Source organism: Tamandua tetradactyla, chromosome X (assembly GCF_023851605.1).
Source record: "Tamandua tetradactyla isolate mTamTet1 chromosome X, mTamTet1.pri, whole genome shotgun sequence".
NCBI classification, from domain to species: Eukaryota; Metazoa; Chordata; class Mammalia; order Pilosa; family Myrmecophagidae; genus Tamandua; species Tamandua tetradactyla.
The window spans coordinates 165,409,826-165,649,489 of NC_135353.1; the positions used below are offsets into that span (position 1 = coordinate 165,409,826).

At 44.8% G+C, this 239,664-nt stretch overlaps 1 protein-coding gene across 4 annotated transcripts; it reads right to left on the minus strand.

Annotated features, from left to right (window-relative positions):
• Nucleotides 1-25,625: 25,625 nt before the first annotated feature.
• WWC3 (WWC family member 3) lies at nt 25,626-160,407 on the minus strand. Of its 4 annotated transcripts, none has more exons than XM_077145275.1 (23): nt 160,324-160,407; nt 105,001-105,110; nt 100,580-100,783; nt 86,073-86,149; nt 84,884-84,963; nt 74,272-74,401; nt 72,092-72,241; nt 68,541-68,614; nt 57,099-57,341; nt 49,588-49,677; nt 48,226-48,791; nt 42,684-42,804; nt 41,832-41,906; nt 41,139-41,225; nt 40,020-40,212; nt 39,033-39,161; nt 38,640-38,791; nt 37,303-37,465; nt 34,553-34,714; nt 32,282-32,374; nt 30,310-30,537; nt 29,716-29,843; nt 25,626-28,389 (listed from the first exon to the last, which is right to left on the minus strand). In XM_077145275.1, exons 1-23 carry the CDS (start codon nt 160,398-160,400, stop codon nt 28,323-28,325), a joined length of 3,399 nt encoding a protein of 1,132 aa, XP_077001390.1. In that variant the 5' UTR covers nt 160,401-160,407; the 3' UTR covers nt 25,626-28,322. The 4 variants fall into 4 exon arrangements, with proteins under 4 accessions (XP_077001390.1, XP_077001389.1, XP_077001391.1 ...); XM_077145274.1 differs by lacking the exon at nt 160,324-160,407 and adding an exon at nt 159,819-160,093; XM_077145276.1 differs by lacking the exon at nt 160,324-160,407 and adding an exon at nt 155,737-159,261.
• Nucleotides 160,408-239,664: the final 79,257 nt, after the last annotated feature.

The window sequence follows — 239,664 nt, forward strand, 5'->3', positions numbered from 1 at the left end:
GCAGCACCAATAAGGGGATTAGTCATTCAAGGAAACATGAGTGCTTTAGTTTTAAAGCAGTAGTCCTCAACTGCAATGTAGAAATAAGTGTACATGGTGCAAGTCAAAATGACACTTAAAATCTAGAATGCATGGTCATACTTTACGTAAATGTTAAGTGTTTCAAATCGCCTGCCAAAGAGTATATGAAATACTTTCACTTGAAGCATATTCATTCTAGAACGTAGTACTCATGGCACTGATGGCGAATGCTTCTAATTGCTCTCAATAGGAACATTTCATTATTAATCTGTATTTCCCAAAAGACGAAAATGGTGACACCATCTTTTTAGACTGGGTACTTAAAAGAAAGCACTATTTCATGAGCGTGGTTGTCTTTGTGTCTGTTTATTTTCTTAAATCTTCTGGCAAGGAATTTAATCTCTTCAATATCTAAAAGGTAATTCGCAGTAAATCATTATTTCACATTTCTCATTTTATCACATTCTGAAGAAGTAGGTCATCTTACAAATACGGAAACTATATCCGTCACCATTTCTCATTCACAACTGAGAGCGCCTTGCCTGGAAAGCTTTAGAAAATTCCAACTGGGATCATCTCTGAAATTTAAAATCGCATTTTTCAATTCTGTTGAATTGAAAAGGTTTCAGCAGTAAACAGAGAACCTTTGCTTTTGCCAAACCACATACAAGTTTTCGAACTGTTAAAGGACAAAAGCAGAAACCGTTTTTATTGTATTCCAGGTTCATGCAGATGAGTCTGCTTTCTGCTTAAATCACAATTTTAACATTCCCTTCGCTCACACCCTAGAAAGAGAAGTGAAATGGGTTGTTTTCCAAGCAAGCAGGGGTTACGTCTACTTCCTATTTATTCCACCAGCTTTGGTGTCCCTCGGTATTTAACTCTGGCCCTTTCACACCATCTCCTCCAGATTCACCAAATTCCTGTTGAGAAAGCCCGGCTCTGGTATGGGGATCAACCTGGCCCTTGCCTCTGACAGCGAAGCGACCTAGTCTTTTCAACACCAGATTTTAAAGACCAACAAAGTGGCCGTGTGGTTTTCTAGGTCACGCCTGGCAGGTTTGTTCTGGCTGATAAATCACTTACCTTTTGCTTCCCGAGTCCTGAGATAGAAAGTTAAAACGCTAGGGACATGCCCTGCTCGTCTGGGTGGCAGGTCTGATGGGCACGCCGGCCCCCAACTCCTTCTCCCGCCCGAGGCCAGAGCTCAGCTGCAGGCGCCGCGAGGCCGGGAGCCGCGCCGCGCTGGGGGCGTCACGTGCCGGGCCCAGCCACTCCGCCGCCTCCCGGCCGCCTCGGTCACCTCTGGGCTCCCGAGCCCCGCAGGGTGGATTCGGTCCCGAGGGAGCCCGCGTCGCTGCCGCAGGACGTCCCGCCCTCAGAGGCCGCGCTGCGGGCAGGCGACCGGGGACAGGCGTTCCCAGAGTCAGTGGCGGCGGGGGGAATAGCAGATGCCGGCCGGCGGCCGGAAGGGGACAGTAGGACAGCGCTCACAGCGCGGGCTGTGGGGGGCCGGGCTGAAATGATTTAACATGCAGGCGCCTGCCTCATCCTGGCGCGGGTTTTTTGCAGTAGGTTGGTTTCACCTCCTTTCCAGGTGATTGCTGAGTTGTGAAAAGCGTTGCAGCAAACAGGCGATTTGGAAAAGACCTAAACCCGGCTACCCGTTTCCACCTTCCAACACCCTCCAGCCCCGCCTATCAAATTGTCAATTTGGCAAAGATAAAAATAAAAGGAAAATGTCAAAATAAACGCGTGGCACCCCTGAGGATATAAGCTGTAACACTCTTTCCCGTGGGCCTTTAAGCAGTTCCACTCAAATGTCTTAGGTATTCGTAGCTAATAGTTTGACTAGTTAATCGTTTGACCAGTTCCTGTTGGCCCACTGGCTTGTTGTATCATTTGCTCCCATGACTTCTTCATGTCTAGGAATTTGCTCAGGGGTGGGGGTGGGGGGGAAAGGTGTGCTAGGAATCAACTAAGAAAGGTTTGCTGCAATACTGTTTATGATATAAAAGCACTGAAAGCAAATTAAATCGCCCAAAACAGAGGATGTGTTAAATTACGTCAGCTATACAAGGGCAGAATTAAAACTGACGTGGTAGCAGATACTCATTGGCTTGGAAAGACATTCCCAGTGTAATAAGTGAAAAAAGCAAGTTCCAAAGCATTCTGCATAAGTGAGCCCTATCTTTTGAATGTAGGTATAATATATTTCTAGCTACATACATACCTCTCTAAATGAGCACAGAAAATAATCTTGAAATGAAAACACTGAAGTTCCAATTGTAGCATTTTACTGCTGGTGGGATTAAGGGTGATTTAAGTATTCTTTTTAGTTTAGCTATATTTTCTAATTCTACGCTGTTTTTTATCAAGAAACTATGACCGTGCTGTAAAGTCTTTGGCTTTTATTTTATTTTATTTTTTTAGTGCAGATGTCACTATTTGAATATTTCAAATCTTAGACTTAGTAAGCACCCTAACCCCGAAGCCCCCAAAGAATAAGTCCTACAGCCATTTTAGATTATTCTGCTGATAATAATCTTGCTTGAGGCAAGATGTTGAATAACTGAGTAATAGCCAGTGTTCAAGTTTCATTCATCTGGCTGTCCGATCTCAGTATCTCTTTCATTTAAACCCACTTCTTATTCTGCCCTGGGTGGAGATAGAAAATTAGTCATTACCATCCTTCATGAAAAGATCATTCAAATAATTATGTCACAGTCTCTGTGTTTCCTTGCCGTCTCCACCTTCTAGAGACTGCCTGCATTCCTTGGTTCGTGGTCCCCCCTTCCTCCATATTCAAAGCCAACATTGGCCAGCAGAGTCTTTCTCACATCGCATCACTATGACCCATCTGCTCTCTCCTCCTCCCTCTTCCACTCATAAGGACCCAGACAATCCAGGAGGCTCTCCCCAAGGCAAACGCAACCGACTAGCAACTTTAATTCCATTTGCAACCCTAATCCCCCTTTGTCATGTAACAGAACATATTCGAAGGGCAGTGGATTCCGATGTGAATTGTAGGATGAGTTGTTCCGCCTGCCACAGCAGGGAGTTCCCAAGCCGCTTAGATTCAGGACTCCAGGACCCGTGGTCAAAGGCAGGGTCCGGCAGGGGAGGTGAAGCTGCTCCAATGCCCCATCCAAACCTGGTCCTCCCTGCCCTGGCAGGTCATCTTCTTCGGCCAAGTTCATAGGTCATGTAGATGAAGCCATAAAGAAGAAATAAGCAGCTAAATTGGCACCTGGAGGTGACCAGCAGGGACAAAACCCCTCCAAGAAAAATCAACAACTTAGAAAATATTATAATGAAATTATACATGGATTAGTAACTAGTGCAAAACTACCCAAAGAGTATGCAAAAGAGATTTCAAGGTGGGGAGGTGGAACCTGAAATAATTTGTTGACATGTCAATTTTACTAACCTGTGAGTTCTTTGGGGCAAGGTCCGTATTTTAATTTATGTCCCCTAATTTCTAGTCTTAGTACCATGCCCTGTACATAATAACACCCAATAACTACTTGATTTCACTTTTCCTCATGTATATGTTCAACAGCAACAAGAATTATAGTGATTTGAGGCTTAAAGAACTCGATATTTAAAAAATAAGAGTATAACATCCACATGCATAATTACTCAACTAACACCAGCCCTCCTTCCCAAGGTCTCCCTGACTGAGTGCTTTCCTCATTCCCATTTCTCAAAACAAAAACTGCACATCTGGGCTACACCAGCGTCTACCAACCAGTGGGTCACAGCTCCCCGGGGACCTGCTGTTATTACTAAGAGCAGCAAATATTGCCAGAGGGATGAATATAAATAATGCCCCCCTATAAATATCCTAATATTTGCCAAATATATGTAGATGCTGTTTGGATAAACAAAACACAAATCCATTTTTTTTAGTTTCTTCAGTCTTTTTTAAAATTTTGTTCTTTTCTCTGTGAATATATTATTTTTAAAAAAAATCAGCGAAAAAGTCACCAGGAACACAATATCCAAATTTTAACTAAAGACAAGCTGTTATTGCTTGTTTATTATTGTGCAAGGGGACCAGTCATTACCAATCAGCCTGGGGGCCCCGTCCCATAGGCTGGTTAATGTGGGTTGATAATGGTGTGTGAATAAATTGGACGATTTGGGGCTTTGTACATAGTTATGTCTTTGATTGCAGATCTTTCATTAACTTCTTCCACTTCAAAATGCAGGAGGGTATTTTGCTAAGCATATTTAGGGGTGCACATTTTCCTTTGCATCTCAGGTTCCCATAAGACTCTGCCAGGTACCGCCTCCTCTTTCCAGATCTTCACTTAAGCCTCACAGCAACCCCAAGTGGTGGATCCTAACCCTCCTCCTCCTCCCCATTTTACAGAAGGGAAAATTGAGGCATGCAGAGGCTTGGCAAAACAGAACAGACAGAAACAGTCATGCAATACTTCAAGACGGTGTATGATTAAAGGTGCTAAGTTTTGGTGGAGAACATTTGGGGACTTCCACAGGAGAGTCATACTACTTTTTAGGAGACTGAGGAAAAAAAAAAAAAAGGACATTTCAGACTGGATTTTTCAGGCGGTACCTGGCAGAGTTTTATTGGAACCTGAGATGCAAAGGAAACTGCGCACCCCTAAATATGCTTAGCAAAATACCCTCCTGCATTTTTGAAGTGGAAGAAGTTAATGAAAGGTCTGCAATCAAAGACATAACTATGTACAAAGCCCCAAATCATCGAATTTATTCACACACCATTATCAACCCACATTAACCAGCCTATGGGACGGGGCCCCCAGGCTGATTGGTAATGACTGGTCCCCTTGCACAATAATAAACAAACAATAACAGCTTGTCTTTAGTTAAAATTTGGATATTGTGTTCCTGGTGACTTTTTGGCTGATTTTTTTTTTTTAATAATATATTCACAGAGAAAAGAACAAAATTTTAAAAAAGACTAAAGAAACTAAAAAAATAATAGTATATTCATTATCTTGTGCATTAGTCAGGATTCTGCAGGGAAATAGAACTGACAGGATATTTATACACACACATACACACACACACACACACACACACATATATATATATGCAAGCATTGTGAGATTTAAATATATATGTAAATATTATAAGATTTACTGTAAGAGTTGGCTCATGTGACTGTGGGGATTGGCAAGTCCAAATTCAGTAGAGCAGGTGGCAAGTTGAAAATTTTGATGAATTCCCCAGGAGAAGCTAGCTGGCTGAAGGAGAGATTGAAATTCTTCTTTCTGACTGCCGAAATCATCAGTTCTCCCTTTCAGGTCTTCAAGTGATTGGATGAGACATCTCTCATTGCTGAAGACAATCTCCTTTGTTGATTGTACATATAATCAGCCATAGACACGATCAACTGAGTAATGATTTAAATCCATGAAATATCCTCACAGTTACAATCAAGCCAGTGCTTGCTTGACCCAACAACTGGACACCATAACCCAGCCAAGCTGACACATGAACTTAACCATCGCGTCTTGATTTCTGAGTTTTTTGGTGCCTTCTTAAATTTTCTAAGTGCCTCAGTCACCTCCTCTGAATTCCAACTCTGAGACTGGGAAAGTATTCTATGAATACAAGGTCTTATAAAACCTGGAGGCGAGGACCCTATTTCATTGGCCTTTATAACTTGAGCTCCTTCACACTTGAATATATTTTCTTGAATGAATGAATGAGTTCCCCACACACATGGGCTATGTATATGGCAATATCATAAAAGATTTGGGGAATAAGTACATGACATGAAAGATACAATCTAGCCCTTCCCAGGCATTCTGAACTATGTGTGTAAATCACAATGGACATGTGAAAATTTCAAGCTTAGACCATATATTACCCTGACATCTATCCAAAGGTACAACCCTGATTGAAAGACATGACAAGCAACAACTTTGGAGAGCCCCCTGCATTGTTTGTTGCAGTGGAGTTGTTGCAAGGATGTTCTCCATCTGTTGGGGATTGAGTCATGTCTCCTACAAAAGAGACATGTTCCTGTGGTGGGAACCCACTTGCTAACAGGACCTTTGAAGATGCTATAATTAGTTAAGGTGTGGACCCATTTGTGAATCGGAACCTGAGAAATCCTATTTAGATGAAGCAAATTTGAATCAGGGTGGGACTTAATCCATATGGCTAAAGTCCTTTTAAACAAAGGAAACTGGACACAGAAGTAGAAGCCAGAAATCAGAAGAAGCCAGAGAATGAGGCAGATTGCCACGTGACAAAAGGCGAGATGCAACCCAATGAACCCTAAGGATTGCCAGCAAGATACCACCAAAATGCTACAGATTCCGGGTGAAAGCATGGCCTATCGAGATATTGATTTTGGATTTCTTCCAAAACCATGAGACAATAAATTCCCATTGTTTAAGCCAAACAGTTTTGTGGTATTTGTCATCGCAGCCCTGGAAAACTAAGACACCAGCCTAGGAAAACCAAGAGGAGATCCTTTGCATAGCACAAAGGACCAGGAGAAGACTCGCTTTCTCTGACAAATCGTTATGTTTTCTCCCTCTCTGACAGTTTTCCTTTTTACTCTGGGGGCCAGAAAACTCAGGTCATGCTGAGGCAATTCATTAGGCCTGCCTTCCCAAACTGGTGTATGCCCAGCAGTGTTCCCATGGATGTGAAATAACCCAGTTTGCCAGTGGCTGGGAGACACCCTGATTGTAGCATTTGCCTATTCCCGTGGTGTAAATTCTCCCACCATGGCTGATTCCAAGCCACTGAATGTGGAGTTAGAAAATGACACACACACATGCCATCATTGCAGAGTGACTCCACCACACACAGACAATAGAAGTAAATTGTTTTGTTTTGTTTTTTTACACCAAGGAACAGCTTCTCTCACCCACGACCTGGCCTTTGAGAAAAGCCATTCCTTGTCCTGGTGCTTTAGAATAGAAACATAATTTTTCTAAAGTTGCCCTGTTACAATTCGGCAGGCACCAACTACAAGTGGTTAGTAACCTTTAAATTAATTTAAATTACATAAAATTTCAAATTCAGTTCCTCAGTCACACTAGCCACATGGCAAGTGCTCAGTAGCTACATGGGGCTAGAGCAACAGCATTCTATGCAGCTAGAGAACACTTCCATCATTGCAGAAAGTTCTACTGGACAACACTGTAAAGCATTTCTTTTAAATTAATTCCCATGCAATAAAACAATTTGTGTTTATTACCCATGGGATTCTGCCTATAATTGCAGGGCAGGAAAAGCAATCTAGAGTGAGCGTCTGGTGGTGGGAATGATGGAAAGGCATGGCTTCTGGAAGTCTGGGCTACTCTAGCCACAAGTCTCTGTGAGGCTGTTCCAAATGCCACGAGATATGCAGCTTCTGCGTTTAGACATCACCTACGTCTGGAAACTCTTGTTCCTAAAAGAGAAGGGAACGTCCGATCGTTTGTCCCAAAGCAAAAATTGAGAAGCATGACAAGAGCACATAACGACTGGAAGGAAGGAATGGGCCCTTTGGAGCTGCCTTAGTGGGAGGCTAAACAATGGCCCCCCAGGGAGGTCCACGTCCTCATTCCTGCCTCCGTGAATTTGTCTCATATGGCAAAAGGGGCTTTGCAGAAATGATGACCTGAAGGACCTTACATTGGGAGGGGAGGGGTGGTATCCTGGATTATCCGGGTGGGCCCAGGTTTCTTTCTAAGAGGGAGTCGGGAGGGCAGAGGCAGAGGGGCTGTGACATGGCCGCAGAGCTGGGGCAGGGGTGGATGTGAGGCTGCTGAGCTGCTGGCCTGGAAGATGGAGCAAGGAGCCACATGCCCACAAATACAAGCAGCCTCCAGAAGTTGGGGAAAGCAAGGAAACCAATTCTCTCCAAGAGCCCCCAGAAGGAGCGCGGCCCTGCCCACACCTTGACTTTAGCCCAGGGAGGCCTGGTGGGACTTCTGACCTCCATAACCATAGGAGATCACATTTGCGTTGTTTTAAGCCACTTAGTGTGTGGTAATTAGTTGCAGCAGTGACAGGAAACTCATACAGACCTTGATGCATTCACCTGCCCTGTTCATGGGTATGGCAGCCCCAGAGCGCCCCAGCGGCAGTGCTAGGCTCGAGACCCACGGAGAACAGCCCCTGTGCTCTCAGAGCTGCCGGGCCTCGGGGAAGGCAGGCCTGGAACAAGGCTTAGCATTCCGGCGTGGGAAATGCGCTCATAAGAGGCGTGTCAGGTGGTGGGGAAGCCTCCAGGAAGCAGAGGGGCTGAGTTTATTCGGGACTAGAGGTCATTTCCGGCCTTCCTGAGAAAGTGGCATTTCTCAGGAAGGGTGAGTGGAGTTGGTGCAAGTTCGGGGGCCGGAGGGGAAGAGCGGGCCAGAGGGAGGAGAGGGGAAATCTGGCCCCCAAAGCCGTCAGGGGAGGAGCTCTTCGTGCTGCAGCAGGCGACTAATGTTTGAAAGATTTGGTAACATCAGGGATTTTCAAAAAACAGTTGATATCAGAAAGGAGAATAAGAAACCTAATAACATGCCTACAGGTAGTGACCTGTAGAAAGACATGTCCAGCAAATGGATAAAAAGTGTAAGCCAGAGATTTCAGAGTTAAAACCAGTTTAAGAAAATAATGATATGAGAGAACAGCATGAAGTAGAATTAGAAAAACTCTGAAATGACGTGGAAGAACTCAGAAAAGAATTAGAAATACCAGAAAGAAAATATTTTGAAAATGAGGACTAAACTAGAAGGAGCACAAGAGTGAATAAATAACAGGAGATAGTGCCTTAAGACAGTCAAAGGTCAAATGGAAGAAAATATTAAGAATCAGAAAGAGACGAAATCCTGAACAGATATTTGCACACCACAGTCATCACAGCTTTACTCACAGTTGCCAAAAGGTCGAAGCAACCCAAGTGTCCACTAACAGATGGACAGATAAACAAAATGTGATCTATCCATACAATGGAATATTATTCAGCCATAAAAAGGAATGGAGTTTTGACACATGCAACAACATGAATAAACCTTGAAGAGACAGCACGTTGAGTGAAATAAGCCAGACACAAAAAGACAAATGTTGTATGATCTCACTGATATGAAATACCTAGAATAAGCAAATTCATAGGGCCAGACAGTAGATTACAGGTTCCCAGGGGCTGAGGGGAGGGCCCTGGGGAGTTACTGTTTGACAGGTACAAAGTCTCCGTTTGAGGTGATTTGGGCAATGGCTTTGGCAATGGTAACATGATACTGTGAATGCAATTAATGCAGCTGAATTGTACACTTGAAAGTGGCTCGAATGGGAAATTCTGAGTTGTATATATGTTCCTAGGAGAAAAAGTTTAAAAAAAGAAAAAAGAAATGAAGCACTGAGAAGGGTTTATGAGAAAGTGACAAAAAGCAAAGCAAACACACACAGATACACATGTAATAGGAGAGCCCAAAAACAAAAACGAAAGCAATAGAACTGGACAGACACTAAAAACTGTAGTTAAAGAAAATTTTTGTTAAATAAAGGCATGCAACTGTACACTGAGAGAACACACTGCAAAGAAACTGATAAAGAATGGCCAAAAATAAGGCATAGTCTGATAAAGATGTTTGGCTTCAAAGAAAGAGAAAAATCCTCTGAACATCCAAGAAAGAAAAAATAAAAGAGCAAGTCACTTATAAGAAAATGACAATCAGTTTGTCATAAACAGTCGGGAACATTTCTTTATGCCAGAAGACAACAGCGCATCATGTTGAAGAGACTAGAGGCAGGAAAATGTGAGGCACACCCTACAAAAACGGCTCTCCAGGATCAAGGCAGCAGATGTACTGCTACCAACGTGCAGCTCTGAGCACATAGTTCCCATGAGCCCTTGCAGAGGTGTCTACTGACGAGCAAGCTTCAGACAACCAGAATGACAAGAGAGAGAATGGCCCAAGGATTGAGGGTAGCATGAAATACACACATCTGCTTGTAGAACTAAGACAAAATGACAGCTCTCCAGGGAGAATGTAGCGTGGAGTGGCCATAGTTCTCTCAATGGGCAGAGACTGGGGAAGGCTGAGGACAAGAGACTGAGCTTGTTGACGGACCTCTAGTTATTAACTGGCACTAAAAGGACATTACTTCAAAGTGGACACAGGGGAGGGCAAAAAGGGGGTTACCTGCCAATTTCAATGTTGCTTGTGTAGGGAACGGTGTTAGTTTGAAACTGTTGTGTACCGCAGAAAAGCCACGTTCTTAAATCCTCATTCAGTTTTGTTGGGTGGGAACATTTTGATTGTTCCCATGGGGATGTGACCCACCTAATTGTGGGTAGTAACTTTTGATTAGATGATTTCCATGGAGATGTGTGTCCACCCATTCTAGGTGGGGTTGCTTACTGGGGCCCTTTAAGAGGGAACCATTTTGGTAAAAGCTATAGAGTCACCAGAGCCCACACAGCCAGAGACCTTTGGAGATGCATAAAGAAAATGCCCCCGGGGATGCCAGTAAAGAAGCCGGGAGGGAAAGCCAGCAGACGTCCCCATGCGCCTTTCCAGCTGAGACAGAAACCCCAAACGTCCTCCACCTTCTTGAGCCAAGGTGTCTTTCCCTGAATGCCTTAGTTGGACAGTTTTACAGTCTTGCCTTAATTTGGATATTTTCATGGCCTTAGAACTGTAAACCTGCAACTTAGTAATTCCCCTTTTTCAAAGCTGTTTGTTTCTGGTATATTGCATTCTGGCAGCTTTTAGAAACTAAAACAGGAACCAACAGATATTAACTAGAAAAAATAGAAAGAGGGAACTAAAAGGAGTATATAAAGATACAAAAGGCAACCAGTAGAACAAAATGCAAATGGGGCTAAATGGCACATATGTATGACTGGATGTGTGCGCGTGCACACAAACATGTACACAAGGAGAAGGGCCGCACAGTACAAATCATATATCTATCATTATAAATACATATAAAAATGACATAAATGAGGCTATATATGTGTATATATGTATGCATATACTGATATATATGTATTTGTATCAATAGTGTTGATAACTGTAAAGAGGCCAACTTACCTGTCAAAAGAAAACATTTTTAGACCATCCAAGAAAAATATATAATATGCAACTTGTGTTCCAAGAGATGTAGCTAGAACAACAAAACTGAAAATAAAGGATGTGCACAGATATGCCAGAAAAAGGCAAAGAAAATGAAAGCAGTGACCACATTCCTGATAGCTGGCAAGGTGGGGTGCAGACCCACGAGGGGCAAAGGCCACTTTCCAACACGCACAGCTGCAGCACAGGGAGGCAGGAAGGGCTGCTAATCCTTATGTGCCTAGAAACACGAAGTTCTCACAGGTTGAAACTACCGGTGATGGAAGGAAAAGGAGAAGCACTCCAACACACACCTGTCCACCTACCCAGGACAGAGGGAGTGGGCAAGACCTGAGCAAAGATGTACAAAACTCAGCCAACTTGATCACTAATCAAGATACAAAAGAGCTTAGGTATGAATGGATGGGTGGATGAGTGAACGAATGAATGGGTGCAAACATAATTAAACAAATAAATATCCTGAACCCTAATGAGAGAGAATGTGTCTTCTCATGGAATATTTACCAAAACTAACTATATCTGAAGCCACAAAGAAAACCTCAGGACAATCCAAAGAATAAAGTTAATACAAAGAGCATTTTGTGACCACATTGAAACAAAACTAGAAACTAACAACAAAAATGTGTAAAGGCCTTTCTTTACATCTGGAAAATTCGTAAAAAGACATGTTAATAAACACTTCTTAGGTCAAAGGGAAAATATTAATGTGAAATCACAGAATATCTGAGAAATACTGGAAATGAAAACCGAACACATCAGTTGGCAGAGGAAAATGCACAGCTATAAATTGGTTTAGTGATATAAATTTTAAAGTAAATATAAACACAAATAAACACACCCAATTCCAACAACTATGACAAGGACAATCAAGTAAGCCACAAGAAAGAAGAAAGGATTAACAAAAATAAAAGCCGGTTTTCATGAGTTATAAAAGCGGAAAACAGTAGAACTGATAAATACAACCAGAAGCTGGTTCTCTTTAAAAAAAAGGAAGAAAATGAACTAAACAGATCATCCAACAGTTAACCTAATCAAGGTGAGAAATGACAAGGGAAAAAGAAACCTAACAATGAAGGCAGTTAAAAAGGGATGACTCTGTACTGCTCCATGCTTAATACACTTGAAAATGTAGATGAAATAGGTAATTTTTAAGAAAAATACTACTTAGCAAAATTGACCTCAAGAGACAAGTCTAAAAAGACCAACTTATAGGAGAAATCAAGGAAGTGGCTCCCGGAGAAAAGAGCAAGGGGGTAGCCTCAGACAGTGTCACAGTCAAATTCTCCCAAACTTATCCCCCCAAGCTGAGAAAAAGAAGAAAAACTTCCACATTTGTTTTATGAGTGTGACATTGGTCTCCACCCTGGCAAAGACTGCGTTAAAGAAAAATTACAGTGTATCGATGCAAAAACTATAAATAAAACACTAGCAAACTGAATTAAAAGCACATTAAAAATATATATTGTGACCAAATGGAGTTTATTTTGCAAAAGCAAGGGTGGTTCCCTGTTAGGAAATCCATAAATATAATCCATCATGTTTTCAGAACCAAGGAGAAACATGATCATCTCAATAAATGCAGAAAAGGAATTTGAAGAAGCCCAAAACCTAAGATACCAGACCCAAAATCTGCTTTCACAGTAATAATTTTCAGTGTTAATAGACTAAACTCACTAATTAAAAGACACAGATTGACAGACTGGATTAAATACTATTATCCTTCTTTACGCCGCTCACAGGAGACTTCACTCACACCCAAGGGTACAAGCAGACTGAAAGTGAAAGGATGGGAAATAGATGTTCTATGAAAGCTGTAACCAAAAGAAAGCAGAAGTAGCTATAGCAATATTAGATTAAATAGACTTTAAATGTTATATCATAAGAGATATGATTTTCACGTTATTTGTAAAAACATTTGTATCTCTGCTTTCCTGAAACCAAAAACTTGAACGCATTCAGAAACATAGGTCATTACTATAACGAAGTTGATGTTTCTAATAACTTTCTACTTGATATTTTGAGAATGTACATAGTTTTGATAGCTAACAAATGGTATTTACATTAGTGTTTAATATTTAGAATTCAAGAAACTCTGATTTCTGTATCTGTAGATTTTTTCCTTGTTCATCTTAATTTAAAATGGGTTTATGAAACTTATTGTACAAATATAGGCTTTACAATAATCATATTTTATTTTAAATGCAAAAAAAGATGAAGTGTACCATTTGGTTGTAAAAAAAAAAATGAGAGAGAAAAATTCCCAAACCCACTCATATCAAAAACACTCATAATAGGAATTGATGGATGTGTCCTTAATATCTTGTGTGTGTGTGTGTTTTTCACCCCCCAAAGTCAACATCTTATTTAATGGGGAAATAGAGGCTTTTTCACTAAAGTCAGAAAAAAGATAAATAGCCTTGTGTGTATGTGTATGTATCTTAGCTTTATTTTCTTTACTCACATAAAGACAGAGAACAAAATAGGTAAAAACCAATCAAGAAATAGCCAAAACTGGCTCTCCCCTCTTTCTTTGTCCGCCGGCCCGCCGCGCGGCGCCCACGCCCCACAGCAGCCGACCCGCCCGCCCTCCTCTCCCCTCTTTCTTTGTCCGCCGACCCGCCGCGCGGCGCCCACGCCCCGCAGCAGCCGACCCGCCCGCCCTCCTCTCCCCTCTTTCTTTGTCCGCTGGCCCGCTGCGCGGCGCCCACGCCCTGCAGCAGTGGACCCGCCCGCCCTCCTCTCCCTTCTTCCGCCTTCACCAGCTCCTCCGCCACTGGCCTCGACAGCCTTGCCACCCTCACCTTTCCTCCTCCAGAACAGCTACTGGGGGAGTGGAGACAATACAGAGCAGCTCCCGGAGCCACAAGGGAGATCAAAGGGACGGCGTACCCCATCCTGGAACGGCTGACTGTCTGGGAGAACCAGCTCCGGTGAGAACACCGAGGGACGCAGGCTTTCCTGGGTGGGATGGCAAGCGACCGGAGTCCCTCCCTTCCTCCTTCCAAGGCCAGCTGGCAGAATTGGACAGGCGGTCCCCTTGGGCCACGGCGGCTGGCGCCCCCACCATGCGAGGCCCCCCGGACCAACTGAGAGAGTTCGGTCGGAAATCCCCAGACTGCGGACACAGTGACCGGGGGGTCCCTTCCAAACACTTGACTCCCCGGTCCGGCTGGGAACAGTGCACTCTCCCGGGCTGCGACAGCTGGCGCCCTCCCGCCACGCTTGGCGCCCCGGGCCGACTAGGTAATTCGGCCAGATGCTCTCCCGTGCTGCGGCGGCCGGCGACCCTCCCCGCGTTCAGAACACTGGGCCGGCTGGGACTCTTCCAAGACGCTTCGGCTGCCGAACCTCCCCTACGGCGAGAATTTTCCAGAGTTAAAGGACCCACAGCAACTTTCACTGGTGGAACCCGTAGACAAACGTGTGCCACGAGCGCCACCTACTGGGCAGGATAAGAAAAACAGAACACAGAGATTTCACAGAAAAATCTTTCAACCTGTTGGGTCCAACACCCAGGGAAATCTGACTAAATGCCCAGACGCCAGCAGAAGATAACGGATCACGCTCAGAAAACTGAAAATATGGCCCAGTCAAAGGAACAAACCAATAGTTCAAATGAGATACAGGAGCTGAAACAACTAATGCTGAATATACGAACAGAAATGGAAAACCTCTTCAAAAATGAAATCGATAAATTGAGGGAGGACATGAAGAAGACATGGGCTGATCAAAAAGAAGAAATAGAGAAACTGAAAAAACAAATCACAGAGCTTATGGAAGTGAAGGATAAAGTAGAAAAGATGGAAAAAACAATGGATACCTACAATGACAGATTTAAAGAGATAGAAGATAGAATTAGTGATTTGGAGGATGGAACATCTGAATTCCAAAAAGAAACAGAAACTATCCGGAAAAGAATGGAAAAATTTGAGCAGGGAATCAGGGAACTGAATGACAATATGAACCGCACAAATATACGTGTTGTGGGTGTCCCAGAAGGAGAAGAGAAGGGAAAAGGAGGAGAAAAACTAATGGAAGAAATTATCACTGAAAATTTCCCAACTCTTATGAAAGACCTAAAATTACAGATCCAAGAAGTGCAGCGCACCCCAAAGAGATTAGACCCAAATAGGCCTTCTCCAAGACATTTACTAGTTAGAATGTCAGAGGTCAAAGAGAAAGAGAGGATCTTGAAAGCAGCAAGAGAAAAACAATCCATCACATACAAGGGAAACCCAATAAGACTATGTGTAGATTTCTCAGCAGAAACCATGGAGGCTAGAAGACAGTGGGATGATATATTTAAGTTACTAAAAGAGAAAAACTGCCAACCAAGACTCCTATATCCAGCAAAATTGTCCTTCAAAAATGAGGGAGAAATTAAAACATTCTCAGACAAAAAGTCACTGAGAGAATTTGTGACCAAGAGACCAGCTCTGCAAGAAATGCTAAAGGGAGCACTAGAGTCAGATACAAAAAGACAGAAGAGAGAGGCATGGAAAAGGGTGTAGAAAGAAGGAAATTCAGATATGATATATATAATACAAAATGCAAAATGGTAGAGGAAAATATTATCCAAACAGTAATAACTCTAAATGTTAATGGACTGAATTCCCCAATCAAAAGACATAGACTGGCAGAATGGATTAAAAAACAGGATCCTTCTATATGCTGTCTATAGGAAACACATCTTAGACCCAAAGATAAATATAGGTTGAAAGTGAAAGGTTGGGAAAAGATATTTCATGCAAATAACAACCAGAAAAGAGCAGGAGTGGCTATACTAATATCCAACAAATAAGACTTCAAATGTAAAACAGTTAAAAGAGACAAAGAAGGACACTATCTACTAATAAAAGGAACAATTAAACAAGAAGACATAACAATCATAAATATTTACGCACCGAACCAGAATGCCCCAAAATACATGAGGAATACACTGCAAACACTGAAAAGGGAAATAGACACATACACCATAATAGTTGGAGACTTCAGTTCACCACTCTCATCAATGGACAGAACATCTAGACAGAAGATCAATAAAGAAATAGAGAATCTGAATATTACTATAAATGAGCTAGACTTAACAGACATTTATAGGACATTACATCCCACAACAGCAGGATACACCTTTTTTTCAAGTGCTCATGGATCATTCTCAAAGATAGACCATATGCTGGGTCACAAAGCAAGTCTTAACAAATTTAAAAAATTGAAATCATACACAACACTTTCTCGGATCATAAAGGAATGAAGTTGTAAATCAATAATAGGCGGAGTGCCAGAAAATTCACAAATACATGGTGGCTCAACAACACACTCTTAAACATCAACTGGGTCAAAGAAGAAATTGCAAGTGAAATTAGTAAATACCTAGAGGCGAATGAAAATGAAGACACAACATATCAAAACTTATGGGACGCAGCAAAGGCAGTGCTAAGAGGGAAATTTATTGCCCTAAATGCCTATATCAGAAAAGAAGAAAAGGCAAAAATGCAGGAATTAACTGTTCACTTGGAAGAACTGGAGAAAGAACAGCAAACTAATCCCAAAGCAAGCAAAAGGAAAGAAATAACAAAGATCAGAGCAGAAATAAATGAAATTGAAAACATGAAAACAATAGAGAAAATCAATAAGACCAGAAGTTGGTTCTATGAGAAAATCAATAAGATTGATGGGCCCTTATCAAGATTGACAAAAAGAAGAAGAGAGAGGATGCAAATAAATAAGATCAGAAATGGAAGAGGAGACATAACTACTGACCTCACAGAAATAAAGGAGGTAATAACAGGATACTATGAACAACTTTACGCTAATAAATACAACAATTTAGATGAAATGGACGGGTTCCTGGAAAGACATGAACAACCAACTTTGACTCAAGAAGAAATAGATGACCTCAACAAACCAATCACAAGTAAAGAGATTGAATTAGTCATTCAGAAGCTCCCTAAAAAGAAAAGTCCAGGACCAGACGGCTTCACATGTGAATTCTATCAAACATTCCAGAAAGAATTAGTACCAACTCTCCTCAAACTCTTCAACATAATTGAAGTGGAGGGAAAACTACCTAATTCATTCTATGAAGCCAACATCACCCTCATACCAAAACCAGGCAAAGATATTACAAAAAAAGAAAACTACAGACCAATCTCTCTAATGAATACAGATGCAAAAATCCTCAATAACATTCTAGCAAATCGTATCCAACAACACATTAAAAAAATTATACATCATGGCCAAGTAGGATTCATCCCAGGTATGCAAGGATGTTTCAACATAAGAAAATCAATTAATGTAATACACCACATCAACAAATCAAAGCAGAAAAATCACATGATCATCTCAATTGATGCAGAGAAGGCATTTGACAAGATTCAACATCCTTTCCTGTTGAAAACACTTCAAAAGATAGGAATACAAGGGAACTTCCTTAAAATGATAGAGGGAATATATGAAAAACCCACAGCTAATATCATCCTCAATGGGGAAAAATTGAAAACTTTCCCCCTAAGATCAGGAACAAGACAAGGATGTCTACTATCACCACTATTATCCAACATTGTGTTGGAAGTTCTAGCCAGAGCAATTAGACAAGAAAAAGAAATACAAGGCATCAAAATTGGAAAGGAAGAAGTAAAACTATCACTGTTTGCAGACGATATGATACTATACGTAGAAAACCCAGAAAAATCCACAACAAAATTACTAGAGCTAATAAATGAGTACAGCAAAGTAGCAGTCTACAAGATCAACATTCAAAAATCTGTAGCTTTTCTATACACTAGTAATGAACAAGCTGAGGGGGAAATCAAGAAACGAATCCCATTTACAATCGCAACTAAAAGAATAAAATACCTAGGAATAAATTTAACCAAAGAGACAAAAAACCTATATAAAGAAAACTACAAAAAACTGCTAAAAGAAATCACAGAAGACCTAAATAGATGGAAGGGCATACCGTGTTCATGGATTGGAAGACTAAATATAATTAAGATGTCAATCCTACCTAAACTGATCTACAGATTCAATGCAATACCAATCAAAATCCCAACAACTTATTTTTCAGAATTAGAAAAACCAATAAACAAATTTATCTGGAAGGGCAGGTTGCCCCGAATTGCTAAAAACATCTTGAGGAAAAAAAACGAAGCTGGAGGTCTCGCGCTGCCTGACTTTAAGGCATATTATGAAGCCACAGTGGTCAAAACAGCATGGTATTGGCATAAAGATAGATATATCGACCAATGGAATCGAATAGAGTGCTCAGATATAGACCCTCTCATCTATGGACATTTGATCTTTGATAAGGCAGTCAAGCCAACTCACCTGGGACAGAACAGTCTCTTCAATAAATGGTGCCTAGAGAACTGGATATCCATATGCAAAAGAATAAAAGAGGACCCATATCTCACACCCTATACAAAAGTTAACTCAAAATGGATCAAAGATCTAAACATTAGATCTAAGACCATAAAACAGTTAGAGGAAAATGTAGGGAGATATCTTATGGATCTTACAACTGGAGGCGGTTTTATGGACCTTAAACCTAAAGCAAGAGCACTGAAGAAAGAAATAAATAAATGGGAGCTCCTCAAAATTAAACACTTTTGTGCATCGAAGAACTTCATCAAGAAAGTAGAAAGACAGCCTACACAATAGGAGACAATATTTGGAAATGACATATCAGATAAAGGTCTAGTATCCAGAATTTATAAAGAGATTGTTCAACTCAACAACAAAAAGACAGCCAACCCAATTACAAAATGGGAAAAAGACTTGAACAGACACCTACCAGAAGAGGAAATACGGATGGCCAAGAGGCACATGAAGAGATGCTCAATGTCCCTGGCCATTAGAGAAATGCAAATCAAAACCACAATGAGATATCATCTCACACCCACCAGAATGGCCATTATCAACAAAACAGAAAATGACAAGTGCTGGAGAGGATGCGGAGAAAGAGGCACACTTATCCACTGTTGGTGAGAATGTCAAATGGTGCAACCACTGTGGAAGGCAGTTTGGCGGTTCCTCAAAAAGCTGAATCGCCATATGACCCAGCAATACCATTGCTGGGAATCTACTCAAAGGACTTAAGGGCAAAGACACAAACGGACATTTGCACACCAATGTTTATAGCAGCATTATTTACAATTGCAAAGAGATGGAAACAGCCAAAATGTCCATCAACAGAAGAATGGCTAAACAAACTGTGGTATATACGTACGATGGAATATTATGCAGCTTTAAGACAAGATAAACTTATGAAACATGTAATAACATGGATGGACCTAGAGAACATTATGCTGAGTGAGACTAGCCAAAAACTAAAGGACAAATACTGTATGGTCCCACTGATGTGAACGGACATTCGAAAATAAACTTAAAATATGTCATTGGTAACAGAGTCCAGCAGGAGTTAGAAACAGGGTAAGACAATGGGTAATTGAAGCTGAAGGGATACAGACTGTGCAACAGGACTAGATACAAAAACTCAAAAATGGACAGCACAATAATACCTAATTGTAAATTAATCATGTTAAAACACTGAATGAAGCTGCATCTGAGCTATAGGGTTTTTTTTGTTTTTTTGTTTGTTTGTTTGTTTTACTATTATTACTACTTTTATTTCTTTTCTCTGTATTAACATTTTATATCTTTTTCTGTTGTGTTGCTAGTTCCTCTAAACCGATGCAAATGTACTAAGAAACGATGATCATGCATCTATGTGATGATGTTAAGAATTACTGAGTGCATATGTAGAATGGTATGATTTCTAAATGTTGTGTTAATTTCTTTTTTTTTCTTTCCGTTAATAAAAAAAAAAAAAAAGAAATAGCCAAAACTGAAAACATTTTCAGAGGACACAAAATGAGATTTGAACAAATAGACAATATGTTCTTGGATAAGATGTCAGTTCTCCCTAATTTGTCAACTGAATGTAATTCCAACAAAGATACCATCACAGCGTTTTCTTTATTTGTTCGTTGTCTGGAGCTAGACAAGTTTATTATAAAATTCATTTGGAAAAATAAATAAGCAAGAATACCCAGGAAAACACTAAAAGAGTGGAGGAGCTAGTCCTGGCAGATATTAAAGCCTACCAACAAGCTTCTATAATTAAAGCAGCCTCGCTCCTAAGAAAAGCAAATGAAGACTAGGCTGAGATACCATTTCTCACCTCCACAAGTCACGAAGACTCACAAATTTGACAACAGTCTATTGGTGAGGTTGTGGGGAAACAGTCTCATACATTGCTGGTGAGAATACAAAGTGGTACCACCTGTAGGAGGGGAAGGTGGCAATACCTAGCAAAATTCCATATGCATTTATCCTTTGAGCCAGAGAATCCACTTTTAGGAAGCATTCCTACAGATTCCTTGGCAAAAATATGAAAAGATGTTTGTGGAAGGCTTTTCACTGCTGAATTAGTTTTTTTTTTTTTAAGAGAAGTTGTAGGTTTACAGAAAGATCATGCAGTAAATAGGGCTCCCGTATACTATTTTATTATTAACACCTTGCAATTGGTGTGGTACATTTGCTGCAATTGATAAAAGAACATTTTTATAATTGTACTAGCACCTACAGTCCAAGGCTTATGCTAGGGTTGTGTTGTTCAATCCTATGGATATTTTGTTCTGAATTCTTATTCCAGTAACATATATACAACCTAAAATTTCCCCCTTTTAATCACATTCAAATATTATTTCCGTGCTGTTCATTACATCCACAATTTTGTGTACCATTGCTACCCCCCATTACCAAAACGTTACAATCAACCCAAACAGAAACTCTGCACAGTTTAAGCATTAACTCCCTGTGTTAGGGTTCTGTAGAGAAACAGAACCAACAGGAGAGATCTGTAAATAAGAGTTATAAAGGAGTCTCACACAACTGTGGGAATAGAAAAGTCCAAACTCCACAGGGCAGGCTGTGAAGCTGGCAGCTTGGATGAAGGGTCTGGACAAACTCCACAGGAGAAACTCGCTGGCTGAAGAAGCAGTGAAAAAATTGCTCTTCTTCCTTAAAAGCCTTCAACTGATTGGATTATCTTGTTGGTGGAAGAATGCCTTAGTTGATCGTAGATCTAATCAGTCACAGATGCAATCAACTACAGATGATTTAATACACCAGCCTTCTGGTTTATCAACCAGCCATGAAACATCCTTGCAACAGTCAGGCCATTGCTTGCCTGACCAGACAACTGGGCATTATCAGTTGGCCAAGTTGACACCAGAATCTCATCATCACACTTCCCATTCCCTACACCCACACCATTCCATGGTAACTGTGCTGATCTGAAAGGATTTATGTACCCTAGAAAAGCCATGTTTTAATCCTAATCAATCTTGTGGGAGCAATGGTTTCTTCTAATCCCTATTCAGTACTATAGGTTGGAAACTTGATTAGGTTATCTCCACGGAGATGCAACTCAATCAATTGTGGGTATTAAACTTGATTAGATGGAGACGTGACTCCATCCATTCAGGTGGGTCTTGATGAGTTTACTGGGATCCTATAAAAGAGAACAATAAGAGAGAAAGCCACGAGATTCTGAGAGAGCAGAAAATGCCACAGAACCATGAAGCAGAGAGTCCACCAGTCAGCAACTTTTGGAGATGAAGAAGGAAAACACCTCCCAGGGAGCTTCATGAAACAAGAGGCCCTGAGAGAAAGCCAGCAGATGCCGCCATGTTCACCATGTGCCCTTCCAGCTGAGAAAAACAGTGAATGTCATCGGCCTTCTTAAACCAAGGTAACCTTCCCTGGATGTTCTCCCTTTGTGGATAAAATGAGTCCACTGGCTCCCAGGTTCCCACACAGGAATGCTAGGCTGCAGGACAGAGAGGATTACCTCCCCACCTCTCCAAAGCAGCGGTGTGCCGCTTTTCGGCTGCTTGATCTGGCTGTTGTGCAGTGGCGGACCTTAGGGATGGTCATGATTGAGTATACTCACCCAAATTTCTCAGTTGTTGCTTCTCCACTTTTCCTTCCAGGTCTTCCTTATATAATGCAGAGGTCCTTCTCTGGTCACCCAGATTCCAGAACTGCTGTTTTGGTCATTTTCTTTCTGTTCTCTTAATTGTTTTATGGTGGAGGAGTAAGTTCTGCCTATTCTATTCCACCATCTTCTCAGAAGTCCACCCCATGCCGCCCACCCCCACCATGTTTTGTTCTGGTGTACACAGAGCTTCAAACCACCACAGGAGTACTGGCATTTATAATTACCCAAACTGTCACCATTAACAGACATCTTTATTTCTTTACGCCGCTTTGATCCCCAGTCTAGCATCCTTTCCTTTCTGACGAGCTCCTTTTAGCATTGCTTGAGAGCAGGTCTAGCATTAATCTCAGCTTTTGTTTTCCTGGGAATGTCTTAATCTCTCCCTCATTTTTAAAAGAAAGTCTCACTGGATATAAAATTATTGGTCAACATTTGTTTTTTTCTAAGCAATTTAAGTATTTCAACCCCCTGACTCCTTGCCTCCATGGTTTCTGATGAGAAACTAGCACTTGGTCTAATTGGGACTCCCTTGTACAAAACAAGTCATTTTGCTCCTGCAGTTCTCAGAACTCTCTCCTTGTCCTTTGCATTGAACAGTTTGACCACCATGTATCTGGGTGGATTTCTATTCAAGTTTATCCTGTTGAGTGTTCAGTGGGTTTCTTGGATGTGTATATTCAACTCTTTTGCCAAATTTGGGAAGTTTTCTGTCATTATCTCATTGAATATTTCTTCTGCTGGTTTTTCTCCTTCTCCCTCTGGCACTCCCATAATGTGTATATTGCTACACTTGATGGTGTCCCACAGGTCTCTTAGGTTAGTTTAGCATTTTCTAATTCTATTTTCTTTCTGGCCCTCAACCTGACTAATATCAATTGTCTTGTCTTTGAGTTTGCTACTTCTTTCTTCTGCCTGCTCCAATCTGTTGTTGATACCCTCCTTGGAATTTTTAATTTCAGTTATTGTGGTCTTCAACTCCATTAGCTCTGTCTAGTACCATTTCAAATTTTCTCTTTATTGAGATTCTTATATTGTTTATTCATTGTTTTCCTGATATCCTTTAGTACTTTTTCTGCATTTTCCTTCATCTCCTTGAGCATATTGAATATCATATTTTTAAAGTCTTTGTCTGGTATGTCCACAGTATGGTCTTCTTTAATGCTGTTTTCAGGAACTTGTGTTCTCCTTCTTTGGATGGGCCATTCCTGTTTGTCTTGTAATCTTTTGCTGCATACTGTACATTTTAATATTTTAAAATGTTCATTCTGAACTGTTGCTTGAGTTTGTATCTAGCTAATAATATGATAAAGATTTTCTTGAGTGCCAGGAGCTAACAAAACCAATAAAATCAATTGGTTTCGCCATCTTTGCAAATTGGCCTTGTGCTGGCTGCTGTTCTCCTTCAGTTCTAAGCATACCTGACAAGAAAAGTCAGCCCAAGATGAAGTCAAAGTGCAGTGTCCTCCCTGTCTTATTTGGGCTTGTGTCTTGTCCTGTGGACTTGTGCTTGCTGGTGGCCTTAGTAGTGCCCATGTTTACAGGAATTTGAATGTCCCCTCTACTCAGGAAACAGACCCCCTCCCTTGCCCAGGTGCTCGGCTGCAGGTTAAAGTAGGTAAGCCTTTGCCCCGGGCCATGCAACTCAACTGCTTCTTACATGGATGCTTCTGCCTGGAGGGCAAATTCAGGGAGGGGGGACAGGTAAGCTGGAGAGGAGTTTCCCAGGTCAGTCTACCAGCTGATGGGAGGTTAAGGACCCACCAAATAAGTGTTGGCTGGTTTTACACTCCCTGGGGAGGGATGAGAGAGGGGCCAGCAAGAGTGCTGGGAGCATCCCCTAAGGCTGTTTGAAGTTGTTTTTTCTTGATGTGGCAGTCTCTCGGAGATATATATATGTACATATATATATATATTTATTTTTTTTTTGGCATGGGCAGACACTGGGAATCAAACCCAGGTCTCCGGCTTGGCAGGCAAGAACTCTGCCACTGCGTCACCATTACTCACCCTCTTGGATTTATTTTTGAGTGAAAAAGGCAAGGTGACAAAAAGTGTGTGGGTGTGATACATTTATCCAAGAAAGGGGAGAAAATACAAATAAAGATGTGTATGTATTTTTGTACATATATCCCCATGTGTATTATGTACTTGTATACACACTTACACAAACTTCTGTTTCTTCTTATATTAAAAAATGAACAATACAAGGGAGAAAAAAATTTTTTAAAGTAAGGAGAGGGAAGGAATAAAGTGGAGGGGCAAGAATAAAAACTAGACTCCTTCAAATCAACCTTGCTTTGTATAACTGTCTTTGGAATCATGTCAGTATTTTACATCATTCTAAAACAAAATTAAAGACCAACCCATCAAATCCAAAATAACTTGCAGTTCCTCAAATGGGAAAGTGTAGAGTTGCCACATAACCCAGCAATTCCACTCTTAGGTATATACCCAAGACAACTGAAAACATATGTTTATGCAAAAACTTTAATACAAATGTTCATGGCAGCATTATTTGTTAACAGCTAGAAAGCAGAAACAACCCAAGTGTCCATCAATTGATGGAGAGATAAATAAGATACAGTCTATCCATACAGTGGATTATTATTCAGATAATGATACAGGCTACAACGTGGATGAGCCCTGAGACCATTATGTTAGGTGAAAAAAAACCCAGTCATAAAAGACCACGTGTAGGATTTCATTCATATGAAATGTTCAAAATACGCAAAGCATAGAGACAGAAAGCAGATTAGTGGCTGCCATGGGATGGGGGAATGAGGGGAGGTGTTTGTGGGATAACAGCTAAAGGGCATGGAAGTTCTTTTGGGGGTGATGAAAGTAACCTAAAATTTATTACAGCAATGGCTGCACAACTTTGTGAACATACTAAAAAAAAACATTAAATTGTACATTTTATATGGGTGAAATGTATGGTACATGAATTAGGTCTCAAGAAAGCCGTTACCTAAACCAAGAAAAAAAAATCCACTTAGTGGAAATATGAGAGGGAGAAGTGGATGGAGGTGCAGACATAACCAAATTGGCCAGGAGTGACCTAAGCTGAAGCTGGGTGAGGGCCCCACGGGCTTGATTTTACGACAGGCCTACCTCGTTTCATTATGCTTCACAGACCCACGCTTTCTGGGAATTCAAAGTCTGTGGCAACCCCGCTTCCAGCATGCCTGCTGGCGCCATCTTTTCAACAGCCTGTGCTCATTTCATGTCTCTGTGCCACATTTTCATTAAGGTCTGGACATTGGGTTTTTTAGACATAATGCTACTGGCCACTTACTAGACTCCAATGTAGTGTGAACATATGTTATGTGTAACTGGGAAACCAAAACACTCACGTGCCTCGCTTTATTGTGATATTCACTTTACCGTGGCGGTCTGGAATTGAGTAGGTATTATCTCTCAGGTATGCTGTTTCCTATTCTTATACCAAATAACATAAATACTGGTGTATATTTGAAAGTCTCTTTTGTGATTAACAATAATTTTAAAAACCACACATTCCCACTCTGTTCTTAAGGCAGGTTAGTTTAATTTTATAGAAGAAATACTTTCAAACAATACAAACAATGCAAATGACACAATTAGAACAGTGACAAAACAAAGAGATGAATACTGATTATAACTTTACTCCCACAATAGAAGAAGACTTATTTCTGCAGTTATTGACCAAAGCTTGACAATTTTCAGTGATTGGAGGAAGTGAAAACCCAATTCCCTTTTATTCACAGTCCCGTTTTTAAAGAACCTTGACGGCAGAATTTAGATCATTTTCAGACTAGAATTGCTGATAAAACAAGGCAGAGTTAGCTTCATCAGAAAGCGTGGTACACGAACAAATTTAAACATAAGATCAAAAATACCCTTAGACATTAAGACTTCACTTTTCTGATGCGTAAGACATACGGGGGCTGGGCAGGGGTAGTTTTAACTGGTCGGAAGCTGTAAAATCCAGCTACAAGGGAGAAGCAAATTCTGGTGCTTTGTGCCACAGCCTCTCAAGCTGACCGCCTGCCTTAGGCGTGTGGACGGAGAGCAGCCGAGGGGGCCATCCACAGGCAGCACAGAACCCATCAGCTCTGCCTCCTTCACTCGTCTTGACTTCCTTTTCTTATCATGGTCCCATTCAGCTGCAAAAGCAAAACAGGCAGGGCAGAGCAGGGCGAGAGCAAACAGAAAGGGGGCTGACACAAGAGCTCACTGGACTGACATCGAAGTGGGGGCTGCATTTGTTTCTCGAGGGACAAGGGTGAGAATTAAAAACAACAACAACATGAAACAAGTCTCCAGGTGGGGGCAGAGGGGGATGGCCACTCCAATGGATAGCTGCATAAACCAGGGCAGGGGAATTAATCTAAAAGCACTTGCCTGGGGGCTCTCTGTATTGGCACAGTAGATTTCCCCCCTATTGTCACTTAACGTGGATTGGCAGAAAAGTAGAAAGAGCTATGTGCAGCATCTGCTATAAAGAAACACATGGCTGTGTGTCCCAGGAACTCTCCACTCATCAAGTGAGCCATGCACGTGAGCTGGAACGATTAGCCCTCCACAGAACGTGGAGTCCAGTGACAGGCATTTCTTTGTTGGCATTTGAAGCTTCTGCAATTGGATGTGGGGAGAGGCTGCAAGGCTGCCTGCTGCCTGGAAGCTCTGGTGAGGATGGCTGCTGTGTGAATTGGTTTCTACCTCTGTTGTGGGTATGTAGACAAAGAAACTGGCCCAAAAAAATAGATGCCAAAATAAAAAGCAAGACTGGAGTGAAAGATGCTTGGAGCAAGAGGCCAGCTGTGAGACGCATGGAGTGCTCAGTCTTACCACCACTGACAAATGCCATTGTCCGTGACAGGTCGTATGTCAATGAAATGCTTCTACAAAATTCATAAAAAAGGAAGGTGAGTTACACGATGGGGAGGTTAAAGACTGATGAGAAGTGTCAGATCTTGATTCAAAGGGACATTTCCAAAGGAGGGCAAGAGATACAAAGGGATAGAGAGTTAGGTTTCCTTTTACATTTCATGTGATCAGCCTTGTTTTCTCATGCAAGGCCTCTAAAGAAAGGAGAGTGCAGTTCAGAGATAATAAATAGATATTAGGCAAAATATTCATATCATTTGGTATTTTAAAAGAATAATGGTATATTTTTGTTATGTTAAAAATTCTTTTTTTTCTCATGAGTTAGGTGTAAGATTTCTGGAGAAATACTGAGCAGATGCCAGTGTAGGGGGACGTTCTGATCTACATCGAACAGAATACTGGAAATGACTCATCGGCAATTCTCCACAAAACAGCATTTTCAAAGGTTGTCATGTCGATGTTTTAACTGCCACGTGAGCAGTGGCTTCATTGAAAATGCGTGTTCCAAGTTCCCTTTCACTTTCCTTCAGGAAATAACAGTAGAGCGGGGCTGCCCCCCACCTCCCAGGTCTGGGGCCGGGGCTGGGCCGGGGTTGGGGAAGGTGGCCGGGTGGATGCCCCGAACCCAGGAGGTTGAGGCTCCGTCGCGGCTGCTGGCTCCAGGGAGACAACGCAGAAACGAGAAGCTCTTAGCACACAGGACAACAGAGGAGGCTGGGCTCTGCCATGCCTCCCTGGCTTCTGCATTGCAATGACAGCGCTGCAACTATTTTAACATGACGCGCAAAGCGTGAAGGCAGACAATAAACAGGATAAATGCATATCGGAGAAACGGATATGAGTGACAATTGAGCACATGGTGTTTCCATTTCAGGTGTCAGAAACGAAACCGCCCCAACGTCCCCTTCTACTGCATGACACACACTGAAGAACAACATTTTCAGCCTTAAAATACATCTTAAAGTCAGTATTTTCCTTCAAGGAAAATAAAAGTACTATAAATAAATTACAATACAGTGAATTTGCCTGAACTCACTTCGTTTCTGTTTTCCAGCCTTTAAGTCAAATAAAACAGCATAAAAACTGTACACTCTTAACATGATAGTTGATCTTTTATAAAATAACCTATCTCCAGAGATGCCAATTTCACAACAAGGAAAAACCAAGCCCTGTTGCCGTCACTATTATAAAATATATAGGTATAGATATAGGGGGGTGTGTGTGGTTTTTTTTTTTTTACAAAATGTGTATATTATTAGCTTTGCACAAATGTTTTAAGGATAAATTTAGCTAGTCTAAGAATTCCATGAAAATAAAACAGGCAGATAAATACTTCTTGTGTACAACGCAGTACATCAAACATTGTCAGCTGGCAGAGCGGGTATGTTAATCCTTGGTCTTGTGAAAAAGGCCATCTTCTCCCTGGGAGGGGAAAGAACCACAGGTGAGAAGATGATCTAAAGACGCTGCCACACCGGGTGGGGGTCTCACGTCCATGAGACTTTTCCCACTCATAGAACAAATGGGACGGAAAGCCCCACGATACACCTGTCGGCATACAGGGTCTCCAAACCGGGCCTTAAACTGCAAGGCCCCATGAGCAAAGGGATTTGTTTATCTCTGGTGCCCAGTTGGGCACTAAGTCAACGTTTGTTTGGTTAATAAATGAGTAAATAAATGAAAAACTACAAACAAATGACTTCAAAGTCATAAGTGAAGGAAGACAGCCATGGCATTTTAAGCTTACGGGGCCATGAAAATGAAGGGCATACCAAAGTAGGACTAAAGGGCAGGCATGCACTAGGCAGCCATAAAAAGGGATGAAGTACTGATCCATGCCAGGATGTAGATGAGTCTCGAGAAAATTATGCTGAGTGAAAGAAGCCCGATGCAAAAGATCACATCCCATATGATTCCATTTAAATGAAATACCTAGAATAGGTAAATTCACAGAAAAGAAAGCAGATTAGGGTTGCCAGGGGCCTGGGCCTGTGGGGAATGGGGAGTGGCTGCTGAGTGGGCACGAGGCCTCCCCGGGAGGTGAGGAGAATGCTGTGGGACTAGCCAGAAGCAGTGGCCGCACAACATTGCAAGCGCACCAGATGCCAGTGAATCGTTCACTTTAAAATGCTCAGTCTTGTGTTACGTGAATTTCACCTCAATTTAAAAAAAAACAGTCAAGCATAAGAGTAACTGTGCAAATCCCCTTATATAAAAAACAAAAACACAGAAGCCTGATACTGCTGCTAGAGTTCAAGATGGAAGTTATTTTTGTGTGGGAAATGTGGGGCTGCCGCTAACAATTTGATTCTTGTGATGTTCCGTTTGTGACAATCCATCAAACTAGACACATACGATATGCAACCTTTTGTGTCTGTATATTATGGGTCAATCAAAAGTTAATAAAAAAAAAGCAGAGGTGACGGATATAAATGTATGTAAATCACTGCTGTTCACAATAAAGAACACTTGGAAAGAAGCAGCATGTTATAAAATAGAATGGCTGAGTAAATTATAGCTACTAGATGAGATACTATGGTAGAAAAATTGTACCTGGAAAAAAGATCAGAAGAAAACATCAAAATGCTACCAGTAGTGGGGCTACAGGTTACACTTAATAGTGAGTCCTGAATTTTGTGTGATTTGATAAAAAAAAGTCATTTCCTTGCCCCTTGATACTCATGGGGCACAGCAATAAAAGCGCTCAGGGATGGCGAGGCCGGGCGCGGGCCTGCATGCTCCCCCTACCTGAAGGTCTGCACTTGGACGGGCTCCTTGTGGCTCTGCCCGCGCAGCTGGTAGATTTCTCTGGACGCTTTCTTCAGCATCTTCTCAGCTGCCTGTTCTTGATGGTGGTCAAGTTTGGTCTGTCTTGTCTGGAACAGCAACATGTGATTAACGCAAGTGATTTTTTTTTTAGGGAAGAGTGAATGAATGCACTCCCATCTTTGGAGACCAGAAAAGAACTACCCACAGTCAGTGGGGGCACCGAGGGGAGAAAGGCCTCCCCGAGGGCGAAGGAGACCCTAGGGGTCACAGGGGTCTCACCAGCTCTGGCTCCCTCGCCCTTTGGACCCTTCCCCCTCCAACCCCCACCACGGCAGCTCCACCGGCTTAGGTTGTGCGTTGTGCCATCACACACTCCAGCGCCTTCCCCCAGGCCTCCGGGCCCCGGAGGGAGAGAACCAAGCTTCTCGAGAGCAACTCGGATGGAATAAGGGACAAGGTGGTTATCTGAGATGCTCAGTTCAGAACCTGGGCACACCTGGAGAAGGGGGTTTTGACCTTGGGCCCTGAGGCCAGGATGGCACTGGAAACTTGGGACAGCCCACCCCCACTTGCCTGCCTCTCTGCTTCCTTCAGCAGATTTCGGAATCGCTCGTCCCGAAGCACCCAGTGGGGGAGGTCGGTCTGGCCTCGGAGCTGGGCGTCTTCCAACCGCTGCCTCAGTTCCCGGAGGGTGCAGAGCTCCTCATTCAGCTGCCTCTGCCGCGTTCTAGATGCCTGGAGATCCAGCTCCAGGTCGAGGGAGGTGCGGGCCATGAGCTTGGCCAGGGAAGACCTACAGGACTGCAGGAGACGTAGCCGTGAGCACACACGCCTGCCCCAGCCAGGCAGGTGGGTGCGACTGCCACATTACAGCTTCTGACTTTTTAGAAGGTTCTTTCATAACTGACAGAGACAGGAGAAACACAGTTTCTCTCTAAGATATCTCTCTAAGAGATATCTCTCTAAGAACGGTCCAACATTAAAAACTAAAAATTTTGGCAAGGGCAATTTAAATCTGCAGTTCAGTATCAAGGTTAGTAACAGCAAACAGTTTCTTTCAGGGTGACCTACGTGTATGCAAAGCTTGGATGGGCTGGCAGCATCTGAAGTACTATTTGAAAAGGTGTATTAAAGGCCCCAAAATGCCTACTTTCTTTGGTTCTGGAATTTTAGTTTTGACTTGCATGTGAAAGACTCAAATATAGATGTACAAAAATTGTCCAATTAGGGTTTAATATGGGGAAAAAATTAAATGTATAGCAACAGGGAATGGAGGCAATAAATGACAAGGCCAGCACCAAAGGCGGCCACTCAAACACTGCCCCGACATGGGAAGGTCTTAGTGAGCCACTCTATAGGGAGCAGGGGGGCACGCTGCCATCCCCCAAGTGCCTTTTTTTATTTAAAAAATCATACACACACACACACACACACACACACACACATACATACACACACAATACACGTCAGAAACTTTCCTCCTGATATAAGGTGAGCCAATCTGCCAAGTTGCAAAAGTCCTAAGCTGAGAAAGGATTTCTTTATTTAGAGCAGTAGTTCTCATCCTGGGTGGGGATGGCAGTTACTGCCCCAAATCACAAATCCATGAACATCTCAGCATTTTTCATAGACTGAATAATTGTATGTCTTACACATTACACTCCTTAAATGTAATTTAGCAAGTACAAATTCATTTAAAAGCACTGCTGAATGCATGGCAGGTCAACAGTTCTCACCCACAGCCATCCGGCAACGTCTGGAGACATTTTTGGTTGTTACAACTGGGTGGCAGATGCCACTGCCATGAAACAGGCAGGGGCCAGGGACGCTGCTGAATGCCCTACAATGCACAAGATAGTCCCCAACACAAAGAAGCGTGCAGCCCAAGGCGGCAACCTGCGTTGCAGTGGAGAAACCCTTCTGTAGGTGAATTATATCTTTCTAATTCTCAGGGAGCAGCTGCTCCAAGTACAACTACCATGTGGAAATCTGGGATTTTTTTGTGTGTGTGTGTTGAAAAGGATCCTTCCCTGGGAAAGACAGGGAGCCACCAGCTTCTGACAATAAGCAGCACGATTTTATGCATTTGAGTGAGCTGGAAACAAAACCTGGTTTAAAGGAACAAAAACTACAGAACCTATGTGGAAGATATTATATGTTGAAATACTCCAAATTTCATACTATATATAGTCTCTTGTCAAAAACGAAGTTTCTATTATATAGAAATGGCTGGCTGTTTAATAATTCATTATATTAAAAAATGTAAAGGTTATGGGTGGGTCACGGTGGCTCAGCAGGCAGAGTTCTTGCCTGCCATGCTGGAGACCCAGGTTTGATTCCCGGTGCCTGCCCATGGAAAAGAAAAAAAAGTAAAGGTCCCGTTATCTTAAGAAATATCAATACTGGGTAATATTATGATATCACATATGCTCTCACAAATTACACACTAAGTTAACAAGGAAATAAAAATATTACCTTGAATCTCACCTAAAATATTACCCTTAAGGTCCATAAAAACAACTCCCAGGGAAAACCCTGCAGATACCTGCTTATAGCGAAGAGTTTGTCTTTCCAAAGTATTCCGGACAAAGGGGGATTTCCGGGGCAGCGTTGAGCTGTCACTGTCACTACGATAAAGCTGCACCAAAAAGAATGAAATCAGAAAGGCAGTGTCCCAGAAATTCAGTGTTCATTCTCTCTGTGCCCTCTGAATTGAATGATTTCACTTCCCCTCACAGGTACTCAAACACATTTGTAACTTTTGGTGCTTTTACCACATCTTTGGGTTTCAGTTAAAACAAATCCCATACAAGAATTTCAATGAAAACAAAAAACCAAGCAAACCAACCAAAAGCCCAGTTTGGCCTTCCCTCCCGCCCATCCACCCAAGCACAGCACACGGCCAGGCTACCGGTCAGCCAGGCTCCCGCCCCAAGTGCCAGCCACGCTCTGCTGTCCCGCAGGCCTCCCGTGACCGCCAGCCCTGCCCTTGGCGCTTTCCGCTTTTTAGTGGTAATTCTCATTTGCTATATTTCTGGCTTTGGCAAGAGCTGGGGGGAAAAAATGGCTTTTTCCCAAACAGACTAATTCCTCCAAGTTGACCAGGCCAACATCACTCACGGCCGCCCTGCCGGGCAAAGGGAAAGGTCTCCTTTAGAGAGAAAATCACCAACGCCTTCCTTACAGGAGTGAAGACACGATTTCTTTCATTCGGTGGCTTCTCCCACTTTAGGATGGAGGCAGAGCAGTGTTAAAGCCAAAGCCCTCACCTTCCTGTGCCTATTTTCCATGTCAATTGACCCCATGGAAATGCAGCGGTGGAACACCTTAGAGACCCTGTGATTGCAGCAAGCACAAAGGAAAACAAATGCATGCTCGGGGCCCAGGACACCCACAGGGATTGGGACTCTTTCTGTGGGGGAAGGAAAAGATTTTTCTCCCTTACCACCCTATCCTTCTCCATGAGCAGAAGTGAGTCTGCTCCTCGGTACCTCTGCTCAGTACAGGGCGCTGCGCTGGGCTCGGCCTCCACGGGCTGCACCCAAGCTGGCCCTGGCCCCGGCTCCCCAGCCGAGCTAGTCAGGGCAGCCCCCATCTGGGACAAGCAAGTTCCATGCGGGGGACACGGCCGGGGTACCCAGTGCAGGAGGGGTGCAGGCTGGGCCCCCTGCCCCACCTCACTGAGGCTCACTCCCAATGTCCCCTGCAAGGAGCCAAGGCTCAACTGGAGCCGGGGCTGCTCCGGGCCACCAGACAAGCGCATTCACTGCTATAAAACAATCCGGCCGGGTGGCAAAGGGCCGTGCACTCACCCCACAGATACTCACCCCGCAGGTGCTCACCACACAGATGCTCACCCCGCAGGTGTTCACCCCGCAGGCGCTCACCATGAAGACACACCCTGCAGGCACTCACCCCACAGATACTCACCCTGCAGATACTCACTCTGCAGATGCTCACTCCACAGGCGCTCACCCTGCATGCGCTCACCCTGAAGACACACACCCTGCAGGCGCTCACCCTGAAGATACTCACCCTACAGACGCTCACCCTGCAGGCGCTCACCCTGAAGACACTCACCCTGCAGGCGCTCACCCCACAGACGCTCACCCCACAGGCGCTCACCCCACAGGCGCTCACCCCACAGGCGCTCACCCCAGATGCTCACCCTGCACTCACCCCACAGATACTCACCCTGCAGATATTCACTCTGCAGATGCTCACTCCACAGGCGCTCACCCTGCATGCGCTCACCCTGAAGACACTCACCCTGCAGGCGCTCACCCTGAAGATACTCACCCTACAGACGCTCACCCTGCAGGCGCTCACCCTGAAGACACTCACCCTGCAGCCGCTCACCCCACAGACGCTCACCCCACAGACGCTCACCCCACAGGCGCTCACCCCACAGACGCTCACCCCACAGGCGCTCACCCCACAGGCGCTCACCCCACAGGCGCTCACCCCACAGGCGCTCACCCCACAGGCGCTCACCCCAGACGCTCACCCTGCACTCACCCCACAGATACTCACCCTGCAGATATTCACTCTGCAGATGCTCACTCCACAGGCGCTCACCCTGCATGCGCTCACCCTGAAGACACTCACCCTGCAGGCGCTCACCCTGAAGATACTCACCCTACAGACGCTCACCCTGCAGGCGCTCACCCTGAAGACACTCACCCTGCAGCCGCTCACCCCACAGACGCTCACCCCACAGACGCTCACCCCACAGGCGCTCACCCCACAGACGCTCACCCCACAGGCGCTCACCCCACAGGCGCTCACCCCAGACGCTCACCCTGCAGACACTCACCCTGCAGACGTACTGGCTCCGAGCCCCCGGCGAGAAGGTCTGCGAGCGCACAATGCTGCTCCCCACGCAGGGCGCCCCGCGGGGCCGGCGGCCGCGCCTCTCCTTCGCGAGACTTGCAATCTCTTCCGGGAAGAGGTCTTCTGTGTTGGTCTCTTTATCCACCTGGATTTGGGGTCACTGATTACCATTACTTTTTCTATAACATAAGCCATCGATTGGCCAGCACCCGTCGGACAGCTCACAGGGCTCTTACACTCGACGTGTCCAAAACAGAATTTCTGCTATTTCACCCACATCTCCTCCTCTCACGGGGATCTCCAGCTCCTATTTGTCCACGCCAAATATCTCAGAGGCACCCTGGAGCTCGCACATTCCCTCCCACCCTGGGTGTGGTCCAAGAACAGATCCTGGGGACTCTACATTAATAATTCAGTAGGCAGCGACCACTTGTCACCAACCCGTCATCCGAGGCACCATCACCTCCTGCCCAGGTTGGCGCAACAGCCTCCTCGCTGCTCACTCTGGGCCCACCTTACTTCCTCTTCAATCTGCTCTTGCCACAGCACCCGGGCAGCTCTTGATAACAGTGAAGTCACATCCTGTCATCGCTGGGCTGAAAACCGTCCACCAGCTTCCCATCTCTCTCCAAGGAAAAGCCAGAGCCCCGTGCCCCCAACGCGCCATGGCCCATGCACTCCCTCCGTCCCCAGCTCCCATTCATCCCCTCGAGCCACACTGACCTCCTGTGCCCCTCTGCCTGGCACACGGCCCCTCTCTGTTCCCTCTCCCTGCAGGCTCTTCCCAGGCTCCCTGCCTCCTCCCTAAAGGTCCTCACACAAAACGTGCCTCCTCAGGGAAGGCTCCCAAGACTATCCTTCCTAGAAATGCAAAGGCTGACCGCTGACCTCCTTCTCCACCGGCCCTATGACTATCTAAGACGCTCGCCTATCTTACTGACAGCCTGTCTACTGTCAGCCTCACCCCTACAGGCAGGGTTCACTGGTTTTGCTGGTCACTGCATGTATCGTGCCTAGCACATACACACATTTACACAGCCAGAGTGTGCAGAGTGGGGAGGATTACCAACCAGTGATCAGGCTAGGTGACGCAGTGCACAGGGGTTGTGCTAGTCTGAAAGTGTTGTGTACCCCAGAAAAACTATGTCCTTCAATCCTGATTCAGTACTGTAGGGTGCCTTTTGATTAGACGACTTCCATGGAGATGTGACATGCCCAATTGTGGGTGTGGCCTTTTGAATAGATGGAGTTGTGACTCCACTCATTCAAGGTGAGTCTTTATTAGTTTACTGGAGTCCTTTAAAAGGGGAAACATTTTGGAGTTGCTTCAGAGCTGGCAAAGACAGATCATTTGGAGATGGCGAAAGAAAACTTCCTCAGGAAACTGTTTGAAACCAGAAGCCAAAGGACCAGCAGATGCCAGCCACCTGCCTTCCCAGCTGACAGAGGTGTCTGGATGCTATCAGCCTTTCTTGAGTCAAGGTACCTTTCTCTGGATGCCTTAGTTTGGATATTTCTATAGCCTTAGAACTGTAAACTTCTAACTTAATAAATTCTCTTTATAAGAATCAACCAATTTCTGGTATCTTGCATTCCAGCAGCACTTAACAAACCAAAAGACAGGTGTTCCTTGGATTCTTGCAATTTTTCCACAGGCTTGTAATTTTTACAAATTCAAAGTTGGGGACCAATTTAAAATATAAAGTTGAGGGCAGGAGAAACACTAAACTAGCTTCCCATGGCCACTCAGCTCTAATTGGGCTGAGGTTCTGCAAGGTCTTAGAAAGCAGAGCAAGGGTGGTTCCTGGAAGCCTAGCCCCAAATAGTCTCTCCTGACGTGATGTCCTCCAACCCAGTCTGGGAAGCTGCTGAGGACACAAACGTGACTGACCTCAGCAGTCGTGGTTCAGGGTGAGGGGTGGGCAGGGGGCATGACAAGATGTTCTCCTGAGATGAACAGTTTGAGAAACAAAGTTGCAATAGAGCACTGAGACTGTGTCCACCCACCTCACTGGATCCATAGATGTTTGTCACCACAAATGTGGGAGCCCACCTCACCAAAGATAAAGTAACAAACACAACTAAAACTATGGTGAGGTGAACAGAAGGGCAAAAGAACACTTTGCTGTTATAAACATCACAAAGTGAAAAAATTAACTGTGCACATCCAAAACCCTTGGGACCCATGAAACACCGTGACCTTTATTTGTCCCCAAGATTGGAATGACTCATCGTAAGCTGGTATACGAAGGGAGGAAAAAGCTACCTTTTCCAGTCTCTTTCCTTTTAATTTAATTTTAGGTTGGCAACTATTTATATGGTACCTGCCAGGCCTTTTTTGTTTTGGGGTGCATGGTCTGGGAACAGACCCCGGGTCTCCCGCATGAAGGGTGAGCATTCTACCACTGAACCACCCGTGCACCCAACGCCAGGCCATTTTTAAGCACTTGAAAATATTAGGCCATTCATATCTTTTCCTCAGATGTTACTATTGCAACTGTCCCTGAGTTCAAGGGCACTGCCACCAGGGGCATATGTGGGCAAACACAGTGCTCAGCTCCTTTCTGTGTGCCCAGCAGCCTCAGCTTCCTGGAGCTCCCTCTTCGTCCCATTCCCTAACACTTCACAGTGAAGGATATGAGGACACACGCCCTCCCCTTCCAGGGCGGTGCCAAGTGCTGGATGGCAAAGTATCAGGAGTCTATGTAAAACCACTAGATGTTTGCTCCTTACCTTAAGAGGGGGTTGGTGCTGCTCGGGGTGGGGTGGGTCTGTCTGTCTAGCAAGCCTTTGTCCATGGAAGGACTCGATACCCATGTAGCAGGGCTCTGGGTACAGGGGGCTGGTCTGGGTGCAGTTGCTACAGCCACTGTCCACCGAGTCAGCTTGCCAACTCCTAAAAGGGGGTGTCACAAAAAGCCACAAAACATTCACCGAAAGGCCTTAGCTCCTCGCTGCATTCACAGCCCGGGAACAGATGTGCAGCCAGGAGCCCAATGCGCCTCTGATGATGGCACATGGCTGCTTTTCTCATAAAGCAAAAGGGCCTTTCAGTTTTCTAGGGGCAACAACTCCAGGAGTTGTTCACTAAGAGGGTCTGTCTTTCTCTATCAGCCAGTTGCAGCCGCTGATGCCACCAAAATCCTGAAAACTGCCCCCAAGCCCTGCCAACTTCCTGCCAGCCTCACCCACACGGCTCCCCCCTCAGCCCCACCCGTCCTGCCCCTCTCTATAAGAAATGCGGAAGAAGATACTGGGAAGAAGCAGGACGCTTTGGAAGTATGCTTCTCTGCCCGGAAAAGCATGCCAGGAAAACCACAGGAGAATGCCCATGGAGAGCATGAGATGAGGCCACTTCTCTAGAGGGGCTTCTCCAGCCATTTCCCACAGGCCCACCCCAAGTCAATGATCCTTCCATGGGCTACATAAGGCGAAATGTAAAGGGACATTGTATGAGGCAATTTACATAAAATGTCCAGAAAAGGCAAATCTGGAGAAAGTAAGTAGATCGGTGAGTGGCAGGGACTGGGGAGGTTGGGGATGATGGCTAAGGGGTCTGCAGAAGACAATATTTTAATATGGAAGCAGTGACAGACACAGAACTGTGAATATATGAAAAACCAATGAACTGCACACTTTAATCAGGGAACCGGATGGTATATGAGTTCCAGTTCAATAAAGCTGTTCCCAAAAGAGGCTGAAAAGACTGGATTAGTCCCATAAGTTATGAGACATTCCAGAGTAAAACAAAAAGGTGACAACACACGACAAGAGAGTTGGGGCACAGAGTTCAAGGTGCTGCCCTCACCCAGATATGCATTACATCCCCCCAGAGAACCCCGACGTCTGGGAAACGGCGCTGAAGAGTGTCCTGGCACATCCTGCAGAGGCTTGGGCGAGAATCGCCACTGGCCCCAAAGCTCCCGGGGCAGAGCCGTGTCTAACCCCCCAGCTGCCATGACCCCAAGAAACATCCTGCAGCTGCCCGAGCAGGGCCTCCGCAGCCCCTTTTCTAAAGGGCTTTCTGGCACAGCGGTGCCCCTGACAGAAGGAGCGCAACCCACGCCCACCTCTCGGAGGCTGCTTCCGCCCGGTCCTCCTTCCGCTCCATCTCCAGGATTTCTTCCTCCGTGTACTCCAACTTGACCCTCTCCTCGGCCAGCTCCCGCTCCACCGCCTGCAGCTGGGCCGTGGTCCTGGCCAGGAGCACCGTCACCGCGTCCTGAGTGACGAGAGAGGGACATTGCCCTGAGCAATCTGCACCCTGCGGCTGCCGCCTACTCATCCATCCCTTGGATGGCATTTCCCTGGAAACTTGGTGTTTTCTCCTCCCACTTAATCCACATGTACTGTTTCACTGCTGCGCTCTAAGATGGTACGCGGAACTGAATGCGTCTTAGAGAGGCTTCCCCAGGAGGGGCCGGGTACCCATCCAGAGGCCGTGGTACCCGCTGGCACCGTACCGTCTGCCCTGCACGCTCGCCCTCCCGGTTCTGCGGCGGTGCCGAGCCACTGAAGATCTGCACCGAGTACCAGCGCAGCTGCATCTCGCTGGAGCGCTCGCAGTCGGCCAAGTTGATCTGCGCAATGCCCTGCACGGGGGGCAACAAGAAGGAAAAGCATGTTGGCTTTGTAAACTATCAAGTTAGAGGTTAGAAAGGTGATTTCTAACTTCATCAGGAGAGATCTGGAAGTTTTATGTCCTCTCAAAGGGTTGCAGGGACGTGACAGCAGCTGCAGAGGATGCCCACGGGGTGGCCCAAAGGTGGCCTGCTCCTGCTCAGCCTGAGGAGAGTGGCTTAGGGCTGGGGCGGGACAGGCTGGAGGGGGACGTTGGGGCACTGAGGCAGGGCCCCGCCCTGCCACCCGCCACTTCCTAACATAGTGGCGTGCAAAGAAGCCTGGCTGTGGAAAGACACTGCCCTGGTGTCCAGGTCCTGGCTTGGGTGTCTAACAGCCACGGGGTACTGAGGACAGAGTCCTGGATCCACGGTGCCCTAGCTCCAGGTGGCTGGGTAAAATAATAGATCCCCAGTTAAATCTGAGTCTCAGAGGACCAACCACGCTCTTTCTTTAACATGAAGCATCTCCTAAAGATTGCATGGGACATAATGCACTAAAAATGATCCATGTTTACCTGAAGTCCATACTGAACTGGGCAGCTTATGTTTTTATTTGCTAAATCTGTCAACCCTACTTAGTCTCCTCAACTGAAAATGGAGCAATATGTAAGCTATGTCATGGGGGGGTTTGCAAGTACTAAGTGAGATAATAGACAATGTACAAAACACTTGAGTAGACAACTGCTATCATCAGCCCTTTCTGTACTCCCAGTTACAGAGACCACTTAAAACTATTACAATTACTAAGCAACCCACCATAAGAACAAAGGAAGGAAGGGAGAGAGCAAAAGAGGGAGGGGGGAAAAGAAGGGCGGGAGGGAGCCGTACCAACAGCTCTTCCTGCAGCTGGTGATTCACCGAGCACACATACAACTGTAGCGACTTCAACGTCATCATGCCTGAATGCACAGGGATTCTGAAAACTTCATTAAACACCAATGGGGCTTGGAATTCCAGGGCCTTAGAACAGTAAGTGCTCGGTGTGCTGGAGTCCAGCGGTGGCAGATAGACGCGGATGTGTCTGCAAACAGAGGGAGGGAAGAAAGAGCAGTGACCGCGCACGTTGGCAGAACTGTATGATAAAATACACAAACCCCGCATACGCATCCATACATGCAGGTATTTCCCCTCAGAAACGCCCAAGGCAGAATTTCCAAGTCCTTCGGAAAAAGCTCTCTTCTCAAGTGAGAAAAATAGTCCCCTCCCGGCGGTGGCCCAAGCAGGGTGGGGGCGGGACACAGATTTTAAATGGATTCAGATTTTTTCTACCCTCCTCAGCTTTTACAGGGCGGATTCCAGATGATAAACACTGTGGATGAAGTAACCTTTCAGATCTCATAAAGCGGGGGAAAGGGGAAAATTGTTAAATATTGCATCAAAGATTGAAAGACCGTGGGTCAGTGAGAGGGAGGGGTAAGAGGTATGGGGTGTATGAGTTCTTTTTTTAGCTTTTTATTTCTTTTTCTGGAGTGATGCAAATGTTTCAAAAATGATCATGGTGAAGAATGCACAACTATGTGATGATATTGTGAGCCACTGATTTACAATATGGTTGGACTGCATGTGCGTGGATATTGATCAATAAAAAAAAGAAAATATTGCACTGATTTAAAAAAAAAGGCTCATCAGGTCAGAAGTGGCCCCCTGGGTTTGGGGGACCCTTGTCTGGCACCCATTGAGGTTTGCCGAGCTCAGGGTGGGCGCCCCCACTAAGCAGACCAAAGCCACGGCAGCGCCCCTTCCCCCCTCTCCCCAGCGGCCTTTGGGTGCACCCCTTCCTGCCGGAAGGAAGACGCTGGCGCCTCGGCCATCCACACAAGTCCAGCTCCCACAGTGTCTGTCCACTCCCCAGACGGCCGAGCAGACTGGCTGGGGGCGCCTGGCTGCCGCCATGGGGCCCACAGGGGTCCCCACAAGCCACCACATCCCCCTTCCCGTGGGGCTCACATGCGGCTGCCTCCGCGCACCGCCATCCCGGCCACGTTCCTCAGCTGTAGCACGTTCACCAGGAGACACTCGCCGCTGCTGTCGTGCCTAGAAAAGAGAGAGCTGCTCCAGGAAGCCCGCGTTCCTGGCAGAGGGGTGTCCCTGTGGCAGGACCAGCCCAGTGGCGCTCAACCGGGGCGGCTGTGTCCTCCAGAGGACACCTGCGGATGGCTGGAGGTGGCTTGGGTTGTCCCGCCCCACGGGGAGGCCGCCACGGCAGGCAGGGGGCAGCGGGGCAGAAGCTGTCGCCTTGCTGGTGAGGCCGCTCCTGGCTCCAGCCTTCAGGGAGACTGTACTAGGAACCAAAGGGCGCTGTGGCTGCTGCACACCACCCACGCAGGCCACCCACTCGGGTGCTGGCCGAGGCATGGGCTGACTGCACCCCCAGTAGGATTTCGCCGGGGGGTTCGGGGTCTGGTGGACTGAGTCCCCAGCTCCACGAAGTGACAGCGTCCTAGCTTCTCCTAGGGCACCTGTGCCCTTCCCATGTGAGACCAGCCGAGGCAATTTCGGAGGTATCAGGGATCGGGGGAGAGACCCCTGAGATCACGCAGGCCCCCTTCTGCCCTCTTCCTGCATGTGGAAGACTGGCTGGCTGGATCCAATCACCAGATCATCTCTAAAACCAGCAGGGGAGGGGTCATCTGTACTCACAGAAACCCCACGTGGATTTGGGGCTCCTCGTTACTGCTGGCGTCGCCATACACAGACTCTTCAGCATCTTCGTTCCTAAACCCCAAGTGGAAATTCATCAGGTTTACCCCCGAGGGGTCGGCCCTCTGAGGCTGCGCAGAAGCCCTCTCCATGTCGAGTGCTCCTGACCCAGAAGATCCTTATCACCCCACTGTCAGAGGTAAGTGTCTGAAAGGGCTCGACAGGTCCCCGGGACCCACCTACAAAGTGTTGTTTCTCTTAGAAAATAACTTGGCTTTCTTTCTCAAAACCATGCGAGACTCAGGGCCGAGGTCGCAAATTAACTGGGCAAAAACATGCAATTAAGCAAAATGTCTAATCAGTACCTCAGATTTACAAATGATTAAAGAAACCGCTGACACCAAACCTGGGAAATCAAAATGAAGTACCAAATTCCAAAAGGTGTTTGTCACTGCAAAGTGATTCCTAGAGCTAAGAGAGGGAGGAAGTTCATGGCTAATTAATGGTCTCCTTTCTAGAAAAGTAGGTCACTCTCATACACTGAGTCTCCTTTTCCAGTTCTATTGGGCATAAAACCCACCAGGGCCAGAGAGAAAGAGAAATGCTTGTAAAACTACAGCCAGTCCCTGGACACCACAGAGAATTCAAAGGCGGTTTCTTTGCAGGTGTCAGAGACCCAATCTGGAAGCTGAAACAAGCTAGAAAAGCAGTCTGCAAACTCGTCGGCCCCGGGCATATGCACAAGTTCCAATGCATGGATGCCAGTGTGTACTTTTTGTGCGTGCTACTTAAAAGTAACGGGGTGAAAGTCTGCTTGGGGAGAAGGAAACAGCGATTCCATGGGTTTCTGACCTTTTGGGTAGAGGCTCAAACACGCCGCTGTCACTGGCCAGCGAATAGTCCGACAGGGACACGGAGACGCGGCGCGCCCTCCTCTCCACCCTCCTGGCACTGTCTTCGCGGAGAGTCACTGCTACAAGTAAGAGAGACACCAGGGGTCACGAGATGAGCACGCAGGAGGCCGGGGAGAGGCACACTCCAAGTGAGAGCACGAAAGAGGTCACTAGGCCTTCCCCAGGGAAGTTCTTACATGTACGGACATATTTTTAAAGATCCATTTTTTTTTCAAGGTGAATAATGTAAGAAATGGGCCTCTGACTACTTCTTTAAAAGCTCTTTGAACCTTCTGGAAAGACATCTAGAATCATAAATGTCTTTTCACCTCTTTAATGAACACACAGCATATCAGATGGTAGGGAGGAGCCTCTTTTCCTCGCCCTCTGAGTCCCAACCAAATTAAGTGGCCCGAAGGTCAGAGGAAACGGATGCACACAGATCATCCAGGACTACTGGACTGCCTCTAAAAGTATCTCCTCAGATACTGGGGGCAGAGGGGTCGGTGTCAGGAGTTGTGGGGACAGGGCTCAGACCCACCAATCTCCCGACATCCTCCCTGGCGGCTGTGCAGGCCAGATTTGCTTCCAGAGTTGCTTTCCTGGGCTTCCAACACTAGGCAGCATATCCGCTTTAATCCAGAGCCAAAGGTAAGCACCGACATTTTCCTTCTTAACAACCCATCAACTGTTTCTATCCCTTCCTTCAAAGAACAAATTCCTTTTAACAAAAGCAATGAAAATGCACATGTAATCTTCCGATGCCAAACGTGGATATGTCCATGGAGTGTCAGCCCTTCACAGAGAGGCATGCCCGGTGAGAAAACAGAATTAAAATAGCAAGATCAAATGAGCAGGAGTCTCTATGAGCCACTGGTTGTATACTTTGGATGAGTTGTATGGTGTGTGAATACATCTCAATAAAATTGCATTAAAAAAAACAAAGAGCAGCACTCTGTCACAGTGATGCCTTGTGTTAATAATACAAGTGCCTCTGAGAGCTTTCTACTTTTCTTTAGCTACCTAAGCCTATAAACTGAAACTCTTGACCTCTGTGCACCCCTAAATGGAGGGAAATGGCCACACCCACCAATGACTGCCAAGTAAGTAGCAGTGCCACGTTAATCAGTGCACAAGACAAACAACAGGACAGGGCTGTGGTTTCACTACCTCAAAGAGAGAGAAAGAATTTACTTCCAAAGGTCAGCAAGCCCAATGGACCCTGGTTGGTGAGAAATGAGAAGCTGGCTTGGTCCTGAGCTCAAACTGCAGGTTAGGTCTCCTCTGCCCAGCTCTTCTCCTCAACCCAGCCATGTGCAAAGAAGCCCAGGCCACTGGCCCTGAGCTGCCAGTGGGACCAGCAAGTGAAGCCAATTACTGTTTTTATTCCTTATCCTGAAACTCATCAGAGTCCCTAGGCAGATCTTTACATTCTCTTAAGGAAAGAGCAACAGGCAACAATCCCGAGCAACTCCAGGTCACCCCAGGGCACAGCTGTAATATAACTTCTCTTTTGTTTTTACAGTGGAAGAGAGAGGAAACTAAGGAGTTAGTTGTCAGTGAGCCTTGACGTGGTCGCTGAGTTCCCCCAGCAAACTAGCAGCAAGAGGGGACGCTCCATGGGTGAGAAAAGCACAGACAGAAAAAAGTGGTCTGCCCTCCCCAGGCATCGCTCCTGGCTTTCAATCCACTGACACCGGCCAGGGAGGCAACGCAAACGAAGCAAGGCACAGAAAATCTTCAAAACAGTCAGTGTTTATCAATCCCTGACCTTTTCATCCCTAAAGAAAGAGATAGACAGACAGACATTGCAACCTAGGAGCATCCATACTGCTTGATAAAAAGCACATGGTGGCCAAAGTCTCCACCTGTCATGTTAAAATAAGGAAAGCCACTAAAGTCTGGAAAAAAAGCTAATTTTAATATAAATACATATCTACATGGGAAATAAAAAAGCTCAATAATTGATCAGCGCCATTCAAGCATAGCTGTAAGACATGCTCCCGTGGGCCACATCTCATGGCCACATGAAATAAATTCATTCGCTACACAGATCTGTACCCGCAGCCTGGTCAGAGGGGAAGGGTGATTCCAAGGTCACTTACAGTGAAGGTTTCTGTCATGCCGCATGAAAAACAAGATAAAACAAAAAAAAAGTACAAAGTGAAAAACAGGAGAATTTAAGCCAATCATTTTAGACAGAGTGCAAATATAATAAAAACACCAGTACATAATGAGAAAAGTCAAGGTTTTTTACCATGACAGACTTGAAACAAGTACTAATGGGTAGAAAAAACTAGAAGATTATTTTGAAATCACCAACACATTTGAGACTTTTAAAATCCAAGGAAGACAAAAGTGTACTAAAAATGTGACAATATCATGGATGACAGCCTATGGTCTCACTGCCTGGGTGCCCTCCCCCAAGGAAGAGCCCACTCATAGAGCTTGCCTTGCAAGTGTGGGCAAGTACTCAATGCCATCTTTTCTAAAATGTCACTGAAACTCGGCTGGGGCCCAATGTGGGCTGTAGTGTTTCTGGCAAGACTGATGAGCTGGGGGGAGCCACGTGACTTGGGCACCTCACAAACGGGTGGGCTGGGGGGACACGAGGAGCTCCAAGGCCCTCACCAACCTGACAAACCTAGGAGAACTCTGGACCCAGGTGTTCCTGCCAATAGCAAAAGAGGTAAAAAGTCATCTTCTGCCCAGCATGGTTATCCAAGGCGGCCCTCTGGGGAGGCCCAGCAGGACCCATAACAGACAATTATTTTAAATGTGTACAACGGACACGTCAATTGACGTCATGCAGAGGTCCGCCACCAGGGGGCAGCACCAACGCAGCAGAAGCAAATGCCTTATGGATCATTATGATGTCCGTCTGCCAGAGAACAGGAAGGGGAAAATAAAGAAATCAAGGATGAGAAATTAAGCCAGCTCTTCTCCCTCCCACCCTGTCTTTCCTCTGGACAAAAAGGGCCCTTGGGCCTGGGCTGATTTTCTGAAGAACTGCACGGACACTCCTAAATTTCAACCTTTAAGGATCAGTGGGCATAGAGAAAAAAGACTAAGAGAAAGGCAAGCTTTGGCCACAATTTGGTCCTGACTGTGTATATTTTTTAAATGAAAGGAGTAAAAATGGACAGGTGAATCTGTGGCCATAAAGAACAAAGTGAGTGTAGGTTACATGTGCATGTGCATCTCAGAAACAAAAGATCTGGAGATACAAAAAGTGTGTTTGCAGAGACAGAGAGGAAGATACCAAAATAACAGAGGCCAGAAAGCCAGGGGCTGCCTTAGAACATGACGGGTCTCTGGCCAGACATCCAGGTATGAGCGACATGCTCTTCTCTGCAAAAGTTACAGGGTAGCAGGTGCCTGGAAGGGACCAAAGAGCTCACCTTGATAAGGAAGGGGAAGCTGAGACTCAGACGGGCCAGGGGCCAGTCCCCAGGGCAGAGAGTAGATGCCGAGTCTGCAAACTGCTGCCCCCCAGCTGCTTCCCCTGGTTTTCTATTTAGTTTTTTTACTTTTTTTTTTTATTAATTAAAAAAATAAAGAAACAAAATGAAATAACATACATAATCAGTAATTCACAATATCAGCACTTAGTTGCATATTCATCATTTCTTAGAACATTTGCATTAATTCAGAAAAAGAAAAAGACAATAGAAAAAGAAATAAAACGAACACAGGAAAGAAAAAAAAAAGATTATACCTACCATACCCCTTACCCCTTGCTTTCATTGATCACTAGCATTTAAACTAAATTTATTTTAGCATTTGTTCCCCCTATTATTTATTTTTATTCCATATGTTCTACTCCTTTGTTGACAAGGTAGATAAAAGGAGCATCAGACACAAGGTTTTCACAATCACACAGTCACACTGTGACAGCTGTATCATTATTCAATCATCCTCAAGAAACCTGGCTACTGGAACACAGCTGTACATTTTCAGGCAGTTCCCTCCAGCCTCTCCATTACATCTTGAGTAACAAGATGATATCTACTTGATGCATAATAACCTCCAGGATAACCTCTCGACTCTGTTTGGAATGTCTCAGCCGTTGACACTTTGTCTCATTTCCCTCTTCCCCCTTTTGGTCGAGAAGGTTTTCTCAATCCCTTGATGCTAAGTCTCAGCTCATTCTAGGGTTTTTCTCAATCCCTTGATGCTGAGTCTCTGTTCATTCCAAGATCTCTGTCCCACGTTGCCAGGAAGGTCCACACCCCTGGGAGTCATGTCCCACGTAGAGAGGGGTAGGGTGGTGAGACTGCTCGTTATGTTGGCTAGAGAGAGGGTCTATTTGGTTTGATGTCTACCCTTTGCTGCTCATATAACTCACCAGGCATCACCAGGGCTTCCCCGCCTCGGAACTGCTGCATTTGGGCTGGATAATGTTCTGATGTGGGGACTGTCCCGTGCACTGAAGCATGCATATCTTGGCAGCATCCCTGGCCCCAGGTGTGATAACCAGCAATGTCTCCAGACACTGTCACGTGTCCTCTGGAGGGTACTATCACCCCAGGATGGGCACTACAAAGTTATACAAATTATCTAGTGTTTGTGTAAATGAAAAGTCGGAAACATTATTTCCATGCAAGTAAAAGTAAGTTACATGGACTGAACTTCGCCGGTGTTCTTGACCTCTCTAGTGCCCCAGAAAGTGAGAGGTGCTGGGGGGTTGGCTCACAAAACACATGGGGGCAAGTGGAGGAAGGGGTGAAGCCCAGACGCTGCTTTGTGCAACAGCCATACCAGCCGTCAGTCGGAACGTTCTCTAGAATAGTGGTTTGGTTTTCCAAGTAGGCTACAAGTTGACAGACCCTGGCACAAAGTAGAAGCTGAATACATGTCTACTAGAGGGATGGGTTTCTACCCCGCGACGTGTTTCCCGATTTGCAAACGACCAGAGAAACTGATCCTGCAGAACTGACTATTGCTTACTGGCACGTTTGGAAATTCTGCCAATTATTTTCATTTCCACGTTTGACAGAATTCTGTCCTTGATAACTAGGAGGACAAAGATGAAGGTGAAGTGAAAGCGACAAAGGATGTAGACACTTTCACTCTGCTACAACCAGAAGCCAGCCCACGGGCTGGTCTTCAGTGGGCACACAGAGAATATTCCGTCTCGGCACAGCCCTGCAGAGGTGACGCCTCTGAATGTGGACCACTTTGTGACTCTTAATTTTCAATAAAGATTTATTTTCAATAAAATTAAGCACTTTCTGAAAAGAGGCCAAATTTTTGGGGAAGACCGCCTTGCCAATTTAAATGTTCTCGCAACGACATCCACTCGGCAAACTTGCTACAGATGCTGAGACCCCAAGTGACAACCACACAGCTTTTCCATGTCCCGTCGAGATCCCTCAACTCAGCGCTCACTAGGAACCTCAAAAGCGGGCCAGCCTCCCTACAATTGCATACGTTTTCATCCCCGAATTTTAAACCTTTCTCCCCAGGGCTGAAAACCCACCAGAGGGGCCAATACTTACTTGTGCCCGGGGTAGCAGCGGGCGGCTGGGGCGCTCGTTCGTGCAGTCCTTCCCCATCGGCGGGGAGTGCGTGTGGCTGCAGGGCCGCTGTGCCCGGCAGATCTTCATCGCCCAGCGTGGAGGCCTGGGCTCGCAGTCTGTCTAGGGCGCCCAGGCTTGGCACCTCAAGACCATCCGCCATCTGGGCCAGAGGGGAGTCCCGCGAGGCCGGCAGGAAGGGTGTGTCCAAAGGCGAGCTCGGGGGAGACAGAGAGGACAGGGAGGAGCGCGAGGACAGGGAAGCCAGGGACTGGGGGGTGTCCAGGGACCGCCGCGGCTTGCTGAGGCCCGGGTGGCCGGGGGCATCTGAGAAGGCCGCATCCCGGCCCAGGGAGTCGAAGGGAAGGAGATCAAAGCGCAAAAGCTGGCCGCACTCCGCCTCGGGCTTCTCGTACTGGGGCAGGCCGTAGATGTCGGTGAAGCTGACGGAACTCAGGGAGCCCCTGCTGGAGGCCAGCGAGCCTCGGCTGGAGGCCAGCGAGCCCCGGCTGCTCCCCGAGGACACGGTCAGGGTGCTGGCCGACAGGCTGCAACAAGAGAGCGCAGCGAGCTCAGAAAACCAGCCTGCAGGCCGCTCAGGGCTGCCAGCCACCGCAAAGGGGGAGGAAATCCAGCCTGCTTCTCCCAGTCCCTGTGGACGACTGGCCCCGCCAGGGAGCATTGTAATCTCCCCTCATTGCTACTTCCCGTGCTTCTTTTTCATGTCCATAGAGAGCAGTGGTCACAACCAAGGACCCCGGAGCCTGGGTGCCTAAGCTCAAGTCCCAGCTCAAACACATCCTAGCAGACCAGGCTTGGTCAAGCTCTCCAATCTCTCTGAGCCTCTGACTTCCTCCCTGGAGACTGGAAAGAGAGCGCCCACCTCATGGGGCTGCGGGGAGGAATAACTGAACCAACAGGTCACAAGCAAGCCCTTCACATATGCTTCCCGATACGGGAAGTACCCAGAAACATCCCACCCTTACTTATTTTTAAGATATTCATCTCCTTTTAAAGGAGCCCAAAATAAAAATGTGCATGTGCATATTCATGGATGGAAATACACACTTCTAAAGCTGTGAATGAGACTCTAGAATTCCTTGAATACATCTGACTTTGGACTTGTTATCTGGAGCCAGATTCAGTCCTCCTCACATTCCTTGAATCCTGTACCAGCAGGTCTCCTTAAAAAATAACTTGTCCACTTTCCCATTCTGTATTCATGCCCCTTGCAGCTCCAAAACCCAGCAAGAGAAAATCCAAGCTCAAGAGAATTGAGAAGTTCATGGAAATGTCATTATAATATGGTAATTAGGTATAGTTTTCTCCTCTAAAGTAATCTACCTTTGTAGTTGGGAGTGGAGATAGGACGCCAAGCGGGTAGCTTCTTCCAGCTGCATAAGCAGACAGTTTCTCTTTTCCTGAAGTAGAATCCTACAGGTAAGAAAACAGACAACTGGTGAGTTTCAAAGGTAACAAGTACATTTTCCTAACAAGAAATTCAGCTATAAATGCCTCAAAACTGATCTAGATTTGAATGACTAATAATTCTAAGAGTGCATCTAGGTCATAAATCCCAAGATTGTTTTTATTTTGTTTGAGATTTTATCCCCAGCACCCTGAACAGTGCCTGATACATGGTAGAAGCTCAATGGATGGATGGGTGGCTGGGCAGATGGGAGGACAAACGGATAAGTGAATGAGTGGGTGTGTGGATGGATGGGTGGGTGGATGGATGGGTGGGAAGATGGATGAGTGGGTGGGTAGTTAGGAAGATGAACAGATGGGCAAATGGGTGGGTGGATGGATAGATGAACAGGTGGATGGATGGATGGATGGAAGGATGGGGGACAGGTGACCAGGTAATGGATGGACAGATGGAAGGAGATATGGGTGGACGGGCTGATTAGAGGCAGAAGGAGGGGTGGATGAATGGGGGATGGACAGATGGATAGACTGACAGGAGAGTGGGCCAACAGACAGATGGGTGGATGGGAGCTTAGAAGATTGGTTCAAAAGCAGAGGGTGCACTACTCAACCAGAATCCCTTAGAGCAAATCAGATTCCCTCATCCTATGCCCTCCCTCCAGGCAAAAATAAACCAGTCCTAAAAACTATAAAAGATTCAAAGCAAAAATAAAAAGCAACCACAGCTGTCTCTAGGTCACAGGATTGGAAGTAATTATTTTCTTCTTTCTATTTTATAATTTTCTACAATGAACTTTTTTTTTTTTCGTTGCAGTAAGCCCACTGCCTAGATAGAGCTCTGCATGTCTAGGCAACTCAATAAATAGTTGTTAAATGAGTGCATGAATGCAGATGTTTGCCACGAGAATGAAACAGGCCTCATTTAAAATTCAAAACATGTGGCCACTGCAGAAACTCCTACCACAGTTGCTCTTGCCACCAACAGGGAGGGGGGCATGCCCAAGGGCTTTACAGAGCTGCTTAGGGTAGGAGTAGGAGGCACCAGCAGTAGCTGGGATTTGGCAGCAGTAGCCTTGGGTTCAAGTCTTGGCTCTGCCATTCATGAGCTGTGTGCCTTTGGACAAACACCTCCCCCTCTCTGAGACCAGTCTGAATTAGTTTAAAAGTTTGAACCATAAATTGTAAAATCTACAAATTTCTTTAAGATATAAACAGAACTTAAAAGTTTTCTCATGTAGAGCTCTGCTGGGTTTATAGTAAAAAAAACAAAACAAAATAAACGTACTGCTCCCTTTATGCTCTGGCACGGAAGGGCCATAGCATTTACTGGTCAATCAAATGTCTTTGTAACCAGAGCCACTACACAACCAATCTTAAAGAAGGTGAATGTCAACTAAAAACCAGTATGTGGTTCAAGGACCCCGGGCATCCCCAAGGCCCTTTCAGGAGTCCTATGAAGCCCCCCTTCCCTGACCACACATCCATATGCAGCCAGATTTTCCTCAGATACTTCAACCACAGCGACATGTCACAGCAGGCTGCATGCCAAGCCACTGTCTTCTAGGAAGGCAGACAGTGAAAAGATTTACAAAATCAAACAATACCACTCTTCTCGTGAAGTTTAAAAAAGAACTTTAAAATGTTATTGAGGTTAACATCTAATGGGGTTATGATTATTTTAAATGAAGAAAAACATAAATATTCTTTAAATTTCTTTTGTCTAATTTCTAAATCTACCCACCCATCTCCCTGTTCACCCACCCACTCACCTAGGTACCCCTCCGGCCACCCACATTAACAAAAGCTCCTTGGGGGTCTTCAGTCATTTTAATAGTGAAGAGAGGTCCTGGGACCAGTACATTTGAGAACTGCGATAATCAACTCTGGGTATGATTTTTTTAAAAAAAAAGAATCCATTTACCTATGATATTTTAATTTTTAAGGAAAATATTTTAATTTGTTACGTGTATAAATCACAAGTAACTCTAAGAAAGCAATTCTGAATTTCTGCTGAATGATTTTAATTTTTAAATGTCATACACAGGAGATGTATGACATCATAAAAAGTTCAAGGCCACCGGGGGCTTACAATATTGCCAGTTGCTTTCCATGCAGGAGCTTGTCATCCTTTAGGGCTCACGGGTTCTCATGTTCAGTTTAAAGGTAGGAAACTGATACCCGAGGAGGGCTGAAGGAACTTGGGAAGTGATGCAAGTTTGCAGCTTCATCAAGACACTGGGCTAAGATGCGTCAGCAGTCCCACCCGCTGCCTCCTGCCCTGCAATTCTGTTATTTGTTGTGGTGAGGGGGAGTGGGGAGTCTTTTCTTAAGTAAACATTTTCTTGATTTTATGTTACACTTAAATTCCTACCTAGGAATGGTTCGGAAATGGATAGCACAATACTGTGTGATGGGAGCACAATGCTATAAGTGCAAGTAACAAAGCTGAGTGTGAGTGTGGCTGAAAGAAGAAGGCTAGAGTGGCACATGTCACCAGGAGGAAAGCTAGAAGGCAAGAACTAGGACTACATAAGTCAGTGAAACCTAGAGTAGAAGGTGAGAGTGGCTAATCGTATGAATATAAGACAGTTCTTACATGAGCTAGAACAAGCATATCTTACTATTACAAGGTGTGAGTAATAGGGTGGTATATGGAGGGAAATACAATTAATGTAAACTAAGGTCTACAGTTAATGGTAGCTTTCTAATATTCCTACATTAATGGTAACACAGGCACTATACCAAAGGTAAGCGTCAATATTAGGGGGATAGGCGAGGCATGTGATGTTTGTTTTCCAAAAAAAATAAGAATGTTCTCATATGACTGTGGCGAATGCATGACCATGTGATTCTACCAGGAGCCACTGACGTACACCTGGAATGGACTGTATGGTATGGGAATAAAACTGTTTAAATAAAAAAAAAAAATTCCTACCTAGGGCTTAACCTCAAACATCCCAACTTCAAACTCTTTTCCGGAAGGTGTAGAGAGGTCAAAGGAGTTCAACCCAGGCCCTGGTTTGGGCTTTGGCTGTAACACTGAAACCACTGTGTCACCTCTCACAGCGGGCAATGTGGGGAGGGCCCTTGGGGACGGGGACACATTGTCTGACAGACAGCCACCAGCCACTGACAGCCACTCACTGCATGCAGTGGACCAGGCCTGGGGTGAGGGGGTTCACTGGGTGCTTTCTGAAGAAATAAATTCCAACTCAGTCTAGATTTGATTATCACAAATTCCAATTAATAAGGTCTACACTGAGTTCTCCCTGAAAATTGGCTTCACCCTGAGTGACCAGGGTAGGAGTTCCCCAAATTATCAGATCCATTTGGTCCTCTCATCAATCTTCATGTACATTTCTCTAATTTCATATAGACAGACACACTTAGATGTGTAGCACAGCAATTTTAGATCATTGCTTAATCTTGACTTATTTTCAGTTTCTTTTATCCTTAGTGAAAAAAAAAAAGTCAGAACCAAGAGCATGGGGGGATGGAGTGTGAAAGACAGCACTAAGTCTAATTTTATACTGGTTATTCTGAAAGGTGTAGAAGCTTGAAAGTGTGATTTCCTCAGCAAAGAGGTGGAGACTTTCACATTAGGCTATGCCACTCATTACTGAGACACCTAAAAGCTGTGTGGGGTGTTAAGCTATGATTTCGGGTCTGTTGTTCTATAGAAATAAGAACCTTAAATATCTGCTTAACTTCTGTACACATTTTCCAACTTAGTAAAAGGACAATGAGCACAGAGTTCCTGTTTGGGGTGATGGAAAGGTAGCCCAGCATGGTGAATGCAATTAACACCACTGAAGGCTTGCATACTTGAGAGTGGTTAAGATGGGAACTTTTATGCTGGATATATATTCACAATAAAAGTTCAAAAAACAACACCCGCAGACCTGTACAACACCAAGTGTGAGCCTGAGTGGAAACGACGGAGTTTATTTAAAAACATCATTACCTGAGCTGAGACTCAGCATCAAGGGACTGAGAAAAACCCTAGAATGAACTGAGAATTAACATCAAGGGATTGAGAGAAACTTCTCTACCAAAAGGGGGAAGAGTAAAATGAGACAAAGTGTCAATGGCTGAGAGATTCCAAACAGAGTCAAGAGACTATTCTGGAGATTATTCTTACGCATTAAGTAGATATCACCTTGTTGTTCAAGATGTAGTGGAGAGGCTGGAGGGAACTGCCTGAAAATGTAGTGCTGTGCTCCAGTAGCCATGTTTCTTGATGATGATTGAACAATGATATAGCTTTCACAATGAGACTGTGTGAATGTGAAAACCTTGTGTCTGATGCTCCCTTTAGCTACTGTATCAACAGAAGAGTAGAACTTATGGAACAAAAATAAATAATAGGGGGGAACAAATGTTAAAATAAATTCAGTTTGAAATAATGGGAAATGAAAGCGAGGGGTAAGGGGTATGGTATGTATAGTCTTTTTTTTCTCTATTATCATTTTATTTCTTTTTCTGTTGTCTTTTTATTTCTTTTTCTAAATCGATGCAAATGTACTAAGAAATGATGACTATGCAACTATGTGATGATATTAAGAATTACTGATTGTATATGTAGAATGGAATGATATCTAAATGTTTTGTTTGTTAATTTTTTTATTAATAAAAAAAGTTAAAAAAAAACATCATTACTATAATGTTGGATCATCAGTTGTAACAAAGGGCCCACATCAATGCAAAATATTAGTAAAAGGGAAAACGATGTGGGGGGGTGCGTGGGAACTACCCACTTTCTAGATGATTTCTCTGTGAACTTACAACTGCTTAAATAAATAGTTAGATAAATGAGCAAACAATACAAGGAAGAAATGATACAGTTTACTGGCCGAAAACTGGCCAGGGTCCAAGCCCCGAAGGAGACACCCCTGTGCACCCATTTCAAAGGAGATGAACGTCAAAGAAAACGACGACTCACCGCTCTGAAGAGGAGGAGAAAAACAAGCTAACAGATAAAGAAAACACCAAGGCTAATTTACTGATATGGATGTCTTTAAATTGTGATAGAAAGCAAAATGGAACTCAAAGTCAACCCCCAAATATGCAAAAACTGTTCTGCTTTCTGATAGCTCTTTCATTTTCACAATCAGATAGATAACAAAAAGTATTTCCCTCTGGAGAATTTCTTGGGATGGCCCTGAGGCTCCCTCGGGACGTCTGCACCTTGCGTCAGCGCCGCCCGCGTCAGCAGGGGGCCTGCCGGCTGCTGTGGGGGTAGAAGTGAACAAAGTCCTGCCAGTGACACTGGCTCCTCGCGGCTCAGATGCATACAGATGTCATCAACTGGTGGCAGGGGGATGTGACAAGGATTTTTACCCCTCCAACTCCTAATGACACTAAGTTGGCTCACCCTTTCCATGTGACAGATGACAACAGTGAAGCTGAGACAGGCGAGGACAGGGTCCTGGGGCGGAGCTGGAACCTCTCGGCCCTGAGACCTCCTCCTTGGCCCTGACACCTCCTCCTTGGCCCACGTCATTTCGTGGCAGACTTGCAAAGCACACCCGAATCAACTCAGCCCCACTTTAGGGCTCTTTGGCCTAAATTTTAAGAGTTTCTCTTTTTATTGCTGGAGAAAAATTGGCAAGAGGCCATGTGAGGCCCAGGCCAGCTCTCACTCATCTTCCCCTACCAACCCCACACCTGGCACCACTACAAAGAAAAGCCCATTTTGAGACCCCAAATTTAATATCTCCCTAGTAAAGGCAAGGAACCCAGAGTGCTCATGCCCTGCTTCTGGCAGGGTGTCCTGAGCCCAGGCTGAAATGAGGAGCCCTGGATGGAAGGGGACAGTCTCCCTTAGGGAGCTGGGCAGCCTGCATGGGGGTATCGACAGAGGCCACAGAGACACAGGGAGAAGACTCCAGGAGAAAGGACAGGCTCCAGAGGAGATGGGAAAGCTCCAGAGGCTCCCGTTTCCATTTCCTTTCTACCCAGGCCAGACACAGTCCTCAGAAGCTGAGAGCATGCTTCCTTTGTCATGTCAGAGTCCTGGCATCCAGGACTCGGGACAGCAGGACATGCTTTGGTGACCCAGGCCCCAAACCCCAGATCAAGGGTGACGCCAGCTCTGTGGGGTTTCCCGGAGTGGTGATCCGGGAGCACGGCAATCACAGCATCTTGGAATTTCCACGTGGGAGAGCAGACACACTCAGAGGCCGCGGGGCACATGGAACCAAGCCAGGTGCCCTGAGCACAGACCCCACCAGAATTCCCAGGCCCTGCAACCCAGAACACTCACAGTACAGTACCGTGGCTTGGGCCGAAGGTAATCTTTAACTAAAAATCAAAAGCATAAAACCCGAGGCACACGAGAAGACAAGGACGCGCGTCCCCCCAGGCCAGCTCTGAGGCGGCATTAGCCGCTGAGCCAGAGGAGAGGACGGGGCCTGCCATCCTCTTGGGTACAGTAAGCTTCCCTTGGCCTGTCACTGAACCAGCCTCGCTAAGCCCCAGCATCCCTTCTGTGCCAGGCCAGCCCCACCTGCTGCGGCCATCAACAACGAAGAGCACAGCAGGAAGGAGGAAGACCACGGGATTTGATGAAATGAGAGCTCTCAGAGCATCTGTACAGAGCCAACGATGCAGGCGATACTGAGCTCTCTGCAAACAACGTTCCGGGAGGTGCAGCCCGGGAGCTTTAAGGGGTGAGTTGGGTAGAGGTGGGGTGAGCAGGGCAGCCTTCCACCAGATCCGTGCCCCCACCCCGGCCGGCAGGAACCAGCAGCCGCAGTGAGGAAATGCTGAGGAGCTCGGCGCAGAGGGGCTCAGGGGGCACCGGGCTGGCCCCATGCTGCCCACCCTGCAGCAGGGCCTGGAGCCCATCCGAGGGCAAGCCCGAAGTGGGCTGCCAGCTTCCTACCACCCAGGAAAGAGCAGGTTTTGCTGGTGAGCAGAGGATCGGGGTCTGCTGCACGTGGTTGGCAATGGCAGGAATGGGGCATGCAGGAGTGGACAGACACGCCGCTGTCCCCCGCCAGACCAACGCATGACCTGCCTGCCCATCCTCCGGCGGGAGGGGCAGGCCATGGCACCGTGCCTGTGCAGGCCACTGGCCTGCAGATCTGTGGAAAGCACCAAGTGCCGACACGAGAGAGTGACAGGGTTGAGTGTGCGAATGCATGGGGGGGGGGGTATAGGGGGGTTCCTCACTCCATCCCCTTCTCCATCAGCCCCCAGTTTAGAATGGGAGCCAGGAGCCCCCTCCAGAAGGGAAAGCCCACTCCCCACCCACCTTGCCTTCCCTCAGTTTGGCAAGGAAAGCACACAAGGCAGTAGCTGTTCTGAGGAATACTCAAGAATGCTCTAGAACCACAGAAAAGTTCTCCATTTTCGCTTCTAGAATTGGTCCTTGGCAGGGAGCTGGGTCGCTGCCCACTCTGGAAATGGCCAAGCCCACCCACCTCTCAGTGGCGCCCTGCGCGGATGTGGCTCGCGCTCGCTGGATCTCCTCCTCCAGGCGCCGCCTTTCCTCCTCCAGGCGCGCCACGTCCTCTGCCGACCTTCTCTGCTGAATGATGAGCTGCAGCTCTTGGAGCAGGGCTTCCTTCTCCTTGATGAGCTGCAGCCGGTCCCTGTCAGCCTCGGCCATTCCCGGCCAGGACTCCGTGTCCAGCTGGGCCAGCTGCTGCTGGATACTCGAGACTCTGGAGCGAGAGACATGGAGAAAGCAACATACTCGATGAATCATCTGAACACATTCTCGCACCACCCCTTGAATTCTGTAAACCCACTTTGCTAAGTAAATGCTGAAATAATTCTATCAAGTAGGCCCTATGTGCTGAACATAGAGGATTTGGAAGCAATGCGTAATAAACATGATGCATATGTCTGCGTGACCTTCCCTGGTCTAGGAGCATTTGGATGGCACCACTACATCATGCTTGTTTCAAAGAACTGGCAGCCCAATGCCACGCTAGTGCAGCACCATGGCTCCCAATGGGACACGGCCGGACAGCAGGGTACAGCCAGACAGCAGGATGACACCGGCTCCCTCCTACCACCTCCACCCTCCCAGGAGCAGAATATGGTGCCGAACGCCGAGAGAAGCTTCTGGCTTTCTGACTTCCCTGCCGTGCCTACCTGATAACACCTGCCTTGAGAAAATCCAGCAGAAACGCCCCCATCACCTATGCCTGCCGCTGCACCCTGGTCCTTAGCCACACAGGAAATCCAAGGCCCCTGGCGCACAGCAGCTGCTCACCAGCAGCTGGATGAATTAGAGTGTGCAGACACGGCCTCAAAGAGAGGAGAGGCTGAGCAGTGGCCCTGGTGGGCACTGATGCTGGCGGGAGCTGATGCTGATGGGAGAGGCTGGCTGCATGTACAGAGGTAAGGCCCGCTCACTCACCTGCACGGCCCCAAAGGCGGGGAGCGCAGGCTGTGCGGCCACTCTCCACATCTCCCCATTTCTTTGTGCCTGCTTGGCTGACAGACTGTGCCCCTGTGTTTGTCCTGAGCTGGTGCTGTAGCAAGTATCTTTAGAGTGATCATTCAAAACAGAGGGAACTGCTTGAAGCCCTTTAAGTGGATGGCTAAAAGGGAGGGTTACCTGTTGCCAGGCAGAAACAAGGAAGGTCCAACTCGACTTGAACCAAGGTCGCGGTGAGCCCGGCAGCCCCATGCTAACTCTTCGACAGCTATTTTAGGGGGAAGGAAGGCAAACCAGCATCTTGAAAACCTGAGTTTAAGGCTCCCTAATCCATAAAGGAAGAATACATCACACCAGCCAGGACCAACCCCAACATCCTGATGTCAGGGAACGCAGCCAGACACAAAGGCCGTGTACGACAGGAGTCACCTCACAGCACTGTTCAGAAGAGGGAAATCTGCAGGTACGGAAGGTAGACCAGTGGGTCCCAGGGCCTGGGAGAAGGGGATGTGGGGGATAGAGGGGTGCTAGCTAAAGGAGAAGGGGTTTCTTTCTGAGCTGATGAAAAACGTTTCCAAATCGTCTGTGACGATGGTTGCACATCCTGCGAATACACTCAAAACCACTGATGGATACACTTCAAATGGGTGAACAGGAAGATATGTGAACTGGCTCTCAAGAAAGCTGTTTAAAAGAACAGAAACACCAACTCAGGGAGAACTCAGTTACATCAGCAGAAGTCCAGAAAACCCACAGTTACAAAATGAAGAGGGCATACACGTTCAGGCTTAAAGTACTTATTTTACTCACATACGATTCCCCAAGAAGGTAAAGAAACTGCTTTCACATCATGAGCTTTTATCAGATAATTTCTTTTCGAACTCAAAAACTAATTTCCTCAAAATATGTTGAAAACTGGTGCCAATTAGTATCACTGAGAAAACTAATGGCAAGGGCGGCTGAACAGGGCTGAAGCGTCTGGCTGTATCTAATTAGGGGAGTTAGAATTTATGGCTGTCATAGAGCTCAAGCCCAAGGAAAACACACTCCAAGCAGACCCATAAATAAGGCAGTGCCGAGTGAAATGTTAAACCCAATGAAATTTCTAGAACATTCTACGCTCAGTCAAGACAAGTCAAAGGAAAGGAATAAATATAAGAGACATGAATGGCAAATTCATCATGTCCTCATGCTTTTCTCATTTCCCTTTATCTGAGCTGCAGGAAAGTCTACCTGAGCCCACCTAAAGGTAGCATATGATCTTGGAACACACACTCATCGGTTATCATATATAGACTACAGACAGACACATTTTTAGAAGCCCCCTTTGGAAGTTTCTGAGGTCTGCTCAAATGGGTGAGGCCAGAAGGGAGGTCGATGAGTGGGGAGACCAGGGGTTCCCCCAAGGCAGCCAGCCTAAGGGAGCTGTCACTCCACAAGGACCCAGGCCACTGAGGGTGACACCAACGCCATCCTACCCAATCCCACCCTTCCCAGGAGTAGTTCCAGTAAGGTCCACTATCAGAAAAAGGGATGAGGTGGGAAAACATGAGTTAGAGGAGGGAGGAGAGGCCAAGGGCAAATATCAAAAGGCTTGCAGCCCATGGCTAGCCTCAAAGAGAACGACAGTCCCAACTCAACAGCATACTGTGGCTGTTACAGCTGGCAGGACAACTAGGAAAGGACATATGGCAGAGGACGACCTCTGCAGCAGAATAAACTCTGGATGACGATGACTTCATGCAGCCCATCTGGAAAAGTCATGGCTGTGCTGAACACCAGGCAAGCACTTCTATGCTCAAGAACAGTGGTATTTTTATATATATATATATATAATAACATTTCATAACAAAGCAAAGGATTGCATGTTCACTGTAGAGCTCTATATGAGTCGAGAAAAGTGGCATGCACCAGAAAGTACACTCTCTTTCCCTGCGTCCAGACCCTGAGAGGGCAGGTGGAAGGATCTCCTTCCGCAGACACCTGGGGCCTGCCCTCAGCCAGGACAAGCAAGGCATGTGGGTCTGTCTGTCCTGGAAGCTGAAAACTAGAACAAGTCCTTCAGTGATTTCTCAGACATTTCCCATGGGACAGACAAGACACTCTACCATGGAAACAGTGCGCCTTGTCCAATTTATCGCCTGCCTGGAAATGTTCCACCTCCAGGGAGGACCTTCGGTGTTGGTGGCTGACGTGAAGAAGGCAGGGGCTACCAGACAGGCATGGTCAAGCCCTCACCCCAGGGCCCGTGAACATGACCTGATTTAGAAACAGGGTCTTTAAAGATGGGATTAGTTAAGATAAGGCCAGACTGGCTTAGGGTGGTTCCTATTCCAATATGACCAACGTCCTCAGAAGAAGGAGAGAGCTGGATACAGATAGAAACCGGGAAGACACCACATGACAACTGAGGCAGAGATGGAAGCCCAAGGATCGCCGTCACTGCCAGAAGCCAGCAGAGAGGCGAGGAACGGAGTCTGCCCCTACAGGCTTCAAAGCGGGCAGCAGGGCAGAGTAAGGACACATCTGCGCCAGACAGCTGCTCTGCAGGAAGGAGACCGCGCCCCACCCCCCACCCCCAGCCCTGCCGACATGCCAATTCCAGGTAGTAAAGGGAAAACCTGGAAAAACAATTTCCAGAAAGGTGGTTCTTTGAAATTTCATTTCTGTGAAATGAAATACATGGAAGCAAAGCAGGATCATTCTTAACATTTACAACAAGAACTTTTCTAAGCTCATTTTGAAAGGGAACCGAAAGCAATTTAAAATCGGCAAGTATATTTTTCCTACTAGTCAACAATATTCTTTATTAATGCTTATTTTTGATAACGAATAAATTTTATGGTCTCTATAGAATCTTTCAAAAATGCCTTCTTCAAAAGCTTCAAAACATGTGCCCCCATGCCCTTGACAGTGAAAAAATGAAAGCAAATCCTCAGTCAAGCATTTGGGTTTCATATTTGTTATGTGGTTTCCAAATTCTAATCCTAAACAGGCCTAATATAACAGAAGTCAAACGTGAATGATTTTTCCCTGCCCCTGCTGCCTGGACACCTTTTCTGTTACCGCCCAGGTACCTTGATACCATGTCTGGGAACCATAAACGCACTTATGCTGCAGAACCCACGTGAACATTCACAATTCACCTGGAAATTTTGAATGTGATTTGCATTTTTCTAAGAAAAGAATGCACTTGTAATCTCACCAAGTGTGCTAGCTTGCAAGCTGCTGGTATTGTAATATACCAGAAATGGAATGGCCTCTATAATGAGAATTTAATAAATTACAAGTTTATAGTTCTAAGCCTATAAATATGTCCAAACTAAGGCATCCAGGGAAAGATACCTTCATTCAAGGAAGGCTGATGGCTCAGGAACACCTCTGTCAGCTGGGTAGTCACATGGCTGGCATCTGCTGGTCCCTTGTTCCTGGGCTCCATTGCTTTCAGTCTCTGTTCCTGTGGGGGTTCCTCACTTTGCTTCTCCAGGGCTGGCTTTCATCTCTCTGCTTCCCTTGGCTCTCTCCAGGTTCTTGCTTGCTTAACATCTCATGGTGACATCTGCTGGGCTCCAAGTATCTCCACACCCGTGTCTCTGTTCTCCATGTGTTGGCATCTGTGGGTTCTACCCTGAAGTTTCTGTCGGCTCTGTCATTTCTATAGTTTCTAACTCTCTCCAAAATGTTTCCTCTTTTAAAGGATCCCAGTAAACTAATCAAGATCTACCTGGAATGGGTGGAATCACATCTCCTTCTAATCAAAAGGACACACGTACAATTGGGTATGCCACAACTCCATGGAGATAATCTAGGGTTCCAACCAACAGTATCGAATCAGGATTAAAAGAAACAGCTGCTCCCACAAGACTGAATCAGGATTGAAACATGGCATTTCTGGGGTACATAATATTTTGAAACCAGCATACTGAAGTTTTCAGGTGTATTTTACATATCAAGGGCCATCACCAGTTATTTGAATCTGTACCTAAAATATGAAGTCCATTATACAATTTCTCCCACTCCTAACACTCTGCTGCTTTCTGAAGCAGCTGACAGAACTCCACGCAGCCCAGCGTTCCATCTGGTGGTGACAAGGTGGGCTGATTCCAAAGGCCACAGTTAGGGACATGGGGTCAACCCAGGGCCTTGTACCTTCAGATTGCAGTGACAGCTACAGAGCTGATACTTCTTACGTTTTTTCTCCATGGTTTTCTTTTTTCAAAGTTTCACTCACATGAAAAACCAAGATTCAAGGAAACCCCAGCTGAGGTCTAAGCCAGCTGGCCAAGTGGTGGCCCCTCAGCTGTTGGGCGGAAATGCTGACAAACCAGGACCCATCTCCCTAACTCAGCTCTACGGGAGAACCAGAGAAGCGTGGATTTGGAGTGTGCAGGACAAGGAGGGTTCAGCAGTATGCCGAGGCCCCCCGCCCCGTCCTCGGGGGTGCTGGCCTGAACGGAGCTTTAGAGAGGCCTCTTCAGGTAAGCAGCAGGAGGACGACAGGCCGCTTTGCGTTGACCGGAGTAGGGAAGTGGCACCTGTGATGGCAAGAATGCTCGGCTTTGTTTCTCACGGCTGGGCCCCACCCCCAAAATGTTAGCTACAAGGCCGCCTGAGAAATGAAGAAGATGGCCAAGTGACTGAGCAAATGTGCCCAGAAACACCACACCACACTGGCGCCTGCCCATGCAAGGGAAAGGACCGGCCCCAGCAACAAACAAAGACACGGGGGAGCCGGTGGAACGATGGTTTCTTCCAACCCGGCCCCAGAGGGTTTCTATGGAAACCACGGCAGCTGGGCGCACGGTTCCAGGAGATCACTCTTTGGTAAAAACGGAGCCATCTGGCCTTCTGGATCGGCACGAGACTTTTTCCTCCAACATGGCTTTTAAAAAAATCTAGTTTTTAAACAAGCAATTTGAAAATATCCCTATCATAGGGTCTGTCTGCCTTTGGATTCCAAAGGCTTTCCTGAAGGGCAAAGAAGAGGGAGCCATGTATGACAACTTCACACCACTGGTGGGCAACGTGCTGGGAGCCCGGTCACTGCACTCACAGAAGTCACACCCCCACGTGGAACTGAGTTCCACCTCCACACACTTCCTTACACCCAATTACACAGGCGTCCCCTCGCTGTCCAGAACTCTGCCTTTTCACAATGTCCCACCTCTTAAAACCAATCTCAACTCAAGATACCTAGGAAAGACTTGTAAACCAAACACACAAGACCTTCTCCCTAGCTGAGAGGCAGCAAGGCCCGGAGACTCTGCAGAGGGGAGGGAAGCACAACCCAGAAATGAGAGCTCAGAGACTAATGTACAGAGATAAGGCAGCAGGACGAAAAGACTGAACACTGAATTACGGCCCTGAAGTAATAAAAGGCCACCAGCTAAAGAAAAGGGCACAGGATGTCCTTGGAGGAAAAGCCGGAGAAGGACGTGTTGTTCTCTGCCAATGCTGCCGTCACATGGAATTCTCCCCAAGGCCATGGCGGGGGGTGGGTACGTGGTGCTTTCCTGCCCATGTGGCCCCCTTCCCCAGCCACGTGCAGGGGGCTGGAGTGGGGGCCTCTCCGTGCAGTCGGGGAGCCGGGTGGAGGGTCACGGGCAGAGCCTTGGCGGCCCCGTGCGGACAGTGACCCCCGGCCGGCGTCCTGGCATGCTCATGCCTGCTCTCCATTTCACTCTGGCCACGGGATCCCCCGGCGACACCATTCTCCCCCAGGGCTGCCCTTCCCGACCACACCACCGGTGCGGACCACCTGGCACCCGGCGGGCACGGCCAGCCCACAAGGCGGGCGCTGCCTTCCCAGGCCAGGCCTCCTATGGAGAGGTGCCCGGAGTGGGTGCAGGGGGACAAGGGTGCCCTGAGGCCACCTGGTTGAAGACCCTGCCCACAGGGACACTGTGAGGACACTCTGAAGCAGTGTGAAGTCCACTGAAAGCCTCAAATGAATGGTCAAAAACCAGTGCGCACTCTCCCTCTAAAACGAGACTCTAGAAACTCCCTCTTAGGGGTCATTCTCCTCCTTTAATTCCAGGGAGGTGGGTGCCATCTACCTCTCAGTCCCCAGGGACCAGTAACATTTCCAGCTGCCAACTTTTTATCTGGCCAAGTAAAGACAATTAATGTCAACTATCATTGGTATTTTCTAAGACTAAGCTGTTTTCATGGGCAATACATTCATATCAGAATGAGAGAGTTCTTTAGATGGAAAAAAAAAAAAAAGGAAGTGCTATGAAACTCTGGGTTGCCCTCTTTTCTCTGGGCACTGGGGAAACCTTTGTTGAGGGCCAGGTGAGCTCCTCGGGAGGCAGCTGGGTGCGGAGGGCTCTGCTGCGTGCCCACGGGCTTTCCTTCGCCAGTGCCTGTCCTTTGCTGGCTCCCCTTCTCCGTGGAGCTCCACAGGAAGTGTTTGGTGAGGTTTCCTCCTTCTCTTTACCTGCAGGCCCACCTCATCCCCCCAGGCCCTGAAACACTGGGATTGCTCACTTTTCTTCCTGCGCTGGTCTGAAACTGCTGTGGACCCCAGAAAAGCCAAGTTCTTTAGTCCTCATTCAATATTGCTGGGTGGTGGAAGCTTTTTGATTGTTTCCATGGAGATGTGACCCACCCAATTGCGGGTGGTAACTTTTGATTAGGTGGTTTCCATGGAGATGTGTCTCCACCCATTCAAGGTGGGGTTGCTTCCTGGGGCCCTTTAAGAGGGATCCATTTTGGAAAAAGCTTTAGAGCCACCAGAGCCCCGGGGAACCTGATGGAGAGAAAACTAGCAGATCTTACCATGTGCCTTTCCAGCTGAGAGAGAAACCCTGAAAGTCATCGGCTTTCTTGAACCAAAGTTATCTTTCCCTGGATGCCTTAGATTGGACATTTTCACAGCCTTGCATTAATTTGGACATTGTCACAGCCTTAGAATATGTAAACCAGTAAGTTAATAAATTCCCTTTTTTAAAAGCTATTCTGTTTCTGATGTATCGCATTCTGGCAGCTTGCAAACTAGAATACTTTCCTTCTCAGTTTCCTCTTTCCCCAGGTGAACTCAGCCACCATGAGATTTCAGAACCATGCACCCCAAATCCTCACATCTGTGCCTCCAATGGCCCTCTTGGATATACCACCTCCTGGGAATGGCCAACTCAAAACCCCCAGGACGCCCCCCACTTCTAACTCTCAGGAGGTGTCCGCAGGGCATGGTGCCCCTCAGTCCCAAGGGCTCCTTCCCCCACCTCCCTGCACTCACGCTCCCAGGCCGGTCTTCCCGGCACCGCTGGGCCTGGAGCGCCTTCCCCTCGGCCCAGCAACAAGGCTGTGTCCTCCCGCCTGTGGCGGGAGGCCTAAGCACCCAGACCAGAGGCGGCAAGAATGCCCAGGAAGGCAGTGAATGGGCCGGTGGGCTTAGCGGTGCCCTAAAGCCACCAGGCCCCGACGCCCTCTCCCCTCCCTCTCAGGGTGCAGCCAGGGCAGGGGCCTTGGAAGGGAGTGGGGAGCAGGCCTGGAGTTGGCCCCAGGACGCCAGAAGGCCAAGGAGCAACTGAGGCCGAACAGAACACTTGTTCTTCATTCAAGCAATAGTCACTGAGCACTGAGCTGCTGGGATGCAGCACTGAGCAATACACAAAGCTCCAGCCTCTGCGAGGTTCACGTTTGCAAAGGGAAAGACGAATGATACAAGGCAAAAGCACATGTCTGTGCCAGGTTAAGTCCTGGCCTTTGGTGGGGAGTCGGGGGGAAGAGGGTGGCCCTTTTCAGGGTAGGAGGGGTGTGCCCTGACAGGCCGAGCAGAGGCCCCGCATCCACGCACTGCAAAGCCGGCCACTCCAGGCAGAGGCCCGGGCAGGGGCCGGGGGCACTGCATCAGTTTCCTCTCGCTGCTGCAACCAACTGACCACAAACTTGGCAGCTTAAAGCCCCACGTGACTTCTCCCCCAGTTCCACAGGTCGGAGGTCGGAAATGGGTCCAGGGAGCTGCACCCCTTCCAGAGGCCAGAGAGGAGAATCCATTTCATTTCCGGATCTTTTCCAGTTTCTAGAGGCCGCCCGCCTTCCTTGGCTCATGGCCCTGCCTCACTCTGCCCTCGGTTCCTGTCGTCACATCTCCTTCTTTGCCTCTGCCCCTCCCACCTGCCCCCTGAGATGACAGTGGTCCCAGCTAGACAATCCAGGGTGACCTCCCCAGCTCGTGAGCCTCAACTAAATCACACGGGCTAAGTCCCCTTCACCACGTCAGGTCACAGGTTCTGGGATCTGGCTGTGGACGTCTCGGTGGGGGGGGGGGCGTTAGTCCGCAGACCCCAGGGCCCACGTCAAGAGTTTATTGGAAGGTGTGCGGCCCGGTCAGGAGGTCATGGGATGAGCATGCCAGGGGTCTGTGCACGGCTGAGGCCTGCTGAGGCGCCAGCGTGGCTGAGGTGCCAGCGTGGCTGAGGCAGGGCAAGCGAGGCCGGGGAGGGGAGGCTGAGGCCCGGGAGTCAGCAGAAAGCCCGCCCGTGGAGCCCATCCCATTGTCCCTGAACGTGGGGAGTCGGAACAAGATGAGAAGCTGAGACTCCCAGGCTGTTTCCCACCCACCCTCAGCCAGGGTTTCTCAACCACAGAACTGTCACCATTTGGGGCCTACCAAGCGTTGGCAGCTGGGAGCTGGGCTGTGCCCTGTACGGTGTTTAGCAGCACCCCGCCTCTACCCACCAGACGTCAGCAGCACCCCCAGGCATGACAAGGCATAGGGTTGCCAGACATTCCTGAGGGTCCCCTGTGGGAAAAGGCGCCTGGCCCCACTGGAACCTGCACAGGCGGGAAAAGGGCAGGCACTCGTGCACACTCACTGAGGGTGTCTCTAACACGTGCCTCTGATTTGTACATGTTGCCGCTGCAGCCAGAAAGACATTTCTGAGAAGTCCCTGCTGTCCCAAAGGCTGAAACGCTAGGGATTGGACCCTCCTCTCTGCCACCTGCAAGATTCCAACAAGGAGCCTCACAAGACAGGGGCAACCTTGAAATGACAGTTTGAAAAAGATACTGATGGACTGCAGGGCTCTCCCTTTGGGGAGATATCTCAAATCCTCAGCTTTGCATAAACACTGGAAAGGATACTCCCTGGGCACCAACACCAGCTCTCAGAAACAAAGAACTCGCTTGCCATGTTTCACAGACGTCACAGCAAACACACGGCAGGCTCCCGAGGGCAGGGACGGCCTCGCCTCTGAGTTTAACACAGCACAGCGAATCCCAGCAGCTACACGAGCAGGAGCAGAGGGGCAGGGAGCAGAGACATCAGCAAGTGCAAGAGAAGGGATGCATGCCGCACGGGGACAGGGCCCCCGGGGACTGCGTTCCACTCGGACCCTTGCAGGCTGGCCCACAGCCACCGTAGCGAGCCTGGAGGGACTGGGCACAAAACCTGCTGGCACCTCAGCGGCCACCGCTTGCCCTGGAGCAGGGCATCATGTCATCTGCTGGGGCGGCTGCTTTTACATTTTCTGAGATGCCACCAATGTGGACTTCCAGCCCTCCGGGAGCCATGTGCCGTCCTGGGTGGGCCCAGCTGGCCGCAACCCGGAAGCCCCTCCCCGCAGGCCTTCGCTAGCACGCCTGCAAGGTGACGTGTGCCTCCGTCTGACTACTGAAAGCTGTTTTTTTTTTTAAGACAGGCTTCATAGGTTTCGGAAGAACATGGTTTACAACAATTTGGTTTTGAGACTCGTTCCACGAGGTACAAAGAAAAGTCTAAAAATGAGAGCATAAAAGCCAGGGGAAGATCAGAATCCTGAAAACGGGGGGGCCCCACGGCTCGGGGAGACTGTGACAGGCTAGAAAGACTGTGGCGTGTAAGGCCCCGCATTGCCTCCTGTCTGCCCACATCTCAGGGCTGGGGGGGCGGGACGGAGCGGGGAGGGAGGGAGGGGGGAGGGAGGGAGGGAGGCTAGAGAAAGAAACACACACAGGCACAGGCAGGTTATTTAGAAAACAGGTCAGCATAAATGACTACATTTATATTCTTACTAATAAAGTGAAAGGAAACAGGTACTGCTATTACCTGTTGACTCAATATTTATTAAAATGCCTTCAAACCTAGATCTGTGGCTTGTTCCATTAATCTATGGAGTGAGAAGCCACAGATACAAAAGAAAACTCAAGCTGGTCTGAGGGACAGATGTTCAGTTTCTTGGCAGGAAAGCAGGAAAGCAGGGAGGGGGAGCGAGGGAGAAGAGAAGGAAGGAGTGGGGGGGGGATAAGGAAAATTGAAAGAGTATTCTTATTCAAGTCAAGTCTTTATAACTTCGCAATTTTGAAGATTTCACATTTTAAATGCACTTGAAATTTCATCATATATATTGAGAAGCTTAGTATAAGTGAAAAGCCATTATCCTGTATCATATCAGACACTGCTTTCCAATAAAACTATGGGCAATCACATATTTTTCCATGGGAAAAAGTAAATAAGTGGAAGGTAAGATTTAAAAACCGAGCTTCTTACCTCTTTCTGGCTTCCTCATACTGCCAATTAAGTCTGACTCGGTCCACAAGTCTTGTTTTATCATCAAAGACAAACTTTTAGGAACAGAAGAACAAAAAAGAAAACAACATTAAAAACATTTTCTTTAGGTGGTTCCAAGTGTATTTGTTTTCTTAAAAAAAAATTTAAAAGAAAAAACATTTTCGCAATAGAAAATTCACTTAAACGATCAGCAATAATGCAGAATATTCTTTCAATTTCTCTTTCAATTTTGACTTTTCATAAAGTCGTTTGGAAAGAAACACATGCGATCCCATCGCCGCGACCGCTGGCCTGCGAGGGCTGAGAGGAGGGCTGGGAAGGCCTTGGCTTTCCCAAAACTGTTCGAATTTTTTTTTTCCCACCATGGAAGTGTGATTGTCTACTGTGACATAACAAATAACAGCAATAGATCTAAATTTCAGAAGAAACTGGGAATTACTTAGTAAAAGTTGAAATACAGGCAAAACAACTGCTCCCATTTGGAGGAGTAAGATATTCTGAAATTCTTCCATGAGTACAAGATAACACTGTTCTTACATGCTGCCAGGACACAGGCCAGCGATGGGGGCTGGGCAATGGGGGCTGGGCGACGGGATGCCCTCCAAAAGCACATGGCATGGTGACAAACCAAAGGCAAAAGGAAAGAAAGCCACGGATTAAAATGCTGGGGGTACTGGGGAGTATCACCCGAGGGGTTAGAATTTAAAACGTGGTGCTCTGATAGGATCAGGAGTTGTCTTAAATATTTTTTATACCAATTACACTGAAGTCAACAAAATCCTGAGCAAACCGAGAGGACCTGTATGAGAGGGCAGCCGAAGCTCACCTCTTTCTTGGCTCCTGGAAATATCAGATGACTACATTTTCGATAATCTGCCCCAACTGTAGGGCTGACTTTACTAGACCAAATATTATGATCAGTAAATCCTTCTTGTTTGTACATTACCTCACGTCAACAGACATTTGAAAATGTTCTACTTGAATGATTAGTGATGAATTTATCGATTTGAGTTTTGATATATGTCAATGGGGAATTTCTTTACATCTTTATTGCTTTGAATGGCAAGATCAGGAAGTTGCCTTCCGAGGGACAACGTTCTCTGGGGAGATGAGAAACAACCCAATGCATTTAAGCAGCCTCATCCAATGCCCCTTCCACAGTCGCCTCAGCAGAAGCCCACTGAGGCCACAGCACCCCATCGCCTGAAACAGTCCATGGTGGAGGGGAGCTATTCATCAACTCATTGCCCTCTTTATTAGAGGCCCCCTGGTTGACTCTTCTTCAAGACCAACAAACTTCATTTCTTTAAACCTCTTCTCAAAGGACGAGCAGGCTGTGTTTTTGCACTCCTTTTTGAAAATAAAATGGATGTTTTCATCAAAAAAGAACTAATCTACAGGCAAATGTATTCAACAGGTGCCAGAGTGACCTGCAACCCCATACCATGGATGTCCACTGCTAAATCCCAACGTTATGCCTGCACTGCTTACAGCTCTGTGCTGCCAAAGCCCCAGGCATGAAAAAAATGTTTGATGTACACAAACAGCCCACCAAACTCATTGAAAGCATTAACCAAGTCTGGCAGGTGGGCTTCTAAGATGACCCTCCACAATAGGGTCCAGATCTAGTGACTGGATTCTGACTACTAGAATCCAGCAAAGGAGCTGGAACGTCATCCTGTGATGTATTCACAAAACACCAGGCCTTGTTCCTTGCTAGCAGACTCTGCCTACTGCCTTCTCGCTTGCATGCTGATGAAGCCAGCTGCCATGCTGGAGAGGCCCACATGGCTAGGTACCACAACCCTTGCTCCCACAGCCTGTGAGGAAAGGAAGCCTGCCAACGATGGTGTGAGCTCAGAAGCAGATCCTTCCCCGGCCGAGGCTTCAGATGAGACGGCAGCCCTGGCTGGCATGTGGACCGCAGTTTTGTCAGAAGACCCAACCTAGACCCCTGTCCCACAGCAACTGTGAGATGACAGGTGTGCTGGTCTCAGTCGCCAGGTTCTAGGGACAGCCATAGGTAACTAATACACCACACACCTGTCGGCTCAAACCTAGATCTTCCTCCCCCCACAGGCTGTGTGACCTGAAGAAGCCTGGGACATTGGTCTCTGCATCTGGACAGCAGGGATGGGAACAACTCCTTAAATTAAGATAACAGCCAGGACACAGCCTGCCCCAGGATGCACCACCCCCACTCCCACCCCCAGGGGCTCACACACAACAGTAATTTACTGCTAGACGTCTTACAACAGCACAGCCAACCAGCCACCTCTCACCTGGCATGTGCAAGATGACCTACCTATCTAAACTATCCCAGAGCCTCCAATGCTACCTGTTTCTCTCAAACTAGTTAAGAGGCTCTAAATTCTAAATTCTGACCTGGTAGGAGGAAGGAATTACATGCATCTCTACTTCTTTCCTTCCCACACTCCAAAATCTTTACGCAAAAATACCAGGCACATGGTTGAAAGTTTTCTAGTGTACTTTGCTGAGAACAATGATGGGAAAATCAAAACAAGAGCTGTTCCAGAAAATCAAAGACATAAGGAGTCATTATTTAATATGTCACATACTGTCCTCAAAGAGGCATTATTCATCAATTTTTAAAAATATTAGCTAATTGTTTAACCCCCTGAATTTTCTCTCAATCTTTTTGTTTTCTCTTTCTTTTTATTTTTTTGTCTTCTGCATTCCATTGACACATCGTATTTACTCAATAAGCCCTAAGAAAAAGAAGCAGTCCAAATGGCTTTTCCATTTGGTAACAAATTAATGTCATATTGCACTCAATGACACTACAAAAGTAGTGTCTTTAAATATTTACCGCCCTAGGCTTCAAATGGTGATTCCTAACTTCCTTTTGTGTGGCTAACTCAAGACTTCATTAATTATCAAAAGGGGCCTTATGAAATTCTGCCAAGTTGCAAAGAAAATTAACTTTAACTCAATTTGATTTCCTGACACTCATTTAGAAGTGTTTAGAAAACAGCATCAAAGCATAACCCAAGGGCGGCACGGCTACAGAGCCTTTAGAAATCACTGGTTTAAGCCAGAGGTCAGCAAACTCTGGCCCCCAAGCCAAATCCGGCCCGTCACCTGTTTCTGTGAATAAAGTTTTATGGAACACAGTGGTGCACATCTCTGCTCGCGTGTCATCCGTGGTAGCTTTCGCATTAAGGTGGCAGACTTGAGCAGTCATGCCAGAGACTAAAATATTTACTATCTGGCCCTTTACAGAAAAAGTCTGCCGACCCATACATGAAAAAGTCAGCTGCCTGTCAAGAAAATATTTAAGCTCAGATCTCAAAAGGATTCTGCCATTTTTAAGAGGCAAAAGCACAAGGCTTGAGATAATAAGCTGCTCACTTGCTTCCCACAGCAGTGAAGCTTCACAGCTGGATGTGAGAAAGTGTTTTTTCCTCAAACCGAACTGCTCCAAATGCCAAAATATTAGCAAAGTAAAAATGAAAAATGAAACAAAACAAGTGATGGGCGCACACTCGCTGCCCCCTGCATGTGCCTACCTCACCAGTGACATCTGTCTGGGAGCCAGCATCACACAGCTGTGGAGGTAAAGAAGAGTCGCCAAGCACGGCCAGACCGGGAGGGAAATCTTGGAGGCCGTCGGTCAGAGAGCAGCTATTCTTGAAGCCATCGGTGAGCTTCGCCAGGCTCTGGAACAGAATGAGACAAGCTATTGGAGTCGAGATGGGAACCTTTCTCTTCCCTCTGAGAGCTGCCATCTTCCTCGGGCCTTGTGGTCTGCACCTTTACTGGTGGAGAATTGTCCCACCCAACCCCTCACCCTCATTAGATTTAAGAGAAATGTGTTTCACCACAGGCAGCTTGAATCAAATTCTTAGTAATTGATAATCAGATAGTTATTTAGTCATTCTGGCAGAACGTGAATGAACTGGAGAAAAGCTGTGGTACCATTCTAGTATTTTGTAAACCAAGCTGCCTAAAGAAAAAAAAGAAGCACTCCCAGCCAGAAGCTTCTATCAGTCAGAGAGGCTGGCAGAGAGGCACGCCACCAGGTCTTCACTGATAAGGCACACAGACGGTGAAAGTGGCTCCCACACTAGACTATGCATTTTTATAATCAGGTTTTTTCCTTCAAAACTCTACATGGTTAGAGGGCGGGCCACAGTGGCTCAGCAGGCAGGAATGCTTGTCTGTGATGCCAGAGGACCTGGGTTCGATTCCCGGTGCCTGCCCATGTTAAAAAAAAAAAAAAAAAACTCTACACGGTCAGAATCAATCTCGGATGAATGTCAGTTCACCAAAACCTAGAGGAAGTATGCACTCTGATACGTGGAATCTCTTTGCACGAAAGGCAAACAGAAATCAGATTTCTACCCATTTAATTTAGACTTCTGAACATGTTCACCTTCAATGGCCAGCGCTACAGACACAAGACAGAGGACGCCCGGGGGCTGTCACAGGGGAAAGTGGCTCTAGACAAAGTCTTCTTATGATGGGTCAGGATTGTCAAACTGGTGGGAAAGACAGACTACCCTGCACGGGTGCAGCGGAAGAGGGCTCTGCTCAGGCTGGAGACGGCAGCTTTTCGTAGTTAGTGTTGGCCTCGGAGTTAATGCCAGGGCCTGAGGCTTCCTCCAGAAATTCCATCTCCTACCTCCACGCTGGGGAGCCCAACCAGGTAACTGGGGAGCTGACCCCCGACCGCCCCCTGTGGCCGCAGAGGGGCCAGGCCAGGGAGGGTACTCGACCTCCTGGGGGGTTGGGAAGAAGAACTCCAGCCTGGCCCACCCCGGGGGCTTCAGCAGGACTACAGGGATAAGGTACGTGGAACATCCTGTGCGAGGCAGGCAATGGCAGCTGTTCTCCTTGCTACCAACACTCCCAGAAACTCAAACTATTCATCATTTACCTCTTGTGACCTGGAGAAGCTGCTTCAAAATGCAGATTCCTGGGTGTATTAGTTAGGGTTCTCTAGAGAAACAGAATCAACAGGGAACACTAGCAAATATAAAATTTATGAAAGTGTCTCACGTGACCATAGGAATGCAGAGTCCAAAATCCACAGGGCAGGCTGCGAAGCCGACGACTCCAATGGATGGCCTGGATGAACTCCACAGGAGAGGCTCACCAGCCAAAGCAGGAATGCAACCTGTCTCCTCTGAGTCCTCCTTAAAAGGCTTCCCATGATTGGATTTAGCATCACTAATTGCAGAAGACACTCCCCTTTGGCTGATTACAAATGGAATCAGCTGTGGATGTAGCTGACGTGATCATGACCTAATCCTATGAAATGTCCTCATTGCAACAGACAGGTCAGCGCTTGCCCAATCAGATGAACAGGTACCACAACTTGGCCAAGTTGACACCTGTCCCTAACCATGACACTGGGCACCACCTCCAGAACTTCTAATTCAATAGTTCTGGGGCCGGGCCCAGGGGGCCTGCATTTTCATGAGCATCCAGGGGACCCGCCTTAGGAAGTGAGGCCATATTCATACTTTTGTGTGTCTGCTTCAACCTGGAAGGCTAGCTCCCTGTGCACAGGGAGCTAGTTAGGGGAGGGAGAGAATGATGTGCTTCTTATCATAAACCTCTTGAATTATTTTAATGGGTGAATCAGGCACATGTATTACCTATTTAAAAGTACGTTATATATATGATGATGATATATAAAAGATTTATCTTTAAATAAAAGACAGCCAAGTGACCACGCCCTCACCTGCATCAGGCCCCGCCTCTCCTTCTCGCCTGTACAAATGGCCTTCTTGATGGTCCGGAGCTCATTCATTATAGCCTGTGCCTCATCCAGTTTATAGCTGGTGTGAGCACTAGACATCTTACGATCAATCCTGGTTAAAAATGAAAAAAAGGGAGTCGTTGCACATGAGATCATAACATTTCATCACGCGGCAAGCAGGACAGCTTCAGAAAAAGGTGGAAGAGAGAAAAGGACAAAGTTGTGGCAACAAAAAATAAAAGCCCCATGAAACCTTCTCCCTTGTGGTGAATGCCAAGAAATGAGACTCGGCTGGGGGCCTGGATTGCTTCCTTTGCTCCGTGAGCAGCCTCTGCAGGGGACAAGGTCCCATTTGGGGTTCCCCCGGCCTCTATGAAGGACTAGGCTAGGTGGTACCTGGCTTGAGTAATTCCCTGAGATTGTCAACTCCCTCAGAGTAGGGCTGTGTCTTTTTTTGCTTATTCCAGCCTCTAGGTTAGCACTCCAAAACGTATAGTAGATAAGCATACAAATGAGATCTGTGTCCCAAGAGAATATACGGAAAACAGCAAAAAGTAGTGAACTTCCAATTACGGGTATCCCCTATGCATCTCTTGGTTTTCATTCTGGTCTGAATTTTTCACTCTTCTTTCTCACCCACCTCCTCGATTCTTTTCTTCCCTTCAAATATCCTTCCTTCCAGCCACACATCCACCCATCCATCCATCCGTCTACCCATCCATCCGGATGCTGGGCACAGCAGCCTGGCTCTGGGTGTGGGGCCATGAGGCAGCCATGGCCCTGGCCTTGAGGGGGAGGCAGTCTCCCGGGCCACCCTCTTCCCAGCCTCGGTAACCATCAGGGCTAAAGGCAGCGGAAGACTGTAGTTTAGAATTAAACACCGGAGGAGACGGTAGCATGTTCCTGTGAGAATAATGAACGGTGTGGGAGTGGCAAGTCACTTAACCTCTTTAAATCTCAGCTTACCTATGTGTAAAATGGGGATACTGAAAATACTTCTCTCATAGGGTGGGTGTGAGGTTTAAGGAGAAATTGCAAAGCAAGGGAGCCCTGGGCCAGATGCCTGGCATGTAATGCTCATGGTGATATTACCGTTAGCAGGCTAACCCTGAATCTCCTTACTCAGGGAAGAAAAAGTCCCCAACTTGCCAACTCCACTACTTAAACATCTTTCACATGCACCTGTTATCACCACCCACAGCAAAGCTCAGCAGCAGGGTGCTTGGGGCCGTGGGCGCCCTTGGAAGTGGAGGCAAGCACAGCCAGCAGGGGAGACCCTCCACTGCCTTGGGAAAACCCGGGGAGACTGGCCCTGAGTGGTCTTGTGTGGACGGCGAGCACAGGGGCCCCGACCCCGCCAGATGCGGCACCCCCATATGCCAGCACTGCCTCATCTCCCAGAGGCCCGGGTCGGGGCAAGAGCACAGCGTCGCCGAGTTTCTGAAATGCACATTTCCAGGACCACTGCTACGAAGCAGAATTCTTTATTCCTACGTTTCTATGAAAAGTATGAGTGTGCCTAACCCTGGAGTGCTTTCTGGAGAAAGTTACAAGAAGAGAGCATGATCAGAGGCTCGGGCTGTGGGCACGGTTTTCCTTTTTCTCTGCTCTCATTCACTCCCCGTGGCGTGCTGGAGTTCTCTGTATGGGTTCTGCATTATTTTGACAACCGTCCTGTCAGTTTGAAACTATTTCCAAATTAAAAGTTTAGGGGGAAAAAAAAGAATCCTTATTTTGGCTTCTTCACAAAATAGCTCCTCTACGGGACCAGGTGCTAAGCTTTGCCACTTGACCCCACGTGCGGGTCCTCATGCGACTCAGTGGCACCTGGCACGGTCCTGGGGCAGGAGGGGGCCGCAGTGGTGGAACAGCCTTAGCCCTCTACACGGTTTCAAAACTTTTTTGTATGCCCCCCTCAGCAGACCCACTTGCAGCACAGCAACGGGATTTATCACCCCCTGTGGGTGCCTCAGGTGACTTCTAAGTCAAGGGCAATACCTAGGAGAGGGCACGCTCTTCCTTTCCACCTGTTACCACTTCAGCAAAAGTGCAGGTAAGTCCCTGAAGTTGCAGGGTGTGCTGTGCAGCTGGCCAGGTGGCAGGGAGGGAAAGGGAGACAGGCTCTTGGTCTTAGCTCTGATGTAACTTAACCAGGTGCCCCGGAGAAGTGTCCTCTCTCCCAGGAGCCATGGTGACATCGTGAAGGTGACACACCAAGGGTGGGGCTCCCAAAGCAGCCAATCATGAGAACTCCCTGTGAAGTTGTAAAATAAAAGCAGACTCCTGGTCCCTGCTGAATGCAAACCTACGGGCGGAACTGGGAGACCTGTGAACCCACCAACCAGGTCCCAGAACCACTGGGTTGGAGCCTATTCTTACACTAACTATTACTAGCAGATGGCTGTTATATCATGGTTATAATTAATCGGAACTCACATGTTCTCACCCATGCTTCTAAATAGCCAGTGCACTGACACCAGAAAGAAATCTATAATCGAGAACCATTTCTACTCCTAATCTGCTCAAAGACAAAGCCCCTGAGAAACAGGTGGAATTCCTCGGCTCCAACTCGTTAGGGCACTCGGGCCGGGGGTGAGGGCCCTGGGAGATGGCTTCATCATACAGGGGTTCCAGGAACAACAAGATCCATGGCGTAGGAGAACAGAGAACAGAAGGAAAGCCTGGGTGTTTCTCCAGTTTAGATGCTCGATGGAGAGCCGAGAGTCCCTAACGCGAGGCAGAAGAAAAGGCCGTAGCCTTATGCCGCAAAGCACTGCATCTGCCAAGGCGTGACCAAGCTGTTCTTGCACAGAAAAAGAAATCGAGACAAATTTACATAACAATGTCCCCTTATATTCATCCCGTGATCAAAGGCTTTCCAGTATACATATTTTTTCATTTTGTTAAGCACAATACACCTAGTCTGATGAAGTCTGTAGAAAACGGTTATACCATTTTCAGGCAGAATATCTGAAGCCAGAAAAACATGCTGGACCCTAAGGGTCAATGACCAGCACCTCTGCTCATCATACAGACCCAGCTTCTCCTGAATTTAGAAGCTCAGCAAAGCGTGCAGCATGGCATCATGCATTCAGTGCACCCACGGTGCTGTGCAGTCAGTACCACTATCCAGTGCTGAAGTCCTCCCATCACCCCAAAAGGGAACCGTGCACCCATCAGCAGCCCCTCCCCATTCCTCTCCTCTTCCCCAGCCCCTGGCAACCACTAAACTTGCTGTCTCTGAACTGGCCTATTCTGGGTATTTCATAAATATGGGATCACAGAGTACGTGGCCTTCTGTCCTGGCTTCTACCTGCTTCCTGGGGTTTTATAAGTGTAAAGTATGCGTCGTAACACTCAAAACACCTCCACTTTTCAATTTCGAGAAATTTTCATTAAAAAATAAACACCTTCCACAGAAAGGAAACTTCATCTTTCACATGTGTAAAATTCATTTACTTGAGAGTTCTCACTTTCTTTTAAAATTCCTTATATAACTAGTCTAATTCAGATGATGCACTCAGTTCTTTGGTATCTCCTAAAATATCAGTGTATTCAATTTCATAGGGAAAATCACATCAGTGACTGCCAAAGGACAGTCTTATCCTTTTTACAATTTTAAATGAGAGCCCAAGATGGTGCTTATGCCACACATCTCAAAAAAATGATAGAAACTTGAGAACCACTCGACCAGAATAAAAGCCAGTACTTATAAAGACTTAAGTTATGATGCAGAATTTAAAAAAAAAATGGTATACACAGTTTTTACTTTTCAACCCTCCAAACTGGCCCCTCGGCTTCAGGGAGGCTAGGTGACACCTTCACGGCCATACTCCCGGCACGTGCAGCCACGACTCCTGCCCCCTTCACTCGGCTTCGTCCCCACGGGGTGAGCAGCAGATTTTAAGCCAAGGCCTCCCGACACACACCATGTCACAACTGACAGCCACCAGCCGGCCGAACAAATCAGTCCCAAAGTAAACCGGGGCTCTTTATGGTTTACTTTGGGAAGAAATGGGCTCAATAGAAAAGGGGAAGAAACCGCGTCAGAAAGGCATTTTAGAGATATTTATCATCAACCTCCACCTCCCCCTGCCCTAAAGTTTCCATATTTGTTGTTCAACTTAAGATATCGAGAGAATGGCACTGGAAAAATATCAGTAAAACAGAATGACCTCTTAACCCCACATCATGAAGAAATGGGTTGCCAGGCCTCCGAATATATTCCTTACTGATACTGTAGAGCGCAAGCCAAAAGAAGGAGAGGTTTTATTATAACTTCTACCTTTTCCATCCCCGGCCCTGGCAGGGGACCTGGAGAGGACCCCAGAACATTCCAGCAGCCTTCTAGCAACAGCAGGTTCTGGTGTGAGGGCCAGGCCTGAGCACGGCCAGGACAACGGTCCTTCTGTCACACCCCTACCGCTGGCTGTTCACTGTTCCCCACTACTGACGTCGCCTCACGTGAAGGGACATGGTTCACCCAAGCCTAGGTGAGCTGCGAACCATCTTCTGCAACTACTAAATTCCTTCAGAGAAAAAAATGCCACTTCCAATATCTAATAATGCCTCATTCTAGCATTAAATGCTCCAAAGTGTGCTCTTTTGATATTTACGGAGCCAAATGGATTTAACTTCATTCCGATCGTGCCAGCAGGGAAGTTAATCAAGTCAAAGGTTTGAAGCACAGAGGCTGACCTAGTGTCTCAAAATGCACCTCATGGAACCCACCTAGTGGAACATTTGGGGACCACCCCTTTCTATGATACAACTGGCAGTGAGAAGCAACAGGATTTCCTAAAAAACAGGCCCAAAATACAAGATCACATACAGTTTAGAAGAGAAGCAAATGCTAAAAGGCAGTCAAGAAAGCTACTGGAGGGAGGGGTAAGGGGAGTGGACCATATGAATTATTTCTTTATTCTAGAATGATGCAAATGTTCTAAAAATGCTCATGGTGATGAATAAACTATGTGATGATACTGTGAGCTACTGATTGTATATCGTGTATGGACTGTGTGTGTGTGTGACAATTTCTCAATAAAAACAGTAAAAAAAAGTTCCTGGGCTAATTTCCAGACAGCCCTGAGATCCTTACAGCCCGGGCAGAGCTTCTGACTGACAAAAGCCCCGTCCTGGTGCAAGGGGCCACGGAGCCCAGAAGCATGCGACACAGCCAGTGGGCCGTGCAGCTGGGCCCGGGGCCACCGACCCGCTCGGCCTGCCCAGCCCCGCCCTGTGCCAGGAAGCACTCTGGGCCTCGGGGCCGAGCAGGGGACAGGGCAAAGTTATTCAGTGTAGCAGGCTGCGTTATTCTAGTCAGCGGAAAGGAAGGCCAGCTGGCAACAGGTGCAGGGAGGTAAATAAGGAGAACGAAGCAGGGTGGGGGACAGAGGAAGATGAAGAGGGCTTTTTTTGGGGGGGAGGTGACACATGCTCAGCGAGAAGGCCTGTGAGCAGAGCACTCCAGAAGCGGAGGGGAGAGGTGTGCAAGGACCGAGGCATGGCAGCACGCCCAGCACAGAGAAGGTGGCATGGATCTGGCATGCTGGGAGCCTGCAGGGAGGCTCGCGTGGTGGGTGTCAAATAAGGGTGAGGCTGAGGAAGAGGAGGGGTGGACAGGGGTCAGGGGTACACACATCAAACCCAGAGCGACACCTGTGGCCAAAAGGCGGCAGGGGCACTGCTTTGCCCAGAGCGGCTTCAGCCACGGCATGGCGGCTCGGGGGCAGTGTGGGCACCGGGGCGGGCAGAGGGGTCAGCGTGTGGGAAGCGTGGGAAACTCGGGGCGAAGTAGCGCTAAGGAAGCTTCCTGACTGCTGGCCAACTCCGGCTCGAGCCCCACCTCCTGGCACGCTCCCACTTCGGCGTGAATCACCCATCCGGGAAACACTGCGCAACCATGGTTCTGATCCTTTTCTCTTTGCCTGTAAATACTAATAAGGAGTTACATTAAAAGACTTTTTCACAACAATATTCAGAAACTTTAGGGCAACAGAGTCCAGCAGCTCTCTCACTGGAAAAGGACAACGTGATTTATCTGAAGACTTTCATTACTCATTGTCAACGTTGCTCCTATTTTCAAGAACAATTTCGCTGAGTATTTCGTAAAGTTTACATACATTCTGGAGACTTTCATAAAGGGCCTCGAGAGAAATGCAAATGGAAACACCACCAAGATCCTATCTCTCGCCTATCAGACCTGCACAAATTCAAAAGCCTGACAACACATTCTGTTGGCAAAATTGCGGGAAACAGGAACACTCATCTATTAGTAGTATGGAATGCGAAATGGCGCAACTCCTAGAAAGGGGGATTTGGCAATATCTAATAATACCTTGCATGCGCTGACCCTTCGGCCCAGTAATGGTACTTTCAGGCACTTATCCTGAAAGACACATGCGGACAACATAAGGTGAACAGCTGATGGAAAATGTTATAAATGGACGGATCGGGCTGACAATGCCAAAACCTACTGATAACTGTCACCTCTCCAAAGAGACAGACACCCAGTCTGTACCTCCTGATGGAAGGCACGCCACCCACAGCCAAATACTCTTGCCTAAAACAAACAAACAAACAAAGTGATGGTGAATCACCTCGAGCCTCGCAAAGGAATTGCTCCAGTTTGCACAAATAATGGAGGGACACGTTATTGACACCAGTAAGATTCGAGCTGCAAAATGCAGTGTGAGGGACAGTCCAGAGGACGAGCAAATTAGTCTCTTCAGTAAGTAAGTGGTCAGTTAAAAAAAGGGGTGGGAGGAGGAAGTATAGATTAAGAGACATATCAACCAAATGCCATGTAGGAACCTTGTCTGAAATCCTGATTCAAACAAACCAGGCAAAGTTGAAAACTCCCTGGAGAGATGACCCCATTAAGGCTTTAGGGTCATGTTTTCTAGAAGAGCCCATAGCTTTAGGAGATATATTTATGGATTAAATACGATTCTGGGATGCACCTCAATATAAGCCAACGGAGCATGGGGGATGGGACGGGGTAACAAAACCAGGGCAGCCTTGTATAGTTAATTGTTCAAGCCAGGGGAGGGGTATGTGAAGGTTTCCTCATACCCAGTATCTGTACTTTTGCGTGTTGGACATTTTTTCTTTTCATTAAAAGTTTAAGCATATATAGCATGCGTGCACACACGCACACGCACACACATTTTATCATTAACCAAGAAACTGTTCATGGCCAGTTGCCCTCTATAAAGAATTCACAACATGTATACATTTAAAAAAACAATAATACAAAAGGTACTTTTCTCCTCGCTTGGGCCCAAGCAGAATGATGGATCCTCTGCGGGCCAAGAAAGTTCACCAAGATAACCAAGTCGACTTCAAACATTATGGGTGGGCCATGGTGGCTCAGCAGGCAGAGTTCTCGCCTGCCATGCCAGAGACCGGGTTTGATTCTCGGTGCCTGCCCATGCAAAAAATAAACAAAACAACAACAACAACCCACATTATAGGGGTAAAACTCCTGAAAAAGAAGACACCAGATATCTGGGGAAACAAGGAGGGCCTCAGGTCAGCATATACGCTCAAAATCAGAGACGCTGTCCGAGCTCCCAGCACACGTGCCAGCTGTGCAGTGGGGTCCCATGGGAGCAGGGTGGTAATTGCATTGTCAGTGCTTAACCAAGTCTTCAAAATCCTCAATAAACAATGTAAGTCTGCACTATCGGATCCAAATGTAAACACCAGCCTTTATACCAGAAAAATCACCAGGTTGTTGAGTCCCATCGCCGGCGTCGCTCAGGGGAAGGCTAACAGATGAGTTTTCCCTTGCAAAGGATGTGAAGAGTGGCCGACACGCTGGTGTCTTCTCTTCTCGCTGTGAGGTGGTGGGACAGAATAAACTCCAGAAATATGGCGAAAGTACAAAAACGGTAGGTGACAGGCTGCCCTGGCTGTGGCAGGGTCTGGAGAGCTGGCCTGCCCCTGGCGGTGCGCACTGCAGGGGTGGGTGCTGCAGGTCCAAGGCCGGGCGCAGAACTTTGTCCAGGCCGCTCCCTGGCCTCCCCGGGGTAGGCAGCCCAGGTCAGTGAGGGCACGTTTATAATCGCTGCACTCAAATGTGGGAACTTGCTCACGAAAGCAGAGAAAGAAATACAAACAGCACCCACTTCTTTTGCCAGGAGCTCAGCTTATACACACATTCCTGGCTGCAGGGGCCAAGTTAAAACTCTCCCTGGACTGGTTCCCACATCCCCCTCCAATCAATTTAGACGGAAGGTGGTTTTACCTGTTCCTGAAATTACTTCAGCTAAAGAGATGCCTTTTCTTCCTAACCATTCCTAGAAGGGGGTGTCTGAGTCATCTGAGCACCCAAGATGGTATGTTTTCTAGATCACACAGTTTCAAGCTGACTTTGCAATTTCACCTTGTCTTTAAATAAGGACAAGGGATGCTAAAGCAAAGTGGTAGGTGCTGACCTCACAATCCCACTGCAGGGACCCCACCCAGAGGGATGAGGGTGGGGCATGGCTCCCCTCCGGGGCTCAGGGGTCCGAGGCTGTCTCAGGCTGTTCCGGAACCACCCTGACCTCCAGGCACCTCCATCAGAGCTTCGGGGAGTGAGAAGTAAATGAACTGCAACTTCCAGGCCCCACAATACCTGGCATTAAAATAACATGACAACTACAGACGCTGTGGAGTCGTGACTTCCTGGGAACAGTGTGGCCAGATGAAATTAGTAACTCACCCTCACAATCGACTAGTCAGTACGACCCACCTATCAAATGAAACTTTTTGTGTTTGCTTAGTTCTCATCCACCCACATGGCAGAAGGTACTCAGGTGGGACCCAGCCACGGCACGCACAGAAGCAGTCCCGCAAGAACTGCTGCGCGCTGGGCATCTGGAGGGATCTTAGCAGATGGACAAGGTGGGTACCGGAACCAACCCCTAGAGGGCTGGATTTGCTTAAGATGAAACTGTAAAACAACAAAAAAAAGCTGTGCTACCTAAAGGCACCCCCTAGTGTAGATCCTAACCACAGTCGAATCCACACAAACACACTGCTGGGTAACTGGTTAGAAAGCAAAAGGCCGGCAGGTTAAAAGACTTCCAGTCACACTACACCTGACGACAGGCTTATTGCAACCCCACCACGCGGTGGGACCTACAGTGCACATGGCAGTTTCGGAAATAAACCATCATGAGAAATCACATCTTTCAATAGCTCTGGGGTCAGGTCCAGAGCAAGCCAAGTCCCTAGAGGGCAGGACACGCTCACCTTTCTTTTGTGTCTCCCCTGGTGCCTATGATACAACCCTAATTAAAAAACGGACAAATGGGTTAAGGAAAGTACATTCCAGCTTAGTTTTAAACAAGGTGGTTTGAGACATCCAGTAATTTCCTTTTATAGGAAACCAAGGAGATCACATTTGTCACACTTGTATTCATTTCCTCCCTCCCTAGAAAGAGCAAAACTGTGGTCACATCTGATATATGATCCCAACATGCAAAAGAGCAGGTTCCTGCCCTCCGTGATCACTAACACTCACACCCGCACTGCCTCCTCCCCTCCCGGAGGCGGGCCCTGCAGCTGCCACCTTGTGCCACTCTGGACAATTTACTATAATGATCGACGGCTCCGGATGAGAAAAGGAGGCCCAAAAAGTGAGACGCAGGTAGCCTGGTTCGGGAAGTGAAACCAGGTCTGACTCGAGAGAGGACTCTCAGCCAACAATCAGACCACCCCCTTTCTTAAGGAAATTCTTTCAGACCAACATTATCACCATTGGTTACATGATGACTTTTGTTTATTTAAAGGTGCTGAATCGTTAGAGTTCACTCACTGTAGGAATTTCACCCCCAAACTCCCAATACGGATACAGTCCATTTGGTGAATATGGAAACCAGAGGACGAGACCCCAGCACTGTCCACTAGAACTGCCTGGAAGGATGGGAATGCTGTATTATCTGCACTGAACAATGCAGCAAGCACTAGTCCAGTTGTTCTTGACCAGGAGCAGCTGTGCCCCCCATCGGGGGAACTCTGGCAATGTCTACAGAGGTTTGGGGTTGTCCCCACCAAGCAGGGGTGCTCCTGGCATCTGGGAGGCAGAGGCCAGGGCTGCTGCTCAGCTCCTACACACATGGCACAGCCCCCACCACGGACAGCCATCTGGCCCCAAATGTCCAAGTGCCAATAGTGCCAAGGTGGGAATATCCTGCTCTAATCACATGAGGCTTCTGCAAACTTGAGGCGTGGCTACAAGACTAAAGAACTAAATTTCCAATTTTTTCAATTAATCTAAATTTTAATTTAAAAACTGAAGACTAAAACTAACAACCCCCCCGCAATAATTTTATTTTAAACAGCCATGTATGTGTTGGACAGTGAAGCAACAGAGAACCTACCACATATAAAAATAAGGGTCTTGTTTCCCAAGTATTTCCATTTAAAAGACCTGAGAATCTTCAAGGAAAAGACAGATTGTGATGTTTGGGATTGGGAAATGATGAGCATAAATAAAAGTGAAAGCGTGTGAAGCTGTAAGACACATATCCAGGCACTAAAACAGGTCAGCACAGAATGAAATCACAGGAAAATTCTCCCTCCGGAGATGCAGGGAACTCACTCTTGCAAGGTCTCCACCCCCTTTTCTTTGTATTGCAGTTCTTGCTTCATCTGGGTCAGCTCTCTTTTTAATCTGGAAAGCTAAAGACAAATTACATTTTTTTTTCCCCAAAAACAAGCTGTGAAATTATTTCTACAGTTATTACCATTATCATTTAAGTCTCTGATTAGTTTGTAATCCAGTGGATCATCTATGCTCGCCATGAAATTCCACTTGGCATGCATATAAAAAAGCCATTCTAGAACTGCGTTGCTCAGGTACGAAAACACAGCCTCACTTTCAGGTTCCAAGCCAAGTGGGGAAGCGGCAACTATATCCTTTTTTCAAGGTATCAATTTACATAGTATCTTCAGCAAACTTTGTAGCATTTTTTTCCTCTTTACTTCTTCTTACTACTCCTAGACATCACATATTAAACACTGAGCACCTGCACCTCCATTGCCAGGGTGCCTATTTAGCAGATTCTGGGTCTCCCTCTGGCCTACTGGAGGGTGGGCCTGGGAACCTGCACTTTTAACACACTCACAGATGTTTTGCGTAGGTACACTAAAATTTGAGAAGTGCTGCATTAAAAGATATACCATGGTCTAGGGAACTCTCGAGACACCAGGAAAGAAAAAGGTTCATTTCCAAGACATCTCAGTTCTTTCTTGCAAATGCAACAAAACTGTCCTCCTTCCCAGAGAAGACAGAGGTTTGAAGGGACGACACAAGATGATACACAAAGAACTCAGGTGTCACCAAGGAAGGAGCATCAGAACCCTTCTGGCCAAACGCCTGTGTGGGACCGATCTCTGCGGGAGAATGTCATTGGGAGGGGGGCACAACAGACTGCTAAGGCTGGCAAGGCTCCAGGCTGGCACCTGGAGACGGTGGGATGCAGCCCTCTGAGCTCAGGCCCTGACGTCACCAGATCTTCCCAAAAGGGGGTGAGCCGAGCCCCAGGAAACATTGAGAGGAAGATGGGCTATTTCTTGTTAGATAAATTAAGGTTTTAAAATAAAACTTCTTTCCTCCTATTGGAAAGAAAAAGGGGAGAATGAAATGAAATGTAATGAGAACCCACAAAATCTAGTCTTATCAAAATATGGCTGTGACACACTGAGCACCACAAAACCAACCATGATAAGGGACGGTACCTAAAAAATGCCCATGCACTTCTAGTTGTAAAAATACTTGTTTTACTCACCCTATCCCGGCGACCTGCTATTTCTGCTTTTATTTGGTGTGGATCGTACTTTGTATTTGTTGAATATCCAGAGAAGGCTACAGAAAAGGAAAATATTTTATTTTATAATTAAGCCTTTAAAATAAACAAACACATATAGACAGGAACTTCAGGTTCACCATATTAAATAATTCTAAGCCCCAGACTTACAAGTTAGCAATGGCTCCTAAAGAATTAACATTTCACTACCTCAAATTTTCTTGATCATGGATTCTTGTATGAGACCTTTCTACATGATTCTACTTCAAATATATGGCTGTAGGTCAACTGAAACTGTTTACATGCAGCGAAGACGATTAGGGTTAAAAAACAGATGTACACAAGGAAAAAAAGATATGATTATGATATGGAAAACCGTTCTCAATATGTAAGCGGCATGTGCAGTATGAGCCCAGTTTTACTTTCTTCTAAAACATACACATGCATAGAAGTTACTGGAAGCACAGACATCAAAATGTTAACTGTGGTTCTTTTCAGCAATTGCATTATAACCAATTTTATTTTTATTTCTTCATATCTATATTTGCCATATAAACAATTAATGAAGTAAGGGAAAAAACAGTAAAATTTTGTAGCGTGTCAGTATCTGGCAGCCTCGAGAAAAAGTGATTCCCCCAAGTTGTTTCCCCACGCACACACATTGCACTGAAGCACCCAAACTCTTCTATTCTAACAGCTTGTTTCCGATGGCTATCTAGTTAAATCACGTCACCTAGCCCAAGCTTCATAGTCAGAGTAGTGGATGTGACTGAAACTCTTTTTTTTTTTTTTTTTTTTAACAGGCGTGGCACCGTTACGACGGACAGCCGAGGCCCGGGGCCGGATGAGACACACAGCACGTCCACCCACTAAGTAGCTGCAGCCTGGTTCTGTCTGCACAGAAGCACTGCAAGCCTTTGCGGCACCTAGTGGCTGTTAGTAATTTCTATCACCCCTTTGTTCTCTCTGCATTGCTTTTTTCTGGCCATTTCTGTCTCCTTCTCCTCCTCCTGCCTCTGCAGCCCTCAGTCTCTGCACTGTGGCACTTTGGCACTTAGCTGTCCCTTCCGGCAGGTGGGGAGCACTCCTCCTCCACCTGAGAAGTCCCTTGCCTTCTGGCTATTCCCATTCAGCCACCGGCTCTGAAGACCCACCCGCAGCATCCGCCTCTCCTTTACTCTTTTACCTGCATACCTAGGGCGACTCTCACTCTGGTAACTTGCATACTAACAACCACAAACAAATTCAGAACTGTTTCCTCGCTTTCCATCGGAAAGGATTCTAATGCTCAAAGCCACCACCTAGCTTAAATAGCTATGATTTTTTAAGAGCCTCCATTAGAACCAAATCCAAAGTACATTTAAGCAGTTCAAATACCTCCTATTTTAAAAACGAGTCTATGGAAATTTTTATTATTTACGCCCCATCAATCAGAATTACAAACAACTGAATGTCCTGGAAATAAGTATCTGGAGGAGCTAAATGTGGCATTGCCAACCTTATCTCAAGTTTTCTTAAATTTAGAATCATCATGATTTTGCAAAGATATAGAATAAAACTGTTTGAAAATATCACTCTTTCTTAGATCAGAACATCTATTTCCAAATCCTACAGCTTCTGTCTTCTGTCTTGCCTGCCTCTTTTGCTCCATTTATTAAGATTAGCAATGGCAGCAACCCCTCAGACAGTGCTCTTAAAAGACAGAAATCATTCATGCAATATGTCCACACTAAACTCCTGGGAGTGGCCCGGGTCGCAGACCTGAGCGGGAATGAGGGCTGCACGGCTGCAGCGAGGCCTGGCCCGGCCCAGCACAGTGCCCGCCTGGCAGCTGGCATCAGGCAGCGTGACTGCGGCGCTGTGGCCTGACACAGCCAGGAAGACGGGCTGGGCTCAGATGTGCTCAAAGGCACTCGCCGATCCCAAAATGTTCCCATTAAAGGGACGAAGTAACCCCAACACGAAAGTTCAGCAGCACTGGGCTGCAGCGTGAGACTTCTGTAACAGCTCTGTGAAGTGTGTGCAACAGAAGTCTTCCCCTTCTGGGCCATTTCATGGGAAATCTTAGCAGAGGCAGGGGGCATCCTGTCGGTCACCTATTCAGCAAACTGCCCCTCACTTCCGCTCCCTAACAGAATCCTGATGGTCTCATGGAGCTACCTGTCCCCCAGGAGACTGTACATATCTCCCAGGCCTGGGGGGCAGTCTGATCATTGAGCCACTGAATCCACCGATAGGGAAAGCCACCCACCTCTGAGGGCTCTGCCATGTGATGACAGCTTCCTTGCCACCCTGCCCGGTGGAGTTAGTGTTTTCTGGCACTCGCAGCTGGAACTGGCTCAAATGATCGAACAGGTTGTACTTACAGTGCTACCTTTAGGTTATCTTTGCTATGGTCCAGAAAACTATAAAATTCCAGGCAACCTAAGCACGTACCATGCCAAACTCATTTCATCTTTAAATGCTAAGGATAGGTGTGACCACTGGCCCAAGTCTGAATAACATAAAATGTATAAACACAAATTCTCCATTCCTTACATCTGGCCAGTAAGTCCAAGAGGACAATGAATGGAATCCAAGGAATAGCTCAGGATCCCAGGCCCCATTTTGAACAGCATGCCTGCCACAGCATTTAGAAAGAGAAACTGCTTCCTCTGTTAAGACTTGGCTCCAACCTCAAGGTTTGCAATAAAGACCAGCCTTCTGCCTCAGAAGGATTCTTCTCTTTGAGAGTTGATTGGGCAGAGCTATTAAATAGCCAAGAAGCCCATTCAGGCATAGAATACTGTTTTGGGTGTCATAATAAGGTTACAGCTTTGCTGGACCATGATGATGTAAATTATTATACCCTGCTATTATAGGGTGCCTGTCTACTTATTTCATCTCAACTCATAACATCTTTGTGAAAGGGGGGCAACGAATACTTTCTTCCACTTCACAGAGTAAGACTAAATTTGTAGTGACTTGCTCTATGTTAGGCCATTGGTCAGGGAACTCTGGTCTAACTTGGGCTCCTGTGGGTCAGCCCCCCAAGACCCTTTCATCAGAAAGCTTTCCTGACATAAGAAGGACAGTCCCTCCAGCTCCCCAACGCCTGTATCCAAAAGGAGGATGTGGCCCATGCATTTAGCACTCAAAATTCGTCAAACTGCAGTACTTACCTTGTACTTGTATTTCACAGGTCACTGAAGGGGGGAATGCATACCCCCTCGTACTCACAGGCCTCCTGTGCTATGGGAACTTGGAGTAACCCCACAGAGCTGACATGCCTTTAAAAGACCAGTGACCCTTCTCCAAAGATAACCTTGCTGGCAGACTGCCCCTTAGGACCAGGTGTGTGCCTCCAGGGATAAGCACTAGACGGTGTTGTTCAAGGGAGCAGAGAGGACTCTGGGAGAAAGGACAACATGCCCTGACGGTTCCACACTCCCAGGTACTGATGATCAAAGCAGGTGACAAAGGCACCCATGTAAATAAACGAGGCCAACAAAGGAGGGGACGGCTTCTTTTTTAAAAGCACCCGAAGCAAAGGACCAAAACCAAATGAACAAAATTGGCCCACTCAGGGGTGAGCTACTGAAGTAAATGCAAGATGCCACCATATCTAAACCAAGAAGCCACCTGTGCTAGTTTGAAAGGATGTATGTACCTAGATAAACCATGTTTTAATCCTAATCCTATTTTGTAAATGCATCCATTTCTTTGAAACTGTAATTAGATCATCTCGCTGGAGATGTGATTTAATCAAGAATGGCTGTTAAACTGAATTAGGTGATGACATGTCTCCACCCATTCGGGTGGGTCTTGATTAGTTTCTGAAGTCCTATAAAAGAGGAAACATTTTGGAGAATGAGAGAGATTCAGAGAGAGCAGAGCAGAATGACATAGCCAGGAGAAGCAGAGTCCACCATCCAGCAACCTTTGAAGATGAAGAAGGAAAATGCCTCCCGGGTACCTTCATGAAATAGGAAGCCAGGAGAGAAAGCTAGCAGATGACACCGTATTCACCATGTGCCCTTCCAGATGAGAGAGAAACCCTGACTGTGTTCACCATGTGCCTTCTCATTGGAAAGAAACCCTGGACTTCACTGGCCTTCTTGAACTAAGGTATCTTTCCCTGGATGCCTTTGATCAGACATCTCTATAGACTTGTTTTAATTGGGACACTTTCTCAGCCTTAGAACTGTAAACTAGCAATTCATTGAATTCCCCTTTTAAAAAGGTATATTGTATTCTAGCAGCTAGCAAACTAGAACACCTGCCAAGGCAGACTAAGGCAGTAGCTCTTAGAAAACAGGTGGGCTATGCTACAGGCCTCAACATTGAAGATTGCCTCAACTAATGTACCTGAAAAATGCAGCATGACCCATTTTTCCCTTGCCTGCTCCAACATGCTTGTGTCAAGGAAAACAAAAGCTCAACTCCATTGACAGTGGACCTTATAATAAACCCAGAGAACAGAGGAGTAACCCTTGTACAGAGAAGATCGCATTGGTGGGATGGGCTTCTAGCCTCAGAAAGAATGTTGGCAGGACTGATGACTGATAAGGAAGAACTTTGTGCAATCTAACACAAGAATTCAGGGTAGGGCAGCACTTTCTCACCTTAGAGAAGGCTGACTCTTCCCCAGCCACCCAAGGAGACCTTTGATGTAGCCTTCTGGTAACTCCTAGGAGCCAGGGTAACAAACAAAGTCACATTCTTGCTGTCAGAAGGGAGTTGAACAGTCAATCTGGACCAGATTTCAAGCCTGGGAATCTGCTGGGGAAGTTAAAAAAAAATACCCCCTGGCCCCACCCAAGGCCAGTATTTTCTAAAAGCCCTCAGGAGATTCTGCTGCACAGCCAATGTTGAGAACCAATAGTGCACAAAAGGAGCTGTACAATTTTGACAGTAAAAGACTAGAGAGTAAATATTTTAGACTTTGTGGCTAATAAAGTCTTGATCCCAATTATTCAACTCTGCTATTGAGGTGAAGGGAGCCATAGACAACACATAATTGACTGGGTGTGGCAGGGCTCCAATAAAATAGTTATAAACACTTGCAGCATGCAGGATTTGGTCCACAGGCTGTACATGGTTTGCTCATCTGTGGCTCAGACCATAATTCTACGCACAAAATTCCTTTCAAAAGGTCCTGCAAAGGGTCGTATACGTCATCTGAAAGTACCCAGACACTGGAATTTCTCAGGCAGAATGACAGACTAATTCCAGAAGAAAAAAAAAGGGTTTCTGAGATAATACATGAATTCAGTATTAAAAGAAGGCAGAGCTAGAAGTAAAAACCTAAAATTGTGGAATTTTGTAATCCATGTCAAACTCTGAAATGTGTTCTACAGCTAATTGTGGTGCTATGCTTGGAAATTTATAGCTTTTTTGTATATATGCTATTATTCACAAAAAAAGAAGGAAAAAAGTCTATTGGGAGGATAAAAAAGCATTTAAGCCTTCTAGCCTCCTATATTCTGGAGCAACTAGAAGGAAAAATCTGAGAGGATTGTATGGTAGCCCGTGACAAACTCTGGGCTCTGTCATGTAACTACTTGTTGAAGAGTGCTTTGAAAACTATTGTTTTTTTCTTTCTTTGCTTTGTATATACGTTATATTATATAATTAAAAAGTTCAAAAAAAAAAAAGAAAAGGAAGGCAGAGTTCAAAAGTTATGGACACAACCCAAGTGTCCATCAGCCAATGAATGGATAAGGAAAATGTGGTCTATCCACACAATGGAATATCACCCAACCCTAAAAAGGAATGAAGTACTGACACACATGACAGTGTGGATTAATCCTGAAGACATTAGGCTAAGTAAAAAGAGTCAGACACCGAAGGATAAATATTGTATGATTCCATTTCCAGGAAGTATCTGGAATAAACAACTTCACAGAGACAGAAAGCAGATTACAGGTTACTAGAGGCTGAGGGCAGGGGGAATGGGGACAATTACTGCTTAATGGGTGCAGAGTTTCTGTATGGGCAGGGGATGAAAATGTTTCGGTACTGGATGCTGGTGGTGGTGACATAACATTGTAAAAGTAATTAATGTCACTGAATTGGTACACTTACTTAAAATAGCAAATTTTATGTTATACATATGTGTGTGTGCGTGTGTGACCACAATAAATTTTTTTTTAAAATAGGAAGGCAAATAGAAAAATGTGTTGCAATAAAGAGACGAGAAAGCTCGACAGAATGGAGTGAGAAGGTAGCAGGTGTGTCTGAGAGAATGATCCCAAACCTGTGGGACGGATGTGTCCTGATGCTGGACAAAGCAGAAAATCAGACTGGGGACCAGGCAGATGGCTCACAAGCGCAGGGAAAGAAAGAGGAGCTGGGTTCTTAGGCTCGTGAGGCCACGTGTGCTCAAACCCAGCAGAGCATCTGACTTCGTTTTGGTCGGGGACAAAAGAGGTCAAGGCTCGGATATTCTTAGATCCCAGATGACCCAACATTGACACCAAATCTTTCCTCTACAGTGAATGGAGTTTTAGTTTTAGTCTGGAGATTTCCATAGCTCAGGGGGAACTCTGCGAAGGGCGTGGTGAGATGCATTTCCTCTCTTCCCTTCCACCCCCACACCCACCCTTCTGCTCCAACATTAGAAATGGCTCTTTTAGTTAATTCCTCTGTTTACCATTATTACCTCATTTTTCCCTACAGTTAGCCAATAACGATAAATCACATCCCCAACATTTAGTACCAATTTAATACCAACATTTAGTACCAGGTGCTAAATAAACACCTGGTGAAAAATAAGTGACTAGTTGAGCAATCCTACCCTGGGCCCTGAGAAAGCTTACAAAGAAAGTTCTCTGCCTTCCACTCGCCCCTGTTATTGTTGCAAAATGTGGCAGAAGTCTTGTCAATTTATAACAGATCTTTATTTCCAGATAACTTGAAAATCAGGGGGCAAAGGGTGTCAAAACCAGGATCAGCTCTACTGAGCTGCCTCCCCCATGTCTAGGAAGCGGTGCAGGTAGCAAATCCGAGTTCTACAACTTCCCGGGCATGGAACTTTAAAGAAGATATTTAGCCTCTGCAATACTCCATTTCTCGGTGTGCAATGGAGGTCACAGCTTGTACTTTGTAGCACTGCGACCATAATGCGTACACCACCACCTTGTTCCCTGAACACTGGTTCTCTTTCCATCAAGCCACTACTAGTGAAGTCACTGCATGAGTCCCAGTTGCGTTCTGTTCTCAGCACCAGGGCCGGGAGACACTTTCTGCCGCGGCAGCCTGCAAGGAGAGCACCGTGGGAGGCGGCAGCAGCGTGGCCGGGGGAGCAGGGCTGCACCCTGGAGACTGTCACCGCAGCAAGGCCATTCCATCCTGCCAGGTCAAGCCAACGGGATCGCTGTCTTGAGCTTTATGCTGTGGCAGGGGACAACTCACCGGGGTCACATGGAGCAGGACGTTCCTGGCCGTAAAGGGCAGTTCAGGTTAAATGGCAAATTAAAGGAGCGCGGTCAAAGCCCGGGGAGAGCAGCAACCTGACAGACCACTTGGATGAGCTCCCGGATGCCAGCCAGAGCCTGTTCCCTGACAAGCTGAGAGGCTGTAGCGAGGCTCCCAATCCTCCAGCCCTTCCGTGGGAACAGGCAGGCCCGGCCCAGCCAACCCAGCCTCGGGCCGCAGGGATTGCGTCCACCGCAGCAAGACCTCCAGCAAGACTTGAGCAAGACTTCCAGCGGCTGGGCAAGCGGATGCTGATGAGCACATGACAGGCAGGGAAACAGACGCCACTCCGGAGAGAGTGTGTCTTGGATATTTCTTTTTTTACCTGGGTGTTAACAAAATCCCACGGGGCACAGGAAGGAATGTAAGTTTCCTCTCTGCCCAAAGGTCAAGCGAGGGAAAAGCCTGTGAAAATACAACAACTGATGCTGTGGAATGCCCAGCCCCAGCTCGCTTCAAGCACGGAGGCCCCTTCCCTGCCCTCAGCAGCCGGGACTTAACACCTGCTTTCTCTCCATGAGGTTCGTCTTTTCAACCACTTGGAAGAAACTTCCTGCCAAGATTTTCTGGCATGTACTTCTTCAATCGCACTTTTAGAAAGACTGACTTCAAAGATTCTTCAAAGACCCAACCAAACTTGACCATGCAACAACAGGTAAGATGCCTAAAGGCTACTGGAAAACAAAACCCCATCAGGTTGAACTATATGCAACTGTTAAAATTCAGACCTTTTCTGGATGTACAAAAATGGCAATTTCATATGGTTCGACTTAGCTTTCACCAAGGAGCTTTCTGAACAGCTTAAAACCATAACTATAGGTTGTCAGAACAAGTTACAAGCAAAACCACCTACTACATGTGGCCTCAAGGCACCAATTCCATGAGTTCCCAATCCTACGATATCTCCAGGTAAGATCACATGCTGGGCCACAAAAGAAGCTTGAAACCTTACAGAAGATATTCTCGAACCCCAGTGGAACAAGATTAGAAATCAACATGAACAAGGCATCGGAAAGAGTCCCAACACCTCACTTCTATAGAACCCACGGGTCAAAGGATAAATCACAAAGGAAATTAGAAAAGATTAAGAATGGACTGAAAATGAAAATACAGCATACCAAAACGTATGAGATGCAGCTAAGGCAGTGCTTAGAGAAAAATGCAGGTTGGAGCAGATAACTGTATGTGATTTTTGAATTTTCTAATTTTCTGAGACTTGTGACTTGCCATGTTGTCTCTCCTGGAGCGCGCCATTGCACAGCAGAGAAGACTGTGTTCTGCTGTTGCCGGGGACGTGCCCGTCTCCCCGCTCTCCCAGCTGGTGGCCCCGGCCTGGGCATTGCCCTGGAGCATTCTTGAGGATGCTCCTTTCTCTGTGTCCTGTGCTCCTCCATCTGAAGTTGAAGTCCGTGAGCACCCGACAGACTGAGTGGGCTGCTTGGTCACAGCCCTGGACCGACAGCCAGAACCCTGCACACGGCTTGGCCTGCTGAGGGCCTATGGGATGAGGGCATAGTCTGGTTCCACTGAGAGAATAGTACCCGTCACTCAGATTAGAAATGCGTCCACTTCAATCAGCGCGGTGCCGAGTTTAGGTCCTCACGGCACTGTGGCTTTCTTTTGATTTATGAACATGATATACTTCACCATTTATTTATGGCTTCATTAGTATATTTCAAGAAGATTTTAAATTTTTCTTCTTCTAGTTTTTTTTATTACTATGTACTTTTATTTTCTAAAGACAGACCTAAAAATTGTTTCTTTGTAGAATTCATTTTCTAACTATTCCTGGCAAATATACAGTTGGTTCTTTCTTATAATGATTCTTTATCTGGCTACATTGATAAAATTTTAGTAATAACAATTTTTATGGGCATCCTTTTGGTATTTATGTTAACATAATCATTCGACTTAGATTGAATTTTATTTATTGCAAACTTACGTGCTTCTAGGCAGCAAGTTAGTATAAAACAAAAACTAACAAATATACCCATATGCATGCATGTGTGAAGTATGAGACTGCATAACACCAGTTAGCAAGTCTGGAAATGGATAATGTAATCATTTGAGATGAACTGGATAGATTTGATAACCACTAGGTCAGACAGAATTGACAAGAGAATTGGTGAATTAGTAGCAAGTTTTGGAGGATACATTCTGAGTACAGCAGAAAGAATAAGAATAAAAACATCAAAAAACAGTTAATAGACGTTCTAGGAATAGAGACTTGAGGGAGTGTTTGAGGGAAAGTATCTAAAGAAATAGTGACTGACAGTTCACCAGAATTGGAGAATTATTATATGTGAAGTTGTTAGAAGTACATATTAGCATGGTAGACATACCCTTGCCTGGCTTGACAACCTAAGGGCAAATTAATCTGACAGCAGGTTGCCATTAGCACAGTAGATGCTGGAAGACTCTTGAGCTCCAATATGATGTTTCGAAGAATTCTGTTTACAGCTCATTATCATTTAATATTGAGCATATAGTAAAGGACATATTCAGATATACAAAGAATACAAATTTACCGTCTACAGTTGCTTGCTCAGAGAACTACTAAAGGTATGCTCATGCACGAGAAAAAGTGAATTCAGATGTGATAGGTATAATGCATGCAATGTTGGCCCAACAATCTGGTTGACTGCTGACTGCAAAAAATGGCAAACAATATATTTGTGATTTAAAGATAAGATGGTTGGAGGGTACATGGGTAGTTCAGTGGTAGAATGCATGCTCCCCTTCCCTGCGGGAGACCCAGGTTTGATTCCTGGACCATGCACCTAAAAAAAAATGTGGGGAGGGTGCAGGCTCAGTGATAGAATTCTTGCCTGCCATACTGGAGACCCAGGTTCAATTCCCAGAGCCTGCTTATGCCAAAAAAAAAAAAGAAGATAAGATGGTTGGACATTTCTTTGAGAATAACTAAAATAATCTTATAAATAGAGAGCAGTATTGAATAATTTGTTAGAAAGTTTTAACAAGTATGTATCTTAGGAGTGTGAGGGAAACCACTAAAAGAGTAGAAAACCTTTAACATTAGAACCACTAGAGGAGGAAAAAGGAAGAAATTGAATCTTTAGAGGTTGGGAAAGAGACAAAATGATGGGAAGGAAAGGAATGATGGATCACTTCATCAGAAGGAATAGTAAAGTACTAAAATCTATCAGTTTCCCACAAATTCATGTGTAAATTCAGTGCTATTCTAATGAAAATTGTTACAGGGTTGTTCATGAGACTTAATAAGCTGATCCTACAATTCGTATGGAAAAAAAAAGTTCCAGAAAGTCCAAGACAATTTTGGAGAAGGAAAATAAAATGATTTCTGTAGCTATAAAGCTGTAGAAATACTGTATTGTGATTTAGTAATTACAAGCAGAAGAAAGATGGACTTAAAAAACAGTATAAGGTGTCCAGAAACAACATGCATGTAGAGAGTTAGAGCCTGGTATGATAGAGGAGAGAGGTGGCCTTGAAATCAGTAAAGCACACACTAACTAAGACTCTCACCTAAATGGGGAAAACAGTCCCTACCTCGTTATGAAAACAAATTGCAAAGGAGTGAAAGACCTAAATGTGAAACAACCACAGAAAACAGACCAACTTGGGAGAATATGATGTGGGCGGTTTCTGTAAGACAAGGTACAGGAGGGCTTAAACAGCACACACAAAGGACTAGTAAGAGAATGGCTGAGGCTCCTAAAACTAAGAGTGCTGTGAAGGTGAAGGACACACCCCGTCCATCAGATACCGCTGGTGAGAATAAAAGGCTGAGAACGACCTGTATACTGTCCCTTTAAAGAAGCAAGGACTCCTTCCCGAAATATTCTTCATGCCTTACTTATATGAACATGAAGAAAAATAATTGAGGATAAGTTCTAAGTTGTTAATATGACTTGTGAAGAGAACAAATTTTGAGGCAGGGGGAGATAAGCATAGAATAAAAAGAAGACCAATAAAGCAATTTAAAATTAGAAGTTTACATCAGTGCATAAGGAAGATCATGTTTGTGTATATGTACTTATAGGCAAAAGACTTTGAATAAAAATGATATAAGCCATATACTAGAAAGTATTTATATTGTATAAAGTGTAATAAAAGATAAAAATCTTATGTAAAAATGGAGAAAGATAATGAGATGTCTTACAGAAAATGAGTAGAGTTCCTCATGAGGACCAGATTACTTTTATCATGCACGTGTTGCTTAAAAACACCTGACATTGGGCAGTGCGACGATGGCTTGGTGGCAGAATTCTGACCTGCTGTGCTGGAGACCTGGGTTTGATTCCCAGGTCACATGCAAAAATAAGCAACACCTGACATCTTCATCCCCAAAGCAAGCCAATTAAATACAGAACTGTAAGAAATCCTCTACATGAGATTTTTTCCATGTGCTACTCATTATTTCTGCATTTGATGTATTTGATGGTCACTCTTTCACTTCCTGCTGTACAGTTTCTCCATAGTTACCATGCTGCATATTGAGGTGTCATTTCACAAGAAAGGTGACCATTGAGGTCCATTTGGACATATTTCTAAAACCTTTTAAATGTTTTATAAAAATTGAGATGTAATTAATAAGGAAATAGTAAATTAATGTAGTGCAAAACAACTTTCAAAGATCTCTAAAGCTAATTTTGTGAAACATTTATATTGTACTGTTTGACGGTAAATAGTGATATCGATGAAGATTTTTCTAAAATAGCTGCAACTGTTTATCAGAAAAGATATACGGGATGATAAATAAAAAGAACATCCTTAGAACAGACTTAAAAAAAAAAAAAAGAAAAATGCATTCCTTGAAATGCTACGTAAGGAAAGAATAAAGATCTAAAGTCAATGATTTAAGTTTATACTTAAGGAAGCTAGCAAATGAAGAACAAATTAAAGCCCAAGTATGCCAAAGGAAGAAAAGAATAAAGAACAGAAACCAATACTAAACAAAACAGAGCAGAAACAGAAAACAACAAACCAGAAAATCAAAAGCTGGTTCACTGGAAAGATCAAGAAACTAACAAAACTTTAGCTACACAGCTAAAGAAACAAAAAGAGAGATGAGAAATTATTAATATCAGGCATGAAGGAGAGGCGTCTACAGATATACAGATAAGGGAGTTATATTAGCCAATTTAAATTTGAATTCTATTAACAACTTTATAAATCTGACAGCTTCCTTCAAGGGTCAGCAAGTTGCCCGTAGGCTAAATGCAGCTTGCCACCTATTTTTAGAGATTGGGAACTATACTGTTACTGGAGATACAGCCACGCCACACAAACTCATTTGTGTGTTGTCTCTAGCTGCTTTTGCAAAGTAACAGCAGGGCTGAGTAGCTGCAATTGAGAGGCCCACAAAGTCTAAAAGACTTACTATCTTGGCCCTTTATAGAACAACATTTGTCCACTCTTGGGTTAGTTGAAATAGGCCAATTCCCTGAAAGACACAAATACTGAATCAAGAAGAAAGAGAAAATCTGAATAGCCCTGTATCACTATTAAAAGTACTCAATTTGTGGCTAAAAACAGTCCCAGGCACAAATGGCTTTTCTGGTAAGTTCTACCAGATATTTAAGAAAACATTAATACCAACACTATATAGACTCAAAATAGCAAGGAGGAGGGAATACTTTCCAACTCATTTTATGAGGCCAGTATTAATTTGATACCAAAATCAGACAGACATTACCAGAAAAAAAAAAACAAAAAAACTATAGAGATAAGAAACCAGTCTCTAAAAATTAGCATTGAGCTGACCTCTTGAATTCTGATGGACAATTAAAAAAAAAACAAACATGAAGCAATATCTGAAGAACAAAAAGAAGAGACAACCTAGGAACAATGAACCATTATATGTGAGTCCTCTCCATTCTCTCAAAGCACCTGGGTATAGAAATATCTTAAATCCCTGTTAAAGTGGGAAACCCCCTCCATTCTCTCCACTTTTTGTGGCCAGTATACCGTCCACAGTAGCTGCACGGAAAAAAGACCACAAGAGCATTGGCCCCTTAGATCTGGGTCGACTTGCAACCCAGAATAAAACTGCAACCCCATCTTTAACAGTCAAAGCTTTGTCACTGGAACCAGATGCCTGGTGACCTGGCAGTAATGTCACAGGTGAGTCCTTTCGTGCCTCAAATGGACTTAGGTTTGTATTAAATGCCACCTCATGGTACCACTTCATACATTCTCCCCAAGCTCCCTGGTCCCAGGACAGGTGTGGCCATGCACACCTTTGGTGGGCTAAGGGTGACAACTCTGTTGGGAAGGGACTGGCTCAAAGAGGGACAGACCGTGTTAGTAAAAACAATGCCTTGGCTCCTGAAACCATACCTGGTCCCTTGATCCCCAAGAATCTTCTGAGTACTAATGAAGTGGGACCCTGCCTTTGGCAGTGTCCTAAACAAAAGAGGGATTCCTTTTGAGGACATCAGTGTATGTTCATCTTATTTCAGGGACAGAAAAGATTCCCCAGATTCTCTGGGTTTTACTGAGTCCCTCTTCCTACAATGCACTACCCATCTAAAGGCCAAGAAAGGGCTTGCTGAAGAGGCAGGGGGCTTGACCTGTCTGAAGGCTCCTGAATCTTTTCTCCAGAATTAAAGAAACTGTCATGTGGACTTCCCAAGGAATTATCCCACACATGCAGTATTAACCACAGAGGGAAGTCATCATTCACAGTGACAAACATGAGGCATGACGTGGTTTCATGTCACTACCTGAATGGGCATTTGTTTGCTTGCTTATTGTCTGTCTTCCCCACTTTGGATGTATGCTCCACGAGGACAGGGACTTTCCTTTCTTAGTCCCCACCACATTCAAGTACTTGGGCCTGGAGGAAAAACTTGATGAATATCTGTTAAATGGAAGGCTACCAAAGGAGCGCCTGGAGGCCAGTGCAGGATATTAATTACCTAAAAGAAGGCAACTAGAATCTTGTTGAAAAGGTCTTGCCCAAGTGCACGTGACTATTTCCAGATAACCTAGCAGGGAGATGGCTCTTAAAGTCATGAGGGCCTTTAGGGGACAAGTCAACTCACAGCTGGCGTAGGAGCGACTGTCATCCTCACACATTTTGTGCAGCTGCTGGTATTCCTCCTGGGCCAGCTCAAACCGCTGCTGCTTAATCTGGTATATCTCTTTCTTGGCATTGAGAGCCTCCTGGGCTACAATTAAATATTCCTTCAACATCCGTTCCTGTTCTCGCCTCCATTGTTCTCTTGGATCCTCAATCTGCGTAAGCTCTGAAATTAAAAGGGTAAGAACACAAGTGACTCAAGAGTAAAATCTTTAAACTGTCCAATATCATGCAGTTATGCTAACAGTCAATGGGAAAAGTAATTAATGACCAGGGTGCACATTCTAGAAGATTCAATACATAACAACCTTTCTAGAGTGTGGCACACCCTCTATATATTTACAGTTGAGGAGAGAAGAAAACTTAATGCAGATATGAAATAGTCCACTGGAGGTGGGCGACACTTCAAGACACTTCCTCACAGAGAATGGCCATGGTGTAAATAAATGTTGGAGCAGATAAACCTACATGAGCCCATACCTGTCAACTAATAGATATTTACAACCTTCTTCTCATGGGTTTCTTCCACACGGGATGTCCAAAACTCCACTGCCACTTGGCCTTGGCTTGTTCTCCTGCTCTACTTCCACCTCCCAGCCCAGGCAGCCTTTTCTCGCTCTACTTTGCCTTTCTTGTCTCCTCCTTCCCATGAACCCCCTGCCTTCCATGCCTGCTTCCTCGCTCTAGAGGCTCTCCCAAGGGCTCCTGCATTCCTCTGGCTCCAACCTCGCTCGTGAGCTCGTCTTTTCTTTCCAACTGCCTCCTAGCCGCATCTCCATCTGGATGGATCCAAAGTAATTCTGAGCCATTCGTCCAAAGCAAACTCATCCACACCCACTGCCCTCTCACTACCAAAAATAAAACCAAACAACGACAAAAACAGCCAGCACCTGCTTCACTTCCTAGTATGGCTATTCTTCACACTTAGCATGGAGCACATAATTTGTTTTCATATATCTTTGGTTTCCACCTAAACTACAAGATCCCAGAAGGCAGGGGCACAGCCTCAGGTGTCTTTACATTCTCAGGATCTTTCACTTAGTCTGAGACCCAGAAGGAAATAGTAATTGTTGACTGAAAGGCATCTCTTTACATGAAGAAGGGAAGGTGTGCTCTACTCTGTAGACAGAGGAGTGCAGTCCACAAACCAGACCCTGAAATCTGGGGGAAGAGTAGTAAAGAGGCAAGACACCCAGACTAGGGAAGGACCACCCTCTTTAATGGAAACCAATCTCCTAGTGAAGCGTTTCCCTAAATGATGGTAACAAAATAGAAAACGATGTCGTTGTTACAAACTGAGAGACATCAGGCTACGGTGGTTCCATGACAATGATGAAGTGTTGGTAAGTATTTCCAGGCTGTTGGCAGCCTAAACAAAATAAGGGGGAGGTTATAAAGGAGAGATGCTGACAGATGTTTCCCCACCCAAATCCTCAATAAACATGCAAAATTATTTCTTTTTAAAGCGTGCTTGCTAGGATGTTTCAAGTTCCATACCTAGAAGCCCCCTCCCCATCTATCCTCCTGCCAATATCCCCTACCCATCTGTACTGGTTAGTTTTAGGTGTCAACCGGGCCAGATCACAGTATGCAGTTGTTTGGTCCAATACTGGCCCAGCTGTTATCTGGGGGGATTTGTTAGACGGGATTAGCATCTGCCACAGCTGACTTTAAGGAGATGACCTTCCATACCGTACATGGGCCTCATCCAATCTGCTGGAGGGCTTATGAGCAAAGAACTGAGGGTTCCAGAAAGAAGAAGAAATTCTGCCTCAAGACTAAAGTGTCCACTCCTCTCTCAGTTTCCACCCTGCCTGCCTGCTCTACAAATTTCAAACTTACCAGCCCCAACTGCGCAAGCCAACTCACACACACACACACACACACACACACACACACACACACACACACACACTACACACACACACTCACATCTTGCTGGTTCTGTTTTGTTGGAGAACACTACTTGATATATCACCCAGCCCTTCACATCACCACCCCGGGACCTCTCCTAAAAGCCTCTCCAGGCCTCAGAGCTCATGGTGTGGGGGTGGGGGGGTGGGGCAGGGCAGAAAAGAAAACCAAAACCAGACTCCTGGTCTGAGCCCCGGAGCTCAGATCCAGTGGGATGGGGTTAGGACAGAGTCCCGGTTCCTGCAGCCAACCAGCACTGTTTACACTTCACTCCAGGAGCCAGAGGATGTGGGAAACCTCCAAGGCTATCACCCCAGATGCCCTCTGCTCCCTCACCCCACCAGCGACCTGCACAGCTCCAATGAGACATTTTGATTTCTCAGGTTCTAGGCCTTTAAATAATTTTAAAGCTCCGCTCTCAAGAGTTGAGTGACTGAAGGTTTGTTTTTTTTTTTTTTTGGGGGGGGGGGGCAGCAGGGAATAACCTGAGCCAACGTCTTCCCTCTCCTCTCCTCTTCCTTCTCCTCTCCTCTTCTCTGGTACTGGGCACCCCAATTAGGCTCATGGGGGCCAGAAGAAGTGCTTGGTGATTACTCAGAATCAGGGTTTGCATCTACTTCCAGGGTGTCATCTCCTTGAGGGCAGAGATCAGGTCTCCTTTTCCTGTGTCTTCAGAGCCTAAACAGATGGGGCCCCAGCTTCGGGCCTTCACACCCAGGGCTCTCCCACACCAGCCCCGGTCCCAGCCGTGCCACGCGGCAAGACCCACTCGGAAACGCCAGGGATGGGACAGGGTGGGGTAGGAGCAGCAGGCGAGCACAGAGCGGTGCACTAGAAACACCTGCTGTGACTGAAGGGACGAGTGAGGGACGCCAGGGGCAGAGAGGGGCTACAGAAGGAGCAGGCTGGGTTTAGGGCAGGGACGAGCCAGAAAGGGTGCTGGGCCCAGCAGCAGGCAGGCAGGCTGTTGCAGGCAAACGTTTCTGCCCTAAGGTAAACGCACCCCCTGCCCCGGGAAGGATGAAGCCTGATGGTCACAAGTCATCCTGCACACTGTGCCACAGGTGACTCATGCAGCAGCCCCGCGGCCCTCCCTGTCCACAAGGCTGGCCTGCTGTGGGCCAGGAAGGTGGGCCCCGGCGGTCACAGCCCCAACACACCCAGGTGGCCAGCTGGGGACCACAAAGAGGGCTGTCCCTTGGCCTTTGTCTGCCAAGTCCTTGGTCTGTTCAGTGAGTGGTGGAGCCTCCTGGAAGCACTTCTGCTGCTTAGATAAGCACCGGGGAGGGCAAAGGGGCCAGACACGACCTCCCCGCCACCTCCAATCACCACTGCCATCCAGCCAAGGCTGTCCCTCCACTGCCCAAGAACTGGGCCACGAAGGCGACTCCCAAGTAGGGTTTCAGCAACTGATGCTGACAAGGCAGGACTCTGCCCAAAGCCACCAACCTGAGTCCACTAAGAGGAAATGAGAAGCCCTGGAGATGGAGAGCACTGCTCCCCTTCACGTCCCCCCAGGCTCCCGTGCTTTCAGTAAACTGCAGGACAGAAAGCGGGCCGAGGGCAGGCCAGGCTTTGGGTGTCCGTCTCACGGAAAGTTGTCCCCAGCAGTAAAACTGACAAGGCCAGAAACCCCAATGGGAGCCAGAATAAAAATGGGAGAGTGTGAGAAAGCCTGAATCTGAGAGAGAAATGGATGTCCCCAGCTGGTACCCCATCAAGGAAGGCTGATGAGGGAGCAGGAAACAAGAGCAGAGAAGAGAACTGATTCTGAGCGAAACAGAGCCTGTGGCTCAGGGATTCCCGCCTCGGCATTTGTGGCATTTGAGGTAGGATGGTCCTCGCTGTGGTGCCACCCTGCGCAGTGCAGACACTTGGCAGCAGCCCCCCTTGCCAGCCGCGTCCCTCCCGCCACACTGTGATGACCTCTCCGGACAGTGCCACATGGCCCTGGGAGGGAGTGGGACGGGAGAGAATCACCCCCAGATAAGAGTCGCCACTCCAGACAGTTCTACCCAGGAGACCTCATGGTTGAAGATGCATTATTTTAGCTGTAATCTGTACACCCCCTTTAAAAAGGTTTGGTGCATTAAAGTTCAAATGAAGGGGTAACCACTTGGACATTTCCTGCTCCCAGAACTTTTTAGTTCCACTTGGCAATAAACAACCTTCTCATTATGAAATGTATTTCTGTTCCCAGGTTGCCTGGGAAATTGAGTCCTTGTATTAGATATTAAAACCCTCTATAAAACATACTACCTGAAGTCCTCAGCAAAACACAAGCAAGGTACATCTATCTACATTACTACTTTATGTTTGGAAGAAGTCAGCTAATGAAGACTTCAGATTACATTTATAAAACCCAGCTTAATACTGCATGGGATAGTATGAAGCAAGTTTTTAGCAGCTTTGATATTCAACATGACAACTCATTTGCACGTAAGAATGCAGATACAGCATTCTACTTACTATTTATGTGGTCCATGTAATAAATTCCAATTTGTTTATCATATACAGTTTCCCATCCTAAAGGAAGTTCATCCCCAACACAATCAGCAAAGGTCAATGGCTTTGTCATCCTGCAGAAAAAAACAATGGAAACAAATTCGAAACTCAGGTCAATTTTGTATAAGTTTGCTGAATTGATTCAACAATTAGGTTTTACTAGAAAATTATATATAATCCTACACGATCAACTGCTAGGCTGGAAAATTAATCGAAATAATAACCAAAAACAGTATCAGTACATTCATTATTAAAAGCATTAATATTTCAAAATGCAACTTTAAATACAAGTGAAAATATATATTGACAGTTACTGCAAAAACAGGTAAAACAAGCCTCTTCTTCCAGGCAGTATGTTTGGTGATGTGATGACAATGGAATGTAGCAACGAATATAGAGTTCTTCCAGAACAACAGGAGAGCACCTGGGCTCTTTTCTCGTTGCCTGAAAAATGTCACCCTCTTACAGCATTCAGTTTTCACACATTACTTGTGAATGCCAGCTTAAATCTATACAAAATATATTTGTAATATTTACATCTGCCAGTGGTCATAATTTAATGAATTAAATATTAACCACTGACCAACTACAAAAAGCATAGCAAAGTAAAAATACTAGGATGCCCACTTAATACTTTCCACATCCCCTATGCACCACATAGGAGAAATGTCAAAGAGCACTTTTTGGTGTGTGTTCTGGGGAGAAGTAAAAGCACCACATGTACAGACCCCTTTCTCTGAAGCAAATCTGAAAGCTAGAGGAAAGGATTTTCAAATGGATTATCTTTAGGGAGCCCCTCCCCCACCCCCGCCCCAGGCCCCTGTTGATTGACATGCCAGTTTTAGGAACGCAGCTGTTGGAGCAAACGGACACGCCCCTAATTGTCTGCGCCTGGGCGGCCCCGTCTTCCGTCGTCGCTAGGAAAACACACTGGCTGCTACGCGTGGGAATCCTACAGCCCGAAGTTCCCGGCCGCGATCCTCCCTCGTCCAATCAGGATTCTGCTTCCGTACAAGTCCCCGGTCGCAGGAAAGCAGACAGCCCAACCACAGCCCGAACCCACGAGACAAGTATTAAATCTGAACCCGTGATTCCCCCAAACTGGTTCGACGACACGGCTTGCTCTCTCTCTCTCTCTCCCTCCAAGGAGGATTTAGGAACATCAACAGAACGACTCTGATTTTAATTCGTTTTCATGTTTAATGTATGATTTTTAAACGCTTGAGCCAATATAGAAACCGAAATATATAGCAAGTGAATTCAAATACAATATGGACCTTCTCCCAAAGATGCCCTACTCAAAAAACCACAACACAAACCCCTGCGCGTGGCGGGGGCGCGGGGGGGGGGGGGGGGCGGCAGGGTCCCAGGTCCAGCAGATGACGGCACGAACACCAAACCACAGCAAAAACACAAACACTTTAAAGCAAATTAAATTTGAGTCCTGAGTACTCAAATTTCTTGAACTAGATAACCATATTTAATGTGGTCACATAAGTGAATATCCTTGTTCTTTAGAAAATATCCATGGAAAAATTAAGCGGTAAAGGAGCATATATATTTTCACCTATTCTCAAAGGTTTAGAAATAGAGTGAGAGATGTAGAAAGACCAAGAGACCAAGAGGAAGAAAGGAAGAGAGAGAGGGAGGGAGGGAGGAAGAGAGAAGGAAAGAAAGAAAGGCAAAATGTTCTAATTTGGTGAATCTGGGCATCTGGGAAGGGGGCTATATGGGAATTCTCTGTGCCATTTTTTATGTTATGTTTGTACCTTTCCTGTGGTTTGAAAATATTTCAAAATAAAACTTTAGCCAAAAAAAAAAAAAAAATTAACCAGGGAGCTGAAGCAGGTAGCTAAAGGGCTCCTGAAGCCCTGGGCTGGAGAAACCACATGAGAGGGTGTTTCTTATCTAAAGTCCGGAAGCCTCAGGGCCACGTGTGACAGCACAGAGAACTAAGGCAGCGGGCAGCCCGCAGAGCTGGCACAGAGAACCAAGGCAGCGGGCAGCGGGGCAGCGGCACACACCGCCTCGGGCTGCTGTGCTGTGGGAGGAGTTGGCCTCTATTAAGAGGCAGTGAAATGTGTAGAACATTTTTTCATCTTAGCCCAGAACATGACAATAAACACTTGAGCTGTTCTTCCGAGTCACCCATCCACCTCTCGGGCTGGCACAGCCCTGGGACTTCCAGGTAGCTGCAGCTTCTTTGTATACAGACAAATTTTGGAACGATTTTCAATAAAAGCATTGAGGACGTCTAAATTATTTTCCTAGTTACTATTCCAAAATACTCATGGGACAAGGCCTCCGTGGCTTCCTCTGATGCAGCATATAATACTATGAATATTCTAAGCTGTGCTGAGAGCAGGAGGAGGTTTTTCTCTCAGATAGGTGCCGGTGGGTGGCACTGCTTCAGTAGTGGGTCAATTACTTCTGGTGAGTTGCTCAGTTTCAGAATCTATTTGACTGCAGCTCTATAATGAAGTGAGCTTAATAAATCTTGGCTCCCTTTTTAATGTCAGAAGAGTAATGTCTGGGAGTTTGGAATACTGGACTTCTTTGGCTGTCAGCTTTTTCAGCAAGGAGTGTTTTCTGGCTGCTGTTGGCTCCAAGTGTGTTTCCTGCATGTCAGCGAGAGGCCGGGAGCCCCCCGAGAGGTCTGCTTTGGCCAGGGGACAACCAGCAACCTCAGCCAGCTGGTGGGCTTTGTCCTGGACAATCTCACATGACCCCTCGGCCTGCTAACGGTGGCCTCCCCAGCCAGGTGGAGACACTGAAGCCCCGAGACTCTTTCCCCAGGGGAACAGTGCTCGGTGCAAAAGCAGACCCCTGCCTGCCAGATGCCAGGGCCCTCTGGGTTGGTGTTGAAAGTCCTCCCCACGTCCAATCCACGCCACGCTTCCAGCTCTTTCGGCTTCAGCTTCAACCCCCTCCCCTATCCCCACCCCAGCCCACCCCACCACAATCTCTGCACCAGCTGGTCCATTCCCATGCCCCCCAAAACATCACACCCACATCAGTCTCGGCACTCGTGCTCTGTCTTCCCCGCACCCTGGGAGGGGTTTCCACTGCCCTCCACATAAGCAAATGCTCAAATCCCATCTGCCCGGCAGAGGTCAGCTCAACCCAACCCTGCACATGGCATCGGGAAGGCCCCGCCTGCCTGGCCCCCCATGCCCCTCCATCTCCACCACCCAGAGATGCTCCGGCCTCACGGTCATTGCACCCAGGACAGTACGTACGCACCACTCCTGGCCATGGCTCTGGCCTTGGTGCACAGTCTTCCTGCTGACCCCGTTCCACCCCACCCCACCAAGGAATCACGAAGCCCTCTGGGCAGGGTTCTTCAGCCTTGGTACTGCTCACACTTGGGGTCAGATGACTCTGTCTTGGGGCTGACTTGTGCATTGCAGGGTGGTCACCAGCATCCCTGGACTCTACCCATGGGGTGCCAGGAGCACCCCACCTCCCCCATCTCAGTGCAATAACCCCACCTCCCTCTTCCCAGTGCAACAACCAGAAATGGTTCCAGTCACTGCCAACTGCCCCCTGGGGGCACAGCTGTCCAGGATGAGCCACTGCTCTAAGGCCAGGAGCTAGTAGCACTGGCAAAGCTGACCACCCTCACCTAGCCTTCAATCCCCTGAGATTTCTAGAGGTTAAGGGATGATTTTTCAATGAATTATTATTCTTAAGTCAAAAAACTTACTAAAAACAGCCTCCAGTGCTTCATAAGCCCTCCTCTGACTCCCCTGTTCACCACAAATGTACCTCCCAACAAAGGTCTAAACTCCCAAAGAGGTTCACACAACTTTTTGGAAAAAATAAATTGGGATCATTTGCTACAGATGGACAAATATGCCTTTAGAAGGGCATCAAATGACACCCCAGCTCTTTGCCATCCAATGCTTCAGTAGGTAGGGTGGCTGCTGGCCCCTGGCAACTACCTGCAGGGGACAAGAGCAGGCACTCACGGTCCCACCCGCCAGGTGAGCAAGCTCAGGTGCAGAAGGTGCAAGATATTGGCCAAGGGTCTCAGAGGAGGAAAATAAGATGTGAGAGAATAGACTGACATGGCTGCCACTCTCAGGCTTACAAGAAACCAGCTCCTCTCATAAGTACATGGAATCTTGAGTAGGGTGTAAGATCTTATTGGTTTGTCCAGGTTAGTGTGATGCTCCAATATATTCCAGAGTAATGTGGGCAGTGAATAAAGAAGTATGTGCCAGGTCCCCTTGGGAGGAAATAATCACCCTTCCCATTTGGGGACTTCCTAATATTCTTGCAAGCAGTGGGGACAACCAAATCAATAGGCCAAGCCCTCAGTCTTGGGGTTTGCCCCATATGAAACTTATTCCTGCAAAGGACAGGCTAAGCCTACTTAAAATTAGGCATAAGAATCACCCCAGAAAACCTCTTTTGTTGCTCAAATGTGGCCTCTTTCTCTAAGCCAACTCGGCAGGTGAACTCACTACCCTCCCCTCCTGCATGGGACATGACTCCCAGGGGTATAAATCTCCCTGACAACGTGGGATAGAAATCCTGGGATGAGCTGGGACCAAGGGATTGAGAAAGCCTTCTTGACCAAAAAGGGGAAGCGAGAAGTGAGACAAAATAAAGTGTCAGTGGCTGAGAGATTTCAAACAGACTCAAGAGGTTATCCTGGAGGTTATTCTTATGCATTATATAGGTATCCCTTTTTTAGTTTATGGTGTATTGGGGTGGTTGGAGGGAAGTACCTGAAACTGTTGAGCTGTGTTCCAGTAGCCTTGATTCTTGAAAATGATTGTATAAAGATATAACTTTTATAGTATGACTGTGTGATTGTGAAAACCTTGTGTCTGTTGGTCCTTTTATCCAGGGTATGGACAGATGAGTACAAAAATATAAAGAATAAATAAATAATAGGAGGATAAAGGGTAAAATAAATGGGGTAGATTGAAATACTAGTGGTCAATGAGAAGGAGGGTAAGGGGTATGGTATGTATGAGTTTTTTCTTTTTATTTCTTTTGCTGGAGTGATGGAAATGTTCTAAAAATATATCATGGTGATAAATATCAAACTATGTGATATTATTGTGAGCCATTAATTGTACACCATGTATGGCAAGTACGTGTGTGAAGATTTATCGATAAAAAAATTCAAAAAAAAAAAAAAAGAAAGAAAGAAACCAGCTCCTTGGGAGGGGCAGAGTAAGTTAACACTCCTGCCCCTGCATCCACTGTCCCTCACCTGGTCACCCTGTAAAGGAGGTGTTTTGTTCTGTTTGTCTGTAGGGAATAGTATATAATTTCAAGGAACTTTCCTTTATGGGTGAAGGTGGAACACTGTGAATCCATGTATGCCCAATCTCATTTCTGGAAGCTATTCCTGCACTGATGAAAAGATAGAGGCCTTCGTCTAAACTGAGGATTAAATTAACTAGGAAGGACATCCTCCATTTTTGTAAATTTCACTAATTTCTATGATTCTTGTTTTTCTAGTGCAAATGCTGAATACCAATTAAAGTAGTGTCGATGAAGGTCAAGCTGGGAAAAAGCAGTGTGGTTTGTTCTTAGAGTCCTGTTGCTTTAACCAGGGTGCCCCCCGCCCTCGTTGGTCCCACCTTTTGACCCCCATATTGACACTTCCTCCCGCCCTTTGCACAAGGACAAAATCCTGCAAGTTCTGGGCTGTTGGCCCCTCCCACCCACCTCCCTGTAAAGGAAGGTTTGAGCGCCACTTATTGAATACCCAGATAAGTAGACTTGTGAGCTGAGGGTCAGAGCGGGTGGCAAAGTAAAGCATGCTGGGGTGGGTTGGCCCACTACAGCTCATGCTGGCAGTTTCTCATTTCTGATCCTGGAAACCTTTTTAATATATTAAAAGGGGTTAGAGAATACACTTTAAAAGATATAAAGTAGCATTCAATTTTGTCTTACAAAAGCATCTGTTGAGGTTTTTAACTTTAAAGACAGTTTTTTTTTTCTGAGACCCTGAGAAAGCTTCCATTATTAACTCCCCACAGGGCAGATCAGAAAGGAGAGCGTGCCCGAGGAAGGAAGAATGAAGGAATCCATGCCAGCAGCTTGTACCTGGTGTTTCCCCAAATTTCCTTCTCCTCCCAACCCACGGCTGCCAGCCCAGATCCTTGGGTTCTCATCAACCCAGACACTTGATGTAGGCTCCTTCCCGCCCGCCCACCCCACTCAGCACTCACAGACTCAGGGGGAATTTTTGTTTTAGTACAGAAAATTCAGCAAATACACCTAAGCAAGAGGGCAACGTGCACTCATCCCACCACCCAAAGACAACCACAGTTTCTGTTTTGTTGTGGTAGCCTTCCTCGTTTCTTCTATTCATTCTTTTTTCTTTGTTTCTTTCTACCACAGTCAGGATCACGCAGTATATATATATATGACTTTATAGCCTGCTGTTTTCACTTAACTTTGTAACATATTTATTTATCAATTCATACCTTGAGTCTCTCCAAAAATGACTGGAACTCGCCTAACATTACAGCACAAGTATTTTGCCCCACTTGTTAGAAGTTATTTCCAAACACCCACTGGGACAGTTCGGCAACGCCAGGCTCCCTGAGAGCAGCTGCCCCGTCTCACCTGCCCACCCCTAAGCACCTGGCCCGGGTCAGGGCATGAAGTGGGAATGCAGAAATGAAATGTGGTCTCTCCAGACGATGGAACACTATGCAGCCCTACAAGGAAATGAAGTACTGATACAGGCTACAACAGGGACAAACCCTGCAAACCTTATGCTCGATGAAAGAAGGCAGTCAAGTCGACACACTGTACAATTCCATTTAGAAGAAGTATCCAGAGAGGCAAATCCATAGACAGAAGTAGATGAGTGGTTGCCAGGGACTGGGGGGAAGGGAGAATGGGAGGGACTGCTAATGGGTACAGGGTTTCCTTCTGGGGTGAGGGGAATGTTCTGGAATTAGATAGTTGTAATGGCTTCACAACTTTGTGAATATACAGACAACCATGGAGTGGTACCCTTCAAAATGCTGCATTCTGTATTATGTGAATTAGCTCTCAATTAAAATATTGATGAGAGGCCCACCTCTGTGTATAAAGCTCTCGGGCTGTATTTCTGATTATTTTCTTTGAAAAGAGTCCCAAGAGTAAAGCTGCAAGGTCAAAGGAGATGAAGCTTTTGCCCCCTCTTAAATTTAAGCCCCCTCTGAAATTCTATGGAAAAAAATTCAGACAGTAAATTATAAAGAACAGGAAATGAAATCACCCAACATCTAGAAGACTTGAACTCACATTTTAACTTATTTTCCTTCCTTCTTTTTCCTAAATTTCACATAGCTGATCCAATTTGACATTCTAGATACACTTTCATACACCCAGGCTTTTCATTTACGTTTTTCCCCATTAATTAAGCTCCTATTTGGAATCACTTTCTATGATGCTTGAATATTCCATCATGTGCAGGAGACCGTAATTTCTTTACCAGACACCTGAAGTCATACAATCTGGGAGCATTCCAATTTCCTGTTCTTTGTTATAAATAATGGTTATCAACTTACAGAAAACACTTGCTAGATATTGCCAAAGTGCTTTACCAAAAGGTTGGGCCAGTTTACACGCTGTGTTACCACCCTCTGGGGACAGCTCTAAATGCATTCGAAACAGGCTCAGAAGGGATGCTTATAGCCTAGGAGTGCTTCGCCCACGTGGGCCGCGCCGGCCGAGGGCACAGCGCACTGCGTGTGTAGCAGCATTCTCAGACATGGGGGCAGGTGGGGGAAAACCTGTACCGAAAGAAACTGGCAGCACTGCATACCCACTGTTCCCCCCATCAAAGCATGCTCTAACACTCCATGTCCAAGGCGTCCAAGGTCCCACCACCTTGTCACTGCCTCCCTAATACGGGCCAGGTCAACCAGCAGGACGGCCACCTTCTCTGCCCTCCATCACCACACAGGGTTCTTCTGCTGCAAACTCTCACCGTGCTTTTGCTGGCCACTTACAGGGGAGTTGGTCTATAAGAAAGGAGAGAAAGCAGGCTTCCTGGTGTTCCCTTTCTCTCGTGCCACCCTGCAGGGCTCTTGGAGGGCTACCACTGGGCCACCTCAAGGCCCAAGAGAGCCCTTTACTGTCATGAAGCCTCACAGGAGGCATTCTGCTCTCTCTTTGGGCCTCAATTTCCTAACTTTAACTTAAAATGGGGATGAGAAGACAAGTCTCAGAGGGTCATGTCAGCTGGGTGGGGCCTTGCTAGTTACTGCATAGAGGGGGCACCCTCCACTGCCCTCCCTGCCTCCCTCTCATTTCCCCAACAGACTTCCTGCAGACTGCATGGGCTCGCTGATGCGGCTGCCATAAATCACCCCTAGCTGGGTGATCAAAGCACCCAGCTTTGTTATGACCTCACAGTTCTAGAGGCCAAAAATCTGCAATGGGTCTCCCTGGGCTAAAACCAATGTTTTGGCAGGACTGCGTTCCTTCGGGAAGCTTCCGTTTCCTTGCCTTTTCCAGCTTATCAGGGTGACCTACCTTCCGTGGCTGGTGGCCCCTCCCTCCATCTTCACAGTCAGCCATGGGTGGACCGAGTCCTTCCCACGGGACCATCTCTGCTCTCCCCTCAGCTTCCTTTCTCCACCAAGGCCCGTTGCGATTCTGCTGGGCCCACCCAGACAACCCAGGCCACCCTCCCCATCTCAAGACCTTCCCCTCCATCACATCAGCAAAGTCTCTTCCATCACGTCAAGTAGCATATTGTCAGGTTCTAGGATTAGGACGTGGCCCACACCGAAACAGCAGCTGGGCCAGAGAGGGTGGCAGAGAGGGCGGTCATAGGCCAGTACCTCGAACAGGACACACCTGTTTGCCAGCCAGGCTCGGGGGGCCAGAATATCAGACACCAACCATAACAAATTGCAGAAAAGGACAGAGGTGCATTAGAGAAAGCAGGAGAGAAGAAAGGGGAAACCTGGACTTTTATCATATTTCCTTTAGCAAAAGGAGGCCGTAGTAATCTCCAGAGGCTGATACTGCACTTTCCGGGTTCGTAGAACAAGCCAGCCTTTATATTTCCAAACTGTACTTATTTTTAATATGCTATTAAAAGAGAAGATACTATTCGTCTCAATTTCAGTTCCAAACCAATCGTCAAGAAATTATAATGACTTCCTTCACCTTTTCTAACATAACTTGGCTCCCGGGGAATTTCAAAGCCTGCAGGAACTTGGAAACCCGGCCTGTCTGTGGAGAGGAGATAGTGGATGACACCCTGTTTGCTGCGCTAGCTTTCCCCAAGCGTAAGGCGGCCAGAGCAGGGGGTCCTCCCCAAGCCCGGAGCAAGTACCCAGATTTCCTGAAATTGGACACAAAAGTTGAGGCACAAAGTCCACAGCTTTCGGCAGATTCCCAGAAAGGTCGGTCGCTTGAAGAAATGGAGTTGAGGAGCTCTTTTAGAAAGGTTCCTCATTTCTCTGTCAAAGGTTAAAATAGTGGCAGATGTGCCCCAAACCCACCACTTGGGTCAGAAAAGTCACTCTGAATAATCATTTAAAATTGGTGCATCACCCTTAGATATTTATCTATAATATGCATGTAAACTGAGCTGGCATTTGCCATTTCTGGAATTCTGAATAGAGAATAATATGCCTAGAACTGTGAAACACTGCAACTGACATTTCAAGGTCTCAAGTGTGAGTGCCTCAACTGGTAGTGACAGAGCCTTAATATCTATCATTTGTGAATCTATCATTGTGATTTCCATGTGAAAATGTCTTCTTGAAAATAAATAAATACACACACACAATGTCAATCTTTTAAAGTGTCTCTAACACAAAACTAAAAACCCATCAAAGTTCATGGACAAGTTTTCAGTTTCTAGTATATCAGAATAGCTAGAAGGAAATATCTGAAACTGCTGAACTGTAACCCAGTAGCCTTGATTCCTGAAGACGATTATATAACAATATCGCTTATACAATGTGACCATGTGGTTGTGAAAACCTGGTGATTGACACTCACTTTATCCAGTGTATGGGAAGATGCTTAAGAAAACAAAGACAAAAAATAAATAAATAATAGGGGGGATAAAGGGTATGGATATTTTGGGTGTCCTCTTTAATTTTAATTTTTTTGGAGTAATGAAAATTTTCTAAAATTGATTGTTGTGATGAATGCACAACTATATAATGATACTGTGAGCCACTGACTGCATACTTTGGGTGACTATATGTTATATGGATATATCTCAATAAAATTGCATTAAAAAAAAGTTCATGGGCAAATTCCCAGACTCTTTGGATGAGGAAACAGCTCCTCAAACACATCTCAAAAAAAGAAATGGCTTAGAGGTTTCATCAACGGCAGTAAGTCCACAAGACAAATGATCAGACGGAATTGAACACAGGTGAGCCCTCTTCCCCACGCAGCACTACACTGCATTTGCAGGAACCTTGGGCAATAGTGCTGCATTCACTCCAGTCTCAAAGTCTTCAGCCTAAAGGTACACGTCACCAGGCCTCACTACTTCAGTACCAACAAGTATTAGCACTATCCTTTACTCCTCAACCAGGTAGGTTGTACTGAGGCTTCTCTAAATGACCAGGTCCCTCCTAGAAACAAAACATCTAGGGATGCATATGTCTTCCTGAACTTCCAAATGCAAAGTCAGGTGCCAGCATGTTCCACAGGGCACTGCTTTTTGCAGTGGAGAAAACAGGGTGACGGGCTAGAAGGGAAGGGAAGGGAGATGATGGAACATGTCCAGACTCATCTCACCTGAGTCTGAAGGCCAATAATTACTGAGAGCTAATGAAGACATTGAGCAGGTCACAAAACCCCATTTAGAATCATTGCCAAGTTGTACCTTTCAATAATCACTACAAAAGGACTATTCAAACAGTTGTGCCAATGTGTCAAGGCCAGCTTCCGTTAAGTCAGGCATTAAACAGCAACAATGCCATGGGTTCGCCAAATCCCTGCCTCATTTTCCTCTTGGGCACATAGGAAACTCACATATCCCATTCTCCCTTGCAGCCAGCTAGGGTGAAGGGACAAGGTTCTAGCCAATGGAATGTGGGCCAAAGTAACATACGCCACATCCAGGCTTGCCCCTCGACTTCTTGTAGGATCCTCCGTGCCTTCTCGCTTCCCCCTTATCTGTGCAATGGAGGACTGCAAAACCCTAAGAGATGGGAGAGCCACACCATGGATGAAGCCTGAGTCCCTGAATGACCGGTCTTTGAAGTCCCTGCCCGACTCCACAACCCAGATTGAACTGACATGAGCAAAAGAAAAGCATCTACTCTGTTAAGCTACTGAGATTCTGGAGCTGTTTGTTATAGCAGTTAGCTGGCTAACACACTTGGAGATCTGGAAAGGGAGGAGAGAACAGTCAGAGCCTTTGAAAACTCTGAATGTTTCCGTCTTATTTAATGAGTTGAGCATCTTCAGTGATTCACACCAAATGAGCCAATGGCAGACGACATAAAGTCTGGCTGGCTCTGTGATGAACAAGAGGAAGGACTGGATACCACCTAAGTCATATTTCATATAACAAATATGAAGGTCTGTTTGGAGAAAGGGGATCAGTGTAGGTCAACTGGACTGGAGAGGCACGGTGGGGAGTTGTGGATGCTCAGTTGGCACCCTGTTTTTACTTCTATTGTATATTCATTTGGAGAGGATCAGATGGTTTCTCCCTCCCCCACCATGGAGGTTTGGGAGCAGAGAGTAAGAAGTCCATATTTCTATTATGAAGAGCACTTATGACTTTGTAGTACAATTACTCTTTTACATGGCTACCTACCCTACCAGGGAGTTCCCAGAAAGAAAGGATGCTGTTCTCTGTTTCTCTAGTCCCCTTTTTAAGCTTTCAAGCCCTACAGCCCAACAGGCCTTCATGAAAGTAATTTGATAAATGAATCAGGCCAATTCCTGAAATGGATACCGCATAAAATCCAGAATGGAGACAATCGATAGTTGAGAAAAAATTGGAAGAGGACAGAATAAAGAAAAGGGCCTTTCCAATTCCACTGCAATCAACAAGACGCAGTTATAAGAAAAGCAGAAGGACCTGGGAGGCCAGAAAGCCGCAGGGTCAACAGGGCCAGTTCTTTATCAGAAAGCTGTATCCTTAGAAGGAAGAAAGGCGCTTTGCCAGCCTACCAGAACTTTATGAAATACCCCTGCAGACCTCCCACATCCTTTTGTTCTGATTCTCCAGCCAACCTCGGATCTAGAACATGGTTTTCTGAGCCTGACCACCAGCAAGGGAGTGCCCACGGCAGATAAAGAGGCGAGACCTTGGCAAGATGTTCTATCCCCCAGCAAAGAATACACTGTCCTAGAACACATCAGTCTGGGAGGGACTTAGGAAGATAAGCAACCCCCTGCCCCTTGGCTCACCTTCCCTGGCCATCTTTGTGCTTCTCAAGTTTGTTCAGGTGCTGGCACCACAGAAGTCAGAGCACCTGAAAAATGCCACTAACCTCTTGGGAATGGTGCCCCCCCCAAAATTCATACCCACCAAGAACCTCAGAATGTGCTCTTATTTGGAAATAGAGTTTTGCAGATGTGACTGGTTCAGACAAGGTCATACTGGAGTGAAGTGGGCCCTCAACCCCATAACGGGTGTCCTCATAAGAAGAGGAGATGACAGGCAGAGCCACACAGGGAAGGCCACGTGAAGATGGAGGCAGAGACTGGGGTGATACAGCAACAAGCCAAGGGATGCCAAGGATGGCTGGCCAGCACCAGAAGCTGGAAGCAAGGAGGGAGCCTTCCCTACAGCCCCTGGGGGCAGCAAGTGGTGTAGTAAATGTAAGGTCCCTGAGAATATATTTTGCTAAATCTTACTGACAATAGACACAGACTGCAATAACTATGGGGGAATACTTAAAGTAGAACAAACTGTGATTTTAAGCATATACTCATAAGGACGGACCTCGGCAAATGACTCAGTCTTGCTGTGCCTCGGTTTCCTCTTTCCTCAGGTTTACCATTGGGATGGCGAGGCAGAAGGGTTGTGAGCAATACAAAGGTTTCCAGAACTTACTGCATATTCCCCAAATGTATGTTTTCCTTCGACACTTTTTTTTCCCAGAAAATCTGGGAGAAAATTCTTATTAATCTGATCTAGCAGCATAGTACTATCCAAGTAGAGCACAGTTTAGAAGCCTGGGAGTCAGATGCTCGTGGGCAGGATGAGAAAGCAGACCCAGGCCAAGACGGGAATTTATGCCAACCAGCAGCAGGCCTAGGGCAGGAAAAGAGCAGGGGAAAGACCTTGCTCACCAAAAGCCCATCAAGTTGCTCCCTTTATCCAGAGTATGGACAGATGAATAAAAAAATAAAGACAATAAGTAAATAAATAATGGGTGTGGGGGGAAATAAGAGGTAAAAAAAAATTAAGAATACTAATGGTCAATGAGAGGGAGGGGTATGGGGTATAGGATATATGAAGGTTTTTCTTTTTTCTTTTTATTTCTTTTTCTGGAGTGATGCAAATATTCTAAAAATGATCATGGTGATAAGTGCACAACTATGTGATGACATTGTGAGCCACTGATTGTATACTTTGGATGGACTATGTGTGTGAAGATATCGCAATAAAAAAATATATTTTTTAAAAGGCCATCAAGTGCAGAGTCTTGAGATGACATGAATTCTCTGTTCATCTCCATATATAAACTCTAGCAATATGATTTAGAGTCCAAGATAAAGACATTCTCTAGCAGCATTAGTCACAAAAGCCACAAGGTGGAAGCAAGCCAAGTGTTTGTCAACAGATGAGTGACAATGCAGAACCCATGCATGAAGGAATATTATTCAGTCAGTAAAAGGAGTGAAGTTCTGAAGCACATGACAACATGGACAAGCCCCGAAGACATCATGCTGAGTAAAATCATACACAAGAGGGCAAACAGTGTATGATCGCACTTACAATGAAATCCCTGGAATAAAGAACTTTCACAGACAGATAGCAAACTCCAGGTTACCAGAGCCTGGGGCAGGGGCCAGTAATTGCTTAATGAATGCCGAGTTTCTGTTTGAGGTCACAAAAAAGCTGGGGTAACAGATGTTGTAACCTAAATTGTGAACAATATTGCGAACATAATTAATACCACTGAATTATGTACTTAAAAGTGGTTAAAAAAGGAAAATTTTGAGTCATATATATGCTACTACAATAAAAAGTTAAAAATAAAAAAGGATTCTCTAGGGTAGCACAATCCAACAGAAATACGAGAACGGAATACATGATTCAAAATTTTCTAGCAGCTGCATTTTAAAAAAGAAACAGATGAAATTAATTTTAATATAGTTTACTTAACCCAATATATCCAAAACGCTATCATTTCAACATGCGATAAATAGAAAAAAAATTAGAAACGAGGTATTTCACCTTCCTTTATTTGTACAAAGTCTTTGAAATCCTGTGGGGGTTCAGCTCTAAGGGCCCGACTCAACTGGGGTGCACCGCGTTCCAAGCCCTCCGTCACCCTGAGTCACGGGCCTCCCCAAGGACCCCGTGGGGACCTGGAAGGAACTGGGCATCGAAGACCACAAGCCCTCCCGCAGGGAATGACGAGCCTCTCTCCAGCCCTGTGGCTCCACAGCTGCTCTCCCAGCAACCCACAGGAACATTCAGCCCCAAACTTGGATTATTCTGGCCCTGTGCCATGGCTCCCTCCAGCCCCTCTCCTACTCAAATCCCAATCCATCTTCCAACGTGCTGTCTGGACTCCTCCTGGCCAGACCCGGCCCACCCCCAGCTGGAAGTAAATGTCCCTTCCTGACGGGCCTCTGTCCTTTATCCCTTCTTCCGGTGACACTGATTAAAACTAAAAGCAGACCGTGGTTCTCGGCTCATGCCGGAGTGGCTTCTCAGGGCCAGAATGGCACCTGCTCCCCTGTGTCCTACCCTGCTCAGGCCTGCGAGCCTGGCCGGGTGGCACTCCATCACACACATGCAATGAATCACCCCTCTATCCAAGTGCAGCAGTGCCTGCCACCCAGCTCCAGGTGTCCAGCAGCTCTAGAGCTTTTCCCAGCTGCTGCACATCTGGACAGAATAGGCCACAAAATGAAGTATGAGCAGGTGTGCAGATCTGGGCTTGTGTGACTGGATCCAAGGGGTATTGGGCATAGGACACCCTGGGATGTGATGGACCAACGCTTCCTCTTCAACAAAGTGACCTGGCAAGTGCTTGGGATCTGCTCACCCACGCCACTGGAAATGGGGGCTGGTTGCTTAGGAAAGGCATCCTGGACATGCCGCGCTGATGGCGAGGAGCCAGTGCAGCCCAGGGGCCCCAGCCACGAGACCCTGAAATCAGCCCTGCGCCTTTGCGTGGCCACTGCCTTACAAGCCCCACCTCCAGCCCATGCATGCACATGTCTGGCTGACTGGGTGGCCACCAGGGAGAAGTCCGGCCACTGCGTTCGCTCACCAGGGAGCAGGAAGAGATGACCACACCCAGGAGAGACTGATTGCTGAAGCATGCCTTTCCCTAAGAGGAACCAGAAAAGCGGGTGTTTCTAAACAGACAGAACGCAGACCTGTGGCCTTCAGGGGCTGGCGTGGGAGAGGGGGTGCTGCAGGGGTGATGGAAAAGTTCTAAAATCAAACTGTTGTGATGGCCACACAGCTGTATATATCAGCTAAAACTCACTGAACCCTACTACAATGGATGAACTTTAAGGTATTTATTAACCTCAATAAATCAGTTAAAAATATATACAAACACATCAAGACTCCTAAGTACTTCATTTACGGTGGGAAGACAAAAATTTTAAGATTCCAAGTCACATTAAATGCATGGGAGAAGAGAAAGAAAGACTCAAGATGACATGGTGCTATCCTCACCTTTACTGTCATCTCCTGCACACTGAGCTCTTGGATGCAGCTGTCTATTTTGATCCATAAAATTCACTCTCTAGAGGTGCCTGGAGCTATGTAAGCCCTCAGAATACGTCCTTAAACATAATCCTTTCCTGTGGCTGCAAAACCATTGCAAATAGGTCCTTCTGATGAGATCACTTCAGTTAAGTTGTGGCCCGACTGAATCAAAATGGGTCTTAATCCCATTACTGAGGGCCTTACAGGGAAGGCTGCAGAGAGAAAGGAAGCCAGAGGGAGCAGCCAGAAGCTGGAAGTCAACAGAACCCAGAACAGAAAGGAGAAGCCAGGAGAGGCGGCCATGTGCACTGCCATGTCACAAGTTAAGGACCAAGGATCACCAGCAGTCAGCCCCACAATGCCACAGTCTTCTGGGAGAAATACTGTCTCGATGACACCTTGATTTTGGACTTCTCTTAGCCTCGAAACCGAGAGCCAATAAATTCCTATCGTTTAAGCCATCCCATTGCATGGTATTTGCTTTAGCAGCCAGCAAACTAAAAAGGGGGGCATTTAGAAGACCAGGTAGAAGAAAGACATCTGGGAGCTACCAGGATAGCTGTTCTCTCTTGGTGCTGGCATTCAGTGGGGACCTCGCTGGCAGCCTCAAGCAGAGAGGCTCATCTAGCAGAGAGCCACAGCCCATCGGGAGAGTGACAGCCTTCACTGCCCAGAGCCTCTGCTTATCCCACTATTCTCAAATGGGTGAATTTTATGGCAATGTAAATCACACTTCAAGGAAACTGCCAAAAAATACATATACACACATATCGAGAGTCCATTAGGTACTTCATTTACAGTGGAAAGAAGTAATTTCAGGATTCGAAGTCATATGAAACACTTGGGAGAAGAAAAAGAAAAACATTAAGCTGTTAGACTCATCTGGCTCTTTGAATCCATAAATTTCAAGTTCTGGTTTATCAATGTCCCAGAATGTCTTCCCAACATCTGGCTAAGTTTTGAAACATTCCCGAAACTAATTATGTTCAATGTTCTGTATTCATTTATCACAGTATTTTCTATCAGGCCGCCTCATTCTATAGCCACAAACCATCACTGAGTAGTCAAATCAACTGTGTAGGTACCAACCAGCATTTTCTTAAAAACAGATAGTATGAAAGTGCCTCACACCTGGTAAGGGTAGCACAGGAAGTGCTATGTCTTGAAACGTGCTGTGGTTATGCACATGGTATAAAATACTGTCCCTGTTTTGGGGGACAGTCAGCAGTACGTGGAAAGGCACTGCTGTGGAGTATAGCTGTACATGAATGTATCTGATCATAAAGCACAAAAGTACTTCGATACAACCCTGCCGGTTTTGCAAACAACTAAAATTGCGTGGCCCATCCACCAGCGACATAGCAAACCTGGGTGCCAGCTCAGCCAAACCGGGCCAATCTCTGTGAATCAGCCCCACAATTTTACATGGTGGGAGCTGAGCTCTGGGACACACACCTAAGAAGTGGTGAGCCTGAGCCACAGGCACAGGCTGTCTGGGGCTCTGAAACCCCCCACTGGTGGCCAGTATGCTCCCGGCTCCTGCACATGGCCTGGGGAAGGGAGTGAAGCCAAAACTGAGGGGTGCCAGGAGCAGAGCTGTCAGAGCCACCATCTCCTGTCTAGTAAGACTGGACTAAGAAGTGGAGAGGAACGCCATGGGGGCCGAGCAGAGAGAAGGGACAGAATGACAGAGGGCAGCACAGGTGACCCTGGCAGTTTGGACACCGAGCAGCAGGTGGTAGCAGACATGGCAATCCTTGGGCTCCTAATCCCAACTGGAACGATTTGAACACAGCCCCGATCGGGTTCTCCCCTTCCTAGTGTAGCCCAGTAGCCAAGAGCCCTGCATGGGCTCTGGAAAGTGAGAGCAAAAGGATTTCCCTCCTACCTTTTTGGCAGTCATGACCTACGACTCCCGCCCCCCCACAAAAAAATTATTTGTTGCTCGATGTTTCCTTTTGGGCATTCGAGTTTTGCTGTTTGCGGATGCATCTTTGTATTCAGCACCAACTGAATCCATGAAATAAAGCACAGGGGGAAATGTAGCAACATCAAGACAGGAAGTCATGCAACAGACGTGTCTTAACCAACTACGTGCCAATGAATGGACACAGGGACCGGTAAACCCTCAGGGACAGTGGTTCTTCATGGGTTTTGTATCTCTCTGGAATCTGAGAGGAGCAATCAGTCGCCTCCCCAGAAAAATGTGCCTATATATGCACCCAAACGGCTGCCCTCATCCATACGGAAAAGGCTGCCAGGCCAGGCCCTCTGGGTTCAGGTATGCTGTTTTCAGAGCTCATGGGCCAACTGGGCAGGGGGGTGGTGCAGGGTTGACAGTGGTGGCCTCCAGGCCCGAGAGGAGCTCCAGGGAAGCTTCCCACCGGCTGGAGGAGGCCAGGGCAGGAGGAGAGGACACGGGTGCCATGATGGGGGGCCCAGCTGTGGGCACGCGAGGTGGACAAGGAGAGGCCGCCTCTGGAAGGGCATAGTGTGCCCTGGCACAAGATGGGCTACGGTTTGCGGGTGGCGAGCAGTCGCGAGGACAGGGAAGCAGGCTGCGCCCATGGCAGATGGGCTTTTTGGGAAGATCCCCTCGGTTCCAGAGAAAGTAGACAGCAGGGAGGAGCTGGCCCACGGGAGACCCCTGGAGGAGCATGGGAAGGAAGCGAGGAAGCCTGAGCTGGGGCTGGGCGTGGGGAGCGGTGACGAGGGGCCAGTTGGTGACACCACTGTGAAGCCAGTCCCAGGACCTTGACCAAGAGTGAGGTAGGGCAGCAGTACCTCAGATGGACACACACCAAACTGGGGCAGGGGTCCCAGCACGCACCTGAAACCGTTCCTGCCCATTCCTGTGGCCCTAAGTCTCCCTCTCGCTGACCTCCGAAGGCATTCAGGCTGAGCTCTTTGGTGGCGTCTCTGCACTAATGCATGCACGTCAGCACGGTGAGTCAGTATTTGTGCAAAGATTTCTACACTGCCAGGCTGTCCTGTGGCTCTTCCAGGAGGCAGCCCGGGGCCACCTGCTGCCTTGATCGCTGCCATCCCCAGCGAGGACCTGACACAATGGGTGTGAACATACAAACATGTGAAGCAGTCCAGGGGTTCCCGGGCTGGACCAGGACTTCCTGTAACGTAAGAAGCCATCCCAAAAACAACAGCCTGCTGCTACAGTACGGCCTGCCTCAATGCCAGTACCCTGGCTGGGGCAGCACACACAGCTGCACAGGGGCGACCACGGGGGCAGGCGGGAGGGGGCACCTGAGGACTCTGTGCTATCTCTTACAACTGAATGCGAATCTGTCATTAGCTCAAAATAAAAAGTTTATTTTAAAACAACCAGAAAACAAATTATATGAGAGCTGCAACAACAACAACAAACACCTTTTTTAAACTTCCGTGCCCATCTATGACTAAAATTTGTTGAGCTAGGAAGGTTAGCATATAATTACTGCGCACCTACAATGAGCCAGGGACTGTGGCTAAGACCTACCTATGCAAGTTCTACTGGAGAAAAAGAGCTAACAGATGAAAAAAAAATTCTCCTTTAGAACTCGAAACAAGTGCCCATTTCCCACCTGAAGAAGCACAGTAACTACTCGGTGTTAAAGCAACTCTTTCAACTTCTATACTGCCTGGGACAGAGCCAGGGCACCTCACCACAAGGCCCCCTCTAATATTCCTCGTGTCCCCACCCCTCAGGTGGAAATTTCTGGCCACTGCAGCACCTAGAAGGCCATTGCCATCTACAGTGACCCTCGCAAATATCAGCTCTGAAAGGTGCACGCCCGCGCTGGGAGCTCAGCTGATTCTTGGCCTGGCTGACATCCCCTGGGGCCAAGTCCACCCCGAAGGCTGGTTGTGCATGCTGTTTAGTTCCCTTCGGGGACACACTCTGGGCTCTCTCCAAAGATTCCTCCAATCTTTTAAACCACCATTAGGAAGCTCACGGAATCTTCCATTCAACCCTGCCGACAAGGACATGCTCCGGTGTCCCTTGGCCCCACATCCCTTCTCTGTGCTGGTGCATGCATGCGGCCAGCCCACAGCAATAATGTCCCACTGCAAGCCCCGGTGGGGGACAGTGAGGTCTGGCTGGCTGGTAAAACAAAAACACAACACCCAGTTGTCTGCAAAACTAAAAGCAACACTCTGAACAAGTAACACACTATTTTTCTAAAATACATTTACTCTCTGAAATGTGTCTAGGCACATCCCCAAGACCAAGCCACCAGCACTGGGGAAGCCTGAGCCCATTTAGGCAGGGTTCAGCAGTGTCATCAAAGGAAACAGGAGGGTACAGTGGGCATGCTTAACTATATGCAGACCAGTCGCTGGGCTGCCTTATTTGGCCCTTGCCTCATGGGAATACTGACTATCATGAGTACAGTGACAGTTCCTTTTGCCAAACCAAATCTTGTGTGCCTGATGTCTGCTTCAAGAGAAGGAGCTATTCGTCAAGACCAAAAAAAGGCCCAGGAGCCAAGCCCGCCTGGCTCTTGGACATATGGCCAAGCAACCCACTGGCAGAGAACTAGACTGCAAGGACAGAGACCTTTTTAATTTGCATCCTCCCACAAAAAGACGAGGGCTGTAAACCTGGAGATGACCATGAACTTAACCCATCTTCTCACATCAAGCATCATTAGCCCCCTCTCCCTGGAGAAACTACCTAACCACAAGCCCAGGCAATCCTGAGTCCAAGATTCTGCTCTGAATCTTCATCGAAGGGCAAGAGTCCCAAGATGCCCCCACTAGACTTTGCATTTCAAGGATCTTGAAGGTCTGGCCCCAGTAACTAGCACAGACTCTGATACCAAAGCAGCAATGTACTATGCTCAGATGGATGGATAGATGGATAGATGGACAGACAGAGGAATGGATGGATAGAAGGTGGAGGGAGGAATGGATGGATGAATGGATGGATGGAAGGGTGCACAGATGGACAGAAAGAGGGACAGACAGATGGATAGACAGATGAAGAGCCCATCTACATAGGTCTATGGAAAAGGAACCTATTGAAGAGTAGGAAGGCGAATGGTATGAGTTAAGGGAAAACGCCCTCCTCCTCTGGGATCTCTCCTACAAGCCAGAATTCCCAAAGCAGGACCATTAAGACTGAGAGGCAAATACACTCCGGGGCAGGCTCAGGGAGCTGGAAGGCAGCACTGTCCCTGCTTATCTCAATAGGGATTTATTTCAGTTGGTAGCTCTCCTAACTGAGATACCTTTAGGTAATGAAAGAAGGAGCCAAACTCAATGACAACCATGTGCCCACTGTGGAGAAGTCACCTCAAAATCTGATAATGACCTGATTTCCCACAGGCCCACTTTGAGAAAGGGCAGGTCATTTTTTGGTGCCATGAAGGCTCCCCCACAGTCCAATACAGTAGATGCTAGCCACATGTGGCTTCTTAACTTCAGATCAATTAAAACTAAAAAAAAAGAGAAGAAAAAGTTTTAATTCAGTCCTTAGTCGTACTGGCCACATTTCAAACACTCAAGATCCACACGTAGCCGGTGGCTGTCACGCTGAACAGAGCAGACAGAACATTCCCATCATCACCGAAAGTTCTATCAGACAGCATTGCTTCAGACACTCAAAGGGCAGTGGCAGACCCGACTTCTCAGGGGAGAAGGGAGGTGGGTGAAACAGGAGCCTGGGGGAGGCAGCAGAACTCAGCTAACTTAGATCTTTTCCATAGCAGCATATTTTCTACCACCCAGAGTCTCCAACTACACTGGCACCCTTGGGTTCACTCATCTCACTAACACAGTAGGTCTTAAGTGGGGGCAACAGTGTCCCCATAGGGGACATTTGGCATCGTCTGGAGACATTTTTGGTCATCCTGCTAGGGGGAGGTGCTACTGACAGGGAGTGGGTAGAAGCCAGGGGCGCTGCTAAATGCCCTACTGTGCATAGGTGGGTCCCAGAACAAAGACGGATCCTCTCCATGGATGCCAACAGTACCACCCAAGGAAAGTTTCTAAAATCGGTAAAGGACTTTATGCAGAGAGAGGCCCGGCACAGTACTATTTACAATGGCAGAAAGGAGGGAATAAGTCACAAGAGGGATGGGAGTGGATGAATTACCGCGTATCAGCAATCATTCAATAGTTATTTACTGAGCACCCTTTCCATGCAAGACTCCAGGTCCTGGGGATGGAGCCAAAACCAAAACACAGTCTCCGTCCTTGCTGAGGCCTACATGGGCTCATTTACAAAGTGTGTTTAACAAGACTCTGTAATAACTTGGAAAATCCTTTGGCAGCTATAAAATTACTTGATATATGCCACATTTTTGCTCCTCTGTTTACAAAAGGAAAAAAGACTAAGGAAGACCCCAAACACAGCAGTCATCGTTAGGGGGTGGATGGGATTGTGGTGACTGTGTTTATAAAAATACAAGTCATTTTTGAAAGGAAGATTTTGACTGGAATCCAACATGGCCTCCTCTCCCCTCCTCTTCCCATGATCCCAGGGGACAGGTGTGGCCATCATTGAATTCTTCCTGCCTCTCTCTGCCTCAGAGAGGGGCATGCCAGGGAAAGCATATGACTCCAAGGCATACCGAGGGCCAAGTCCAGCCTGCGAGGGCTGTGTGTTTACAGTGCTGGCCCCATAGTGTTGGAGCAAAATCTCAATGGGCGGCTGACATTGAAAACCAGGAGATCTCATTTCAAAAATCACAATTTCTAACTCTCTTGGCAAATCGGAAGAGCTGGCAGCCTGCAACCCTAGTCCCAGAAGATAAAATCTGGCTAGAGCTGATTAGGGCCATCCCCCCTCGAAAGGGCCCCTTGCTAGCCTGCCACTGTCTCCGCCGCTCCCTTTTACCTCTGACATTTGGCCATCTGGCTGTGGGCCCAGCTCCCAGGCAGAGGGGAGCATTCCAGCCTGCCATCGCCAATGCCAAGGTGAGGTGCGGAGGTGGGAAAATTCTCCCGGGGGGACGGACCAGCAAGGAGACGGTATGTCCAGAGGTGCTGCCAAGCGAGGCATGCGTGAAGCTCAGGCTAATTTATGCTCGCAAGCTTCTGGCTTGTAATCTTGGCTGGGGATGAGAGCACTTGGGGACCCCACCCTAGGACAAGCTCTAAGAAAACTGTAAAGTGCTATTCATTTGTTTAAAGATTCACTGCAGGAAAACTCTTTGCGGTACGAAGTGCCAGGAGTTAACCTCAAGGAATTCAACTGGACTAGGGAGCAAATAAATCACAAATCACCACTCCTTGACAGATTCGCAAGATCTGCTCAGACAGAGAGCTATGGAAGCTCAGATGAGGGAGCAATGCAACATCAACACAAATTAGGGTCAGGAGAACACCGAACCCTTAACCCTCCATACATTTTTTTTTTAATGCCATCGCATTTATAGCTATTCGACCTTTCTTTCCCCTTTTCAACCCAAAGGCTTAGACAAGAACTGTGCAACTCACAGCATGCCCGAGTTTCATGAGAGTATTGAAAGCACCAACAAATATCCATTCATTATTGTGACAAGATGGTGATCTGGAAGGCAGTGGCTCTCCACACAGGCTGCAGTTAGAGCCCCCAGGGAGCTTTGGGGTCCCCCAGGGGTTGGGACTTCACGTGCCATGGCTGAGGACCACAGGTACAAGGGATGCCCCAAGGGTGGGAAGGACCCATAGGGGAGCAGAGCCGGGTAGCGGAGCCAGGGAGTGGGCATGGCGCGCGCACAGCCAGTCACCTTCACCAGTGTCTTTTTTTTCAAACTGAGAATTACAACTTGAACATGTACAGTATTTTCAGAACAGTAATCACGTACTTATTGATTCATTCAGCCAAAGGTGTGCACAGGAGGACAACAACGGTGGCCACCTCTGGAGAAGCCTAAGCACCATGGCAAGTCTTGGGGAACCTTTAGAGGACAAATTACTAGGGGTGGGGGGTAGGGGCATGGGGAGTTAACACAAACGAGTGTAAGGTTTCTGGTGTGGTGGGGGAAAGTTGTGGTGATGGATGGTGCTAAGGGTCCTACAGCATTGTGACTGCGGGGAAGGACAGCCAGCTGCACACTTAGCAAAGGCTTTGCACCCCATCTTCTGGGGCAGGGGGAGCAGGGAGCTAATGCCAGCTAATGCGGGCTGCTTCTCTATGAAACTTCCAGAGTCTGTTTTAAAGATATCAGTTCATCCAGTTAGATTATTGGTCACCTTAGTTAAATAATCGCTTTGTCACGTAGTTTTATGTTTGTTCTGGAGGGAAGCGGGATTTATCAGAATCGCCCGGGGAGCTCAAGGGAAGGGGCTGTGCTGTACAGAGAAAGCTCCGCAGGCATTTTGAAGGAAGCCCAAAGAATCACTGTTCTAGATCAATAGACCTCAGGCTTGGTTGCTAATGAAACTCGCCAGAAGCACTTTCCAAAAATGGATCCCAGTTGCAATCACATCTCTGATAAGGGTCTAGTATCCAAACATATAAGGCCCTGCTACATTTTAACAACCAAAGGCCAAACAACCTAATTAAAAAACGGGCAAAAGACCTAAACAGACATTTCTCCAAGGACATTCAAATGGCCACAAGCATGAGAAAAGAGGCTCAATGTTATTAGTCATCAGGAGATTGCAAATCAAAGCCACAGTGAGGTATCATTTCACACTGCAATGGCTGTAATCAAAAAGACAGTTAATATCAAGTACTGACAAGGATGTGGAGAAATGGGAACCGTTGTGCATTGTTGGTGGGAATGTAAAATGGTGCAGCCACTGCAGAAAACAGTTTCACCTTTCCTCAGAAAGTTAAACACAGAATTACCATCTGACCTGACAATTTCACACCTACGTATATACCGAAAGGCAGTGAAAGCAGGTATACAAATACTGGCACACGAGTGTAACCAGCAGCACTATTCACAACAACCAAAGGGCAGAAATAACCCAAATGTCCATCAACAGAGAAATGGATCAACAAAATGTGGCCTACACATAGGACGGGATATTATTCAGCCATAACATGGAATGAAGTTCTGACACACGCCACAATGTGGGCGAACCTTGAAAACACGATGCAAAAGGTCATACATTATATGATTCCATTTATATGAAATACCCAGAATAAGTAAATCCACAGAGAGAGAAAGCTCATCAGTGGCTGCCAGGGGCTGGGCGGAGGCAGAAACAGGAGTGACTGCTAATAGGCATGGGCTTTCCTTCCAGGAGTGGAGAAAATGTCTTGGACAGTGGGATGGTTACACAACACTGTGAATGCACTAAATGCCACTGAATGGTAAACTTTACAATGGTTATCGGTTAATTTTATGTTATGTGGATTTTGTCGATTTTTAAAAAATGGACACCAGGGGACCGAATTCAAATTAGAAATGATGCTTGCGGCCTGAAGCCATTCAAAACCTATTAATTTTAGTTCGTTCTTAAAGGCATTTCAGAAACCCGGCTTTATGACTACTGATCGAAGACGGCAAGGCAGTGATCTTTTTAGTAGACAACTCTTCAGCAGTCGAGGTCGGTGGCCTCCACTTCCTCCTGCATAAGCCCGGCGGCCACGGTGGACCTGCTCCTCTACACCTTGGTTTCCTGCCTTCGGGGGAGTGTTGACTTTGACCTCCGCTCTCTGATAATCCTGGGATCCAGGTATTTAAAAGAATGATGGCCTACAGGCCACGCTTCTGCTTCATCTTAACTTTCCCAGACCACCCAAGCTGGGGCAACTAAAAGAGAACTTAAGTCCATCAGTTTTTTCAAAGACCATTAAATAGTACAAGAACTGTAACTTTAGTTTCAATGAGGAAAAACCAACCACTGAGTGAGGCCTCAGGGCTTGGTCCACCCACAGAAGCCTGGAACCACCACCAAGAACTGGCAGGAACATCTTTCTCAAAGCTCCAGAAGCCTGCTAAAAGACTGCAGCGGCCCGGCAAGCGCTGAATCAAGACAAAGGCCACTTAAAGGCAGCAGGATCTCGGGGTGCCTTGGCTGGCCCCACCTCCACCCCTCACCTGCTCAGCATGAAGCCGACCCCCCCTCCCAGCATGGATCTCTGGTCCCAGCCCTGGAGCAAGCAGGGTGGCCCTGTGCCCCCACTGGAAGCATGTCTATCTGGCCCAATCTGTCTGACGACGGCCTGAGGGACTCGCCGTCCTAGAACTTGCCCTGCAAGCCCAGAACTCTCCTCCAGAGCGTGTGGAAGAGCACTCAAGTTGTGCTGCCCTGGGCAAGGGACTGCTGGCTGTAGGACATAGAGTGCAGTGCCCGGGACCATGAACAAACTGTTTCCTACAGAAGAAGAGACAGTCATACCTGTGTAAACAGGACAACTCCTAGAGCGACCTGTACATGCTCAAGACAAGACACAAGCACAGAAAGGATCAGGGAAACCCCTAGGCTTTGGCCTGGAGCTATTCTCTAAATGCATTGTATGGATAAATCCTAAAGGTGCTGTCTTTTTTTCCTTTTTTGTGTGTGTTAGCTCCTGGGATTCAAGGAACAAGGAAAGCTGGATACAAGCTTAAGGAACAGATACTTCAGAGTCTAAATTCCAGTGATAACACGTTAAAATACCAAGATGTCCAGGTTTCAGCAAGATTACAAAGCTTACAAAGAAACAGGAACTGATGGCCCAGGCAAAGGACAAAATTAAATCATTACAAAATATCAGTGAGGTGGACCAGACCTGGGGCATACAAGACAAAGACTTAAAAACAAAAAGGTCCTAAATATGCTCAAAGAGCTAAAGGAAAATATAGACAAAGAAGTAAAGGAAATTAGGAAAATGATAGAGGAACACAAAGACAAAATCAACAGAGATGGAAACAGAGCTGAAGTCCGTAGTAACAGAAATGTAAAATGCCCTAGAGGGGTTCAAGAACAGATAGGAGCTAGCAGAAGAAGAATCCGAGAACTTCAAGATAAGACCATGAAAATCATTCAGCCTGAGGAACAGAAAGAAAGAATGAAGAAAAATGAAGAGAGCCTGAGGAACCTGCAGGACACATCAAGTGTACCAATATATGCTCTGTAAGAGTCCCGGAGGGGGAAGAAAGAAAGGAAGGAGTAAACAGAATATTCAAATAATGGCTGAAAACTGTCCAAATTTAACAAAAGATGTGACTCTATATATAAATCATCCCCAAGATGCTCAATGAACTCCAAACAGGATAAACCCAAACAGACCCACAGTGCTCCATGTTACCATCAAACTGTCACATGCCAAAGATAAAGAGAGAACTTGAAAGCCTCAAGAGAGAAGCAACATGTCATGTACAAGAGAGCCTCAATAAAACTATTTCTCACTGGAAACGGGGGTAAGAAGGCAGTGGGATAACACAGCTAAAGTGCTGAAAGCAAACAACTGCCAATCAAAAATTCTATATTTGGCCAAACTGTCTTTCAAAAATAAGGACATTAAGACGTTCCCAGATAAATAAAAGCTGAGGGACTTCATCGCCACTGAACCTGCCCTACAGGAGAGCATAATGAGAATTCTGCAGATTGAAAGGAAAGGACACTAGGCAATTGACCAAAGCCACACAAACAAATAAATATCTGATAACGATGATGGCATGGGTAAATATAAATACCAGTACTATTGCATTTTTTATTTGTAACTCCACTTTTTACTTCCTACAGGATCTGAAAGGCAAGTGCCTAAAAAGTAATGAGAAATCAGTGGTTTGGGACTCATAGTGTATAAACATGTAATCTGTGACAAAAACCACAGAAAGGTGGGGGACTGAGAGGTATAAGAACATAGTTTTTGTATGCTATTGAAGTTGTTAGGTTGTTATCAAACAAATGAGACCGTTATAGATTTAGGATGTTAAATTTAGGCCCCACAGTAACCACAAAGAAAAGAGACAATATGCAAACTCCTAGAGACAGAAAATAGAGTACAAACTACTAGGGGCAGGGGATAGGGGCATGGAGAGTCAAAACAAAATGAGTGTAAGGTTTCCTGCATGGTAACAGCAAAGTGGTAGCAATGGACGGTGGTGAGGTACTAAACGCTGTAACTGTGATCAGTGCACTGGATGGTGTGCTTGGGAGGGGCTGGGATGAGAAAATGGATGGTGTATATATGCTTTCACAATTTAAAAAAAAGAAAGATAAACTAAAGAGATAATGACAATTAAATGCAGCGCGTGATACTGGATGGGATCTAAGAATGGAGGAGAAAAGGCTCAAAGGGACATTACTGGCACTCAAGAAAAACAGGAATATAGAATGTTAACATTTTCTCAATGTTAAATTTCTCAAACTTGGTAACTGTACTTAAGGCTATCCACACAAGTGAACGTCCTTGTTCATAGGAAACGTACATGGAAGTATTTCTTACGTGTTTATGGAGTATGATGTACACAACCTGCTCTCAAATGTTCAGAATATGGATGGACAGGAAGGAATGGAGGGAAGGAGGGAGGGAAGAAGGGAGGGCAAAGATGGTAAAATGTAAAATGTTAAAACTGGTAGATTTGGGTTTCTGGGGGATTGTTATGTTGGAGTTCTCTGTATGGGGTTTGTATTATTTTTGCAACTGTCCTGTGACATTGAAACTATTTCAACATAAAATATAGTTGTTCTTTTTTTAAAAAAAAGAATCCAACTACTTCTTTCTTACACCTCCCCACACCTCAGCTTGCCAAATATCACCAGCCAACTGCTTCATGAAGCCAATTCCTGTAATCCATATGCTTACAGGACCATGATGTCAGTGGTTTGCTTTCATGGGAAATTTCCTGATTTTCATTTGCTTTTGTAGTTAGAAATATGCCAGGGAACCTTCTTTAACTCCATCAGGAGAGGTAAGGCAACCAAACGCTACAGAGACATAAAAAGACAAGGAAAGAAGGGTACACAGGCAGGCTCATTTTTTGGTTATACAATCGATGAAGAGTTCACCATTGACGCTGAATAGTTGTCTGTGGATTCCTCATGGGTTTGGAGAGTGTTCTCCCATGCCCTGACCCCACAAGCATGAAGGTGGAAAAAAACAGCTTCGTTACTGCTCCTACCCCACCCACCGTGATTAGGTGACATGGTTTCATGATTCCGAAAGCAGGATAAAAGTGGTATTCCCCCTCGAAGTGAAATGCTAGTGTGTGCCTTTCACTGGTGCAAAAAAAGGGAGGGCAGGGGCCAGTCCAGCAGATGAAAGGCTGGCTGCTCATCCCCCCTAGACCCATGGAAGGAAGGTGACTGCTTTTCTCTATGTCACACAACAAGACAGACATGAATCCATCTGAAGGAAAAGCAGACTTTGGATTCCATCAAATATTTACTGAGTTGGCACTTAGTTTAGGGCTCAGGTCTTCGTGATGACTCATGAAAAAGTATTTTATGGGCCACAGATTTATATAAAACATTATAGTGAGCCATACTTTAAATGGGGCTGGGTGATAAATGGTATAACAAACTAATCCTATTAGTAACTATAAAAGCGTAATAAGTACATGTGTTCTTATTTAAAAATTGGAAATAATTACATAGAAAGGCCCAAGGTAGATGTAAGTGCTGGGCGCTGTTCAAACAGGAATCTTTGGTTCTGGCCAAGGTGACCGCCTTCTTCTGGAACCTCATTTGAATGCAGCAACATATTCTTGGTAATTGTTGACATATTTGTCAATATGCCAACTCTACTCTCTCTTTTTTTTTTTAAAGAGACGTTGTGGGTTTCCAGAACAATCATGCATAAAATACAGGGCTCCCATACCCTACCCTATGATTAACAACTTACATTGGTGTGGGACATTTGTTACAACTGATGAACCCATTTTTATAATTGTGCTATTAACTACAGCCCATGGTTTAATTTAGGGTTTGCTGTTTATGGTGTACAGCTCCATGGATTTTTTTTAATGTTTACTCTAGTAACATATACACAACCTAACGTTTTCCCTTTTAATCACAGCCAAAAATAATTCAGTGATGCTAATGACGGTCGACATTTTGGAGAGTTATGATATAAGGGGAGGGTTTGGTTTCTGATGTCTTGGTTTTTCATTCTGAGATTAACAAGATGACAAGCTAGGGTCAACGTGAGCCAGCTGTCATAGAATGATTTCTCTGGGATGCCTCCTGAGTCACTCTATCTAATGCAAAGAAATACTTCACCACAGGGTTTTTGAAGAAATTTCCTAATCTTCTCCTGGGGCGAAAAATGTGAAAAGCTCCCTATCATTGTAGATCCCACATAACAACAACACCAAGAAACAATTACCCAACCCCCTTTTTTTAAAATGAGAACAATAAAGCATCCATTTCTAAATGCAAGAATTGATGACATTAGAAGAGCATTCAAAAAGCATATAGAAATCTTCTCTAAAAGATAAGGTCTTTAAGTACTCAGCCTGGCTGCTAAAAATCACAAGAACGGAATGCATCCTCTGCAGGGTATTTCCTGCTCGCAGAATTCCTTGCACCCCCACACGCGGAGATGTGAAACAATTCAGGGGACCAAAAAAAACCCAGCTCTTTTGTGCTGATCCAAATGTTACACTGCTGATGTGCATTTTGGCAGAATTCTTTCTTGCCCAATCCTGCAAGGACCCTGAGTATGGGCCTGGAGCTCAGGGAGGCAGGACAGGGACCAAAAGACAGGGCCGGGACCTTAGACAATGGCCTCGCCCCTCCTCAACCTGACCAGTCCTCTTGCCCTTAGACCCCTCACAGCCATCAGGGTAGCCCTAGTCAAATGCTCAGCCTCCCCAGGCTAATGGCTCCTGACGGGCTCAGAATACCCACAAGGCCCCTGGGTACCTCCCACCCAGGCCGCCCTGCCCATCCTCCCACAGGCTCCCACCTCCCTGACAGCCTCTGTCCCCAGGTCCTGCGGGCCTCCTCCCAGCCCCTCGCAGGCGTCAGCCCAAAGGCCACCTCCTATTTCCTACTCCACCCACCACACTCCTATTTCCTGCCACCAGAATGTGACCTCCACGAGGACAAGGGCTTTACTAAGATATTGAGCAGCATCTCGAGCCATGGGTGGCACCCTCCCAGTTGTGTCAACCAAAATATTGCCAGATGTTGCCAAATGGGCCCTGGGGGGGGGGGGGTGCGGATTAGTGAGCCTAAGCATATCGTCAGGGCACATGGCCTCAGAGAAGATATGAAACAGTGAACTGTTTAAGTGCACAGCTGGCCACAGTACACGGCCTCCTTCTAATCCCCTGTTGCACCTACTTTCCTATCTCCTGCCCTTGGAGCAAGGAATTTCTGGAGGCTTTAGTATGCATATTCCACCCACTTCTCCCTGAACTCCATCCTCAAAGAATTTCTCCTGCCACCTCTTCAGACCTCTCCTGGGATGGGAAGCTCACATGTCAATTTGGCTGGGTGATGGTGTCCAGTTGTTGGGTCAAGCACGCACTGGCCTGCTTGTCACCAAGAGGATATTTCATGGATTCAAATCATCAGTCAGTTAATTGCATCTATGGGTGATTACATCATCAACAAAGGGGACTGCCTCAGCAAGGAAAGACACTCTTCCAATCAGTTGAAGGCCTCAAAGGGAGAAAGAAGAATTTCTACTTCTGCTTCAGCCAGCCAGCTTTTCCTGGGGAATTCACTGAAACCTTCATTGGAGTTCTGGACTTGAGGCCTGCCCTCAGAATTTGGACCTGCCAATTCCCACAGTTGCTTGAGCCAATTCCTATAACAAATCCCTTCATATTTACATATATAAGTATCCTGTCAATTCTGTTTCTCTAGAACCCTAATACAGATTTCAGTACTGAGAGTGGTTTGTGAGACACCAAATCTTAAGGATGAAATCTCTGAGTTAGTTCTGAGGTTTGTGGAACTGGTTCTCTAATCTGACTCAATCAAAGGCACTAATGACTCTATTGCCAATGATCCAGATGGCACTGATAGCTCATGGCATGAAATGGCAATAGAGATACGCAAAGTATCACCACTGCTGCTCACATGCTTATAAGAGGCAAGGCCCTGGGTGACAGTTTATTTGATACTTAACAGAGTTTTGTGGAATTAAAAAGCATAATGATGTTGGTGGGTTGTTCCTAAATATGCAGGATACAGTTGTTAAAGAAAGGGGTGAGCTCAAGGCTTCAAATTCCAAACTTAAACACCACATGAAGGAAACAAAAGTTTCTATGTGTGCCCTGAAATAAAATCTTACTTCTTTAAGCCGCAAACTTGAAATTTCTGAAAATCAGATCCAGAGTCTCTCACTGTACAAGTGACTGAATTACAATGCAAACTGAATTCTCATCTTTGCAGGGTGTCTGTTGTTCAAGTGAGGACATTGTTTGGGATGGAATGGGATCCTGAAAATGGGAATGGCGACATATGGGGTGAATAGGTGATAATGATGATGGTGGGGAGACTGAGACCCTAGATTATACTGAGTCTTCTTTGCCAGATACACCTGCAATGGTCTGCCCCAAAGAATCAGCCACCCAAACTTCAGCCTTCCCTCAGAAAACAGCCCTCCAAACTCAGATGCCCTGAAGAATCAGCCATCTGCTGTCACCTGAAGATATTAATCCTGCTGTGCCTGATAAACCTGTAACTGCCCCCACCTCCCCCCTTAGGAAACAGCCCTCACTGCCTCTATCTGAAGAAATTAACCCTGTTTCACCAGAAGAAACTGTAACAGAAGGCCCTGAGGTAGTTGGCTTGCAAGACACTGCTAATTCCTCTCATGGCACCCCACCACCCCTCTATTCTTCCAAACCTGAAGTCCCAATAGGCCCCAAAAGAGGAGGTACAAAGTATGACCCATGAGGAGGTACTCTCCTTCCCTCCCAACTCAAGCACCACATGAAGGATGTGAAAGTTTCTGTGAGTATCCTGAAAGAAACTCTCATTTCTTGTCACTGCAGACTTGAGATTTCTGAAAACCAGACTGTCTTGGTTTGCTAAAGCTGACAAAATGCAATATAACAGAAATGGGTTGATTTTTACAATGGGGATTTATGAACTTGCAAGTTTACAATTCTGAGGATGTGAAAATGTCCAAATCAAGACATCGACAGGACGATACCTGGACTCCGAAGACTGGCTACGAGCAAGCTTGGGTTCCTCCATCAGATAGCAAGTGATATGGCAACATCTGCTGGTCCTTCTTTCCCAGATTTTGCTGCTTCTAGCTTCCAGCTTCAATGGCTTCCTCTCTGGGCGTCTGTGTGTTTCTCTTCTTTAGCTTCTGTCTCTCTTAGCTTCTCTGTGTCCTTTATCCTCTTAGAAAGGACTCCAGTAGGAGGATTAAGAACCACTGTGAGCCACTCAACTGAAACCTAATCCAAAGGTCCCACCCACAGGAATGGATTAAAAGTTATCTGGGGTACATACCACTTCAAGCCACCATACAGACTCCATGTGTGAGTGGCTGAATTAAAAAGCAAACTGAATTCCCAACCTTGCGGGGTATCCCCAGTGACCCTAGGAGTCAGCCAACATACCTCTACCAAAAAAGATTAATGCTTCTGTGCCAGATAAGCATACAACTGTCTCCCCTGAGGAAAGAGCCCTCACACTTTCATCTGAAGAGATTAATTCTGCTTCCCACATGAAACTGTAATGAAATGTCCTGAGGTGGTTGGCTTGCAAAATACCACTAATTTCTCTCATGACCCACCCCTCTTTTCTTTCAGATGGATAACTAGAGTGAAGACACACAACAGGCCCCAAAATAGAAGTACAAAGCCTGATTCAGGAATAAATATGCTATACTCCAAAAGAATTTGAAATTGCATGATTTTTCAATTTATATACACAGAAATCAGGGGAATATGTGTGGGAATGGATATTGAGGATGTGGGATAATGGTAGAAGAAATAGAAAGTTGGACCAGGCTAAGTTTATTAGTATGGGTCCGCTAAGTAGAGAATCTGGATTCAATGCTATAGCTCGAGGGGTTAGAAAGGGCTCTCACAGTTTGCTGGGGTGGGTGGCTGAAGCATAGACTAAAAGGTGGCCTACACTGCCTGAAGTCAAAATGCCAGAACTGCACTGGTATAATGTAGATAAGGGGATCCAAAGGTATGTTGAAAGGAATGTTAGAATGTATTTATCATGTAAGATCAGCTCACCTACCCCAGGAATGTCCAAAGGACACACTTTTCACCAGGACTGTGAAGACTAAATTATGAGAACACCTCCAACATCCCTGAACAGCTCAATGGCCACTCTTACAGGTCAGTTATTACTGTGGGAACTGCTGCTACTGAACTTGGATTCTTAAACACAAAGGAGATGATCAATCCCAGGTTGGCAGGAGTCAAGTGACAGCACTCAATCACCAAACATCCCAACAGCAGAGTCACAGCAGTAATCAGAATAGTCTGACTGCCAGTGGCCTATGGCATTGGCTAATTGATCATGGGGTGCCTAGAAGTGAAATAATGGGCAGATTTTACCTGTATAAACAGAAGAGTTCTAGGTCAAGTGAACAAAAGTCTAACTTGAATCACAAAAACAGAGAATTACAGATCCTCAATCATTTCCTAGACTTAAGACAGTTTATAGAGCCAGAACTCCTTGAACAAAGGGAAGACCAAATCCCCTTGGGGAAGGACCCTGTTACACTGCCAAAAATTTATACCGTTAATCTTCCTCCCAGCCCTCCTCAGAGGGACCTACGGCCTTTTACCAGAGTGCCTGTGCCTTGGGGAAAAGGAAATGATTACACATTTCATGGATTGTTAGACACTGACTCGGAACTGACATTAATTCCAGGAGACCCAAAACGTCACTGTGGTCCACCAGTCACAGCAGGAAGTCAGGTGATCAATGGAGTTTAGTTCAGGCCATCTCACAGTGGGGTCCAAAGGGTCCCAAACCCATTGTTTGGTTATTTCCCCAATTCCAAAATGCATAATTGGAACATACATACTCTGCAACTGACAAAAACCCCACATTGGTTCCCTAACTTGTGGAGTGAGGGCTATTATGGTATAAAAAGCCAAGTGGAAGCACTAGAACTGCCTCTACCTAGCAAAATAGCAAATCAAAAGCAATACCACATTCCTGGAGGGATTGCAGAGACTAGTACGATTGTCAAGGAGCTGAAGGAAGCAAGGGTGCTGATTCCCACTGCATCCTCATTCAGCTCTTCCATTTGGCCTATGAAGAACACAGAAGGATCTTAGACGATGACAGTAGATTACCATAAACTTAACCAGGTTAAGTTAAGTGGCTGCAATTGCAGCTGCTGTTTCAGATGTGGTATCACTGTGTGCTAGTTTGTAAACTGCCAGAATGCAATATACCAGAACTGGAATGGCTTTTATAAAGGAAAATTTAATAAGTTACAAGTTTACAGTTCAAAGGAAGTGAAAGTTTCCAAATTAAGGCACCAACAAGAGGTTACCTTCACTCAAGAAAGGCCAAAAGATCTAGAACACCCCTATCAGCTGGGTAGTCGTATGGCTGGCATCTGCTGTCCCTTGCTCCTGGGCTCCATTGCTTTCAGCCTCCATTCCTGTGGAGGTTCCTCACTTGGCTTCTTTTGGCTTACTTTGGCTCTTTCCAGGTTCTGGCTTGCTTAACATCTCATGGCAATGTCTGCTGGGCTCCAAGCATTTTCAAACACCCATGTCTCTGTTCTCCACATGTCAGCCTCTGTGTCAGCTCTGCTCTGAGTTTCTGATGCTCTTGTCATTTCTGACTCTCTCCAAAATGTTTCTTCTTTTAAAGTATTCTAGTAAACTAATCAAGACCCACCTGGAATGGGTAGGGTCATAGCTCTACCTAATCAAAAGGCCACACCTACAGCTCTGTGGAGAAGATCTAATCAAAAGCCTCCAACCTACAAAGCTGAATCCAGATTAAAAGAAACAGTTGCTCCCACAAGATTGGATCACGATTAAAACATGGCTTTTCTAGGGTACATAATACTTTCAAACCGGCACACACTGCTTGAGCAAATGAAAACAACCCTGGTACCTGATCAGTAACTACTGGGCTGGCAAATGCTTTTTTCTTGATAACTGTCAGTAAGGAATAACAGAAGCAATCTGCTTTCAGCTGGTAAGGCCAGCAATACACCTTCACTGTCCTACCTCAGGGGTATATCAACTCTCCAACCTTAAGGCACAGGGAACTTCATCGCCTTTCTCCTCAACAAGACATCACACTAGCCCATTATACTGATGATTATTATGCTGATTGGACTTAGTGAGCAAGCAGTAGCAACTTAATTCTAGACTTATTGGTAAGACATTTGCATGCCAGAGGGTGAGAGATAAATCCAACAGAAATTCAAGGACCTTCCACCTCAGTGAAATTTCTAAGTGGCCAGTGGTGTGGGGCAGGTCAGAGATATTCCTTCTAAGGTGAAGGTTAAGCTATTGCATATGGTCCCTTCTACAGCCAAAAGAGGCATAATGCCTAGATGGGGTCTTTGGACTTCTGAGGCAACATACCCTTCATTTGGGTATGCTACACCCACCCATTTACTGAGTGGTCTGAAAAACTAGTTGTAAGTTGGGACTGGAACAAGAAGAGGCTCTATAACAGGCCCAGGTTGCCGTGCAAGCTGCTCTGTCACTTGGGCCATATGATCCAGTAGGTCCAATGGTGCTGGAAGTTTCAGTGGCAAATAGAGATGCTGTCTGGAGCCTTTGCAGGCCCCTACAGGAGAATCAAAATGCAGACCCTTAGAATTCTGGAGCAAAACCCTACCAATCCTCTGCAGACAACCACTCTCCAATTGAGAAACAGCTTTTGGCCTGCTAATGGGCCTTAGCAGAGACCAAATGCTTAACAATGGGCCACCAAGTTGCTATGAGAACTGAGTCGCCCATCACGAACTGGATGTTGTACTACCCACCAAGCCGGTATGTGCACAGCAGCACTCCAACATCCAGTGGAAGTGGTATATATGAGATCAGGCTCCAGCAGGCCCTAAAGGTACAAGTAAGTTACATGAGAAAGTGGCTCAAATGCTCCTGGTCCCTACTCTTGACACATTACCTTCTTTCTGACAGCAAACACCTACAGCTTCTTCTACGGCTTCTATGATCAGTTGACTGAAGAAGAGAAAAGTCAGGCCTGGTTTACAGTTCTGTATGTTACACAGGCAACACCCAAAAGTGGACAGCTGCAGCACTATAGCCCCTTTCTAGGATATCCCAAAAGGATAGGTGGAGGAAAATCTTCCCAGTAGGCAGAACTTCAAGCAGTGTACCTAGATGTTCATCTTGATTGGAAGGAGAAAAGACCAGAATTTCATTTACATACTAATTCATGGGCCAGCACCAATGGGTTGGCTGGATGGTCATGGACTTAAAAGAAACATGAATAGAAAATTGGTAACAAAGGGGTCTGGGGGAGAAGTATGTGGATAGAACTTTCAGAATGAGTGAAAAACATGAAATTTTTGCATCCCATGTGAATGCTCACCAGAAGATATCCTCAGCAGAGGACAATTTTAATAATCAAGGAGCTTGGATGACCCATTCTGTGAATGCCAGTCATCCTCATTCCCAAGCCACTCCTGTTATTGCTCAATGGGCTCATGAACAAAGTGGTCATGGTGGTAGGGATGGCGGTTATACATGGGCTCAGCAACATAGACTTCCACTCACCATGGCCAACCTGACTACAGCCACTGATGAGTGCCCAATATGCCTGGAGCAGCGATTAACATTCAGTTCTCGATATGGCACCATTCCCCAAGTTGATCAGCCTGCTATCTAGTGGCCACTTCCATCATGGAAGGGGTAGAATTTTATTCTAATGGGAACAGACACATACCCTGGATATGGGTTTGTCTTCCCTCCACGCAATGCTTCTGCCAAAACTACCATTCATGGACTTACAGAATGTCTTACCCACTGTCATGGCATTCCAGACAACATTGCTTCTGATCAAGGAACCCACTTGACATCAACTGAAGTGTGGAAATGGGCATATGCTCATGGGATTCACTGGTCTTACCATGTCCCCTATCATACTGAAGCAGATGGATGGACAGAATGGGGGAACGGCCTTTTTTTTTTCATTATTCTTTTTTTTTATTAATTTTTTTTTATTAGAGAAGTTGTGGGTTTACAGAACAATCATTAATAAAATACAGAGGGAATGGCCTTTTGAAGACCCAATTACAATACCAACTAGGTGGCAATACTTTGCAGGGCTGAGGCAATGTTCTCCAGGAGATTGTATATGCTCTAAATCAGCTTCCATTCTATGGTGCTGCTTCTCTCATAGCCAGAATTTATGGGTCTAGAATCAAGGGATAGAAATGGCAGTGGCACCACTCACTATTAACCTTTGTGATCTACTAGAAAAATGTGTGCTTCCGGTCTCCACAAACTTAAGCTCTGCTGTCCAAAAGGAGGAGTGAGTCTACTAGGAGACACAATGGTGAACGTTGAACTGGAAGTTAAGACTGCCACGCAGCCACCTGGGGCTCCTCATGTGTTTGAATCAACAGGCAAAGAAGAGGATTACTGTACTGGCTGGGGTGACTGATCCAGATTATCATGGAGAGATTGGACTGCTATTACACAATGGAGGTAAAGAAGACTTTGCTAGACATCTAGGAGATCCCTTACAGTGTCTTTTAGTACTATCATGCCCTGTGATTATGGTCAATGGAAAACTGCAACCACCCAATCCAGGTAGAACTACCAATGGCCCAGAACCTTCAAGAATGAAGGCTTGGGTCACCCCACCAGGCAAAGAACCACAACTACCTGAGAAGTGAGTGCCACATGACCAGTTAAAGAAACAAGGACTGTAATGGTCATGAATATTTTTCCCTGTTTTGTTATGAATATGTTTGTATGTATACATAAAGCATCTTTGTTTTCTTCCCTAACTTATCCCCTTCTCACTTAGAATAAGTGAACTTTATGTCATGGTATTTGTTATAGGCTATCAAGTTTAAGAGTGAATATTATCCAAGGACTTGTACCCTCTTCTGGGGAAAGAATTAATGTGCTTCTGGTGGTACAGAAGACAGCTTAATGATGCTAGGTAAAAGTATTGACTGTCGTTTTTATTTAGAAATTAAGTATGGTTTAAGGAAATGTGTACAGATGTCAAGTAGATAAGGGGAGGACTGTGACAGTTAAGTTCATGTGTCAACTTAGCTAGGTTATAGTGTCCAGTTGTTTTGCAAGCAAGCATATATTATATATCTGCTGTCAGTTCTGTTCCTCTGGAGAACCTTGACTAATACACCTTCCAGGACACAAATGGCACAGCAACTAGGCAACCTTCAGCTTACCCCCAAAGTAAGTGCACCTGTGTGTGTAAATATGACTCCAAAGGCTGTTAATACCCATAGGATAACTGTCCCATAGACATTTTAGAAGGTTGCTGAGATTTAACTTTACTCTTCCCCATCCTTAATATCTGTCCAGTAATTAAGTATCTATCAGCTATGGAACAAGTTCAAATCACACAATGTGAATTTTAAATGCCTCTAACATCACTGAATGCTACACATGCAGCTTCAGAACACAATGACATCCACACCAGGAAACCAATAGTTCTGTACATATTTATGGTGTTTTCAGATTTAGATCCAAAATAATACAACAATAATGAAAGTTTAAGACAGGAAAGCTTTGGTCATGCCAACACGGTATACAAACAAACATGGCCCTAATCACAGATCGGCAAACTCTGGCCCTTGGGCCAAATCTGGCCTGCTTGTTGTTTTTTTGTAAATAAAGTTTTACTGGAACACAGCCAGGCCCATTCATTCATGTATTGTCCATGGCTGCTTTTATGTTACAAACGCAGATTTGAATAGTTGTCACAGGCCATGTGGCCTACAAAGCTGAAAATATTTACCATCTGGTCCTTTACAAAAACTGGCTCATGGCCTCTGCTATCAGCTATTATCTCTAGTAATATTCTATTTCTAGAAAATTCCTTCACCCAGCCACAGTACCAAGAGAATTCAAAGAACAGCTATAAGCAGAGAGAAAAAACAGTTGTTGTGAAGTCCAAACACTTGTCTTCAGACTGGTGGGCCTCCAGCAAACATATGCTACACAATGATGAGTAAAATAAGGAAGCAAATTCAGAAACTAAAAGTGACATAACACAGGGTAGAAGTTCTGATGGACAGAGGAGCAAAAATCACAAAAGCAAAGCTGTGTGCCTATTTAACATGGCTGCAAGAACAATTAAAACGTCAGTGTTTACTACACACTAGACATTGAGAGTGCTTTCCATACTCTCACAGAATCTTCAAAACAAGCTGGGAAGCAAGCACTCTGCCCTCATTTTATGGAAGAGGAAACTGAGGCTCAGAGAGAACAAATGATCTGCTTGGGGTGACAGACCAAGAGTCAAACTCAGGTTGTCCACATCCAAACCAATGTCCTTTCCCACATGTGGGTGTTCCCTGCCATTAGTGGTACATTCCAGAACATATAAAACCCAGCGCTCACCCTTACAACCCCAGATTATCAAGAAAATGTTACATTATGTTAACATGTCTAAGAATAAACAAAAAAACATTTCATACAATATTAAGAGTTTCACCCCAAAATGGGTGGAAGAAAAGAATGTTGACCTTAAAGGCCCAAGAACCAATTGGCCCTTTATACACAAAATTCTCTTTACTCTAAATACTGCCACGTATCCAGATATCACTTCAACTTCCCTGTAACAAATAGCAATGCTAATGAGTCATCCTTAAAGAGAAATTTCCCCAAAAATGGAAAAACTAGCAGCCTTGGTGAACACCAACCATATTGTTAATCTGGTAATGCTAACCAGGTGGTTCTGTGGTGGTGCTCTCCCTTAGAGTGGGCAGAACTCCAGGGCAAGGTTAGCATGGAGCTTCCTGGCAGGTCTCCCTGGCAATAGCATGGGCATTTTGAGAGGCCCAAAGGCCCTTTGTGTGGTTAGAGGCCATGAGTCAAACCTACCCAACCTGGTCTCTCCAACTATGAAATCAAGGTAAACTCATGAATTTAAAAGCAACTTTACTTTTCTTTTTCTTTTTTTTGGCATGGGCAGGCACCGGAACTTGAAACCGGGTCTCCAGCGTGGCAGGCAAGAACTCTGCCACTGAGCCACTGTTGCGCGGCCCTGAAAAGCAGCTTTATTTAAAGGAATTTTTAACAACTTCATGGAGGTATAATCTGCATACCATAAAATTCAGATGTCATACGTGTACAATTCAATGAGGTTTTTTTTTGGTAAATCTTCCAAGTTGAACAGAAATCATCACAATCTTGGATCATTTCCATCATTCCAATAAGATCCCCTGGGCAGTTCCTCCCCTGTCCTCCTCCCTGATCCAGGCACCCACTAATCCACTTTCTGTCTCTAATTATGCGCCTTTTCCGGACACTTCATATAAATGGAATCATACAATATTGTGTTTGTGTCTTTCACTTAGCATCAGGTTTTTGAGCGTCATCCATAGCTTTGCTTTTCATGTGAAATCTACCCAGTACTTTGGGACTGTAACAAGTAATTGCACTCCATAGCTGAATGCTGGGCTGGGTGTGAGGCTAAAGAAGAGTTAGAGAAAGCATGGAGGGTTCTCCAGGAATTGTTTGATGAGCTGCATGATGAACCTAGGCTAGTGATGGTCAATACATTAGCACACATTCATTTATTCATTCAACGATGCTTCCAGAGTGTGGTGCAGGTATCTCTGGGGATGTCTGCCCATTTCAAACCCAGCCTCCACTGTTCTGGGAGTCACAAACCTCCTACCTGGAAGCAGATGCAGGTTACTGTGTACTTGTATATTTTTCTGTACAGAGGATTCCTACCTTGCATCAGATTTTTCTGGGGTCCAGGATTCAAAATGCTTCAGAATCCCTGCATCACACCATGAACACTTGGAATAAATCTTGCAAGTTTGTCAAAGGCAGGAAAGATAAATGGTGATACCCATAAAATAAAGGCATGGGGAAAACTTACAAAAATCAGGTGGAACAATATGAATACCAACAATTTAATAGTTCTACATCCCATTGAAACAGAAGGACATTAGTGGAAAAAACTGGTAAACTGTGAATAAAACCTGTGTAGCTACTATTCATGTATCAAGGTCAGTTTCTTAGTTTTGATAAACGTACCATGGTGATGTAAGATGTTAGCACTGGGAGAAACACCTATCTTTGCAACTCTTCAGTAATTCTAAAACTATTCCAAAATAAAAGTTTATCAAAACAGTAACTCCTACCAAACTGTGAAATCTGTTCTACAACTATTTGTTGCGATGTACTTTGAAACGTATTGCTTCTAGGTATATATATTATTTAAAGAGGAGTATAACAGAGAAGATAGGATTGAACAAATGAGTATGACTGCGGAATCAATATACTGACATTTCTGTCAGTTTCCAGTGTCTTGGAGGTGCTAGAAGGAAAAAGCTGTAACCCATACCAAACAGTGAAATCTGTTCCATAACTACTTGTTAAAATGTACATTGAAATTTATTGCTTTTTTTGTATATATTCACAATAAAAAAATGTTTAAAAAAAGTTTATCAAAACAAACTAACAAAAACAATGCTGTTACATTAATCCACGCTTGGAACTATCTCCTAAGGCAAACAGGGAAAAATTCTACAGAGAAAATAATTGCATATTAGCAATTATTCTAAGCACAGGATTTATAATCATAAATATCAGGAGGCTACCTAAATGGTCAAAAATAGAAAAATATTGAATAAACAACGGTGTAGCCATTCAGAAGCCTCTCCCCAAAACATCAATTATGAAAACTACCTGGTGACATAGGACATGAGGGAGGGACAATGAACATCTGATTTGCTGGCTACAAACAATAGCAAACCCCAATCCAACTGGCTCTAAGGGATGAAGAAGTGGGATTATTTCACGGGCGAAAAGGTGCTGAGGGCAGGCACTCAGAACCTCCATTCCCCCAGCCAGCTACCTTATCAAGGACGCAGGGTCCTTCTGGCCACTCTGCCACCCTTGGCTTCTCAGCCAGTGACCGCATGGGTCACCCAGCTCCAGGTTACATGGAGACATGACCTCCACTGGTAGAAGGAAGAGCTGCTCCCCCTAGGTCATCAGGAGAAGGGGCTCTAGGCCTCCCCCACACCTGACTGGGACCTCCCATCACAGCTTACTGGACAGGCTTGGGTCATGCGCTCTTGCCTCGGCCAAAGGCAGGACAGATGCTCGATGACTGGTCTAGAGCAGGGAGCCTCGGCTCTAAGGACATTTGGGGGCAGACTCTTCTCGGGGGTGGGGGGCTGTGCTACACCTTGTAGGGTATTTACAGCACCCCTGGCCTCTATCCACTAGGTGCCAGTAGCATCTGCCACCCAGTTGTGACAACCCCAAATATTTCTAGACACTGCCAAATGCCCCTCAGGTGCAAAATCATCCCCGGCTGAACACCAGCAAGCAACCAGCTTCTGGTTCTTCTCCAGGTGCTGCGGCAAGGGCCATGCACCCCAGGTCAAGGCCACGTGCAGCTGCCCCAGTAAAAGGGGGGCTGGGACCACTTCCAAGGAGGGGATGCTCTTGCAAATTCTTAAATACATGAGGAAGAAACTAAGTAAAACAGAAAAAGTACAAAAGTGTATTGCAGTTATAAATAGAACCGGTTTCTACACAGAGAACTGCATTCAGCACATTTATTGAGATACCATGTAAAAAAGAAGGGAGGGTTAGGTAGTACGCAAAAAAAATAAAAAGCTAAGATCTGAATAAATGAGTTAAAGGGAGGGGGGGAGTTCAATTTTTTTTTTAATTGTAAATAACTCAATCTCTGTTTTGTTCCTTTACTCTTCAATTGCCCTTTTTTTAGCTTTTTATATTGGGGCAATTAAAGATTCACAGGAACTTGCATAGAAACGTACAGGGAGGTCCCATTCAGCCTTCTCCCAGCCTTCTCCCAGTGGTACTACCCAGCTTAGTACATTACAACCAAGAAACTGGCTTTGTTTTAATGCACAGAGCTTACTCAGAGGTCACCAGTTATACAAGCACTCATTAGCGTGTATGTGTGCATGCACGGGTGAGTGTGGGCCTCTATGCCATTTTAACACGTGTGTGGCTTCACACACCACCACAATCAACATACAGAACTGTCCCATCACCAGAAGGCTCCCTTGTGCTGCCTTGTAATAGCCACTCCCACCTCTGACCCCTCCCTGGTTCCTGGCAACCACTAATCTGTTCTCCAGCTCTCTAATTTGATTATTTCAACTATGTTCTATAAATGGAATCATACCTATTTGCTTTTGTGCACTGTCTTGGCTGGAACGGTCTAGTGGTTTGGAATCTGACTGCCTTTTTGCTTGCTGTGAAGGGGAATGGTCCCAGGGGGTATTTTCTACGTTTAGAGGTCTGGGAATGGGGGTTGGAGAGCGGGAGGGAACAGCTGTTTCTGGTTTCTTTCTGGGTATTCTGAACATGCACATATGCACATATGCACACACGCAACTCCCTTAACTGGCCTCTAAAAAACAACTGAACTTCATAAAGACCAGGAGAGCTTGGCTTACCTGGAAACACAAAAGAAGGGGAGCATCCCCATACTGGAATTCTCCCAGGAACTTAAACTTTTCCTACCTTTAAATCTTAGCTTTTTTCAAAAGAAAATTTTTTATTGTGAAGTATAACATACATACAAAAAAGCAATAAGTTTCCAAGTACATTATTAACAAGGAGTTATAGAACAGATTCCAAAGTACGGTATGGGTAACAGTTTTACAATTTCAGGTTTTTCCTTCTAGATGCTCCACGACACTGGAGACTAAAAAGAAATATCAATATAATGATTCAGCACTCATACTCATTTGTTAAATCCTAACTTCTCTGTTATAACTCCTCCTCCTTTGATCCTTCTCCCAATTTTTACAGATACTCAGGTTATGCCCATTCTAACTTTTTTCAGTTTGAAAAGGGGTGTTGACAATATGGGATAGGGGGACGGAACTGGTTGATGTTCTGCAGAGGCTGGGCCCTCTGGATTTCAGGATTTATCTGGCCTAGGAACCACCTGGTGGGTGGAGGTTTCTTAAAAGTAAACTTAGTGCATGCAACTTTTGTAGGATCTCAGATAGAGCTCTGGGTGTTCTTTAGGGTTAACAGGAATGTTGGTTGGGGTTTGGCAAACTGTGGCAGTTAGCAATATCTAGCTGAAGCTTGCGTGAGAGAGTAGCTTCTAGAATAGCCTCTCAACTCTATTTAAACCTTAGCTTTTTAACCATATTTTCTGATGAGCATCTTTCTAAAAGCAGATACTTTCCTACCCTCTTCTAAGAGATACTTAATTTGCATGTTATTTAAATCACCTAGTTTAGCTTTCCCTGGTTGACTTATGACCCATAGATGGAACAGCCTTCTTTGGAGAGGGGAGAAGATTCTAGTTCACTAAACACTGCGGCCTGCTGAGGCCTCCTTACCTAAAAAGCTCCCACTAGCTTCTATTTCCCAGCTTTTCACTCTGGTTGGCTAGGACTTCCCACTCTTTCTCCTGCCTAGAACCCATTCCCACCCCCATTTACTCACCACTTCCTTCATTAGACACTATATATTAAGATGGTGGGATCAGCACATTTTTCCATAAAGGGCCAGACAGTAAATTTCTTCAGCTTTGCAGGTCATAGTCTCTGTCCCATACATAACTGGACTCTGCAGTTGCAGAGCAAAAGCAGCCAGAAATGATAAACAAATGAGCATGGCTGGGTTCCAAGAAAACTTTATAGACACTAAAATTTGAAATTCACATGACTTTCACAAAATACTATTCTTCTTTTGATTCTGTTCCAACCATTTAAAAATGTAAAGCACATTCTTATCTGGCAGGTTACACAAAAAAAAGGTAGTGAGCTGGACTGGGAGAATTCCTAAAGCTACACTCACATACCCAAACAAGCCACAATGTGCAGAAAGGACCAGGGAGGCCCCTATGCTTTGGCCTGGAGCTATTTTCTAAACTCATTGTATGGATAGGCCCTGAAGAAGAGCACTAGCACAGACTAGTCTGCACAGTCTGAGAATGTTTTCTTTTTTTCCTTTTTTTGTTTGCTTCTGACATTCAAAGAAAGCTCTGTCATACCACTAGCTGCATACAAGCTTATGGAACAGATGCCTCAGAGTCTAAATTCCAGCAATAACACATTAAAATATCAAAACCTCCTTGTTTCAACAAAAGGTTACAAAACATACAAAAAAAAAAAAAAAAAAAAAACAGGAAGCCATGGCCTAGGCAAAGAAGAAGATTAAAGTATTAGAAACCACCAATGAGGAGGACCAGATCTGGGACATTACAAGACAAAGACTTTTTAAAAACAGTTCCAGTGATTGTACACTTTGGGTAGTTTCTAGGGTGTGTGAATATATCTCAGTAAAAGTGTATTTTAAAAAATGGTCCTAAATATGCTCAAAAAGCTAAAGGAAAATACAGACAAAGAACTAAAGGAAATCAGGAAAATGATAGATGAGCACAAAGAGAACATCTATAGAGAGATGGAAATTACAAAAAGAGAACAAAGACTACTGAAGAGCGCAGTAAAAGAAATTAAAAATTCCCTCAAGAGGTTAAATAGCAGATTGGAGCTGGCAGGAGAATCAGTGAACTTGAAGATAAGAGGACTGAAATCATTCTGCCTGAGCAGAAAGAAGAAACAATGAAGAAAAGTGAACAGACCCTGAGGCACTTGTGGGACCTTATCAAGTGCACCAATATCTGCATGGTGGCAGGCCCACAAGGAGAAGGAAGAGAGAAAGGGACAGAGAGATTATTCAAAGAAATAATGACTGACAACTTTCCAAATCGAACAAAAGGCAGGAAGAGACATATCCAAGATGCTCAATCAACTCCAAACAGGGTAAACCCAATTGTAACATTGTAAATGTGATTAATCTCACTGAATGCTCTACTTGGCAGGGGCTGGGATGAGAAAGGTTATGTCCTATATATGTTTCCACAAAAACAAAAAAGAGATCAGCTAAAGAGATAATGACAATTAAATGCAATATACGATGTTGGCTGGGATATAAGAATGGAGGAGGAAAGGCTCAAAAGGACATTACTGGAACATATGAAAAAATCAGTATAGACTGTAAGCTTTATATCAATGTTAAATTTCTTGACCTTTATAACTGCATGTAAGGTGGTTGCATAAGTGACTATCCTTCTTCACGGGGACTGCACTCAGATGTCAGGAAATGGACTGATAGACAGACCAATGGATGGATGGATGGAGACATAAACTGACAGACAGAAATTAAGAAAGGAATTGAGGAAGGAAAGTAGGAAGGAGGGTAAGGAGGGACAGAGGGAGGGAGGGGAATGTTAAAGGTGGCAAAATGTGAAAATTGGTGGAGCTGGGTGTCGGGTGGGGTAGGGGTACGATGGAGTTCCCAGTATGGGGTTTTTGAAACTGTCTTCTAAGTTTGAAAGTATTTTAAAATCAAAGTGAAAAAAAAAATAATGGAGACCCAGGAAACAAAGGTAAGAGAGAATTTTCAAAAAAGATGAGCTGAGGAAAAGACTAGCTATTTGTTTCTATTTGGAAACTCCAAATGCAGTTACAGAAATGAAAATACATCCTGATACCAAGATTGTTCCATGGCCGTGAGCTGTGTCCACGTTGTTCTCATCAGGAATGTGCTCGGGAGCCACAACGGGTCCGGCTCAGTTAGGCAAATGTAACTGTGCCAAATACATCTACGTGTAGGAGGAGGGAAGAAAAGGAGGGAGGAGGAGAAGGAGGAAGGGCCTTAAACTCTTACCTATCATACTATCCTGTTAGCCTATGCTTCACTTTTTTTTCATTTAATTCTTTGAAATTAGATAGTGGTGATGGGCGCACACCCTTGTGAATATACTAAATACCAATGAATTGTAGACTTTCAAATTTTATGGTATGTGAGCTATATCTCAATTTACACGCAAAAAAAGAGGGGGGATACATGGCAGGGGAAATCCAAGTGGGGGCGTGCTCAGAGGACGCCTCCCGGAGACGGGGCTCCCCGCCGTCCTGGGGCTGACCCAGCACCTCCCCCAGCACCTCTCGGCTTTCCTGGCTGCATCCCCCAAAGCCTGGGAATCCTGCATTCACCCTGGTGGCGTCGCCATCTCTGGGCGCTGGGGACATCCCCGCCCGCTGGCAGTGCAGTGCCGCTGCCCCACACCCTCTCCCTTGGCCCCTCCACTCCAAAGAAAGGAGAAGAGGCCCCTCCAGACAGAAAGCGGGGGCGACGCCATGGCTCCTCAGCCTGCCTTCCCAGATAGCTTCACCCCACGCCTCCGGGGGAGTAAAGGCGGCGGCAATTCGCGCACCCCTCCTGCTGCACCCCCTCTTGCATCCACAGCAGGGGAACGAGATGTCTCCAGGACATGTGGGCAGCCTAATGCTCCACCCTCCCTCCAACACCCAGCAGGCAAGGGCTGCTCTGCAGGTTGCTGCAGACATCCCACTGGACAGATGATATCCTAGGGATTCAAGAAACGCCTATCGATGGATAATAGTCTAAAAATTGAAAAATGCACTCAAACTAATGAACATTCTCAGAGTTTCCCACACTGCTATGACTGTTTATACTGTGCAGACACTCAGGATTTTTCATGTAAATATGTTTACCACCAGTTCTTCACCTAAACACGGAAATCGGCCCTCTGTGCTCTTCCCCTCTGTTACACAGGATCTCAGGAACTGTCGTGTGCTTGAAATAAATGCAGCTTCTACAGATGAGTGCTTGTAACGAGCTAGGTAGTTGCCCCAAACCAGAGGCAACTCCACTTCCCAGGGGGCAGCTGGTAGTGTCTGGGGACATTTTCCACTGTCAAGACTTGGGGCAGAGGGAGGGATGCCACTGACATCCAATGAGTAGAGGCCAGCGATGCTGCTATAAACATCCTACAAAGCACAGGACGACGTCTGCTGAGCCAGCCCCAAACGTCAGCTCAGCAGTACTACTGTGCCATGTTTTTCCACGGAACCGAGTTTTCAAGCACACACAAAATGATAACAACAAACAACAAAAAGAGAAATGAAGGCTTATGGGCAGGGTTAACAGAAGGCCCTCAGGTCTGCCCGTTGCCAGGTTCAGCTCCTACCAAAGTGACAGCAAGTCTCCTGAGCTCCACCTGATTTCACCAGCATCAGCCAAATCCGGCGGACTTCCCATCTCCTTCACGATTCAACTGCCCTGACCCCTGCGTTTTCTGGCTGCAGGGCGGGCAGTCCCTCTGGCTCAGGCCATCACCATCCATGTAAACCTCCAACAGTGTCCACCTCACGCTGGACAACATCCTCAAACACTGCCTTTACACCTGATGGGGGAAGATGCCATGCCAGGAGCTGCAGAAGCAAGGGCTTGCCAGGGCTGCGGTGAAAGCCGTGGGGAAACCAGATGTAAAATGCTTGGCACGGTGACTACGTAAGCACACCCTAAAGGTCAGCCACTGCGGTTGTCATTAGAGACCCCAAGCTGACCAGGTGCCACCATTGTGACCCGGGAAGCGATGCATGGGGGCCGGACTGGTTCCTTACTGCTGCTGAAACAAACGCCCAGCAGCCTAGCACCCAAAGCACCACGCACAGGTTCTCTCCCGGTTCCGGCGGTCAGAAGTCTGAACGGGTCTCCCTGGGCTAAAATCAAGGTGCTGGCAGGGCCAGATCCTTCTGGAAGTTCTAAGGGAAAATGTATTGCTTTTCTAGAGCCTGCCTGCCTTCCTTGGTTCATGGACACATCTCCCTGACCTTCCTGTCTGCCTCTTACAGAGACCCTTGTGACACCATGAGGCCCACCTGGGTCATCGCGGGTGATCTTCCCACCTCAAGAACCTCAACTTCATTACTTCTGCCAACTCCCTTTGGCCACAGAAGCTAACACAGTCACAGGTTTTGGGGACTAAGACATGGACATCATTGGGGGGCCATTATTCTTCCTATCCCAGGGAGGATTAACTATCAAACAATCAGTGCCAGGTAAAAACAAAATAAATAACCAGTGGGGCCTATGCACACACCGGGAGTACTACCCAGCCCTAAAAAAGGAATGTCATCCCCCCACCCACTACACATAGATGAACCCAGAGGACAACCTGTGAGTGACATAGACCCGACACGAAAGGACAGACAGAATCCGATTTCACTCACATGCACTGCGGAGGACATGCAAACTCAGAGCGAGAAAACAGACGAGAGGGTTCCAGGGGCAGTGGAGGCAGTGGGGGACCGGGAGTTACTGCTAACGGGCACCGAGTTTCCGTCTGGGGTGATGGGGAAGTTTGGGTGATGGCCAGTGGTGACAGTGGGACAGCACCGTGAGGGTAACTGACACCACTGAATCATGCACATGCATGTTGTTAAAACGGGAAATTTGGGGTTGTGGTACAGTGCCATTTTTAATAAATCAATCAAAAGCCGGTGGATACAGGAGAGTGCAAGAAGAGGGAGGGCCCCGGCTCTGACTCTGCCCTTCACCGCGTGGGGCCTCCCCTGGCCTCAGCTTCCTCGCCGTCCACCCACGCCTCGTGCCCAGCCAGGGCTTTTGGTGGAAGCACCCACACCAGTGCCTAGACCGCCTGGCGCAGGGGGTGCACGGGTCAGTGTCCGCTAGCATCACAGAACCGAGGGATCCGAGGGGAGTGGGCCCAGGTGGGGGAAGGCCCCGAGGGCACCGCGGAAGCCCCAAGGGGACAGGGACGCATCTGGCTTTGCTCCCCTCTGGAGTCCCGAGCCCTGGAAGAGCGCTCGATCCTGAGAGGCTAGCAGCAAAGCAACAGTTGTGGAATGACTGAAAGGAGGCAAGATGTTTAAAAATGGGCAGGGACAGGGCTGCTGCAGGCGCGACACAGACCTTGGCTCTAAGCCCCAAAATGAGGAGTGCAAACAAGATAACCCCTTCCCGAAGCTCAAGGATTCTGAGCCAGGCCTGGTCTTGCCCGAGTCTGACCTCCCTCACCTGAAAACTCTGAGCCGGCATGTTAGCTGAATCGCTGATGGGTTCCTGACCACCAGCACGTCCTCACTTCTGCTTCTCCACCTCCAGGCACTTTCCCTCCCTTTCTTCCGCAGCTCTGGGAAAGCACAAGAATTCCTCCACTAGGAGGTCTGCAGACAAGGATGAAGACACACACACACACACACACCCATCCTCAATCAAGTCTCCCTCCTTCTCTCTGAAGCACTCCCCAGCTGAGGAAGTGAATCCCGTGGACGCCGTGTGACTATGGCTTGTCTTCCTCGATGCGCTTGTGTTCTCTCTCTTTTTGGTCTCTATATACCGTCCCAGCACACAGGAGCCCAAGAGTCTCCGTAAAGATTTCTTCACTTTATTTCATTAAATGGGGATAACTGAATTCAGAATTTAACCTCTAATTTTATTCCATCAGATTAACTTTATTGAATTTCTTGGAACTGCAGTCAACATTAGCAGAAAGGCCTGGGCGGAGTCAAGAAACCTACCCCAGGCTCACCAGGGAGCCCTGACCCAAGGTACCCCCTAGGATTTCTGAGGTAGAAACCATCAGAGATGACAATGACCATTATTTCTACCTCCAAGATTGGAGGGAAAGGGAAGAAAAGGAAACTTAGACGTTTCCAAACATCCGGGAGCTATTTCTGGAACTGAATGACTTTTCCATTCACTTGTCTTTGAAAAAGAGGAGAAGAAAGATAGATATTAGACTAAGAAGTGGCTGTTAGCATCCTAAATGGAAGCAGGAGAAGATTCTTCCAGGGGTTGACTCCTATGGCCTCAAAAGTAAGATAGTCTCCCATGTTCATATAACTACTACCTACAAACCTCAAGGAAAAATGGAGAAATCCTTACTTATTAGAAAGCTCAGCCAGGGCAGTTCATATAATCCACAAGTAGACTCTTTGGGATATAGTAAACCTCCTATGAATTAATTCTAAATAAAAGTTCCAAAAAGGTCACAGTGATGCCATCCAGCTCTGTTATGTGGGACTTCAACCTGGCAAATTCCAGAACCATGGATTATTTTCTCCTTAGAGCAAAAGGCTGTTCAATGGACTTCTATTCCACTCATCTTCTTCATTTGTCTCAAGAACAAACTGGTCCTTAAAATAAACTTCTATCCTGATACAACCTTGGTCTTCCAGCCTCAGCATGACCATCGACACTCTGCCTGGACCTCAAACATGCTATCGTTCATCATTCATAGGTTGCATGCAGGTGGCATTCACAGCTCATACCATTGCAAGCGAGCCACGGGAAACGGGATATTCAGCTTCCACTTGGTCAATCTATAGGACAATAACAAAACAACCGCACAGGAAGCGCACAGATAAACAACTGTCAAAAACACTGCATTTGTCCAAAGGAAAGAAAATGTTTTTCCCAAAATTTCTGCCCAGATGGTAAATACGGTGCTGTAAGGTGGTCACAGAGCTCCGAGTGAATACACCCACAAATGGCAGAACGAAAGCTGCTAATGGAAAGCACACAAGACCCATGCAAGGAAAACTACTGACCAAAGAAATGGAAAATTACCTTTATATTTTTAACAACGTTAAAACGTTTTAACAACGTTTTCAGGTATGAGTCCCCATAAACTAACTACAAACATCATACGCACAGTATTGGTGTCTAGAAACAGTGAAGTTTTAAGCCTAAAGGAGGGTTCCTTATCAAACTAAAAATTTTTAAATCTGGTTTTAAAATACTGAGATTTTGGCCACATCTGTAAAGCTGTTCCCTTAAGCTCACACGCTCTTTTTATAGCTTTAAAAAGAAACTAAGGTTGCAATAACTAATCAAGAAAAACCAGCCAAAAAAAGTTTTGCTTGGAAGCACAGTTCTTTGCATATAATAAAAATTCATTACAATTCTAAAAGATAAGCCTTCACCTATAAAAATTGGCAACATTCTGTTGTGAAAGAGGAAAGCAAGGACAACTACTACACCCTTCAGCAGACTCCACTTAAATGTTTGTGGCTTGCTGAACATTCCAGACATATTTGGGGCAAGGTATTATGGGAGCTGAAGTTCAAGCTGCCTGGCTGAATTTTCACTCACTATAAAAACACTGTCTCATAAAAGTATACACATGTTTTTACTTTACCAAAAAAAAAAATGCAAAATATTCACTTTTGTTCACTCAGTCGACACTTTTAGCAATAAAAATGGTACTTTCAAAAAATCTGTAACATGAGTGATGCCTGAAAAGGGTGGCAAATGTCATTCAATAACAGATTTTTGGCAAGAGGAACGTAGGAATCGCGTATGAATTAACCCAAAAACAAAGTTTCTAACCACCTGATTTCTGTAGCCTGCTTACTCACGTCTCGGGTCCTACTTTTAAATTCGAAATTCTTCTGCTTTATGGTCTTCTTTCTGTATTATATTTTTCATTATGAATCGTATTTTTCATTATGAATCACTACTCAATATAACCACGACTGTTTTATATTACCCTCATAAAATGAGCTTTAGCCTTTTCAAAGCAAAACAATATTTTTAATTGGTTTGTTTTCCAGTCACTTGGAGTTTTTAAGAAACATACTCCACTAAAGGGTCCCACATTTCAAGCAGTTCTTACCAATTCCAGAACCATCCAAGGCTTGATCAAGCAGCTGTGGCTCCAGCTTTTGGTTAAATTTATATCATGATCTCACCTGATTTTCAAAATAACTTTACACTAAGCATCTTTTTAACCCACAAAACTGGACTAGAATTCACTTAAGTTTCTGAGCCCAGAGTTATGCCCTGTTCAGAGAGAATGGTCGGGACTCATGAGCCTTTTGTTTTGTTTTGATCTGTCTTGTTTTTCCCTAGCTGAACCCAGAGAAATCTTCAAACACACCGGCAGCTTCCCTCCTCGAGCGTTTATTTTCAGCCGCCTGCGCAGTGCACGGCTGCCTTTCCTGTGTCCCCAGGAGGAAGCAGGCACAATGTCCCACATTGGGCCCTTTCAAAGTCTGGAAATCACTGGAAAGCCTACAGTATTTCCTTTCTGGCACTCAGGCCCAGGTGAAAAAAAGTTACTCCAGATAGGACGAGAAATCAGATGACCAGTGGGAACACTCGGTTTCAACAGAATTCCCATTGCACAAAGAATGCATCTCTCCAAAAGCAGAGGAACCACTGAAACCAGTAGATGATTGGCCCAAAGCTGAGCAGTTTCATTACGTGAAGTTGAATGAAACCTGGCAGTGTTTTCACACGTTTTTACTGGATTGGATATATTTACATGAACAACAGTATGCATATCTTCCACAAAAAGGAAACCTAAAATACAACTTGTGTTTCTCATTTATTCCAAAAGCATATGGGTCTAATCAGATTCCATTCTGGCCCCGGCACACAAGGATATTTCAAACGGAGTTGGAGAACAGGCTCTCCCAACGCCACATGGGTGGGGAGTCCCTGAAGCGCCCCGCCTGGCATCCAGCGCGGGCGAAAACCCGGCTCAGCCCGCCAAGACCAGGAACCCACACCCCGAAGCCCGGGCGCGACGTCTGTGCTCCAAAGTGACAGCTCATCTGCCCACCGCGAGTCCGGGGTCGCCTGCTGGGCCAGAGCCGGGGGTGGCGGACCGCAAAGGGTCGGGGCAGGCTGGGCGAGGCCGCCGCGGAAAAAGGAAAAGAGGGCCATCCGTCAGCCCCGGGAGAGGAAATTCCAGGCGCCCGGCTCCCAGGCTCGGACGGCGGGTGACGTGAGGGAACCGAGTCGGAGGGTCCGCCCCGCGGCCGGAGCTCCGCGCACCGGGGACTCGAGGCCCGCCCAGGGGGCGACTGGAACCTCGTCCGGGTCCCCGGCGCGCGACCCCATCTTCGCCCGCGGCCGCACGATCCTCACCCAGACCCGAGGACGCCTGGAGAGTTGCGGCTCCGATAGGGACACCGTGCTCGGCACACGGGGCGCCCGGATCCTCGCCAGGACCGCAGGGCTCCAAGCAGGTCCCGGCTCCGGGAGGGGGGCGGCCCGATCGTCCTCCTGGGCCCCGGGTCTGGGGGCTCCCGGCGGTGCCAGCACCTCCGCTCCCCGCGCCACGGTCCCGCGCGCCCCGCCGCCCTTACCGGTCGCGGGGGTCGATCCACGACGTCTGGCGCGTGTTGTGGTCGATGTAGAAGATGCGGCCGTCATAGTCGCGCGCCTCCTCCCAGCCGGCCGGCAGCGGCAACTCGGAGCTCTCCCGGGCCCGCGGCGGCGGGGGCGCGGGGGCCGCGGGGGGCGCGGCGGGGGCCGCGGGGGGCGGCGGCTCCCGCGGGGACTGCGCGAGCGACGGCGCTTCCCGCGGGGACTCGCGCGCCTGGCCCCGCCGCCGCCGCCGACCGCCACTCAGCCACGGCATGACCGCGCGGGCCCCACTGCCGCCCGAGCGCCCCACGCCCGCCGGCTCCTCCGCCAGCACTAAGGCCCGGCGCCCTGGGCGCGGGGGCGGCCGCGGGGAGCCACCCGCCGCGCCCGGCGCATCCTCCGCCCGGCGCCCGCGCACCGGCGCCCGCCCGCCCGCCGCTTCCTACGAGCCGCCGCCCGCGTCGCCCGGATCGTCGTAGTCGCCGCCGCGCGCGCGCCACTCACAGCCCGCGGGTCACCACCACCGCCGTCGTCGCTGCCGACCGCCCCACGGAGCCCGCGGCGCGCCCCGCCATCTTCATTCCTCGGCGCGGCCCGGCCCGCGGGGGGCGTGGCAGGCGCTGGCCCCGCCCCGCCTCCCACCGCTGCTCCGCCCCCTGCTGCCCTCACCCCGCCCGCCGCCGCTCCTCCTTCCTCTGCCCTCTCCTCCTCCTCGCGCGGTCCGTGGCTCCCGCTGGGACCTCCCGGGGCTGCCCCTCCGCCTGCCCCCACCCATCCCCTCCTGGCCCCATCCTTAATCTCTCCGGGCTGCTCCCCTTCTGCCCCTCGTCCCTCGCCCTCCGCCTGCTGCTCCTCCCCCCTCCTCCCCTGGCCTCCTCCTCGGTGCGCTCCCCCCTCTTCCCTCCCGCTCCCCCGCCTGCCCCGGCCTCCGCCGGGAAACCGCACGCGGGCCAGGCTGGGCGCCGCCGTGTCCGCCCCCGGGCCACCGCGGAGAGGAGAGGGGGCCGGGACCTGGGCGCCCCGCCAGTGAGGCCGGCGCGGCCTGCCGGGACTGACCCCTGGGGCCCAAACAAGTCCTGGAGTTGAGGGTACTCCCCCCCCATGCCCACCCTGGGGGAACTTGGCGCGGCCTGGGTCTCCGGCGTACCCAAGCTGGTCCCGCGAGGGTGGGGAACGCCTCGGAGGGGAGGCGGAAGGAGCTCGGGAGCCGAGGGTCTTCCTCCGATGCGTCTTCCAGGATGGCGCAGGGAGGATGCACCTGGAAGCGGGAGCCAGGCAGGTGGCCGCCTCGGGTCCCTGCCAGGAGAGCCCCAGAGGGGTGGATCGGGTCCCCCTGACCTTCCCTGGGCGCTTTCATCTTCCAGCCTGCGGGGTGTGACAGTCTGAGCAGAGACGCAAATAGGCCACTGCTGCGGTTCCTGCCCTGCCAACTGCCTTTGGCGGTACTTTCTTTTGGGGAAAACAAGCCCCAAAGGTTTGGGCCCTGGCCTGTGCCAAATCCCCCAGCTACTTCTGCTCTAGACCCACCTACTCCCCCTGCAAGGCTTTATGCCAGGAAATGCAGGAAAGTCTCCCGGAGGTTAAAAGAAGTATATATATGACGGTGACCCAGATCCAAATGCGCAGGGGAGGAGACAAGGGGAAGATGTCCCCAAAATGCTCACAGTGGTTCACGTCTCTACAGTGGGATGATTCCTCAGTTGTCTTACAAATGTTTCTGTTAAGTGATATTACTTTGATAAGGGGAAAAGCGGTTTTAAAAAAAAATGTGAAGGCATGGCGACTGCCAGGAGACAGGCGCTAAGTGGGACACCAGCGAGGAATGCCTCTCCTCCCCACCTCCCACCACCACACAGAGATCTCCTAGCTCCACGAGTCTCTGCCCCAAATGCTGTATGCCAGAAATTCCGCCAAGGGACCTCTTCTAATTAAAGTTATTAAAAGTCCAAGGGAAAGATTGGGGGGTGCAGGGGGGCTTGAAGCAGGTAAGTGCTTCACGGTCCCGCCCTTTCCGAGTAGGGCCCTAGGCACTGGGCCTTCCTGCTTTGACAGCTTCCCTTTGCACTGGCAGCATTTATTGCCAATGGGATGGCCACTGCCTTGGTTTCCCCCCAGGCTCCCAGTCCCGAGCTCTTGCCATTTGGCACGTGGAGGACCTGCTGTCATCAAATAGTTGTTGATTTGAGTCACCCCCCTTTCCTGGGGCCTACACCCTTCTCTGGAGGATCTCCCGGGGCTGACAGGCTATCCCCAAGGGTCTGTCCAGGGATTGCCCACCCCCACCCCATGACTGATTCAGCAGTCTCGCAGCCGGCCCCCTTGCCTTGGGGGGACAAACTGCAAGGTGCCACTCCAGCTCCAGAGCTCCCCCGTGGGATCAGGCTGAGGCTAGACTTGCGCCCCGTGGCTTTGCTAGCTGCGCCCCTTCCCATTCCACCTCCCAGGCTCCCTTAGGACCGCAGGCCTGGGAGTGCCGGGAGTCCTGGGCTGAGGGGCTGCCGCTCGGGACCCTGCCCGCAGATCGGCCCCCACTGCCCGGTGCTCTCCTGCGCCCTAAGTAAGCATGGACTCGGGAGGTCAGCAGAGCAGGCAGCGGTCCTTTTTGCATCCCCCCTGTATGTTAACAGAGGGGCAAGGAGGGATGTGGCAGGGCGTGCCAGTGACAACCAGATCGGTGACCCTCACTGAAAAAGCTGTAGCCCCACACAGAGTCGGAATCTAGACTATAGGTTCCCAGGGGACAAGGTGGGGATAGCAAATGGGATGTTAAGGCTCAAAATTAAAACGTACAGGGTTCCTATTTCGAACGATGGAAAAGTTTTGGTACTGGGTGGCGGTGACGGGAGCGCGGCATTGTGATCGTAATTATCAGCACTGAAACGTGTATCTGAATGTGGTTAAAAGGGGAAGCGCTCGGCTGTGCATATGGTAACAAAATCAAAACGAAAACATGAGACTACACAACACAAACAGCAAACCCTAAATTAAGCCATGAAGTTGCTTTAATAGTACAATGATAAAAATGTGCCATGGCCCACTGTAACAAATGTTCCACAGCAATGTGCGGTGGTGGTGGTGATGGCAGACCGTGTATGGGAACCCTGTACCTTATACCTGATTATTCTGTAAACCCACAACTTCTCGAATAAAGAGAACAAGCGTTAGCCACATGGCCACCCGCCTCTGGACCACTCTGATGCGGAAAATCGAAGCAGCAGGTTTGAATTTGTCTTCCTAAAACGAGCAGAACCAGAGAGGGCCCGGCCAGAGCTTGGGGTGCCCCAGGCCTGTGTATGACAACCTTAGCCTTCCGTTTCTCGACCTTTGCCACGGGCGTCTGCTGATGGGCCCTGCCCACCTGTGATGAGTTGGGTTGCACTCGGGAGGTGAGTCCCCAGCTTGGCGGGAAGTTTGCAAAGGCTTTATGTGCTTGAGAATTGTTAAGGTCTTTCTTACAGATGAGAGGGGCTTTCCGTGTTTGAGTAAAAACACATGCACACGCAGACGGCTGTAGGATAAAGAAGTCTTTAATCCTAACTGAATGGACAATTATGCTTTTTTTATTTCCTCCATATTAAAACCACAGCCTCGCCGACAATGAAAGTGGGAACACGTGCCGGGAGCCTTCCTCCCACCAAGATTGCTGACGGGAGAATAGCACAGGAAAAATCCACTCAGGCTCTGGGGGAGGGAAATGCAAGGACTTTTGTTCTCCTCCTCTCAGACCCTCTGGGAAATCCCCTTTCCCAGAGCTGTTAAAATGCACCAAAGAATAACTGGCAGAATATTTTCTGTAAAAGGATGGTTAAAGAGTAAACCCACTGCCCTTCTTGCATGCCAGACAAACAAGCCCAGGGTTTGCCAATTTTTACCTGGGTGGATTCAAAACAGAGAGCTCGCTCTCCCCATTCCCCAAAGGATAACCTTTACTTTCAAAGACAGATTCAAAATTGGATCTACAGACATTTCATACCTGCGAAGCTTCTAGAAATGGGAACACTGGGAAGGCTACAATCATCATGTCTAAAATGAGAAAAATAAATACTGCAAGAGAAGTCTTTACCTTGTGTAAACAAACAGTGTTCTAGGAAGTGACACATGGGGTAACTCTGCACATTGTGCTCGGAGGGAAACGGAAAGGAGCCGTTTGGGTTCTGAATAAGAAATGGTTCATTGTCTTGCATTCTTGAAATGCTGGAATAATTACTCAATTATGGGCTTATATATTTCTTAAAATATTCTTATATGTTTCAAATGTTTATTAAAATAGTCATATATTTAAATGATGCAAATCTACAAGCTGGGGAGATCAGAAGATATCGCTCTTATTAATTCCTGTCTTGCTGGTTTGGGGGCAGCAAAGGAAAGGGGAAAATGCAAAGATCCCTAACTGAGACCTATCCCCGGGCTCCGGAATTGGACCGGGCAAGGGGTGAGGTTATTTGTTGACGTTTTATTTCACGGCTTTACGACTTTAGTCGTTGACTTGCAATCTGAAATCTGCATTGTTGAGCTTTTGTGTGTGACAGGGAGCCTGGGAGGGCTTTTCTGATACAGGACTTCCTTGGATGCACCCAGGGTTAAGCCTAAAGTTTTTCTCATTTCCTAATCTTCTACTCCAAAGAGATTCAGGACCTTCTGGAAAGTCAGATATGTGGATCAACTAGGCAGTCTGAGTTGGGTTTGTTTTATTCTGTTCTTTTGGTGGGTATTCATCCCAAAACAACGTCCTTGGAATCTGTTAATGGCTGACATGTTTTAGGCTGGCTCCACTTGTACCTGGGTTATAAAACCCAGGTTTTTCAAAAGCTGTTTAAACCAAATTCTCATCCAACCTTAGAACACTCAGAGCCACCCACTTCCTTCCTCCCCAGTTTGCCCCTCCCAACCCTACATTTCTACTCCTTTTCCTTTCCAACCCATGGGTTATTTTAAAATAAGAGAGAGAGAAAGCTAACGAGCCCATTTAAAATTTATTTCAGGCAAACCATAATTTTAGAAGCTGGATTCTCTCCTATGTAGGATTATAACTCTGGGCCCTTGTGTAGTTGGAAAAACAGACTCCTCAACTGCAGAGCCCTGCTTCCAGGGGCCGGGCAGTGCAGCAAAGAGGTCCCCAGCTGCTGGCAACAAGGCCGATTCATCCACGCAGAACGGAGCAGCCTCTGGGGCATTAGCCTTCGTTATTTCATTTGGGGACACTAGTGTTGCGGATGAGTCTCTTGTAGCATAAGTGGAACAGTTTCCAAGCCCAAGTGACCCCATTTGTTCCTGAAGCAGCAACCCTAAGATGGTTGGTATATACCAGGGGTTCTCAACCGGGGGGCAATTGTGACCCCCAGGGAACATCTGGCAACATCCAGAGACATTTTGGTTGTCCACTGGGGATGGGGGCAGGGTGCCACTGGCATGCAGTGGACGGAGGCCAAGGATGCTATGAAACATCCTACAGTGCACAGGACGGCCCCACAGCCAAGAATCACCTGGCCCCAAATGTCACAGCTCTGAGGCCGAGAACCCTTGTAATATACGTGTAATTTACAGCTACATTTGTGTGCCTGAGGCTTTATGGTGGAAAACCAGGGCTCGGAGAGTTTTAGTAACAAGCGCAATGTGGTCCTGAGTCTGCAACCCAGCTCTCCCATCTGACGTTCTGACTTTCTCACCAGGGCCTCTTTGTTTCTCCTCCTCTCACCGCTCCTACCAGCAGCGTCAACATCGCCTGGAAGCTCCCCGGAATGTCCCACGTATTCATCTGAGGAGCACCCTTTAGTATGAGAACACCAGGAGGAAGGGGGAAGTGTGGGAGTGAAAAACACCTGGTGTCGTATAATCACAAGCCATTTTCACACCTGCTGCGTGCGCTAAGCACGTAAGTCACAGACATCTGGGTGTGACTCCATTTTAGGCCGTGTCTACATCAGTTCACTCACACTCACCTGGCACAGAAGTAGAAAGGAGCAGAGGGCAGCCCCAGGCACACCACATGGTAATCAAAGTTTGACTCTTGCCTTTGTTTCCCAAGTGTGTCTCCTGCCTGCCCAGGGACAGCTACAAGATCTGAGGGGCCCAGTGCAACACGAACAGTAAGGATTTCAAGACAGGTGCAGCTGAGCATTAAACTGAAGGCGAGCCCTTCGGAACACAGGGCCCTGTGCAATTGCACAACTCTTGTGCTCGTGAAGCTGGCCCTGTTTGAACCTTTAACTTTTGGGCCTCATGTCCTTTGAAAATTCCAAAGGGACAGCAATTTTCAGCAGCGGCAAAGGAGATTGTTTGCGGGAACAAGGCCTAGTGCCTGCAGATTAAACCACTTGTTACTCAAGACTTCTCCGCCGGCGGGGTCATATCCCTAGGGTCAGGAAGATCTGCTGCTGCTCAGCGTCCCTGGGTCCCTGGAAACTCGCCCTCAGGCTCCTGCTACTGCTTCCAGAGGGGCTAGAGTCTATGGGACTCTGTTCACGGGGTCCCCGATTGGTGCGAGGAAAGAGAAGCCTGCTGTGACAGCCCCCCGGAATCCCACCAAACCCAGGAGCCCACATGTGCCTTGCTCACCTCCATAAACAGTGACAGCTAACATCCAGTACAGAAAGAGACAAGCCAGAAATGTTCGTACTTGACGTGTGTGGGTCACAGTTCAGAAGTACATTGGCTCCCTGGGTAACCAACCTAGAGATGAGAAGTAGCTCTTTATGGAAGCAATTCCAGCTAGACACAAAGAAGGTGTGATAGAATTAGAATTAGAATTAGAATATTGTGATTTTTGCAATCACGTTATTGATTGACTGGAGCTCTGCTTTGAGCATCAGTGGGCAGTAACTCTACAGACAGACAGCCAGCCAGACACGACGCGCCTCCATGGAAGACCACTCCACCTCCTATGACGTTGTCTCACCAAAAAATCAAACCTGAATCGGATTACAGCCGGACGATCGGATTACCAGCTTCCAGGAAATACAGACATCAGAGGAACATGTCAAGCAGCACCATGGGATGCAACCAGCAAAAAAGTAGTGGAACTGCTACCTGGCAAACAGCCTTGCTGCTTCAACAAATAAACTCCAAGAGGGAATAAAAGAGAGATGGAGGTTGTGGTAGGTTGAATTATGTACCTGACAAGGACGTGTTCTTAATCTTCACCTGCATCACTGAGCGTGTGCCCCCACTGGGAACACGGCCTCTCAAAGATGCTGTTTTAGCTAAGGCGTGGCTCAGCTGAATGAAGGTGGGCCTTAATGAAGAGAAGAAACTGGAAGCCGGAAGTAGGGAGAAAGTCACAGGAAGGAGCCGGAAGACAGAAGTCAGCAGAAACTGGAAAAGCAGACAGAAAGGAGAGGACATAATTACATGACGGGCTGAGGGAGGCTGAGAGACAAGCCAGGACCCCCGTGGATTGCCAGCAGCCAGCACCAGAATGCTGCTAGGGTTTGGGGAGAAATTAAGCCTTGCCAATATCCTTGCCAATTCTAGCTCAAAACCTTGAGCCAATAAATTCCTGTTGTTAAACCAACCATTGTGTGATATTGGTCAGAACAGCCTGGCAAACTAAGACAGAAGAGGAGCCTAAAGATTAAAAAGAAATTGAAGAGACATTGTAACCAGAGGTGTTGTGTGGGCCATACTGCAGTCACATTCATACAAATCAACTGGAAAATCCGTTTGCGGTATTTATGAAGCAACAGAAAATGTGAATATCCCCTGAATGGTTGATAATAGTAAGGATATTATGAAGTTATTTTTTTAAAAGCCCCCCTGTCTTTTAGAGATGCATTTGGAAGTAACTGGAGGAAATATATGTCTGAAATTTGCTCCAAAATAATACAGGTGAGGGGCATGGGAGCACGAGGGTATGAAACAAGGTCATCGTGAATTGACCATGGCTGAAGCTGCTGATGGGTCATGGGGGTTCGTTCTGCTATTCTCTCTAATTTGTAGATGCTAAAAATTTTCCATAATAACAAAAAGTTGTTAAAATTACATTGGAACGTGATAAAAACAGCTGAGCCAGTGGAATCTCAGTTTTGGATGTTATATGCATATCCTATGGCTGCTGGAACAATTTACCACAAATTTGGCTTAGAGTATCGATTTATTGTCTTACAGTTCTGGAGGTCAGAAGTCCAAAATGGGTCCTGTGGGCCCAAAAACAAGGTGTCGGCATTGCTGAGTGCTTCTGGAGGCTCTAAGGGAGAACCTATTTCTTTGCCTTTTCCAGCATCTAGAGGCCATCTGCAGTCCATGGCTCATGGCTCCTTTCCAACAATCGTGTCACGTCAACATCTGCTTCCATCATCACAACTCCTCTGCCTCTGCCCTTCTGCCTCCCTCTTAGAAGGACCTTGGTGATGACGTTGAGCCGACCTGGCTGCCCCAGGATCCTCGCCCCATCTCAGGATCCTTAATTTATTCACATCTGCAAAGCCCCTTTTCCATGGAAGGTAACATAGCCACAGATTTGGGGGATTAGGATGTGAACATCTTGGGAAGCCATTATTCTGCCTGGCACAGATGTGATTCAGACCAAGTGTCTCTCCCTGACAAACATTCATCACCATTTGTTTGTTCAAAAAAACAGTCACCCTGTTATGATCTCTGCATACCATTAAGATAAAGGAGGAAATGAACAGCGCTCATCTGCCTGCCGTGTGGGAAACACTTGACATATATTCTCTCATTCCATTTTTTCAAAAAGTTATTCTCCTCTCCATTAGGCAGATGGGGCACTGAACTAGAGCTGTAAGTGCTTGGCCAAGTGTAGACAACAATCCAGGACAGATTCAGGGCCATTTGAGTCCAGAAGCCCCAGGCCTGCCTCTGTAGCATGGCTCCTCTTGGTGAGCCCTCTGTGCATTGTGGCAGTCCCGGGGAGGCTGCTGGAAAGGTTCTATTTGTTAATCTGGGTAGGGGTTACATGGCACGCATATGTGCAAACATTATTCAAGCTGTGCTGTTAAGATTGTGCAAGTGTGACCTCAGATGAGCTCTGCCCACTCTGCTTTCGACTGGCCTAGTTCAACTCCTGCCATCCAATACCCTCAGAGAACTGTTCCTTACCTTCAGTGAGCCTCATCAGATCTGCATTAGAGGACGCTTCCAGTCTTGACCCATTGGGCCCTCTGGTTGTGTGAACTCAGACCCCAGACAGCTCCAGGCTTGTATCATCCTCCAAAAGAACAGAGCTGGGCTTCTCCACATATTATTTACAAAGGATATATTTGTATATAAAAGAAGGCGGACAAACTAATTCACACCATTTAGACCAGGGATGCAATCCACAATGTTTGAGCCACATGCTACCTCATAGCAGAAGTAGAGGTGCTGAGTAATTGATGAAGCTACGTGGTGATCACAGGAAAGTATGAGGAATGCCCCAAAAGACGCGAGACTTTGTACCAAAAAAAATGATATAGGGGATGTGCAATAAAAATTTTGGTTGCCTGTGCAATAAGATGTAAAAATTGCTTTGGCATCATAACACATTAAATAAATATAAAGTATCCCCCATTCTTTTGTCTGTTTGACTTCTGTTACTCCTTTAGATCAGGGGTCAATAAACTATGGCCTGTGGGGCAAATTGTGCAGGTTCCTTGTTTTTATAAATAAAGTTTTATTGGAACACAGCCATGGCCATATGTTTGCACAGTGATGATAAAATTGCTTTTGAGCTACAACAGCAGAAATGGGATAATGGCAACAGAGACCATCTGCCCTAGAAAGCCTTAAATATTTACTGTCTGTCCCTTTACAGAAGGTTTCTTGACCAACAGGCTAGATCAGAGCTTGAAAAGTACGTCCTGGAGAGGCTTTTCCTCACCAGGATTTGTCTACTCTCCTCTCTCTTAGTACCATATCATTCCCATCAAATTTGCATTTGTGTTTATTTGTTTATGTCTGTTCCCCTCAAGTAGGCTAGAACAGCCATTCTCAACAGGGGTAACTTTGCCCACAGGGATATTTGCCAATGTCTGGAGCCACTTTTGACCTTCAAGGCTCCAAAGTGGACCCAAGAGCCATCTCAGTGGCAGGAGTCATACAGCATTGAAGTGGCCCTGAAAGTTTCAGCCCCTAATGACGTCTAAAGAAAATATGAAATTCCCTCAGCCGCTTGAAGGACAGTCACTTCATTAGAGAAGCTAAAATCAATTAAAAATAAAAACCACAGGCCACCCCCCACCATTCAGTTGAAGCAGTCTTTATTTTCCACAGTAGTAAATGTCCTAGATACTTCTTGTAGACCTTTTTTTTTTTTTTTACATGGGCAGGCACCGGGAATCGAACCCAGGTCCTCTGGCATTAATGCTTGCCTGCTGAGCCACCGTGGCCCACCCTTCTTATAGACTTTTAAATACTGGAAAGGAAGCTCCCATTCAAAGGCATTTTATCTTAAGACTTTTTAAATGATTTAACTTTTTGTCCCTTTGAAATACATAAGTTGTGCTATAAAAAAGAAAAAGGAAAAAAACAAAAGGCTGGGGGAGGAGGGTGCCCCTGGCAACCAGTGGGTAGGGGCGAGGGGTGCTGCTAACACCCTACTGTGCACAGGACAAGCAGCACTTCTCTGGCCCAAAACGTCCATAGGACAGAGACGGAGAAACCCTGGGCTGAGAACAACAGAAGGAAAAGAGCATGTCTGTTTTGTTTACCACTGTATATCTGGCAAAGAACATGTGATCAATACATATTTGTGGAAGAGATAAATTGTTATCTGGGCAATCGTATACAGCATAGCTTCTTGTCAGTAAAATGACCTCAGAATTGGTGACCCCAGCTCAGAGAAAGCCATGTGAGATATCCAAAACTGAATATTATCTGGAATATTCAAAAAAGTATGTTCCTGTTAACGTTGCAAAAAGAGGGGCTCTATGGCAGGGGACATCACCCCCTAGGAGGCAGTCTGGCTCCCCAAACCAATCCTGAATCTGATCAAAGCCTTCAGAAAGATCCCATTGACGCCTAAGGCCTTTCTTAGCAGAGAGAAAGGATACTTGCATTTATCTTAGGATTCTCTCAAGTGCAAAGGCCTTTAGAGGTGGAGGGAAAAGTTAGATCTTAACAGCCAAAAAAATGCAAAGTCCAATCCATAGCTCCAGGCCTTGAAGAAGGAGGTCCTACCAATGTCCTTGTGTGCACACACCATCCACGACGGCACCGCTGAAGGCTAAGGGGAGAGGGCCTTGGGACCACCTCCCGGCAACTGTGGAGTCATGGGCCTAACAATTATTAGTAGGGTTCAAATGTCCCATTAGGGTCACTGACAAGAGTCTGGTCAAGGTTCTGCTCAAATCTTGGGTGTGGGATCCAGTCTCAGGTACTGGATTGGTAATCGGGTAAAAAAGATGAAACCGTCGGCTCCAGGAGGGTTTAGGACAAATACCAAAACTTTTAAGAGAATCAAAACTGTAGGATTAATATTTGGGGTGAACAAGAATCCCTGCATATTTGATATTTTGTGCAATTGTAAAATGTAAAAGAGCCTTGCTTCTAAGAATGCTAGCTTTGGAAATTGCTGGAAAATGTATCATGGGGTAATTAACTTGAACTTGTGATTTTAGTTGAAAACAAACTCATTTTGCATATAGTTTGGGAACATTTTAAGATAACAAAAGTTTCACTGTATTTAAAGTTTAATTTATTCAATTTTTAAAAGTTATTTACTGATTTAGGAATGTGTTTGCAAATGCAAGCAATCCTGAATGCAGTGCCATATATCAAGAGTTATAAACGCACTTTAAAATGCATGAAGTTGTTTAATTAACCACGTTTGTAAATGGAATCCAGTATTCTCCAAAGGCCCCTTCTAAGCAGTTGCAATTATTTACTAGACTGAAAATAGTATACTAAGGTTTGTAAGCTGAATTTAAAGTTAAGAAAAAATGAGGCATTTGAACTTGTAACTTAAATGAATTGACTGTCAAATTGTAAAACTGAATTCACCCTTTTGCATGCACATACCACACACGACACCTTTAAGGTCCACACTGCTGAAAGACTGTACGAGGTCCAAATAAATGTGCTTACTTAAAAATAGGTCACAGATGTATCTGTACAACCCCGTATCGATAATGTGATCAAATACCAATGTTGTTGACCAGGTAAATTCCACCCTGACTCCGGAAACCTGCTCAGCCTCCAGGGCCGGCTGAGAGCCGATAAGGTCTGCTGTGATTCCAGCTGCATTCCTCCAAAGGTGCCTGTGGCCTGTTTTTGCACAACCTGAGTTAAATTCTCTGTCCTTGTCCATGTTCTTTTCCATTTTCAGATTTGTGTGTGTGGACACGCGTGCATGTGATTGGTTGCCAACTAAATACATTATTTTGGCACTAACCATCTGATTTATGTGCCTTATAAAAGACCAGCTTAACTCCATGCCGGTTCAGTTGGGTGGTGTTGATGGGAGGGGCGGGGGGGGGCACACAACTCTGTCGCGGTCAGTGTGTCCCCGGGAAGTTACTGAGCTCTGATTGCTTGGATGCCATTGTGGTCTGATTGTGCCCAACGTTAGCGAGAGACACACACCCTTTGTGGTCCACAAAGCAGTACCACCAGCAACCGCCTTAGAAATGAGGGCTGGCAGGTCTCACCCAGACCTACACAGTCAAGATTCACTTTGTCACAAGGTCCCCAGGTGACTCCCCGGCACATTCAAGTTTCAGACTCCTGGGTCTAGACAAGAGCTCACGTTTCAGTAACAGCCCTTGCAGTTGTGTTGGGTTGCTTGAGTTTTATCCTCAACAGTGTCCTGTTATCTGTTTTAAATGAAATGCTAGCAATTTCCATTTAATTTTGTAAATTGTGCCTGCAAATTAAATTATGTGTGTATTTGTTACTGAGTTAACGCAAATGGCGATTGTGGGAGCGAAACATAAACACATTGCATTAATGGTCCGACCTCAGTGTCCCAGGCTGAGGAAAGGAGTGGGATGGACGTCTGCTGTCATCAGCTGAGGACCTAGCACCCCTGGGGTTCCCGTAAGTGTGCTCAGGTAGAGCCAACTCGGCTACTCTCACCCTATAGACAGTACTGGGGGAATGGGAGAAAGTTGCAGATACTGCATTCTTTCTATCAAGAGGTGGAGTGCAATTCCCCTCCTCTTGAATGAGCAGGTCTTGGGACGAAAATGATATGGTGAGAGGGGTGTGCTAGGACTTCTGTGCCCAGTCATGGGAGTCAGCCGCCATGTAAGAAGTCCCCAAGAAAGCCATGCTGTGGGACACCCAAGCTAGCTCCGAAGGGAGCACCGGCCTGCACACATATACATTAAGGTTTCTTAGCTCTTCCATTCCTGGACAGCCAATGCCACTGGGAGCAGAAGAGTCCACCGGCTGAGCCCTGCCTGAATTCTTCACTCACAGAATCGTGAGGCACTCGTGTTCAAGCCATTATGTCTTCGGGTGATTTGTTACACAGCAGTCACTATCTGAAGCAAATACATAGGCCTTTATAATGGCACCCCTCTTCCTAGTCATCACAGAACAGGTGTGCCAGAGCTGCGAGGCGTTCCCGAGGAGCCCCGCCCCTTAAGAGGAAGGCGGGGAGGTAGTGAGCGAAGATGTGGAAGCTGAGGTAGAGACGGAAAGACAAGGAAAGCCAGAAAATACAGAAGAAATTTTTGCCTTCTTTGATTTAACTCCATGTTCCCGGATGTGGCTAAGCAATGCTGCGCCTTCCATCGACCAGACATATGTTTTTTTTCTTTCTTTCTATAATTTTTACTGAAATACAACTTGCCTGCAGAGAAGTGCACAAATCATAAGTGTAAACCTCAATGAATTTTTGCAAAGTGAGCTCAAGCATGAGATGCCCCTTCTCTGATCTGGCCCTCAAAGGGTTCCCGCTTCCTGGATTTCTCTCAGTGGTGCTCAGTTGCGCCTGTCCTGAAACCTTGTATAGATAGGACACAAACACACGCGCGCTCTCGTGCTGCCTTCTTGTTCTCAGCCTGGGGTCTGTGAGACTCACCCACATAGTTCATCCGGTGTCCTTGATACTTAGTATTCCAGTGTACCACTCTCCCACAGCTCCTTTCGGTCTGGGATCATTTTATCTCAAACAGGGGTTGGCAAAGTCTTCCTTTCAAGGTCCAGCTAGCGAAGCTTCTCGGCTTCGGGGCCGGGCGGTCTCTGTCACAACCGGTCGACCTTGAGGTGGTGGCTCCAAAGCAGCCGCACGCGACGTGGCTGTGAACAGGCCTGGCCGTGCATCAGTCACACACGATTGATGGACACTGGAAAGTGAATTCCATACACTTTTATCATGTCACAAAATATCACTCTTTTGATTCTTTTCCCTGCCCAGTTAAAAATGTAACAACCCCTATAAGCTCATGGGCTGTACAGAAACAGGCAGAGAGCAGATCTGGGCTGTGGTTTCCCAGCCCACTGATCTAAAAGATAAGTGACAGAAATAAAGAGAAATATGAATGTCATGATGTTTTAAACTAGCAAAGTGAAATTTTTTTCCTCCTTAAATGGAATTTAACTTAGAGTCAAAAGTGACATATACTACCGAGAGCTACCTTCTGACTTCGGAGGCAGGAGCACAGATGGCCAACTGTTCTTCAAATTTCATGCTCCCCAGAAAGTGGCTGCCCAGGCAAGGGCATCATGTCCCAGCCCTCCTGCCTCACGGTGGGGTCTCAGGATGTACATGCAGGTGGCACGGCAGCTTCCAGGCTGAGGCTGGGAAGACATGAATGGCCTTCTCTCTTCCTCTTGGAACAGGACCCAGCTGGGGACCGGTAGAGCCCCCAGGGATGGGAGGAGGCACAGAAGGCCATCTGCCAACCAGACAGTGGACAGTCATGTGAGCAAGCAACCAATGCCTAGTCAGTTAAGCCACTGCCATTCAGAGAATGACTGGTCATGGTGGCTGGCATTACTCTAACGCTCCAGAAGCGTGGTTGTCATGTTGTGCCATTCCTGAGCTACCAACAACTCCCCGCCAGCCAGTGAGACAACACTGTGGCTCAGATAACTCTAATATCGAAAAGTTATTTTGAAATGAAGATGTGGTTTTCGTGTTTCATTTTGTTTTGGGTACATGGTCCGGGAATCGAACCTGGGTCTCCCGCATGGAAGGCGAGCAGCATTCTACCACTGAACTACCCGGGCACCCATGGTTTTCATGCTTTGGAAACCAAGTTTCTCTTTCAATTTTTACTTTACTTGGTGTTTGATCCATTCACATATTTCAGCATACTAGGTAGTAGGGTGTATGTTAGAGGACAAGTGAAAAGTTTCTCAAGCAAAGTGACAGAAGGCGTTGCCAGGATGTGTTGGGAAAGGAGAAGGAGTCGAGTCAGGGACGGAGAAAGGCAGGTAGCGGTTGTTCAGGGGCACGGGGGCCTCAGGACGAAACCATTTCTGCCTGTCTTGGGTGGGAGCGACTCAGTGCTTGGCAGGGGGCCTTGAGTCACCAGATTTGCCACAGCAGAGTTGTCACGGGGGGGCTTTTACTTTTGTTCCCGCCCCCCTCAAATTGATGCGTTCTTCTGCTTATACAACTCTCAACATCCAAATAGCTTTTTACCTGCTCACAAATTTTATCTGGGGAGAAAGCAAAATTGTTATTTTTTATTTTTTTTTGATTAAAAAAAATTAACTAACACAACATTTAGAAATCATTCCATTCTACATATGCAATCAGTAATTCTTAATATCATCACATAGATGTATGATCATCATTTCTTAGTACATTTGCATCGATTTAGACAAAGAAATAGCAAAACAACAGAAAAAGAAATAGAATGATAATATAGAGAAAAAATAAAAATACAAAATACAAAAAATATATATAAAAAAACAGACAAACAAACAACAACACCAAAAAGTATAGCTCAGATGCAGCTTCATTCAGTGTTTTAACATAATTGCATTACAATTAGGTATTATTGTGCTGTCCATTTTTGAGTTTTTGTATCTAGTCCTGTTGCACAGTCTGTATCCCTTCAGCTCCAATTACCCATTATCTTACCCTGTTTCTAACTCCTGATGGTCTCTGTTACCAATGACATATTCCAAGTTTATTCTTTAATGTCAGTTCACATCAGTGGGACCATACAGTATTTGTCCTTTAGTTTTTGGCTAGTCTCACTCAGCATAATGTTCTCTAGGTCCATCCATGTTATTACATGCTTCATAAGTTTATTCTGTCTTAAAGCTGCATAATATTCCATCGTATGTGTTCTAGTTTGCTAGCTGCTGGAATGCAATATACCAGAAATGGAATGGCTTTTAAAAAGGGAGAATTTAATGAGTTGCTAGTTTACAGTTCTAAGGCCGAGAAAATATCCCAATTAGAAATGTCCAATCAAAGGCATCCAGGGAAAGATACCTTGGTTCAAGAAGGCTGATGAAGTTCAGGGTTTCTCTCTCAGCTGGAAGGGCACATGGTGAACATAGCATCATCAGCTAGCTTTCTCTCCTGGCTTCCAGTTTCATGAAGCTCCCCGGGAGGCGTTTTCCTTCTTCATCTCCAAAGGTCACTGGCTCGTGGACTCTCTGCTTCGTAGCGCTGCAGCATTCTCTGCTCTCTCTGAATCTCTCTGAATCTCCCATTCTCCAAAATGTTTCCTCTTTTATAGGACTTCAGAAACTAATCAAGGCCCACTCAAATGGGTGGAGACATGTCATCCCCTAATCCAGTTTAACACCCATTCTTAACTAAATCACATCAACCAGGGAGATGATCTCATTACAGTTTCAAACATACAATATTGAATAGGGATTATTCTACCTTTAAGAAATGGGATTTATATTAAAACATGGCTTTTCTTAGGGGGCATACTTCCTTTTAAACCAGCACAGTATGTATATACCACAGTTTGTTTAGCCACTCGTCTGTTGATGGACATTTTGGCTGTTTCCATCTCTTTGCAATTGTAAATAACACTGCTATAAACATTGGTGTGCAAATGTCCGTTTGTGTCTTTGCCCTTAAGTCCTCTGAGTAGATACCTAGCAATGGTATTGCTGGGTCGTATGGCAATTCTATATTCAGTTTTTTGAGGAACCGCCAAACTGCCTTCCACAGTGGTTGCACCATTTGACATTCCCAGGGAAATTTGGATGTATCTGAGACAAAGGGATTTAGTGCTGTCAAAATTGACAACAAGGTGACCTCGTGGTTAGTTGTGGCCATGCCCATCAGTCCTGGAGCGCAGAGAGGTTTTGGGGGTGAAGCACATCCAACTGGGTTTTGGGGCTTAGATGGAAATTGAGTGAAGAGTTGTTCAATTGAAATAATAGTAGGAACCGCTTACACTTTTCTTGTTTGTTCTCATGTTACTTTCTTCCTAACTCTCCATATTCTTCTTTTTAGCTCAAAGCGCCTTAATCATCCATTCATCCATCTATCCATCCATTCAGCCTTATTCATAGCATCCATTCTGTTGGGTATTTATTTCATCTCAGTGTGCTTTTAATTTGTTTTTTCCTAATGAGATTGAGCATCTTTTCATATGTTCTTTTTCTGAAAATCTTCCTTTTTTCAGTGCCAGTTAACTCCTTTGTGGGGCTTGGATTTTACATCCCACCTTTTCTCGTGCTCTACCTCTGTGGTACGGATGGATGGTGTGTTTCTCTCATTCTCCCATAGGAATTCAGTTTCTGTAGATCCAGAAAAAACTTACCTCTTTCTCTGTGGAGCAGCTGCCACCCCCATCCCTCAAAGCGAGCTATGAGAAGTCAGGCCATCCCAAACATAATCTCCAGATTTGGCAAAAATCCTTTAAACCACCTTTATAAGACAGGTACTGAGTAGAGAGACTTTTATTTATACAGATTTAGGGATTCTAAATCTAAACCCCCAAGGCAACGCTGCTGGCATGTGGCAGGCTGGGGTTTCGCCCCAGGAAGCCTGGCACCCAGGCCACCAGGCGAGCCAGGGACAGCTGGCACTGATGCCATCGAGTGGTCCGAGAGGCCCGTCAGGGCAGCAACTCATCACCCTCTTTTGCTTCTGCCCTCTCTCTCTCTCAACTGATTTCTCTTTTCCTTCTCTTCTCTTCTCTCCTCTCTTAGCCCCACTCATTTGACAACGCGTACTGTGTCCACCGTGTCACATTCGCCCTTGCTTTGCCAGCGGCTCCCATGGGCACTGCCTAGCCAGTGCCAGTCCCGTCCCAGGTCACTCCTGAGGACACCAGTCGCCGCACAGGTGTCAGTCACCACCTCTAATAAAAGTAACTTCCTATTCCAATTAGATGCTTGGGACCTCTGCCCACCTTGTCCTCCGAATCCACGTTTTCCTCCCTCATTTGTCAGAGTTCTTTTCTCAGAATTCTTTCTTAGGCCACACAAATGTCCAACCCAAGGCATCATCCGGACGATACCTGGGCTCGGAAGACAGGCGGCTGGCGTCAGGAGCGCCTCTGTCACACGGGAGGGCATGTGGCGACGCCTACTGGTCCTTCCCTCCCGGGTTTCGTTGCTTCAGCTTCTGGCTTTGGGGCTTCCTCTCAGCTTCTCTGGGGCTTTTTCTGCTAGCTTCTCTTGATTTCATCGCTTAGCTTCTGCATGTGTTTTCTAAAGGATGCCAGCAAGCAGATTAAGACCAGCCTTGAATGGGGTGGGTCACACCTGAATTGAAATCCGCTAATCAAAACGTCCCACCCACAGCAGGTCTGCACCCACAGGGGTGGATTGAAAGAACATGGCCTTTTCTGGGGTGCCTAACAGCTTCACACTACCATACCTCGGTGCATGCCCAACAGAAATGCAATCCTATGTGCAGCACAGTGCACGTGCAAGGGTTTCAGAGTTGTGCCCTTCAAAATAGCCTCACCCTGGAAGCACCCGCAGAATGGACGCATACCTTGTGGCCTCCTAACACGATAGGATATGCCACACAATAATGAGAATGCACCAACCACAACTACAGCCCGTGATGTGGAGGGCTAAAACATCATGTTGAGCAAAAGAAGCCAGACGTAGAAAGTACACATTCCACCTGATTTCATTAAGGGAAACCACAAGGTAGCCAAGCAAACTGCAGCCGTGGAGTCAGGGCAAAGAGCGTCTTTGGAGGAATAATGCCCGGCAGGGACCAGTGGGATGGCTTCTGGAGCTAGCCCTGCCTGCTCTCTCTCTCTCTCTTTTTTTTTTTTATTAATTAACAGAAAAAAAGAAATTAACCCAACATTTAGAAATCATACCATTCTACATATGCAATCCCTGCCTGCTCTCTTGATGCGGCTGCTGGTCAGATGGATGTGTTGGGTTTGTGAAAATCCACTAAGCTGTACAGTAATGGTGTGTGCACATTTCTGCATATGCATTCAACTTAAAAAGTTCTTGAAGCTTTTTAAAAAATCCTGTGAAATATGCTGTTCTCACACTATATATTTAATCTAACCAAGCAGCCAATTGTATTTAAAAGTTTCTAAATGTTGACGAGGGCACAGGAAAAACAGGAATTCTCAGGGAATGGAAAGTGCTACATTCTTTGGGGTTGGCGATATGGGGTTGTATATCAAACGTCTTAAAACCATTCCTACTCTTTGACCATTTCTAGGACTTTATCCAAAGAAAATAACCAGAGATGCGCCTAAAGATTAATGGGTAAGGACATTCGGCGTAGTATTATTTATAATATGGAAAAATGGAAAACAGACTCCAACTTTCATTTCTGGCAATTGGACAGAACGAGGTAATGCCACAACCCCTCCTTCCCATATTTCTACAAACACATAAGCATTCTGGATAAAACATAACACAAATATTAAATATATAGCTTAGCTCTATAGCCTCGCTAGAAGGAAATGTTGCTTGATGGAGTTAAAAGGGCCTCGTAACTCATTAGAGCTTCTCACTGTTGGGGGCTGAGGTTTTAACAGCAGCATAGGGTTTAAAGACATGACCTTGACCCCTGAGAGGGGGGCCTGGCATTGAGACCTGTGCCCAGAGCTGGGCCATGGACTGACCTCCCAGTGACGCAAGGATGCTTGTTTTTTGCTGGCCGTCCAAGGAGAGAGGGTGAGAAATAATCTTCTGAGAAAACAAAACCTCGAGTCTATGCAATAAAATTACAGAGCTGGAAAGCACACTATCCTTCTGGCGTGGAAATGCCGAGGCGAGAAATTCATGGGGAAACAGAGCCCAGGCCAGCCCCTGCCCCACCAGGAGGAAGCCGAGGCCGTTTAGCCTGCAGGGTGGACCCTCTGCACCGCAGCACGCCGGGCTCATGCAAGAGGCAAAGCCTCCGGGAACCAAGACGCGCTGGACTGCTGAGGCAGCCTATACAACACCCCTGAGGACCAACAACCTGGGATCTTAAAATAATAAAACTATCCGAAGAAGACTATGAAGTGAGTTCTTGAACTTGATTGCAAGCATAAAAAAGAAGGAATGGAAACTGCAATCAAATAACAGAATACCAGACCAGGGAAGAAATTATAAGTCACTGAAATGAACTCAATGAATGGGTTAAAGAACTAAAGCTCACATTTGTGAACTAATAAAATAGATTTGAGAAAATTTCCATGAATGCACTGCAGAGGGACTTAAGGGTGGGAAAATGAAAGCTTAGGAGATATGAGGTGAGAGTGAGAAGGAGTGTACCAAAAGAGAGACGAGAGAAGGTGGAAGTGGCAGTATTAGAAGAGATAGAGCTGAGAATTGTTCAGAGTTGATGAAAGACATGAATTCTCAAAGCAGATAAGTTTTAAAAATCCACACAGAAATGCCACATTAATACTTCACAATGCAAAGGTAGAGAAAATGCTAAGAATAACAGAGAAAAAAAATTATCTATAAAGGAAAATGAAGTATTCTGACAGTAGGAATCACAGCAGCAATAAAAAAAATTTTTCAGGAAAACATCAGAATATTATCTTCCATATGCTGAGAGAAAGTACCTGACTACTTAGAATTCTATACCCAGATAAACTGACATTTTACTACTTAAGAAGACATATGCAAAATCTACATAAAGAAAACTTAAAACACCACTAGAAAACCCCAAAGAAGGCTTGAACAAATGGAAAAGCATACACTGTCCTTGAATGGGAAATCCCCAAATTAATCTTCAAATTTTACAATATCTCAAGTATAATACCAAAATATTTTTAGAACTAGATAAGCCATCTTAAAGTTATTATGGAAAAATAAGGAAGCCTCCCCCCCCCCAAAAAAAAGCCATAATTTTGTTTCAAAAAAGAAGAGGGTGGAGGGTGGAGGAGAGGGAGTGCCAAGTCTATGCGACATTAAAACACATCATAGGGCAGGCATAATTTTAGAAGTATATACTGAAACATTAATAGACAGGTAGATTAATGGAAGTATATGGTATAAGAAATTAGTATATGATAAAGTGACATTGCATATCAGGTGGGAAGTGGGACTCTTCAATAAATATCATTGGGCACATTTGTAGCCATTTCGGGAAAAAATCGGGTTAGGCTCGGAGATAGGGACTGGTGGTTGTACCACCAAAATCCATTCTCTCCCTCTGGCAGAGCACAGGGCTAAATTTAGTAGGCCCAGTTGCGGTTGGAGGCCAAGGAAGTAGGTGTGAATTCTGGGCCAGGACTTTGGACACTGGGTGTGCCTCGCCCATGCTCACTTCCCCCCTCTCACTTGCTGCCACCCAGAGGTGGAGGCAGTCCCGCAGTGACTTGGAGAGAAGGACAACACGCTAGGAAATGGAGGGGAAACACGATGGGACCTGGATTGCTGAATGTCTGTTTGGAACCAAGGCACGCACTGAGCTCAGAGACTGCCATTTTGTGGCTTTAGAATCTCCATTGTAGAAAGCAGGCTAGCCTCCTCTCCATCTCACACTAACCCCTAATTTGCTTCTCAACATAAAAAACTCCAGGTAGAATTTAATTTAAATGCAAAATATGATACATGGGAGTTTTTTTTGTTTTTTTTTTAACTTTTTAAACTTTTTTATTGTATAGCATAACATATATACAAAGCAAAGAAAGAAAAAAGCAATGGTTTTCAAAGTACTCTTCAACAAGCAGTTACAGGACAGATCCCAGAGTTTGGCATGGGCTACCATATGAACCTCTCAGGTTTTTCCTTCTAGCTGCTTCCAAATGTAGGAGGCTACAGGGTTTAAATATATTTTTTTAGCATCACATCAACTCCTTTCCCTTTTTTGTGTGTGAAAAATAACATATGTACAAAAAAGCTATACATTTCCAAGCACAGCTCTGCAATTAGTTGTAGAACATATTTCAGACTTTGACATGGGTTACAATTTCACAATTTTAGGTTTTTACTTCTAGCTGCTCTAAAATACTGGAGACTAAAAGAGATACCAATTTAATGATTCAGCATTCATAGTCATTTGTTAATTCCACCATTATGTATAATTCCACCATCACCTTTGATCTTTCCATACCTCTCATTGGGATTGTTCGGGCTATGGTAATTCTAAATGTTTGATATTGGAAGGGTCTGTCACTAATATGCGGTAGGAAGATGGAACTATCTGATGTTCTGGAGAGGCTGGGCTAGGTTTCAGGACTTATCAGGACCAGGGACCAAACTGGAGGTTGTAGGTTTCTGTAAAGTTACTCTAGTGCCTAGAACCCTTGTGGAATCTTATATATTGCCCTAGGTGTTCTTTAGGATTGGCTGGAATGGTCCTGGTTGGGGGTTTTTAAACAATTTTTTTAAAAAAACAATTATAGTTTTAGAGGAAGTTGCAGAGAGTTGAGAGAGAGCCCATTACCCTTCCTCCAGCTCCCCCCAGTGGAAAGAGGGTTGGCACTCCACGCGTGCACCATGGCACGCCGTCTTCTCACACCTGCGCCACCACCAGGTGCCTTGGCTCACAGTGACTGGAAACCACTCTCAGGCTTGGCCACAGGTGACTGCGTTCAGAAATCCTACCATATTGATAAATGATGATATCTTAGAACAGCTACAATGAAGCAGGCCTATCTCACCGTGGCTAAAATCTTTAAATCATAACGTTAAGTGATTCGAGGATATGCCCTTGGGATTGTATTTATGTGTAGAAATTAAACACACAGAACAGTAGTCTGTCGTTTATGATACAACCTTTTGCAGTTAAAGTCTGAGATCAAGGACAGGAAGGCAAAGCACCAACCTTAAATGAGAGCTTTCCTTGATGATAGGAGGACAGGAATTAATTGGATAGAGAGAACTTCAGCTCTACCTGTGAAATTTTATTTCTTAAAAAAATATGAAGCCAAGATAACAAAAATTAGCATGCATCTAATTGGGGTAGTGATAAATTGACTGACATATTTTTCTCTGTACATTTTGTGTATGTGAAGTCTTAATTTAATAATTATTTTACACTAATTCAAAGATAGTTAAAACTCCCTAAATGAACCATCTCAATTGGTTACACAAGTTACAATGTGTCTCCAGGATGAAACACCACACGACATTTGACTATCATGACATCAAAGAACATTTAGAGATAGGATGAAAATGCTCAGACGTATTTGATGTGAAAGTGTAGATTAGAAAACAGTTGTGTGGAAGCTGCTTCTTTCCATCACATATCCATAAAATCAAAGATAAATACTAACTTGCTAACCTCAGCTCTATATGGGACAGTAGGTGACTTCTGTTCTCGTCTGCTTGCCAACTTTTAGATGAATATATCGACATTTTCATCAGAAAAACAAAGTCTAAGGAATAATTTTATGCAGGTAATATGTCAAAATAGACTGAGCAATTTTAGCAGCACTGTTCGACTTCAGACAAAATACTTGGAAACGATTTTGCTATTATCCGTGCTTGTGCTGCCCTCTTGTGGAAAAAGGGAAGAATGCTATGTGAGGGAAGACCCGTGATTTATATGATCCAGATGTGTTCTTTCCATATTCATAAAAGGTAAGATTTATAACTATTATGATTAAACATCAATGCAGCCTCAAAATAGAAAATTTAGGGAACTCATAAAAGTACAAAAGAAGAAAAAAATCACGCAAAATCCCACTTTACAATTAGCTCTAGATTCTGTGTGTTTGAGCTGGGAAGCTATAAAGATCAGTATACCTCTCTTTTTACTATTTGGGTGCTGCCCTTGGCCCTGACTCTGATAATTTCATTCTTGCTTTCTTTATTTTTTTTCCTTTTTTATAAAGCCTTAACTTCCCATGCCCTGTCCCTATCCCATCCCCTGATAACGTATATTCTAGATTCTAATCTAACTCTATGAGTTTGCCTATTCTAATGGTTTCAAATAAATGAGATCATATATTTGTCCTTTTGTGCCTGGCTTATTTTACTCACCGTGATATCTTCAAGTTTCATCCATGTTGTCGCATGTATCAGGACTTCATTCCTTTCCGTAGCTGAACAATATTCCATTGCGCGTATAGATCATATTTTATTTATCCATTCCTGGGTTGACGGACACTTGGGTTGCTTGCATCTTTTGGCAGCTGTGAGTAATGCCTCTAAGAATATCAGTGGGCAAATATCTTTTCAAGCCCCTGCTTTAAGATCTTTTGGGTATATACCTAGTGGTGGGATCACCAGGTCATATGGTCATTCTATACTTAGCTTTCTGAGGAACCACCAAACAGTTTCCCACACGGCCACCAGTGCTGGATGAGTGTTCCTATTTCTCTCCAAACGTGATGGAAAGAAGCAGCTTCCATACAACTGTTTTCTAATCTACCCTTTCATACCAAATGCAAACCAACACTTGGTATTTTCTGCTTTTTTAATAGCCACCGTTCTAATGGGTATCTTGTGGTTTTGATTTGCTTTCCCCCGATGGCTAACGACGCTGAGCATCTTTTCATGTGCTTTCTGGCCATTTGTATATCTTCTTTGGAGAGATGTCTGTTCTAGTTTTTGTCCATTTAAAAACTTTTTTTTGTCTTTTTGTTGTTAAGTTGAAGAACTTCTTTATATATAATGAATATACATATATTCATTATATATACTTTATATATAATATATATTACTCCTTTATCAAATATGCTGTTTACTTTTAATCAAGCCTATTTATGCAAATATCTAGTAACATTACCCTGTTGAGACACTTTGATTGTTTCTAGCTCTTTTTGTTCTATTATAAACAATGCAACAATGAACAGCTTTTATATATAGCTTAGTGAACTTATAATAACATCCCTATAGTATAAATTCTAAAAAGAGTCTTACTTGAAGGCTACATATATTTTTTAATGTAACGGGTATTGCCAAGTATCTATTGTCCTTTGGAAAGTTGCATCACTTTATGCCTTTACAACAAGACATGGATGCTCATTCTCCGTCCTCTAGCCTCAAAACCACCAGGCAGTTATCAACTTTCAAATTTACCATTTTGTCAGTTTGATAGGCGAAACATTATAGCCCATCATTGTTCTGGTTTGCATTCCTTCTGTTACGGGTAAGGCTCAATATATTCCCCTGTGCATTGGGGATTTATGTATCTCTGTACCCTGCTTGGCACTTCTTTTTTCCTTTGGGGTTCATTTTTCTGTTGGTTCTTCATCTTCCTTTTTCTTTTTCTTTTTTTTTTAATACTTGTGATTTTTTTAAAGCTCTGCATAAATTAAGAGAATCAGCCCCTTTTCACAAAGGTTGCAAATCTTTTTTTCAATTGTCATTTTGTGATTCCTTATTTATGGGTTTTTGATTCTGTTGGTTTGTTTGCCTTGCAGGGATGTTACAATGATTAGATGGAAAAATTTGTCAAATTTTCCTTTACAGTTTCTGGATCACGTCATTTGAAATTAGAAAACTTTAAATAACTGATAAAAACCCAAGGAAGGTAGAGGCTGTGACTGAAAGAAGTAGCTGGCGAAGCACACAGCCAGCCGAGATGGAGACAGGGCAGGGGGCCTGCAGACGAGAACCAAAGTCCATGAGCCACGGGGATGGGGCCCCACCCGAGACGCCAAGGTGTACAGATCTCCAGAGCTGTCATTAGAGGACTCTGGGGGTCAAGCAAACCAGGAGCAGGACAAGGGGACGTGGCTGGGGAAGTGCTGCCACCCAGTGGAGCTTTCCTGCAACAGTCCGTGGATGCGGGGTCAACACACAATCTGATTGATTATCGAGTATGAATATGTAAAGAAAAGCCGCCTATCATTTCACCGTGGTTAAGGTTTTAGCCCATTCCTCCCACGTGTATTTTTCAAATTGGAATCAGACTAGATATGAGTTATGCAACTCATCATACTTTGCTGTATATTTTCCCAAACATTTTATTATGACAATTTTCAAGTATACAAAAGCTGAAAAAATTGTTACAGCAAACACCCAAGCGCTTACCATCTGGATTCTACCCGTTCTCACATAGCTATCCAATTGTCTGTCCCTCTATCCATCAGCCAATCCTTCTTATTTTTGATGCATTTCATAGTAATTTGCAGCCATAATACACTTCTGCGTAGATACGTCCCTAAGTGTGCGTGCTATTGATTAGAGACCAACAATTGTCTACCGTGATTCCCCTCCGGATACAAACTTTACACACAATGAAAGGCACACAGTTTAACATATGTGGTCTCTATCCCCTTTTCTCACTTGCCATTTTCCCATAAGCATTCTGCTCAGAATTGCATTAGGGCTACACATCGCCCTAGGAAGGAGGAACGACTCTGCGAGATTTGGCCTCCGTGACTCCACATCCTCTTTTTTTTCCCTCTCAGTAAAGCTGAGGCGTTCATATCTCACAGCTTCCCCTTGGATTTCATAGGGAGCTTATTGCTAGGTATTTGAGAGCTTGTTGCTTTTGCAAAAGGACATTTTTCTATTATAATTTCTAACTGACTATTGCAGGTACTTAGACAAGCTGTTGATTTGTGTTTATAGAGTCCAGCTATATAACAGAGCTGCCTGCTGAATTCAGATAGCTTTACAAGTGATTCTCTTGGGCTGTTTTAGGTATGGGATCAATGTATCTGAACAGTGATCCACATGCCCCTCCAGGATAATCATCCCCCTTTCTGTCTCCTGGCTCATGAGCCCTTGGCTAGAACTTCCAGAACAATCTCATGCAACAGCAGTGACAAGGAGCTTTTGGGTTTGCTTCCTAATTTTCTGGGAATTCCTCTAGTGAAGTAGAAAGCCCTGGGGTCACTGCTACAGGAGCACATGTCATCTGGAAAAGGCCCCACAAACAATTCTGAAATGTCCCCCAGTGAACCAAGGTTGAGGAAAACTGGGCTAATGTTGCACCGTTAAAGATACGATTTGTGTTGGTTTGAGAGAAATATTTGTGTCCTTCCTTTCCTAGTTTGCAGAGCATGTTTATCAGGAGTTGATGGTGTGAAAGGCTCTCTCTCTTTTTAAATGGTTTATAAACCATAATTGTATTTTATGTTTCCCTGCTGTTACCTGGGGCATAACATTCCCCCAAGGCTTTTTTATGGGGGGGGGCTACAGTCAACGATGGGTAACACTCAACAGTGGCCCAACTCTCTAAACAGCAATGACTAGACCAGGCAGATTCCCCTCGTGGGCACACACATGTGCACGGAAACGTACTCAGGTTTTAGACTTGGGACTAGTGTGCTTTAAGTTGTATGCCCTTTCCAGTCTATCAAGAAATGGCATGCACTTCAATTTGCCAAATGCAACACTCGCATTCTGGCAGCAATGTGCCACTTCACAGCAAAGTGAGTGGCAGGACTGCAAAGGCAGGAGGGGAGGTGAGTTTCTATTGGGAAGGGAGGTTTGTCAAGGTCAATGGCAGCCTATGAAGAGCAGTAAGGAAACGTCCCCAAGCTATGTCAGAGGCATTTCTTTCTTTTTTAAAAAATGTATTTATTAATTTAAAAAATCAAGAACAAACAAAAACATTAACATATAATTCCGTTCTACATATATAGTCAGTAATTCTCAATATCATCACATAGTTGCATATTCATCATTTCTTAGAACATTTGCATCAATTCAGAAAAAGAAATAAAATGACAACAGAAAAAGAAATAAAACAATAACAGAAAAAAAGTTTATACATACCATACCCCTGACCCCTCACTTGCACTGATCACTAGCATTTCAAACTAAATTTATTTTAACATTTGTTCCCCCATTCCTTATTTTTTTGTTTTTGTTTTTTAATTTATTTATTAATTTAAAAAATTAACAAACCAAATAAAACATCAACATATATAATCAGTAATTCACAATATCATCACTTACTGCATATTCATCATTTCTGAGAACATTTGCATTAATTCAGAAAAAGAAATAAAAAGACAATAGAAAAAGAAATAAAACGAACACAGGAAAGAAAAAAAAAAAGATTATACCTACCATACCCTTACCCCTCGCTTTCATTGATCACTAGCATTTCAAACTAAATTTATTTTAGCATTTGTTCCCCCATTATTTATTTTTATTCCATATAGTCTACTCGTTTGTTGACAAGGTAGATAAAAGGAGCATCAGACACAAGGTTTTCGCAATCACACAGTCACATTGTGACAGCTGTATCATTAGTCAATCATCCTCAAGAAGCATGGCTACTGGAACACAGCTCTATGTTTTCAGGCAGTTCCCTCCAGCCTCTCCTTTACATCTTGAATAACAAGGTGATATCTACTTGATGCATAAGAATAACCTCCAGGACAATCTCTGGACTCTGTTTGGAATCTCTCAGCCATTGACACTTTGTCTTATTTCACTCTTCCCCCTTTTGGTGGAGAAGGTTTTCTCAATCCCTTGATGCTAAGTGTCAGAGGCATTTCAATGTGTGGCTCCCCCCATCCCAACCCAGAAATGTCAGATGCTTTTCCATTCAATCTAACACTAAAAAGGAGTACATTAAGAGTATGGCAAGGTTGCTTACTGAAAGGAAATCCCTGAAGAGTGTGCCAGTTTGAAAGTATTATGTACCCTAGAAAAGCCATGCTTTATTTCGGATTCAATCTTGTGGGGGCAGCCATTTCTTTTACTCCTGAATTCAATATTGTAGGTGGAAACTTCTGATTGGATTGACTCTATGAAGATGGGACACACCCAATTGTGATGTGATCTTTTGCTTAGATGGAGATGTGACTCCACCCATTCCAGGCGGGGCTTGATTTGTTTACTGGGATCCTTTAAAAGACGAAACATTTTGGAGAGAGTTAGAAACAACAGAGCTGACAAGAACTTCAGAGCAGAGCTGACACAGATGCCGACACTTGGAGAACAGAGACATGGATGTCTGGAGATGCTAGGAGCCCAGCAGCCATTGCCATGAGATGTTAAGCATGCCAGAACCTGGAGAGAGCCAAGGGAAGCCGGGAGATGAAAGCCAGTCCTGGAGAAGCAAAGTGAGGAACTCCCACAGGAACAGAGACTGAAAATAACGGAGCCCAGGAGCAAGGGACCAGCAGATGCCAGCCATGTGACTGCCCAGCTGACAGAGGTAATCCTGACCCATCAGCCTTCCTTGAATTAAGGTATCATTTCCTGGATGCCTTTGTTTGGACATTTTTATAGGCTTAGAGCTGTAAATTTGTAACTTATTAAATCCCCCCCCCCCTTTTTTTTTGCATGGTCAGGCACTGGGAATCATTGAACCCGGGTCTCCCGCATGGCAGGCAAGAACTCTGCCTGCTGAGACACCGTGGCCTGCCCTAAATCCACCTTTTTAAAAGCCATTCCAGTTCTGGTACATCACATTCCAGCAGCTTGCAAACGAGAACAAAGAGTAAGGGAGGGAGTATAGAAACTAAGATGTGCTGCAGAATACTCTTTAATTGCAATTAACTCCATTTTCGTATCTTCACTGTAATAAAAGGTACTGTCACTTGCAGAACTAATTCAGAGTACTTAAATGCCAGAGACATTTTAGTTCTTTGCAAGTGTTTGGAAGTTACTTCCATTCCTGGGAAATGAATACTCTTAATACTCTTCTACCGCCGCCCCCGGGAAGGGCAGGGCAGCCCCCACGAAGGACTGGACATTTCCCAGCGCGGTGTGGGACCAGACTGCCCGCGGGGCTTCCAGCGCCAGCGGGTCTCTTTGCTAGAGGAGGTCCGAGTGGAATAAGGAGTGGGGATGTGCGGACAGGTTTCTGGAGGGGAAGGAGGCTACACCCCGCCTGCACGTGGCTTCTGCCCCTTCCCTCCCACTCCCTGCGGTCCGTGAGAGGTCGCCTTGTCTCCAGGCAGCTGCCTGCCAGCGCCAAGCATTGTCAGGTGCCACCAAGAGCCGTCTGAGCCGGGGCCCGGCCGGCTCTGGGTGCTCAGGGACGTCCTAGCAAACTCTGGGAAAGCTGGGCGGAGCCCCGGGTCGGGGCGCGGGTGGCACCTGGACCCTGCTCAGGTCAGGCGCAGCTCCCGGGGCGCCGTCCGTCCCCGCTGCGCGCCCTCCGCCGTCACACGCCCGTTCCGGGCCCGGGACACGTGGCTCCGGAGGCCCTCGGCCAGCTGCCCCTTCTCTGGAATGTTCTCTCACTGTCACATGTGCTGATCCTTGACAAGGAACACTCCTGCCCCCAACCCCAAACGAGGCTCTACCTGCTCTCCGGCTGGCCGGGTGAGGAGCAGGAGCTCTCACTGCCCACCAGCGTGGCCCCCCCATCCCAGGTGGCCCAGGATGTTTCTGGCTTTATCACTGAAAGTCCCGTGTCGCGGGCAAGCCCTCAGTCACAGGCAGACTCATCCCACCATCACATCACTACCCAGCTTGGTCACCAGCGACCTTCAAGAATCCTGATCCTGAAATTTATATTTTGGGTAGTGTACTTCCTAATTTAATTTGTACGGTCAGTTTAGTTGAACACCATAATTACATGGAATCTTGAATAGGTCATGAGATCTTGTTGGTTTGTACAGGTTAGTGTGATGCCCCGATATATCCCAAAGTAATCTGGGAGAGAATAAAAAAGTATTGGCAAAGTCCCCTTGGGGGACTGGGGTGAAAGGAGGAAATATTAAACTTCCCCATCTGGGGAATTCCTGATATTCTCACAAACAGCAGGGACAACCAATTCAATAGACTGAACCCTTAATCTTGGGGCTCACCCTTATGATGCCTATTCCTGCAAAGTAGAGGCCAATCCTGTTTATAATTATGCCTAAGAGTCACCCCCAAAGAGTCTCTTTTGATGTAACCGCTCTCTCTAACTCAACTTGGCAGGTGAACTCACTGCCCTCCCCCTATGTGAGGCATGATTCTCAGGGGTGTAAATCTCCCTGGCAACGTGGGACCTGACTCCCGGGGATGAGCAGGGACCCAGCATCATGGGAATGAGAAAGCCTCCTTGACCAAAAGGGAGAAGAGAGAAATGAGCCAAAATAAAGTCTCAGTGGCTGAGAGATTTCAAACAGAGTCAGGAGATTTCATACGGGGTCAAGAGGTTATCCTGGAGGTTATTCTTATGCATTATATAGATATCCCTTTTTAGTTTATGATGTTTTGGAGTGGCTGTAGTGCCTGAAACTGTATAGCTGTGTTCCAGTAGCCTTGATTCTTAAAGACAATTGTATAATGATATGGCTTTTATGATGTGACTGTGTGATTGTGAAAACCTTGTGTCTGATGCTCCTTTTACCCAGAGTATGGACAGAAGAGTAAAAAATATGGATAAAAAATAAATAATAGGGGGGATGTGGGGCAAAATAAACTGGGTAGATGGAAATACTAGTGGTCAGTGAGAGGGAGAGGTGGGGGATATGGGATGTGTAAATGGTTTCTTCTTATTTCTTTTTCTGGAGTGATGCAAATGTTCTAAAAATGATCATGGTGATTGCATTAGCTAGGGTTCTCTAGAAAAACAGAATCAGCAGGAAATATCCATAGATATAAAATTCATAAAAGTGTCTCATGTAACCGTAGGAACATAGAGTCCAAACTCCACAGGGCAGGCTGTGAAGCTGATGACTCTGATGAAGGGTCTGGACAAACTCCGCAGGAGAGGCTCGCTGGCCAAAGCAGGAAAAGAAACTGTCTCTTCTGAATCTTCCCTAAAAACTTTCCCGTGATTAGATTAAGCATCACTCATTGCAGAAGACACGCCCCTTGGCTGATTACAAATGGAATCAGCTGTGGATGCAGCTGACGTGATCATGATTCAATTCCATGAAATGCCCTCGTCACAACAGACAGGCCAGTGCTTGTCCTACCAGACAAACAGGTACCACCACCTGGCCAAGTTGACACACGAACCTGACCATGACAGTGATGAATACACAACTATGTGATGATACTGTGAGCCACGATTGTATGCTATGGATGGACTATATATGTGTGATGATTTCTCAATAAAAAGATAAAAAAAAAAAAAAGAGGCCTGATGCTGGCTTCTGCCGGACTGGTCTGGGGGCCCAGGGGGAAGGACTGGAGCCAAGGGCAGCTGCTCAGGCCTACACAGGGGACAGCTGGCCCCAGCCAGGCAGGCCACAGCACCCCAGGGCCATGGCGGGGGGGACAGCAATGACCTTTCCTTTCCTTCTGATTAGGGCCCCACCCTGGGGCTTTCAGGACTTTCCCAAATGGAATTTCTTCTTCAGCACAGCATGTGAATTTTGCTCCTTGCATTTACATCTTTGTACATTTTTCCAAGAACCGGAAGGCATTTGATGAGAACCCTACACCACCTGCGTTGAAGGACACCCCTTCTCTCATGCTTTCTAGGGTTCCTAGTCACAAGCAAAGGAAATCAACTGCCTCTGATCTAAGCAGAAGGGGATTTCACAAAGGAATATTTTGGAAACTGGGAAGGACCGGAGAATGCAGCTTAGAGGGTGAGGACGTGGCGTCCCGGCACAGGCACCCACCACCGATGCTGGTGGCCAGAGCGGCCCCTCGAGCTGCAACCCAGGCTGCACCCCTGGTCCCCGCGGGCCGCTGCACTGTACCCACCCTCACCAGGCGCTAAGTGACCACAGGCCGCTTGTTGTCCTTCCGAAAGTGTGTTTCGTGGCTGCCAGCACACAGGTGTACCACTCAGATGTATACATGTGCGACACGGGGTCACTTATACACACAGATATTTTCATATAAGGAAGTGAAGCCGTCTGTCTCTATATATCTATTCTTTTTTATGCACAAATAGCAGAACAGTATCTTCATTATGCTGACCCTGGCTGCTTCTCAGGAACAATACCTCTTGTATAGCCTGCCTCATTCCCATGAGGGTGCCTCAGTTTCCCACAGATCCAACATCCACCACTTATATAACCAGCGCCCCCCTGAAGCCATGTAGGTTGCAGCCAATCATTTGCTAATGAAACACAATGGACGGTGGAGACACTTTTCATGATGTCTTAAAAATTTGGTGAAGGCCCTAAAACCGATGCATTTGGGGTTCACCACTCTGCATATCCCAAGGGAATGAGTGAAAGCATGAATGTATGCATGCAAGTTTTGCTGTGGCTTTTAAAAATAGTGAACACAGCATATGAAACCAGAAGGAAAGATAGAGGATAAAGACCGAGACAGTATAATTTAGAAATGCCTAGAGGACACAATGATGGTGATTAAATGTACAAATTTAAAAATGTTTTTGCAGGAGGGAAAACAAAGGAATGTCAGCATTGCAGGGTGTTGAAAAGAGATGGCATATGGGGAAAAGTACAATCAATGTAAACTAGGGTCTGTAGTCAACAGTAACATTGTAATATGCTTCCACTGAATGTAACAAAGGCTTTATGCCAAAACTGCATGTCAGCAGGAGGGGGGATTGGGAAAGGGGTATGGATTCTTTATGGAAGAAAAGGAAATGTCTTCAGATAGAGTATGGCGGTGAAGGCATGTCTGTACAGTTAGGCTGGATTGTATGATGTGTGAATAAAACTAAAAATGAACAGAGAGAAACCAGTTCTAGTTTGCTAGCTGCCGGAATGCCACACACCAGAGACAGATTGGCTTTTAATAAAAGGGGATTTATTTTGTTGGTTCTCCAGAGGAAAGGCAGCTGACTTTCCACTGAGGTTCTTTCTTATGTGGAAGGCACAGGATGGTCTCTGCTGGTCTTCTCTCCAGGCCCCTGGGTTCCAACAACTTTCCCTGGGGTGACTTCTTTCTGCATCTCCAAAGGCCTGGGCTGAGCTGCTAGTGCTGAGATGAGGAATGCCGAGCTGCTTAGCAGTGCTACGTTGCAATCTCTCATTTAAGCACCAGCCAATTAAGTCAAACATCACTCATTGCAGCAGACATGCCTCCTAGCTGACTGCAGATGTAATTGGCAACAGATGAGGTTCACGTACCGTTGGCTTATGTCTGCAGCAACAAGACTAGGTATGCTCACCTGGCCAAGTTGACAACTGAATCTAACTAACACACCAGTGCTAAAGAAAAGGCGGAGAAAGAGATGCACCTGTTCACTGTCGGTAGGGAACTGAGAGGTGCAGCCCCTTGGAGGGCAGGGTGGGGGTTCCACAGGAGGCTAGGGGTGGGGTTGCCACATACCCAGAGGAGCTGATTGGGCGACAGGAAGGGACATTTGCACACTAGTGCTTCTGGCAGCCCTTGTTCATGATCCACAATGAATGGAGGTGCCCTTAGGTACAGTGGGGGAACTGTGGTGCATGCATACAATGGACTATTGAGTGGCCACAAGAAGGAATGAAGTTGTGAGGCATGCAACTAGGTGAATGAACCTTAAGGACTGTATGTTGAATGAAATGTCAGGAACAAAAAGACAAATATTATCATGCCTCAATCATATGGACTAACTATAAAAATTTGGTGAACTGAAGTGGAGAGCATGGGTTATCAGGTTGGGGCATGTTGTAAAAGATCCTAGATTGTAAGCTCTTCCAGCAGTCACATATGTTCGGGAGCTGTAACTGTCAGTTCTAAATTCTGAGATACTGAGTTGTTTGTATATAACATGGCCTTTCCCAGAAACTTCGGGTATTTATGTGACACCTGAGATTCAGAGTTAGAGCTCTGAAGCTATGAAAGTCAGCAGTGCCCCATACAGGAACTGTTTAAAAAGTTGGAAAAGTGATCAGGGATTGTTTTAGTTTGCTAGCTGCCAGAATGCAATATACCAGAAACAGAACAGCTTTTAAAAGGGGGAATTTAATAAGTTGCTAGTTTCAGTTTTCAGGCCTATAGACATGTCCCATCCAAGGTATCCAGGGAAAGATACCTTCTTGGTTCAAGAAGGCTGATGAAGTTCAGGGTCTCTCTCGCTCAAGTGAGAAGGCACATGGCGAACACGGTCAGGACTTCTCTCTCACCTGGAAGGGCACATGGTGAACACAGCATCATCTGCTAGCTTTCTCTCCTGGCTCCCTGTTTCTTGAAGCTCCCCAGGAGGGATTTTCCTTCTTCATCTTCAAAGGTCACTGGCTGGTAGAATCCTTGCTTCTTGTGGCTATGTCGTTCTGCTCTCTCAGAATCTCCCCCTTTCTCGGAAATATTTCCTCTTTTATGGGATCCCAGTAAAGTAATCAAGACTCACCTGGAATGGGTGAAGACATGTCTCCACCTAATCCAGTTTAACAACTACTCTTGAGTCTCATCTCCAGGGAGATGATCTAATTAAAGTTTCAAACATACAGTACTGAATAGGGATTAGAAGAAATAGCTGCCTTTACAAAATGGGATTAGGATTAAAACATGGCTTTTCTAGGGTCCATACATCCTTTCAAACTGGCACAGGTATCGTGTAGAGATATAAAGGAAGCTGACTTGGATAGGACTAAGGTATATCAGAATACAGGGTAAAGGATGATATCGTTCACATTTTAAAACTTCAACTTCTGTGTGACACTAAAGGGAGAGATCTTTATTTGGTGCGAAATTTTTATTTTGGGTAGTGCATTTCCTAATTTATCTTGTATGGTCAGTTTAATTGAACAACATAAGTACATGGAATCTTTTTAAAAAATTTATTTATTAATTAAAAAAATCAATAACAAACAAAAACATTAACATATAATTCTGTTCTACATATATATTCAGTAATTCTCAATATCATCACATAGTTGCATATTCATCATTTCTTAGAATATTTACATCAATTCAGAAAAAGAAATAAAAAGACAACAGAAAAAGAAATAAAACAATAACAGAAAAAAAAGATTATACATACCATACCCCTTATCCCTCACTTTCATTGATCACTAGCATTTCAAACTAAATTTATTTTAACATTTGTTCCCCCTATTATTTATTTTTATTCCATATGTTCTACTCGTTTCTTGACAAGGTAGATAAAAGGAATATCAGACACAAGGTTTTCACAATCACATAGGCACATTGTGACAGTTATATCATTATTCAATCATCCTCGAGAAACATGGCTACTGGAACACAGCTCTACATTTTCAGGCAGTTCCCTCCAGCCTCTCCATTACATCTTGGATAACAAGGTGATATCTACTTAATGCATAAGAATAACCTCCAGGATAACCTCTTGACTCTATTTGGAATCTCTCAGCCATTGACACTTTGTCTCATTTCACTCTTCCCCCTTTTGGTCCAGAAGGTTTTCTCAATCCCTTGATGCTGAGTCTCAGCTCATTCCAGGATTTCTGTCCCACGTTGCCAGGAAGGTCCACATCCCTGGGAGTCAAGTACATGGAATCTTGACTAGGGCATGAGATTTTGTTGGTTTGTCCAGGTTAGTGTGATGCCCCTATAGAGTGATTTGGATAGTAAATAAAGAAGTATTTGCAGGGTCCCCTTAGAGAAATGGGGAGAAAGAGGGAAAGATTCAACTTTCCTATTTGGAGACTTTCTGATATTCTTGCAAGCAGTGGGGACAACCAAATCAACAGGCCGAGCTCTCGGTCTTCGGGTTCACCCCTATGAAGCATATTCCTGCAAAGGATAGGCTATGCCTACTTAAAAATAGGCCTAAGAGTCGCCCCCAGAGAACTTTGATGCTCAGATGCAGCCTCTCTCTCAGCCAACACAGCAAGTGAACCCACTGCCCTCCCCCTCTCTACATGGGCCATGACTCCCAGGGGTGTAAATCTCCTTGACAACATGGGACGGGAATCTCAGGATGACCTGGGACCTGGCATCAAGGGATTGAGGAAACCTTTTTGACCAAAAGGGAGAAGAGAGAAATAAGAAAAAATAAAGTTTCAGTGGCTGAGAGATTTGAAACAGACTCGGGAGGTTATCCTGGAGGTTATTCTTATGCATTATATAGATATCCCTTTTTAGTTTATGGTGTATTGGAGTGGCTGGAGGGAAGTACCTGAAACCGTTGAGCTGTGTTCCAGCAGCCTTGATTCTTGAAGATGATTGCATAATGATACAACTTTTACAATGTGACAGCGTGATTGCGAAAACCTTGTATCTGATGGTCCTGTTTTATTCAGAGAATGGACAGATGAGTAAAAAGTATGGATAAAAAGTAAACAAATAATGGGGGGACAAAGGTAAAATAAATTGAGTAGAGTGAAATACCAGTGGTCAATGAGAGGGAGGGGTAGGGGGTATGGGACGTATGAGGTTTTCTTCTTTTTATTTCTTTTTCTGGAGTGATGCAAATGTCCTAAAAAATGGTCATGGTGATGAATACACAACCATGTGGTGATATTGTGAGCCACTGATTGTCCACCATGTATGGAATGTTTGTATGTCAAGAATGTATGTTCGCGTGTTAAGTTTTTGCAATAAATATTAAAACAAGCAGCAGAGGCAGGCAGTGTGAGTGATTGGGTCAGATATCATAGGGCTTCTTTCAACCTGCTGAGTGGCTTTTGGAGAGATCCTATGGTAGCTGTTGGTACATTCAGTCCCCTTCCCCAGCCCACTCCCCCCCCAAAAGCCTAGTACAATAGAAGGGCAAGTGCTTGGGAAATTGGACCCAAATAATTGCAGGTTACGGTCTGGCCCTGTAGCTTCTGCCGCCGTGAGAACTGGGGGCACAGGGCGCGCCCTATACCTCGGGCCTGGGTTCCGGCCGGGATGGGAGTCGGGGCCCAGGGGAAGGGAGACGGGCTGCCCCCGCGCAGCGGGGCATTTTATTGTCTGTACACATAACGCAAATTCCCGGCTCCGGAGTCCAAATCCTAAAGGCCCGCAGTATGTGCGGCACGGCATGACTCTGGAAAACTGGTCACTGAGACCTCGGTTGTCCCTGATGACACAAGCAACGCCCCTGGAAACCCCTCCGGGAGTCCCGGGGCCGCCCGCTGAGGGGCGCGCACGAGCCCTTCCAGGTGGCGGCGGGATCGGTGGCCTCCGGCCTGGGCTGGCCGCCCAGGAGCCGTGCGCAGGAGGCCGGCAGCTCTCCCCGGGTCTGCCCCTGGCCCTGTCCCAGCTCGAGGGGGGCGGCGGGGCCCTCCACACTCTGCTAGTGGCTGGACCCTCGCTCGGGCTCCTTTCTCCGTGCCCCATGAGGGTGAGGGCACCCCAGGGAGGGCGAGGCGGTCTTCCAGAGGACCCTTGAATCCGAACGCCCGAGGCAGGGAGTTTAAACCTGGGACATCCCGCTCATGCAGCCACGGCTACCTTCGGGCATTGTCCTCCAGGGGACGTCTGGCCAAGCCTGGACACAGTCTGGGGGGGGGGGGTGTCACAGCTGGAGGGCGGGAGCTCCTTGCTGCTAGAAGACGGGGTACCGGGAAGCTGGAGAGCACCCCGCAGCGCGCAGGCCGGCCTGCCACCCCACGCCCCCTCCCAGCAAAGAATCCGGCTGCAAACCGCGGCTATGCTGGGGCTGAGAACCCTGCTCTAACCCAAGCATTTGCAACGCCTTAGAGACCTCTGAGCTCGAAACAAGATTATTGTTCCTTGCACATCTATGAGTTTATTTATAGCCTCTGATTCCGCTCAGAGTTGGTTGTGTTCATTGACGCGATTCCTGCCTGCTTGTATTGCAAGGTTTTTTCCTGCCTTTGATTTTTTCCCCAGCTTTGAGATGATAATTCACATTCCATGCAATTCCCCCATCGAAGTGCAGAAGTCAATGGTTTTTAGTATGGTCACCAATATGGGCAACTTGTACCAGAGTCAATGTTAGAACATTTCCATCACCTCCAAAAGAAACCCCATACCCTTCAGCCATCACCCCCTCCCCTCCATTCCCCATCTCTGCCCCCAGCCTCCAGCCCTAAGCAGCCACCAGTATGCTCTCGGTCTCTCTAGATTTCCCTGTCCCAGGCTTTCATATGAATGGGATCATAAGATATGTAAAGACTTCTGTGTCTGGCTTCTTTCACTTAGCATAACATTTTCAAAATTCTTCCATGTCGTGGCAAGTGTCAGAAATCTGTTGCTTCTTATGGCCAAACAACACCCCACTGTATGGACCGACCACATTTTGTTATCCATTCGTCTGCTCGTGGACATTTCGGTTGTTTCCACCTTTTGGCTCTTACGTATAATGCTGCCGTAAACATATGTGCAGGAGGTTTTGTGTGGAATGGTTTTATTTCTCTTGAACGTGGAATTCTCTAGATGCCCTAGAAGTGGTATAGTCACCCACTGTTCAGTCATTTGAGGACCCACTAAACTGTTTTGCAAAGAGCCTGCACCATTTTATATTCCCATTCGGCAGAGTATGTACAGAAGATGTTTGCCTGCAGATTCCAGAAAGCGAAAGGCTTCAAGGAAAGGACTAGATTTATAGAATGGAGCTGAAGAGGAGAATATAAGCTTCAGACACACTCTGAGATACCAAATAAATCTGTTTTATTTGCAATGAGTAGATAATTAGGACAATGTTATATGTCACAGGAAATTGATTTAAGAAAACTCTCGACAGCCATTCCCAAAGTAAAAGTCCACTGTTCAGACCTTTTGTTTCGAAAATTGGGTCACAGTCATGGGCTTCACCCACTTCCGCCGTCTTGTGAAACATTTCTCACAGGGGAACATGGCAGAACTTACTTGCAACAGGAAGGCAGTCATGATTCCCGGTGGGGACACACATGAGAGGCGTGTTTTTTTTAAAAAAGGGGATTTATTAGGTTAGATATTTACAGTCCTAAGGCTGCAAAAATGTCCACATTAGGGCATCCAGAGAAAGACATCCTCTGGCTTCGGCCGTCGGCGCGGCTCTCCCCGAGCATCTCTGGGCCTGCACTTAGCTTCTCTGGGGCAAACTCTGGATTTCATCTTTGAGTTTAGCATCTCCAAATGTCTGCATCTTGATTTCATTTAGGAAAGGTGTTTCCTCGTTAGTATTTCTTTACCAATAGGAAAATTAAGGGTGGTTTGGCCAAAAAAAAGTCCACAGCAAAATTCAATCACAGCCACAGCTGAAGAGAGGAGAGATGGTGGCATTGTTGTGACACGCTTGGAGGAAACCTGGGTATGGGCCATTGAGGCAGCTGACCAAAAGGGTGACCGAGCCAAAAATCTGGACTGCTGACTGCCTAAGGGTATCTAGAAGCACCAGGTCCTGCCTGTACCCAACTGCATTAGAACTGGCCCAGCTCATGTTGCCCTGACCGCGTACCGGCGACTCAACCACACACCCAGAGATGTCAACAATTTGAAAATTTAAAAAAAAAAATTTTTTTTTGAAAACAAGTTTCCTAACGTCTAAGGAACACTATGGGAACAATGTCGCTGCCGACTTCCCACACTCGCCAGAACTTGCTGTGTGCTGGGCCTAGGCTGAAAGCCCAAGATAAATAGCTAAGAAAGAGGCCAAACATTTTCCAGAGCAAGTGCTGCTGCATTCTGGGTTGACTAGAAAGGAGTTATGAAGTCAAGCTGGGAGCACCAAGGGGAAAAGAATGAACAAACACATTGGATGAGCCATGGTTTCAAAAGTACTCAAAATTTATGTCTTGTTTTCTTGTCTAAAAGTTAACACTCGGGGGTTCTATTTACACATCACCCTGCCATTAGGGTTCTAAATGTTTTACATAAGCATAAAAGAAGCCTAGAAATCCTTAGCCATGGTGGGGGTATCAACTTGCAAACCATTTTTGGAGCACAGTTTGGCTATGTCGATCAAAACTTAAGATGTTTATACCTCTCATCCAACAACTCCAATTCCGACTGACGCCAAGATAGTCAGCAGTATTTGCAAAAACATGTGCACAGGGAGGTTAGCTTCGGGGATGTTTACAACAGAGAAAAACAGGAAATAATCTAAATGTCTGTGAGTAGTGGACTGCTTAAATAAATTATGGCACATCTACGACTCCCCTGGAATATTATGTGGCCATTATGTAGAATGAGTTCATCTATATCAACTGCCTGAAGAATGAACATCAGTGCATAGAGTATGACCATTTTTGTCATAAGGAAAACAAATAGGGTTCTCTTTATATATACAAACACATGCATATACTTTTCTTTTCCTATGCTTTATGGTGGGAGTCACATTTCATTCTTTTTCCATGTGACTATCCTGTGACTGCAGCACCATTTGCTAAATGTTTTTTGGAGGCAGGGAAAGTGCATGCATATACTTTTTTTTTTTTTTGGCACGGGCAGGCCCTGGGAATCGAACCTGGGTTTCCGGCACAGCAGGTGAGAATTCTGCCACAAGCCACCGTTGCATCGCCCCCTATGTATACTTTTTTAAAAGTTTAGAAGGAAGCACACAAGTCTTCAAGACCAATTGGGTGAGGTAGAGATTTTCATTTCTTATTTACATATTGTGACTATAGCTCATGCATCTTTTATGATAAGCATATAGACTTTTCGAACTAAAAACATACTAAATATGGCCATGAGGGACACAATACGCTAAACGCGACAAATAATGACTGCTCTTATTTTTTTTTTCTACCTACCACTTGCTCAAAATTCCAGCTTTAGAGATGTTGGCGTCTTAAAAAAAAACTTCTGATGTATTTTACATGGAGCAAGTATCTGAAACAACATTCAGATTGTGAACCAACTTAATTGGATCTCTTGTCAGTTCTTATCCTTGGGAGTAAGCAGCTGGGATGCTTAGAAAACTCTCGGGTTTCCCCTCTGCCATATGGCCCTGGAGCAAATGAGAAGGGGCCTGTGCAGCATGGCCCGCTGTGGACAATGTTGACAACAGCCCAGGTGAAGGGGGCCGAGGGCTCTGAACTCTGCTCCCTGGCTGGGAAGCCTGATGCCCAATACTGCAGCCCTCTTCCCCAATCTTTTGGGGACTGTGCTTTCTAATCGCACCAAGGCAGCAGTTTGACTACTTAGGAAGAAACACTGGTGAGATCGACGTAGGGTTGGCTGCCAGCATGGTGCCCCCCCATCCCACCCCAGGAGCCGTGACTTTTGATGGCAAGAGGGGCTCAGGAAAGAGCAGGTGGCAGTGCAGCCCAGGGGACCTTTTGGTCTCCCTATGTCTGAAACCAGGCTGGTTGGGGGCAGGTTTATTCTGAAGACCAAATTTGAAAGATTCCATTCGTCTCACTTTATAATTTTACCTCTGGGCCTCATGCCAGGACTCAAAAGCTCAAGTGTTTGGGGGATAGCAGATACGCTTGAGAAGAGAAAGAAATGTTGACTAGGGGTGGAAAGATGCCCAGCCAACATTTAAAGGCTTTACGTGCATCAGGCCCTTTTCTACGGGCTTTACAATGTTAACTTAGTCCTTATGATGGTGGCACAGCTATGGTCCCCATTTTATAGATGAGGGAATTGAGCACAGATAGGTTAAGTAACTTACTCAAGGTCACACAGACATAGATGGCAAGAGTCCTTGCCATGAGATGCAATGCTTTCCGGCTCTCCTAATACTAGGGCATTGGGGACGTCAGGAAAACGGCAGAGTGGGGTGGATTGAAGTTGCCCCTGCTTTGGGGGACAAGAAAGGGGTCAGGGAGAGAATGACTGGGACTGCAGTCCTGGGGGTGTGAGTGACTGGAGAGAGTCTTCAATGATTCTTGGAGAGGAGAGAGGTGGGAATTCGGGGTGGGAAGGGCAAGGTGGGTTGGATCGGCTGCGACCCCCACTGGGGGTGGGCGATGGAATGTGCAGAGCTGCAGATCAGAAGGAGCTGACCGTCCCTCTGCTCCCGCCTGCCGCTGCTGCTGGCTGGGGAAACATCCCTGGGATGGGCCCGGATGGGCCTCTGGGCACCAGAAGCAGTCACAGTGCCGGGTACCACGAATAGCTGTCCTGTCGGGCATGGTGCGTGGCAGATCCACCAGGCACCAGGTGCTGTGGATCGGCTATTCCCCCGGGGTGCTGCTGTCCACTCTCCTGTCCCACGCCAGAACCAGCTGTCCTGCAGCTGCCGGCCGGGAGCAGCCCCCTCGCCATGCCCGCTGTCATCCCAGCCAGAGGCTTCTGTCACAGAGCAGCAGGCATGAGAGCAGAAGGTGTCTCGGGAGTGCCATCTGCTGGTGCAAAGTGGTAAGTGCAGACCCTGCTGCAGTAAGGGAGGGGGAGCTTGAGGGAGGAGGCGGTACCTCAGAGTGCCACCTGCTGGTGAGAAGCCGTAAGTGCAAGCTGGGAAACTCTTGCCCAGGTTTTTTTCCTTTTTTCTGCTTTTTAAAATCTATTTTTCTGTAATTTATTATTATTAATTTTTAATTTATACGTCTTAATACATTTATTTTATTTTTAAAAATTTTATGTTTTTTTAAAAATTATTTTCTCTCCCTTCTGTGGGTACCAGTCTGAACTCATTCCAAATATATCTTAGGGCGTCTCCGTCTGACTTGGGGGTCTAATACTGTTAAGGTGTGTTTTACATGTTTTTCATATTTCTATTTTATTTTGGGGGGACTGGTGCATGGGGAAGGAATTGAGCCCAGGTCTTCCACATGGCAGGCGGGCATTCTGCTATTGAAATACCCATGCACTCTTGTCTAACTTAATAGACATGCAAGTAGAATTGTAACCCCTACATGAAACTCAAGCCTTGGTTTGACAAACCAAGTGCAAAAGGAAATCTTCAATGCAAGACCGAGTAAATACTTGGTTTATTTTTACTTCATTTTTTACTAATTTCCTCCTCTCTCTACTGAAATCCCACAGTTTGGGTTTATAATGTGGACTGGACCAATATGTGTGTGTGTGTTTTAAGCTTCCCTTGAGAGAATAAACGATGGAGAAACTATTTATTTTAACAAGGTCCTGGTTTCTCTTGCAACAAAAAGCTTAACTTTTCTGCTTTTGTATGCACATTTTATAGGGGTCAGCTTGGTAGATGATGTCCTTTCCACCATGGGCAGTATTGGTACCTGCAGAGAAATGTCATGTTGGTTTCTTGTTTGCAAGCCTTTCTCACATCAGTCCTAGGTTAGACCCTGTCCAGCTATGTAGGGCGTTGGTTCACATGTGCTGAGGCAGTGGGTATAATAAATCATTTACCCAGCAGACAGAAAAGGTATTCCAAGTGAATTTTGAATTATTAGCATGGATTGGCTAGTAGCTAGAAAGTGGGCTTTTAGAGAAAGATACCCAAGGGTGAAAGGTTTTTGGTTTTGTTTTGTTTTTTTTAACTATTTGCTGTTACATGATGAAAAGGTAGGGTTTACCCTGTTCATGTATACTCTTCTTCCAAATAGTTGTATCCAAAACTCTTCTTTCCCATTCCCCTATACTTGTCCCCACTGTTAACATAGAAACAGGGATTAATTTATGTCTAGCTCCTGAATACATGTAAAATTTGTGCAAAAATATATTATGAAATCACTTGTAATCTACAGACTTAATACCTGGGAAATGTCTTGGGATGTAAAATCCCCATCCTTTGCATTGTGGGTTTTTGTTTTTCCAAATAAATTTGATCTTTAAAGTTATTAAAAAACAACAACAACAACAAGCAAATACAAAGCTTTAGATGAGTGAAGAAAACCAACTTGCAAACAACCTTACAAAGAAAATCAAATGCCCTGAACACAATGGAAAATCACAAAGCATATGAAAATCCAAGCAGAAATGGCCCAGCCAAATGACCATATCAAAACTCTGGAGGGGACACAGCATATGAAATGACTACTCAAGAATATTTATAAGAAACAAAGGATATCAGGAAGACACTAGAAGAGCATAAAGAAAAATTCAAAAGATTAAATAGAAAAACGGCAGATCTCACAGAGATGAAAGATACAGTAGACCAAATTAGAAATACACTAGAGACACACAATAGCAGATTTGAAGAAGCAGAAGGAAGAATAAGTGAGCCAGAAGAAAGAACAATTGAACTAGAGCGCACAAAAGAGCAAATGGCAAGAAAGATGGAAAAATGGAACTGGATCTCAGGGAAATGATGGACACCAAGAGGCGTGCAAATGTAAGAACTACTGGTGTCCCAGAAGGAGAAAAGAAGAGTAAAGGGCTGGGAAAGTTAGTTAAAGATATAATCAGGGAAAATTTCCCAACCCTTGTGAAAGACTTAAATATGCAAACCAAAGAGGCTCAATGAACTCCAAATAGAATAAATTCAATACATCTACTCCAAGAGATATATGAATCACACTGTCAAATGTCAAAGAGAAAAAGTCCTGGAAGCAGCATGAGAAAAGCTATCTGCTACATATAAGGGAAAACACATAAGACTAAGTTTGGGCCACTCAACAGGCACCATGGAAGCAAGAAGGCAGTGGTATGATATATTTAAAATTCTGAATGAGAAAGGCTTCTAGCCAAGAATTCTTTATCCAGCCAGGTTGTTGTCCTTCAAAACTGAGAGAAAGATTAAAATGTTCACAGACAAACAAATGCTGAGAGAATTTGTTAATGAGATCTGCCCTACAGGAAATACTAAAGGGAACACTGTCTGTTGAAAAAAAAAAAAAAAAAAAAAGATAGGAGCAGGAGCTCTGCAGGAGGGCACCAAATTGAAGAGTATCAGTAACAGTAGTATAAAGGATTAAAAGAGAAAGAGGGAAAAGAATATATAGATCTGACAAATAAAAGCTAAAGGATAGAGTTCTGGGAAGATGGCAGAATAGGATAGGTCAAGTGCACCCCTGCTCCAAGAAACAGCTAGAAAAGCGATGGGAAGGTGACTGGGATGGCGACTCCAGGGTGCAGGTGACCTGAGAGGGCCGTCTACAGCACATGTGGAGGCCCTGGTTGCAAAAGCTGAAGAATTGAGACGTAGAAGACTGGAGACCATCCAGCTAGTTCAGACAGCCTTTCCACTTTCCAAACAGAAGCCCGGAGCTCTCAGGAGTGCATGGACAGGGAGACAGGGACTAGGAAGTAGGCCAAGCTGTGTTCCTTCAACGTGCTATGCTCACATTTACTGCCCCTGCCCTGAGACCCATGACTCCCCCCACACCTCATGCACCAGAAGCCACCCATTTCCCTCCATGCTCCAAGCACCCCCGCCCTGAAATCCCCTGTGTATCCCTGCCTCACACCCCTGTCACTGGCTGGTGGACTCTCTGCTTCATGGTTCTTTCTCCAAAATGCTTCCTCTTTTAAAGGATTCCAGTAAACGAATCAAGACCCTCATAGAACGGGTGGAGTCACATCTCCATCTAATCAAGTTTAACATCCACAATTGATTGAGTCACATCTCTGTGGAGATAACCCAATCAAGTTTCCAACCCATAGTAGTGAACAGAGATGAGAAGAAACTGTTGCTCCCACGAGACTGATTAGGATTAAAACATGGCTTTTCTAGTGTACATAAATCTTTTCAAACCAACACAACTACATACAAGGGAAGCCACATAAGACTGAGTTTGGACTACTCAATGGGCACTATGAAAGTGAGAAGTGAGTAGTATGAGATATTTAAGATCCTGAAAGAGAACGGCTGCCAGTCAAGAATTCTGTACCCAGCCAAACTGTCCTTCAGAACTGAGGGAGACAGAAAAATTTTCACAGACAAAGGCTGGGAGAATTTGTCAACAAGACACCAGCCCTACAAGAAATACTAAAAGGAGTACTGGCGGCTGAAAAAAAAAGACAGGAGAGGGAGTTCTGGAGGTGGGCACAGAATTGAAGAGCACCAGTAAGGGTAATTTAAGGGATAAAAAGAGAAAGAGGGAAAATAATAAATAGATCTGACAAATAAAATCCAAAGGATAAGATGGTGGATTCAAGAAATGCCTTTATCAGAAAGAAAGATAGACGATAAAGATTAAGATGGTATAATCTAGGAATGCCTACAGTGTACAATGATAGTGACTAAATGTACAAATTTTAAAAATGTTTTGCATGAGGAAGAACAAAGGAAGGTCATTACTGCAGGGTGCTGAAAATAGATGGTACTTAATATTTTAAAATTTCAACTTATGTGTGAGACTAAAGCAAAAAATGTTTATTTGGTACAAAATTTATATTTTGACTAGTGCATTTCTTAATATAACTTATGTAGATGGCTTGGTTGAACACCGTAAGTACATGGAATCTTGGATAGGACATGAGATTTTGTTGGTTTGTCAACAGTGATGCCCCAATGAATCCCAGAGTGATTCGATCAGTGAGTGGAAAAGTATTTACAAAGCCCCCTTCGGGGAATGGTGAGAACAGGAAGAAATTCAACTTCCCCAAGTAGAATTCTTGATATTCTCACAAGCAGTGTGGACAACCAAAGCTATAGGCTGAGCCCCCAGTCTTGGGGTTTGTTCATATGAAACTGAACCCCACAAAGGACAGGTCAAGTCTACTTAAAATTTAGGCCTAAGAGTCACCCCCAAGAGAGCCTCTTTTGTTGCTCAGATGTGGCCTCTTTCTCCAGCAAACACGATGAGCAGTCTCACCACCCTCTCCCTCTCTACGTGGGACATGACTCCCAGGGGTGTGGACCTTCCTGGCAACGTGGGACAGAAATCCTGGAATGAGCTGAGACTCGGCATCAAGGGATTGAGAAAAACCCTAGAATGAGCTGAGACTTACCATCAAGGGATTGAGAAAACCTTCTGGACCAAAAGGGGGAAGAGTGAAATGAGACAAAGTGTCAATGGCTGAGAGATTCCAAACAGAGTCGAGAAGTTATCATGGAGGTTATTCTTAGGCATTAAGTAGATATCACCTTGTTAGTCAAGATATAATGGAGAGGCTGGAGGGAACTGCCTGAAAATATGGAGCTATATTCCAGTAGCCATATTTCTTGATGACGATTGTATAATGATAAAGCTTTCACAACGTGACTGTGTGATGGTGAAAACCTTGTATCTGATGCTACTTTTATCTACCTTGTGAACAGACGAGTAGAGCATATGGAATAAAAATAAATAATAGGGGGAACAAATGTTAAAATAAATTTAGTTTCAAATGCTAGTGATCAGTGAAAGGGGTATGGTATGCATAATTTCTATTTTTTCTGTTTTCGTTTTATTTCTTTTTCTGAATACATGCAAATGTTCCAAGAAATGATCATGATGATGAATATGCAACTATGTGATGATATTGTGAATTACTGATTATATATGTAGAACGGAATGATCAAAATAGGAATGTTTGCATTTGTTTGATGTTTTTTTGTATTTAAAAAAATAAAATATAAATAAAAATAAAAGTAAATAAAAATAAAAATGTTAGCTCAACTCAAAAAAAAATCCAGGATCATTATACTGATATTGCTTTTAGTCTCCAGGCCCTTAGAGCAGCTAGAAATAAAAACCTAAAATTGGGGAATTTAACCCATACCAAACTCTGAAATCTGTTCCACAATTAATTGTTGAAATGTATCTTGAAATTTATTGCCTTTATGTATATTTTTAATTTAAAAAGAAGAAGGAGTATAACAGAGAAGATAGGATTTGACAAGTGAGTATGACTGGTGAATATTGATATTTCTGTTGTCTCCAGTGTCTTAGAGCAGCTAGAAGAAAAAACGAAAAATCATGGAACTGTAACACTTACCAAACTTTAAAATCTGTTCTATAACTACTTGTTAAAATGTACTTGGAAATTCAAAATAAATAAATAAATAAATTCAGTTTGAAATGCTAGTGATCAAAATGAAAGGGAGGGGTAAGGGGTATGATATGCATGAATTTTTTTCTGTTGTCTTTTTATTTCTTTTTCTGAATTGATGCAAATGTTCTAATTAATGACCATGATGATGAATACACAACTGTGATGATACTGTGAATTACTGATTATATATGTAGAATGGAATGCTCAAAATAGGAATGTTTATGTTTATTTGGTGTTTTTTGTATTTAAATAAATAAATAAATAAATAAAAGAAATGCCTTTACAGTGATAATTTTGAATGTTAACACACTAAACTTACCAATTAAAAGAAACAGAGTGGCAGAATGGATTAAGAAATATAATCCAGATAATATGAAGCACACAAATATACGTGTTGTGGGTGTCCCAGAAGGAGAAGAGAACGGAAAAGGAGGAGAAAAACTAATGGAAGAAATTATCACTGAAAATTTCCCAACTCTTATGAAAGACCTAAAATTACAGATCCAAGAAGTGCAGCGCACCCCAAAGAGAATAGATCCAAATAGGCGTTCTCCAAGACACTTACTAGTTAGAATGTCAGAGGTCAAAGAGAAAGAGAGGATCTTAAAAGCAGCAAGAGAAAAACAATCCATCACATACAAGGGAAACCCAATAAGACTATGTGTAGATTTCTCAGCAGAAACCATGGAAGCAAGAAGACAGTGGGATGATATATTTAAATTACTGAAAGAGAAAAACTGCCAACCAAGACTTCTATATCCAGCAAAATTGTCCTTCAAAAATGAGGGAGAAATTAAAACATTTTCAGATGAAAAGTCACTGAGAGAATTTGTGACCAAGAGACCAGCTCTGCAAGAAATACTAAAGGGAGCACTAGAGTCAGATACGAAAAGACACAAGAAAGAGGTATGGAGAAGAGTGTAGAAAAAAGGAAAATCAGATATGATATATATTAATACAAAAGTCAAAATGGTAGAGGAAAATATTATCCAAACAGTAATAACACTAAATGTTAATGGACTGAATTCCCCAATCAAAAGACATAGACTGGCAGAATGGATTAAAAAACAGGATCCTTCTATATACTGTCTACAGGAAACACATCTTAGACCCAAAGATAAACATAGGTTGAAAGTGAAAGGTTGGGAAAAGATATCTCATGCAAATAACAACCAGAAAAGAGCAGGAGTAGCTATACTAATATCCAACAAATTAGACTTCAAATGTAAAACAGTTAAAAGAGACAAAAAAGGATACTATCTACTAATAAAAGGAACAATTAAACAAGAAGACATAACAATCATAAATATTTATGCACCGAATCAGAATGCCTCAAAAATACGTGAGGAATACACTGCAATTACTGAAAAGGGAAATAGACACATCTACCATAATAGTTGGAGACTTCAATTCCCCACTCTCATCAATGGACAGAACATCTAGACAGAGGATCAATAAAGAAATAGAGAATTTGAATATTACAATAAGTGAGCTAGACTTAACAGACATTTATAGGACATTACACCCCCAACAGCAGGATACACTTTTTTTTCAAGTGCTCATAGGATAGACAATATGCTGGTTACAAAGCAAGTCTCAACAAATTTAAAAGGATTGAAATCATGCAGAACACCTTCTTAGATCATAAAGGAATGAAGTTGGAAATCAATAACAGGCAGAAGGCCAGAAAATTCACAAATATATGGAGGCTAAACAACACATGGATTAAGGGAGAAATCAGTAAATATCTCGAGGCGAATGAAAATAAAAACACAACATAAAATACTAATGGGACACAGCAAAGGCAGTGCTAAGAGGGAAATTTATTGCCTTAAATGCCTATATCAAAAAAGAAGAAAGGGTAAAAGTCAAGGATTAACTGTTCACTTGGAAGAACTGGAGAAAGAACAGCAAACTAATCCCAAAACAAGCAAAAGGAAAGAAATATTGAAGATTAGAGCAGAAATAAATGAAATTGAGAACATGAAAACAATAGAGAAAATCCATAAGACCAGAAGTTGGTTCTATGAGAAAATCAATAAGATTGATGGGCCCTTAGCAAGGCTGACAAAAAAAAGAGAGAGAGAGGAGAGAGAGAAAAGATGCAAATAAAATAAGAAATGGAAGAGGAGACATAACCACTGACCTCACAGTAATAAAGGAGGTAATAAGAGGATACTATGAGCAACTTTATGCTAATAAACTAGACAACATAGATGAAATGGACAACTTCCTAGAAAGGCATGGACAACCAATATGACTTGAGAAGAAATAGATGACCTCAACATACCAATCACAAGTAAAGAGATTGAATGACTCAACAAGAGGCTCCCAAAAAGTCCAGGACCAGACGGTTTCACATGTGAATTCTACCAAACATTCACAAAAGAATTAGTACCAATCTTGCTCAAACTCTTCAAAAAAATTGAAGTGGAGGGAAAGCTACCTAATTCATTCTATGAACCAGGCAAAGATATTACAATAAAAGAAAACTACAGACAAATCTCCCTAATGAATATAGATGGAAAAATCCTCAACAAAATTCTAGCAAATCAAATCCAGCAGCAGATGAAAAGAATTATACATCATGACCAAGTAGGATTTATTCCTGGTATGCAAGGATGGTTCAATGTAAGAAAATCAATTAATGAAATACACCATATCAACAAATCAAAGCAGAAAAACCACATGATCATCTCAATTGATGCCAAAAAAAGCACTTGAAAAAATTCAACATCCTTTCTTGTTGAAAATACTTCAAAGAAGAGAAAAAGGGAACTTCCTCATCATGATAAATGAAATATATTTTAAAACTCTCAGCTAACATCATCCTTGATGGGGAAAAATTGAAAACTTTCCCTCTAAGATCAGGAACAAGACAAGGATGCCCACTGTCACCGTTGTTATTCAACATTGTGTTGGCAGTTCTAGCCAGAGCAATTAGGCAAGAAAAAAGAAAAAAGAAATAAAAGGCATCAAAATTGGAAACGAAGAAGTAAAACTCTCACTGTTTGCAGATGATATGATACTATATGTCGAAAATCCCAAAAAATCCACAGCAAAACTACAAGAGCTAATAAATGAGTACAGCAAAGTAGCAGGTTACAAGATCAATATGCAAAAATCAGTAGTGTTTCTATCCACTAGCAATGAACAAGCTGAGGGGGAAATCAAGAAATGAATTCCATTTACAATTGCAACTAAAGAATAAAATATTTAGGAATAAATTTAACTAAGGAGACAAAAGACCTATACACAGAAAGCTACAAGAAATTGTTGAAAGAAATCACAGAGGACCTAAACAGATGGAAGGGCATACCGTGTCCATGGACTGGAAGGCTAAATATAGTTAAGATGTCAATTCTACCCAAATTGATATACAGATTCAATGCAATACCAATTAAAATCAAAAAACTTACTTTGCGGAAATTGGAAAACCAATAAGCAAATTTATCTGGAAGGGCAGGGTGCCCCAAATTGCTAAAAGTATCTTGAGGAAAAAAAACGAAACTGGAGGTCTCACGCTGCCGGACTTTAAGGCACATTATGAAGCCACAGTGGTCAAAACAGCATGGTACTGGCATAAAGATAGATATATCGACCAATGGAATCATAGAGTGCTCAGATATAGACCCTCTCATCTATGGACATTTGATCTTTGATAAGGCAGTCAAGCCAACTCACCTGGGACAGAACAGTCTCTTCAATAAATGGTGCCTAGAGAACTGGATATCCATATGCAAAAGAATGAAAGAGGACCCGTATCTCACACCCTATACAAAAGTTAACTCAAAATGGATCAAAGATCTAAACATTAGGTCTAAGACCATAGAACAGTTAGAGGAAAATGTAGGGAGATATCTTATGAATCTTACATTGGAGGCGGTTTTATGGGCCTTAAACCTAAAGCAAGAGCACTGAAGAAAGAAATAAATAAATGGGAGCTCCTCAAAATTAAACACTTTTGTGCATCAAAGAACTTCATCAAGAAAGTAGAAAGACAGCTTACACAATGGGAGACAATATTTGGAAATGACGTATCAGATAAAGGTCTAGTATCCAGAATTTATAAAGAGATTGTTCAACTCAACAACAAAAAGACAGCCACCCCAATTACAAAATGGGAAAAAGACTTGAACAGACACCTCTCAGAAGAGGAAATACAAATGGCCAAAAGGCACATGAAGAGATGCTCAATGTCCCTGGCCATTAGAGAAATGCAAATCAAAACCACAATGAGAAATCATCTCACACCCACCAGAATGGCCATTATCAACAAAACAAAAAATGACAAGTGCTGGAGAGGACGTGGAGAAAGAGGCACACTTATCCACTGTTCGTGGGAATGTCAAAGGGTGCAACCACTGTGGAAGGCAGTTTGGCGGTTCCTCAAAAAGCTGAATATAGAATTGCCATACGACCCAGCAATACCATTGCTAGGTATCTACTCAAAGGACTTAAGGGCAAAGACACAAACGGACATTTGCACACCAATGTTTATAGCAGCATTATTTACAATTGCAAAGAGATGGAAACAGCCAAAATGTCCATCAACAGACGAGTGGCTAAACAAACTGTGGTATATACATATGATGGAATATTATGCAGCTTTAAGACAGAATAAACTTATGAAGCATGTAATAACATGGATGGACCTAGAGAACATTATGCTGAGTGAGACTAGCCAAAAACTAAAGGACAAACACTGTATGGGCACACTGATATGAACTGACATTAGAGAATAAACTTGGAATATGTCATTGGTAACAGAGACCATCAGGAGTTAGAAATAGGGTAAGATAATGGGTAATTGGAGCTGAAGGGATACAGACTGTGCAACAGGACTGGATACAAAAACTCAAAAATGGACAGCACAATACTACCTAATTGTAATGTAATTATGTTAAAACACTGAATGAAGCTGCATCTGAGCTATAGTTTTTTTTAATATTTTTTTGTATTTTTTATTTTTATTTTTTTCTCTATATTATCATTTTATTTCTTTTTCTGTTATCTTGCTATTTCTTTTTCTAAATCGATGCAAATGTACTAAGAAATGATGATCATACATCTATGTGATGATATTAAGAATTACTGATTGCATATGTAGAATGGAATGATTTCTAAATGTTGTGTTAGTTAATTTTTTTTAATTAATAAAAAAAAAGAAATATAATTCAGCTATATGCTGCTTACAAGAGACTCATCCAAGGATACAAATAGATTGAAAGTGAAAGGATGGAAAAAGATGTTCCACATAAGCTGTAACTAAAGGAAAGCAGGAATAGCTATACTAATATCAGATAAAATAGACTGTTAATGGAAAGGCATCATAAGAGACAAAGAAGGACACTACATATTAATAAAAGGGGAAATTCACCAAGAAGAAATAACAATCATAAATGTTTATGCTCCCAAGTACATGAGACAGACATTGGTAAAACTGAAGAGAGTGACAGACATTTAAACAATAATAGTAGGAAACTTCAATATACCACTCTCCTCTATAGATAGAACAACCAGCAAAGGATCAACAAGGAAATAGAGAACTTAAATAATTTGATAAATGAATTAGACTTAATAGACATATATAGATTGTTATAACCCAAGACATGAGGATACATAATCTTCTCTAGTGCTCATGGGACATTCTCCAGGATAGATCATTTGCTGGGACACAAAACAGATCTTTATAAATTTAAAAACATTGAAATTATTAAAAGCACTTTCTTTGATCACAATGGAATGAAGCTGGAAATCAATAACCACCAAAGAGCAAGAACTTTCACAAATATAGGGAGGTTAAACAACACACTCTTAAAAAACAGTGGGTCAAAGAAGAAATTGCTAGGGAAATTGGTAGTTGTCTGGAGATGATTGAAAATGAGACTACAACATATCAGAACTTATGAGATGCAGCAAAAGCTGTGCTAAAAGGGAAATTTATTGCCCTAAATGTCTATATTAAAGAAGAAGAAAGAGCAAAAATCCAGGACTTAACTGCTTACTTGGAGGAACTTGAGAAAGAACAGCAAACTAACACTAAACAAACAGAAAAAGAGAAATGACAAGGATTAAAGCAGAGTTAAGTGACTAGGCAAGCAAAAGAAAAATAGAAAGACTCAATAAAACCAAAAGTTGGTTTTTTGAGAAAATCAATAAAATCGATGGTTCACTAGCAAGGCTGACAAAGAAAGAAAGAGAGAGGATGCAAAGAAACAAAATCAGAAATGAGAGGGGGGTCATTACCACAGACTTTGAAGAAATTTAAAAAATCATAAGAGGATACTATGAACAACTAGATGCCAACAATCATACACTAGAAAATTTAGATGAAACGGACAAATTCCTGGAAACACACAAACAAACTACACTGACTCAAGAAGAAATAGAAGATTTCAACGAACCAATCACAAGTAAAGAGATTCAACAGTCATCAAAAATCTTCCTACAAAGAAAAGTCCATGGCCAGATGACTTCACAGGGGTATTTTATCAAACATTGCAAAACGAACTAACACCAATCCTGCTCAAACCTTTCAAAAAAACTGAGGAAAAAAGAACACTACTTAACTCATTTTATGAAGCTAACATCACTTTAATATCAAACCAGGTAAAGATGCTATAAGAAAGGAAAACTACTGACCAATCTCCCTGATGAACATAGATGCAAAAATTCTCAACAAAATATTAGCAAATAGAATCCAACAGCACATTAAAAGGATTACACTGTGACCAAGTGGTTTATACCAGGAATGCAAAGATGGCTCAATGTAAAAAAATCAGTTAATGTAATACAGTACATTAACAAATTGAAAGGGAAAAATCACATGATCATATCGATTGATGCTGAAAAAGCATTTGACAAAGTTCAACATCCTTTTCTGATAAAAACACATCAAAAGGTAGGAATCAAAGGTAACTTCCTCAACATGATAAAAGGCATATATGAAAAACCCCTAGTCAGCATCGTACTCAATGGTGAGAGGCTAAAAGCATTCCCCTAAGACAAGGATACCCTCTGTCACCACTATTATGCAACACTGTACTAGAAATTCTAGCGAGAGCAATTAGGCAGGAAGAAGAAATAAAAGACATCTAAATTGGGAAGGAAGAAGTAAAACTTTCATTATTTGCTGACGACATGATACCATACTTGGGAAATCCTGAGAAATTTACAGCAAAGTTACTTGAGCTAATAAATTCAGCAAGGTGGTAGGTTATAAAATTAATGTGCAAAAATCAATAATGTTTCTATATACAAGCAATGACCAAACTGAGGAGTCAACGAAGGAAAAAATTCCATTGAAAATAGCAACTAAAAGAATCAAATATCTAGGAATGAACTTAGCTAGGGATGTAAAGGACTTGTACATAGAGAACTATATAACATTGCTAAAAGAAATCAAAGATCTAAATAGGTGGAAAGACAGTCCATGCTCATGTACAGGAAATGTAAATGTAGTTAAGATGTCAATTCTACCCAAATTAATCTACAGATTCAATGCCGTACCAATAAAAGTTCTATCAACCTACTTTGAAGACTTGGAAAGGCTCGTTACCAAATTCATCTGGAAGGGAAAGAGACCCCAAATAGCTAAAAGCATTCTAAAAAAGAAGAATGAAATGGGAGGATTAACACTCTCTGATTTTAAAACTTACTATAAAGCCACAGGGGTCAAAACAGCATGGTACTGACGCAAAGATAGAAGTCTTGACCAATGGAATTGAATTGAAAGCACAGAAATATGCCATCAGATCTATGGTAAAGTGATCTTTGACAACGTCTTGAGATCCACTGAACTGGAACAAAATAGTCTTTTCAGTAAATGGGCATGGGAGAACTGGATATTAATAGCCAGAAGAATGAAAGAGGACCTTTACCTTACACCTTATATAAAATGAACTCAAATTAGTTCAAACACCTAAACCTAAGAACCAGTACCATAAAGTTCCTAGAAGAAAATGTAGGGAAACATCTTCAAGACCTAGTAAAAGGAGGTAGCTTCCTAAACTTTATACCCAAAGCACAGGTAACAAAAGAAAAAACAGATAAATGGGAACTCCTCAAAATCAAATGCTTTTGTGCCTCAAAAGACTGTCAAAAAGATGAAGTGGTAGCCAATTCAATGGGAAGAAATATTTAGAAATCATACATCAGATAAAGGTTTGATATCCTGTATACATAAAGAAATCATACAACTCAACAATGAAAGAACAAGCAACCCAATTATAAATGGGCTAACGATATGAATAGACCTTTTTCTGAAGAGCAAATGCAGATGACTCAAAAGCACATGAGGAAATGCTCATTTTCATTGGCATAAGGGAAATGCAGACCAAGACTACAATGAGATACCACCTCACACCTGTAAGAATGGCTGCAATTAAACAAACAGGAAACTATAAATGTTGGAAAGGATGTGGAGAAATTGGGACACTTATGCACTGCTGATGGGAATGTATAATGGTGCAGCTGCTATGGAAGACAGTCTGGTGATTCCTCAGAAAACTAAATATCAAGTTGCCCTATGACCCAGTGTATTAGTTAGGGTTCTCTAGAGAAACAGAATCAACAGGGAACATTTTCATATATAAAATTTATAAAAGTTCTCGCAGGAACGCAGAGTCCAAAATCCACAGGGCAGGCTGTGAAGCCGATAACTCCAATGGAGGGTCTGGACGAACTCCACAGGAGAGGCTCACCAGCCGAGACAGAAAGAGAGCCTGTCTCTTCTGAATCCTCCTTAAAAGGCTTCCAGTGATTAGATTGAGCATCACTCATTGCAGAAGACACTCCCCTTTGGCTGATTACAAATGGAATCAGCTGTTGATGCAGCTGACGTGATCATGACCTAATCCTATGAAATGTCCTCATTGCAACAGACAGGCCAGCACTTGCCCAATCAGATAAACAGGTACCACAACTTGGCCAAGTTGACAAATGTCCCTGACCATGACACCCAGCAATACCACTACTTGGTATATACCCAGAAGAGGTGACAGCAATGGCACAAACAGACACATGCACACCGATGTTCATAGCAGCATTATTCACAATTGCTAAAAAATGGAAACAATCCAAGTACCCATCAACAGATGAGTGGATTAACAAAATGTGGTATTTACATACGATGGAATATTATGCAGCAGTAAGATGAAATGATGTCCTGAAGCACATGACAAGATGGATGAGCCTTGAGGACATATGCTGAGTAGAATAAGCCAGAAACAAAAGGACAGATACTGTATGATTTCACTTTTATGACCAGGGTAAAGGTAAAATTAGGGCTTGTAATACAGAATATAGGGGACCTAGAGATACACAGAAGCTTGAGATGGGTGAATAGTTTGTTAATGTGGTTGAATTTAATTGTAAGAGAATAGACACAAGTGAAGACAGTTCACTCATGGGTCTATGAACAATATTACCATATTGAAAGTGAACATGATTGAAAGGGGTTGTATAGACTCATGTGTTGCACCAATTAACACAACAAATAAAAATAAGTTCTTGCATGAACTACTGCAAAGGTATGACTTCTTGTACAAAGAGTGTATACTTTCTGGGTACGGGGGAAAATGCTATTGCATGCTAGGGGCTATGTTTAACAGGAAGATATCAACAGTACTGCAGCAATACAAGGGGTACATAATGAGGGGAGGGACAAGAGTTAGGGGGAGGTTTGGATTTCCTATTTGGTGAGAGTACGTTTATTGGCTATATTTCTCTTGGGAACAATGAAATTATCTAAAATTGAGAGTGTTGGTGAACTATTGACTTTGGACATCATACATGAGGCTAAGTATATGGAGGTGGCTGAAAGATGCACTGACTGAGAAGTAGGTTGGTGAACGATGGTGTAAGTATATGATCAAACATGGTGCTGCTGCAAAAAAGGAACGAAGTCGTGAGGCACACAACAGTGTGAATGAACCTGTGGGACACTTGGTGAGGCAAAATAAGCCAGAAACAAGAAAGCAAGTATTGTATAATCCAATCAGAAAATACTTTTAAGAAAACTGGGGCCTAGATTGTCAGCTCTTATAGCAGTCACATTTTAGTCCAAAGTTGTAATTGTTATTTCTGGATTTTGAGGGGCTGTTTTATATATGTATAACCTGGTATTTGGATAAGAAGGAAGCTGATCAGGTAGGGATTAAGGTAATTCAGAACACAGGGGTAAGGAAGACATTGCCTGTATTTTAGACCCTCACCTACTCTTTGAGACCAAAGGAAGAAAGTTTTATTATGCCCAGAACCTACATTTTCTGTAGTACATAATTTAACTCAACCTCTCTGGATAGATCATTTAAACAATCCAAACACAGGAAGCCCAGAATAAGAATGAGAGCCTTTAAACCTGTGCCAAACATTTGAGACACCCAAATCAATAGGCGCGCCCTTGATCTCGAGGCTTGCTTCTGTGAATCTTATGTATGTAACAGAGAAGCTAAGCCCTCCTATAGGTGTGCCTAAGAGTCTCCTCTGGAGGACCTCTTTTGTAGTACAGATGTGGCCTCATTCTTTCCAAGCCCAACTCTGCAAGTGAAAGCATTGCCCTCCCCTCTACGTGGGACATGACATCCAGGGATGAAAGTCTCCCTGGTGGTGTGGGAACAATGCCATCCTGACAAAAAGGTGGAAAAGAAGTGTAACAAGGTGTCAGTGGCTCAGAGGGTTCAAATAGAGTCAAAAGTTTACTCTGGAGGTCACTCTTATACAAGCTTCAGTTAGACATTGCTACCCATCATAACTTGCCAACCCCCAACCAAAACCATTCCTGCCAATCCTAAAGAATACCTAGGGCATTATATAACATTCTACAAAGTTTCCATGCACTAGGGTAATTTTCCAGAAACTTACAACCTCCAGATGGGTCCCTGGACCAGATAAGTCCTGAAATGTAGAGGGGCCAACCTCTCCAGAACATCAACTAGTTCCATCCCCCTATCCCATATTATCGACAGCCCCTTCCAACATGAAAAAGTTAGAAAGATCATAGCCCAAATACCACTAAACAGTGGGATAGAAAGATCAAAGGTGATGGTGGAGTTATACAGAGAAGGTAGGGTTTAACAAATGAGTATGAGTGCTGAATCATTATACTGATATTTCTTTTAGCCTCCAGTACCTTACAGCAGCTAGAAATTAAAACCTAAAATTGCGGAATTGTAACCCACACTAAACTCTGACATCTGTTCTACAACTAATTGTTGTGATATACCTTGAAATTTATTGCTTTTTTGTATATATGTATTTAAATAGAAGGAGGAATATAACAGAGAAGATAGGATTTAACAAATGAATATGACTGCTGAATCATATTCATATTTCTGTTGGTCTTCAGTGTCTTGGAGCAGCTTGAAGAAAAAATGAAAAATCATGAAACTATAACCCATACCAAACTTTAAAATCTGTTCTATAGCTGCTTGTTAAAATGTACTTGGAAATTTATTGCTTTTTTGTATATATGTTATATTTTACAATTAAAAAAAGGTTAAAAAAAAAAGATACCAAGGGAAAATTCAAAAGGGAGTTCAAAGAGGAATTAGGGCACAGGTTTCGTGTCTCTAAGGGATCCTCGGGTCATTGTATAATTATATCAATCCATTCACCTATTGAAGGACATCTTAGCAATTATGCATAAGGCTACTATAAACATTTGTATGCAGGTTTTTGCATGGACATAAGTTTTCAACTCTTTTGGGTAAATAACTAGGAGCGTGATTGTTAAATTGTATATTAAGACTATGGTTAGCTTTTTAAGAAATGGTCACACTGTCTACCAAAGTGGTTCTATCATTTTGTGTTCCATCCATAAATCTTCTACAAAGCCCCTATATGTAAGGTTGGCCTTAATAGGCCTGCTAGAAGGAAAGATTTCACTGGGGAAATGTTGTGTTTGTCTAGGGAACAATTTTACAAGTCATTCTTGTAGTTGCATCGAGAATACATGGGAGTCATTCCAAGACCAGACCTAAGGTCCTTTCAAAGATATGGGAAAGAAGCCAGGAACTATTTAACTAAATACTAAAGGGCGAGCTTGACTCCCAGTTCCCAGTACTTGCTTGCTGAGGATATTATGCAAATTTATGCTGGCAGGACATTTACCAAGAACCACTACCAAGATCTTATAAAATCCCCATCAAAGAGGAAGAATCTGTTGTCCACATGGCTGTTTAATATTCTCTGGAGCACACTCAGTCTACATGGGTCCAATAGGCAGCATTTATGGTCCATATATTAATTGACAGACATATGTCACAGTATGGAGAAATTTCCAAACACTTTGCTCTAAAAGACTGAAATATTACTTGAGGAGGACATTCCAAGTTTGCCCATTGATTTCTGTCCTACGTACTCAATGCCTCCTTTGCTCTTGGAATTCTAAGATTAAAGTGAGTCTGTCTAACTTTTAATCTACTAATGCCATACTTATTCAGCCATTTATTTTTTATTGAGGCCTTTGAAACGCCAGAAGAGCTGTGAGCAATCAAGTCGCATGAGTACAGGGGTTGTGTTTTGTATATGTAACAGCTCCATATCTCTTGGTTGAATGTTTCGGTGGCATGTTGCACATGAAAGGTGTCCAATTAATGTTTTAATTAATCAGGGAGTAAATGTCCAAAATTGTTCCTCATCAGTGTGACTTTGGAATGTCATTAAGTAAAGTTATTTGGGGGCTTGAAGTTAGTCTGGGAGCTAGTAGGGCCACCCATAAAGGTTGGGCAGGAAAGGCATTCCACAACTCAGGTGGGGCCCGGTTCGGGGTGGGGTCTGGTTAGCAGTTACCTAAATTTGTGTAAACACGATCTGTGCTCTTAACACAAGTAAAATAATGATAATAATAATAAAACAACTGTTAAGTGTTGTCTTATAGTGGCCAAAAGAGAAGAAATATTTAGCCCCCAACCCCAAATGATGAATGGAAAAAGTAACCAAGGCTGGTCACATGTTGAAGGTCTGAGTTAGGCTCATATGTTCCAGTGAATCCTGCTCCAAGTTATCTACCCAAGAGAAATGAAAATTGCTTCCATGCATAAACCTGAATGCAAGTGTATATAGCAGCTTTATTTATAATTGCCCCATACTGGAAACAACCTGATGCAAAGGAAACTACTTTAAACATCCCTCAAAAAACATAAAAGTGGACTTGAACTAATTGAAAGACATACTATGTTCTTGAATAAGAAGACTCAGTATTATAAACAAGGAAATTTATCCCTAAATTAGCATATGTCAGCATGATGCCAATTAAAATATGAGCAGGTATTTTTTTCTAGTCTGGAGCAATACAATTGATTATGAAGTTAATGGAAAAATTAGCAGAAAAAAATGGACAAGGCCATAAGGGTGGGGAGAGAATAAAAATACCAAGTAACATAATATATTATTTTTAAAGGGCTCTAAGATTAAAACAGTCTAATAGTGGCAAATGAATAGACAAATTAACAAAAATAATCAAATAGAATGTCCAGAAGTAGACCCAATATCTATGGAAATTTAGTCTATGAAGAAAATAGCATCACAAATCAGTAGAGAAAGGATGGATTCTTTTATTAGGTAGTACTGGGACAAGGAACAGTCATTTGGAAAAGATAAATTTGGCCCAATATCTATCTTACAGTGTCCACTAAGATAAATTCCAAATGAATATAGTAAAAATGAAACTATTTAGGCACTAGAAAAAAACACAGGCAAATAAATGCCTTTGCAATATAGGAGTGGAAAAATACCTGACATTACTCAAATACCAGAAGCAATAAAAGAAACAGTGATAGATTTGACAATATGTAAACATTTTAAAAATATTTGCATAACAAAAATACCATAAGCAAAGTTCAAAAACAAATGACACACTGAGAAAGGTATTTGCCACAGAAAGTGCAAAGGTTTAATGTCTGTAATATATTAAGTGCTCCTAAAATTCAAGAAGAAAAATCTGAACAACTCAAGGGAAGGATGGACTAGAAATACAGATAGTGATTGTGTTAGGCAGCTTTTTATGTGGCCCTCCAGTGACCCCCACTTCCTTGTGTCCTCGTGGGATCCCTTAGGTCCAAATGATTTGCTTCTAATGTATGGAATATGGCAAACTGATAGGACGTTATTTCTGTGATTAGATTAGAAAAGACTGGCTTCATCCTCTGAACACTCTTTCTCTTGCTGCCACCCTCTCACTCTCCTATTTGCTTGCTCTGATGAAGCAAGCTGCCACATTGTGAGATGTTCTATGGAGAGTCCTACATAGCAAAAAACAGAAGCTTCTGGTCAACAGTTTGGAAGGAATTGAGGAACTAAGTCTTGCTAACAAGCTTTCAGATGAGACTACAGCACTTTCTTCCCCAATCAAGCCTTCAGATGAGACTACAGCCCCAGTCAACATTTTTTAAAACTATTTTTAGGGTATTGTATAACATATATACAAGCAAAGAAAGAAAAAAACAATAGTTTTCAAAGCACTCTTCAACAAGCAGTTACAGGACAGATCCCAGAGTTTGTTATGGGCTACTGTGCCAGTTTGAAAGGATTTATTTACCCTAAAAAAGTAATGTTTTAATCCTAAACAATCTTGTGAAAGGAAGGTTTTTTTCCTAATCCCTATTCAGTATTGTATGTTGGAAACTTTAATTAGCTTATCTCCATGGAGAAGTGACTCTAACAAGTGTGGGTATTAAACTTAATTAGGTGGCAATGTGTCTCCACCCATTCCAGGTGGGTTTTGATTGGTTTTACTGGAATCCTTTAAAAGATGAAGCACTTTGGAAAAAGCTAGAGAACCACAAGAGGAGGCCACGAGATTCTGAGAGAGCAGAGAACACCACAGAACCCCAAAACAGAGAGTCCACTAGCCAATGACTTTTGGAGCTGAAGAAGGAAAATGCCTTCCCAGGAAGCTGGAGAGGAAGCTAGCAGATGACTCCATGTTCGCCATGTGCCTTTCCACTTGAGAGAGAAACCCTGACAGTGTTAGCCATGTGCCCTTCTAGCTGAGAGAGAAAACCTGAACTTCACTGGCCTTCTTGAACCAAGGTATCATTCCCTGAATGCTTTAAATTGGACATTTCTATAGACTTGCTTTTGGATGCTTCCACAGCCTTAGAACTGTAAACTTGTAGCTTATCAAATTCCCCTTTTTAAAAGTCATTCCATTTCTGGCTTATTGCATTCTGACAGCTAGCAAACTAGAACAGCTACCATAACATCATCTCAGATTTTTCCTTCTAGCTGCTCCAGAACAATCCCAGCCAACATTTTAATTGAAGCCTGTGAGAGACCCTGAAGCAGAAGACTCAGCTAAGCCATGTCAAGACTCCTTACTGATAGAAACTATGAGATCATAAATGTGTATTATTTAAAATCACTAAAAGTTGTTACACAACAGATGAAAGTATTATTGAAGATGAAAATATCCCCCAAACATATGAAAGATGTTCAACCTCATTATTAAAAGAAATGCACATTAAGAAAGACACTGAGATACCATTTCTCACCTTAGAGTTTGAAGAAAAATTAAAAAGTTTTACAATATATTCTGTTGCTACAGTTATGAGGAAGTAGAATTTTCATAGATTCGCTCATGGGAGTAAAAATAAATCATCCCTGAGGTGGAGTATTTAGCAATTTAAATACAAATTACAAAGCATTGACTCTTTCATCCAATAGTTCTGCTCCTAGGAATCTATCCCCAAGAGGCACTGGCAAAAATACAAAGAGATATATACATGAAATTTATAATATATTCATACATACTGGTTGAATGAACATCCATGCAATGGAATACTGTGCAGCCATAAAAAAAAACAACAAGAAAGATCCATATGCACTGATATAGAGTGGTCCTCTAGAAATATATTGTCAAATGAAAAAGGAAAGTTGCCAAACAATGTATATACTATGATAGCATTTTGTAAGCCATGGAAGAAATATGAACACATACACCCTTATAATCACAAAAGAAGACACTGGCAAATGAACCAAAGATTTGAAACTTACCTAAGGTGGAGAGGAGAATCCAAGATGGTGGCTCAGTGAGGTGTGGGATTTAGTTCATCCTCCAGAGCAGCTAGTAAATAGCCAGGAACAGTACAGAACAACTGCTGGGGCCACATCAGTGGCCAGACACACAGCGTACCCCTGCCTGGACCAGCTGGCTGTGAGTCTCCCCATAATCATGAGTCCCCCAAGCCGCAGAGCTGCTGCCCCTCCCCCATAGGCTGCTTCCCAGAGGGGAGAGGAAAGGGACTTTACTGAGCTCAATGAAACTCCAACTGTGGAATTAATTACATAGGACCCCAGCTCAGCTAAACCTCAAATAAAAGCAAAAGTTACTAGTTTTTGCCCTGGCACAGAGGCGGCAGGGCTGATGGAAAAAAAAAAAACACAGAGGTTTTTTTGGATCAGACAGCACAAAATACTTGAAAAGGTCTGGACCCTAAAAAGAAAAGAGGGGGCACATAGGACCTGGAGATACACAGAGCAATGTACCAACTTAAGTTCTTGATTAACAAACCCGAGGAACGGGGTTCCTGCTCTGAAAAGAATTTTTTTTTTCTTTGTTTCTACCACTTAAAACTGCTCTCAGGCTCCAACTGTCCCAGGTAAGGGAGAAATTAAGCTTATCTGAGAGACAAAGTGGTTGGTCAGGGGAAAGGAAGTAATTCCTTGGAGGCTGTGCTTTCCCCAGGAGAGGAGTGGGGCCCAGCTCAGGTGGAATCCCTCCCTCAAGGAGTTCAGACCCCAGGGTCTGGAAAAGTGAAGCGAATTAAAGCCAGCCTACAACCTCTCCTCTGTCTCAACCACACCTCAGCAGGGAGAGTCTGCTGAAGTTAAAGGTGCTGCATCACCTTATGCTGGTGGGACCCACAGGCAGACAAGTGCCACCTACTGGGCAGGACAGGAAAAACACAGAGTCTAGAGGCTTCATAGGAAAGTCTTTCAACCTGCTGAGTCTTACCCTCAGGGAAAACTGATGCAGGTGACTCTTTCCTCCTAAGAGGAGGCAAGTCTGGTCTAGGAAAATCTGACTGGAGTCTATAAAATCCTGAGTAAACCCTCCTAAGGGGAAAAGAAAAAGGCACCATACAGGCAGGGCAAGAAACAAGAAAACAAGATTTGAAAAAAATCAGATCCATTAAACAAAACCTAAGCTAAAAGTCTAGAATAAGCTGAACTGAATGTCAAAGAACAGATAGAGAACAAAGCCATCCAGCAAGAAAATCCTAGGTAAAAGAGTGAAAACAATCTCCAGAATAAACTAATTAAGGAAATTAAATGCCTAGATGCCAGCAAAAAATAATGAATCATGCTAGGAAAATTGGAGATATGGCCCAGTCAAAGGAACAAACCAACAATTCAAATGAGATACAGGAGTTGAAACAATTAATTCAGAATATTTAAACAGACATGGAAAACCTCATCAAAAATCAAATCAGTGTGAATTGAGGGAGGATATAAAGAAGGCAAGGAATGAACAAAAAGAAGAAATAGAAAGTCTGAAAAAACAAATCACAGAACTTATGAGAATGAAAGACACAGTAGAAGAGATGGAAAAAAAACCAATGGAAACCTACAATGTCAGATTTCAAGAGGCAGAAGATAGGATTAGTGAACTGGAGGACGGGACATCTGAAATCTGATAAGCAAAAGAAAATATAGGGAAAAGCATGGAAAAATACAAGCAGGGACTCAGGGAATTGAATGACAACATGAAGCACACAAATATACATGTTGAGGGTGTCCCAGAAGGAGAAGAGAAGGAAAAAGGAGGAGAAAGACTAGCTAAAAGTATCCTGAGAAAGAAAAATGAAGTCGGAGGTTTCACACTACCTGACTTTAAGGCGTATTATGAAGCTACAGTGGTCAAAACAGCATGGTACTGGCATAAAGATAGATATATAGACCAATGGAATTGAATAAAGTGTTCTTATATAGACCTTCTCATCTATGGACAATTGATCTTTGGTGAGGCAGTCAAGTCAATTCGCCTGGGACAGAACAGTCTTCAATAAATGGTGCTTGAAGAACTGGGTATCCACATGCAAAATAATGAAAGAGGATCCATATCTCATAACCAAAGAAAAATTAACTCAAAATGGATGAAAGACCTAAACATTACATCAAAGACCATGAAACTTTTAGAAGAAAATATAGGGAAATAGCTTATAAAACTTGTAATAGGAGGTGGTTTTCTAGATCTTACACCCAAAGAACGAGCACTGAAGAAAGAAATAGATAAATGGGAACTCCTCAAAATTAAACATTTTTGTGCATCAAAGAACTTTGTCAAGAAAGTAAAAAGGCAGCCTACCCAATGGGAGACAATATTTGGAAATGATATATCAGATAAGGGTCTAGTATCCAGACTATATAAAGAGATTGTTCAACTCAACAACAAAAAGACAAAAAAAAAAAATTAAAAATGGGCAAAAGACATGAACAGACACTTCCCAGAAGTGGAAATACAAGTGGCTAAAAGGCACATGAAAAGATGCTCAACTCCCCTATTAGGGAAATGCATATCAAAACCACAATGAGACATCATCTCACACCCACCAGAATGGCTGTTATCAATAAAACAGAAAGCAACAAGTGCTGGAGAGGATGTGGAGAAAGAGGCACACTTATCCACTGTTGGTGGTAATGTCAAATGGTACAACTGCTGTGGAAGGCAGTTTGGCAATTCTTCAAGAAGCCAAGTATAGAATTGCCAGACGATGTAGCAATACCGTTGATTGGTATCTATTCAGAGGACATGAGGACAAGAACACAAACAGACATTTGCACACTAATGTTTACACAGCAGCATTATTTACAATTGCTAAGAGATGGAAACAGCCCAAATGTCTATCAACAGATGAATGGCTAAACAAGCTGTGGCATATACATACAACAGAATATTACGCAGCTGTAAGGCAGAATAAAGCAAGGTGTAGGATTTAGTTCATCCTCCAGAACAGCTACTAAATAACAGGAATAAAATCATGAAGCAAGTAACAAAATGGATGGACCTTGAGGATATTATGCTGAGTGAGATTAGCCAGAAACAAAAGGACAAATACTGTATGGTCTCACTGATATGAACTAACATTAGTGAATGAACTTGGAGAATTTCAGTTAAGAACAGAGGTCAGGAGAGTGCCATGATGGCGGCTTAACGAGGTGTGGGATTTAGTTCATCCTCCAGAACAGGAGGAACTGCAGAACAACTGCTGAGGCCATGCCAGTGACCGGACACATAGCGTACCCCAGTCTGGACCAGCTAGTCCAGTTGCTAGGCCCCAGAACCGTGAGTCCCCCAAACCATGGTGGCCAGTGCCCCTTCCCCTCAGGTTGCTTCCCAGAGGGGAAAGGAAAGGGACTTTACTAACAGCAGCAGCTGAGTGCAACTAAGCTTCAATTGTGGAATTAATTGACAAATTCTGACTACTGAAAATAGGCGCCGAGCTCAGCTGGAACTCGTTAAAGTGGAGGGTGCTGATTTTTGCCCCAGTGCCAAGGGAGCAGGGTTGATGGAAAAAGAAAAAAGAAAAAAGAAACAGAGGTTTTTTTTTGGATCCAATAGCATATAATACTTGAAAGGGTCTGGGCCTTGAAGGAAAGGAGGGGGCACATAGGATCTGAAGGTACACAAAGCAACATACCAACTTATGGTCTTGATTGGCAAACCCAAGGAATGGGGTTCCTGCTCTGAGAAAGATTTTTCCCTTTCTTTTTTTGTGGCTGTGTTTCTAAAAAGTCTTGACTGCCTTTGGATACAGCGGCAGGGCTTCTCAGGCTGCAAATGCCTCAGGCATAGGCAGAAACAAGCCTTTCTGAGAGCTTCTCTGGAGCCTGTGCCTTCCCCAGGAGGGGGGTGGGGCCCAGTTCAGGTGGATTCCCTCCCTCAAGGAATTCAGACCCCAGAGTTTGGAAAATTAAAGGGATTAAAGCCAGCCTACAACCTCTCCTCTGTCTCTACTATGCCCCTAGCAGGGACAGTCTGCTGAACTTAAAGGTACTGCATCACCTAATGTTGGTGGTACCTGTAGGCAGAAAAGCACCACATACTGGGCAGGATAGGAAAAACACAGAGTCCAGAGACTTCATAGGAAAGTCTTTCAACCTGCTGAGTCTCACCCTCAGGGAAAACTGACATAGGTGACTCTTTCTTCCTGACAGGAAGCCAGTTTGGTATTGGAAAATCTGGCTGGGTTCTATAATATCTAAGTAGACCCTCCTAAGGGGTGGGGGGGAGGCACCATACAAGCAGGGCAAGAAACAAGGAAACAAGAACTGAAAAATTCTCTGTTAAACAAAACCTAAGCTAGTGCTCCAGAATAAGCTGAACTGAATGTCAAAGAACAGATTGACAACAGTCACCCTGCAAGAAAATCCTAGGTAAAAGAAGTGAAACAATCTTCAGAATAAAATAATTAAGGTAATTAAATGTCTACACACCAGCAAAAAATAATGAATCACACTAGAAAAATTGATATATGGCCCAGTCAAAGGAACAAACCAACAATTCAAATGATATCAGGAGTTGAAACAATTAATTCAGAATGTGCAAATGGACATGGAAAATGTCATCAAAAATCAAATCAATGAATTCAGGGAGCATATAAAGAAGGTAAGGAATGAACAAAAAGAAGAAATCAAAAGTCTGAAAAAACAAATCACAGAATTTATGGGAATGAAAAGCACAGTAGAAGAGACGAAAAAAATGGAAACCTACAATGTCAGATTTCAAGAGGCAGAAGATAGGATTCGTGAACTGGAGGTAGGAACATCTGAAATCTGACAAGCAAGAGAAAATACAGTGAAAAGTTTGGAAAAATATGAGCAGGGACTCAGGGAATTGAATGACAACATGAAGCACATAAATATACATGTTGTGCATGTCCCAGAAGTAAAAGAGAAGGGAAAAGGAAGAGAAAAACTAATGGAGGAAATTATCACTAAAAATTTCCCCACTCTTATGAAAAACTTTAAATTACAGATCAAAGAAGTGGAGCGTACCCTAAACAGAACAGATCCAAATAGACACACTGCAAGACACTTACTGATCAGAACGTCAGCTGTCAAAGAGAGAGAGAATCTTGAAAGAAGCAAGAGAAAAGCAATCCATCACATACAAGGGAAACCCAATAAGATTATGCGTAGATTTCTCAGCAGAAACCATGGAGGTGAGAAGACAGTGAACTGATATATTTAAATTACTAAAAGAAAAAAAACTGCCAACCAAGAATTCTATATCTAGCAAAACTGTCCTTCAAAGATGAGGAAGAAATTACAATATTTTCAGACAAAAAATCACTGAGAGAATTTGTGACCAAGAGACGAGCCCTGCAAGAAATACTAAAGGGAGCACAAGAGGTAGATAAGAAAAGACAGGAGAGAGAGGTGTGGAGAAGAGTGTAGAAAGGAAGATGATCAGTAAAGGTAAAAAGAAGAAAAATTAGATATGACATATAAAATCCAAAAGGCAAAATGGTAGAAGAAAGTACTACCCATACAGTAATAACACTAAATGTTAATGGATTAAACTCCCCAGTCAAAAGACATAGACTGGCAGAATGGATTAAAAAACAGGACCCATCTATATACTGTCTCTACTCAAAGGACATGAGGGCAAGACACAAACAGACATTTGCAGACCAATGTTTGTAGCAGTATTATTTACAATTACCAAGAGATGCAAACAGCCAAAATGTCCATCAACAGATGGGTAAACTGTGGCACATACATACGATGGAATATTATGCAGCTGTAAGACAGAATAAAGTTATGGAGTATGTAACAACATGGATGGACCTTAAGGACATTATGCTGAGTGAGATTGGCCAGAAACAGAAGGACAAAGAGTTTATGGTCTCACTGATGTGAACTGACATTAGTGAATAAACTTCGAATATTTCGTTGGTAGCGGGGAAACCTCAGGAGATAGAAATTGGGTAACTGGAGCTGAAGAGATACAGATTATGCAACAGTACTGAATATAAAACCCAGAAATGAACAGCACAATACTACCTAACTGTAAAACAGTTATGTTAAAACACTGAATGGAGCTGAATGTAAGAATGATAGAGGGAGGAAGGCTGGGGGCATAAATGAAATCACAGTGAAAGACAAAGATTGAGATGGTATAATCTAGGAATGCCTAGAATGCATAATGATAGTGACTCAATGTACAAATTAAAAAAAAAATGTTTCTGCATGAGGAAGAACAAAGGAAAGTCATTACTGCAGGGAACTGAAAATAGATGGTACTTAATATTTTAAAACTTCAACTTATGTGTGAGACTAAAGCAAAAAACGTTTATTTGGTAAAAAATTTATATTTTCACTAGTGTATCTCCTAATATAACTTATGTAGATAGTGTGTTGAACAACATAAGTACATGGAATCTTGGGTAGGATATGAGATTCTGTAGGTTTGTCCAGAGTGATGCCCCAATGAATCCCAGAGTGATTTGATCAGTGAGTAGAAAAGTATTTGCAAAGTGCCCTTTGGGGAATGGTGAGAACAGGGGAAAATTCAACCTCCCCAAGTTGAATCATTGATATTCTCACAAGCAGTGTGGACAACCAAAGCTATAGGCTGAGCCAGCAGTCTTGGGGCTTGTTCATATGAAACTTAACCCCGCAAAGGAAAGGTGAAGCCTACTGAAAATTAGACCTAAGAGTCACCCCCAAGAGAGCCTCTTTTGTTGCTCAGATGTGGCCTCTCTCCCCAGCCAACACAACAAGCAAACTCACCACCCTCCCCCTGTCTACATGGGACATGACTCCCGAAGGTGTGGACTTTCCTGGCAACGTGTGACAGAAACCCTAGAATGAGCTGAGACTGAGCATCAAGGGATTGAGAAAACCTTCTGGACCAAAAGGGGGAAGAATGAAATGAGACAAACTGTCAATGGCTGAGAGAATCCAAACAGAGTCGAGAGACTATTCTGGAGGTTATTCTTACGCATTAAGTAGATATCACCTTGTTATCCAAGATGTAATGGAGGGGCTGGAGGGAACTGCCTGAAAATGTAGAGCTGTGTTCCAGTAGCCATGTTTCTTGATGACGATTGTATAATCATATAGCTTTCACACTGTGACTGTGTCATTGGGAAAACCTTGTATCTGATGCTACTTTTATCTACCTTGTGAACAGACAAGTAGAGCGTATGGAATAAAAATAAATAATGGGGGGGAACAAATGTTAAAATAAATTTAGTTTGACATGCTAGTGATCAATGAAAGGGAGGGGTAAGGGGAATGATATGTATAATTTTTTTTTCTGTTTACGTTTTATTTTTCTGTTGTGTTTTTATTTCTTTTTCTGAATTGATGCAAATATTCTAAGAAAGGATTATGATGATAAATATGCACCTATGTGATGATATTGTGAATTACCGATGGTATATGTAGAATGGAATGAGCATATGTTAAGAATGTTTGTGTTTCTTTCTTGTAATACATTTTTTAATTAATAAAAAATTGGAAAAAAAAACCCCTCATTTCAGTGCCTTAAAACAATGCCCCTTTATTAGCACCCAGTTCTGTAGACCAAAAAAAAAAACAAGAACAAACAAACTCCTGAATTCCGGGTCAAGAAGGCAGCTTAACAACGAGCGCATTTTAGTTTATCCTCCAGAACAACTACTTAATAACTGGAAACAGTACAGAACAGCTCCTGGGGCCACGTCAGTGACCAGACACACAGCGTACCCCAGTCTGGACCAGCTGGACCAGCTGCGAGCAACCCCCAGAACCGTGAGTTCCCAAAGCTGTGGGGGCCAGCACCCCTACCCCCCAGGCCGCTTTCCAGAGGGGAAAGGAAAGGACTTTACCAGCAGCAGGGACTGAGCACAATCAAACGCCAATTGTGGAGCTAATTAACAAATTCTGACTAGTAAAAATAGGCCCCCAGCTTAGGTGAACCTGATCATAGCGGAGGTTGCTCATTTTTGCCCCGGCGCCAAGGGAGCAGGACTGACAGAAAAAGGGGGGAAAAAAAGAAGGAAATAGAGGTTTTTGTGGCTGTGTATCTACAAAGGCTTGACTGCCTCTGGATACAGCGGCAGGACTTTTCAGGCTGCAACTGCCCCAGACATAGGCAGAAGTCAGCTCTTTTGGGGGCTTATCTGGAACCGGTGCCTTCCCCAGGGGAGGGGGGAAGCCCCACCCAGGTGGAATCCCTCCTTCAAGGAATTCAGACACCAGGGCTTGGTAATTTGAAGCCATTAAAAGCAGCCTACAACCTCTCCTCTGTCTCCACCGCACCCCCAGCAGGGAGAGTCTGGCGAAGTTAAAGGTACCACATCATCTTATGCTGGTGGGACCTGCAGTCAGACAAGCGCCACATACTGGGCAGGATAAGAAAAAACAGAGTCCAGAGACTTCACAGGAAAGGCTTTCCACCTGCTGGGTCTCACCCTCAGGGAAAACCGACGCAGGTGACTCTTTCCTCCTGATAGGAGGCCAGTTTGGTCTGGGAAAACCTGGCTGGGGTCTATAATATCTAAGTAGACCCTCCTAAGTGTGTGTGTGTGGGTGGGTGGGGGAAAGGCACCACACAAGCAGGGCAAGAAACAAGAAAACAAGAACTGAAAAATTCTCCTCTGTTAAACAAAACTTAAGCTAAAGGTCCAGATAAAGCTGAACGGAATGTCAAAGAACAGATAGACAACAAATTCATCCAGCAAGAAAACCCTAGATAAAAGAAGTGAAAGCAATCTCCAGAATAAACTAATTAAGGTAATTAAATGCCTAGACACCAGCAAAAAAATAACAAATCACACTGGGAAAATTGAAGATATGGCCCAGTCAAAGGAACAAACCAACAATTCAAATGACATACAGGAGCTGAAACAATTCAGAATGTACGAACAGACATGGAAAATCTCATCTAAAACCAAATCAATGAATTGAGGGAGGATATAAAGAAGGTAAGGAAAGAACAAAAAGAAGAAACTGAAAGTCTGAAAAAACAAATCACAGAACTTATGAGAATGAAAGACACAGTAGAAGAGATGAAAAAAACAATGGAAACCTACAATGGTAGATTTCGAGAGACAGAACATAGGATTTCTGAACTGGAGGACGGAACATCTGAAATCCGACAAGAAACAGAAACTATAGGGGGAAAAAATGGAAAAATATGAGCAGGGACTCAGGGAATTGAAGGACAATATGAAGCGCACGAATATACGTGTTGTGGGTGTCCCAGGAGGAGAAGAGAAGGGAAAAGGAGGAGAAAAGCTAATGGAGGACATTATCCTTGAAAATTTCCCAACTCTTATGAAAGACTGAAAATTACAGATCCAAGAAGTGCAGCATACCCCAAAGAGAATAGATCCAAAGAGACATACTCCAAGACATTTAATAATCAGAATGTCAGAGGTCAAAGAGAAAGAGAGGATTTTGAAAGCAGCAAGAGAAAAACAATCCATCACATACAAGGGAAGCCCAATAAGACTATGCGCAGATCTCTCAGCAGAAACCATGGAGGCGAGAAGACAGTGGGATAAAATATTTAAATTATTAAAAGAGAAAAACTGCCAACCAAGAATTCTATATCCAGCAAAACTGTCCTTCAAAAATGAGGGAGAAATTAAAACATTTTCAGACAAAAAATCACTGAGAGAATTTGTGACCAAGAGACCAGCTCTGCAAGAAATACTAAAGGGAACACTAGAGACAGATACGAAGACAGAAGAGAGAGGTGTGGAGAAGAGTGTAGAAAGGAAGACTATGAGTATAGGTAAAAAGAAGGAAAATTAGATATGACATATAAAATCCGGAAGGCAAAATAGTAGAAGAAAGTACTACCCATGCAGTAATAACACTGAATGTTAATGGATTAAACTCTCCAATCAAGAGACGTAGTCTGGCAGAATGCATTAAAAAACAGGACCCGTCTATATGCTGTCTCTACTCAAAGGACACGAGGCCAAGGACACAAATGGACATTTACACACCAATGTTTATAGCAGCATTATTAACAATTACCAAGAGATGGAAACAGCCAAAATGTCCATCAACAGACAGTTGGCTAAACAAACTGTGACATTTACATAAGATGGAATATTATGCAGCTGTAAGACAGAATAAAGTTATGAAGTATGTAACAACATGAATGGACCTTAAGGACATTATGCTGAGTGTGATTAGCCAGAAACAAAAGGACAAATACTGTATGGTCTCACTGATAGGAACTGACATTAGTGAATAAACTTGGAATATTTCGTTGGTAACAGAGACCATCAGGAGATAGAAATAGGGTAAGATATTGGGTAACTGGAACTGAAGGGATACAGATTGTGCAACAGGACTGACTATAAAAACTCAGAAATGGACAGCACAATACTACCTAACTGTAATACAATTATGTTAAAACACTGAATGAAGCTGCATATGAGAATGATAGAGGGAGGAGGGCTGGGGCATAAATGAAATCACAAAGAAAGATAGACGATAAAGATTGAGATGGTGTTATCTAGGAATGCCTGGAGTGTATAGTGATAGTGACTAAATGTACAAATTGAAAAAATGTTTTTGCATGAGGAAGAACAAAAGAATGTCATTATTGCAGTGTGCTGAAAACAGATGGTACTTAATATTTTAAAATTTCAACTCATGTGTGAGACTAAAGCAAAAAATGTTTATTTGGTACAAATCTATACTTTGACTAGTGCATCTCCTAATATAACTTATGTGGATAGTTGATTGAACACCTTAAGTACATGGAACTTTGTATAGGACATGAGATTTTATTGGTTTGTCCAGGTGATGCCCTGATGAATCCCAGAGTGATTTGATCAGTGAGTGGGAAAGTATTTGCTAAGTCCCCTTTGGGAAATGGTGAGAACGGGGGAAAACTCAACCTCCCCAAGTTGAATTCTTGATATTCTCACAAGCAGTGTGGACAACCAAAGCTATAGGCTGAGCCCCCAGTCTTGGGGCTTGTTCATATGAAATTTAACCCCACAGGGGATAGGTCAAGCCTACTTAAAATTAAGCCTAAGAGTCACCCCCAAGAGAACCTCTTTTGTTGGTCAGATGTGGCCTCTCTCTCCAGCCAACACAGCAAGTAGACTCACCACCCTCCCCCTGTCTACATGGGACATGACTACCAGGGGTGTGGACCTTCCTGGCAGCGTGGGACAGAAATCCCAGAATGAGCTGAGATTCAGCATCAAAGGATTGAGGAAAACTCTAGAATGAGCTGAGACCCAGCATCCAAGGATTGAGAAAAACTTCTCGACCAAAAGGGGGAAGAGTGAAATGAGACTAAGTGTCAATGGCTGAGAGATTCCAAACAGAGTCGAGAGGTTATCCTGGAGGTTATTCTTATGCATTAAGTAGATATCACCTGGTTATCCAAGACGTAATGGAGAGGCTGGAGGGAACTGCCTGAAAATGTAGAGCTGTATTCCAGTAGCCATGCTTCTTGATGATGATTGTATAATGATACAGCTTTCACAATGTGACTGTGTGATTGTGAAAACCTTGTGTCTGATGCTCCTTTTATCTACCTTGTGAACAGATGAGAGGAACATATGGAATAAAAATAAATAATAGGGGGAACGAATGTTAAAATAGATTTAGTTTGAAATGCTAGTGATCAATGAAAGGGATCAGTAAGGAGTATGGCATGTAAAATTTTTTCTTTTCTGTTTGTTATATTTTTCTGTTGTCTTTTTATTTCTTTTTCTGAATTCATGCTAATGTTCTGGGAAATGATCATGATGATGAATATGCAACTATGTGATGATATTGTGAATTGCTGAGTGTATGTGTTGGGAATGTTTGTGTTTCCTGTCATTTTTTTTAATTAATAAAAAATTAAAAAAAAAAACTTATGGGATATAGTGAAGGCAGTGTGGAAAAGGAAATTTATAACCCAGAAAATTTATATTGAAAAAGAAGAAAGAGCTAAAATCAAAGACCTAACTGCACAGTTGGAGGATCTAGAGATATAATCAAAAGGGAGATAAATGAAATAGAAAACCAAAACAGAATCAATAAAACCAAAAATTGGTTCTTTGAAAATATCAATAAAATTTATAAAACATTAGATAAACTGACAAAGAAAAAAGAGAGGGGATAAAAATAACTATAATCCTAAAAATGAAAAGGGGGCACAACTAGGAGCCTAATGAAATAAAAGACTAAGAGAATACAATGAATAACTGTATGGCAATAAATTGAGTAAACTACATGAAATGGTCAAATTCTTAGAAACACAAAAATTATCTACACCGACACAAGAAGAAATAGAAGATTTTAGCAAATCAATTACTAGTAAAAAGGATGGATCAATTAAAAAAAAAAAAAAACAAACTTCTGAACAAGGAAAATCCCAGAAACAGGTGACCTCACATAGAATTCTACCAAATATTTCAAGAAGATTTACCTCCAATTCTGCTCAAATCTTTCAAAAACTTGAAGAGTAGGGAACATTTCCTAATTCATTCTATGTGATAGTTTCACAGACAAATTTTACCATGCATTCCAACAAAAATTAATACTAACCCTATGGAAACACTTCCAAAAAAATTGAAGAGGGAACACTACCCAACTCATTCTATGGAGCCAACACCACCCTCATACCAAAGCCAAAAAAGATATTAAAAGAAAACAAAACAAGAGACCAATATCTCTTATGAGCATGGATGAAAAAATCCTCAACAAGTGCTAGCAAACCTAATACAACAGCACGTTAAAAGAATTATACACCATGGGTGATCAAGTAGAATATATCCCTGATATGCAAGGGTGGTTCAACATAAGGAAATCAATTTTATAATTAATTATAACGAATTAATATAATATACCACATTAACGGAATGAGGGAAAGAATACATCATCCACTCAATTGATAAAGAAAAGGTATTTGACAAAATCCAACCTTCCTTCTTCATAAAAACACTTGGAAGACTAGGAATAGAAGGAAACTTCCTCACCATGATGAAGGGCATGTATGAAAAACCCACAGCTCATATCTTAATGGTGACAGACAGAAAACTTTTGCTCTAAGATCAGGAGCAAGTTAAAGGTGCTCACTGTCGCCACTGTTATTCAACATCGTAATTAGAAATTCCCGCCAGAACCATTAGGCAAGAAAAAGAAATAAAACGTCCCCTAATTGGAAGGGTAAGAAGTAAAACTCTCCTTATTTTCTGGTAACATGATACTATCTACAAAAAAATCCCCAAAAACCCACAAAGCTCCCCAAAACAGGCATTTGCATACCAATTAAAAATTGCCAAAAGATGAAAACAACCCACGTCCATCAACAGATGAGTGGATAAAAAAAAATTTGGATACTAATAGAATAATAGCCATAAAAAGGAAAGAAATTTGGACTTAAAATAGGGATGAACCTGGTGACATCGTGTGGAGTGAAATAAGCCAGACACAAAAGGACACAAATGTTGTACAATCTCATAATTCTAGTTATGAAATAATTAGAATGAGCAAACTCATAGAGTCAAAATCTAGACAAGAGTTTGGGGGAGGAAATGGACAGTTAAGGTTTAAAATACACAGAGTTCTAAATGTTAAAATAGATTTAGATTGAAATGCTAGTGTTCAATGAAAGGGAGGGGTAAGGGGTATGGTATGTACGAATTTTTTTCTGTTGTCTTTTTATTTCTTTTCCTGAATTGATGCAAATGTTCTAAGAAATGATCATGATGATGATATGCAACTATGTGATGATATTGTGAATTACTGATTATATATGTAGAATGGAATGATCAAAAGTTAAGAGTATTTGCATTTGTTTGCTGCTATATATATTTTTTAATTTTAATTAATAAATAAAAAAAATATATATATATGCAGAGTTCTTATTTGGAATGACAGGAATGTTTTGGTGATGGATGGTGGTGACTATAGCAGAACATTGGGAACGCAATTAATAGCAATGAAATACGTATCTTAATGTGGTTAAAGGGGGGACTGTTAGGTTGTATATATGCTGTATTAGTTAGGGTTCTCTAGAGAAACAGAATCAACAGGGAACACTTGCAAATACATAATTTATAAAAGTGTCTCACGTGACCGCAGGAACGCAGAGTCCAAAATCCACAGGGCAGGCTACGAAGCCGACGACTCCGATGGATGGCCTGGATGAACTCCACAGGAGAGGCTCACCAGCCAAAGCAGGAATGGAGCCTGTCTCCTCTGAGTCCTCCTTAAAAGGCTTCCCATGATTGGATTTAGCATGCTAATTGCAGAAGACACTCCCCTTTGGCTGATTACAAATGGAATCAGCTGTGGATGCAGCTGACGTGCTCATGACCTAATCCTATGAAATGTCCTCATTGCAACAGACAGGCCAGCGCTTGCCCAATCAGATAAACAGGTACCACAACTTGGCCAAGTTGACACGTGTCCCTAACCATGACATAAGGTGACCCTGAGTTCAACCATGTCCTCTAATTAATGGTACGACTATAAAAAATATGCTCTTATCAATTGTAACAAATGTACCACAGCAATGCATGGGATTCAATGAACATAAAGACCTGTCATTTGAATGTGAATTCACTGAGCAGCAAACAGAGAGCCATGGGGTCTCTTAGCATAAGGTGGTCCAGTTGCCACCTTCCCCGTCCTCGGCACCTGGTATACAGGGTGCGGCTGGGTCTCAGGTTCTTAGGGATCCAGACATGGCCATTGTTGCACCAAGGAATGAAAAGAGCCAATGACAAACGGAAGTGAATTTCTGTTAGGAATTAGCACATTCAATCTAATGTATAGTCAGACCTAAGAAAAGTTCAAAAAATAAAGCACGGTGACATGACTCGAGAATATTTACACAAATGACAAGTGATTCCAAAAAGGGCCCATCAAAATTTGCATGTGCATATGGCCACTTGGACAGCATTTGCAATACCCCAAAGCAATAATCTAATACCACCATTCTGTACTTTCTTTGCATAGCAACAATGTATGCACACCCAAAAATCCAAACCAAGAGAGTTTGTGGAAGCAGATGTTGGACATGACAGGACTGTCACTGGAAAAGAGCAGGATTTAAGAAAAAAAAAAAACAACAAATAAAACACCAGTACATGGTAAACAGCCATGAAACTGAATGTGCTAGGCAATAGACAGCCTCAGGCAGATTTTGCAGGGATAAAAATTTGAGTGAAAAGGGAGTATATTTACATCTGTAAACATATTTTATCACTTTCATAAAATCTACATTGTTAAAATAAAAAAAAATACTGTGGTATATGTTCATTGTTAAAATAAAAAAAA

Bases quoted from the DNA above. Each gene is read 5' to 3' on its own strand.
- WWC3 (XM_077145274.1), bottom strand. From the start codon at position 160,093: ATGCCGTGGCTGAGTGGCGGTCGGCGGCGGCGGCGGGGCCAGGCGCGC. The intron at 100,784-105,000 runs GTAAGTAGAATG...TTTTAATTTCAG, and splicing joins TTACATGGACCACATAAATA to AGCTTACGCAGATTGAGGAT. The intron at 84,964-86,072 runs GTGAGTAAAACA...ATTTGTCTTTAG, and splicing joins TAGCAGGTCGCCGGGATAGG to CTTTCCAGATTAAAAAGAGA.